We start from the raw sequence: 288358 nt of genomic DNA, 5'->3' as shown, positions 1-288358 counted from the left end.
ATTTTTTTTGTCCAAATTATAGGCCTCTCTTATTTGATAATAATGAAGCCAGTCTCGCACTTTATCTTTTAATTTCTCAAAACTCTGCAATTTCAGTTTATCTCCTTCTTGTTCCAAAATTTCCCAATATTTCGGCCATTTGGCCTCCATATTGAGCTTTTTCTGAGCCTTCGCTTCCATTGGTGACAACCACCTTGGGGTTTTATTTTCCAATAAGTCTTTATATCTTATCCAGACATTGAACAATGCTTTCCTGACAATATGGTTTTTAAATGCTTTATGTGCTTTAACCTTGTCGTACCACAAATATGCATGCCACCCAAAAACATTATTAAAACCTTCTAAGTCCAAAATGTCTGTGTTCTCAAGAAGCAGCCAATCTTTCAACCAGCAGAATGCTGCTGATTCATAGTAAAGTTTAAGGTCCGGCAGGGCAAATCCACCTCTTTCCTTTGCGTCAGTTAGTATTTTAAATTTTATTCTGGGCTTCTTGCCCTGCCAGACAAATCTAGAAATATCTTTCTGCCACTTCTTGAAACTGTCCATCTTGTCCAAAATTTGCAATGACTGAAACAGAAATAACATTTTTGGCAATACATTCATCTTTATAGCTGCAATTCGACCCAACAAGGAGAGCTTCAAATTTGACCATATTTCTAAGTCTTTTTTCACTTCTGTCCAGCATTTCTCATAGTTATCTTTAAATAAGTTTAAGTTCTTAGCAGTCATATTAACCCCCAAGTATTTTACTTTCTTAGCTAATGTCAAACCAGTCTCCTTCTGAAACCTCTCTTTCTCAATCAGTGTTAAGTTTTTCTCAAGAACTTTAGTTTTTGACTTGTTCAGTTTAAATCCTGCCACATGACCAAATTCTTGAATCAGTTCTAATACTCTTTTCGTACTAGATTCTGGCTCCTGTAACGTCAAAACTAAGTCATCTGCAAAAGCCTTCAGTTTGTATTGTTTAGCTCCGACCTGAATACCTTTAATCAGACGGTCCCTTCTAATCATATTTAACAAAACCTCCAGGACCGAAATAAAAAGCAATGGGGAAATTGGGCAGCCTTGTCGTGTCCCTTTCTCTATCTTAAATTCCTCTGTCATGACATTATTGACTATTAGCTTAGCTTTTTGCTCTGAATAAATTGCACTTATACAATTTTCAAACCCTTGGCCCACCCCCATTCCCTGAAGATTTTTCTTCATAAAATTCCAAGAAATATTATCAAAAGCTTTTTCCGCATCTATAAAAATTAAAACTGCTTTGGTGTTGATGTTCACTTGCAGCTTCTCCAAAATATTAATTATGTTCCTCGTATTGTCAGACAAATGTCTACCTGGGAGAAAGCCGGCTTGATCTTTATGTATCTCTTCAGCTAGTACCTTTTTTAATCTGTTAGCCAAAATATCAGCAAAAATTTTGTAATCCACATTAAGCAGGGATATGGGGCGGTAGTTCTTAAGTTGTGTCTTTTCAGACTCAGTTTTCGGTATGAGTGTAATGTAAGCTTCCTTCCACGACTCTGGTGCCTTTTCCCCCTTCAGAATTTCATTACAAACCTCCTTTAGTGGCTGAATTAACCAGTCTTTCAGAGATCTATAGTATTTGGAGGTAAGACCGTCCGGCCCTGGAGATTTGCCCAACTGCATGTTCTGAATGGCACCTTCAACCTCCTGTTCTGTAATTTTGTGATTCAACATTATCTTATTTTCTTGAGAGATTTTTTGTAATCCATTTGTTCTTAAAAATTGGTCTATATCAGTCTCTTTCTGTGGCCCTTGTGTATATAGTTGTTTAAAATATCTCTGGAAGCACTTTCTAATCTCCAATGGATTCTGTATGTTCTTTCCTTCCACATCCAGATTTGTAATGGTGTTTAATTTTTGTCTTTTTTTCATCTGCCAGGCTAGCAGTTTCCCACATTTATTAGCTGATTCAAATGTCTTTTGTTTCATCTGCTTAATTTTCCATTCTACTTCCTGATTTATCATTTTCATGTATTGTACTTGATATAATTTTATTTCTCTCAGAATCTCTTGCGACTTTGGTTTCGCTCTTAATTTCTTCTCTCCTTCTTTTATTTTTTCCAAGATTTTATCTTTTTTCTCATTTTGTATTCTCTTCTTTAATGCATTCTGTTGAATCAGAAACCCTCTCATAACCGCTTTGCTTGCGTCCCAGATTACTCTTTTCAACCGTAGTATTCAAGTTTATCTCAAAATAGTCTCTCAGGATTTTTTGGGCCTTCTTAGTGACCTCTTGATCTCTAAATAAGGTGTCATTCATCCTCCATCTGAAGGAACCGATTGGTGTTAATTTCATCTCCATCTTCACCGCATTGTGGTCGGAGCAGGTTTTGGGGCAAATTTCCACTTTTCGAATCTTAGGTGCCAGTCCTCTAGTTATCCATATTTGGTCAATTCTTGTCCACGTCATGTTGGCTTCAGAGAAGAATGTTCCCTCTCTTCCAAGGGGGTTCTTGGATCTCCAAATGTCAGTCAAGTCCATATTGTCAGTCAGTTCAAAAAAGGTTTTTGGTAGTCTGCCATCTTTAGTTACAACTTGTCTCTGCGACTTATCCATATTTGTAGATACCACTCCATTCATATCTCCCATCAGGATAATATTATAGTCCATGTAGTCAAGCAATGTCTCATGCAATTTCCTGAAAAATTCAGATTTCCCCTCATTTGGTGCATAAACTCCTACAATCAAAAATTTTTCTCCTTGTGATTGAATCTCAATTGCCACCCATCTTCCTTGTTCATCTTTAAAAACAAATTTCGGTGATAGGCTCTCTTTGGCATAAATAACAACTCCTCTCTTTTTAACCTTGTCCAATGAAATAAACTCTTGACCCAATATTTTATTAATCAGTACTTTCCTGTGAAGCCTTATCACATGAGCATGTTTTTAGAGAACAAATTTAATTCAGAGTTTGTCATTTGTTCTGTTTTTTTAATGACCTTATAACTTTATGATGTTTTAATAATTTCCACACTGCCAGGATATATTTTTTACCCCAATGAGTTGGCAGTTTGTAAACATGCCTGTAAATAAATAATAGTTAGGGCCTGATCTAGTCCTGTGAGCGCATCTCTGTGCTTTTGATGGGGGATACGTGTGGAGCAGAAAACTGCTGTACATAGATTAGCATGTGTGGGAAGGTGTGAGGAAGATGTACATTAAGGGTAAGGGGCACCATCTCTCTCTCTCTCTCTCTCTCTCTCTCTCTCTCTCTCTCTCATGGACTGCGTTTTCTTAGGGGTAATTTGTCAGGAGCTCCATTCCAGTTGTGGACAGAACCAATGAAGTCTGGGGTGGCTCAAGACATTTCGCTGCCAGAGACAAAGGACCAAATGGTGCCACTGCCATTTCCATATTCAAAAGCTGATCTGAAAAGCAGGGAATCTTCCTTAGGCACTGTCAGCAGCACATGGCCCTCCTCAGCATTCAGGGCCGGCCCTGTGATGAGGCAGAATGAGGCAGCTGCCTCAGACAGCAAGTGCTGAGGCTTGGGGAGGGGCAGAGATGCAAGTGGCCTGCCCTGGGTCCCCTATGCTAGCCTGCTGCCCTCAAGTGCAGGGCAAGATTGTGTCCTTTCACCAGTATTGGAGTAAGATTCAACTACCAGTCCAGTTATCTTCTGGATGTGCCTTGGGGGAGGGCAACAAAATGTCTTGAGTCATTCCTGTTTGTATCTTAGGCTAGTTCAAGGGGTATGTGGCAAGCCACATGTCACACCACAGGTTGTCCACTTCCCCACTTCAGCCTGTGCCACCTGAGGTGGCTGCCTCACTCTGCCTAAGGAATGCTGGGAGATGGTTGCAGTTGGGCAGAACCAGTTTCAAACCTGAGACTTGTATCTAATAAAGATTTAGGCGCTAGGAGTTAGGAGATACCATGGGGGGGGGGGTAAGAATTTTTCTACATGCTGCTAGAATAGAGATTGCTGCTAGGTGGAAGCCACAAACTATACCCACAAAGGAGGAATGGATTTGTAAACTAAATGAATATTTAATTTTGGCAAAATTAACTGCTATACAGTGGTACCTTGGGTTAAGTACTTAATTCGTTCCAGAGGTCCGTTCTTAACCTGAAACTGTTCTCAACCTGAAGCACCACTTTAGCTAATGGGGCCTCCTGCTGCCACCACGCCGCCAGAGCACGATTTCTGTTCTCATCCTGAAGCAAAGTTCTTAACCTGAAGCACTATTTATGGGATAGCGGAGTCTGTAACCTGAAGCGTATGTAACCTGAAGCGTATGTAACCTGAGGTACCACTGTAATAAGAAATCAGTCAAATCAAAAATTAAAAAAGGAGTGGAATTTTTTTGATGAATATATGGCAAAATATTGCTCAATAAATGATACGCTAATATGCCTAGATTAAAATGTAAAGTACTGGATGGAAGAAAAATTAGTAAGGAAAGGTAATAATAATATATAGATGATTTGAGAAGATTGTAGAATGCAAAGATTATTCTAAATTGTATAATGTGGAGGAAATTGAGTGGGGGTGGAGGGAAGTGGGAGGAAGGAGAAAAGAATAATATGATGGATTGAGGAAATAGAAATGTAAATGTATCGGGGCATGGGGAGGAAATGGTGTTGGCTTTGGTACATCTGTATTGTAATGCAATATAGTGGTACCTCGGGTTAAGTACTTAATTCGTTCCGGAGGTCTGTTCTTAACCTGAAACTGTTCTTAACCTGAAGCACCACTTTAGCTAATGGGGCCTCCCCCTGCTGCCGCGCTGCCGGAGCACGATTTCTGTTCTCATCCTGAAGCAAAGTTCTTAACCTGAGGTACTATTTCTGGGTTAGTGGAGTCTGTAACCTGAAGTGTACGTAACCCGAGGTACCACTGTATGTGAAAACCAAAAAAAGAAAAGAAAAAAAGATTTAGACGCTAGTCTACCCAGACAAATGTGCAGCTGAGGGCAGTGATCCCTCAGTGGCATGTGTGTATTTACTGACTCTTCTTGATGCCCTTAGAAAGCTGTGGGGAACATTTTTCATTTTGAGGGACATCATTCCTTGTGAGGGCAACATTCAGGTGGTGGCATGCCGATGGTGGGCATGGATGGAGTCAAAAATGGGTGCTGTGGTGGATATGACTCTTAGGTTTGTACAGTCATGTACAAATGTCCCAGCCATGAAAAACTCAAGGGTTTCTACACACTCTCACACAAATATGGTCCTGACATGGGGATGGTGTAGCAAAGGACCACTGTAGGTTATGGAATGCTACTCTAGATGACCTGATCCGATCCACCAGAGCTCTTAGGATTTAAAATTTTAAAAATTTTGGCTGCCTTTATTGGTGGCCAGACATACATTTTAACATTTTCTATATATTTTGTACTGACAGTAGCTATAGTTAGCTACACCAAACCTTGAGGCGGAATGTGGAAATGTAAGTAAATAAATAAAAGTACCACATAAACTTTTTTGGGGGGTGGTGGTTTAGTCTCCTTTTGTTTGTGGGTTTCTCTCCTGCTCCCTAAGCCCATTTCATTAACTGTGCAACCTTGATTTATCAACCTTCTGAACAAACAGAACTCTGGATGACCTCCTTCCATAGTGGGATGCTGGGAAAAGCTTCGGAGTGCTTTCAAGGGCTATGAAGAATGCACATCCCAATCGTACACGGAGTAATCCCAGTGGAAACAACTTCATTGCTCTGCATCCATTTGTGACATATAGAAAGAGAACCTTAAATCAGCACATACATGCAGAAACATATATTAGTTCTTGACAATTTAATAGAGGTAGCCATTTGGAGAAGAAGAGGAGGTAAATAATGGCTCCATTAGAGAGCACAGCTATCTTTAGAATTACTCCTATTATTTCAGCTCTTCTTTTATAAAAGAAAATATATGCCATGGTTATTTTCAAGCTTGCTTGACATTCTGACATTCGTATTAAATGCACATCTTGTAATGATCATTTCTGAGACTGAACCTGCAAGATTGCATTTTTTAAACAAATGGCACGTTGTGAATTTGTACCAGTTATTTTTTTTCAGGTGCCAAAATGTAACTGCAGAGAAAGACGAATGTGAGATGTTACTTTTCATCAGTTTCCCTGAACCAATTTCAACCACTGTTAGTATGACAGCTGCATCTTTACCTTGATTGGTTCAGGAGGTTGAGAAACAGAAACACCTTCTCTTTCTGTGCCATGTGTAAAGCTAAGAGACAACGCCTAGGAAGTCTTTACTGAATGCTCCTTAAGTTGTTTTAACCTGCTACTGCCTTCGAGTACTTTTTAAGATAACCAAGAGCAGCCTTGGAGCTCTCCAGATGTTTCGGGACTGCAGATCCCATCATCTGTGACCATTAGCCAAACCGTCTGGGGCTGATGGGAATTGTAGTCTAAAGCATTGGGAGGGCAACAGGCCAGTAAAGACTGTTGTATGTGTAGATTACTGATACTTATTACAATATATTGTTGTAAGTCAGCTATGTTGGACAGCCTTCTGTCATGGATGCTTTAGTTGAGATTCCGGCATTGCAGGGGATTGGACTAGATGACCCTTGGGGTCCCTTCCAACTCTACGATTCTGCTATTCTATGGTTTGTAGATGAGAAAGTATCAAATGCTGACTAGTGAATGAATAATATGCCCCTTATTCTGACTTTCAGTACTTAATATCAGTGCAGCAGCTGCTCAGATTTGGGGGACTAAAGCAGGAATGAATATTTCTAGGTGAAACCATTTTTATCATGTCAAAAGTTGTGCTTAGAACACAGGAACATAGGAAGAAGCCTTATATTTTCTTATCACAAGTTACAGCAGCTCTTTGCCCAGGATGACTCTCATATGATTACAGTGGTACCTCGGGTTACAGACGCTTCAGGTTACATACGCTTCAGGTTACAGACTCCGCTAACCCAGAAATAGTACCTTGGGTTAAGAGCTTTGCTTCAGGATGAGAACAGAAATCGTGCGGTGGTGGCACGGCGGCAACGGAAGGCCCCATTAGCTAAAGTGGTGCTTCAGGTTAAGAACAGTTTCAGGTTAAGAATGGACCTCCAGAATGAATAAGTTCTTAACCTGAGGTACCACTGTACTCATTTTGTCTCTTCCTTCCTTCTTGTTGGTCTCTTTCCACAGAATTGGAATAGTTTGTTCCAGACTCAGAACAGTAATGGCTGTCTGAAGGGCTAAGTGGATATATCTTTCTTTTGTTTATATTTGATATTGAATCTTGGCATTTCCATGCTGAAAAGCACTTGCAAGTCACGTAGACTCAACACCATGCACCATGGGTATTTCCTACCCAGATATTTCGACATGACAGAAGATTGTAAAGGACTTCATATTGGGAAGATCTACATACATAGTGGGCGAATAATAATAAAAAAAATTGAGCAGAAAGTACCATTTTTAAAGGGCTGGCTCATACATTAGCTTCTCTGAATCCAACACTTGTAGTTAAAGGTGGGGCACTGACTCTATTTCATGCAGAACACTGGTGTGCTAAAAACAACAAAAGCCCTCTGCCTCAGATCACATGGTTGTGGCAGTGGCTAGTGCTTGTATTTTGTCAGTGGGAGATATAGCAGCACCTAGTGACACAATATAAAAATTACACACATTAGAACAACAACCGAAAGCACATAAGAGCAATTAAAATCCATTCTTAAGACTGATAACAAAATGGCACTGGCTACAGCAGTTTTGCAGCACTCTGATGCAATAACAAACCCGTCATTTTGGAGGCAGTAGCCACTGCAACATCTCAGAAACATGGTGAGTGACCTGCTCTGAAAAACAAGAAGACTGTATGGTTATTCTGATTGCACCAATATACATTGTTTTTTGCCCTAAATTTTGACAGAAAGTTGTGCAACTTTGAAGTGCTCCAAGTTAATCACTGGAGGGTCTCAGAGTTTCCACTCTTCCTACAACACAGGATAATGAATTTTGCAAAAACTGCACATTAAGAGACAATAGATGGCAGACTTATCTCTTGAGAATAGCTCCTGTCCTTAAACATGAACTAATGGCTCATAACAGCAGTGTACCGTGTAAATTATAGACTTCTATTTGCTCAGGGTCTTTTATTGTTGTCTTTGTCAAATACAGACATAGCCAAATGGAATGATATATTCTCACTCCTCCATTTCAAAGATTATATATTGAAGCTGTAGATATCAATTTACAGTACTTACTTTTGGCTGGGTCCTGAGGTCCTTATTATTATTTTTCTGTTCCAGTTTTCACCCACTGTAATGGGATTCTACCTAAGTGAAAATTGAAGCATGACCTCAGCATTTGGCCACATAGAAAATGATCCTTTCACAGATGTCCATGCCTGAAAACTGAATGGCCTTAGGATGGGAGCATTCTGCACAAAAATATTGTGGATCCTCCATGGCTTTCCCTTTTTTTGAGCCTTCAGAGTTCTGCTTCTGATTAAATTGTTTAAAGGCTTTCTGATGACATTTCCAAAACACTGCGGAATTGTGGACCTGCTTCTAGTTCCACTCAGAGGAAGAAGATCTGGCTTCAAAGTTCTGTGAGAACGGATCAATCCCTAAACATGCCACATCTAGATGTTCTAACACAGGCTGCTCTGACCACAATTTGAAGGCCATTGACCGTAGGAGTTGTGCAACACAACATCAAAAAACAGAAAGCTGTCTTATATGACGTCAGACAGTTTAGCTCAATATTGTCTACAGTGAATGGCAGTGGCTCTCCACTGGAGATGCAACCATGCAAGTCTCCTGCTTCTTCAGATAGCCACCTTGAACAGTCTCCCAGACAACATGTGTATTCCTATCTCTTTCATTTCTCCAGATCCCTCCTCAAGTCACCTTTTTGCAAAATCGCACGGACCTTCTAATGGATGTCATGGAGTTCTCTGTTCAAATTAAGCAATACTTCTTAAAGGGAAATCATCACGGTCCCCATATCTTACTGCCAAAGTTAACCAATGTGATGCCCTCTGAATAATGTTGGACTACAACATCTCTGACCACCATTGGTGAAGCTGCTTGGGACTGATGGGAAGTGTAGCTCAACACCATTTGGAGGATGCCATATAGCTATCTTTACCCTATCATAGTCAAGCCTAAATAAGGTAAAGGGACCCCTGACCATTAGGTCCAGTCATGGCCGACTCTGGGGTTGCGGCACTCATCTCGCTTTATTGGCCGAGGGAGCCAGCGTACAGCTTCCGGGTCATGTGGCCAGCATGACTAAGCCGCTTCTGGTGAACCAGAGCAGCGCACAGAAACGGCATTCACCTTCCCGCCGGAGCGATACCTATTGCTCTACTTGCACTTTGACGTGCTTTCGAACTGCTAGGTTGGCAGGAGCTGGGACTGAACAATGGGAGCTCACCCCGTCGCGGGGATTCGAACCGCCGACCTTCTAATCGGCAAGTCCTAGGCTCTGTGGTTTAACCCACAGCGCCACCCGCATTGTCAAGCCTAAATACATGTCACTTTATTAGAAACTGCTATCTGAAGCATCTCTCCCTTCATTTTAACATCACTCCAGGAAGATTGCTTCAGAGATAATAGACTTAGGCTATATCCTAAGCCTGTTCAGCTCAGTCTTGTGACTCAGTAATGTGGCATAAAACACTGTTTTAAAGGCTTACACAGAGCAGCAGTGGGAGCAGGGTTTAGATCTGCTGTAACGCTATGTCCACTTAATTTACAGTGGCTTGTTTTATATCAGCTTCTTGTACATAAAATTGCTCCAGCAGTCATTTTTTTTTTTTAAATCCAAGCTGGGCTATCAGTCCTTAGATCTGAATTATTATTATGAGTATGCAGTATAAATATAATGTAAATATGGATGCAATTAAAAGCATTACTTCTCATAACTAAGGATGAAGAAATGCAACCAGACAAAGCATTATTATTTCCAGCGTTCCTGGCCTTCATTTTTGTGTCTGGTAAAATTCTGGACCACAGTTCCCACTATCCTCAGCTCTTGGTCACACCAACTAGGGTTTATGAGAGATGTAGTCCAGCATCATTTGGAGGGCACCACATTGGTGGCGCTGTGGGTTAAACCACTGAGCCTAGGACTTGTCGATCAGAAGGTCGGCGGTTCGAATCCCCGCGACGGAGTGAGCTTCCCATTGCTCGGTCCCTGCTCCTGCCAACCTAGCAGTTCGAAAGCACGTCAAAGTGCAAGTAGATAAATAGGTACTGCTCCGGCGGGAAGGTAAACAGTGTTTCCGTGCGCTGCTCTGGTTCGCCAGAAGTGGCTTGGTCATGCTGGCCACATGACCCGGAAGCTGTACGCTGGCTCCCTCGGCCAATAAAGTGAGATGAGTGCCGCAACCCCAGAGTTGGCCATGACTGGACCTAATGGTCAGGGGTCCCTTTACCCTTTACCTTTACATTGGTTACTGCTCATGTAGACAACACCGAACTACGTAATCCAATGGGCTGTTTTAGAATAAAATTGTTTCCTGTGCCCCTCTTACACATTTTACTGTTGCAAAGCCAGAGGAAAGCCATTTTGCCAAGTAAAAAACAGCTCCATAGATTCCCCAAAGCAAATGGTTACACTAGGGGAAATAATTGCATTGTGACCTGGCAGCAGCCATCACAACAGGCTGTAACGAAAGGGGTAAGAGAAGGGATGCATTAATAGCATGACCTCTGCTGAGAAGTCAGGCTCCTCTCCAGCTTCCTAGCATTGTGACCTGGTAGCAGCCATTACAGTAGACAGTACCAAACATGATGACTGTGCTCTGCCTCTGCAGTTGGAGCCAGCAGTGCTTCTGAATGCCTGTTGCCGGAAACCATGGGAAGGGAGAGTGCTCTCCTGCTCAACTTCTGCTTGTGGGTTTCCCACAGCCAACTGGTTGGCCACTGTGAGAATAATAAATAATAATAATATTTTTTTATTTGTATCCCGCCCTCCCCGGTCGAGGCTGGGCTCAGAGCAGCTAACACCATAAAAACATTAAAATAAGCAATTTGCATCACAAAAGTAGCATTCAACAATCATTAGGATAATATAAAATAATAATAATAATAATAATAATAATAATAATAATAATAATAATAATTTATTTGTACCCCGCCCATCTGGCTGGGTTTCCCCAGCCACTCTGGGCGGCTTCCAACAAAGATGAAAGATACACTAAAATGTCACATATTAAAAACTTCCCTGAACAGGGCTGCCTCTGTTCATAATAACATCAACATATAAAAGTTAAACAGAAATCCACTCAATAGTTACAATAAATAATTTCTAAACTATAATCAATAAAACAACAGCAAGCCACAGTACATGAAATAATACAGTACAAATTGAGAAGCAGAGACTAGAGGGTAGAGCAAGGCAGGTGGAAGGAGGCCTTGTCTGATGAAGTCTCTCCCCTCACAGTTCTTCCTCCAGGACCAGCTTCCTTATGAGGACTCCTAGGGCCAGAGGGTGGGGCATGATGGGCAATTGGCCTGATCCAGCAGAGCCTTCTCATGTTCTTATGTAATAGAGAAAGGCATTGTGCAATGGTAGAGCAGAGAGGCCAGCAACTCTGGCTCCTCCTCTTTTTGAACTTTTCCACCCCCAGCCGGTCACTTGTAAACCAAGATCTTGAAGAAAGATCATTTCCTTCTTCCATTCAATCCATTTTCCTTTTGTGTCATGTCTTTTTAGACGCCTGTGGGAAGGGACTGTTGTGTCTTTGTGTGTGATCTGTACGATGTTCTGGGAGCCTTTTTGGCACGAAGAACTTCAAATAAATAGAGAAGAGGCAGACTCTTTTTGGATGGGCTGGTAAGCCAGGCAACTCATCCGTTCCATCGAACCTGCTATCCCTCCATATACAATGCCTTGGACCTTCTCTCCATTCCTTCCTGAGTGACTTGTTGACATGGAATTACTCGGTGCTACACAGTCTAGCATGCTGCACTTTTATATGAGTTTCTGGAACAAATCACAAATTGGAGCAGAAACTTTAAAGTGCAACTGTTTGATTTCCCTCTCTAATCTTATACCAATAAACATATTGGCAAGGAACCCTTTTCGGTTTTTCATTTGAGAGTGGAAAGATTTCAGCAGGGCGTCAAGGTTCAGGAGGATGCAAAGGTCCCCTCTGGGAGACATTCAAGGTTGCAAAGGAACATTTAGTGGAATTATTTTCTTGTTTATACTTCACAAAAAGCTACAGAAATTTTATTGACACAGAACCACCTCCTCCCACCATCTTTTTGGAAGCAACTCTTTTGTGAAGTGAAGAGTTTTGTGCCTTTGGCACACACGCCAAATACGCAGGACCATTTAAATATTTACAGAAGCTTTCCTCAGCTTGATGCCTCCAGAAGTTGTTGGCCTACAACTCCCATCATGCTTAACCAATGGTCATGCGGGCTGATGGGAGTTGTAGTCCAAAACACCAGGAGGGTGTCAGGTTAGGGGGAAATGGTGGTTTATAGCAATAATCAGCAGGGATGGAGAAGGTGTAACCTTCCATAGGTTGTTGGACTCCAATTCCCACCAGCCCAAGCAATTGTAGCTAAAGAGATGACAGGTGATGCACCCAAGAAACTTCTGCCTCATCTCAGGCATTTAGATTGTTAATTTTCTTCAGGAACTGAAGGTATTTGGGGCTATGTGTTTGGTGACCTAGTCTGCATTAAGGGATAGAGTGGTTTTCTTTATGGTCTGACCACCTTTTTGTCTGTATTGTATCAATGTTTTAACATTGTACTTCACACTGGATTTTTTGCAAGTCACTTTTAAGCCTGTTTTTGAGAAGTGGCATGTAAACAGAAGAAAATCAGGCACCATCTTTTTACAGCTGTAGGTGGTTCCTCTTCTCCTTGACCTTTGATAGATGGACTACTATTACTCATGTCCTCCAATGTATATCTTGTTCCGATGTGGCATGTGGTATTTCGGAGTTTGATTCTTTCTATTTGTTTTTATGGTACGGTCTTTCTGTACATGCAATCTGTCTCGGGACCTTATGTTGAAAGGAGGGCAACAAATACGACTACTACTACTAATGGCTTGTATCCAATGTAGCACTATGTAGCCATCCTATCAGCGCAAGGATTTCCACTTGTGCAATGGGTCTCTCCCCTCCCAGGCCCATAAATCTGTTCTGAGGGTTCCCCCAACCCTCCAGAGCAGATTTGGGGAGGGCATGGGATGCAAATAGGTGGGGGGATGGGAGAAGTCCCATTGCACAGGCAGAAATCCTTTCATTGATGAGACAAAGGAGTTGGATACCACCACATATCAAGAACAAGAACAAGAACAAGAACAAGAACAAGAACAAGAACAAGAGCAGCAGCAGCAGCAACAACAACAACAGTTAATAATAACAGTGATAATAATTCTTCACTAGAGTTGGACACAGAAACAGGTGTTTCTTCAGGAATAATTATATATGATCTAAACATTGGTGATAGTATACCTGAAGGAGTGTCTCCACCTCCATCGTTCAGCCCGGACACTGAGGTCCAGCTCCAAGGGTCTTCTGGTGGTTTCCTCACTATGAGAAGTGAAGGTTACAGGGAACCAGGCAGAGGGCCTTCTCGGTAATGGCGCCCGCCCTGTGGAACACCCTCCCCTCAGATGTCAAGGAAATAAACAACTACCTGACTTTTAGAAGACATCTGAAGGCAGCCCTGTTTAGGGAAGTTTTTAGTGTTTGAGGTTTTATCACATCAATAATAATAATAATAATAATAATAATAATAATATTCTGTTGGGAGCTGCCCAGGGTGGCTGGGGAAACCCAGCAAGATGGGCGGGGTATAAATAATAAATTATTATTATTATTATTATTATTATTATTATTATTATTATTATTATTGTAGGGATAGCTCATTTCCTGTCAATATGGCATTCCTGCTGGTCCATAAAGTTCAGCTTGCACAATTAACCTGTTTTCAGGAAGGCAGGGAGAGCAAATGGGTCGGGTGAGTCTTCCTTAAAGCAGCTGCTGTGCGTCCTTTCTTGAAGATTAACTGCCTTGCTGAAATAAATATATGGTGCATTGTGACACTCTCTGTGTGCATCCCTGCTTGCTCTGGGTGGCTTCCAAGGACCTCCTAGAAAGAAGAGTTTTAATGTCGAGGGATTGCTGCTCTAATGAGAAATATTGGAAATATGTTTTACTTAACGGCCATGTGCTTTGACATCTCATCATTCCTATCTAACAGATGGCTTAGTGGAAATCTGGCACAGGTTGCTTTGAGTCACGGAAACCTCTATAAGCTGCGGCTAACTAAAAAAATAAAAATAAAATTCTCTGGAAAAGCCACTTCAGAATGGGGCCCTTTTCTAATTAGTCCAGTGATCTGGAAATGAAACAAGAGGGATGGAGAGGGAATCCTGCCAAGCTGGGCATATTGGGCCAATGCCATCACTGCACCGAGGCTGCTGGCCTCTTAGACAGTGATATGGGGGGACCCCTCGCAAGACGTGCTTGAGACCCGCTGCTCATTACCACATTTTGTGGTTTGAAAAGTATGTGTGGGAAAGTATGTTACGAAGAACCTCCCAAGAATACAGCATGTCTAATGCAGATGTAGCATGAAGACCTTGTAATATGCAGTGGGGGTTAAGGAAGGGTTGATAACATTGGTGGACTAGGGGTGTCAGCTACCGCAGATTTCAAACTGGGGGCAGCTGGTCTCATTAAGCAGCTGAATCTCCCGAGTACTGACAACTGAGTCAACAGATTCAAGAACTCCTTTGTCCTGCTGGCAATAATGACATATATATATATCTTCCCAAACTTTGTCAGCTCTTTCGTCTGAAGTGCTCGTCAGAAAGACTTGACATTGAGCTGCTCTCCAGAGCTTTGCAAAATCTTCAAAACCCTCCTTGCTTGCTAGTCTTGACTTTCCAGCTTTTGCATTTTTTAGCCTGGTTCTAGACACCAGTGGTTGCTGTTTTGAGAGCTATTTGTGCGTGCCCAGAGCAGGGGGTGCCCTCTAGATGTTGCTGAACAACAACTACAACTGTTGGTGTTGACCTTTGAAGCCCTAAACGGCCTCAGCCCAGTATACCTGAAGGAGCGTCTCCACCCCCATCGTTCTGCCCGGACGCTGAGGTCCAGCGCCGAGGGAGGGCCTTCTGGCGGTTCCCTCATTGCGAGAAGCAAAGCTACAGGGAACCAGGCAGAGGGCCTTCTCGGTAGTGGCGCCCGCCCTGTGGAACGCCCTCCCATCAGATGTCAAAGCGATAAACAACTACCTGACATTCAGAAGACATCTTAAGGCAGCCCTGTTCAGGGAAGTTTTTAATGTGTGACATTTTAGTGTATTTTTGGTCTCTGTGGAAGCCGCCCAGAGTGGCTGGGGAAACCCAGCCAGATGGGCGGGGTACAAATAATAAATAATTATGATGATGATGATGATAATAATAATAATAATAATAATAACAACAACAACAACAACAACAACAACTCCCTTCATCCCTGACCGTTGGCCATCTTGGCTGAGGCTGATGGGAGCTGAGTTAATGTATAAAGGGTTTATGCATGCAGAGAAAAATGCAAAGAAAGGGTTAATTTAGGTGCACTGGTTTGGCAGATGAAGGTGATGGACTATATGGGATTGGCAGAAATGACTGGCAGAATCCGAGACCAGGGAGAAGAGACGGTGGAAGAAGATTGGAAGAAATTTAAAGACTATCTACAGAAATATTGTAAAATTAATGAATGTTAGAATGATGTTGGATAGAAATTAAGTGGTTTCCAGCTGTAATGCTTTAAGAATATGGAAGAAGGGTATAAATAGGTAAAAAAATAACTAAAATGGTGTTGGATTGGAAATAAGTGATATTAGCAACAAAGTTAATAAGAATATGCAAAAATGAATTGATAATGGATGAAAATACTGAGTTATAAAATGTTAAGTTATAGAGATAAGATAAATGAAAGAGGGTAAGGATTTGCTGATTTGATTATTTAAATGGGAATACAAGAAGGTGTGAGGAAGTCAAATGAGTTTTAAGCTATGAAAAATAATTGTTTTTAATTTTTCTTATGTTTACTTATCTTTTTATTATTATTTTTTATTATGTGTTTTTGTATATTTGTCTTTGTAAAATCTTAATAAATATTTCTTTAAAAAAAAAAATAGGTGCACTGGTTAATTTTAGGTGTGCTTGTCCTGCACTTGCAAGTAGTTTAGTGTGAGTCAGCAAGCATGTCAGAGTGAGTCAGGACAATCTAAAGTATGTGTTTGAAGCAAGGTTGCTCTTCGCTCCTGCCCATAGCTAGAGCGTAATCTGTGTTCAAATGCTGCACGGAGAGTATATTACAACTGTATGTAACCGCTAAGCTGTAGAACTGCATTATACTGTCCATAAAGGAACTGACCCTACCCAAACTGCCTGGTGTTTTTCTATTCTATTGGCACATTCCACTGGCTTGTTGAATGGGCACTCTACACATGCCCCAACAATGTATAGTTCAACAACATCTGGAGAGCACCACACAAACTAACCCCCATAGTGGCTGGTGCCCTTTGAGGCTCATAGGACAGAAGGAAGGGAAGCCAACAGCAGGTGGAGCCAGAGCCAATGACAAGCAGAGCCAACTAATTCTTGCTTTGTCACCATCCTCTTCCCTGTTGAGTTTTGTAAAGGCAACACCAAAACAAAGGGAGCTGACAGCCATGTTCATTCCCTGAACTGGTTGCAAGTATTAAGGCAGACAGGTGGGGGTTCATTGAGGGCAGACAGAGGTTGGTGGGGAAATGTCTTAGTTCACCTGATGGACCAACCCCCCTGGTTATCGCTGACTTAGAGGTGACTTAGGGGAGGAGGGATGGCACTCTTTTCAACGTTTAAGAAGCAAAGCTTCGCTGTGACACAAGCCAACGGTCAGGAGCTGGAAGCGACCGGGGTTGGAACTGTGTATCTTAAGAGTCTGAACCTGACTATACACAATGTTTACTTGGTTCCTGAATTGAAGTTCAATCTGCTGAGTGTTTCGCAGATTGCAAAGAAAGGACTGAAACTGTCCTATGATGCTGAGAGCTGCAAGATCTTCAAAGATGGAGAGTTGTATCTTTCTGCCAGAGAGAAACATGGACTGTATTTGTTGGACTTTGAGCAAAGTGATTACATGGAATGTAATTCTGAGTCTAACGTGATTTCTCTTGCAGGTGTGACCAAAACGAGCGCCAAGAAGGTGGCCAGGGTCGACAGAGCGTTTCAGCGGGTGTATGCTGATGTGATTGGTCCTCTAGAACCATCTAGAGGCAATGCAAGATTTTATCTTGTGTGTGTGGATCATTTCTCTAACTTTGTCTGGATTTATGTGTTAAAGAAGCCACAGGAAGCCTTGGAAAGGTTTCAGGAGTTTTGTGACAAGGTTAAAGATATGCATGGTGCTAACATTGATTGTCTTTTCACAGATGAGAAGCAGATTTTTCTTTTACAGGATTTCCAGAGGTTCCTGCAGAAGGAAGGAATAAGACACAAAGTTGCTGTTTCAGCGGAAGCATGGAACAGGGGTGTCTGTGTACGGGTGAACAAAGAATTGCTAAAGGGGATGAATGCGCAATTGCTTAGTTCACATCTGCCACATGAGTTTTGGGCGGAGTCACTCATGTCGTATTGTTATGCGTGGGTGAGAAAGGTTTCAAAAGAGTTGGGAAGTTCTCCTTTTGAGAAACTGTTCCAGAGAAAACCTTCTGTTGCCCATTTCAAGGTTTTTGGGTCTCATGTGAGGACAGAAGCTCCAGGTGGAGTAAAGAATGCCAGAGGCATTTTTGTGGGATATGAAAAGGGTCTCTACAGAGTAATTTTGTCTGAATCTGGTCAGGTGATTCTCACAAAATTTCTAGAGAGTGCTCCTGAACAGGAGAGAGTGATTGTACACACATTTCCCACAGAGGACGATTCAGATGATGATGATAATTTCACAGAGTACAGTGGTACTGAGAGTGACAGTGATAGCTCAGAGAGCTCAGTTGTCACAGTCATTGAGAGGAAATCTCACACAATGGATAGACCTTCACAAGTGAAGGATGAACCACTGTTTGCTAGTGGAACTGGTTCTCCTAAGAGTCCTGAGACAGAACCAGTGAGCAGAGAGGATCAGCACCTCATACGCAGGTCTGAGAGAGTCACAAAGGGTGAACCACCCAAAAGGTACTCAGAAGAGTTTGCTAACTTAGCTGTTGCATGTGTTGCTGTTGTAAACAACCGAGGACAGGTTGGAGCTGTGTCTAAGTCAGAGACAAAGACACAACAGAGAGTTGCTAGCCAAGGTAATGCAGATGCACTCATTCCTTGGAAGCCAGACAACCAGAGAGGTACACTGGGGAAACCAGTGGCGGGGAGTTCCAAGGGTGGAACTGAAACAACAGGGGAGTGTTATGTGTATAACAACTGTTTGTTTTCTTCTCTGGATCACGCTATGCATGCCGCAACACGCATTGATTCTTTTGGGGGAGGTTGTTACGAAAAAGGAGCAATGCTGCTGAGTGCTCCAGGTGGCTGGAAGGCCAAACAGGATGTTGATGTTATGGGACTGTACCGTGGGAACCAGGGACAGTCTATTATGTGCTCTGAGCACTGGATGTTAGCTCAGAGTGTCACATGACCCTGTACCAGAAGTACATGGGTGGAGTTTTTCTCTCTCTGCTGTGGCTGCTGATGTGAGAGGGTGCAGACATGTTTCCTCTGCACTGCTGGAGAGACAGAAATAAAGGCATGTAAATACATTTCTGTCTGTCTCTCTCCCCTCCCTGGGGAATGGCAGGGGAGGAGGGATGGTGTGTCCTTCTCACGTTTGAAGAAGGATCGCCGGGATCTCGCCTTGTCTTGCCGGGAGTCGCTGACGGGGGGAGATCAACAAGGAATCAAGCCGGGCACCTGGAGAGTGCCACATTCCTCTGAAGATATGGCTTGATCCCAACATATTATGCATCTTAAGGTAAAGGTAAAGGAACCCCTGACCATTAGGTCCAGACGTGACCGACTCTGGGGTAGCGGTGCTCATCTCACTTTATTGGCCGAGGGAGCCAGCGTACAGCTTCTGGGTCATGTGGTCATGACTAAGCCGCTTCTGGTGAACCAGAGCAGTGCATGGAAACGCCATTTACCTTCCCACCAGAGCGGTACCTATTTATCTACTTGCACTTGATGTGCTTTCGAACTGCTAAGTGGGCAGGAGCTGGGACCGAGCAATGGGAGCTCACCCCGTTGCGGGGATTCGAACCGCCTACCTTCTGACTGGCAAGTCCTAGGCTCTGTGGTTTAACCCACAGCACCACCTGCATCCTGGATTATGCATCTTACTGAATCATAATCAACAACCCTTTCACCTAATCCTATCTGTTTTTTGCCCAGCATAGGATTGGGTCTAATCAGTACAGTGGTACCTCTGATTAAGAACTTAATTCGTTCTGCAGGTCCATTTTTAACCTGAAACTGTTCTTAACCTGAGGTACCACTTTAGCTAATGGGGCCTCCTGCTGCCGCCGCACAATTTTTGTTCTCATCCCGAAGCAAAGCTCTTAACCCGAGGCACTATTTCTGGGTTAGCGGAGTCTGTAACCTGAAGCGTCTGTAACCCGAGGTACCACTGTACAAAAAATGCTGTAACATCCTGGAGTGTAAATGATTTTTCATACAGGCCTAGCTTTCCTTACACAGAGACAATTTCTATGTAGAGGAACGATTATGTATGTTGACATTTGCAAACATCATGGGGCATCTGTTTCCACACACTAACACATGCTTGCAAGCTGTAGTGGCTTTCATGCATAGTTTGCACAAGAAAGTCTCGAGTTTAGTCAACAGCACATCCAATAGAATTGGGAAAGGCTCCTGTTTGAAACTCTAGAGAGATCTGCCAGTTATTGATGCTACTGTTAATATTTTATTAATGACCTCTTTAATTGACTCAAAGTGATGTACAATAAAATCAGGAAAAGAAAAACTGAAAACACAAAAAACTGCCTATACATTGAAAACAAAACTAAAACCAAATAGAATAGACACTCATGGCAAAGTCCCATTTAAACAGCTGTGAAAGGCTTTTGGAACAAAATTGTTTCCGGAAAGCGCAGGCAGTGAGCACCTGTTGTACCTCACCAGGAATGCTACTCCATAGAGCAGGGGCAGCCCCACTAAAAGCCCTGCTATGACTTACCACAGAAAGGGCTCCTGAGATCTTTGGAATTTTCTAGAGAAATTTTCCCACAGACCACCGTGAGCTACTGGCTGTAAGGGATGAGGCAGCCTCTCAATCTAATGCTGGCAATACAATGGTACCTCGGGTTACAGACGCTTCAGGTTACAGACTCCCAGAAATAGTACCTCAGGTTAAGAACTTTACCTCAGGATGAGAACAGAAATCGTGAGGTGGCAGCGCGGCAGCTAAAGAGGTACCTCAGGTTAAGAACAGTTTCAGGTTAAGAACAGACCTCCAGAACGAATTAAGTTCTTAACCTGAGGTACCACTGTACTGGGCTAAGACCAGAGGCATAAGGCAACTTGCCTAATTCCCTGTGTTATTTACATGCATCACATGACCTCTGTTTCCCGACAATAACACATGTTCAGAAGCCGCAGTGCTTTCCATGCAAAGTAGAAATAATTCTCTCAAATGCTGGTGCATTATAGCATATTCACTGTTTTCTTGGTGGCTGCTCCCAGACTTTGAAATCTGGAGAAATTAGACTGGCTCCATCCTTGTTGTCCTTCTGCTGGCAGGTGAAGCCTCTGGGGAACTGACTGCTTTTAATGAAAGGGCTGGATTTTATTGTAATTATCTGTATGGCTTTAATAGATTTTTAAAATGTTCTATCAATGCTTAATTGTTTTTTTTAAAAAAATATTGTTGTTTTTAGCTCTTCTTATCTTTATCTGTAAGACACCTTGAGTCCCTACCAGGGAACAAAGAGAGATATAAATCATCATCATCAATGATGTGCTTTGATTCTGGAGAAAACGGTGCTGGTACTGCATAACCTTAAGTACCCCCCCAAAAAGTAATAATAGTAATAGTAATAGTAATAGTAATAATAATAATAATAATAATAATAATAATAATAATAATAATGCTGAATGCAATGCTCTTCCTCAGTAAACAACGTTTCTCCAAAAACAATGAGGACTAGATATTTGTTCTCTCTTTCTTTTTAAAAGAAAGCTGTAATTTTCAGGATTCTCAATTACATGGATTCTCAATTGGGGGTTGGACTCGATGGCCCTTGTGGTCTCTTCCAACTCTATGATTCTATGATTCTATGACATGCTATCTTTAGTGCGAGGCAGCTGCATTCTCTGGTGCGCAGCTTTGCTGCACCCCCTGCATCTGCTAGCATGTGCTCTGAAGAGTTGTCCTTTCTCACCAGCTTGAACTCATTAATCAAACCAGATATCAAGATAAACAATCGATGTATTATGGTGGCTGTGTTATGAAAATAGAATTACCTCACAAAGGCTTTTGGTTTCTCCTCACACATTTTTACAGCTCGTTCTTCATGTTTTCATAGAAGCTTCCTGTTTTCCACATCTTATTCATCGTCACTTTCACACAATCTCCTTTTCATGGGTCCGCATTCCTCAAGACACCCCCCCTCGCAAATCCACATTAATCAAGCCCAGCGCATGACATGCATTGTGCTGGCAAGGCCGCCATCAGACCTGTTTGAAGGATAATGGAGCCTGAAAAGTATGAGACTCTAAACAGATCTCTGGCAAGCCAGTATCTCCTTGGGAGCACTGGAAACCAATCAATGGAAACTCTGTCTTAGCTCAGTGGTGCTTGTGGATGTTCTCAGTTTGTCCGAAAGGATATAGTTAGGACTTGATAATCTCTTTGGAAAGGCAAGCAAACCCCATCTCTCCATTTTCCGTTGAATGTTATAATGCAATGACTCCTTTACTAAAGGCAAGTTGCTTCCCCCTCAAAAGTTCAATCATCTCCAGTCTTTTTTCTTTCATAAGGTTCTTTGGTAAGATGCTCTCACCCCATCATCCGTGTTGCATTGTTCTCCTTTTCAAAAGAATCAGGTGACTTTAAGATCCCTACATCACGCCAAACCACACTTATTAATAATCATTTCATTTCATTTTAAATATATAGTGAGGGTGATATGCTTCTCCTGCTTTGCTGGACTATGTATACACAAAGGTGTGGAGGGCACCAGCAGTATCTATGCTCTAATGTGCCAATCATTTTCTGTTTGGATAGTTGTTACAATGAAGTATGTGCAACCAGACCCAACAAACCTGAAGGAGCGTCTCCATCCCTGTCGTTCAGCCTAGACACTGAGTTCCAGCTTCAAGGGCCTTCTCACTGCAATAAGTGAAGTTACAGGGAACCAGGCAGAGAGTCTTCTTCGTAGTGGCGCCTGCCCTGTGGAATGCCCTCCCATCAGATGTCAAGGAGATAAGTAACTAAACAACCTTTAAAAGATATTTGATGGCAGCCCTATATAGGGAAGTTTTTAATGTTTTATTATGTTTTTGTATATGCTGGAAGCTGCCAAAAGCGGCTAGGGAAACCCAGCCAGATGGGTCGGTTACAAATAAAATCATAATTATCATCATTATCACCATTATCACTATCATTATTGTTAACACACACCAGTCACCACTGCTAATATGGGAGCCCTCGGGCAGAAGAGTAGTGTGGAGATAGATGCTTCAAATGCAATACATAAACAAAACAAAGCAACATGTCTAGAATCTTTCCAGAATGGCCTACTCCAGAATACAGATAGGTAGCCGTGTTGGTCTGCCATAGTCAAAACAAAAAATTTTTTTCCCTTCCAGTAGCACCTTAAAGACCAACTAAGTTAGTTCTTGGTATGAGCTTTCGTGTGCATGCACACGAAAGCTCATACCAAGAACTAACTTAGTTGGTCTTTAAGGTGCTACTGGAAGGAAATTTTTTTTTTTTGTTTCTACTCCAGAATGTCAGTTTCACAAAGACTTCCATATCCTGCTGGCTGAAATGACCTTATTTCAGCCAAGTGGCATCACCCACCATCACCCTTAGGGGAGATGTGATATTCTGATAGCAGCCTCTCTCTCTTTGCTTGGTGAACAAGGACTTGTCCTAAACCAAATCCATGCTAGCCTCGAGTGATTCCACAGTAACAAAATGCGAAAGAATGTGTGTGTACAAAAAAGAAGAAGAAAGCAGACCTTTTCTTAATGCGAGGCTGGGAGAACTGTACAATCATGAAAGTCTATCAGAATTAAAAACATAATGCATCGTGACTCTTCAGGGAAATATATAACAGACTTCTTTCCTGATATTCAGCCAGCAATCTAGGCAGATATTCTAAAAGAATACAGATACATGCAGGGAATGGGGTAGAGGAGATGGAGTAAATCTGGGGAATGAATCTTGCAAAGGTCTGCATGCTGGTTGTCCAACATAAATATATATAAGTAGACTGGAGACCTGCAGCCAAATATTGTATGCCTTATTCTTCAGGCACTTGTACCCATTCCCAACAACTGCATGTGGCTCTAGGCATGATGCACCATTTATCTCTTTGGCTTCTCAAACTTCATTTCTTCCCACTCTCTTTGCCTGCATTATACAGCTCTCTTTGTATGAGATGTTAAACCCAGCTGTCATATGAACCATGCTGGCCATTCCCAGCAGCTACATTATTTGTCTTTCTCTCTCTGTCTCCCCCCACACCGATCACAATGGGCCAACTTTGACAGGAGCTGATGATCTGCTCATTGTTGGTGCTTGCAAAGCCCTGCGGGAACCACACCTTTACCCCAGCCACACCTGATGTCATGCCTGGTATAGGACAGGTTTGGCCCAAATCACCTGTTGGGTCAAATGAGGAGGCTTGATGGGTTTCATTAGATCCACAGGCTGGAGGCCCCCCACTCACACTACTAGCTTGCAGGGTGCTAAAGAACAGGCACCCTGTTCTTTAGTTCTAACTGTATGCTTTTTTGCACCTGGCTCTGGTTCACTAGATCTTGGGGTTCTAGTGAAAGTAGATCCAATAAACCTGTAATCTCTTGCTACAAATCACCTGTTCTCATTATTACACCATAGTGGTTCTGAATACCTTTCATCCAGTCTCTCTGATGGTGAATGCTTGCGATTTGATGGACTGTTTCCTAGCTTCCTGGCCCTCGCTCCCTTCCCCTGAGAAATGCAGGTGTTCCCACATGGGAAAGACAGAGAGGGATGGGCCAGGTGTGTCTGCTGTGCCACAGGTGTGCTGCTGAGTGATGGCAGAAGGACTTAAGAAGAACACTGCTGGATCAGACCAAAGACCCAGCTACTTAACCATTCTGTTCCCACTGCAACCCACCAGATGAGTCCGATAGCCCTGTTGTTCTCCACTGCAGGTGCCAGCTTCTCTAGAAGATTGAGGGGGCCCAATGTGATGTTGCACAATGTTGTAAGGGGCCAAACACCCCCAGGAAATAAATTTGGGCCCCCAAAACTGCCTCAGCAGTTCTCCACCATCTGCTATTCAGAGGTACACCGCATTTTTGATACTGGAGGTAAAATACAGTGAATAGAGACATGCATCCTTCCATGAATTTGCCTGCCTTTTACAGCCATTCAAGTGGGTGGATATCACTACACTTTGTAGTTTTCCCAGACTACATTTCCTCACACTTTAACTATACACTGTGTGAAGAAATGCTTTGCCCTGAATCTCCCACTCCTGACCTTCATTGGTTGACACTGGGGTCAGAATGAGAGAGAGAGCAAAACATCTCCCTCTTCACTTTTCACACACCATGCACACTTATATTCACTGTTGTAGCCTTACCTCACTGGCGAGTTGCTCTGGCTCCTTGGTTATTTAGGTTTGCCTTTTCTACAACCCTTCCAGCTCCAAAATACGATTTTTAAGGAGAAGTTGGGAGGCTTACACAGAAGCCACCATGTCAACCGAGCTCATTCTTCAATATGGCTCATAACTGCCAGCCTCAATCCAAAGCGGAGAGCATGTCCGTCATTCACATTCTTTCCTTTGGAAACCACTTTATATATTTAATTTTTAATTAATGTGTTGATCACATAACAAAGCATCTCATTCCCTACGATGTGTATGCACAGACCTCTTTGGAGTAAAATGTGATTGGTTAGGGAGAGGAACAATCCCATAAACCATTTACTATTACTTAACATAAACCAATTAATTTTAATAATGTCAGCTTCTACTGTATGCCCAGTGACCAGGTCTCAATCACTCTCTCTGTCTGTCTCTCACTGTTTCTTCAGTGAGCTACCCTACCTGAAAGATAATCAAAGTACCTGTTTTCAGCCATAAATTCTAAGGGAAATGCAGATCATATATTTTAATTACTATGCTAAAAAAAAATTAAAGCTTGATCTAATTTGTTCTTTGAGACCCGGGTTGACCTGTTCAAGGAAATAGGAATGTTTCTCTTTCTACTTTGAAGCTGAAAGTCCTGGGGATTTTGATCTGCTATTGATGCTACATTCTTGAAGTGCAGTATTAATCACCGTGGGCATAATTATCTCTCTTGATTTGGTGCCATCCTTGCATACTCTTAAATCCTGCACCACTTTTTCTTCTCCATAGAAACAACTGAATCACCACCACTACCATCATCATAATTTCATTATGTATACCCTGCCCATCTGTCTGGGTTTCCCCAGCTACCCAGCATATATATTAGCTGAACAACCTTGGACAAAGAGCACATCTGACTTGCCCAGTGTAGCAATTAATTTAATTTAATTAATTTAATTATTTGTGACATTTTTATATTCCACCTTTCCTCCAAGGAGCTCAAGGTGGCATGTATCACTCCCACCCTTCTCCATATTGTCCTCACAACAACCCTGTGAGATAGATTAGGAGTTTGTGACTGGCCGATGGTCCCCCAGTGAGCTTTATGGCCACATGGGGATTTGAACCCTGGTCTCTTACATAAACCACTACAGTACGATGGCTCTCCTGCCGTCCCCCAAGCTCCCAGAGATACAACACCCCTTTATGTAGGTGAGTATTCATCACATACACCTGCCCTACTCATGACATCATATATGACAGCAGTTGTGGCTGAGGTACAGCTGTGGCTAGATAGAAACAAGCAGAAGGTTAGGTACAAGAGAGCTGGATTTCATTTTGTCCCTTCCTCCTCCCCCCAAATACGGATGACCAGACAGTCTGAGCAGTGAGCAGACTGAAACAGGGGGAAATGTCCTTGAAGAGCCAACCAATATTTTGTGTATGTTTTTCTTGAAGCTGGTTGAGACAAAATAGAAGACAAATGTAAGTGGCTTTTTGGAAGGCCCTGAGGACCTATCATGTTCAATTGGCCTTCCAGGCGCGTGATGTTTATTAGCTGGGATGATGGTCTGGTTGAATTACATCCCCCCACCCCCCCCAACTCTCTTAAAACACACACACACAAAAAAAAACCACATGCACACAAAGAGTGTTGCTGACTTGTCCTTTTAAGTTCTAAACCTTTGTATTATTGTTCTTTTCATCTTTTGTCATTTTAGATCGCTAGCCTACTTTGAATGGGCATTTGCCCAGAAAAGCAACTTTGAAGCACTGTAAATAAAACAAATAAATGAAAATAAGTGAATGCCTCTTAGCTAAACAGTATTATCCTACATTGGCAAGGGATATACAAAAATGTTAGTCTGATATTCTAACATGGCCGTTATTCGAGTTTCTGTTATCATTTTGCACAGCCCTTGATATCCAGGGGATTTTCATTTGGCAAAAGCAAGGCAAAGAACAACTCTCTGCCCTAAATTATGCACGATTTTCCTAAACTCAAAGGGAGACTCGCATGTTTAATGCATTATAATGAAACCTGTGTCTTGGCAGCTTGCGGTAATACGTTTGCTTTCTGTCTGAAATTTGGCATGGTCCTGTCATTAATAACATCTTAATCATTAGCAAATGAGTACAAAAGACTTGTGGAGCTCGAGCATCTTGTATGAGTTAAATTAGCTAATCAAAATAACAAGAATTCATTCTGGGCCAGGGCACACTTAGAGACAGCTCAGTAGTACCTAATTTCAAAGTGGGCCTCGTCTACTTAAATTCTTGCTAACATTTAGCAAGACTTGGCAAGCCCTAGGATGCACAGCAGACTGTTGCATTCCTGACCTTTTATTGGGTATCTCTGCTCTTGCCGCTACCCCACTCCACTTGGGCTAGTTTCCACTAGGAGCTCTCCAAGGTCCTGTAGATCTTGTCCAGCTTGCTGTCTGGAACCTGCTACTTGTTGGCAGATGGCCTTCACTTCAGCTTTAGCCCTGCTCAGTCTTTAGACCAGGGATGGGGAACCTGTGGGACAGATGTTGTTAGACTACAATCTCTGACAATGGGCCAGGCTGGCTGGGGCTGGTGGGATTTGGAGCCCAAGAACATCTGAAGGACCAAAGGTTCCTCAACCCTACTTTAGACAGTGTATCATGAGTTCTTAGTCCAAGTGGTATAGAACAGTAGTTCCAGTTAAGAGGCATCTACTCTTTTATCATTTAAGTATTTGGTCAATTCTACAATGCTATTTGATATTTATTACTACTACTGTTTTTAGTTTATGATTTTCCCCATGCAGTTTTACACATTGATCTGTAAGGTGCTTTGCGTATATTATAGATAGGAAATGCATAAATGTTTCAGATAGGCATTTCTTTGATTGCTTGATCCACACTCTGCTGTTTTGAACACTATGTTGTTTAACTGGATTGTTAAATTTGGTGTATTTTAATTATGAATATATAAAAAGTTAATGTTTGTGTAATTGGTTTTTACTTTGGTTTGATATATACTATATAACACTATAGAAATTAAACAACCAACAAATAGTAGAATAATAGTAGAACAATAGTTACTGAGTAACCTTTTGCCTGTTTTTTCTACCACAATGCTGTTCCCAGCTTAATGTGAGAATCTGTAGGATGTGGGTGATTCTTTTGGAATTGTATTTTTGTCTTCCAGATTATCCCATAAAACATAACAACCACTTGTGTGGCAACACTAGTTTATTTGGTAGTATACACAAAGATCTTTTAGACAGATCAGAATAAAGTTATGGAACTGGAAAAAAATCAGAACTTTTTTGTTACCTTCAGCTGAAGTAGAGGTCATTGCAAATGGAAGAAATGCAGATTTGTGGAAGCAATAAAGCAGATTTAAATATAAATAAATTCAAAAGCATGTAACCATAAAAAGACATCACACTGGACATCATATAAACTCAAAGCTTGCACAGTTTATATATAAAATTTCCTAGAACATTGATATGTACACCATGCATTCAAATAATATGTTTGGTTAATCAGATTTAAATTCTGAAGAACATGAGCTGTTCCCTCAAGATGTTATTTCAATATGTTCTCCCACAATGCTGTTTACATATTACAAAAGAACATGAGATATTTGACTACAGAACACAAAAAATTATAATGCAACTTTGTAAATAAAATGAAAACTCTCTCAAGGCTTGATTTTTCAGTGATGGAAAACTCTCTATTAAAGAGAATAAGAGGTGGATTAAAGCCTTTAATAAAGATATGCTATGAGAAGGCCAAGTCTACCAAATGAACAACACAATATGTTGCTAGGAAAAGAATATTTGTTATTGCATTTCTATAGTATATCCAGTTCCAGTTGTGAGAGATCAATATCTTTGGAACAAAGTGTCCCAGCTATATCATATAACATAATTTCTCTCCAAAATAGGAAACAGAGGACCAGTACAGCATTCAGCAGCCTATTACAAAATTTTCATTTGCCTTGTATGTGGGAATATATATATATATATATATATATATATATATATATATATATATATACACAGAGAGAGAGAGAGAAAGAGAGAGAGAGAGACATTTCTTTACACTACAATATATACTTGGAAGCTCGGTCTGTACATCTGCTTCATCCAAATCCTGAGGCAGGCATATTCAGAATGAAGCAGAGACCTCCTGAAGAAGAAGAAGAAGAAGAAGAAGAAGAGGAGGAGGAGGAGGAGTTTGGATTTGATATCCTGCTTTATCACTACCCTAAGGAGTCTCAAAGTGGCTAACATTCTCCTTTCCCTTCCTCCTCCACAACAAACACTCTGTGAGGTGAGTGAGGCTGAGAGACTTCAAAGAAGTGTGACTGGCCCAAGGTCACCCAGCAGCTGCATGAGGAGGAGCGGGGAAGCGAACCCGGTTCACCAGATTACAAGACTACCGCTCTTAACCACTACACCACACTGGCTCTCCTGAGGCAAGACAAGGCCCCTTACAGGTGATCCAAGTGGAAGTGGGCCCCACAAGTTCTTTGGAGATATCTAGAGTTTCAAAAACTGCATTCTAAGGCTGTGTACACATTGGCAGCTTGAAACACAGGGAGGTCCCCCCCCAACACCACTACGTTCCAGTCACATTCTTATATTGCAGTACTGACCAGAGAGGGGACAGGGATGTCTTCACCCATTATCTGATCTGTTTACCCACTGAAGCTGCCATCTGCATGTGTGTAATGGCTGTCTGAAATGTATGCACACCTCAGCTTAAGTGCCCCATGATGTGTATAAATTTCATTAACAACAACAACTGCAGCTTCTGGTTTTTTAGCAAGATGGAAGGTAGTTGAAGGAAAGTGCATCAAATGGTCGTATCTCTCAAGAAGCTACAGGACTGTGGTTAATTTCACATGCACTCAGCTTCAAACACCAGTGTTGGGGACAAAGCAAGCAGCAACGTGTACATTGCTTATGCTAGGCAACCCATCTTCATTTTTTTTTTTTAATGTAAACAATATCATAAAAAGAAAACACCGGGGGAGGAGAATGGGAAGGGAGATAGAGTTTGCTGACTTAGAGCTGCAGCTTCCAATCCAGGGCTACTATTTTATTTTAAATAAAATATCTACTATTTTATTTACTGTCAGTCAGTAGTTCTTATCTACTATACAATGACAATTCATTTATGAATCTGCCTCAGCTCAGTAACTTAGCAGGAATACAAAAAGGTGTACTTTAAGGATATTAACTTGAAGTTACCTGTATAAAGATGAAGGTGCAAAACAGGAGGTTCTGGCCAAATAGAAAAATGTGTTTTTAATATGGTTAATGCTGTTTGTCTTTAAGTATGGAAACTAAGCGTATTCTACCTTTACCTAATTTGTGTGCATGTTGTCCTTAACATTGCCCATCATTTAAGTGCTTAATAAATACAGACTCCTAATGTGTCAAATAGGGACACGGGTGGCGCTGTGGGTTAAAGCCTCAGCGCCTAGGACTTGCCAATCGAAAGGTCGGCGGTTCGAATCCCCGCTGTGGGGTGCGCTCCCGTCGCTCGGTCCCAGCGCCTGCCAACCTAGCAGTTTGGAAGTGCCCTCGGGTGCAAGTAGATAAATAGGGACCGCTTACTAGCGGGAAGGTAAACGGCGTTCCGTGTGCTGCGCTGGCTCGCCAGATGCAGCTTGTCACGCTGGCCACGTGACCCGGAAGTGTCTCTGGACAGCGCTGGCTCCTGGCCTATAGAGTGAGATGAGCGCACAACCCCAGAGTCTGTCAAGACTGGCCCATACGGGCAGGGGTACCTTTACCTTTAATGTGTCAAATCCCCCCACCCTTTTTCAAACTGCACATTGTTGACTTTCTAACTGCACAGCCCCACCCCCAACTCTACATTTTTGGCCAACTGCCCACTAAAAAGAAGAAAGCAACCTCGTGACATATGCTAACCAATATAAACAACCCCAGTGACATGACATGCTCCTGGAGAATTGAGGGCATGGTGTTTCTTATTTCTCTGTCACGACAGGGGAAGCTTTCAGCTAAACAACACAAAAACACAACCTGAGCTCTGAAGAAATATGCCAGAGAGCGGAAACCAGCTCAGCTTTCACCGCTCCTGGTATAAACAGGGCAGCTGCAGTGAAGGAAAAGAGATGGATCCCCTTACACCCAAGGCTTAATATGATAGCCTTTCACCTATGACATTAAAACAAACCAAGGTGTGTGTGTGTGTGGAAGAGAGAAGAGGGAAATTTCTTTTCCTATTCAAAGCAGGGTGCAGCAATAGCAGGAAAAATGCAACAGACAGAGTGAATTGTGTGTGACCATAATTTAACAAATCCCAACACATGTCGACAGTAAATACTAATGGTATCCTAAAGCTGTATTGCATTAGAAGAAGAAGAAGAAGAGTTTGGATTTGATAGCCCGCTTTATCACTACCCTAAGGAGTCTCAAAGCAGCTAACATTCTCCTTTTCCCTTCCTCCCCCACAACAAACACTCTGTGAGGTGAGTGAGGCTGAGAGACATCAGAGAAGTGTGACTAGCCCAAGGTCACCCAGCAGCTGCATGTGGAGGAGCAGAGATGTGAACCCAGTTCACCAGATTACGAGACTACCACTCTTAACCACTATACCACAACATTGGAACATGAATAATATTTTAGGGGGTTATTGTTACGATTTAGGCTTGTGTGTATCTGTCTATCTACTTACCTGTCTGTATTGCAGCTTCCTCCCCTGAGGACACTTAGAATGAATGAACGAAAATTCAATATTTGTTCATTGGTTTATTCGATGTAATTGCTAATGGTCACAATCTAAACAGATGTTAATGCATGTCAGGTAGGGATACTCAAGCATCCTGCTGTTTGCTGCAAGAGGTGCTCACTCCATGTGTACTCCAAGACAGCATGTGCAAAGCACTCATGGGGCTCAAAACAACTGCTGTCTCCAGCAATGGCTTGCCTGTCTTCCTGCCTGCTAGTATTCCCTCCCCCACCCTTCAGCTTTGACTTCCATTTAATTCTAAGACTGTGCACTTTGCTTTCTGGGATGAATTTCCATGTCCCCCCACCTCCAGTGTGTGATCAATTTTAGGCTTAAGCCTGTCAGGACAGACATCCCACCTTCTGGTGCAACTGGTCACCTCTACTCACAAAAGGAATAAGTTCACATAGCCCATGAAAATACTGAAGAAATGCATTCCATGGAACCACATAAACATGGCACATCTCTCTGCTTTGAATCCAACACCAGCATTTGGAGGATGTAAGAAAGATTTTAGTTCATAAATGAATATGTAATTCCAGTTTCCATAGAGTGTAGCCCTGTAAGTCTGAAAACAGAAGAATTTTGTGATCCCTCAAAGACAAACATGGCATATTATGGCGTATACCAGCCTATCCCAATGTACAGCAATCTAGATATGGTTGGACTGCAACTCCCACAAGCCTCAACTGGCCTAAACAATGCTCAAGTAGGATAGGAGTTGTAGTTTGAAATACCTGAAGGGCACTAAAGAAGGCTGGCACACAAACTTTGTGGACTCACCCATTACTTGTGATGAAATGAGCTGTCCCAGGGAGGTTTATACTGTACAATGATTAATTGTGTTAGCCTTGATGTTTTTCCCCCAGTCACAATTATTCTATCTCTCTCACAAACACACATGCCGGCCTGAGGTATTTGCTTGTGTTTTGCAATCAACATTGGTCCTTTTATGACTGAAACTTGGTACCCTGAGGGCTCTAATATTTATAAGAGGTGCCCAGAGCCTAATTTTGGATAGCTGTGCAAATTCCCCTTCGGTATGTTAGCTCATGACAGGAACACATCTATAAGCAAAAGGGAGCTCTCACTTCCTAGAAGGAAATGGGAATTGGGTTCCATTGTTCCTGTGGACTTTCATCAGGGTTGTGGACCCTCAAACCCCACTGAAAATGTTAGGGTCACAGGAGTCTGTCAAGTCCATATAATGAGGGAAATTCATATTGATTGATGACTCTCCAGAGGCTTGGAATCTGGGTGAGTTTTGGACAAGTGCAGATCCTTATCTAAATATCTAGTATATGCAGCATTGTGCTGGAAATCTTGCAAGACTGGGCTTCTTTTGGGAATAACCAGAATGCTTAGGTCACATCACAGAAACTCTTTTGTTTTCCTGTTTTGGCTTTCCTATAGCATCTGGAAAATAGAAGTAGAAGCTAATTCTTTATACTTTTTTGTGATTTTTCACCATAACCACAAGCACACCTTAAAATATATATATATCATTTTACCCACTATGCATTATGCTGCAAACAACAGGGCTAGCCATTGTGCAGTCACCCTGCAATGTTGTTGGATTATAGACTCCCACAAGTGCCAGGCAGCATGGATCAGGGGAGCTGTAGCCCCATAACACCTGAAGGTCACCATGTTGCTTTCTTTAAGTGAGTGGAATTGGTGCAAGAAGATGGTTCTTAAGTGCAAACAAATGAGGAATGCAACATTTCTCTCAAATGTATGTTTGCTATGAAGGGCTACTATCTCATGAGAATATATTTGAAAGCCTGGATCTCCTAAAGGAATTTTGAACGGGGCGGGATAAGTTTGTGTGTAGGGGGTGGATGACCAACCTCTGATCTAAAAAAAATAATTGCTGCTGTTTTGCTGATGCTGGGAAAGTTATAGCTTGGTAGATGTTGAAGTTCGCGAAAAGATGGCATTACCTGTTTCAGAAAGCTACCGATTACCACAGCCAAAACAATATGGAAATCTTAACACATTCAACTTAATCACCTTGTCAGGAAAAAAGAGCCCCGTGTCACTGATTAACTGATTGCATAAAACACAAATCAAGTGCTTCCAAAGAATAAATCAGTGATCTTTCCAAATATTATCAGAGATGCAGACCAGACTTTGAAGGAACCAAAATGTTCTTTTAGCCAGCACTGTGTTTTGCTCATTTTGCTGATCTTATTTATTTGCAAATTTCTGTTCATGAAGATCTTACAGCAGAAATCAGGAACAATATTTAATTGAATTTAAAATAGTCATCTCTGTCAAAAACATGTGAAAACCTATTTTAATTTATGTCAATGGCTAAATGAAGGAGCTGATCCTACTGTCATTCTCTATATAGTCTGTTAAAAATATTAGGCCCTTAATTAAAAGAAAGAAAGAAATCTGTGACACAAGGGAAATCATGGAAAGTCATGAAAACATTACAGTTTGAATCTCAATTTCCCCCCTTGAATGCTTTGTGATGCAGAGGATCCTCATACAATATGCTCAAATAGCTCCTAATTTTGCCCCAAAGTCAAGATTAGGCTATTAGTGTTTATATATTGATCAGAGGACATTTTTAATTATATTTCTAGATCAACTTGCAACCATAATGGCTTCAAAAGCTGTTCACAATTAAACTGTTTAAAGCAATGAAATGAAACAATTCTATGCATGAAAACAACTCCAATCTTCTTTTACAAAACAACAGCATCAGAAACCCAATAGGGAAAGAGCTCAACCAAAAAGCAGCAGCAACAACAAGAAAGCAAAGAATGGAGAATTACAGCAAAAAAGCTGATTAAAAAAATGCAAAAATAGTTTGGAAGCTGTTAGCGCCAGTGAGAATTTTGTCACCACAGAAGTGGAGAAATGTTTCTGCACTATCACTTAAGGAGTGACTAGTTAACGTACGGCTGAAATAGGATGGATTCAGGCATATGTGGAATCAATAGGACTTAGGTCTAACTTAATGGGACTGACTTAAGCAGGGCTACTGCTGTGCCTAAGCCTGGCAGAGGAAAAGCAAGCATTTCTCCCATTGATCCATATAGATGTTATACCCTAGGTCTAGAGATCTGCTTCATCCTAAACTGCTCATTCTGGTGGGCCTTGCCATAGGATTTCCCCTTAACTCAGATAACTTGCAGAGCTTAATATTGAAATACAACCAACATGAAGAATTTCAGTCAATAACCTTGGCACGACTAGGGGTAGATTCAATGTGTCAAACAACTTTCTTATGTGAAAATTTAGGAACTGTGCATCTCATACAGAATTTCTATTTAAATCCTCAGGAGGTTAATAATAATATTAAATAATACAAGAATGACTTCCTGCTCTTTAGTTTGCTGAACCCAAACAGATTAGCAGGAGCCAAAGCTGCCATGCAGAAAAGCACAAATCCCAGTAAGCTTATTTGGTACATAAAAATTCTAAAGAGAATGTGCGCATTTGCTTTTTTTTATTACCGTTTATGGGAGCATTCAATTTTGTAGGTTTGAAGAAAAACACAGATGACTCATTCAGGAAAAAAGCAGGTCTGAGAATGAAATGTGTTCCTTCTGTCCTGTGATACAGTAAAGAAGGAGGAGTTTCAGAAACATATCTGGAACTGTTCATGTATTTGGAATCAGGTGCCTTCGCAGACGCATTTGTCATCCCTCCCACAGAAAATGCAGATGGATTTACTGTGCAAAGCCTGTCAAAAGACAGTTGTAAGGCCTGACTCAAGAAAGACATTCTTCAGTGCTCCATTCCATCTGCTGAAAGCTTTCTTGGCTGGGAAATCTCATCACCTGAAGGTGTTCTGAGGCAGGGATGCACTACAAATTGGCAAGCTGAGATGAGACTTTGCAGAGCTCTGTATGCTTATTATTAAGCCACCTCAGTAGTTCAGGGCTGCTGCCTATGCTTCCTAGTATAATTAGTCATCCAAGGCAATAAGCCTTGCAGTCAATGAATGTTCATAAACATTTATCACCTCTTCAGGTGCTGGTAAAGGAACACACCAGATTTATGGGGAATAGCTTGTGTTTGATTACCAGCAGTGTGAGGAGGCAAATACTCAGACTTCTGACTCAGAGGTGCAGACAAGGAGGATAGAACTGAATTGGAGGAAGAGCAATTATCCTCACAAGACGCAAAGCTGCAGTAAAAGGTGATTAGTTCTGCCCAACATCTCCTGTATAGATGTCAGTCCATTGTGGGAAACGAACTTTGCTTCTGCCATAATGACAGAAAAAGATCAAGAATGGATTGTACATGAAACATACTTAGGGCTGCTCTTTGTCCCCCATTCAAAACTTAAAACACTTCCCAGTGGGTATTTGTATGCGGAAGGGAGCTGAAATGGTCATGGAAGGTAACAGGAAGTCAGAGTGTATGGTGGTGTGCCAAGGTAATATGCTGTTGGCATCCTACCTCTGTTAGAAATTATGATGAGATTCTGCATCTTATGAGTCTGCCAAAACACCATAAAGGGCAGCCTTTATGGGTGACCTCTCAGCAGAAAGGGGTACAATCTTTTGGCCAAACTGGGTTGTTGAAAGGTGCTCTTGTTGCTCTCAGAACTTAGCTGCAGTGTTGAGTCTAGGAGCATCCAATGGCTGTAATGAATTCCCCATTGTCCTCCGTTTGCTTCTTACAAGCCAATGAATGGGCTTAAAGGTAAAGGTAAGGAACCCCTGACCATTAGGTCCAGTCGTGACCGACTCTGGGGTTAAGGTGCTCATCTCGCTTTATTGGCCGAGGGAGCCGGCATACAGCTTCCGGGTCATGTGGCCAGCATGACTAAGCCGCTTCTGGCGAACCAGAGCAGCGCACGGAAACGCCATTTACCTTCCTGCCGGAGCGGTACCTGTTTATCTACTTGCACTTTGACGTGCTTTCGAACTGCTAAGTTGGCAGGAGCAGGGACCGAGCAACGGGAGCTCACCCCGTTGCAGGGATTTGAACAGCTGACCTGATCGGCAAGTCCTAGGCTCTGTGGTTAAGACCACAGTGCTACCCGTGTCCCTAATGAAGGGGCTTACCTGGGATCAAATATGTAAAAAATAATACTACTGGAGACAATGAACAGTGCCTGATAGTTATGTCTGCCAAAGAGTGCAGGAATCCAATCACTCATGCAGCTTTCCGAGGGTGTGGTGAAGTTGTCTTAACTGATCCACCAACACCTTGACAATGATCCTGACAAGAGATTTCAGTGCAGGTATTGAATATGGGGAGTTCTGTATCTGCTGGGATATGGATGAGCTTTATTGATGGAAATTGTGGAGAGGAGTCATTGTGTACAAGTAGAGCTTTGTATATTGATGGCTTCAGGTCTGAGCCATTTATTTTTCTGTTCATTTGGAGTATTACACCCTGCCTTTAAACTCAAAGAATTTGCATGGCAGTTTCCAACCATAAGATATTCAAAGGCAACAAGAGAATAATAAAAGCAGCATTATACCGTTCCAAAAACATAGAATCATTCTAAAATAACAGCAGCTAGAACAATAGCCATAGCAGCAAAACAGAGATCTGATTGCACACACACACACACACACACACACACACACACACACAACCATGGGCAAAATAAAATGGTTTTTGACTTAGTGCCTGAAACCTCAATGTAATACGTGTCAGGCGAGGATCCCTGGTGAGCATGTTCCATAAAGTCCTGTGAGTTTCTAAGGGTGTGGTGCGGTTATCCAAACTGCTCCGCCAACAGGCAAAGATATTTTCTATTCTCCTAGGCCCTTTTGGAGTAGCTTTTCAATAGTTTTTAATTTGGTTAAAATAGATTTAATGAACTTGTCTGCTGCTGTCTTTACTGTGGTTTTGAAGCTTGATCTTTGTCTGTTTGGATGCTTAAATACAGCTGTTAAAAATGATTTTGTAAACTGCCTTGGAATTTTTGAGGAAGGCAAACACAATATTGGCATGCCTAAATAAATAAATAAACAAAGCACCCCCTCCCTCTCTGAAAAGGTCCAGTCTCCACTGTCTTACTATCCTCCAAAGCCTCTGGGAATGATATTCATTGGTGGTCAGGTTCAAGTATCTCCTGTTATAACAATAGGTAGCTGCCCTTTGTCCAAGTTATCATTTATTTATTAATATTTTAGGCATTTGAACCGGCCTTTCAAATATGTTCACATAGCAGCTTACCACAAATTAGGCAACTTGTGAGCTGGACAGACCGGCTGGTCTGACTCAGAAGAAGGTAAATAAATACGTTGCTTGCTTGCCACTTTTATGAAACATCTGGAATGGTTCTGGAAGCAGAAGATCAGGAAGGCAGCATTTTAATAGATGACTGTTTCAGATACTTCATTGCATGGATATTCTCTGTGCTGTCCAGGCAGAAAAAGGCTTGCATTTTTTAAGCAGAAAGGTAGAGCTTGCTGATCAGCCTTAGAAAATACATGAATTATAGTTCACACGATGGGCTTCTTTCCAGGATCCTCTCAGTTGCCTTCAGAGATGGATTGTTTCCACATATGGTTCCCTCCCCTCCCCAATTCCTCCAAAGCAATAATCACCTCACTAACCAGAAGGAAAGAACTTAATCTCTACTTGAAAAGGGAGATGAGGTTTCCTCTTTTCTGGGTACCAAGAGAGGACAGCTATAAATTGTCCTTGGAGTCTTACCAGTTGAAGCTGTCAATAAGGTACTTCCTTCTTCCAGGTAAATACTTCCAGGCAATTTTGCCAAGTGTGGCAGATGTTATGGCAACCTCCTTAGCAGAGCAGGTGCTAAAGCACATGTTATATCTCATTATGGCTTTCTAGTCAAAGCTCCACTTAAAATCAAGTGGCTTACTTTATTTCCCAAAGCTTGTAGAATAATGTTTGATAAAATACATTTTGTTTTACAGTTTAGTTTGTACTGTATTGAGTTTAGTTTTGTAACACACATAAAAAAGACTGATTCATTTGCTTGGCTTAGATAAAAATAGCTCTAGTCACACCAGAGGGATGACTGATATTTGTCAAGGGAGACATCTTGGATAATCATAACCTGATTCATTTGAAACAACAATAGACTATTGAATCAAAAAGCACAAAACCAAACCGAACAATTTCCACATAAATCATAAGACCTTAGACAAAGGTACAGAAAAGTGTTTTGGGGTGTTGCTGTTATTTATATTAAACAATACCCCAACCCAAGAGTCTGTTCAGATCTCCCTTGTTGTTGTTGTTGTTTAGTCATTTAGTCGTGTCCAACTCTTCGTTGATCCCATGGACCAGAGCATGCCAGGCACTCCTGTCTTTCACTGCCTCCCGCAGTTTGGTCAAACTCATGCTGGTAGCGTTGAGAACACTGTCCAACCATCTCGTCCTCTGTCGTCCCCTTCTCCTTGTGCCCTCCATCTTTCCCAACATCAGGGTCTTTTCCAGGGAGTCTTCTCTTCTCATGAGGTGGCCAAAGTATTGGAGCCTCAGCTTCACGTTCTGTCCTTCCAGTGAGCACTCAGGGCTGATTTCCTTAAGAATGAATAGGTTTGATCTTCTTGCAGGCCATGGGACTCTCAAGAGTCTCCTCCAACACCATAATTCAAAAGCATCAATTCTTCGGCGATCAGCCTTCTTTATGGTCTAGCTCTCACTTCCATACATCACTACTGGGAAAACCATAGCTTTAACTATATGGACTTTTGTTGGCAAGGTGATGTCTCTGCATAAGACAACATCTTAAAAAGCAGAGACCCCCCCCCCAATACCTACTATAGTATACTTTGTCAGGCAAATGTTCTCCAAGGTTTCAGGGAGAAGCCTTTCCCATTACTGTTACTTGGAAATGTTGTAGACTAAACCTGGGAACCTGCATGCAGACTAAGTTATGTGCACTGCCACTAAGCTATGACCAAGTCCTCTGTGCTGGAAAGTGTGGTGATTTTCTTGATTCCAGAGAAAGAGGAAGTTCTGCAGTTCAAGCCACCACAATCTACAGAAATGCTGTGGCTCATCTATTTTGAAAGGGAGAATGCTTTGAGGGGGAATGTTTTTAGCTTAAGCATTAGACATTCACAGTCTTGAAGACTGAGTTGAGGAACTTTAGATCGTATTTACAGATTATCCTATACTGAAGCCAAGTGAGTGAGTGCTGAGTGGAGCAAGTAAAGGAGGAGGAGGAAGAGGAAGAGGAAGAGGAAGATGAAGATGAAGAGGAGGAGGAGGAGGAGGAGGAGGAGTTTGGACTTGATATCCCTCCTTTCACTCCCCTTAAGGAGTCTCAAAGTGGCTAACAATCTCCTTTCCCTTCCTCCCCCACAACAAACACTCTGTGGGATGAGTGAGGCTGACAGACTTCAGAGAAGTTTGCCTAGCCCAAGGTCACCCAGCAGTTGCTTGTTGAGGAGCGGGGAAGCGAACCCAGTTCACCAGATTACGAGTCCACTGCTCTTAACCACTACACCATGCAGAGCCGCCATCATTGAAGCAATGTGCTTTCACTCCTGCCCTCTCCCTTTGGGTGGCATTTGGGGATGGATGGATGGGTGCGCCTCAGTCTATTCTTACATTCATTCACATTTTCACCTGCTCTTTTTCATTCCACTGAAACTGGTTTATTTCACACAAAACTCCCCCCCCCCCCATTTCATCATCAAGCTTCAGATTTCCATTGGGTCCGCTCCTGGGGAACATAAATAAACCTTCCCTGACCTCTGCACCCAGGTCATCACCAGATCTCCCACCCTCCTCCATTTGTTTCTCTTGTTTGTGCTTGACCTTGTTATGGACTTCATTGGCTGCCATTTTCAGGACCAGACAGGAATTTTCCAACCAGGCCAATTGGCTCTCATCGGTTGGTTTTTGCCTGTCTCATAGCAATTGTCACAACTTTGGGTGGATTGGAATTGGGTATGCCTTAGTCTTGGTTGGAGGGAAGGTTGTAGCCTCTGCCTGCCCCTCCAAGGGAAAGGGTTTCCCATTAAAGGGATCTGGGAAGAGATTATTTTGCCCAGACACCCAGGTGGGTGTTGGCTATTTTTCTGCGTCGTGCAGAGTGATACAGTGGTTTTACCCTTGAAGCCCTAGTGATGAAGTAGACTCCACACACAAAACTTTGAAGAGGACTCTTTACTTGCAGAATGGCAACTATTAACAAGCAATAGTATTTATGCATATCAAGTCCAAAAATGTGTTTCTCTCCCTTGAGCACCTTTCTTGCTTCTTGCTTCTAAAACTCCTTTGTCTGTCCTCACAACAGTGTGTTCCTGGAGTCTCCATACACAGCAAAACAACCAGCCAACCTTCAACTCCCATCCCTCCCATAAGACACACACATCCTCACTTTTAAAGGGAGTTAACCAATTGAAAAGGCAATGATTCAGCATTTCTGTGACCTGAATTGGAGACAAGATTTTGCAGCTGTTACATTACATAGGTTTTCTTTTCCCCAGTACAATTTATTCTTTGTAAAATACATCTTCTAACAAATACAGTACAAATAATAACAGCGGGGTCTTGGACCACAGCACTGCTCAAGACGGCGATCCCACAGAGGCATTCTTATTTGATGCATGTCTTAGGACTCCATCATTGCTGGGTTGAACCAGGAAATACTTCCAGCAGGCAGGCTGGAAGTCAACAGTTATACTCTGTGCCTATGCTAAACCTCTAACATCTGTAATCAATAAAGGTTATGGCCTTATTTGCCCCCAAATATGTTGTCCTGTAGGGATGTGGGTGGTGCTGTGGGTGGTGCTGTGAGCCTAGGACTTGCTGATCAGAAGGTCGGCAGTTCGAATCCCTGCAATGGGGTGAGCTCCCATTGCTCGCTCCCTGCTCCTGCCCACCTAGCAGTTCAAAAGAATATCAAAGTGCAAGTAGATAATTGGTACCGCTCTGGCAGGAAGGTAAATGGCGTTTCCGTGTGCTGTTCTGGTTCATCAGAAGCGGCTTAGTCATGCTGGCCACATGACCCGGAAGCTGTACACCGGCTCCCTCAGCCAATAAAGTGAGATGAGCTCCACAACCCCAGAGTTGGTCACGACTGGACCTAATGGTCAGGGGTCCCTTTACCTTTATGTTGTCCTGTCTGGTTATTCCATTAGAGATGTGAGAAGCAGGTGGTGCTGTGCCTGGGCATGCAAACATGGGATTATAAAAGCTGGGATGTGGACACAGGAAACTGCCTTATACTGAGCCAGACCATTGGTCCACCTAGTGTAGGACTGACTAGCAGAAACCCTCCAGGCTTTCAGAGATGCATTTTCCCCCAGCCCTACCTGGAGAAGCCAGGGATTGAAACTGGGAGCTCCTGAATGCAAAGCAGATGCTCTGCCAGTGACCTATGGCTATTCATCTTGTGTGGAAAAAGCCACTCTGGAAGTGGGCATGAGAATGAGAAGGATGCTGTCTCAGCCAAAGCTGGCCACATGACAGTATTTTCTGTATATAAAATGGGTGGTTAATTATTGTTAATAGAGGATGTGAACACTATGTAGATTCGTTGTGAGCTGCTATTTCACTCCTCATCTGTAGGCTGTTGCAGATGATTTCTGCAGCTTCTAATGCAAAGGAAATAAAATCCAAGCTAAAGAGAAATGCATACCACCGTTTTTGCAAAACTGGGAGACCAGTTATGAAATTCAGAAGGGAGGCAGACTCTCTTCATTGTCATGTTGTGTAAAGATAGATGTCACGCAGATTTGCAAATGCCTGGCTTGATTAAACATGTGCTCTAATGAGAAATTTTTGAGGTTACACATGCCTTTGGGTTCCATAAATCAGAATCACACTCTTAATCGTCAGTAGTTTCTCATTGTTTAAAACCTTCATCATTAAACTAATCTGGGCACTTAAGGTTTTATGAGGCTGGATTTAGAGTTGCTGCAAAAAAAACATTAGCCATTAAAAGCTGTTGATGGTGGTTCTTGAAATGTTTTGATGGCAACAATGTGTTGATGTCTAGAACAGTACAGATCGGTAAAAAATTCCTGTATGTTAACACTCTCCAAAGCACCCGAAGAGAGGGATGTAGTTCAGTGATAGAACATCTGCTTTGAACACAGAAGATCCCATGTTCAACTCTGTCATCTCCAGGTAGGGCTACCAGCCATCCTACCAATGGCTGCCAGCCATGAGGTCTATGCTGTGTCTCTAGGGAGGCAGTAATGCTATTGACTACCAGTTGCTGGAATTCACAGGAGAGGAGAGCACTCTTGTCCTGCTCAGGTCCTGCTTGCTGGTTTCTCACAGGCATCTGATTGGGCACTATCACAATAGGATGCTGGACTAGAAGGGCCACTGGGTCAATGCAGCAGGCTCTTCTTATGTTCTTATGCCCGAGAGATAGACTCATCAGTTAGTGGAGACAATGCTGAGATAGGTGGACCGGTAGTCTGTCTTAGTCTATTTCAGCTTCCTGTGTTTCTCTATCTCTTCATCAGCACAGCTACGTTGAAGAACACTGGTGGCCAAACATGTTTATTAGGGGCTCCTGTGAAGGCCACCAATGAATATCTCTGTAATTTGATTTTTGCATTCATGATACAGCCTAGTGTGTTTTTCATTATTTCTTACTCTTCATCCATTACTATCATTAAAATAAATAAAAAATTGGAAACTCCTACAGATTTGATTTGGACTTTCACAAAATCAAATAAAAAAGTGTATATTAAGCATGGAAGATGCTGGCAGAGATCTCCAAATGTGGGCACAGATACAAGTTTTGGTGAGCTTTACAGGCCCCCAAACTCTTCTCTGACTCAGAATAAAATTCCAGGCGTACCCACCCAGCCGCCACGATGCCCAAAACACTCTTCCTCCCAGCTCCCTGATCTCCAAACCCTCATCTCTCTCCCTTTTATATTACAGTTACGGGGTAGCACAGGGATAGCAGCAATGTTGGCACTCCAGCTGCAATGGAGGAAGACTAATGTGAAGAGGGAGGTTGGGTTTCTCCTTTCCTTCTCTCTTGTGTGCTGTTAGGACAGTAGTTGTGGAGAAGTTTCCAGCATCCTTTGGGAGCGATGGTTTTTCTGAGGACTACTCTGATTTCCAAAGTCAGACTAGTTTGTAAACAAGATGAGCTGTTTCTTTTTGGGAAATAGTTGAACTGGAAAAGCTCTACAAGCTGAACTATTTAATGTATATTGAACGGTGCCTACATCCTGTTACAGCTGGCTTACCAGTCACGAAAGTGGACCAAGAGAGCTTGTCTTCAGTAATCTTTGCTCTAAATAAAATCACAATTGGACTACAGTATTAAATCAGTACATGTTCCTCTCTTCATCCAAACAAACAGAAGACATTTCAAGCAAAAGCACCTGAGGAGGGCATGGAGCAGGATTGGCCTTGAGAAGGTGGAAGGTCTAGAGCAGGCATAGGCAAACTTGGCCCTCCAGATGTTTGGGGACTACAATTCCCATCATTCCTGATCACTGGTCCTGTTAGCTAGGGAAGGTGGGAGTTGTAGTCCCAAAACACCTGGAGGGCTGAGTTTGCCTTTGCCTGGTCTAGAGAGACTCTTGAGAACCAGGTAGAGAGATCTGAAGGGCTGCATTTGGCCCCCAGGCATAAGGCTCCTCAGCCTTGAGACATATGATTTTGCTTAAGATATGTGTCAGGCTCCTGTCCCAAAATACAAGGACAACAACTTTTAGCTGAAAATAAAGAAGAGATCTTTGCTCATTCTAAATAGCAGTATAGGCTCAGCAGCAAGCACAAGATCTAGAAGTCAAGATTCCATGGTATATGAGCAAGGCAAGAGATTCATACCTAACTAGAAGCTATGAAGATGTCCTGACTGGTGACATGCCTCTTCCGCCAAGCTATTAAAGATGATGTAGGATGAGCTCACTCATCTTATGCTTTTTCTCTATGGTTCTGCCATGCGTACACACAAACATTACACCTGGCTGGGTGCATCTGATCCCACTTTTGAAGGCAGCACCTGGTTCTCAGTGTCAACACTGTGTCCTGCCCCTCTTCCTCCAGCTCTTCTGTCGCCACCTCCTGTTGAGTTCCTCTCTCTGGCACATGAGGCTCTGTGATCTGTAGGAGGGGCAAGGGAGAGAGCTGGTAGATCTGCTTCACCCTCTCTGGCATCTGGAGTAACAAGAGAAGGACCTTCTTCCTTCATCCCTGAGATGCTCACCTTCCAGCCTTTCATCTGTTCCTTTTCCTTCCTCCTCCACTTGCGTCTGGGGCTGTGAAAACATGCCAGATCCTGAAGAAGTCAAGGAGCCTGTGATAATACGTAAATAACTTCGAAGGTATCACCTCTCTTGGTTGACATACCCTACATCTGGAAGGGTTAGAGTGGAAGAAAATGGTTAATGCAGCAGCGGAAAGCCTTCAGGGGTTACACTGCTATAGAATAATACTAGTCATTCTGAGCATCTGCCTAAGAAAACTACATCTGAATTGGTCCCATTTCCGCCCCCTCTGTTCCATGTCAATATTCCATGCCTCATATCCATACAGCCATGCAGATCATACTGTACATAGCTTTTCATCACTGCCATTTTTGTTTTTCATTCTTGGGAAAGGTATCACTTTACCTATTCTCTCTGTGGGACATTCCTTGAGACTTAACCCAGCTATAATTCTCCGTGTGAAATGTTTATTACTGTTGTCATACAACATGTGCAGTGCCCATTTTTGGTACCCCTCCATCCCTTCATTTCCATGGTATGCTGGTTCTCCTCATTGGTCTTGACTTTGTTGTTTATACACACACACACAAAGATCTGTGTCTGTTTCCTTTTTCCTTTCATTAGTGAGTCAAATGGCCCGATTTTTTTGGCAGGCAGCATTTCGGAGAGATGTGCTATTGCAGGTGTTCCACTAGAAAGCGAGGGCCAATTCACACAACTCTCAGTGTGCTCCCTGATGCGAGCTGGATCATTTCTTATTCAAATTGGCCATTGGGCCAAGCCACTTATGTGATTATCCTGTCAAATGCTCACTTTACCCATCAGGATAGATAGGTTAAAAAACTTGGGGCTCCCCTCGCTTGCTCATTGGTAAACAGCAAATCACACAGTTGCAATGTGCAGTCACCTTAAGCAACCACATTTTCACAAGGCGGGGGGCTGAGAATGCCATTCCATCAGAACACATCATTTCTCTTTGTTGTCCACAAAGTAGAAGTTGGAAAAAGACATTCTGAAATATAACATTAGGGCTGCCTTGACTGATCATGGATGAACACTTTTGGATTTAAAAAGGAGCTTTTGGGAAGCATTGAATCATTTGGCCAAACTCTCAAAAGATTGCCATTTTTTAATATTTTCTAACCTCTGGACAGCTGTTGGGGCATTTTTTTTAGTCTTCCATCAAGACTTCTTCATCCTTACAACACGATCCCAGCCAATCAGGGATCACCTTGGGAATGTATCGATGTCACAATGCCCAAAAACCTGTCATATTTGCTTGTTTGCAACAGTGTCAATGTGAGAAAACGTAAGCCAATTCTGAATGACGCCCAATGTTTCTGTACCACTGCATCAATGTTTCCTGTTTTTAGGGTGATGAGAAAAAGAAAAATGGGAGGAAAGGTTGTCTATGAATAGGTTGGTAGTGCATGCTTGAGTGTTTTGCAGCACAAGTGACCTATAGAATATACCCTCTAGCCTTCAGTCTTTACAATCTCAAGATGTACTTTTAATCTGAAAATGCAATAAGGATCCCACTTCATTTTTATGTACCTGCCTGTCTTTCTTTCCCCTCCATCATCTTATTCTCAAAAGCCCTTCCCCAAGTCTAAACAACAAAGAAAGAAAGAAAATGATGGTAGTGGACAATGTGTGACTCATGGATCCTGGCCTTGACTTGTAAACCAGCGATCTTGACAATGTAGCTCTTAAATTCAATATACAGATATGGGAAATGCCACAAACTGACTGACGCACTGGAAAAAATGAAGTAAACATTCACTCAATCCACATCTTGGCATGCTCAGAGGTTTGCGTGAAACTTTAGGGCTGGCTTGAAACTTTAAGTCATTTCCCAGGGTTTTAGTTTATTTTATTAGTATAACTACATCAATTACAAGAGCAACTGCCAATGGACCCTTTGTCAACTTGATCCTACGAATGTATACTTAGAGAGCAATCAACCCCGCCCCTCCCATCAACATTGCTGTAGGGGGTTAGGAATAGGCAGAGGAGTCCCTCTGCCAGGCTCTATTAACAGTGGGGAATCTCCTGGTCTGGAGGCTCTCAGAACACCCGCCAAATGCAAGCACGGGCAACCAAGAAGCTACCGCCAACAGCGTCCCATCAGAGGTAGCCAGCGAAGGCCATCTGAATGGGGCATTATGGGAGAAGGCCAGGGCTGGGCATAGATCTGCTGGACCCTGAGTCAGTCCATTTCCTGGAGAGGGGCCTGATCTTGGACTCTTTGAGGATGCCATTAAAAAAACAAAACAAAAACCCACTGCAGTCCAAATACCCACAAATAGATTCCAGTACATAAAAATACAAAAACACACACATACGACTTGGACATTGGATAAAACTAAGCTACTCTGCATGTAAACTTCCAGTCCAGCTCTGTGAGAATTTAGTGTAAGTGATCTCACTGTAATTTCTTTCCCTTTTTTTGTAAATAAATGTAGTATTATCATGCCTTCATGGGTCCATGTCAAAGCGACACTGGCTGGCTAAGCCTGGTTTCAAGCTGGTATGATAACTGATCATGTAAGTCAGTGGTGGGGTCATTAGGTTCATGCAGATCCCAATTTGGCACATTAGGACATTTCACCAAACTTCCCCCCATGACCATCGCACCTATATCATGTGTGCCTGCTTAGAATAACAGGAGAATTGGGACACTTGCTTTTGGTGTCTTCAGACTAGATCAAACTTTTATGGAACACAGGAAGCAGCAATTCATAAGCAGTTAAAGCCCTACATGCTCCTCTCATGATGATTACAGCACTTTTCTAGGAGCAGAAATGCACTTTGGAGTTCAGTGGCGTATATATCAGAATATCATTCACTAACGTTATGAATCAGGGATGGCTAACCTTTCTCCCTCCAGATGTTGTTTGTCTTCAGTTCCCATCACCCATTGGAAAAATCAAATAAAAGTCATTAGGAGAACACCAGAATATAACTATTTTTTCTCCCTGTATTTTCTTCACCCATCTGTCAAGCACTGTGGTGGGTGGGTGGGAGGGAAAGATTTTGAAATCTTTTGCATCACACAGAGATCTGCATTGTGAACCATTTTTAACACAATGAATAGTGTTTGGTTCCCTGTCTCAGATGTTAAATACCGTATTTTTCGCTCTATAAGACACACCAGACCACAAGATACACCTAGTTTTTGGAGGAGGAAAACAAGAAAAAAAATATTCTGAATCTCAGAAGCCAGAACAGCAAGAGGGATTGCTGTGCAGTGAAAGCAGCAATCCCTCTTGCTGTTCTGGCTTCTGCGATAGCTGTGCAGCCTGCATTCGCTCCATAAGACGCACACACATTTCCCCTTATTTTTTAGGAGGGAAAAAGTGAGTCTTATAGAGCAAAAAATACGGTAATTTAATGATCAAATATAATTGGCTACATGTTGACTGTTGCTTATTTCCAAAACATACACACATGCAACATCATCCGTTCCCGATTTTATAAGTTGTGACAATAATGCACAATCCTTTGTGGAAAAGACTGCCTATTTTTACCATTTGAACAAAAAATACAAACCATTTTGTGGGCCACATGAAAGCAATAAAGCCTATAAAAATAATGAGAAAGTCTGCTTTGCATTATGGGTAGACATTAAACTGGGTACATTTTTTAAATTAAAAAAATGCATATTGTAGGTGACACATGGTCATATTTTGTCCTGTTCATGGGTACTTTTGATTTGGAGGCTGTCGATGTTTCAGACTGTGATTTCCTGTTCTAATACTATATACATACATATATATTTGCCAGGTCAAGAATGTAAAAATGAGCATTGGTTGCGTTCTATTTATTCTGAGGACAATTTGGCTCTGCAAACAGCATCCTTTCTATTAATTTTCTTAAGATTCCACATCTCGGTGGTTTTCTTCCTAAGATATAAAAGTGCCTGTATTATGTAGGAAGTCCACCAAAACGACTTCATATGTGAAAGATTGTACTCCAGAGGTTTCTGTGAAAAACAATTTCAAATGCCGTTGTGCAAGAGCATTCCATTTGTCAAAACCCAGTAATCATTTATATGGGCCAATTACATGTTCATTCCTTATTAATTGCAAACCTGTCTACTCCACATTCCCTCATAAAAAGCAGCTAACGACAATCTGAATGGCCAAAACATAAAATGAAAATCAAAACAAGTAAGGACGATCCATTACAATGGGGATGGGGAACATGTGGCTCTGCAGATGTTGTTGAACCCCAGATGTTGCTGAGCCCAGCAGCCCCAGTCACCATGGACAGCGGTGAGAGATGATGGCAACTCTCCTTCATTAGCTGAGCTCTACAAGGCATGAAAGCCAACTTGGCCTCCCCTCCATGCTTATCTCCTCTAAAGGGTGGGTTAAAAATCTGATCCCTGCACAAGGCAGCCTGGGGATCATTATTTCCTGAATTAAACTTGGAGGTACGCTTCACTCTTACAATCAATATTTCTTTTCACTAGATCATTAAAATCGTAAATAATACCCACCCTTTGAGGACCACAGACACCGTGTTCCTGTGTTTTGACACTTTTTGAGCATGGCAACATGTGGAAGATATCTTCCCTGAGATTTCTTGTAGTAGAGGCTTCCATGGTCTGGATTCCACTCCATCAGAGCTCTGGTGCATCTGATGGAAGCTTCCAGGAATCTCATCCATGGAAGCTTCTTTTGTAACAGATCAGTGGCTCTACAAAGATTATTGATTCTTTTCAGCATAACTCTCAGTCTGAAGGGGTGAGAACACTGATATGGATAGATACAATGGGCAGCCTCCTTTGAAAACAGGTAAATCTTCTGTCTTTTGGTAACGGGAGTGATTGGATGATCTGTTTATATGATGGAAGAATGGACAAAGCACAGCATAGACTGAGGCAAGATCATGTAGAGATGGTTTCTTTTGTGGATAGATCATTTGGGGTTCCTGAGAGCCTTGAATTGCTCACTGGAGCAAGATTGAGCACATTGCATCATTCCTGGCCTGATTGCACTGGCTGCCAGTTAGTTTCCAGGCCCAATTCTAAGTGCTGGTTTAAGAGCCTTAAATGGCTCAAGACCACAAGATGCCAAGGATCACCTCTCTCCAAATGAATTTACCTGGACCTTGAGATCATCCTCTGAGACCTTCTTTGTGTGCCTCCTCCACGAGAGGTCCAGAGGGTGGCAACACGATAACAGGCCTTTCTGCAGTGATTCGGCTGGCGTCTTCATTATACACCTTTAGGCGCCAGGCAAAAAGGTTCCTCTTTCAACCAGGGCTTTGGCTGATTGATATTCAATGTCATTTTAAATGTGTTGTGGGAGGGGGCAATTTTTTTTGGGGGGGGATGTTCTTAATTTTATTATGTATTCCATGGTCTGTTTGTTTTTTTAAGATTGTAATTTTATGTTGTGACTTGCCCTGAGATCTATGGATAAAGGGGAGCAGACAAATTTAAGAAATAATAATACAAAAAGAAAGAAAGAAATTGAATTAATTCATTTCTTGTGATGCACAAATAGTGTTGGGTTCCAGCCTGCTAATGTTCTGCAATATTTGTAACTTGCTGATTTAACAACTGACTGTATTTCCCATAACTTCGGAAGACACTGGGCCAGTATGCCTGCTGGATTAAGAGAAAGTGTTTCATGTCCAATTCATATTCCTGGGACTGAAAGCCTCTCCATCCTCTGGGCACATGGCCTTGGGTTTGCTGGCACTCTCTGAGTTCTCCCCAATTCTTCCTTACACCACTCTTACATCCAATATGTTTACATCCATACACACATGCATGTGTTCATCACTTCAGATATGTGTTGCCTCACACTCAGCCTTTAGGGAAAGAGGGGATTTAAAAATCTAAATAAGTCCATTTATCAGTTCCACAGTCCCAGTGTGTTCATAATAACCAGGTACTTAAGGGGAGAAGAGGGATTTTGAGGGTTTGGTCACCCTGCTGGGTGTGAGAGAGTTTGAATGATTCCAGCTGTGGCTAGTTGGGCAGCTAGTAGGATTCCTGGAAGCTTCTTCCAATCTGCTGTGCCTGCAGTATGTTGCCAAACTGGCACGGTTGCCTTGCTTTGTTTGCTCTGAAAGCCAGCTATTTAGCTAAGGCAATGTGCCAGGCGAGATTTCGAGATGACAGGAGATGACATTACAAATGCAAATGTTGCTCACAGCAGAGGCATATGGAATAGGTTCTCCATTTTGGCTGGAGGTTGGCAGTGTGAACCCCGTATATGTTTGCAATCCAGGTGGTGATCTCAATCCTCTCAGCTGACATATAAAAGGAAGGGAAGAGCACTCATGTGTCTGCTGTCTTGAGAAGAGTAGTTAAGTGATGTGACCAGCTTAAGCATGCAGAAACAGTGAGCTACAAAGCCAAGTGCAGCTCACCAGCAATAAATCATGGTGTGCCTGTAGTTTGAGAACTCTCCTCTTTTTGCTACATGCCTGGGACTGCAGAAAGAAGCTAGCGAATAGATATTTATATTTAGAAAGAGACACACATACAGTCAGAGGAATTCAATTCAGTTGTCATTTAAAAGTGAACCCACCTAATTTGCTCTTCCTGAAACAATATGCAAACACTGAAATTTGTGCTTCTTTGAATTTTACAGTGCAGCACTCCAGCTAAGTACAGAAATACCCATACTAGAGTAAAGTAAGCATAAAAATAATTGTGATAAGAACATGCGATTTAAAAAAATAGTATTGACATAGTGATGACAGAATAGTAAGAGTAGACACTAGGGCTGTGCAACCACTTTGCCCAAATCCTGAACAGAGTCAGGTCAATTTGTATTGAATCCAGATTGGGTTTAGGCAGCTATAAATCACAACAGAGCAGACTGGATTGACCCAAACTGATTTGTAATGATTTGTGCTGATTGGGAGCTCAAAACAGTCTCTGACAAAGTCAGACTTTCTCCTAAGTGTCACAATTACAAAATAAATACAAAATTAAAGTTCTAAAAGAGTTGTTTACCCTGTTCAACCTACATTTTACCAGCTTCCTTGCAAGAATATTATGGGGGACTTTGTCAAAAGCATAACTGAAATCAAGATACACTTTGTCCACAGCATTCCCCTGATCCAACACCTGTCTGGTCACAATATATGATTGGTGGCCTGTATGTTGGGTCACATTGTAGTTTGGTAGGTTGCTTAACCACTGAAAACAAATGGGTTTTGTGTCTTATGAGCCACAACCCAGGATGTGAGTACCATGAACAGGAATGTGTGGAACATAAAGGAATTTCCTTTGTACATTTGCTTTCAGGTGCATTCTGTGGAAGATATGCCTGCTTCTTTAGAATCGGCCACTGGAAGCCAGCTGTGCAGACTTTTTGCATAGGATGTATTGTCAATGATGGACATCATTCCTGCTGCAAAAATAAAGACCCTCTGTATGGTAGCAGCATGAAGAACGTGCAGTGTGCAGAAGGCCAACCTTCTGGCAACCAGGGATGTCTGGCTTGTGTCTCTGCTGCTGATAATGATATGGGCCCACTGCATCCTGAAGAGACCTTTGCACAACAGGATAAGGCCTTCCCCACTCATCCCACACTTAGCCACTGCCAAGCAGTATCAACACAGCAACACAGTACTGCCTCTAGAGTGGCTTAACCGACTGCAATTCACTGGGAATATATTAATTGGAGCAATTTCCCCAACTTCTTTGCTGAGCAGCTCAGTCATTTTCTAAGCACACTTTCCTTGTAACCAACACAACCCACTTCAGATTGACAAAAGCAGTTTTGACTCAGACATCTGGCTAAGTGTTCGTTCCAGGATATTAAAGAAAAACTTTCAGCAACCACAGTTATTTGTGAATTTCCTGAGTTTTACATGTGGTTCAGAGGAGCGATTGTTCAATCTGAGACAATAATAATTAGGAGAGGGAAATCTTCGAATGGATTTGTGTGTGAAATATTGATTGCGGTAATCTGGAAATAAATATGGAGCGCAACTTTAAAAATGCACCTGATGGTTTTTAACGTTTTACAATGTACATGCATATAAATAAATACAAACACCCCTCTCAACGGTATGTATTTTTCATAAACCTGTCGTGCCATCTCTGGTATATTTCCCCAAAACATGCATTGTTTCACAGTAGTACCTTTTTGATCAGTTTCAAGAAAACGTCAAAAATGACAGGGAGATTGGTGAAAGGGGGCGGGGGGAGATGAATGTAAAACTGAAAAGATTTCATGGTAAAGGGAAGGGGAAACCTAGTCTCAGTGGTTAAATCCCCAGGTTGGCTTTGAATCAGCTGTAAGACAAAACGCTTCATATTTGGATTCAAGCTGGGACAAATATCTCCCCCAGGCACACATGCACTTTGGGGGGGGTGTTAAAAAATGTTGTCTTATCTTACAAGGTGGCCAAGGATTTCCCCGTTTTGCCTTATTTCTATCCAACAAAGTCTTCCTGTGACTTCAAGCAGCAGCACAGCTGTTGCAGCTGCATTGCTGGCCAAGTACCATCGCCCCCTGGGACACCCCAGCCAAAAATGTGGCCTTGTGTAGCCTGTGACAAAGACTGGGGACACTGATGCCATGGCATCAAGTCTAGAGTTCCAAATAACTTTACAATCCTGAATTTATAAGGACTGGTGTCCTCAGAATGGGAGAGATTTGGTGACATGACGATCCTACCTGGACATGTCCCATAGGCCAGGGAATGGCTGTAGTTGAGCGGTACAGCATCAGGTTCCCATGCAGCCTCTCCAGATATGGCTTGGGATGTCCCCTGTCTGAAACCCTGGTGAGACATTGCTGTACACTGTAGACAATCCTGGGCTAGGTGAACTAACAGTGTGACTTCCTGTGTTTGAGAGACATGGCCCAGGACAGTATTTTCTTAGTAGTTTTTGCAGGATCCGTGTATTTATGCTGATGTTGCCTTGGCTGTTTTCTTGCAGTCTACAGATTGTGCCCAGATCCTATCAGAACTTACAGAGGTCTATCTGGTTGGTGTACAAGGGAGGGCTGTTTCTACCACGTAGGACTAGAGTAGTAGTAGTAGTAGAAGAAGAAGTAGTAGCAGTAATTTATTTATATCCCACCCCCCAATTTGGATGGGTTTTCCCAGCCACTCTGGTCGGCTCCCAACAGAATATTAAAAGCACAATAAAACATCAAACATTAAAAACTTCCCTAAACAGGGCTGCCTTCAGATGTCTTCTAAAAGTCAGATAGTTGTTTATTTCCTTGATATCTGATGGGAGGGCGTTCTACAGGGCGGGCGCCACTACTGAGAGGGTCCTGCTGTCCTTGTTGTCCAGATATTTTAGGATGAATTTGCACAAATCCTTAAAAAAACCAAAAACCTCCCAGGAACTTTCACCAAATTCCTGTCCTATCTATAGCTTGGACCCAGCACTAATTTTGGTGGTGGCATGAGTATAACCCACCAGTTGCAGCTAGCCCTAGACCCAGAAGCGAACCATGGGAACGAGAACACAGAGTTGGAGATCATTCCAGGCCTGGATTTGTATATGGCATCCAGCAACCTCATCCTAATTTTGACAGTGCATTCCAGTTTCTAAAGGCTGGTTTGCATATAGGCTTTGTGAGCAAGATGCCAATTTGGAGGGCATGAGGGTAAGCCTTGGGCTAATTTGTCATCTGCTGGCATCCGTTAATATAAGCCAGGGCTTAAACACATCATTCCAAACAGGGCCTGTCCATGCAATCTATCTATCCTGAAGAAAGAATGGGTGAGTGGAATCCCCTTCAGCAAAAGTCTGCAATTACAGCTGTACAAATGTATTTGTATTTTATTTTAACAATCCCATCAATTAACGTGATAAGAAAGCACCTTGAAAAGGAGAGAAGAGAAACTTTCAGCAAAACGCTTTTCAGGTGGGGCATAACTTGTTTTTTTGTGAGTGTGCTTTCAATTCTACAAATCATTTCTCTGGTCATTTGCCTTCTGCAGTCTTCCCAGGTGTCCACACTTCCTGAACACCTCATATTATCTTCAGCTGGGCATCTCATGGAGACCCATCTCCCATGGTCCTGACATCTGTTCATGGTTATTTTTTTAAGTGAAGTCTTTTTACTTTTACATAAATCATTGTGAAGTGTGTGAGTGAGAGTGTGTGTTTAAAGAAGGCAAAGGGAAGAATTTTCCCAAAAACAAAGTCAGCAAGTACATTGATTGCTGGAGAAATCTGGCTTCCTGAACTTCACTTAAAGGCTGCGTGGAGGTAACGTAAGGTAACTCCACCCCTGGGGCTTTTTCAAATCACAAAACATGAGGCGTTTTCAGATCAGGAAACCTGGAGCTTTTTCACCCTAGAGGGGGAAAAAAAGAATATGGAAATAAAACACACACCACACTAGGCCACCTCACAGTGGCAAGGTAAACTCAACCCTGCACCCACCCAATTCTAAATCAATTATACAGCATCTTGTAAATGAGGCCCCAAACCATAAGCCTCCTTCATGGGGGAAGAAATCTTTTGAGAAACTGGAAAACAGATTTCTACACGTGCTTACTTTGTTGTTGTTTAGTCGTTTAGTCGTGTCCGACTCTTCGTGACCCCATGGACCAGAGCACGCCAGGCACCTCTGTCCTCCACTACCTCCCGCAGTTTAGTCAAACTCATGCTGGTAACCTCGAAAACACTATCCAACCATCTCATCCTCTGTCGCCCCCTTCTCCTTGTGCCCTCCATCACACGTGCTTACTACAATGCTACATTACTGTTTCTCTTGACAAATTATTCTTTTTTCCCCACAGAAGAGAAAATATTACCTTTTCTTCTGCCTTCTACACCTTTTCAGATATTTAATTAGATAACTGCCATATAACAGCTGCTGCAATTAGTTTGCCAAGGCACAACACATTTATCTCTCCACAACTTTCTGTTTAACTCAAGTTTCTTCTCTTACTTTCTCTATCAACAACCTCCAGTTTCCTAATCTCTTTCATAATGTGGTGCCCAGACCTGAGCATAAGATTCCAGAGGCAGTCTCAGAGCTTCATGAAGAAGGGCTTGCTTCTTTCCGATGCTCACAATGGCGCCATCCCAAAGCATTCTGGGGTTTTAATCCTGGCACGTAGGGTGCTACTTTGCTGACTTGTTTTTATAGATTCTATATATACCAAACCCCTTCGCCTTGTCATGGCAAAGGGGCTTGAATAAGTCCATGAAGCTATGAGCTATGCCGTGCAGGGCCACCCAAGACGGACAGGTCATAGCCGAGAGCTTAAACTAAATGTGATGCACCTGGAGAAGGAACTGGCAATCCACTTCAATATTTTGCCAAGAAAACTCCATGAACATAAAAAAGAGAAGCTTTGAGAAGAAAGTGAGTTTCTAATGCATGCTCTGGTTCATGGGGTCACAGAGAGTCGAACACAACTAAGACGACTAAACAACAAATATATACCAAAAATAAGAAATTCACTTGTGATTTGGTGCTACAGTGAACGTAAATTCTCAATATTTCTCCATTCTTTTGTTTTTTGGTGGTTATTTTTGCAAAGAATTTCTCCCTATCATGCATGTTCGTATGCTATTTTTGCTTTTATATGCCCACCTTGCTCTACAGAGTATATATATTATTGTACACATTACTTTGCATTGCAGCATTTGGAGAAGTGTGAATTTTGAAATATGGTTATGTTTCAGTCTGTGAATTGTTTCAGTAAATATGAATTTGGCAAGTCTGCCTTTAAATGTGGACTCAACCGAATTTCTTCCCCATTCTTACTTTCAGCAGAAATAAAACAATGTGGGACTTTTCTATAGACCCATCATGAATTATCTTCTGTCGTGCACTTTAGGATTTATGTCATGCATGAAAAGAGCATCTTGAATTTGAAACAGAACACGAACTGTTTCGTCATCAAAAGCAGATATCTGTCCGGACCGAAGAACCTCATCAGTCATGAGAAGAACATGTGGCTTAGGCAAATGTATTGAAAAGAAATACAGCTGTATTCATTGGTGCAATTTTAGTTTGCTTTTAAACTCAGATGTTCAATGAAAGTCACGTGGCTTGCAAAAACGGATTGCAATTGGCTGAGTCTTGGCTGTGCCAGGACAATCAAATTATGCCAGCGAAACTTTAGCTGAACTGGGCCTGGGTCAGCTGAGTCAGGAATCAGCTGGCTGAGATCTACTGCAGCCTAAGCTGCTCATCCCAGTGGATGTTAGACAGCATTTCCTCCCTAAATCCAACCCTCCATTGCCTGACTGACTCCCAAATAGATGAATGAAGCTATTGATCACTGTATATAGAGTCCCATCTTTTGGCTTGGGCTTTTCAGTCTGGAAAAACACATTCATGTCATTAATCTGAATGCATGATTCATACTGTTGGATCAGAGCACGTTTTCCTGATCATTTGTCTCACTCATTATATTTGTCTAAAAATGTTAAGAACTATTTGCAAGGGTGATAAAAACAACGGAAGAACTGCCCTTCTGTTGGCTTACAATTAAAGTTCACAGAAATTTCCTAGAGCATTTATGCAACATCACTTATGCAGGAAGGCTCAGTTACCTCTTGTTAGATCTTTTTTGCCTTCAGCCAGTCAAATGCTTCTGTGTTTAAAAAGATAACACAATTGAAATGGGAAGCTTTGCCTATCTTTATAAGAAATACACACATATATTTATGAGCTTTGCCTGTCACATAAAAAGTCTCATCTGGATTGTTTAACATGTTTGATATTATTTATATGTTCCAAATGCCAAATCAGCCCACATAACACACAGCCCAAAGTCTTCACCTTGCAATTATTTCTTAAGCTATTTTTTTTTATGAGGCTGCCTTCCCCTGCATGTTGTATGTCAGTTAACACTTGTTGCATAAAGCTGACAAAGAGCACTTTATGTAACTTCGCAACAAGAATATATTTGCCAACACTTCAGAGCTATTTTGGGTCGATAGGCTGTAATTATCTTACTCCTCCTAGATTTGATAACAGAATAATAAACTTGAAAGGCCATGGCTTAGCAACACCTGGATGTTGAAAATATGGCTAAGCTCAAATCATCAAACTCACGGCTTGTTCAGAATCCAGTACATGACTCCCTTTACAGGCTGTAAAATATTTGTGATATATGCACTATAACAGCTTCTGCTAAGCTGGTGAAAAGAATAGGAGCTGAACCCGAAGATAAAACACTGAATGAAAATGCAAACTTTTGCTGGGAAGAGAAAATGTATTCTGCCATCCAGGACACAGGGAACAAATTGCCTTTGATATATTTATGTGCCTGCAGTAAGTAGTAATATGTTGGGCGAGGGAGTAAAAAAGGTAGACACTCTTGGAAATGGTTGCAGATGAATCAGTCTATTTCTGGACTGTGTTGCCATCGCATGTGCTCACTCATAAATTTGTTCTGTCTCAGTTCCACATCAATCTGCAATTTACTTCTTCTTTTTAGTGGAGAACTGCATTGCAATATTTCAGAAGTGCGAAAGCTGGTGGATAACTAAGTTCTGATTCACAAATCAGTGCAGGAGGTGCAGATGAGGCCACTTCAAATCGGAATCCAGAAAGATAAATTCCGCAAGCATCCCTGGGATGAAGAAAGCTGCTGACTGCTGTGCATTCATGCAGTCCCGTTTCTGGATTATATTGAGCAAAAGAAGTGGCTCATGAACACAGGTGACATGGGTGAACTCCAGAACCCATACCCACCCAGTTTGTAGGTGCAGTTTAAAGGTAAAGGGACCCCTGACCATTAGGTCCCGTCGTGGCCAACTCTGGGGTTGCAGCGCTCATCTCGCTTTATTGGTCGAGGGAGCCGGCGTACAGCTTCCAGGTCATGTGGCCAGCATGACTAAGCCGCTTCTGGCGAACCAGAGCAGTGCACGGAAACGCCGTTTACCTTCCCGCCGGACCGGTACCTATTTATCTACTTGCATTTTGATGTGTTTTCGAACTGCTAGGTTGGCAGGAGCAGGGACCGAGCAACGGGAGCTCACCCCGTTGTGGGGATTCGAACCACCGACCTTCTGATCGGCAAGCCCTAGGCTCTGTGGTTTAACCCACAGCGCCACCTGCACCCCTTTGGGTGCAGTTTAGGTCCAGCCAAATGTTTTTTGTCGTCTGAGGTGAACAACCAGGTGACACCCTCTCCCAGTTCCACAAATTGGGACTGGCGGTTGAACCTTTCTTCAGCACTGGCAACAGGACACCCCTCTCCAGCGCATCAGAGGGCAGTAAGCCAGCTTAGCCCTGTGTGGCACACTAAGCTGTGCCCTCCAGCATCTGTCCCCTGGGGCAGCTGCCTCAGTCTGCCATGCCTGGCCCACTTTCTATGATTTTATGCCCTGGTTGAGGACCTCCACAGCCTCTTCAGAGTTGTGTCAAGAAATACAGTGCTGGGTGCTGTCAACATATTAATGGAGAGGAATCAAATGTGATTGGTAGGACACATATTTTGATGCTGAAATTCCCATGCTCAATCCCTAAGAGGTAGCAGGTAATGGGACAGGTAATGCCAGAGACCCTAGAAAGGCATTAAATGAATAAGGCAGAACCTCACCAGAATTAGGGCAGGATTGACCTAAGGAGCCCCATCAGTGAATACCCTGTGCAAGGACTTCCACTGCACAAAAGGCTCTCTTCCCTCCTTCCTCCCCAGGAAAGCACATGTGGGAGGAGAAAGGAGATTATTCTGTCTGGTCAGCTGCAATGCTTGCACAGAGGGAAAGACTATAAGAGTGTGACATTGAGTTCCAGCTGTATACAGCCTAACCCTATGCATGTTTACTCAGTAGTAAATCCTACTGAGTTCCATCATAGGACTCACTACAAAATAAATATGCATAGGATTACAGCCTGTGACCTTTAACAGTACAACCCTATACATGTCTCCTCAGGAGTAAGCCCCCCTGAGTTAAATGCAAGTTACTCCCAGGTCAGTGTGCAAAGGTAAAAGTAAAGGACCCCTGGACAGTTGTATGGGATTGCCACCTAATATGCAGAGAAATTGTGTCCTCCCTAAAAGAGGGCATGTGTTGTGGTGAAATCTGGAGACCGAACTCTTGTGTTGTGGGTGGGTAAAACTGGATAGCCACAACACCCCATTGGTAGGTCCCTCAATGTTGGGTTCAGTCTGGCCAATGGGGCGCAGTCCAAACAGATCGAGGGACCTGTATATACCCATGCACAAGACCCAGAGCTTCCTCTTTTGGCTCGTGCATTCGGAACACCTGCCCATCTCTCCCTACTTTTAGGGCATTTTATGATTGACATTGCTATGCCATCATGTGTCGTCTGTTGTTGGGACAGGGGCACGGCAGGAATTTTCCCCACTTGGCTGATTGGCTGTTACCATTTGGGTTTTGCCTGCTGCGTAGCAAATCGTCACAACTTATAAGGCACTGGTTCAGGTGACAGGGATGGGAGAATGGTCTCGCCATCCCTATGTGAAGGGTATTCAGTTAAAGGAATCCATGGTTCAACTGGTTTGGTCAACCCCTGAGAGTGGAGTTGTGCCCATGCCTGAGTCCAGGGGGCATGTTCGCCTACCCGGGTGTTCACCCTTGGCTGACCTATGCTGGTGCCCTGGGTCAGACCTGCCTGCAAGGGTGCAGCGAGCTAATCGAACCAGAGCCTATGCAACCACTCGCCTTCTGTAATCGATAAAGTTGTGGCCTAAATTCTGACAAAAACCAAAATTAAAATTTGAATCAAATGGGACTTTAGGGGGGAGGTCTCTGGGTCTAGCTTGTCATATGCAAGCCTTTCACCTGTGTAGCAAATGCATACAGTTCCTTCTCAATTAACATTTTTAGGCATGGGAAATGCTTAGCAGAGCACTCAGCTCATGATGTGGGAAATGGTGGCGAGAAAACCCCCTTTACCCAAAGTAAGATGTCACTTTGGGAATAAAAATGAGGGGGGGATTTTTTTCCCCAAGGCAAATGTTTAATACATCATAAATGAGATGACACATTTCTATAGAAGTTCATGCTGTGTTCAAAGAGAATCGCAATATTTCTCCAGAAAGAGCTGGAGCCCATTTCAGATTTGCTTTATTGGAAACCTAAGGAGCCATGTAATGTTTGTTTACCTGAAGAGCATTACTAAATTCCTGAAATAACATCTGAAAGTTTCACAAGCCACTTTATTTCTCTCTGTGAAAAGCTATCTGTCAAAAGTTAACTGATATTAAAAACCGCCAGCCACCAGCAAGGCAAGACTTGCCTTCATAATGGGCTTGGCAGGATCCAGCTATTCAACTCCATTGCCTTAGAGGACATCAGTGGGAACCAACAGCAAGGCAATATTTGCCTCCATCATCGGCTGCGGAAGTTCCAGCTGATCTGCCTCAGAGGTCCTCAGTGAGAGCTGTTGCCTATCAACTGCCGCCATCTTTGAAAGACTTTTGGAGTTTTGAAGCAGAATATCAGTATTCTATAGAGAAGATAGAAAGAACAATATCCTGGCATGTGTAAAGATCCCACCCTTTTAAAAGTTACTTGGAATAAAATAAAATAAAATAAAATAAAATAGGGTATTTTTAAGTGGTAATAAATATAAACTTCAATTTGCCTGCCTGGGAAATGGATTATAGATCCATATCCATCATGGATATTGTGGACTGTTTCATGCCTGTACTTCTGAAAGGGTAGCACAAAGCTCATGCTGAGGGTGTGTTCCCTCAGCTGGGTTTCTTACCATACATACCATGAGAAAAGGTGCTGAAGACTGCAATTGGGGATCCTCAGGATGGGAGACATTTGTTTGAAATTCCTCCAAAATAGGAAGGAGGCCAGAGACCAAGCAGTGACCAAAATCAGAAGAAGAAAAGTCTACATGGAAAGGTGTAGGCATTGAGGAGAAGTGTGTCCAGTCGTGTGAGAATGAACGAAAATTGGGTCTATTGGGTTCAATTTTCATTCATTCCAAAAGTCATGAGTAACGAATCGGCATGCTTTTCATTACCCATATTTGTTTCCATTCAGAATCCATTTGCCAGTGATTTGGAGATTGTGAGGCTTTTCCTTCCCCAGGAGCAGCTGCTCTTGGTTTTGGTGACTGCTCTTGGCAGTCACCATTTTTGTTTTTCCAGAGCATCTCATATGTTGTATCTTCCTGGAAAACATTGCCCCACCCACCCACAGAATGCTTTGGAACGGCGCAACGTCTGAGGCATCATGGGAAAACAAAATGCATCTGCCAAGAGGTGACTGCTCAAATCAGCTCTGTCACTTTTATTGCCGTTTTTCACAATAAGCCATGGCAAAAAAAAAAAAAAAGATGTGAAAGATAGATGTAAGAAAAGAAAAGGTGGGCAGCAGAACAAACCATAAAATTAATGAGATTTTTAAGAACATAAATAAACCGAGAAACAGAACAAAATAGAAACTCTTGAGCACCCCAAGGAAAACCGCAGGGCCACTCAATAAAGAAGTAGGAGTGAAAGAAAGAAAGAAAGAAAGAAAGAAAGAAAGAAAGAAAGCCTGCTCAAGAAGTGATGAAAGAAGCAGAAGCACATCAGTCAAGATGAGGGAGTTGCATTGTTTAATCAAAGAGTTGAAAATAACCTCTAAGGCCAAATACAGTGGTACCTTGGGTTACAGACGCTTCAGGTTACAGGCGCTTCAGGTTACAGACTCCGCTAACCCAGAAATAGTACCTCGGATTAAGAACTTTGCTTCAGGATAAGAACAGAAATCACGTGGTGCCGGCGTGGCGGCAGCGGGAGGCCCCATTAGCTAAAGTGGTACCTCAGGTTAAGAACAGTTTCAGGTTAAGAACGGACCTCCGGAACGAATTAAGTTCTTAACCCGAGGTACCACTGTACTTCAAAGGCTGAGTTGGGAGTTGTAGTTTAGCAACATCTGGAGTGACAAAGATTCCCCACCCCTTAATTATCCCAAACCCCTGGAAATCTGCAGCTAGAGCATCCTTAAAAATTGGCCATTGAGCCTGTGCTTAGAAACCTCTAATAAAGGAGAGACCACCACTTTCTGGGTCCGTTTGTACTGTCAGCATGAGGTAAAAAAACGAGGCATAAGGCAGATGAAAACAATTTGGAAAGTAGGGGTGAAAACCCATATAGATTTCATCAGGGTGAGCTCACTGAGAGCCTCCTATTCAGGGCTTTTTTTTCAGCTGGAACTCTCCAGAACTCAGTTCCGGCACCTCTCAGGTGCGTGCCATGGCCATGATAACAGAACAAAGGAGGTGTTCATGGTGAGTTCCAGCACCTCTTTTTCGATTTTGATTTGATATCCCACTTTATCACTACCCTAAGGAGTCTCAAAGCAGCTAACATTCTCCTTTCCCTTCCTCCCCCACAACAAACACTCCGTGAGGTGAGTGGGGCTGAGAGACTTCAGAGAAGTGTGACTGGCCCAAGGTCACCCAGCAGCTGCATGTGGAGGAGCGGGGAATCGAACCCGGCTCACCAGATTACGAGTCCACTGCTCTTAACCACTACACCACACTGGCTCTCTTTTTCTAGAGGAATAGCACGGCTCCAATTGTTTCTAAACGTGACCACGTCAGTGCAATGCAGGGGGCATGCATAGATCTCTTGGGATACGTTAGCACTTTTGGTAACTTGGATTTTTTTAGTCTTTGTTATCCTTTCCTCTTGTGGCATGTGGAAACACCCAATAAAGATTTCTTCTTCTTCTCAAAAACAGAGTATGGTGCCATCTCCTGCACCAATACATAAAAAAGAGCGTGAAAGGAATGTTCTGGAAACACCCCTTCCATCTGGGCCAACCAGTTCCACATTGTAAACCAGTTCCACATTGTAGCGATAATGTGAATGCTGGAGCATGTCACAGGAAAAGCAGAATACTGCATTAACTTACTCGAGGTGGAGACCAAGAGGGATAAGGAAAAACGCAACATAGCTGCAGACTCACAGCTCATGTCCTCTGTCCCTGAACACTTAGCCTATTATGACCTGAGGGCAACAGTGATGGTCAACTATCCAGATGAGTACCGCATATCAGCAGGGAATATTGTTTAGCTTCCTTTTCAGCTCTTTTGTTAGTCTTGTTTCACATATAATTATTAATAACTTCCATTCACGATTTGTTAATCTTACAATACAATTATGTGCTGTAACTGTGATTTTTAAAATTTTTTTGCTGTTCTTTATTGATTGCAATCTGCTTTGGAACTTGTCTGAAGGAAAATCAGCATAGAAGTGCCATCAATTAAGTCCATATATAGGTAACAATAAGCGATAATTAGCAGGTGGATAAATGAGAGAATGACTCCGAAAAAGTTGCACTGAGGCCGGATGATGTACCGTACTTAGATGATGAAGTTTATACAACTTGTAGATCTTCAGAAAATACTAGACTGATAGTTTTTCCTTGTGTCTCTCCCACCCCCCGTTATCTGGCTGCTTAAATTGTAATTTGTCAGAGTTGTTTTCCATGATGTGGCAGTGCTAAAGTTCTTTGCCAGAGCTTTGCATAACAAGTCATTTAACAGTTTAGACTACGGAAAGGACCATAGCCTCATCTGCAGAGCATTGCCCTGCTCTCCTTGATGGATCCTTGATGGATAAAACCTTTCTTCACTTGTGGAATTGGCCCACAAGTATAAATGGTAAAGGAGTCCAGGTGACCCAATATATATAGTCACAGTGTTCTTTCTCTTTAGAACGATGCCTGGAGACTTCATATTTGGTCACCAAGGCAAGGCTAATTTATGGCTGGGTACACTGCTAGATTTTAACAGTATCGCTTCTTTCTTTCTTTTCTTTTGTTTTAACAAGCAGAGATAATGACAAATATGACCTGTGTCTAGCCTCGAAACTTCGCCTCGTTTACCTTCTAAGGGAAAAGAGCCTTGGACAAGACCAGCGGTTAAATAGCATGACTTCTTTATAGGGACATAGAATGGGAGAACAGAACCCTCTTAAATTGCAATTAGTCAGATAATCGTTTGCAGTTTGAATGGACCATGGCAGTAACAATTATTCCTACAGGCAGAGTAATACAAAGCACATGTCTCCTAATTAAAAACACGGGTCAGTAGAAAAAAACACAAATATAAAACCAAATGCTTCGCAAGGTCTTTAACATGGGTTTTTCTTTTCTTTTTCTTTTTAGCAATGTCCACAAAACTACTACAGAAACCCAGGTCACACAGTAAGTCACTATAGGAGCCTAAGTCACATAATTCCCATTAGAGAAATGTTACCGTCAAATAATTAATCTCACTTTAATCCATTTTTTAATTGGGGAAATGTTTAAGCCATGTCTTGAGCCAAAATAAGGATTCCAGAGCAGTGTGCCTAAACATAATACAATGAGCTGCATTCAATTAAATCACAATGATTCTGACTAGTGCAACAGAATTACCTGCTTCTCTCTTTCCCCACGCTACCCGAATCAGCTCTGGAGGGTCAGGAGAACCTTCAGAACAGCATGCAAGGGAGGCGAGTGAAGATAATTCTGCTGTGCAAGCAGAAGAGTTTGCACTGATGGAACAAGTGCCACACTGAATTGTTGTTGTTGTTGTTTAGTCATTTAGTCGTGTCCGACTCTTCGTGACCCCATGGACCAGAGCACGCCAGGCACTTCTGTCTTCCACTGTCTCCCGCAGTTTGGTGAGACTCATGTTTGTAGCTTCGAGAACACTGTCCAACCATCTCATCCTCTGTCATCCCCTTCTCCTTGTGCCCTCAATCTTTCCCAACATCAGGGTCTTTTCCAGGGAGTCTTCTCTTCTCATGAGGTGGCCAAAGTATTGGAGCCTCAGCTTCACGATCTGTCCTTCCAGTGAGCACTCAGGGCTAATTTCCTTAAGAATGGATGAGTTTGATCTTCTTGCAGTCCATGGGACTCTCAAGAGTCTCCTCCAGCACCATAATTCAAAAGCATCAATTCTTCGGCGATCAGCCTTCTTTAATGGTCCAGCTCTCACTTCCATACATCACTACTGGGAAAACCATGGCTTTAACTATACGGACCACACTGAATACAACCTTATATTAAAATAACGTTGTTGTTTTTTTGAAAGCAAGACAATGTGATATCTGAAAAATAATAAACCAAAATCTATTCCAACAGCTAAAACAATGCCATAAATTTAAAATGGCCAGGCAAATAAAAATGTCTTAATCCGGTACAAAAAAAAAATCACCATATAGATATTTTAATGTAGTTTGTCTGTATGCTTGCCTATGAACATTTTAATTTTGTTTCCTATTAGTGAAGGGTAAATTTCACTTGTTTGGCATTTATGAGATTTTTTTATTGTGTCAGTACAGTGTTAAGAAAAGGTTACTCCATTCTGTTTTATAATAGTGGCTCGGCCATACTGCTCCATCCCTATTATGCTAACCGGTGCAATTTGCAGTTGCCAGCTCCAGTTGTAGTGGAGAACCACTTGAAAATTCAGCCACTTCCTCTGTCTCAATGCCTCCACTCCCAATCTCAACACATTCATGAATGCAATGGAGTTTTAGATCTGGCTGGGGCAGGGGCGGACACCTGCCCTATGTTTGTTGGAACCAATTGAGTGAACTGATTAAAATCACAGAGATTTTCTCTAAAACAACAAAAACCACAGAGATTCATGCGTGCTTAAAAAAAAAAAAAACCACTTCTGTTTTGCAGTGGGGTTTTCACTACTTTTGCATCTAAGTCCTTGATGATAACTGTATCTCAGACAGAGAGCTGTGCAAAAAGCTGGTATGTAAGGTTCTAGAACATAGGTTGGGACTTTTTTCAGCTTGAGGGTGGCATTCCACTCTAGGCAACCTTCTGGGACCCCATGACAGTGATGCATTGGGCCAGAGGCAAAGGTGGGTGGCACAATTAATGTAAATTTCATCCTTGTACAACACACCTCACAAACCACCCTTCTCTATCCTCCAGACCCACATTTGGCCTCCAGGCCTGAAGCTCTCCACCCTTGCTCTGCAGAACTGTGCAACATACAGCTCGCTGACAGTCCCAAACATTGGGAACAAGAGACACCTAGAACCCCTAAGCTCGTGTATGTACTGATATGCTGGTGGATTTTCATAGCTTTTTTTAAAAAAAAATTTGCAACCTGCTGTGCAAATGTTGTGCATTGAACTTAAGCTTGGAACAATGAGAAGCCTTCCATCCCTACAACCAGGGCATGAATGCTGAAGACACTGCTGTTTGCCCTCTTCCCCAGCAGCTTATATTCACTCTTGCAACTGACTGTGGAGGTTTCTTTTACTCATCATGGCTGAAATCCCCTGACCTCCATAAATTAGTCCAGTCCCCATATTTAAAACCATCTTAAAAGCCCTGAAGTAACCTAGTCCCTCCTCTGCACATGGTCTATAAAATTATGCCTGGTTTGGAGAAAGTGGGTAAAAACATCCCCACCTGCACTCACATCACTGCTTAATTCCAAATATCTATAGTTCTGTGGCTGTGCCGCCTTGCCAAGCATTGGATCTCATCCATCGTGGAGACGGCAGGGGGAAAAACAAAAACAAAGGATACCTCTGGTTTCTCCAGATTTGTAACAATTAAATCCTTGTTCTTGACTCACCTTCTAAAGAATGATTATAAAAGAATTTCACTTCACTGGGTCCAAGTTTTCTAATTTTCATTTGCGTGATGAGAGATCCTAGATACCATAAATCTTAGATTGAGATACTGCTTTCTACTTAGGTAATACTGGAACCCTTAGCAGTGTGCCAGACATTTGGCAAAGCCAATCCATTTTTCAGGTGCCAGATTTCTGTGGCCGCAAGCGAGAACTGGCAGCATACTACTGCAATGTCACAATATCTTATATACAGACTATTCCAGTTCCCTTCTAATACCAAATCTGATGGTTCTGTGACTATCAGTCTGGCTGCAAAACGAGGCTACCCACAGATTAAGGTAGTGGCAGTGTCTGGGCATAGTTTATCTGGGCCTGGAACAAACTGTAGGAAGAAAGGCGCCGATGATGGGGCAAGAGGGGTAGATCTTATTGGCCAAACATTATATATAATGCTCACGGTCTCTACAAAATAATTTCCATCCTGGAAACAGAAACCTTTGTTTTTATGCATCTTTCAGATTTCATCTCTCGCCCCCTCCCTTCCTACCACCCAGTACAAACCTTGAACATGAGCTCTCACAAAGCTGCTTTACGCAAGGTCATGCTGTTTATGCATCAAAGCCAGTATGGTCTACTCCAGGTATAACCAATTAGATGCCCTCCAGATGTTACTGGGCTTCAACTCTCATCATCCCTGACCATTGGTGATTCTGATTAGGACTGGTGGGAGGTGGAGTGCAACAACATCTGGATGGCACCACATTGGCTGCCCCCATTCTCCTCGGAATGGCAATCACACTTCAAGGTGTCAAGCATAGGTCTTCCTCATCACCTGCTACTAGGGATGGTGGGGGATTGGATTCAGTTCACATTTTAAGGTGAAAAACAACAAAAATTTCATTATTTATATGTCGCCCATCTGATTGGGTTGCCGCAGTCACTCTGGGCAGCTTCCAACCAAATATTAAAACACAAAAACCCTCAGACATTAAGGGCTTCCCTGTACGAGGCTGCCTTCAGATGTCTTCTAAAGGTCAGGTAGATGTTGTTTACTTTCTTGACATATGATGGGAAGGCATTCCATAGGGCCGGTGCGACTACCAAGTAGGCCCTCTGCCTGCTTTCCTGTAGTCTTCACTTCTCCCCCTCCTCCTCATTGCTGTTGAGGTCTAGCATAATCCAGATACTAATACTTAAAAAAATGTTTTGTGAGCTTCCATGGGTAAACACTGAATTGCTTGCATCTGTGGGTTCAGTGTCACCATACTACAGATCTATGAGCCAAGAGCACACAGTGTTGACATGCTAATGCTGCAGGTACCAACGACAAAATGTTTATATGATGCTGAGCTTGTAGAACCACACATGGCTAAAAAAAAATTCCCTGCATTCTTCAGTTAGCCTGCATCACATTTGATTTGGGCCCCAGGAGACAAAATGGAAAGCTTCTGGTGATCTGTTTACATAAGGGCAGAGCTCTATAAGACTCCCCTAACGATCCTGAGCAGATGACTCCTTTGAGGTGGTAAAAAGTTGTTCCAAGGGGCTTGTTCTGTGGGCTGGTTCCAAAAACAAGTTCCCTGAGATGTGGATCGTGGGCTGCCAGCCCATAAACACAGAGCTGGAAACAGCTGGAAGCCTGGTGGTGATTGACAGTAACACAAAACACTTGGGACTCTGAAACAGCTGGGAAGCCAAATGTCCATCTTTGCAACAAGCCAGGAACCAAGAGATTTTCTTTCCTTGATGTTATGATACAGTGAATTAGATAGCTACCAATGTGATATTAAAGGGCCAAGCACTGTACCAATCTGCAAAAATAAAATAAATGGAAGTTGCACCTTTTTGTTCAACTTATGCAGGCACTACAATTAACCTCCAGAACCAGAGGTTCCACCCTAAGCATTCTTAGGAGTCGTCCCCACTTTGCCTCTATCTCAGTAACCAAGGGGAAAGGGTCAGTGAGAAGGTAGTCCTGGGCCCTGTTGCAGGTATGAATGTCCATTCATACACTTGATCTGCCATGCTGGAGCAACTGTGGATATATGGATATGCTCCTCCACTCTGTTGCAACTGTGGGGAGTCACTGCCACCACAGAGATCTCTGCTGTTCCTGCCAAAGGCAAGCAGAAACCACCACGTGCTGCAGCAGTGTCCTCAGGAGCTGGGGTTCCAGTCAGAGACCTGCATTGTTTCCAGCAACTGGAAGGCTCAAAATGGTGACCTGATATACCCTGGCCTCCCTTGCCATCCCCAAGGGGTGTTGAAGTGCCTGGACACGGGTGCTGTGGCTGCACCAAATGGATTGGTGGCAATGGGTTGGACTAGGTAACTTCCAAGGTCCTTTTCGTGGAGATTTTATGTAGGCAGCAGGAACAGGATGGTCATTTTAACTGAATGAACATGCAATCTTTTGCCCCTTCATCTTTTTAGATCAGGATTCTATAGATGACCTTCCACTTCAAATTTTGTCCACATGAATGAGTCTTTGGTTTTGGTTCCCAACACTTTCTCATTTTTCCAGTTTCCAAGTGTGTGTGTGTGTGTGTGTGTGTGTGTGTGTGTGTGTGTGTATTCCGCAATAAAATGTGTATGCATTTTCACATACATTTCCCGTTATGTACTATACTGCAATTTTTGTACAGACTCTAATATACACATTTTACCCCTTATAAAATGCATTGTTGCACATTATTTTCCCTTACATTAACATTTTTTTTGTATGCACCTTTCAACTCTCTCTCTCTCTCTCTCTCTCTCTCTCTCTCTCTCTCTCTCTCTCTCTCTGTGTGTGTGTGTGTGTATAAGCGCCACATTTTTTGATTAGAGACATGCATCACAACATTCAGAAAAGTGTGAATTTCAAAGGACGGCAGAGTTTCAGACCACATTCGTTTGGAAAATATGACCTCGATAGGTTACCTTCAAAAATGAATCTGAAAGAATTCCTCCACCCTGATTCCTAAGAGGGGCATGTAGACACTACAAAATGCCTGCCTGCCCTGTACTCTTCTCGTAGGGATACTCCAAGCATCTCGCAATTGTCGCTGGTCATGTGAGTGCTGAGAATTGGTTAGGAATCTCGACTCCCCCACTTCAAAACTACAGTTCTCAGAGTCTCCTGGGGAGAAAATGAAATTATTAAACCACAAGTCTGTGGGATAGATATGCCTTAAGATTCAGTTGTGACCCTGTCCTGCTGAGCTCGGGGAGCAAAATGCCCCACCACATATTTCAGCAGGGATACTGCAGCCTTTTCTGACCCTGTATTATTTTAACTTTTAAAAACAAAACTGTGCTGTTTCTTCTTTGTTATGTAAACCATGTGATGATACCTCCCAACAGCATTTGTTCATATCCCCCACTTACTGCTACAGGGTGGGAGTTCTTTTCAAAAGTGACACTTGAAAGCATTGACTTTTGGGGTGGGGGCAACAGCTTTGCTGCTGTTGAAAGGCAGGCAATATATATCAATATTTCCAATAAATATGTAATAGTATCAGATAAGTTTCCCTGCAGCTGCTGGTAGTCAGCCTTAGGCTAATAGCACAGGAGGAAGTGGTGTGCATTGATTTATTTTGAAAATGCAGCCAAAAGAGCCATTCTAAAGAATACAGAAGAGGGTCTTCTCTTAAATGACACTTTGATTAAATTTAGTTACAAAATTGCAGAGCAATCCCAACACTCTGATCAGAGTTTCTGAATAGGGTTAAACTGTGGGGCCCAGAATTGGGCACAGTGCTCCAAGTGGGGTCTGATCAAGGCAGAATAGAGTGGCACTATTACTTAAATAATGTATACCTCACCTTTACATTCCCTGGGCAGCTAACAGAGTCATAGGAAACGCACCATCCTCTGAAAACCACCCACACACTTATTCTTAGGTCCCTTAATCATGAACTGTTGGATGAATTGCTTGATGAGAGTATTACAATGATGTTCTTTGCATTTGAGATTGTTGGCAGTTTGGGTGCAATTCAAATAGAGTAGGGGGCGATTCCCATACTATCCCTTTAACTTTATCTGTCTGCTGACTTCTCTCTATCTCTTTGATGATAAATCTTAGGTTGTGTCCAGTGCAGGGGCTGCTCATCAGTGCCTGAGGAGGGTGTGTGGGACACATGCCAGGTGGGGTCAGAGCGTGCTTGCCAAGCCTTCTCTGTTGGGTGGGCATGGGGGACAGGTCACATGGGGTGCTACTGGTGAGAGCAGAGGGTGACGAGCACCCACTCCCTGTCTGGTGCTTAGTGGGGCCAGAGGGTGCTCTCCGTTCTCATCAACCCCCTCCCCACCGCTGGAGCCAGGCAGGGTGTGGGGATCTCTGCAGGGGCCGGGGTCACCGGGTTTATGCCCCCCAAGATTCTGCACCCGGGGCATTGGCCCCTCTGCTTCCCCCTGCTATTCCACTGATCAAATGAGCAACTTGATGTTAGAATTCCTGCTCCGTGATTGCAGTCATAGGATTGTTGTCTATCATAGGATTGTTTTGACTCCACAGAGTGGGAAGTGACAGAAACAGGATGTTTGTGTTACTGTGTTCTGTGAAGTGGGACTATTGTCCTTTGTTCTTTTTCTCTTTGCCTGTCTGATGCTAGAGAGAGAGGGAGGGAACATGCCAGTCGGGCATGTGTCTCTGCCAGGGTCCTACTCGAGTGTAGGCTGAACTCCTGCTCCTCCTCACATTCTTTCTCTGGACCTCAAGGCAAGAGGTCATCTTGGATCTATCCTCTGAGAACAAAGGGCAGAGATTAGTTTAGGGCAACATGACCAGTTCCGCTGTACTGGACATTGAGCCTAGAGAGCACTCTAAAGGGAAAGGGACCCCTGACCATTAGGTCCAGTCGTGGCCGACTCTGGGGTTGTGGCGCTCATCTTGCTTTATTGGCCGAGGGAGCCTGCGTACAGCTTCCAGGTCATGTAGCCAGCATGACTAAGCCGCTTCTGGCGAACCAGAGCAGCGCATGGAAACGCCATTTACCTTCCCGCTGGAGCGGTACCTATTTATCTACTTGCACTTTGACTTGCACTATTTATCTGCTTTTCGAACTGCTAGGTTGGCAGGAGCAGGGACCAAGCAACAGGAGCTCACCCCGTCGCAGGGATTCGAACCACCAACCTTCTGATCAGCAAGTCCTAGGCTCTGTGGTTTAACCCACAGCGCCACCCGCGTCCCTAGAGAGCACTCTAGGACATGACAAATATAATGTGGCATACTGAGCAGAACAGAAGGTGAGAGGCGGATTTTGGCCTCGCATAGGACACTGCCGAAATTTGAAAGACCAAAGTCTGCTCTTGCAAAGGGGCAAACATGGCTTCTTTGCTTTTCCAACTAGATAGTTGATTAGAACTATAGAACTCTTCCCAATCAACAATACCATAAACATGGATAAACATCAGCTTTCCCATTTTATACCAAGTCTCACTGTGACTACCTTTCAGCTGAAGGTCTGCTCCAAGCAAGGATTCGTTTAACGAACATTAACTTTTGCTGCTGCATGTGGGGCCTATAGGCTAACACTCATTTACTTCCTGCAGAAGATTTTTATTTTGTCTGATGAATATTGGAGTAAGAAAAAGATTGTCAGCTTGTCTGCCACCCCTCCTGCCAAATCCTAACTGCTTAGTGTTTTGGTTTTATTTTCCAGGAAGCTGTAACAAAAATGCCTATAATTGGCTATCCTGTAGCATGCTGCGAACTGAATCCAAAAATATTTTTAAATGGTTATTTGAGATTGCATATGTAGGAAGTTTCACCCCTGGAGTTTCATTTCAAAATGTATGAATTAGAAGCAAAAATTAAAGTGAATTGTGGTGTTTGTGTGTGATCCAATCACCTGCCATTGTAGGAGGGTGCCACAGACAGACTCTGTGTAATGATTTTAAAGTGTGATGTCAACTCCCAAGGGCATGTAAACATTTCTTCTGATAAATCTGGCTCACAAACAGGGCAATATCTAATTGAGTTATTCGAATGTTGATACAACTATCAGGTGAGTTCGCTCTAATTGGCAGGTCCCAGAAAGCGTAACCTTCACATTCCTAAACATGATGTCTATAATAATATGCTGACAGCAGCACTGCCATTTTAATTTTTTGATTCCTTGCTAGGCTTCCAAGACGGAACACATACAGCTAAATCACTTAGTAAAACAAGTCATTTGTACAATTACTAGGCATTATCCAACCCAAACTAAGAAATTAAGTCTGATAAATTCCAATTGGAAGGACTTAAGTGCACATTCAGCTATATTGTCCCACAACCAATATAAATGTTTATTTATAAATGTTTTATAATGGCTTTACTATCGTTGAGATATCTGCATTCAATACGAAATTTTCCATTTTTCAAGATCAGGGGATTAGAAAGTCTCTCAGGTGAGGTGGTTGGTGACAAGTCCTAGTGACATGCCAGGAGAATATATGGCTATTCTCCCAGGCTATTATTTGCGTATGGCTGCATGTTTAAACTAAATTCTCTAGTGCAGTATGTATGCTAAATTTAAAATATATTATATTTATAATTTTATATGTATTATTTTTTTTAAAAAAAGTTTAATGTTTGTTATTTTTGTGTACTTTTTGTGATTGCTGAACTGGCAAACTGTGGTTTGAACAATCATTAATAGTTTGCAATTTACTTGCCGTTTACTTATTCAGACACCACAGTAAACTATGGTCTGAAGAATTGATTACAAAAAAAAGCAAAGGAGGAAGAAAGTTTGTTCACTATGTATTTGAACATTTCTTAAGCACCACTCGAAGTCCACTCTGAGTCGAATAGAACCTCTCGTAACCAAATTTTGCATGATGGTTCTTGAGATTCAAGAGCAGGTTTTTGTCTGTGTTTGGATACAAATGGACCTCATTCTGAATATTGGTATAATAAGAATATAATAATAATTTATTATTTATACCCCACCCATCTGGCTGAGTTTTCCCAGCCACTCTGGGCAGCTTCCAATCAAGTGTTAAAAACAATACAGCATTAAATATTAAAAACTTCCCTAAACAGGGCTGCCTTCAGATGTCTTTTAAAGATAAGATAGCTACTTCTTTCCTTCATATCTGAAGGGAGGGCGTTCCACGGGGCGGGCACCACTACCAAGAAGGCCCTCTGTCTGGTTCCCTGTAACCTCACTTCTCGCAAAGGGGCGAACCGCTAGAAGGCCCTCGGCGCTGGATATTAGTGTCCGGGCTGAATGATGGGGGTGGAGACGCTCCTTCAGGTTTACAGGATCGAGGCCGTTTAGGGCTTTAAAGGTCAGCACCAACACTTTGAATTGTGCTCGGAAACATACTGGGAGCCAATGCAGATCTCTCAGGACCGGTGTTATGTGGTCCCGGTGGCCACTCCCAGTCACCAGTCTAGCTGCCACATTCTGGATTAGTTGTAGATCCTGGGTCACCTTCAAAGGTAGCCCCACGTAGAACACATTGCAGTAGTCCAAGCAGAAGATAACTAGAACACGCACCACTCTGGCGAGACAGTCTGTGGGCAGGTAGGGTCTCAGCCTGCGTACCAGGTGGAGCTGGTAGACAGTCGCCCTGGACACAGAATTGACCTGCGCCTCCATGGACAGCTGTGAGTCCAAAATGACTCCCAGGCTGCGCACCTGGTCCTTCAGGGGCACAGTTACCCCATTCAGGACCAGGAAGTCCCCCACACCTGCCCACCCCCTGTCCCCCAAAAACAGTACTTCTGTCTTGTCAGGATTCAACCTCAGACTGAAAATGTCAAAGCTGCACTAATTTTAAGCACTGATTTCAAAACGGCACCCACTGTTGTTTTTCTTCTTCGTAGAATTCCAATACAACCCCTGGTCCAAGGCTGTTAGTTTCATAATGGGAATTATTGGCCAGCATCCATGGAAGGAACATGTGTATGCGGAAGAGAACCATGCATGCTGCTGGAGCATATTTTCACAGTTTGTTGCTAAAGAGATAAGCCTCTGTTTTAAAAGTGCAGGGATTATTGTGGCAAAAATAGGATGTCAAGCTTCAGCTCTCTTACACAGTTCTCTCCTAGATGCAATTTCTCTCCTTTCAGTCTTGGACATGGTAAACAATGGGCAAGATCTATTTTCAAATGTTACTGGCAAACTCTTGTGTATGTCATACTTAACTGAGGGCCAGGACTGGATCGACTACCAAAGCATTCAGTAGGGGCATCAATATATTTAGGGAACCAATGAAGCACAGCACAGTTTAAGTGATTATTTCTTGCACGGATACAAAGTATGCTGGGTAGTGTCATTAGGACTGCAGGCATACGTGCCCAATTTCAGAGTTACAGCCTCCTCAGCAATGTGGCAAGGACTTTGAATTGCACAAGACATCCACTTGGGGGAGCAGGATGTCTCAGCCTAGCCTCATGCATGATTGAAAAGTTGCTTAAAGATCAGCAATTAGCAACTAGAGTCGATCTTCTTGCAAAACCGTAGATAGTGCTTTTGATTAATGAATCTCAGCAGGCTTGATACTGGTCAAGGTTAAACAAGCAAATGCCTCTGAAGAGATTAGCCAAAGCTTGAGTATTTTCTCAGTGAGCTGCAGATAGTCCCGTTCACATAATTAAGAATGATACTGTAATCAGTTCCATAATATTTCATACAGTACTGACAGGTCAAGCCATGTGTTATGTTATGCCACCTTTTTTTTTTTTTTAGGTGTGCATATCTCCATTTAGGTGCACCAATATTAAAAGAAATTAACTGGCTGCCAAATCATTTCCAAGCCTAAGCGAAGCTGCCATCATTACATCAGTTAGGTTTTCAGGTATGTCTTTCATCATTTGAACCTGCCCAGATGTCATCTGCCTATCCTCTCTTTCAGATCCTCTCACCATCAGGAGGTCATTATAAGTTCTTCCTGTGTGAGGGGAACTGCATGTTTGCAGCACTGGATTCAACTGATTCAGACATGATATTACAAGGGAAGTAATAGTGCCACTGTATTCTGCTCTGGTCAGACCTCACCTGGAGTACTGTGTCCAGTTCTGGGCACCACAGTTCAAGAAGGACACTGACAAACTGGAACGTGTCCAGAGGAGGGCAACCAAAATGGTCAAAGGCCTGGAAACGATGCCTTATGAGGAACGGCTAAGGGAGCTGGGCATGTTTAGCCTGGAGAAGAGGAGGTGAAAGGGTGATATGATAGCCATGTTCAAATATATAAAAGGATGTCACATAGAGGAGGGAGAAAGGTTGTTTTCTGCTGCTCCAGAGAAGCGGACACGGAGCAATGGATCCAAACTACAAGAAAGAAGATTCCACCTAAACATTAGGAAGAACTTTCTGACAGTAAGAACTGTTCGACAGTGGAATTTGCTGCTAAGGAGTGTGGTGGAGTCTCCTTCTTTGGAGGTCTTTAAGCAGAGGCTTGACAACCATATGTCAGGAGTGCTCTGATGGTGTTTCCTGCTTGGCAGGGGGTTGGACTCGATGGCCCTTGTGGTCTCTTCCAACTCTATGATTCTATGATTCTAAATGAGTTTATATACTAGGTATCCATGAAGCCAAAGGCAAAAATCCTTTTCTTGCTGTTCTTTTTTAAAAGCAACTATTTGAAAGTACAGCAAATGTCCTCAAAACATACTGCCTTTTAAAATATAATATTGAGTATATCCTTTGTTTTGTTATTTAGTCATTTAGTTGTGTCCAACTCTTCATGACCCCATGGACCAGAGCACGCCATGCACTCATGTCTTCTAGTGTCTCCCGCAGTTTGGTCAAACTCATGTTAGTACCTTCGAGAACACTGTCCAACCATCTCTTCCTCTGTCGTCCCTTTAAATCCTATTGTGATTATATCATGAATGCATGAAGTGGTTCTATGAAAAAAGCATTGTGACAGACATGATGGTAACTCTATCACTGGTCTTAACCTGAAGCACCACTTTAGCTAATGGGGCCTCCTGCTGCTGCCGCGCTGCCAGAGCACGATTTTTGTTCTCATCCTGAAGCAAAGTTCTTAACCCGAGGTAATATTTCTGGGTTAGTGGAGTCTGTAACCTGAAGCGTATGTAACCTGAGGTACCACTGTAATGAAATGTATATTATTAAGCAGAAGCAATTGCAATAAATTACTTAAAAAAAAACCAACCAACCACCAGTTAGAGAAACACATTATTTCTTTATAACTGCCCCATTGTTATTGGGTATTTACTGTACATTTGATCTTTGAAGTATTGTAAAGTCAAAACATATGGCTAAATGGTTTGGGAATCACGTTACTGGAATTTAATATTATTTAGTCCAAGTGAAGCCAAAAGACTAAACTAGATTAAAGCTAATGTACCTTAGCTCAATTGGTTTATTGATTAGGCTTTGAGTTGAGTTTATATATAAAATATTTAAATACTTATAGACTGCATTTTTAAAAAATACAAGGAGAGAGAGAAAGAAAGAAAGAATTAATTGGAAAACTGAGTTACTCAATTGCTGTTCATTGAATGGCTTATCAACCCTGGAGAAATCTCCTCTCTGTACATTCAGATCTCTCGGAAAAAGTCACGGCTATTACTACTGTTACAGTAAAGAAAATCATAACAATATGCCATGAATAATTTTTTTTTAAAACATGCTGGGCTGTGGTCTTTGTGGGTTAGTGTGGAAATGTGTGTCCCAGATTAATGTTCTCAACTGATTTTTAAGAACGCATACGGACTAGGGCATTATGACAACTGAAAACCTGCACCTACACAGTGTAACTCTGTGCATATCCATTCAGAAGAAAGTCCCCAGGAGTTCGGAAGTTCTAGATAGGTATATATCAGTCTGCAGCCTCCGACTCGGAACAAGAGAACCCACTGCTTGAGATTCAGCGAGGAACTGCAACGCAGGAGAAAGAGGAAAAGAATAGGGGTTTCAAAACGGAAAGCAATTCAACAAAGCTAATGAATTCCAACTACTAATATTACAGAGAGAACCAATGAGGGTGTGAATAAACTATGCAGGTGCTGTGCTGAAAGATCACACGTGCGCCATGGTTCCTGTTGTCAGGGTTACCATTTCCTCTGTCTGAAAATGTTCAAAGCAGCTGCCTTTATTACCAAGTTATCATGCAAAAAGGAAAAAGAAAGGGGACATTGGAAAACAGCTCAAGGAAACAAAACTCAGTGTGGTGTTTCCCTTTCCAGTGTATAAATTGCATTCAAATTGCCTGCCGATTATAAGCAGAAGCCAGGAACGTAAATATATTGCTTGCGTCGTGCACAGGGCAGCCTAATAATAAACAAGGGAGGACGCACATTAAGAAGGGGCAACTAAAGGGAGGCACAATTCCAAGGGAAGCAGAAAGGATGAAGAGCAAGAAGGAGGTCCAGCTATGGTTGCATAAAAAGCATCAAGGATAAATTATGGTGGATGCATATCCTAAGATGAAAATGGGGTTTGAGAGAGAGCACCATCCCTTGCTTGTGTATTTGGAAAGAAGCTTCTTCCTCTTTGGTGATCGCTCGTAGCCATGTAAGATTGTCTTCCAATAAGAATTAATAATAATAATAATAATTTATTATTTGTACCCCACCCATCTGGTTGGGTTTCCCCAGCCACTCTGGGCGACTTCCAACAAAGATTAAAAATACATTAAAATGTCACACATTAAAAACTTCCCTGAACAGGGCTGCCTTCAGATATCTTCTAAATGTCAGATAGTTGTTTATCTCTTTGATATCTGATGGGAGGGCGTTCCACAGGGCGGGCACCACTACCGAGAAGACTCTCTGCCTGGTTCCCTGTAGCTTTGCTTCTCGCAGTGAGGGAACCGCCAGAAGGCATTCAGCGCGGGACCTCAGTGTCCGGACAGAACAATGGGGGTAGAGACGCTCCTTCAGGTATACTGGGCTGAGGCCGAGTGACTGTGGAGGCCAATTCTGGATCCACACATCTTTTACACTGTAACATTAACTTTGAACTTCCTCCTTGGTAAGAGTGCAAAGATTTTAAAGCCTTTGGCAGGATCACATTCCTTGAAAATAAATTTTACGGTAGTAACATCAAGGCTGCAATCCTGTACCCCAAGAATGAGGAACCTGTGGCTCTCCAAATGTTGCAGATCTACCTCTCCTATCATACCTGGGCCAGGCTGGCTGTCTGGCACTGATGGGAGTTGTCCTCAGCAATACCCAGAAGGCCGCAGATTCCCCCATCTCTGCTGTAACCACTTAACTGCAAGCAAAACTCTTTGAATTCAATGAGGCTTCTTCTGGATAGAGTATATCTATTTAACTTCACCTTTGGTGGACATGCCCAAAGATCAAGGCTTTCTGGGAAATGATCTATAATGAAATGAAAAAGGTATATAAATATACCTTCTTGAAGAAACCAGAGGCCTTTCTTCTGGGCATGGTCGGCCAATTGGTGTCAAAGAAGGACAGAACATTTTTTATGTATGCTACAACAGCAGCAAGAATACTCATTGCAAAGTATTGGAAGACAGAAGATCTACCCACCGTGGAAGAATGGCAGATGAAGGTTATAGACTATATGGGACTGGCAGAAATGACCGGCAGAATCCGAGATCAGGGAAAAGAGACGGCGGAAGAAGATTGGAAGAAATTTAAGGACTATCTTAGGAAACATTGTAAAATTATTGAAGGTTAGAACGATGTTGATTCAGAAATTAAGTGGTTATAAGCTGTAATGATTATGTGATCAAGAAAAGAAAGGTTAAAAATTATACAGAAATTAGGGGAAGGATTTGCTGAATTGAATTAATTAGAGATTGGAATACAGAAAGGGGAGGTATGAGGAGGTCGGGAAAGTAAGTTCAATATAAGGGATTGAAATTATACTTGTTGTATGTGTTTTGTATGGTTTGTATGTATTTTTACTGTTTTTGTTTTTTGGTTTGTTTTTTCTATTTTATATAAATTTCAATATAAGGGATTGAAATTATACTTGTTGTTGTATGTGTTTTGTATGGTTTGTATGTATTTTTACTGTTTTTGTTTTTTGGTTTGTTTTTTCTATTTTATATAAATTCTTAAAACCTTAATAAATATTTTATATATAAAAAAAAAGAGTATATCTATTTAACAACTCGATGTACTGCTTAACATTGTACCAGACCCAGCAACTCAAATGTAACCCTGTAAGGGAGATGCAAATAAAAGAACAAGAAGGAGGTAACAAACATAGGGTGCAGCCAGGTGGTCTGTAGTGGTCCTTCAAAAATTCTTGACAGCAAAGACTTTAGCTCCTCCCCTTCACTCTTATTTATGTGCTCTCTCCCATACTCAAGGACCTTTAAAAAAATCTTCTGTAAAGTGACAATTCTGGAAACATTGGGCCCAGCGATTAATAGTTGCTGCTGAAAAGTAGCAGCTAACAGCTCTGACAAGCATTTTTACTGTTCTGCCGCTCTTCAGTAGTATGAAAACACAACAGCTTCCTGATGAGTTTATAGTAATCCCAATGAAGAGTTGCAGACACCAGTTTAAAACATGCAGTAACCGTGGCAATAGGTCACTTGGGTGCTATATTGTTAAAAGCGAAATACCATTAAGAAAAAGAAAGCTGGTTTGCTGGCTGGCTGGGCGGGTACTATGCAGATGATAGGCCATTTTGCACCACAAAATGAATCTGTGCTCTGTTTACACTAGGAAATGAAACTCATTGGCTACTGGAAAGCTACTGACCCAGGCATAAATCACATGTGCTCTTGGTGACATAAGTTTAAAGAATGGAGGCTCATATTCGGGGCAGAGCTACGATGAAACTAATGAAGCTTAAGCTTCAGGTCCCCTATTCCCAGAGGGGCCCCAGAAGCGAATTTATTCATGCATGTGTATAACATTTCCCTAATTTTCATCTCCTCCATTAATCACTCTCTTCAATTGTGTTTTATGTCTTTGTTGTGCTGTATACCACCCTGATATCTTATGAGAGGGAGGATCAGCCTTCTTTATGGTCCAGCTCTCACTTCCATACATCACTACTGGGAAAACCATAGGTTTTCCCAGTAGTGATGTATGGAAGTGAGAGCTGGACCATAAAGAAGGCTGATCGCCAAAGAATTGATGCTTTTGAATTATGGTGCTGGAAGAGACTCTTGAGAGTCTCATGGACTGCAAGAAGATCAAACCTATCCATTCTTAAGGAAATCAGCCCTGAGTGCTCCCTGGAAGGACAGATCGTGAAGCTGAGGCTCCAATACTTTGGCCACCTCAGGAGAAGAGAAGACTTCCTGGAAAAGACCCTGATGTTGGGAAAGATGGAGGGCACAAGGAGAAGGGGACAACGGAGGACGAGATGGTTGGATAGTGTTCTTGAAGCTACAAACATGAGCCTGACCAAACTGCGGGAGGCAGTGGAAGACAGGAGTGCCTGGCGTGCTCTGGTCCATGGGGTCACGAAGAGTCGGACACGACTAAACGACTAAACAACAACAAATAAAGTATCTTTATCTCTCTCTCTCTCTCTCTCTCTCTCTCTCTCTCTCACACACACACACACACAGTATAGAAGTATACAGGTATAGAATTGCATTTCCCCCCTTTTTTAAAAAAATAATAATATTTAAATTCAATTTCTTCCAAAATGTTTTTGACATACAGGCAAAATCTCTGTCTCGTTTGTGGCAAATCTAATTTGTGGCCAAAAGCCCCATGATGAATTTATTTAAGTGCAGCAGTGTTACTTTGTTCCACTATCCATTCCTATTAGCAGCACCTTATTTTTAGTATAGCAAATAAGTGATAATCTCTGTTCATATTTTCCCTTCTGATTGCAAGCATGTGGATAGCTATCCTCCCTCCTCCTCCCCATACATTTTCTCAATTAAAATTAGCTTTCCTTTCTAGTTGCCGTTTGTTCCATGGAGAGAAACATACAGCACCATGTAGGTACAGGTATTTGCATGTTTTGCCCTATTGGGCAAAACTGGAATGCAAAAGGGAAAGAATTAACTCTTTCCTGCAAAACCACAGTTTGGAATCAAATAGGCTTCCCACAGCTGTTATAACATTTTAAATAGATGTAGGAGATCCTTTTTACATATTTTGCAGGTAAAAAGAGAAGAGTGGGAATGAGCTGTGTGATGCAGGGATGCTAGTGAGTTCTATCTATATGCCTACCAACAAAATATCGCTACTCAAGTAATCTTGGATTATGCATGTGGTCAGTTTGTTGATGAAATACGTTAATGATTTCATGTCTCTCGTTCAAAGTTAAAGGAAGTTCCTCTCCCAAAAGACCTCTAGGGAAAGTGTTCCCTTGGAATAAGGCTGAATCTACACATATGTGAAAAAAACACTGCGAAAATGGTTTTTTAATTTTTTTTTAAAATATATGTGGTATTTGCCATTAATTTACCAGCGTTATCTAGTGTCACATTTGTATAATGCACTTATATTTTCAGCTGCATAGCTGAGTCCCAAGTGTGCACCAATTTCCTATTCTGGTCTGGCAATACCTCAGTCCTTTGTGAGTACACCATATTTTCCCTTTCAAACAAAGGATGAACAAATCTATTTTCAGTTTGTTCTTGTGGTAGGTGTCTTGAACCACATGCACACTAGATTCCAGGTCTTTATCTGATGTGGAACTATCAACTAATCTCGTACCCCACCAGTAAGTAAGAGTCTAGAGTCCTTCTGTAGAGAAACAAACAAACAAATAATAATATTTTTATTATTTATACCCTGCCCATCTGGCTGGTTTTCCCCAGCCACTCTGGGTGGCTTACAGCACATATAAAAACATAGTAAAATATCAAGCATTAAAAACTTCCTAATACAGGGCTGCCTTTAGAGGTCTGCCTTCAGATGAACTACTGTATACAGTGGTACCTCAGGTTAAGTACTTAATTCGTTCCGGAGGTCCGTACTTAACCTGAAACTGTTCTTAACCTCAAGCACCACTTTAGCTAATGGGGCCTCCCCCTGCCACTGCGCCGCCGGAGCACAATTTCTGTTCTCATCCTGAAGCAAAGTTCTTAACCTGAGGTACTATTTCTGGGTTAGCAGAGTCTGTAACCTGAAGCGTATGTAACCTGAAGAGTATGTAACCCGAGGTACCACTGTAGTTCTTTATCTGCTTGACATCTGATGGGAGGGCGTTCTACGGGGCAGGTGCCACTACTGAGAAGGCCCTTTGCTTGGTTCCCTGTGACCTCACTTCTCGCAGTGAGGGAACCACCAGAAGGCCCTCAGAGGTGGTCCTCAGTGTCCGGGCAGAACAATGGGAGTGGAGGCGCTCTTTCAGGTATACTGGGCCGAGGCTGTTTAGGGATTTAAAGGTCAGCACCAACACTTTGAACTGTGCTTGGAAACGTACTGGGAGCCAGTGAAGATCCTTTAGGACCGGTGTTATATGGTCCTGGCAGCCACTCCCAGTCATCCGTCTAGCTGCCACATTCTGGATTATAGACAGATATGCATGACTCTACTTCCTATATATAAATGGCTCCTTCTGAGCACGGTGTTCAGGGTCCTGCTTCTTCGTTTATAACCATGCATATACTCAGAGCATCACAGCGTGAAACTGAAGGCTGGGTATAAAAATAAATATAAAGTTCTGGCAAGCCAAGCACTGTATAAAAATGTAAGTGATCTTTCATTATTAAGCTGCCTTGCTTAAATAAGAAATAGCTGCAATTCTTGAATCTGAACTTTGTCTCCCTCTTTGTCTCTTTCTCACTGTGTCTGCACGCTTGTTTACTTACCTTCTAATCCTTCGTAGACGTCTCCTGCTTTGATGGGTGCTGTCTTCAGGGTCCAAAATAATTAGTGTTGAGCCAAGAATAGAAGAAAAAGGTATGCTTGGGGGCCATGGCAGTGCCCTATGGCAGGATTTGACGCCTTCTCTTCTGAAGAACCAAGGCGTTCCAGAGAAACAGCCTGGGGAGATGCCATCATGTGGAGAAAGTGGATAGAGTAAAGTCCTCACCCCTCCTCCAAACACAGAATTCATGTATATTCCGAATGTTGGAAGGTTCAAGAACTGATAAAGGAAAGTACTTCTACACATATTTAAAGGTAAAGATACCCCTGACCATTAGGTCCAGTTGCGGATGACTCTGGGATTGCGCGCTCGTCTCACTCTATAGGCCAAGGGAGCCGGCGTTTGTCCGCAGACAGCTTCCGTGTCATGTGGCCAGCATGACTAAGCCGCTTCTGGTGAACCAGAGCAGCGCATGGGAACACCGTTTACCTTCCCGCCGGAGCGGTACCTATTTATCTACTTGCACTTTGACGTGCCTTCGAACTGCTAGGTAGGCAGGAGCTGGGACTGAGCAACGGGAGCTCACCCCATCGCGGGGATTCGAACCGCTGACCTTCTGATCGGCAAGCCCTAGGCTCGGTGGTTTAGACCACAGCGCTACCTGCGTCCCCTTCTACACATAGTGTATAATTAAACTATGGAACTCACTGCTGCAGGAAGCAACAATGGCCAGCAGCTTCCATGGCTTTAAAAGAGGATTGGACAAATTGATGGGAGGACAGGGGGCTATTGATGGCTGCTAGCCATGACGGCTGTGCCCTGCATACACAGTTGGAGGCAATAATGGTTCTGAATACCAGTTTTCAGAAACCACAGGAGGGCAGAGGGCTCTTGGTCTCAAGTCCTGCTTGCCAATTTCCCATACACATCTGGGTGGCCGCTGTGAGAACAGTCTACTGTATGAGCCATTGACCTGATGCAGTGTGTTTGCCATTCAGCTATCAGCCATTGTCCTCTCCGTCCTGCAACCGCTACTGAAAAACCCATCTTGCCCTGAGGAGAAACAGCTACAGATAGTTGCCTATTCTGTTTTGCTTGTAACATTTTGATTGGTGCGTCTTGTTATGTTCTTGTGTAAACTGCCACAGAAAGACCTCAAGGGCACCATTGCTCACACCAGGGCCATGTTGGCAACATCCGAGCTATGCATTGTGGTCTGCTTGGGTGCTTTGCAATCTGTTTTCAATCCCAGGCAGGTGCCAAAACATGGAGGTATACCAAGCCCCTCACAGGCCACCTCAAGGTGTGTATGTGTTGGTTTCTTTCTAAGCCTGTATGTGGTAATTCCTCCGACACCCAACAGAATTTTACTGGAGTATAGACAAGGCCTCTTCTGTTCCCTGTCTGAAAATTACTTTAACAACGATAGTGAAAACCCCACTAACAAACAGGATGGGGAATGAAACTGAATTAAAGCAGCTGCCTTAGTCAGTTGTGTAATTAGGGAACCTGCCCAAATAACATGCAACTGATATTCCTCACAATATAATCACATGTGATAGGAATGTTCAATGAGCCCAATTTGACTGAAAAATAGCTTTCATCTTTCTTTCACCTGCTTTCCCAAGCACGAAAAAGAGCCCTACCTTACCTTGAGGAAATATCTCTAACTTTCCCATCTTGAGTGGGAAAATTAATTTCTGCCATCTGATAAGATTCTTCTGAGGGAAATGTAGTCGCTTCAGCTCTGGTGGTGTCCTTCTTCAAAGTAAGTTTTATTCCACCCCTTCTGAGGCAGGTCTGACGGGTGGGATTCTGGCATGGAGGGCTTGGAGATTGCAGGGACAGGGTGCAGCCCCCATTACATGGTGGGCCCAGCTTTCGATGGGGCTTGATCCCTACTCAAAACAAGGCTGGGATTTTGAGAGGGGAGACTCTACATTTTGAAACTGCCCCTCCTCCAACATCAGCACCTTCGTTACTCCAAAGTAGGCATCGTCACACACCAGGTTGTGCCAGCTCATGTGGGCCAAGCCCTTTTCTCTCCCCAACCCCAGTATTTTTGGAAGGGAACCAGCCCCTCCCACATGTCCCAAAAATCAGGGGACGGAGGAGGCCGAGTGCAGAACTGAATGTGGCATGGTTTAAGTGGCTGGTTCCTGGCTGCAGGGGGAAGGAGGGTCGAAGCAGTCCCCCACCGGTGGCTGCGGCTGGAGAAGGGGCCATCTGCCATTGAAGCCACGCTACCAATGTGTTCGGCTCCACCAGCAGTTCCGCCCAACATTGGGATGTTGAGCACATGTGAGGCCTTGCGACATTCTGTCAGTCCCTCTAATTGCCCTCGCAATTGCGCATCTGGCACACACCATACATTTAACCCCCTGGCCCCCAAAATCGTCTGTGTGTGTGTTTTAAATGGTGTGTATGCAGGTTGCGTGCCTGGCATGCAAGTCTATATGTCTATATGACCTACTTTACAGCGGACAGTCCTCTAATGGGAGGGCCCTCAGAGGTCAGGGCTCTCTATTTGAAGATGCCCTCTGTCAGGCTTCAGGGAATTGACTTCCTCCCCACATGGCAGTAGGTAAGCAGAGCAAAGGAAAAGGAGTCTTCTTAGCAGTTCGAAACTTTAATAATCACAGTGAGAGAACAAAGAACACATCTTCTAGAAATGGCGGTGCTTCCAGATAAGGTTCACACCCTCTTACATCCCAATTAATCTACTACGTCTTGTAATCTGAGTTTGTACCCTCTGTGCTTTCTGTTCTGCGGTTTTCTGAGCTCTCTGTGACTTTGGAGAAGGGTGTGTGTGAATGCTGTCCAGAGACTGAATTTGTTAACCCTCTCTCTTCCAGTGTTTTCTCTCCTAGCTGTTCCCCACCCAGTATTTCCCAGCTTCTGCCTTCTGAACTAGGTCTCTCTGCAAACCACTGTTCCAAATCTATACTGTCTCCCTTCTCCTAGGAAGATTCAGGAACTGGATCTGGAGTAGGGGGAGGGGGAGGCTCCCACCATTCCTCATCTGTGAAGCCCTCCTTAGCACAGTCCTTGACACCCTCCATTTGAAGGACTGTCAGCCCAAGACCAGCTTAAAGACAACAAGAACAATAATAATGGGAAACAATAAAAAAGGGAAAGCTGCCCATCAACAGTTAATACCTGGACAACCTCCTGGCTACTCTTGCGCTTTTTTGTTTGAATGTGCATCTGTACCTACCCATTCCCAGATATTGACTGGTGTTGCAGGACAACAGCTTCCATCAACCCTGAGAGTTGGCCATGCCACGTACCATTGCCGCAATGTAGGGGCAGCCAAACCGGCGAAGCCCTCTAGCTGATAATAGACTTCAATTCTCACCAGCCCCAGTCAGCATGGCCAACTGTTAGAGATGATGGAAGTTTTTGTCCTGCAACATTGGGAGGGCATCACATTAGCACCCAGGCCTTAATGGAATAGTTTGGGTGACATAGATTGGTCCCTGCACCTTTAAGAGTGTTCCTAGTGTGCGGTGGAGATACTTGAATGTCTCCCTTGCTGCAAGTTGTTCTTCATTGGCTTGGGCTCCTGCAATTATGATTTATATGGTCTCTGAGGCAAGTTGTCCTGAGACCTACAGTGTTTGCTGTATATATAGGCTTCATACGGATCTGAGTGTCTTCCTTATAATTTATTTACTCACGAAGCGGATGGGAAGGTATTTCAGCAATGCACGACAAGTACAGGCCCCACCGTAACCTCAGTTTAGCCCCAAAATCTCCTGCAGCTCTTGGCGCAAGGAAGTCAAAGCTGCTCCTTTCTTAATCTCTGATTAGAAGTTCCTTTTCCCGTTGCGGGTAGGTGTGCCTTCCAGGAAAGTGTTGTGCGTTCAACCGACATTTCAGGGCCCCCGCCACCCAAGATGGTTTAGTAGATCATGAGGCAATTCATCACATACGTGCTAGGGTCTTGAGAGACAAAGGAAGTACTTCTTTCACATATATATTTTTTTAAAATGGATGGCTACAAATTAGACAAATCCAAGGGGGATATGTTGATTCTTCCCTCTATTTCTGATTGTCAGGCTGTGAGTATCATTTGTTTCGTAGCCCAAATTGCACAACTAATGCACCAGAGGGAAATATTAGTAGGCTTTGCAGAAGTACAAAAAACTTTATGGGGTGGGGAGAAGCCCATGGGAAAGTCTCACCACTGAAGACTTAGCAGTCTCCGCTGTAGAATGGTGGACGAATGTGGCTGCATACATGCCATATATTGAAAGCACAAGATGTCCCCCTCCAAAACCCCTAGGAACTGCAGTTAGCTAAGGTCTCTGGGAGTTGTAGCTCTGTGAGGGGTGAAAACTAGAGTTTCCATGATTCCTTGGAGAAGTCTTGCGTGTACACAGCCTGTGTGAGTGGCTGGAGGAGAAACTGAGTGAAGGGGCTAGAATTCTGAACAGCAGTCCTTCACGGTGCAACATTTTATTGCAGGTTCTACCTGTCAGTAGCCATGATGGCTAAGGGTTTAGAAAAAGGGGGGTTTCCTTCTGAATTTTCACTGCTAAGGCCTAGACAACAGGGAATGTCTGTCACCTTTATATCCTGTTCGAACTTTCTGAAGGCATATAACTGTGTTTGAAACTTACTGAGGAACTCAGAAGACCTTTGATCTGAGTTTTATGGTCATCTTCTTATGTCCATGCAGTTCCTTCCATTACCACGATTCTGTGCTTCTTTAGTCAAGGACTTCCCACTCTGACAGTTGTTAATGCCAGCTATTAATTGAACTGTGTGAAGGTTGTGTCGGAAGCACATTAGGTTGTAAATCATGCGTCTGGTAGAAAAGCGTTTATGATTTCTATTTTTGCCATGAACAGGAAATTGGGTTGGAAGGGATTCAGGTATTTTGTGTGATGTGAAAGTAACTTAACTTTATCTAGCAGCCTCAAAAGCAGGCAGGCAGGCAGGCAGGGAGGGAGGCAAGCAAGCAAACAAGCAAGCAAACAAACAAAAACCTACGCCAATCCCAAACAAACAAACTCTGTAAACTGTTTGTCACCCTTTTCAATGCCAAAGATATCAATTCATGCACACTTGTACTGATGCCGGTGTGCACAGATAGACAAGATATAGATTATGAGATAAACAAGTGGATATAAAAGCATCTTAAATGCTGGGGCTGCAGATGTACCATATATTTAAAGCACTTGGCTTCCCTCAAAGAATTCTGGGAATGTAGTTTATTAAGGCTGCTGGGAATTGTAGGTCTGTAAATTGCAGTTTCTGTAACTGGACTTTACCTACCACAGATCTAATCTACAATTCCCAGCAGCTTTAACAAACTACAATTCCCAGAATTCTTTGAGGGAAGCCATGTCCTTTAAATGTGTTTTAAATGTACTGTATGCTGTGTACGCAGCTTTAGGGGCCATTGCTTCTCAAGTTTTATTGTGGGTGAGTTCTGCAATGTCCTTGACACAGTAACTGGACATTGGCAGTGAATCTGTTCGGCTTTGATTTCTTCTGCAATGCTACCACAATTGGTTGCACTGCAGACCCTCCAGACAGTGATAAAGTGAGACAAAAATGAACTTGAACATTTCATTTCAAGGATGGAAGAGTTCAATTTACCAAGGCCTGGGCGCAAAAACCTCTGGGTGGCGGTGGGAGATCATTCCAGAATTCAGGTCCCACTACGGAGAAGGCCATTCTATGTGTTCCCTCCTTCATCCTCCAATAGCAGTGTTGATCAAGAGAAGAGTGTGCCTTGTCAGGATTGAGTTGGGTGGTAATGAAGGGGCTTCTCCTACAGATACTTGGATCACTGAGTTGTTTAGGGCTCCATAAAACCTTTACTATCTGAGCAAATGTCTAGTTCGCACCCACCCACCCACTCTCATACATATACCATACTGTTATGTCTGGCTATAAATACAAATCAGGGAGCCAGGGATGTAAGGAGGTTGAAGAAACCAAATGATAAGGGGTTAAAAGACACCAATTAATCCTTCAAAACAGAGGAGGACTTTTTTCAGTCTGGCTCAAACAGTCTGCTAACTAAAGTAGCAGATGAACAAAAACAACAAGAAGAAAAGATTTTATCAATGAAGAAAAGCTGTAATTCTGATCTGATGTTTTCAAAACACATTGGGGTGTGAAAACAATCAGAAAAATCTCTATGAAGTTAATTGGTTCTAATTATAAATTGCAGCTATGTTGGTCAATTAGATTTGACAAACTGCCCCATGATATTCTTGCAAGGAAGCTGGTAAAATGTGAGCTGAGTGGGGTACAGTAACTGTTAGGTGGATTTGTAGACAATGAACAACAGTGGGCCCAGGACGAAAACCTTTGACACCCCATTTGTTGCTTTTCCCCAGGATGATGATGGTCTGGAGAAGGCCAAAAGACAATGTCAGAGATGGTTTTTTCTGCTTGACAAAGAGGCACTGGGCTGAAATCTGAACATATTGTACAATATCTGAAATTGCCATCGGCAACATTGAACATAATGATGCACTTCCAGTTATAAAGCCACAAGAATCTTGGAATTTTACTAAGAATGACACTGAAAGTGAAAATCTTGGATGTGATGTGGAAGCTCAGTGTGAAGTATAGGACCATGAAGCCTTCTTTGCAGGACCTTGTTCCTCAACTGGCCCTCATTTGTTAAAGCTAAGGAGGTCTTTTGGTGGTGGGTCAGCACCTTGAAGGGAGACCACCTAGTAGCCCCATGCAAGTGAATTATAGGCATGGAATTATATACAAAGTGAATACCTGTGGGATATCCTAAGGATATAAAACACTATTATAAAATGCATCTGTGGTCATAATTCAATGCAGCGCAACAGATCCAGGTTCCAAGTAGGGTTTTCCTTGAGTCATTTGTCCTCAAGCAGCTTCCCCAGTTTTAAAAGTCATGCGCTGAGCTGCAAAGGGGACTGCAGGAGGAAAATTGCCATCGCAGAAGTTTAATGTGTACACAGTATTAGTTGCAAATGTGCAGTGCGGCTCAATGGATCAGTGCCAAGTTGTTTGAAATCTTAGTCGGGGTGGGGTGCGGGGGAGAGAAACCAGCATCATTGCTTCCCTCTTCCACATTATATATGCAAACATGCTTTTCAATCTTGTATCGACATGCAAAGAAATAATCTGGTGAGTTACATTTCCCAAACTGTTTGCTTTTGCTTTAATCATATCTCCGATGCAGAAATGATTCTGTGTTTTGATGAAAGAAATGAAATTGGTCTCTGTTCTGTTATCATGCCTGCTTTCTACCCCAATCGTTTGACAAGAATTGCAACCCACTCTCCGATTTAGCATTCCCTGAGAGAGTCGCTCGGTCACATACCCATTATACGAGAGCAGATATTTTCCATGTGCGGCGGTCTGTGTGTTAATGTTTACTGGAGGGGGGGGATTACAGCAAGCCTGGACCCTGCAAGTCCATTTAAATAGTTCAGTTTGAACATGGGAAGTCTATTAAGGTGGACTGTTCGACTCGTTAAACTTTGTCAAAAGGCTCTTAGCCGTTTTCTGTGCAGAGGGAGCTGAGCAGGCGTGCATGTTTGAGGTCATGCTTTGAGCCAGAGTGTAAGATGATCCTCCTTTGCCGAACCCATCAGGCATCCCTTCGCACAGGGACACACTCACTCACACACATTCCACTCAAGTCATCTTGTGAAAGGCTGCCGGCTTCCAACTTGGCTTGAATGTACAACCTTAATAAAACACGCCGAGGTCTCCGAGAAAATAGCAGTTCAGCCGCAGCGAGGGTAGGAGAAAGAGGCTGGGGCTATGCCTGGGCAGCTGACTCAAAGGCTGCATGCTGAAGTGTAACAGAGAGGAAACGATAAATCCCAGCTACTATGCAATAAATTGCTCCAACTCCGGCTAAGGAAGCAATCAGCTCTGGTGCACTTAGTCACTGTTGTTGTTGTTGGTTTTTTGTTTTTTTTAAGTCACCATTTATTATCTGAATCTTCTTCACTTTTCTTTACCTTCTCTGATCCCCCAAAGGGATTTCAAAAGGCAAGGTAAAGCTTTTTTTTTTTTTTTTAAGAAAAATAGAAAAGAAAAGGAAGGAAGGAAGGAAAGGGGTTGGGTCAAAATTGTCTCTAAGAGCAGGAAAGGAAAGGGACAGTAACATGACCATATTCCTTCAGCTTGCTTTCCTTGCTACACTTCTGACTCACCTAGGCTGCAACAATCCACGTCGGGGTCCAGAGTCCAGTGCCAGAAGATATAACCGGATTCAGCATGGACAGTGCACCTACACGTTCATCCTTCCAGAACAGGATGGGAACTGTCGTGAAAGCACCACCGACCAATACAACGCTAACGCTCTCCAAAGGGATGCCCCCCACATGGAGCAGGATTTCTCGTCCCAGAAACTGCAGCGCTTGGAGCATGTGATGGAAAACTACACTCAGTGGCTGCAAAAGGTAAGCACTCACTCCATTTTTTTTTTCGATTCCTCGCACACCTTGCTCAAGTTGTACATGCTATTCTGACTGAGATGTTATATTGGCCGGGCGAACATTGCGTACTTGCTGATAAAACGGTGACAGCATCCTCTCTGTTGTGGAATAAAGCAAATAAAGCTTGCTGCATGTTTCTTGAAGATTTCCCCCAATCCTAAAACAAAACAAAAATTTGATCTCTTTAGTTTCCGAACATAAAAGCTGAGGCTTATAATAATCCGTTAGGAACTTCTGAAGGAATACATTTTATAACATGTGCTGGTAGCTTATGATCAGCTAACCTGTTGACAAGCTAAAACAGGCTCTTAAAAAATAAACTGCATGCAACATTTTAAGCATAATCTTGGTGCTCGTGGAAATAAGTATTGCCAGTTGGTTAGGTAAAAGATTAAGCATTATGGATCTATAAAGAGAACTGTAAAGGTTTTTTCTTTTTTAACCCTCATAAAAATAAAACAGCTCGCATCTTATATCAATATCAAGTTGAAATTTATTCCAGGGGATAACTGATGAATGGTTTAAGGGTAATTACAGTAATCGTTCACTCCATTGTGCCGCATCAATAAACCACTGGACTCCTTCCTTATTTTGGTTCAGCTAAGAAAAAGTTGATACAAGTTAGTAATGTTATAAATGTGCTTAGTCAGAAGAATTATGCTGGAAGTTTTAGATGAGACATGCATGCACCTTAGTAGAACTGTGGCTAGGTAAAGGGTTTGCTGTTTTTGTTTACACTGGATTGTCATCTGAAAAGCAGCTTTGAATCACACATCCCAATAAATCACCTAACTAGTGATTTGAAAACTTTTTGGCCATTCTCTGTGCCTGAATATTCTGAGGCTGCCTTTCTACATTCTATGCACAATCCATTCCTTAATTATACTAAATGGTCACTAAATGTGGTTCATTATATCGCAACAGTGATAATCACCTGGACAGGTGGATTTCATGAGCACAATCCTGCACTACAATCCTATGCACCTTGACCCAGTAGTAAGACCCACTGTTTTCAGTTACTCCTACATAATGGTGCATAGAATTGCAGCTTTAAAGCTTTCCGGAGAAGATCTGCCTCATTTAGACTTATGAATGTGTTGCTACTGCAGTTTTACTGGTTTAATGATGCATTTTAACCTGAAGAACGCTTGGGAGGAACCCAAGTGGCTTCCATGCATCACAATTCCAAGTGCATTAGATAAGACTAATCCAATGCATTGGGAATTCCTCCTAGTTAAAGGTTTGTAGAATTTCAGCCTGTGCCTCCAACTTCATTGAGAGGAGACTTAAAGTAGAGGAACACTTTTATAATAAACACTTGTTCTATTCAGCATGGCTTTGAGCAAACCTTATGCAGGAGAGAAGTGTGTGCATTCACAAATCCTCTGTGTTCACGTGTCATTGCTTCTCTTGTGGAAAGAGCTGCTCTGCTAGAAGGCATCTAGGATGTTGTTCCGTGTTCTGCATTTGACCACTAGGGACTGAACTAAGCCCACTGTTTTATTTGCAATCTGCACAAGGGGGGGGGGCGAGAGAGGGGGAAGTAAGGGAGGAAAAAAGCCTACTTCTGAATTGCAGTTGGCCCCCAGGCTCTAAGAGAAGATAGCCACTGGCTGACTCATCACCTAAGTGGTATGTCTAGGGAGAGCACCCTTCAGTGGTTATTGGAATTTTGAAATTAGGCAAAAGGTTTCCTGATGGGTCCTTTCAAAGCAGCAAACAAACAAAGGTCACATCTCTTTCTGTGTCACTATTTCACAAAACAAAATAGCCTGCTTCCCAGCATTATAGGTGGTGGTGCAAACGACTCACTTCTATTGGGCTCCATTATAATATCCATTTGCTGCATTGTTGGTGTCAATGTGGGCCATTTATATTGTAATTCCTCCTTTTTTATAGCAAAGACTATATTACAGTTCCAAAGCTGAGGTTTATGCCCCCTAATTCCCTCTCCCCAAATCCCGTCTGTTCAAATAAGTTTCTGTTTGAGCAATATATTGCCACAGACAGAGTAAATGAGAAATATTACTAGTCCCATGGCTATGACCCAAGTGCAGCATTAGAACTGCTTTAAGAATCTGGGAAGATATATATTTATATTCACAGTGCTTGTGTCTATGTGGGTTCCTGAGCCTTTCCTGTAATGTATCACATTCATTAAAACTGTTCGGCATTAGAGCACGTCAGAACATATTACTTCTATTAGAACATATCCCAAACACAGTCTTGTACACTTTGGAAGGCAGACTGGCAATGTAAGAAAGGATTGTAGTATGCATTGTTTAACGAGGAAGTTGACATTGCGAGGGTCTTAGTTTAGCTAATCTGGAAGAAATGTAGCCTGGTCTGTCTTTAACGAAAAGCGAAAGGCAGCAGATTTTGGGAAACAAAATAAATATTTTTAAACCCCTCTTAAAATGAACTGTCAGTTTAAATCTTCCTGAGGATTGCCTTGTCTGAGTTTCTGCATTGTCCAATGACATTTGCATATTTACGGTTGGTGCGGAAGTGATTGGCTGGAGGAAGACTCAGCTTAGCAATGAGGGGCTCTTTTGCCGAAACTACCAGAAGGTGATGGTTTGGGAAGCCTATTTAGCACTTTTCCCTCGAAGGATTTGTTTTAACAAGGGTAGCTTCCTTCGTTATTTAACCCTGGGCTGCGCATCTGCCATGTTTGTTCTAACAGCGTCAAACAGACTGCTTACTGGTTTTTATTCCTTGCAATAACTGGCTGTCATGCAGCATTGAAATGCTTAGGTTGTAATTTCAGTGTTTAAACATTGTCAAAGAATAACTGACATTTTTAGCTTGGCAACTATTCAGGATTTTTTTCCCATGCTGAGCGAATGTATGGTACCAATAGAAGTACAAATAGTTTCACAACTGTGCAGATGTATGTATGGTATCCATTTAGCCCTCTCTCAACACAATGCTTGAGATTGCTGTAGGTGGATGAAGTTGCACATCGGCATAATGCGGCCAGCATTTTTTTTTAAAAAAAAAACTCTCTCAAAACCGTTTCTAGCAAAAGTGTTTGGCATTCAATACCCAACAGTTAAAAGCATAACCTTGTTAAAGAGAAACCACTGGCGGTTGTTTCTGTAATCAGCCCAAATCTAAATTAAAAATGGGTCTGTTAAGCCGATCTCCCATGAATCAGATTGGAAGATAATTCAGGGGAATGTTCTCTGTTCCTCTTACCATGTGGCAGAGTTTTCATGACTGAGTAATTTGAATATGTTTTCATAAACCTCTCCATATACGCTTGGGATGCCTGATCGCATGTTGTACCTATTTTCTGACTGTAGACGACTTTAGTCTGTTAAGGGTGTTGTGTATGGAAGATGATGGCTCAGCATATATGATAGCCTTACAATGTTGACGTTTCCTGAATTTAGGCAGACAGAATGTCTTTTCTGTTGTCATTCTCAAGATCCTATCTTGCCTGTTTGTTTCTGTCCTGTTCATATATTGCCTTTCTCAGGCCACATCTGCAACTATACATTTAAAGCAGTATCATGCCACTTTAAACACTCATGACTCCCCACAAAGAATCCTGGGAACTGTAGTTTGTTAAGGGTACTGAGAGTTAATTTCACAGTGCTACGATTCCCGGAGTTCCCTGGGAAGAGGGATTGTCTTAAGCTACTCTGAAAAAAGATGGAGGAAGGCAGGTTTCATCTCAAGCTCCAAGTACAAGCTGGCAATGCAGTGAAAAGTGCTAACTGAGCCATTATCCTTCAGTGCTTGCTTTCTGCAAGCAGGGAGATGAGCAGGTTGTCATTGTTTTGCATACAGCAGCTGTTGAAAATGTTATCCCCACTCGCAGTCTGAGGTGGTACAATCCATTCTACCATCTCATTCCCACCTGGTTTTGCTCCATGTGTAGCTCAGTCCTAACCATCAGTTAGCAACTAAGAATGATAAGTGCCATATCATAGAGAACCATGGTCCAACTTATCTTTTAAAAAAGCCCTTCTGAGCAGTGTGACTTGGCCATTTCATAATGTATGCTGAATTTGTGGAGTTTTATTTATTTATTTATTTATTTTAGATTTGCGCTCAAATTGTTGTGTATGTATTTATTTCTCTTAAACGTTCTGTTTTCTGATCTCTTTACTGAGCACCACTTCAGAAACATTGGTTGGCAGCTCCTTTATAAATTCTTCAATAAACAAACAAACTGAAAAGCCACTTAAGTAACGCAGATGGAGTTCAGAGAGAAGAGAAATCCCAAAATGCTTTACTAGAGAAACTGTACAGAACATTGTATAATATGAGGAGAAGTAGAGGCTTTATCTTTCTGACTTCAGGCCTTGTAGACAGCAGGGAGGCATTCAATCAAACATACAGAGGAAAACTCACTCAGTACTACATAGCCAGTGAGACCATGTGCTACCTTAACAAACATCATGCCGCTCTGGCTGGTTGCTAAGCAATACCTCCACTTGTCCAGTCTTGGCTAGTTGGCTAACAGAACTAACCATGAAGTTGCACATGAAATTATCCTTGCAGTTATCCTTCAATTAAAAGGTACTCTGAACATCAATGTTCTTCCCTGAGTAGTTGGTTTCTAAAGGAGTAAGAAATCTGTGTATGGATTTCTGCGGTTGCAAGGTGTTGTAGATCACATGCCCAGGGTGGATGTGATCCATTTTCTCTCCTTTTGCTATTCCCTTTTCACTTTTTTCTGATACCTGACTCCCCCTCCTTCTCTTTTTCCCACTTTTTCTCCCCACCCCAAAATGAACCAACCTGAATACCCTCTGAATTATTATTATTATTAAATTATTATTGTTATATTTTATTTATATTCCACCCATCTGACTGGGTTTCCCCAGCCACTCTGGGCAGCTTATAGCACTTTTTTTTTTTTGTAAAACACTAGGCATTAAAAATTTATTGATACAGGGCTGCCTTCAGATGTCTTACAAAAGTCAGATAGTTGTTTATTTCCTTATCCGATGGGAGGGCGTTCCACAGGGTGGGAGCAACTACCGAGAAGGCCCTCTGCCTGGTTCAGAACAATTGTATGGGAAGCAACTGAATCCAGTAAGAAATTCTCCAACTCCACGTTCGACCAGTGCTTGCTGGGATAGAATCCTTAGTTACAATATCAGCTGAGATTTATAGTTTTTCTAAGCATTACTGAGATTTAAGATGTGGCAATAAACCAAATCTCTTCTTGGCAGTGTCCATGAAACACTTTTCTGATCATTTTGTACAGAGAAAAAACCTAATGCACAGACTTTAGTTCATTCAGTTATGATAGCCTCCTCTCCATCTCAAAAACGAGAGAGATGTTGGATGATGCTAGTTGGTGCTATTCAATGCACCTCTTTTCAGTGTCACCCAACTAGGAATGGAGGAGAAATTAGATTCGTTATGCATTTAAAGATGAATATATCAGATTCACAAGGGACGCGGGTGGTGCTGTGGGTTAAACCACAGAGCCTAGGACTTGCCGATCAGAAGGTCGGCGGTTCGAATCCCTGCGATGGGGTGAGCTCCTGTTGCTCGGTCCCTGCTCCTGCCAACCTAGCAGTTCGAAAGCACGTCAAAGTGCAAGTAGATAAATAGGTACCGCTCCTGCATAAAGGTAAACGGCATTTCCGTACACTGCTCTGGTTCGCCAGAAGCGGCTTGGTCATGCTGGCCACATGACCCGGAAGCTGTACGCCGGCTCCCTCGGCCAATAAAGCAAGATGAGCGCCGCAACCCCAGAGTCGGCCACGACTGGACCTAATGGTCAGGGGTCCCTTTACCTTTACCTTTATATCAGATTCACACTTTCCAAAACAATATGAAAATTGAAACACATCTTTCCTTTGAAATTCACAGTCCCCCCAACAAACATCATTTAGCAAGCATGCATAAAAATGAAGATATTATTGAAAAGAACATATAAAAGTCTATTTTTCCGCCCTGTGGAACGCCCTCCCACCAGATGTCAAATAGAAAAACAACTACCAGACTTTTAGAAGAAATCTGAAGGCAGCCCTGTTTAGGGAAGCTTTTAATGTTTAACAGACTATTGTATTTTAATATTTTGTTGGAAGCCGCCCAGAGTGGCTGGGGAAACCCAGCCAAATGGGCGGGGTATAAATTATTATTATTATTATTATTATTATTATTATTATTATTTTCTATTAGAGGAAATTGCTTGTGAAATGTGTGCATTACTCAAAACAGCATTTAAAATTTGGAGGCATTCACATTACAATGCTGGTGAAATTTCATGCGGATTTATATAGATATAGGTATAAATTGCTGGAAAATGTGGAGAGCTGTATTTAAGATTGGGTTGATGAGAAATGGAGAGAAGTGACATTGACAGATCCTTCCATCCTTATGGTTGGTTAGCCACCCACTTTGTCTCTAAGCCAGAATGACCAGGGGAAGTAGTGTTTTGGGAAACTTGTGGCTGGTGACGAGGGAAAGCCATGAGACAGATTTTAAAATGCTGTGGGTTGCTCTTGGTTGGTCAAGCCTGTGTAGTCTCAATCTGATCTGGCTGAAGCCCTGATACACCCAAATCAGGCAGATTTGGGTCAGTACTTGAGCTTTGACCAAACTGGCTACACAGCCCTATTTTTCATCACTTAGTCCTTTAAGCTGGAAATGTTAGAGACAGAACCAGGCACTTTTTTTTGAATGCAAAGCGTGTGTCTGCCCCTGGGCTAAAATGCTCTTTGTATGACAGAGCAGTATTGCCCAGAGTCTGGGAAGGAATTTACCCACAGCAGAACCAATGGTGGTTACAAAGCAGTCGCTGTGAGTGGGTGAGAAATTCAACTTCCCTACACTCTGTTTTGGGATTCTTACACCTGCGGCCAAGAACAGAGTCAGGCTGGAAGCGGGATTTTATTTAGCAATGAAAATTGTCTCAAAAGCAATGCACTTTGTGTCCAAAAATAAAAATAGTTGGCTGCTTTGGGCATTAAAAACATCTTTCTCCTATTCATGTGGCTGAATTTCGTTAAGAGCTTTATTCATCCACATTCTGGTAACCCACAGAGATATTCCAAGTGCCCACAACAAAAGTCAAGGGATCCCCAGCGTAGAAATGCTAAGGATTGGTCAGAATTGAGAGATTACTTATTTGGCAATGATAAAATAAATACACGCAAGTGGAAGCATCAAAGGGCCATTAGAAAAGAGAATCAGCCTATCTTGCTTTGGGGGGGGGGCATCATCACATTTCTTTAGTTTCTCAAAATGTTTCCCAGGCTTTGATGGAGAGCCTTGTCACAATGGGCCATCCAGCCCCGAATTATTTATTTTCATTAATAACAGTGGTAGGTCGGCGCTTTGCGGTCACACTAAATCATAGAAAACTATCAGTCATCAGACTTGTCTCTAGGCTTGTCCCTGACATTCTCCCTGGGAGAACTCACTATCCCTAAAGCACCAGTGTATATTTTACTAATCAAATGCAGAGGACAAATAGAGGCAACTGCTAATGTGATGAATAAATGGTGTATGTATGAGCTGCTAGGGTCCAACAAGGGATATCTGCAGATGGCAGTCAGCATCTTCTTGCACATCTGTTGCTGGTGTGGACGTGCATTTGAATGTGGGTCTACTGGCTGGACCAAAATGGCCCTCTGCATTTTTATTTTTTTTTAATTAAAGATTTTCTTGTCTTAAAGAAGTATGTGTAATGTCTCTCGTATTTTTTCCATGTAACATTTTTACAAATCAGTTTCATTTGTTGAGACATTAGGGGTGGGGGGGGGGGAAGATGGGTGGGGGTGGGGTCGGGTGCCGATGTTTCTATTTTGCTTAATGTATGTAGGGTTTGGTGTCAGCGCTGCTCGTGCTGTTCATTTGTGTTTCTTTGGTGGTGAGAGAGGTTGGGGTTGGCCTAGGGTGCGGTTGTTTGTTTGTGATTGGCTGTGGTGATCTTTGCTTTTGTGTGTGAGTGGGGTGGGTGGGTGTTTTGGATCAGGTTGGCCATATTGATTTGTATGCTGTTGGTGGCCAAGAATAAGCCCCAAATACCTGCACATCCCCACCTCAGAAGGAGGATGGGGAATCCCCAACATAGAAGCATATTACATTGCCAACCAAATACGCCATATTATCCCATATATACTAGAAGATGAGACAAAACAATGGGTACACCTAGAGAGGGCCCTCTGCATTTTGTGGCCCTGTTCATAAGCAGTGAAGCAGGGGAAGGTTTATCCCATTGTGGCAGGGGAGGGAGGTTTACACATTGAAATTTGCCACTGTTGTGGGGTCACTCACCTTTAGCAGATGGTGTCTTCTTCGTTCTATTTTTAAACTGCTAGTGGGCACTTTGCTCTCTCGTAGCTCCCAGATGCCATACCTAACAACCAAGGGATCATGAGACATTGTTGACAAGGCTGAAGACTATGAGAACTCTTGAGTTGCAAGGTTCATACATACATACATACATGCTTAATGTTATGATTTTTGAGAGAACATTCAAACATGCTATTCGCCACCTGGATTCTCGTGGCGTATTTTAAGAGAGCTGTGCCATATGATGTTTTCTAAGAAAGCATACATAGGTTTTCAACAAAGCTTGAGACAAAGCCATCCTTATGAATCCTCTTGCCAAAAAAAGTCTATTTTGCCTGGGTTTTGCTGGACAAGATTAAAGCTTTTAATTGGGAAACATTTAAACCTATGCATTGATCTCGTCCCACTCTTATTTACTGTACTTCTGTTTCAGTGTATCTGAAGAAGTGTGCATGCACACGAAAGCTCATACCAAGAACTAACTTAGTTGGTCTTTAAGGTGCTACTGGCAGAAAAAAATTTTTTTGTTTTGAAAGATGTATCTGTTTTTCTGCAGTGTTGGGGAAAGCTTGCTTGTTCTTGCACAGTGCTTCTTCCTTGCTGCAACAAATAGGATAGCCTACCTGAAATTCTGGATTGCAGCCAGCAGCAGCAGCTTTGCAAAAATACTGGGCCCTGGGGAAGGTCGATTCTGTAAAACGCTCATAATTGCTCCAGATTAATAGTGATGCTTGTTTCAGTTTCTAACTAGATCCTCGCCAAAACAGACACAAGTTGGGCAACAAATTTGATAACAAACCTGGGGAGATATTAGTTAGTAGAACACTTTAAAATTGCACTGTTCCAAAGTTTTACAGTACTCTCTCCTGTCTGTTTCAATATTTACCTGATCTATATTTATTTTTTCCTTCCTTCCTTCCTTCCTTCCTTCTATTGCTCACCACTATTTATCTTCAATAGGGATGTGGGTGGTGCTGTGGGTGAAACCACAGAGCCTAGGGCTTGCTGATAAGAAGGTTGGCGGTTCAAATCCCCATGACGGGGTGAGCTCCCATTGCCGGGTCCCTGCTCCTACCCACCCAGCAGTTCAAAAGCACATCAAAGTGCAAGTAGATAAATAGGTACCGCTCTGGCGGGAAGGTAAACAGCATTTCTGTGTGCTGCTGTGGTTCGCCAGAAGCGGCTTAGTCATGCTGGCCACATGACCCGGAAATTATACGCCGGCTCCCTTGGCCAGTAAAGTGAGATGAGCGCCGCAACCCCAGAGTCGTCCACGACTGGACCTAATGGTCAGGGGTCCCTTTACCTTTACCTTTATTTATCTTCAAATCTACTCCCCCAGTACAACTTTTCAAGGTTTCTATATAGAAAATGGGTTTCAGAGCTGCTTAAATAACAACATTCTTATAGGCTGAAAGAGCAGGTGGTGGAGACTTATATCAAACATTTATACTTGAGGTTTCTCAGTATTTTAAGGTCACCATGCAGTAGAGCTTTAAATGCATGTAGGGTTTTGTGGCAATCACTATGCATTATGAAGTTATTCCTGACAGCCCTTGAAACTAACACTGCTCTTAACTTGGGCGCATTTTATCTGATAATTTGAGAAGTATATCAGTTGCTGACCTTTGGAGCATTCAGTGATCTTGGAAAATATTTTATGCAGCTCTGAAAGTTCCAGGGATAACTCTTCAAAGCTATATCCTAAACAGCTTTTCTTTTTCTTTCTTTTTATTCTCTTTTTCACATTTTGCCCTTCAGAGGCACAGAGAGTTGACTTGCCCTTTGGGCTGTCTTATTTATGCGTGCTCTAAAGTTGTCTGCCAATGTGTAAAGGAGCTTCCTTCCTAAAGATACCATCTCTGGATTAAATAGACTGCCTTGCCCAGGTCAGATCTAAGGAGCAGCTGTTTGGGACATTGGCTCTCACTTCGCTAGGGAAGAATTGGAGTCAGTCTTCCAAGGCGGGGAGACATTTATGGGATGCCAACACTGTTTGGAGATGTGAACTTTACCTTAAAACCAGAGGAAGCATGTAAACATGAATAATGTCTCTCTAATATGTCCTGGTTTTTATATTATTATTCAGATGCCTCCTGATTCTGTGTGGAATGGGAGGGCAACACTGTTGTTGTTAAAATGCAGATTGCATCCTTTGCAGAAACTGATAACTTCCTAGAGCAGATATTTTGGCACAGAGAACTTTGGCCTGGTTTCAGTCAGCCACACCCAACATATGCCAGTTTTGTTTGTTTGTTTATGTTCTGTTCCCTATAGCTGCCACAACCCAGTTATTGCTGTAGTGGTCTTTCTCAAGTGAACAGCCTATATTGTTGTTGTTGTTCAGTCGTTTAGTTGTGTCCGACTCTTTGTGACCCCATGGACCAGAGCACGCCAGGCCCTCCTGTCCTCCACTGCCTCCCGCAGTTTGGTCAAACTCATGCTGGTAGCTTTGAGAACACTGTCCAACCATCTCGTCCTCTGTCGTCCCCTTCTCCTTGTGCCCTCAATCTTTCCCAAAATCAGGGACTTTCCCAGGGAGTCTTCTCTTCTCATGAGGTGGCCAAAGTATTGGAACCTCAGCTTCACGATCTGTCCTTCCAGTGAGCACTCAGGGCTGATTTCCTTAAGAATGGATAGGTTTGATCTTCTTGCAGTCCATGGGACTCTCAAGAGTCTCCTCCAGCACCATAATTCAAAGCATCAATTCTTCAGCGATCAGCCTTCTTTATGGACCAGCTCTTATTTCCATACATCACTACTGGTAAAACCATACCTTTAACTATACGGACCTTTGTTGGCAAGGTGATGTCTATACAGCCTATATACCATGGCCATATTACATGTACATATGCTACAGATGGGGAAACTGTGGAATTGTCTGTAGTGGATGTGTTTGCTCATGCTTTGTAAGTGTAATTATTTGCAGTTGTGAAAAATTCTTCCCCTACCTTGTCTATGTCACACTAGAGGAACATTCTGAAGATTCACCACACCTTCTTTGCCTTGCACCATCACTATTATCTTACAAGCACCTCCCCACTCCCTTGCTTATGGAAAGTTTTACACATTTACTGTGGTATTGTTGTGTGAAGTCCTCTGCCAGAACTTGCAGGATAGTGTCATGGCTGTAGTCTCTTCTAATAGGTTATTTTTGTATCCACCAGAGGATATTTTTTACTGCGTTTTTTAAAAAGAACTTTATCTAATATAAAAATGCCGTGTCTTGGACACGATGCAAAACCAGTTGTCAATGAGAGGCATTCCAGGTATATCTTGCATGATGCCGATTAACACAGAAACACAGATTTGCAAATGTTCAGGCAATATTGTCTTTCAGCTATTGCCAACATGTTTCTGAGGAGCTTTTTGGAATAGCCCAATGAAATTAGGTCACCTCTCCTGTAATGAGATCACTTACCTCATCTGGGATCACAATAAATAGACACAAATTCTATTTATTCTGTAGGATTTAATTTGTGTGTCTTCCAGTAATGGCCGGATAGGGGTCCATTCTTCTTCCCTCAGAATTAGGCCTCTGTGGGATTCCCTAGGGCAGCTAGGAAACCCCTGTTTCCCTCATAGAGCTACAATTTGAAGAGTTCCATGGGAAGAGCAATTGATTGTCAAGCCATTCTGGGAATTGTAGCTCTCTGAGAGGAAAAGGCGACTGACTCCTAACAACTCTAAGCCAGACTAAAGGCTCCAGCATTCTTTGGGTGAACCCACTGTTTAAAGTGGTATATTGCTTTAAATATACCTTGCTTTTTAAATGAAAGTTGGGAATCTGGGGTTTATGGGGGGTTTGGGGGACAACTACTGGAGTGTGCATTCATGGGGTGGGTCCTCTGAAGGGTACTCTGCACTGGAGAAGTTGGAAGGCCTCAGTACTACAGCTTTTGTCAGAGCAGTTGGCTCACTTTGAGATTCTGCAACTCTAGCCTCTGTTGCTGATGATCCCATTGCACCCTGTAAGCTTCTGCTTTAGGGTCAAGAAAGGAAAGGAGGGTTCATTCATGCATACTCAGCTCAAAATGGTGGTGATGCACATGCTAGCTTTCAAACTACCATAAAAGATTTTTTTTTAAAAAAAAAAATGCTGTAGACCACTGATCCTTACATTTATCAGACTTCATCGCATTCACGAGTGACAGCAACTAGTTGAAACTGTGAAAAAGAGCAGCCTTATGTAAACTTACTAGAAAGTGTTACATTCCTTTTGCCCTTCTGCAGTAATTAAAATGAAAAAGAAAAACATTGTTGAAACCTTGAATGTGGTGTAAAGAAACCGAGAAGTGTGTTACCAGATTTGACTTTATGAATCAACATTTTTACACTCCCACATATCCTGGAAAGATTTAGTGGTTTGTCCCATAGAAACTCTGGAGGAACTGTGAAAAGCTGGAAGTGTCTCACACTCCCTTCCCCAACTGTTACACAGAACACAACCGTGTGACATAAATGCTTTTAGAATGATGGGACCTGTGACTTATGTACAGAGGAAGAGTGCATGTGCACTTCTACGAACAAAAGTCTTGGCTTTGAAGTCACTTGAGTTTCCTTTGTTCTTTTTCCACTGAACGATAATTTAACGTGATGGAATATTGGAAACTAGCTGTAGACTGAAATCCCACTTTTTTATCCTTAGCGAATTTCAAGCTGGATTCCGTCAGCTCTCCAAATGTCCATGTGGTTTTGAATCCTGTCGTATAACTCATTCCTACTTTGGAAGGGTATCAGAAAGTCTAGGGCTGTACCTATTTTGGGAAAGTGTGTTGGGTTGTGTAGTGTGTGTATATTTTGGGTTGTGCGTGTGGTCAAACCCCTCCCCCCCATTATAGTACAGACTTCCTGGCACACACATGCTGTCTTTATAAATCAGAATTAATCCATCCATTTGCATGCCAAGAAGTCCGCAGTTCCATTGTTAATTTGATCATTCTGCACAACAGAGGCCTAATAGAGGCATTTAATTTATAAAGTCTTTGAAATCAAATAGCAGTGGGATGTAAATCAGTATCAAATCTACTCAGACAGTTTTGCCCAGTTTAGCATTCATTAACCCCATCATCCCTCAAATAATTCACTTGTGTTTTCATGTTCTTCCATATTATTTAGTAACGTGAAATTACCCCAAAATAGCAACCCACTACTCACCAGCAGGTCTATCAACAATTATTAAGATGATAGCTAAATTGAGTGTTTGTTTTCAGAGCTAGTGTACCTCTGAATACCAGATGTTGAATACCAAATGCTGTGGACAAATAAGAAGGGAAGCCTCCATGCCCTGCATATAAGCTTCCCAGATGCTTGTAAACATCTGGCTGGCTAGAGTTGTTCAACTGTGAGGATTGCACTCCTGCAGAGCTCCTATTAAGATCTTATCTGTTTTCAGCTTGACTCACATCTGTTCAGGGGTGAACCAGATTTATTATGTAGGGTTATTTGCTCTTGGCTTAGACGAGGCTCTGGTATTTGAAGGCCTCTGCACTATGACCAAAGACCACTGCAGATGTAAAGATATTTAGTCAAACCCCCAATTGCCTGTGGTTCAAAGGGAGTTGGAGAAGCCAGATGATCAATGCACCCACAGGACTTCCTTTACACCAGGGATGGGTGACCTGTCACTCTCCATATGTTGTCAGACTCTTTAACTCCCATAAACACCTGCCAGTCTGCGAGCTGCAGTCCAACAGCACCTGGAGATCTATAGGTCTCCCATCCTAGCTTCAGGCTCTTTGGTCTGTTCAGAATGCTGAAATCATCTCTCTCTCCTATTATAGTTATCTCTCTCTGTTTCTTTGCACTCTCAACTCCATCAATTTCACCAGGTTTGTTCAACAAGGCTAAATACAGCTCAGCAGTCATGTATTTTGTCCTACCAGGTGCCACACAACTCTCCTTTTTGTTTTTACACTCCTCGAAATGCAATAAAAATAGGATGTAATCCATCCTCTGGTGGGCTGCTTGCACATGAGTGGATATTCTCAGATCATTATATGTTTTTCCCCTGGCCAATTGCAGGTAGCTAAAGAAGGTTTTCTGCCTGCTACATGCTGTGCTTGTCTAGAATCTGTCTTCCAGTGGCATTTGAAGCAAAGAGTCTTAGCAAACCAACTGCAACAGTGTTAAGAAAGAAAGAAAGAAAGAAAGAAAGAAAGAAAGAAAGGGAGGATTTGTTAATTTAAATAATGCCAGTGCCTCTTTTCCAAATGTAGCTCAGAAATGCAACAAGCAACATTTTTTAAATAAAAAAAATCAGAAAAATTGCAGAACAGGACCAATATAACAGCTGAGTTGTAGCCATCAGCTCAACCACTAAGAATACAACCCCAACTCTGGGAGGAGGTTTGGCTCAGTGGTAGGGCATTTGCTTTGCCTGTAGAAGGTCCCAGGTTCAGTCACTGGTGTTGTTTCCAGGAAGGGCTGGAAGAGAACCCTGTCAGTGTATACAGTACCGAGCTAGATGGCCCAATGGTCTGACTCAATATAAGGCAGCATCATACATCCCAGTGTGGTGTAGTGGTTAAGAGCGGTAGTCTTGTAATCTGGTGAACCAGGTTCGCGTCCCCGCTCCTCCACATGCAGCTGCTGGGTGACCTTGGGCCAGTCACACTTCTTTGAAGTCTCTCAGCCCCACTCACCTCACAGAGTGTTTGTTGTGGGGGAGGAAGGGAAAGGAGAATGTTAGCTGCTTTGAGACTCCTTAAAGGGAGTGAAAGGTGGGATATCAAATCCAAACTCTTCTTCTTCTTCTTCTTTCAAAAAAGCAGACAAGGAACATCTCCCCGACATCTAATGGTAGTTTACTCCAAACTTCTTGCAACCTTGACTGAGGATGGACTTCAAGTGTTGACAGACAGATGGGCATGTAATAGATTCCAAGTCAGAAGTCAGCACCTTGGTCAGTGCACTGTGGGAGTCAGACTTGGTGTAGCTGCAGCAGGTGTATTTGGATCAAGGAATCAATAGCCTGGAATGTTGCTCCAGCACTGGGCTGGCATACTGAAGGCTGAAAGTAGTTCTCTGGGGAAGACTGTGTCTGAGATTCTTCCTCCCCAGTTAAAGAGGCCATGCTTTCTTTCTGAGGCATATGATTCCATGTGGGTTTCACATCTCCTGCTTCCCACTGATAATGGCGAAGGTGGGATTCCCAGATCAGGGAGCTTTTCTGGATGAGTTGTTGATGTCTGAAGATATCCCATTGTTGCAATGAAAAGTTTTGTTTGTTTCTTGCATGTCCTTCTCAAGGTTTCTTATAAAATATGGTGTCTTATGGTGAGTTGATTGTCTGAACTGGACCAATGGTCATTGAGAGTTCAAATCTCCATTCCTGCTTAATTTATGTCATAAGCAGGTGTACACTAGTCAGTGGTGTTAAGTTGTCCAGTAAAGAAAGGATGTCTTCTCTCCTTGAAAAACAAGCACCGTGCTCAAATACAAGGAACTACAATTATATTTATAACTGAAATCACCATTAGCAGATATCTAAGCTGGAGCTTGTGGAGCAATGCCAAGAGAACACTTCTGGATGGAATGAAGAATGAATGAATACACATCCAAGGAGCAACCATATCACAATGTATCTTTTTAGACATGGAAGGATTGCCCACAGAGTTAGAATTTTGTGATGCATGAAACCCCAAAACATATGTAACTTAGCTTCAGCTAACCAGATTTCAGGTTGGGCACGCTTTTGTGAAAAGCAGCTTGGCCTGGATAACAAACTCTATTTCTCATGAGAACTTCATTTCTTGAGAGATTTTTTTTCCAGGATATTCTTTTTCATTGACTATATCCAAAATACAGTCTGAACAGATTTGTCTGTGGTTTATCACCATCTCTGGTTGCTGTTCTCTTGTTTTGTTTTTGGATTTTTTCCCCCTGTTATGCCAGGAGATATCCTGAAGACCTGAGGTGCACATCACTTAAAACAGCAAACAAATAAAAATTACCAAACCATTTAAAACTAGAAAAGTGATTTCCCCTTTGGTTGTTGTTTTTCTTCAGAGGAAAGTCAAGATATTATGGAAAACAGGTGGTCTTTACTGCTGCCTTGAATAAACAAACATGGGAGATATTTTCAAGATGTTCTGACCACAGTTAATGAAACAATGGAAAGGAAGAGAGTCAAATCATTTCTTTACTTACTCAGTCTTTCACTGACAGGGCGCTAAATGGATTCTGAGCTGCAACCTATAAACGTCAATTATGTAAAATCTAGCCCCACTAGGGGAGATACACACACATACACACACACACACACACACACACACACACACACATTCTGTGATGATCAGCATTCAAACTCATTATTTGATTAATGTGTGTGCACGCACACACGCGCGCACACACACACACACGTGTTGGAACATTTTTGAATGTATTTATGCTAGAAGAGCTCTGGAGAATTCACTCATCTCTATATCTAAGAATTCCTTTTTAAAAAGCAAAAAACAAAAAGCACATTCAGAATAATAAATCAGTAACTTCCCCCCATGTGCACTAGTTTTTGTTTCAGTTCAGAACTAATACTCCTTGTTGACAATTCTTTTAAGTCATCCTGGAGGGGAAAAACCTTCCTCCAGAATGCTCAAGAATATGTATGTGTATATATATCAAAACCTCCTTTAACAGCTGAACTGGGAAATAAACAAGTGAGATGAAGGATGAGGGTCTTTACAAAATAATATATCACTGTTGTTGGTTCTTCTCAGTGCTCCACTTAAAATGCAATCTTAGAATCACTGAAGGAGGAAACGCGTCTTTTTGAATTAATATTTTGGTTGTGATGCAAAATAGATCATTAAAAGGTATGACTCATTGTTACTTGTGACAATGGCTATTGTTCTCTATAATCATTCCCTGCAGCCTCTTCTCTACCCTCTTCCTCTGAATGCCAATTCAAACATATTTGAGCAAGTTGGAGAACCTTTGGTCCTCCAGATGTTGGTGAATTACGACTCCCATCATCCCTGGCCAATGGCCATGCATGCTGGGGCTGAAGGGAGTTGTAGTTCAGCAACATCAGAAGGGATGATATTTTCCCACTGCACATCTAGATACTCATTTTGAAAGAGTTTCAACAGCATTGCTTTTTTGACGTAACCTGTAATGTTGATTTACTTTTGCTATCTTGCAGTTCCTTCAGTGGCTTGTTGGGTTGTCCCCTGTTAGTTTACCTGTGAAAAGCTAATCTAGCTGCTTGAAGGAGCCTTCACAACGTCTGACTCAGCAAGCCAAATACTGTTAACTGGCCTGCCATAGCCCTCCGGGGTTTGGGTCCTTGTCTGAGACTGCAGAAGCCCCAGACAGGCCACAATATAAGACTGCTGATGTGTGTTTGGCTTTGTGGTTAGTATGCTGTGCAAAGTTTATAGTACCTTTATCCATAATCATATGGATAGGTTAATACAAAGCCAATGGTAAGGCAACATTTCCATCTGAGGTAATAGATTCCCGCTGATGTCTCTGTACTGTAGGAATGCTTGAAGAATTCAGTCTTTGCACAGTCCATAGAATGCACACCTCTCTGACTATTTTGTTTATATCTTGCATTCCCATAAAAATGATCAAGGTCTTGTGAGCCAGTGTGGTGTAGTGTTTAAGAGCGGTAGACTCGTAATCTGGGGAACTGGGTTCGCATCTCTGCTCCTCCACATGCAGCTGCTGGGTGACCTTGGGCTAGTCACACTTCTTTGAAGTCTCTCAGCCCCACTCACCTCACAGAGTGTTTGTTGTGGGGGAGGAAGGGAGAGGAGAATGTTAGCCGCTTTGAGACTCCTTCGGGTAGTGAAAAAGCGGGATATCTAATCCAAACTACTACTACTACTACTACTACTACTACTACTACTACTACTCTCCTTCTTCTTCTTCTTCTTCTTCTTCTTCTTCTTCTTCTTCTTCTTCTTCTTCTTCTCTCTTTTTCTGGCATGCAAAGTATATGTGAACTATTACTGAGACACTGCCACTCTGCAATATCATTTCAGTTGTCTCAAAGCAGATGCGTTCTACCAGCATCCCTTAGTGGTATTGAAAATTTCACACCACACATAGTACAGTGATATGTCTGCCTGCTTGCGGAGTTACTTATGAGTGATTAATCAAACCAATTATTGTCCCACATTGCTCATGATCTCAGTTTATTATTGCTTGAGACTTACACGTAAGCAAGGAAATACAACACCATCAAATCATTTCTGTTTTATTTTTACAATTAACACAATGGCCTTGTAAAACGACTGCTATGTTCCCAAGCAGAGAAAACCACAAGCACGACTTTCTTGTAAGTATCTACTTCTGGAGTCTATGTGTTCAAAATGGGCTGCCCCTGCAACTTTATGAAGAGATGTGATCCTCCTGAGGCACGTAACAATGATTTCTGGTGGCTTTCAGGTTCATGTTGTGTTAGAATAGCAAAGTCATAGGTAAACCACTTACCCACCACAGTTTCTGATGAGTGAAGAACGTGTGTCCATCATCGTATGTGTTAGCATATAGAAACATCTGTTATTAATACTGCAACTGAATTCACAATAACCATTTGGTGGATTTTATCCATGGACCAAGCATTATATTACTGTTTCATTAGCAAAGATTTGGTTGTGTGAAGGCATTGAGAGTAAACAAGTCCTTAAACCTGGAATGGGTAATCCATGGCCTTTCAGATATTGCTGGACTCCATTCCCACCAACCCCAGCAAGCAAAGCTCCTCTCCCCTCTGGTCTCCCAGGACCAGAATAAGTATGAAGGGGGAGGAGCAGAGACAAATATGTTGACAGAGTCTCAAATTGCTTGGGAAGGACCTGGGGAAGAAGGAGGTTTAAGCAACTGTGGGAAGGCAGGGACCTCATTGGGGGCATGATCTACCAGGAAGAGTTGCTGTGCTTACTAGGCCTGGCCTCCTGAGCTGTTTGACTAAAGAGTTAACGCCAGGGGCCATAGGTCCCCTATCCCTGCCTTAAATAATCTTCAGTTTCCAGATAATTTTAGTGTATTTGATTCCTTTTTTAAACAATTTAATTTTTACTAGCAATTTATTTATTTACAGTCTAACCTCGGTTCCCGAACGCCTCCATTATCGTACGTTTTGACTTCTGAATGCCAAAAACCCGGAAGTAACTGCTCTGGCTTTTGCATGCCTTTCGGAAGGCGAACATCTGACACGGCTTCCATTTTGAGTTTCCCTATTGTATTGAGGCGTCCTCTTTCAGTTTTCGGTTGTCAAACGTTTCAGAAGCCGAGTGGTCTTCCGGAACGGATTACATTGGACAAGCAAAGTTTGACTTTATTTTGATTTCTTCTGCCCTTGCTTTACCACAAGGTCCCTGGGCTGGTTATATATACAATTATTAAACATATCAGACAGTTACAACCATAAAGCAATGGTAAAAACAATTCCAAATATTAAATCATTTAAAATTTTCATATATATATATATATATATATATATATATATATATATATATGTGTGTGTGTGTGTGTGTGTGTGTATATATATATATATATATATATATACACACACCACATTATTTTTGCTCTCTTTTTTATGTTTTCTGCCCCCCCCCCTTTTTATTGTGCTTCAGTGGTAAGTTATGCAAAATGAGAGTTTATGTCAAGCTAATTTGCCAATAGAATCTAAGTATAAAAAACTATGCACATGCCAGATTAACATTTGATGTAAAATTAAAAATAAAACAAGTAAAACAGTTATATAACCATAAAACAAAGCAGTTCTGAATATAAAACAACGAAAAATAATTGCATGTGGAAAAATAATACAAAATATTTAACAACAATTCCACATATAGAAGCAGGTAAAAGTATTTCCAGTACAGATGCAAACTGGAATGAAGACGGATAGGATATAAGCAGAAGTCCTGGATGAATGGCAGCTGCTTTATATTCACTTTGGCAATGGACTTTTGGTCACACAGATTGAGAAACAACCTTATGATGATGTTACATTTGCATTATGGGAGCTGTTGCAGCACATCCTGTTCTTGTGTAGTCCCAGTGAAGTCAGAAGACTTGACAGATATGGCAGTGAGCCTGGCAATGAGGCTCTTTCCCATGAAATTATTGCCTCACCTCTGAAACTTGGGCAAATGGAACAAGTAGTGTTGTGGAGTAGTAAATGAACAATACATGTTGCAGCAGGTTCCGCACCATAACAATATTTTAAGGGCCCTATTTTTTTCCAATATCAATACAACCTGATGGAACATAGGAAGCTGCCTTATTCTGGCTCAGAAATGCCATCCATCCAGTTCAATATTGTCTATGGTGACTGACAGTGTCTCTCTAGGAATTCATACAAGGCTCTCTCTCAGTTCTACCAAGAGATATCAGGGATTGAACCTGGGACCTTCTGCAGGAAAATCAGATGCTCTTCCACTGAGCCACAGCCTCTCCCCAATGTATGGAGTTGCCTTTTTCTGCATTAGTTCATGTAGCTGAGTGCTTTCTCTTCTTATACACAGCAACTCTCCAAGATCTTGGGTTGGGTCTTTCTCAGCACTGCTGCCTGGAAGTCTTTTAACTAAGCCCCCCAACCTTCTATGTGCAAAACAATACAGAACTAAAATATCATTGAAAGAACCAGAAACCAATATAAAGGTAAAGGTAAAGGGACCCCTGACCATTAGGTCCAGTCATGACCAACTCTGGGGTTGCGGCACTCATCTTGCTTTACTGGCCGAGGGAGCTGGCGTACAGCTTCTGGGTCATGTGGCTAGCATGACTAAGCCACTTCTGGTGAACAAGAACAGCGCATGGAAATACCGTTTACCTTCCCGCTGGAGCAGTACCTATTTATCTACTTGCACTTTGATGTGCTTTCGAACTGCTAGGTTGGGACGCGGGTGGCGCTGTGGGTTAAACCACAGAGCCTAGGGCTTGCTGATCAGAAGGTCAGCGGTTCGAATCCCTGCAACGGGGTGAGCTCCCACTGCTCGGTCCCTGCTCCTGCCAACCTAGAAAGCAATACAGATAGGGCTAAATAAATAAATCTGCATGTGTCCAACCTTGGCCTTGACTAGAATTGTTAGTAAAGTCTGAATACAAATTCAGAATGAATATGGGGGCTCTCTTAGGGCAGATGAATATGCACCATCACAATACGTGTTGTGTCTGTTGAGTTCAGGTACGTCTCTTTTTCCTAAATGTAACGTGAATGTAAGAAGGGTGTCACTGGATCAGGCCAAAGGTCCATACACCTCGGCATCTTGTTTTCACAATGGGCCAGCCAGATCTACAGGAAGCCTGGAAGAAGTGTGATTCATTTGCTGCCAAGGAACAGAATAGGCCTCCTCCTCCTCCCACTTTGATGAAGGGTCATAGCTCAGCGATAGCACATCTGCTTTGCATGAAAGGTCTCGGGTTTAATCCCTGGCATCTCCAGATTAGATTGGGAAAGGCCCCTGTCTGAAAGTCTGGTGAGCTTTTGCTGGTCACTGTTACCAGACAATGCTGAGATAGATGGATTAGCATTTAATCCAGGAAGCTGTTTTATACTGAGTCAGTATACTTAATCATTAATTAGTAGTCTGACCCACTATGACAGTGTACAGACAACAGCAGAACCCAGAATATGAGAATAAACTATATTATGCTCAAATTGTTGTTGTTGATGTTTAGTCGTTTAGTCGTGTCCAACTCTTCGTGACCCCATGGACCAGAGCACGCCAGGCACTCCTGTCTTCCATTGCCTCCCGCAGTTTGGTCAAATATGCTCAAATATGAAACAGCAAACAATAAAAAATAGCAAAATAATTATAACACATAATGGAAAATGGAGCCCTGTTTGGAAGTCTGTTTCCTCTAGCTGGTCTTTTTCAAGTCCAAGTACAGTGGTACCTCAGGTTACATATGCTTCAGGTTACATACGCTTCAGGTTACAGACTCTACTAACCCAGAAACAGTACCTCAGGTTAAGAACTTTGCTTCAGGATAAGAACAGAAATCGTGCTCCGGCGGCGTGGCAGCAGCGGGAGGCCCCATTAGCTAAAGTGGTGCTTCAGCTTAAGAAGCAGTTTCAGGTTAAGAACGGACCTCCAGAATGAATTAAGTACTTAACCTGAGGTACCACTGTAATATGAAGACTCATAAGGCAGCTCTTATTTTCTACGTCCTTACGTTGGGAAGTTGATCGCACGTGGATGAAAATAGCCAAGCCTCCTGCTCAAACATGGGCCATCTGCCACAATACCCATGAGGCAGTGTGTCTGTGAGTGCCTTCCACATGGACAACAGAATCCAAAGCCTCTGGACTCTTCTTTTAAACAGGTACGGAGAAATTAGCTGATGGGGTCATGATAATATGCAGATTGCTTGAATTAAAACCATGTACCCTGTGAAAAAACCTTCCTCTCTTTCTTATTAAGTATCAAATTGGCCCAGCATGAAAACCATTTGCTCTTTCCCACTGGGTGGTTTGCATTTGCTTTTCTGCTGTATGCTTATAGAGTAATACCCAGGGACATTCATCTTGTCGGACTCTAAAACCGAGGAGTGAAAAATGAAACCTGTTGACAATGTTGTACAATAAACCGTGTAATTTATTAGGAATGAAATTCCTCTCTGCTATGATTAAAAGTAGTGACAGATAAAATAGAGTTTTTGCACCTTTTGCATAGATCAGACTCAAAGCCTTGTCCAAGTGATTCATAAATACTAAAAAAAAACTTGATGTAAATTAGTTGGAAGAAAGGGTCCCATTACTCTTTGCTTAATCACCTCTGGGAAAAGTTAAAAGCTCATTACAAAAAGGAAAAATGGGGGGGGGGGAGCACTACACATTTTTCATTTGGACTTTTTAAAGGTTATCCCATTAAGCTGAAAAGTTTTGGGCATCATTTTTTTGTTATGTACGTGTTTCAAATGCCTGCAACTGAAGAACAAAACAAAACACTTTGGGTTGTTTCACACATAATCATTCCCCCTTCTGCAGGAACATGTGATAAATAGCAGATCTGAAAGAGGTATCACCTATCAAAGACTGCTGAGAGAACTTTTATCATCTTAAACTAGACAAAAAAATTCTTCCTCTGAACCTTTTTCAGCTTGGGTTTCTGTGTGTGAAGAAAGTTCACTGAAATAATTTCTTTGTGGGCACGATGTTTGTGATAATTCTGCAGGAAGTCTAGGCTGCTGGCTGACATTTTTAAATATATAACTCACAAGGTTCCTGAGTGAGGACAGGAAGCATTGACCTTACTCTGATTTGGCTTTATGATCATGCCCAATCATAATGTGATATTCTGCTGGGGTCTGCTTCCCCAGCGAATTCCCTGTGGGGAATATGCTGGAGAAGCAGATTCCTGCAGCCTGCGGAACTGAATCAGTTCTGCTCAGTTTGATTGTTTGTGTGTTTCCCTGTTGGAAACAGGCATGCTCAAACCACTTTCTTTTCCCCCCTGTCCAACTCACCACCCCCTAACAGCCCTGGATCACTCTGCAGGGCCCACCAGAAATGGTCTAGGGCTGCTTCCAGCCAACCTAGTAGAAGCCCTACATGACCTGATTCACCTTGGCCTCAACTGAATCTGGTGCACAGCCCTAATAGAACCTCCTGTCTGTTCTAAAACAGGTCCCTGCTCCTAAAAGCAGGGGCCCCACATTAGAGAACATGTATTCAAGGTCTGGTCTCTGAAATGCCTTACCACAGTCCTGGTTCATGCCTAGCAGTCTCCAGTGCTGAGCAGTCCAATTTGCAGACATTAAAAGGAGTCTACTTGGCTGGTCCTGTACAGACTGACAGTAAATTTGGCTAACACAGAAGAGACATACAATTAAAGGTCCTCTTTTCACTACATTAATGAGCTGTGTAAGGTTTTAGGGCTGAACTCTTTTCTTCAAAGTTAAAAGCCAGTAGTTCTGCCATACAGATGTTCTGTATTGTGCCTGCATTACAGTTGGAATAAGTAAAATAGAGATGGGGATTGACATTCTCATCGTAGCATTTTGGGCAGTCTATGCAGTTAGCAGAATGATGGCTGAAGCCTTTCATTGAATGCACAGCTTCAGGTCCTGGGTAGCTGGCCACTTCCTTACATGATGAAACTCTGTTCATAGGAAGAAGGCTAGTCCAAAACCTTTTCTCTGACATGCCATTTATGCCGGTTCTCAGGGAGTTTTATGCAAAAGGGGGCCTTCAGACATGAAACCCTCCACTTGCAACTTGATGTGGGGTTGCCCAAGATGAAAACATCAATTGATCTTGCTGGTTGCTTAAAACAGATGTTATTTAGGTATGTGGAGGGAGCTGTTGAATCTAAAGAAGTCATTAACTCTCTCTCTCTCTCTCTCTCTCTCTCTCTCTCTCTCTCTGTGTGTGTGTCTTAGTTTTGCTTTGGGAATCTGTCAATACACATTTGCTTTGTCCATTCTTCTGTACTCATGTGTATGTCAAAGCAGTAGGTGGGCAGTCATAGGCATTTCTTGACCCTGTCACTTTGCAAAATGGCAGCTGTGATCAGGAAGGTCCCTGTGGTTATCCTCATGCATGCAGCTGGCTCACACTAACACCATCTCACTCTACCCTCTCAGTATGAAATCAGTTTGTGAAAATCTTTGTGGCCTGTCAATGTGAAGGGATCCCAAATCATGATAGAAATCAGGCATCTACCACAAGTTTTGCAGGCCTGTGTAAGCTGTGATACTCCAACCTCAGTGGAGCACCCGCCCACCTACACACACTAGCATGGTACCAAAGGATACTTGAAGAATTCAGTTTTTGTGAATTTCTGTGCAAGCTGACATCTTATCTAGATGTGGACTACTGTGTGGGCCAGACTGGTCCTACTTAACATTCTGATTTTACATGTCTCCTTTCCTTTCAAAAATAATGTTCCTGACTCAAAAACGATGCATAAACCAAAATGCATTGCAAAAGTCATGTTTTAGGATACAATATGTTTATAACTGTGTACATTGTGATAATATACATATATATTTAAATATGATTACCTATATATCTATATATATGCACAGATTAATGCAGAAACAGGATGGAATGGACTTGTATCATAACAGATTTTCATGACTGCATCTGTATTAATCCAAAGAATCCTTATGAATGTATATTCATATGACTTTCGAATGAATGAAATTGACATCCACCAGAGATAGCCTGATGTGTCCATCTCTAATGGTGACCCATTAGTGGAGTTTTAAGCCTCCTAGTTTTTCTTCCTGATTACCATAAACTGCAGAGATGGAATTGTCAAGCACCTGGAGGACCAGAATTTGTGGCTGGTGTGTGAAGAATGTGTCACCGTGCTATAAAAGCAGGGCTTTGGGGTCTTGCTTTAAAGTGGGTTCCAGTTTTGAATGTTTCCCACATTACTAAATTGAGAGTTCAGCGCCATATTTCCTGTTAGTCATAGATGAAATGCCAACATTTTTAGAGTAAGCCCTAGGGCTAAACTAGACAAAATAAAGAAAGGCTGTGATGAGGATCTCATGCGGCGTTTTTGTTGTTGTTATTCATTAGCAGCTCCTCAGGGATGATTCTGAAAATTGTGGATGTGCTGGTGTGGGAGAAGAGGTTTTTAAAATCATTATCATTATATTATTACATTTGTCAGTCATTTTGTATTTTAAAAGTCTCAAAGGTGACCTAACAAAACTTACTTAACCCTTCCTATCATGGCCTTTCCTGATGTAATTCCTCCCACCAACCTGCTTTCAGCTCAGCTGGAGAGGAAAACTGGTACATATGTTCTTCAGGTCTCATCACCACCTTTGCCACTAATAGCAGCTTGGGGGGGGGACGGGGGACAAGGAAGACAGGGTAAACAAAACACTTTCTCTCAGAGCATCACATTTCATATTGTCAAAGCTATGTTGTGTGGCTGCAAATTAGCAAAACAAGTCTGGTTCAAAACAAGCCCTTAGTTCATCTGCCTCATAAAATACAAGGTGCATTTTAACAACAGCCAGGTATCCGTTTCTTGTTTATAGGGTAGATTCACACACACAGATGGGATTCTGTAAACAGGGTGAGTGAAACAGGCACCTTGGCCCTCCCACCCACAGCAGAGGCAGTCTTCAATGTGGACAGCATATGCATAATTTTCTGTGCAGATTTTGCCAATTTGCACATACGTTCCCTTTCAAAAAAAAAAAAAAAGAGGGCAGACTTTGCAAATCAGATTACATTCCCTGCTTCCCAAACTTGTATTGTAGCATGGTGATCACTATGCATGCTAGATCCCAACCTATACAGAGATGACAACTCCCCTGTTGTGTTTATAAACCAGCCTGCGCTGTCCCAGGTATCTCCAGTTAAAAGGGTCAAGTAACAGCAGTGAAGAAGATGTCTGCCTAAAACCCTCCCAGCCAAAGCTGACAGTTCTTAGAACATAAGAAGAGCTCTACTGGATCAGGTCAAAGGTCCATCTAGTCCAGCCCTCTGTATTGTAGTCTCATTGCTGAGCTGCAATGGAGTGGGAGGCCAGCCAACCAGAAGAGTCTCTGAGGTGTACTTGCCTGGAGGCAGAGTCAGCATCCAAAGTCAGGTCCAGTCCTAGGGTTGGGTGAGCATGTGGTCAGATGGTCCAGGGAAGCCGATGATCATGGGGTCAAGGGTCAAGATGAGCAGGCAGCAGAAAGGAAGGACCAGGAACTACAAGTGTTGCTTGTAGCATCTGACTGCTGCTGGAAGCTCTGCTTAAGAAGGCTGAAGCCACTTGGCTATAATCAGTGCCTTCTACTCTTTGTCCTTGAAGGCTGATCAGCTGCAGATGGAGTCACTCCCCCTTCAGGCTGCTGTTCAGCAGCTGAAGCTGACTCCTGGTGCATAACACTCTGTTCTCACAGTGACTAACCAGATGCCCATGGAATGCCTACAAGCTAGATGGGCAAATACTCTGGCCTGGTATAAGGCACCTTCTTATATTGCTATGGCTTCCTGTTTCACGGGGTCAGGGCATGATTAGTCATATTGAATGAACTGAACACTGAGGACAGAGAGCGGTGAGAGACAGTTGGGCTGTCTGGCTGCACTGGTTAAGAGAGGAATAACTAGAGGGGAAAGAGGAATATTGGAATAGTACTGTTCCACGCTGAAGCATGGTTAGACCTATGCACAATAAATAATACCGAACTCGTAATTTAGCAAGCAGCATTGAAATCAGACACAGTTTCCTAACTTTGTATAGCACTCCAGATACTTTCTTCCTGGTTGTGATTCCCGCTTTGCTTGGATCTTACATCTGAAGAGTTTCTAGCAAAATGGGTAATTTTGCCCTGTAGCCAGCTCAGTTCTCAGTTACAAATATAGCTCCCCTCTCTTTCCTGGGATCTGTATGCAGGTCAAATTACTGAATTCAGTCTCTTAAGTATTGCGTTGCATCATATTTACAACTGTTAATTCAGCAAGTTTGTACTCCTATTCCCTCTTGTTGTTTTCAGTGGTTAAATAGCACTTTGAATATATCTGAAGAGAAATGACAAACAGTAGCAAAGAAGAACTGTAAAACCTGAACTCTTGGCATGCTATATGCATTTGCTCTTTGATTTTGCCAGGATTTTCTGGGGAAAGGGGATGGTGGGGGACTGTTCTGGCAGTCACTACAGGTATGTTTTGGAGTGAATGCCATCATAGCCTGCTACTTTAAGATCTAAGCTAATAAAACACAAGAGGTCAAAACCCAGCAAAACAGTGAGGGATAATAGTAAGATTGTCAACCAACAGGCAGTAGATCTTATGTTCAGAAGTTGATGATTTGCCATTAGTTATGAAGGAGCAGAGCACATCTTGGAGCTAGGATACATAAACCAATTCAGAGACGAGAAGCAGTGAGTTACAATGGAAATATTCTACAAGCGAACATGAACTTTGCCAGTTAATCAGATAGGCCAAAGATGGGAGATATGTGGCCCTTCAGATGTTACTAGACTCCAACTCTCATTGTCCTTGACCACTGATGGAGTCCAACAACATCTAAAGGTTTTCCACTCATGAGGCTGATAAAAAAACCCCAAACCAGATTACATTAAAAATGCTTTAACGCTGTAGCAAGGGAGCAGCTATAAGAAAATGAAAGGTTTTTACTTTAAATATTATTTTGAGCGTATATACAGCAGCAGTTTATATGGGGCAGATGTTGCACAGCTCAGCTGTTGAGGCTGAGGAGTGAATAAAGGAGGAAGAGAAAAAGTGGGTCACTGTTATTTTAAGAGGCTGTCACTTGTTAAAGTTGGAAGTTAGGGCAGTCTACCTCTGTACCAATCAGGCAGATTATGCTTTGTACTGCTCAGTGCAGACTGATTGTGTCACTGGCCTACAACTTTGCCGGGCATTCTCCCAAGTGTGGTGTCAACAGCATGCATTCCTGTGTATCAATAGGCCACTCCATTTTGTTGTGAGTCAGGGCTTCAGCAGCCTGGAGGCAAGGCAACCCTTCGGTGGTACCCTGGACAGCTCCCTACAGGGCTCAGGTTGAAGACTCCATACAAGTAGAGCTCAGGTGTTGTTTCAGTGACAGTCATTGTACGGCTGGAACCCTCGGAGGGTAATGAGAGGATCAGAGAGGTCCTTTCGTTCAAGTGTTTCCGGTGTTGTATGTACACCTGCGGCTGGATCTGAAGGCAATTTCCACTCTGAATTCATGGTTGTTGTTGTTTAGTTGTTTAGTCGTGTCCGACTCTTCGTGACCCCATGGACTAGAGCACGCCAGGCACTCCTGTCTTCCACTGCCTCCCGCAGTTTGGTCAACCTCATGCTGGTAGCTTCGAGAACACTATCCAGCCATCTCGTCCTCTGTCGTCCCCTTCTTGTGCCCTCCATCTTTCCCAACATCAGGGTCTTTTCCAGGGAGTCTTCTCTTCTCATGAGGTGGCCAAAGTATTGGAGCCTCAGCTTCACGATCTGTCCTTCCAGTGAGCACTCAGGGCTGATTTCATTAAGAATGGAGAGGTTTGATCTTCTTGCAGTCCATGGGACTCTCAAGAGTCTCCTCCAGCACCATAATTCAAAAGCATCAATTCTTTGGCGATCAGCCTTCTTTATGGTCCAGCTCTCATTTCCATACATCACTACTGGGAAAACCATAGCTTTTACTATACGGACCTTTGTTGGCAAGGTGATGTCTCTACTTTTTAAGATGCTATCTAGGTTTGTCATTGCTTTTCTCCCAAGAAGCAGGCGTCTTTTAATTTCGTGGCTGCTGTCACCATCTGCAGTGATCATGGAGCCCAAGAAAGTAAAATCTCTCACTGCCTCCATTTCTTCCCCTTCTATTTGCCAGGAGGTGATGGGACCAGTGGCCATGATCTTTGGGGTTTTTTTGATGTTGAGCTTCAGACCATATTTTGCGCTCTCCTCTTTCACCTTCAATAAAAGGTTCTTTAATTCCTCCTCACTTTCTGCCATCAAGGTTGTGTCATCTTCATATATGAGGTTGTTGATATTTCTTCCGGCAATCTTAATTTCGGCTAGGGATTCATCCAGCCCAGCCTTTCGCATGATGAATTCTGCATATAAGTTAAATAAGCAGGGAGACAATATCCAGCCTTGCCATACTCCCTTCCCATTTTTGAACCAATCAGTTGTTCCATATCCAGTTCTAACTGTAGCTTTTTGTCCCACATAGAGATTTCTCAGGAGACAGATGAGGTGATCAGGCACTCCCATTTCTTTAAGAACTTGCCATAACTCAGGGAAGCTATGAACTATGCCAAGCAGGGCACCCAAGAATCCATGGTATCATCCCCTGAAGAGAGTCTGACCCAAAATAAAGGGATACAGTACAATCCATTAGTGGCAGGCAGAATAGGAAAGAAGTAACTCATTTATTCTCTACAGAATGTGCCACCAGTGATTTTGTACATCAGAAAACAACCATATGAATAAACGTATTGAGTGGGATTCAGAGAATGAACCCCACCAGCAGAAGTCCAGACAATGACTTCCACTACCCCAACAGGGCTCCCCACTCCCTCTGTGCCTCCCCAGTTTTTGTCTGTGGGGTTGGGAGAACCCCCAGAACAGGGTGGAGGAGAGGGCCAATCATTCTATCAGTGCAAGCAGAAATTCTTGTACTGATGGAACGATCTGCCTGGTGCTACATTGAATTCCTCCCTTGGTGTAACATAGTTTTACATAGAGACAACCATTATATGTGATGGCAATGGTGATGGTGATGTAAAAGGGGGCATCTGTGAAAACAAAAAAGGTTGTGTCCAGTTAGAATTTTGCATGTGTCCAAAACAACAACAACCGCTTGTTTGGGTAAATGTTTCCAGAAACAGAACCATAACATGGGAGCAAGATAGCTGCTTTCCTTTCTGGGAGATTTCTGTCTGCACAAATTTGCAATGGAAGAAGACTGACCAGAGCAAGGATTTAATAACCCACTCCACTGCACTCAACCTTTCTCTTACTTGGCTCATTTTCATACAATAGTTATGCTACACCATTTTTAATGGGTCTTGTAGGATTTAAATGCAGGATGTGTGGTTTCATGGATACAACAAAAGAGCATAATATTTAGGTCAGAGAATGAAGGGAAAACTAATTATATAGGGCAGCAAATCATCACTTGCTAAAATTAAACGGTTTGTAATATTTTCCATTACAAATGACTTTCGTTTTATTTATCTTCTCTCAGTGCTGACCAAAGAGTGCAACAGAATGACCAGCTGTAGAGTATACAGACAGTAGCTACTCACCAGTTACATATAGTACCTCAGTAAATCTTGGGAGGGAGATGTTCTGCCTCTAAAAACCAGGGGATTGTCAAACAGGACTAACATAGAAGGTTGGTTTTAAACATTAAAGCTTCTCCCCCCCCCCCCAATACCCCAGATGGATCTCTCCACAGTTTGGCAAGCTTAAGCCACTCTGGAGGGACTCCTTTGCCTGCAAATTCCACACACTTCTATGAAAAAAGGGGGAAATTTAGCTATTTGTAGATTTCCCTTTATATTTGGTGAGGGTTCGATTTTATTAGGTCCTGAACAACAGGTCAGATTGGAAAGATGTAGGTGGATCTGAAACAGTTCAGGTTGCTTCCCAGTGCAACAGATACACACACGATAAATCTTATGGCTGCTGCATTGCCGTAGGACATCATTTCATGCAATTGATAACTCCGTTCCTGATTTCTTCTTCTGATCACTTGTGAGTGTAAAGTAGCTTTTGCAAAAGCTTCGAAATCTTCTTCAACACTTTAAAGCATACTGTGGGTCTGTGAGACTCTCTGTGGAAGATGAGAATTGGCGTAAGTAGTAATAAAATACATAAGATGCACATGTAAAGAATTGTTAATAGAATCTAGCCCCTCCAATTAAAAGTTAAGCTAAATATATATTTCTTCCAGAGGGATGTTATGCATTTAATGCTTCACATTCTTTATTCAAAATAATACTCTTTCAACCCTAACTCATTATAATCTTCTGAATATATAGAAGATTCTTCTGCATTGTGTGAGAAAATTCTACCCCTTAAAAGAGATCATATTTTTGTTCATATCTACAAATCAAACATAGTTCAACTTCACTTTTTTTTAGTGAAGCAGACAGAGGGAAGATACATTATATGAGAGCTCAGACACATCTGACTTGCATTTATGCAAATATGCATTGATGAATAATCATTAGTGAGCCATGTTAAAAGTATCAACTTTTTAAAGCGGTGAGAGAAACTGTTTTAAATCATTCCCCACTCTCGTGTCTGAGAATGGGAACTGAGTGGGGAAACATCAACTAAGAGTTTACAGAATTTGAGGAAGGTTGGATGGATCAGTCTACTTCTGCTCTGTGCCATTTCCATAGTCCATTCTATCCCATTTCAGCATTAATCTGCATTTCCTATCCCCACCCCCCAAATAACCCCCCACAGATAATTTTTTGACATGTAGATTTATATAATTGTTTTTAAATTGTTGATTGTATTAATATTTTGAGGAAAAACATGCCAATTCGTTTGCAATGTTTGCTTTTACAGTGGTACCTCTGGTTAAGAACTTAATTTGTTCTGGAGGTCCGTTCTTAACCTGAAACTGTTCTTAACCTGAGGTACCACTTTAGCTAATGGGGCCTCCCGCTGCCGCTGCACAATTTCTGTTCTCATCCTGAAGCAAAGTTCTTAACCCGAGGTACTATTTTTGGGTTAGCGGAGTCTGTAACCTGAAGCATCTGTAACCCGAGGTGCCACTGTATTGGTTGTTGTTTTTAATGATTATTTTAGCCTGTTCTTTGTAAACTGCTTAGAGGCTTTCTGGCAAGTGAAGTGTTGATCAATACATGTTGATCAATCAATCAGTCAGTCAGTCAGTCAGTCAGTCAAATATTGTACTGATGTTAGGGGCCTGAAAGTGTAACATTTTGGTGTTGCGTGGCACTGAAACCCAACAAACAGAAAATATGGTATCTGTGTGGTTTAATCACTCCAAATAGTATGGTCTCCTAGGTTTACACACCTTAAAAATAAAATCTATTTGCAGCCATCCACTCAACTAATCTTTGGGATGGGTGGCCTAAACACCAACTAGTGACAAATAAATTGCAGCAGAGGGATAACGCTGGCACTTTTTCAAAGAGAAAATGGGAGATGACTGTGATGAAAGCATATATAGTTGGGGGAGGTAGCCCACCAATGCCCATTTCTTCCCCCCTCCCCTCCTTACAACGTTGTTTCTTGAGGCAGTGGTGCAAAACAAGAGAAAGGGCGTACCTCAGTGGGAGAGCATTTGCTTCCCATGCAGAAGAAAGTTTGGGAACGTTCCCTGCTTGGAAACTTGCTGCTGTCCGTCAGTGTAGTCAACACTAAGCTCAGTGGACCAACGGCAGCTTCCTATGTTTCCATGACTGCAAAGTATGTAACTCAGTGAAAGACTCAAGCTGCCGGCCCCACGAGCCCTTTTCACTGTCACCAAACACTTCAGCGCAGATTTTTTTAAAAAGGAGATAAAAGACACCTAAGGGTCTCCTGTATTCTGCCAACTTGTGTCTGCCTTTCTTTACCATTTGTGATGACTGACTGACTCTGTGTTTCATCAATGAAAGATGTTTCGGGCTACAGCTTTTTTTCCCGTCTTCCCCGGTGATACTCTTCAGCATGTTTAATAGATTCTGGTTAAGTAAACATCCTCCCCCAAAGCAGCAAATGTACAGTTTAAAGTATAAATAGTGCTACTGTGCCAAGTTCATAATTACTTGCACATTTAGCACTTTACCAACGTCTTCTGCATGGCCCATCAAAACCAGATCTGCATACTTACTATAATTGTCTTGAAACCCAAACCACTCAAATAATGCCGCATTGTTTACATATTTTGGATATTTGCTTTTTCCGTTTATATAAATCCAAGCATTTGTTTCAAAGTGTACATCTTAGCAGAGTGATAATAAAACCTTCGCCAACAAGCATGCAAAACAAGAATGATTCCATCCAGGCTGGAATATTTTTAAAAATAAAATAAAATAAAAATTAACATTTTATCTTAGCTCCTGACTTCTGGATTGATTTTGTTCTTTCAATTGTGGGTTTGGATATATTGCTAATTTTCATTATGTTTTAGGCATTTTTTTTGTACTTTGTTTCATTGGACATCCCAGAAAAGTGGGATAGATAGATTAACTATGCATCGTTTAAGGAAATTTCATATTTTTGTGTACACTTTTTGTTGCAAAGTCTGGGGAAATATCTAATCCTACCAGCAAGCAAGTTTGGGAGTGACAGAGTGGTTTATGGCAAAAAGTGGATTGCAGGAATTCCCACCCCACTCCTAGCTCCCAGATGACTGTCCTTGTTACCCACAAATGTTCTGGTGTGCTGGGCTTACCAGTCACCACCCTTCTGCTGAAAAAATAGCCCAGTAAACATTGCCAATGGGAACCAGCCACTCTGCCATTGGGGCATGGGAATCGGAAGATGGCTGCAGGGATGGGAGGAATCTTTTGTGGGGTAGGGCAAGAAACACATTCATTCATCTCATTTCAAAGCATTGACAAGTGTCAGTGTAGTAACTAGACAGCTGTCATGTGGTTGTGTACCACAGAGACAACTAACGCAGTATCCGCTGAGTTGTTTCTTGCCAAAAGGCTGCTGGCAAATATATATGTCATGAGACAAAAATTTGGAAGGGTATAAGCAGAGAATTTCCTGGCACTCAAGAGAATGTGGCAGTCCATTGATAAAGCATGCACAAAGGCACCAGAATCATTAAAACTGGAGTATGCATTCTACAGCTGGGTGTCTTAGGCTGACTCTTGCATTGGGGAGCACGACCTAACTGTTCTGTAAGCAGTGTCTGTGGCTATGAAGGTTAGGTTGTGGTTGTGTGTAGGGATGGGGGTGGAGCATGTAATCACCTCCTGAATCATAATCCCCACTCCCAATTTTTAAGGTCACTCTCCTGATAGAAACCATCTGGTTCTGAGCAGCTGAACTATCAGAGCAACTCAGTTGTGTGAGTTAATAAACGTTAGTGCAACAGTCAAAACTGAACAATTGTGGATTTGGATAGCGAAACAAAATGATTGAACTCCCCCCTTTTTTAACACAGCTAACAACACAGTTGGGAACTGGGTACAACTTGTCCTGCCAACTCCTGATTTTTACTGCAAGGCCTATCTACATGTAAATTATTCCAAAACGAAGCATAACAGATCTGATAAAATCTAGTGTGTGATATAAATAAGACATCTGGATAGCATCCAGCTGTGAATGTTTGCACCTCCACGTCCATCCAAGTTCCTTAGTGCGGATGGTCTGTACCAAGCACAGTAACATCCCCATAATTTGGGAGTAAGGACTCCAAACATTTTAAAATATATTCAGACACATGAAATGTTTTTAGATGGTTTCTAATTGCTTTTTTAAAGTTTTTAGTGTGTTTTATCTTATTTAAATGGTATTGTTTTAACATTTTTATGTTTGCCATCCTGGGCTTCTTTGGGAAGAAGGGTGTAATACAAATTTAATAAATGTATGAATCAGAGAAGACTGGATTGTTTGTATTCTAGTCAAGCAAAAGCAGATATTTGTGGTGGCCTCCTCTCCTAGCTGTTGGATGAGGGTCTCAAGAAGCACTAGACAAAGTAAAAGGTTCAAGATTGGTTCACTACATTGAAGTTCATCACTTGATGACTGCAGTATCAAGTGATGACTTACAGGAGTGAGAGATACAGTAAGAGAACTTGCATTTACTTCACACCTCCGAATACAACTTGCTGGATCCAAAGGAAGTTTGTCACTGTTTAGCTCCATTCAAATCAGCAGGACAAGTTTTTCATGACTCACTTAAAGTTCCATTTATGTCAATGGGACAAACATGTGATCCAACCCCAATTTTTCCTATGGAGTTAGTCCACACATTTGGTTTCAAGCCAAGAAGCATTGCATCATCCAGAGTAATACACCAGACAGAACACAATGCTTTGGGGGGGTCACATAAGGCCACAGCTTTATTGATTCCAGATGTTAGAGGTGTTTGACATAGGCACTGGGTACAACCATTGACTTCTGGCCTCCCGCCTCCCAGAAGTATACACTGGGTCAATCCAGCGGGAGAACCCTATGACTTACATCAAATAGGAGCACTCCTGTAGGATGGCCATCTTGAGGAGTGTGGTACCCTTTGCTAAACTTGCTTGAAAGCCTGGAGATCTGCCACCTGTCACCATAGGCTGTAGTGAGCTAGATGGACCAACAATTTGACTCATGTTAAGGCAATTTCCTATGTTATTTGTCTCTTTGCAGCAGGAAATGAATGTGTCCCATCAGTGCAAAGATTTATGCTTGCACAACATAACTTTACCCCTCCCCAAATCTGCACTGGGGAAACTGACAGAACAGATTTAGGGTGTGTGCAGGGGGAGGAGAGGGGTGAAATTTGATTGTGCAAGTGTAAATCCTTGCATTGATGGGATGTGTTAATTGGATAACATGCTGACCTTCCCCACCCAAGATAGCTTTTCATGTAAAATTGCCGTGTAAAATTTCATTGAAAGTCTTGATAGACTAAAAGTAGGGTTTCCAGTCTCCAAAAATTATTTAAAAAGAGTTATTGAGTCTGGATTGCCCTGTTTGAGTTATGTTTTCCCACTTTCTGCCATCACCAAGCCTTGTAGTGTTGGCACTTTGAGCCATCCAAATCTCGGTCTAAGTTTGTTGCTTGGCATCGTTTCTGAGACTTGTTGATGTCAGGTTTTCTCAAGAATAGCTCTTCATTTTTCTTCATCTCAACTGATAGGAACCATCTGGTTCCTGGATGGCTTAACTAAATGAGCAACTCTGCTGTCTATAATAAATGGAGTGCAACTATCAAAAAAGGAACAACTGTGGACTTGTAGAGAAACAAAACAATTCCCCCTCTTTTTTTTCAAATCAAAATCCATTGTGCGCTTACCATGCAGTGCAAAGATGGTGAATCCTGCAGAAGTCAAGTAGTGTGAAGATTTAAGCAGTTGGCATGGGGTGGGGAGTCAGAAAGAGATTGCACAGCTGAGTGGATGTTTATTATCACCTTTCTCCCAGTGAAGGTCCATTTTCTGCTGAACCTTTGTTGCCTCATGAATCACTCCCATGAAGCACCCTAACTGATTAACAATAAAAGATATGGATGTATCTGCCTTTGGTTGGCAGCCTTAATTCACTATGGAGTCCCTCCTATGCCTGCAAATTGAATCAAATTCTGTGAAGTTACGGTCATTTTTAGATTCCCCATGACAACAAATGGGGGAAGACAAAACTTTGTTTTTAACAGATCAAATTCATTCCCGAAAAATGTGTTGAGCTGGAAAGACACACAGCAGCTCCAAAACAAGAAGCTACTTACTGAAGCTACAGGCACAAGTTAAATCTTGTGCCTGGTTGCAAACACCTAAAATGAGCCCTCAGAATGGTGTTTGAACTGCATTCGCCAACTCCTGCTTGGACGTGACATGTTCTGCAGTGGATAAAGTGCTAAACTAGGACTGGAGAGATAAGGTTTCAAATCCCCAGTCAGCTACAACATTCATTGGGCTGGCTTTAGAGTGCTGGTTGGTGCTGATGGGAGTTGCAGCTGAAGAAAATATAGAAGGCCATGGATTCTGCATCCCTTCCTCAGCTGAGGAACCAGAGATGGATGTCGGGGAGTGTGACTGCTTTGGTCGCACTGGGCATCAAGCCTCAGGGGTGCTACTGGGGGAGCCATGACACTGATTTAGAATGGGGTGCAAGAGGCAAGGGGTGCCAAATTTTGGTGTTCCACAGGGCACTACTGAAATCTGAGACCCAGAGGTCTGAAGCCAACACTGACGCTCCTCTTCAAATGGGCAAAAACTGTTCAGCCTAGGCAGACGTTTGGATTGCAGTAGATCAGGCATAGGCAAACTCGGCTCTCCAGATGTTTTGGGACTACAACTCCCATCACCCCTAGCGAACAGGACCAGTGGTCAGGGATGATGGGAATTGTAGTCCCAAAACATCTGGAGGACCGAGTTTGCCTATGCCTGCAGTAGATCTTGACAGCCTTGAGCTGCTGTTAGTTTTTAATGATATTGTGTCACCGCCTGCTTTCTTTTTTCTCTTTTGATTGTTATTCTTTCCTAATTCTTTTATGCACACTCTTATTATGTGTTACAGTTTTGTCATATGCTGTGTTGAGCTTTGGGGAAAATGGTATTATTAAATAGTGCAAATCTATAAATGAACGTATCGAAGCCTGCAGCGTCAGGAAGGTTTGCTCACTGTTGTTGTGGGTTAGAGTGAGCCACAATGCAGCTAAGCAGGAGATGGATTTAAGCGACCTTTTCTCTTCTCCGGGTGCGTTGCATAGAATGGAGTGAGGAGAGAGAAAGGCTTGAATTGGTAACTCCTAAACCGGCCTTTTCTGCTGAAGTTAGTGTGGTTGGTTTGCCAGCACTTGAGACCAGAGCGAGATTAAGCAGAGAACAGGCCTAAGTAAAATAAAGGCCAACTTAAACCTGTGCAGAAATAATAGAGCAGCAGTAAATGAGGAGTTTCGCCTTTTGTGCCATGTCTTCTTTTCTTTCTTTCTTTTAATTGCTCGCTCTGAAAGAAGCCATGCATAAACTCATTAAAATGCAACAGTCACGGTATGTAGCAAACTCATTGTCAGTAAAAAGGAAGGCCAACTGAGGGGGAGCTGGGAGAGGGAGGAGATTTCTATATAGGAGCTGGAGAGTCTCCACTTGCTTTGTTGCCCAGTTAAGACCCTGATCCTGTCAGCCGCTGTAGCATTTCCATTAGTCCGGCATTCTGTTCACCACGTGCCTCTGGGAAAGGCAGGCCATGAGTGCAGCGACAATATCCCTGCTTCTTATGGTGGCCAACCAGATGCCCAGGGCTGGATGAGGCCCTAAGCTACTGAAGGTAATGGGGCCTTTTATATGTCCAGCTGTCCTTTGTCAACAACAAATTGGCACTGTTTTTTTGTGTTGAATATATGCTATATGGTAATTTATGGACCTCATAGGTATCTAAAAGTAACAAAATATGTATTTTATCAAAGTAATTGTTGAACTGAAATACAGTTAAGAAGAAGTATATTAATAAAGGTAAAGGGACCCCGACTGTTAGGTCCAGTCACAGACAACTCTAGTGTTGTGGCGCTCATCTTGCTTTACTGGCCGAGGGAGCTGGCGTTTGTCCACAGACAGCTTCCGGGTCATGTGGCCAGCATGACTAAGCCGCTTCTGGCAAACCAGAGCAGCGCACGGAAACGCCGTTTACTTTCCCACCAGAGCGGTACCTATTTATCTACTTGCACTTTGAAGTGCTTTCGAACTGCTAGGTTGGCAGGAGCAGGGACCGAGAAACGGGAGCTCACCCCATCGCGGGGATTCGAACCGCCGACTGAAATACAATTAGGAAGAAGTATATTGGGGGGGGGGCAAGAGAGTGGGGCCCTAAGCTATAGTTTGTTTAGCTTACACGTAAATCCGGCACTGCAGGTGCCTGAGGGAAGCCCAAAAACATACCCTCCAAGTGTCCTTATTTTCCAGGGATAGTCCTGGAATTAGGAAAGGCATTCCGGCTTTTGATTTGATCCCGGAATGCCCCTATTTTCCCTGCCAGTGCTGCCGCTGAGCTTGGGGAGAAGGATCAGCCAGCACTTGTCTTGAGTGACTGCAGTGGTGGCAGTGGTGACTGCAAGGCAGCATCCTGTTACCTCTCCACGGCCCCTCCATAGCTGCTGTTGCTGGCCTACTTGGGCAGCTCACAGCAGCTGCTGGAGAGCAGGCGAAGAGGAAGAGAGACTGCCACTACTGGCATGCAGTGACTACATGAGCACTGTTCCACAGCATTTGATATTTTCATTTATATACATTCATTTGAAAGAAGATGGATTTATAAAGCATTCTATATCCACCCACCACGCTGATGGAGAATTCTACGAAACAGTAGTCAATATCCGGAATTACTGTCCAGTGTTGGACATCATTGTTGAATACACAAAGCTTCACAGCTTGTCTTCCACCGTACAAAGTTTGGTACCTCGTTTCGTTTAAAGATTTTCAGAGACTTTGAGACTAAAGATTTCTTTTTGAACTTTTTATGATTTGAAGGAATCTTACAGAGATTGTCTATTATGTATGTATATGGTCATCGTGTTGCCTAGACATTGTTGACTGCTGGCATGCAGGCAGAGGGCAGGGCTGCCCTGGATGGGAAGAAAGGGAGAGCGGAGCACTAGGAGTCTTAATTTTAAAATAAAAATAAAAAAAGTTTTATGCATCTGCGTCTAATCTTGCCCCTTTCTAAAATGTATTTATTGGTGGGTTTGTTTTTGCTTTTTTGGTAAATCTACCAAAGAATAAAATAAAATTGTGATTAAGGGGTTTTCTCAGGATGGTGGAGGGTGTATGTGGCCTCCTGTTGGTGTAGTAGTGTTGGAAGTGTGAATGGGGGGTGGGGAGAAATGCCCCTATTTTCATATGAGGAATCTTGGAGGTTATGCAAGAGCAGGACCTGGGTGCAACAGCACTGATCCCCACTTGTGATTCTGAGGCATGCTGCCTCTGACAGTGGAAGGTAGAACAGCGGCTTGTGGCCTTATCCTCCAGGATTTTGTCTAATATTACCTTTTAAGTCTATCCAACTTGGTTGCCATCACTGCATCTTCAGAAAGTTTAAGAATGTGCTGTGCAAAGTATTTGTTCTCTGCCACCCAACCCTTTCCCTCACTCTTGGTTCTGCGGATAACAATGCATGGCATAACAGTATTTATTTATTGGATTTATTTATTGGATTTCTGCCCAGGCTGTTTACAATTTTAAAATACTGTAATAAATAAATAAATACGTTATATAAAATGTAGAGTGACAAAAGCCTCTCAGGCCAACTGGGAGTCAATGGTATTTGTGTTCCCTAGCCTGGAATCCCTTTCTTCGGCCTTTCCCTCAGGACGGGTAAAAGCTGGTTTTAACCTTTAAAGCCCTATATGGCCTAGGACCCTCGTACCTACGGGACCGTCTCTCCTGGTATGTCCCACGGAGGACCTTATGGTCTTCAAATAAAAACATATTGGAGATCTCGGGCCACAGGGAGGTTAGGCTGGCCTCAACTAGAGCCAGGGCTTTTTTGGCCATTGCCCCAATCTGGTGGAACACTCTGTCACAAGAGACTAGGGCCCTGCAGGACTTGACATCTTTCCACAGGGCCTGCAAGACAGAGCTGTTTCACCAGGCCTTTGGCCAAGGCACAGTCTGACCCACTCTCTCCTTCTATAATCTTCATAGAACTCTAGCCCAATGGTTGCCATTAATTTGATTCTGAATTGATTTTAGAATGTATTTCAATTAATTGACTGTGATTTTATGTAAATTGTGCTATTTTTACTGTTGTTAGCCGCTCTGAGCCCGGCTTTGGCTGGGGAGGGCAGGATATAAATAAATTATTATTATTATTATTATTATTATTATTATTATTATTAAAGCTGCCTCAGCATTTATCTCAGGCCATTGCTGGTTCTGTAAGGAGCCAATGGGGTGTGTGCTCCCTAGTCTGGGTTCACTTGCTACTAGAGCTCTGCATCACTCATCGTAGTTGTTTGATCTGGGATGGACAACACAAGGTAATTCCTCACACAATAGATGATTAATCTGGAATTTTGTGCCTCAAGATATGGTAGTGGCCACAAATTAGGTTAGGCAAATTCAGGGAGGGTAGTTCCTTCAATGGTTTTGTAATATTGTAGCCAAATGGAGTCTCCATGTTCAGTAGCAGATACCAGGTGCTGAGGACGAGTAACAGGGGAGCGCTGTTGTTTTCATGGCTTGCTAGTGAGTTCCTCAAAGATATCTGGCTGGTCATTCTTGGGAAAGAGCCGGTGGACTAAATGGACCCTTTGGCTTGGTTTGATTCAGCGTGGCTTAAATATACAATAAACAAATAACGTAAGAGCTTGCGTTCTTATACTCTTACTTTGTTTGTTTATTGTGCACATTTTATTCTGAGCGAGCTCAAAATGTTTGCACAGTAAAATCATCAAAACATTATAAAAGCCAGATAAAGTCAAAACCACAAAAAAGACGAAGGATCACAACAACGCAAGATGGTAAGTTGCATGTCAAACACACACACACACACACACACACACACACACATGTCTTTGTGCAGCTGCTTTTGGCTAAGGCTACAGTCTGGTGTTGAACATCACACTGAGTGAGGAAAGTGCACTTCAGTTTTTTCTTCTGACTCTTTTCCCCCCACATCAAAAATCACCCACCCAAGCTGCTTTTTACCTCATGAAGGAAAGCAATCAGTACTTTTATCATAACTTTCCTCAGAAGAGTGAAATTGGCCCACAGCGAAAGAGGCAAGTGCTCAAATGATAGTCTGCTCAAGGTTTCTGACTCCTAAAGCTGCTTTGGCTTTTAAAAAAACAACCCCAGGAAAATACTTGTTCGACTGATTGTAAAGGGTAGTTCTTGCTTGTGTCTGGTCTATCTTCTTCAGACTACAGGTGGCGGTGGTGTATGGCTAAGGGGCATCCCATACTTATGTGCAGGTGAGGAGGAAGAGTAGCCTACCACCTTCCCCTGGGTGGTAGGGGATATTTTTATATGGTGGAGCATCCAGACATGCTTAGTTCCCAGCCTGAAGCAGTAAAAAAAAAAAAAAAAAACAGTCACAGGTTGAGAACTACACCATAAACACATCAAGCGTCACCTAAGCACAACACTGAACAAGTGAGATCTGCAATATAGTGTGCCAGCCATATCTCCAGGCCAGGCCATTCCAGTCCCGTTTTTCTATTGGTTTACTGTGCTTCTCTCTGTCTGTTTTCCGCCGGGCACAATTTAAGGTTCTGGATTTGACCTGTACTACCCTAAATGATAGGGACGCTGGTGGCGCTGTGGGTTAAACCACAGAGCCTAGGACTTGCTGAGCAGAAGGTCGGTAGTTCTGATCCCTGCGACGGGGTGAGCTCCCGTTGCTCGGTCCCTGCTCCTGCCAACCTAGCAGTTCGAAAGCACACAGTCCAAGTAGATAAATAGGTACCACTCCGGCAGAAAGGTAAACGGCATTTCCATGCACTGCTCTGGTTTGCCAGAATCGGCGTAGTCATGCTGGCCACATGACCCGGAAGCTGTATGCCGCTTCCCTCGGCCAGTAAAGCGAGATGAGTGCCGCAACCCCAAAGTCAAATTTAACTGGACCTAATGGTCAGGGGTCCCTTTACCTTTACCTCTACCCTAAATGATACCCACAGAAGCACCTCTCTCTGTATAATCCATTGGGCCAGGAAGGGCATGGAAGAGGCTCTAGTGAGCACCGACCTTTCTCTACAGGATATACTTGCTATAGTTTGTAAGCAGAGCCAAAATATCAAAAGGCCATTCATTTTGTAAAGCAGAGATGACTCTCCAGATGATGCTGGGATCCAGCTCCCCAAAGTTGGTGTCTAAAGGGCCGTAAGTTCCCCATCCTTAATGTAGGATGACAACCTGTCGTTCCTGTTGGATAAATTGTTGTTTCCTGCCATAAAACAGGTGATGATCAGCGGTGGAATTAAAGTGAACCCAAACATTTTCAGATTTCTCTCATCCCCCCCACCTAAAAAATTGAACTTATGTATTGATACTTATTCATAGATATTTAAAAATACATGCCCATTACAAAGTATCTTTTTATAATATACTAAGATAAAACAGCTACTTTCTTGAGAAAGAACAAAGTCAGAAAAAAGAAGAAAAAGAAAAGGACCCCCCCAAAAAAAAGAGAAAGGTAGATAAAAGCAAAAGAAGGGGAAAACTACAGAAATATAGAAAAGAGCAAAAGGACTTCCAGCACTCTGTCCTACAGCTGCATATAATATTTCTACCTCTCTCTCTCCATAAACATTGATGCCTACAGATAGAATCTTTAAGTTATCCCAGATACTTGACATTACAGGATTTGATATCCTGTATTTGATAATTAAGATGTAATGATATTTAGGATTGGACAAGTGCCAAAGCACTCAATTTTTTAGTTAACATTTCACCTAAAAATGAATTAAAAAAAAAAACAACCAATAATTTCATAATCAAAATTTGGCATCCCCCCACAAAAAAATATACACAATATCTAGTGAAGACAATGCACCTAAGTTCCAATTATCTTTCCAATAACTGTGATAACATTTTCTACATCTCATAGGATAGTGTTGAGGGGAAAACAAATAGGAAAGCAAAGAGCTATGCCATTTAAAATCCTCATTGTTACTCAGCGGTTTTTCACAAAGTACCATATTTTTCACCCCATAGGGCGCACTGGCCCATAAGGCGCACCTAGTTTTTTGGGGGGCAAATAAAGAAAAAAAATTATTTTCCCCCCCCCAAGGCGTGAGGCTGGGGCGGGGGAAGCCCGAGCTTCCCCCGACCCCAGCCCCCAGAACAGGCTGCTCTCCGCAAGCCGTGGGAGCCCTCCCGCGGCTTGCGCAGAGCTACCCAAAGCCCCGGCACGACTGCTGAGCGCGCCGGGGCTTTGGGATAAGAAGCAGCGCTGCGCAAGCTGGGGGAGCCCTCCCATGGCTTGCGCAGAGCTACCTGAAGCCCCGGTGTGACTGCTGAGCGCGCCGGGGCTTCGAGATAAGAGGCAGCGCTGCGCAAGCCGGGGGAGCCATCCCGCGGCTTGCGCAGAGCTACCCGAAGCCCCGGCGTGACTGCTCAGCGCGCCGGGGCTTCGGGATGCAGGCAGCTCTGCGCAAGCCGGGGGAGCCCGGGGGGAACTCCCGCGGGCTCCCACAGCTTGTGGATAGCTTCCTGAAGCCTGGAGAGGGAGAGGGGTCGGTGCACACCGACCCCTCTCGCTCTCCAGGCTTCAGTGAAAGCCTGCATTCGCCCCGTAGGACGCACACACATTTCCCCTTCATTTTTGGAGGGGAAAAAGTGTGTCCTATAGGGCGAAAAATACGGTATCACATGTGTGGACTAAGTTCTTACTAGTGTAGAACCATTATTATTTATTTAATTGCATGCTAAGGAGGTGGGGTCATTTAAGTTTATAACCATTTTTATTACTTTGCTTCTCCCCATGGATTTTGCTTTTGTTTTTGTTTTGGAGGAGGAGGGTGGGGTGAACACTGGAGTTGCCTCTTGGAAAATCCAGTTTCATGGTCCCCTTCTAGCCTTCACTCCTGATAATTTCATTTGACTTTTGGCTGGATGAAAGTCTTCCTAATCGGATCCCATGGAGCACAGATGAAACAGATCCAAGGGGATGTCTCATTAAGAAAACAAGTCAAGGGGAATTTCTCCCCCTGCTTGTACTGTGCACGATATTGACAGAACCTAACCTCTTTTTTTCTTTTCTTTTTTCCCCCCTTCACTGTCCGAGCCTGAGAGATCAGATCTTGTTTGGAACGTACCCCTAGAGTGCTTTGGCAAAGAGCACAAGCTTGCCATGGCTGCTACATTTCAACAAGGCTTTTAGATTGTTTGAAAGTTGCAAAGCAACATGGGATTTGACTGTCATGCTTTGCCAATTTCATTCGGCTTTGGCCAGTGGTGCAGGTCATTCTCTAAATCCCTACAAAAGCCTAATAGACATTTTTATTAGGCTCAAAAAAGAAAAGAAAAATAGCAAGCGATTGGGCTGGCAACTGTCCATGCAAACTGTGACTAATACTGCCCCTCTTTTATGTTGAGAAGAGAGGAAAAGACAAAAAGAGGACATGGTTTTCTTTTTTATTATCCAGTACAGGAAACGCACAGCTACCACCTGTTAAGTAAAAGGCTATAAATTGTACACCTTTGCATGCTCCTCTCTGATTGCACAGCAACAAGGCAGTACTTTCAACAGGCCTGGAGGAGGAGAATATTCAGAACTGCAGAAATAATCTGGATAAAGTAAATAATTAGCATAACCATGCCAGTTTCCCATTGCTGTTGACCAGAATTCTTTCAGTCCATTGCCCATTCCTCTTCCAGGCATGGAAGTTAAGAAACTCCATAACTGGTGCTTTCCCCTCTTGGCTGCACTAAATTATAACTGCAAGGAAAAGGTATCAAAACAACTCACAAGGACTTCTGTAGCCCGATCCTATGGAAATTTACTTGAAAGTGAGGTAGATTTCAGAGAAACTGCTATCCATGTAAATAACCTCAGGATCTCAGCCTTACAGGACATCTGTCCCTATAAAAGTTAAGTCCCACTGAGCTCAGTGGGGCTTACTCTGAGGTAAGCGGATATAGGACTACATTGCTTGCCTAATCACTGTTTTGCCACCCACGCTGTTATCAGCTGATCATCTTATCCAATTGAACTGGCTTCCAAACAGCCTGCAGACTCAGCTCAAGATGTTAGCTACTGATTATCTCATTGTTGTGCCTTTGAACTGCTGGGACTGTTTTCTTAGAAAAGCATCTTAAACTCAAATAATGTAAGAAAGAGCCATTGATAAGACTATCCTTTATTATGTCATTTAATCCCCCTTTAAAGCCATCTAAACTTGAAGCCATCACCCCATCTTGTAGGAACAAAGCAAAGTATACATTTGCTCTGTTATTAGGCAAAGTGAGGCACCCACCTCAGGTGGCAAATGTTAGGGAGACAGGAATGACCTCTGTATGTGGAATGGGGTGTCTGTATGTTGCCATCTTTTCCTTTTCCTTAGGCAGTGAAGTGTATCGGGTTGGTGCTGATGTGAAGAAGTCATTTATTTTGTCTGTCCTAATTCAACTCTCATTTAATAAACCTTTATAATTTCTATCCTCCCATCTATTTTGCTAAACTATAAAACCTCAAATATTTTATCCTTCCATCTGTAGGGAAAGAACTGGCTGGTGGACAAGATGGGCCATTGGCCTGATACAGTAGGCTCTTTTCTGTTAATTACATAAGTTAAGTACAGTTCCCATTAGCTCCAGTCAGGATGGCAAATTCTCATTTTTTAAAAATATATATATATTTTTAAAATATATATATAAATTTAATCATTAAACCAGAATTCAGGAAAAATGGAATGTAAGAATCCACGAGATAAAGTGTAATGGTATGTAAGGAATCCTTTCATTCCTAGTGTCAAGCTCTCATTTGGGATATTGTCTATAACAGACTAATATTACTATCCCTCTGGGGCTTGGACGGGAGCCCAAACAGTTAGTGGTCCTGATGGCTATCAATCTTGCCACCAATATAACTCAACAATTGCCCCTGAGACCTAGTTTACAGCAATGCAGTGACAACTTACTATTGTGTAAAAGTTGCTTAAATCTTCCCTAGTTTCCTAATTCAAGGCTGACATGCCAACATTAACTTTTGGAACAGCTTGAATGTTAGTGTATAACAAAACAGGACATGTTCCACTGTGATTTGGAAATCAGATTTTTGGTCCCTTGTTGACTGTATTCTCAGAACAATACAGTAAATCTGCATGTTTAGATATCCTTTCTTACAGTTTTGCAGATATTATACACATCAGAGTTCACTGCTACCCTGGGGGGAATAATAAGTTTCCATATCCAAAAGAAACCACTGAATGATTTGGGCTTCTGCATTAACTCTTATTTTGCCTAAGTCTGGTGTTCATAAAGCCAGCATCCTTTGAAATAGGGCCATCATTTGAAACATCCATTCTCTGTGCTGCATAAACAAGTACTGAAGACAAAACATGATCAAACCAAAGTCAGTTTTTATCAAATGAATGGATGCACAGTACAAAGTGAAAGGCTCTTCATCCTATTGCCTTTGATGGGAATCAGCAGACCATCTGAACCATCAGAGAAGCTGATAATAGAGGAAAGAGATGTGGTATGTAAACTGAATGACACTCATGTGGATTTTCATTGATAGTCACTATGGTGTAGGAATTAAATTGTTGGATAGGAGGGCCTGGGAAACAGGTTCAAATATCTACTGCACTCTGAAGCTCACTGAATGACTTTGGGCTATCATTCAGCCTAAGAAATTAAAATGGGAAAAGAGGAAAGAAACGATGTACAGGTATACTTCTCTGAGCTCCTTCGAAGAAGGATGGAATAAAAATGCAATAGCAATTAAGGTTGCGCTGAAATTTCCCCACTTGAAAAGGAGAGCAACAGACCTGAAACACTTTGGCCGACCCCCTCTCAATTTTTTTAACCCCCCCCCCCAATGATTTTTCTGAGAGATTTTTTGTTTCACTTTTTCTACCTAACTCAGATAATAGTAGGGACGTGGGTGGTGCTGTGGGTTAAACCACAGAGCCTAGGACTTGCCGATCAGAAGGTCAGCGGTTCGAATCCCCGCGACGGGGTGAGCTCCCGTTGCTCAGTCCCTGCTCCTGCCCACCTAGCAGTTCGAAAGCACGTCAAAGTGCAAGTAGATAAATAGGTACTGCTCCGGCAGGAAGGTAAATGGCGTTTCCGTGCGCTGCTCTGGTTCACCAGAAGTGGCTTAGTCATGCTGGCCACATGACCTGGAAGTTGTCTGTGGACAAACGCCAGCTCCCTTGGCCAGTAAAGCGAGATGAGCGCCACAACCCCAGAGTCATCCACGACTGGACCTAACCGTCAGGGGTACCTTTACCTTACAATATTTTAAACTCATTCATGGTGCAGCAATGACTCTCCCTCAGGGAAAAATATGCATCTAACAATTTTCCATTGATGTTATCTGTGATACTGCACTTAGCAATTATACTGTAGCATAGTTTGGAAACCATGTATAAGCGTTTCCTCAGTATACACCTGGAAAAAGCAACCTTAATATAATGCTAAGTAATGAAAATAGCTTTTAGAAAGAACTATTACCAGGAAAGCATTTATAGACTAGTTTAAAAAGAAACCTTTGTGGATTCCTTTTGAGGAATATAATATTAAGAAAAGTATTGAGCAGATCTTGCATTCTACATAAAAAGTGTGTAAAATAGAAATAACCTGTTACATATATTTCAAACTTTTGTTTCATACTTTTATTTAACGATGGCATACATGCTTATAGTACATTTAAGGGTTTCTATCTAGTGGTGTGGAGGTCTTAGACCCCCCCAAATGCTTCTGTGATCTGTTAGTTAAGGGCAGTTTTAGATGTGTATTTACTATTTCAGAAACCATAGCTTTGGGGGAAGTAGAGTGAAAAAAATGGGATCCAACGACAAACGACAGACAACACATGACAGCATAGCAAGGTCAAGCGTAAAGCCCTAAAAGTAGGAAGAGGTGGGTGGGTGTTCCAAATTGCAACACTCTGAGTGCCAAACTACAGTGCCCAGAATTCTTTGAGGGACAGAATGTGCTTTAAAAGTAGAGCATGTATGCAACCTAATAGAAGGCAAAAAAAGTGTCTAGAACACGCAGATCAGCAAAAGCAATCTTGTAGTAAATTGTCCAATTAAAGAGAAACTTAGTGCCAACGTTCACAAATGCGCTGTCTCCATTAGGGTGGAAAGGGCCTTTTTGACAACACGCCCAAATTGTGGAGCCTCCTCCCTGTAATGATCTTTAGTCTTAAAATGCAGTTAATATGTATTGATATAAACGAGGAAGTGCAGTGAAGTCACAAGGAAGCTGGAAAACCACAACGAGTCTGTTTTTATTAGCATAATTAGAAAGTGCATGAGTGAGGTATTCCAGCCATCCAGAAATCTTGAGCCAGGTCCCAACAGCTTGTACAAACTTATCCCTTGCTCCACTTTTAGTCTGTCTGGTGCATTTAAAATAAAAATTTTAAATGACAGCAGCATCTTGCAGAATGCTGTTTGGCACCTTTGCAAGCCTGCCTGCCTTCTGCAGCACAACTGACTCTCTTTAGGAAAATGGAAAGCTTTCACATGGGAAATGTCCTGTACATGTCTACTTAGAAGTAAGTCCCTTGAGTTCAAGGTGACATACTCCCAGGTAAGTGCACACATGATTGCAGCTGCAGCCTCCCAAACACCCTTCCTGGCATTGCTTTCCCCTTCTTTAAACAGACTTCAGTGGCCACCGAGACCGCATAACACCGGCCTTGAAAGACCTACATTGGCTTCCAGTACGTTTCCGAGCACAATTCAAAGTGTTGGTGCTGTCAGGGAACTGCCATCGGAGCCAAGAGTGGAGGTAAGGCTCCCCAACGATGCAGGAGAAGGGACCAGCAGGGAGAGAGAGAACACTTCCTTTGGGGAAGGAAATCGGCGTGACACCAGGAAGAAAGGGGAGCAGGGAAGGACTTCGGAGAGATGGCTCCAAGACTCTTCCGCAGAGACCAGCGGGGAGAGCCCAGGACCTCCGCTGGCCACGCCCACTCTGCGCAGAAGACTTCCACGCAGGGAAGCTAGGCGGAGACTTGGCGTCAAGCAGCTTTTATGTTGGAAGAAGTTCAGGAAACACCCACTGACGGATTCTGCCAGTGACTGACACAGCCACGGAGAAAGGGCTGTCCAGCCAGGGAAAGGTTTAGCCAGACAAGGTTGCCTAGAGCAGCAGCCCCCTTACACACGAGCAACCCCAATTCCCTTTACAGGTGCTGAACTTTAAAGCCCTAAATGGCCTCGGCTCAGTATACCTGAAGGAGCGTCTCCACCATCGTTCAGCCCGGACACTGAGGTCCAGCTCTGAGGGCCTTCTGGTGGTTCTCTCATTGCGAGAAATGAGGTTACAGGGAACCAGGCAGAGGGCCTTCTTGGTAGTGGCACCCGCCCTGTGGAACACCCTCACACCAGATGTCAAGGAAATAAACAACTATCTGATTTTTAGAAGACATCTGAAATCAGCCCTGTTTAGGGAAGTTTTTAACATCTGATGTTTTATTGTATTTTTAATCTTTTGTTGGGAGCCAGAGTGGCTGGGGAAAACCAGCTAGATGGGTGGGGTATAAAACAACAACAACAGCAACAGCAACAACAACAACAATAATGTACAGCAGCAGACGCTGGCTGCATCTCCCCACACTATTTGGAACTGGAAAAATGTGTGATGCAGGAGGCTCCCTGCTTCATACAGTCCTTCACAAGATGGAAGGTGACAAAAATGGGGACAGGGTGGGGTGTGGGATAGTGTGCTGGTCCTCACAGTTCCCCCCTTACATGGCTCCATCTCCACCTTTGTAACGCTTGAAAAGGGCTCTTCTTCCTGCTGTTACTCTGCTATTGTCTCTGGTCCTTTGACTCTCACCTGCCTGATTTCAGGCCTTGATGTCCAGCCCATCTGTGACCAAGTCTGTTGCTCTTCTTGTTCTCTTCTGCCCTCAGACAAAGTGGGTTCCAGCTGCAATCCGTCTCGGCTGAGCTAAACCCGGGCCAGACAGTAGCCACATCTACTGCCAATGCAATATATTTGTATCTGCTTTGGAGATTAATGAGGTATGCACTCAGGGAGGGACAACGCAGGTGTCATAAGATGAGTATCAAAAATCCTTTTCCAAGTTCTTTTTGGATAGGTTACCTGAATGGATGCGGAGTCTCAAGGTCAGCTAAAATCAGTTCCAGACATGTGCATAAGCAAAACGTTTTTGGAATCGAGATTTGGTCTTTTCCCGAACAGCTGTAGTCTTTTCAGAGAACACAGGTCTAAGCTGAAGTCTCTTGACACCTCAGGCAAAGCAGTTTTTCACTGGTGTAAATCCAACTTGAAAAAATAATCTGAAAGGTTAGAATAACTATAGCTCAGGTGCTGAGCTGGCAGATCTTTCTTGCATTTCTAGAGTACTCCAGTTCATCCTGAGGAAGCCTCTTCAAAGAAAATGCCGTAAGCCTCACAAAGATTCTTCAAAGATCCTCCTTCTTTGCTGAGCTTATCCCTCAGTGTGTGGATGGTGAAGGGGAAGGGATTCTGGGGCTGTGGCAGCAGGCATGGCCCTCCTCTCCTTACTGTCTTGATCATTTGGGAAGGGCCATAGCTCAGTGGCACAGCATCTGTTTCGCTGCAGAAGTAGAATTTTCAGGGGAGGGAATTTCAAAAGTATGGAGCCACCACTGAAAAGACCCTATCAATGGTACTTGCCAACCTGAATGAACTTACCAGCAGGCTAGAGAGCTCCTCTGAGGCTGATCCTAAGGCCTGGGCAGGTTCATACAGATCTAAGCAACACATTGGATAACCTGGTCTGCAAGACTGTCTCAGTTTTACAGGTTAGCACTGGCATTCTAAACTGAGCCAGGGTAACACATGCAACAGATGCAAAATCGGTATGGTCACAGGACCAAATTGTCTAGCTCTTGCACAAATTGTGGCAACTGCATTTTGCATAAGCTGAAGTTTCAAGCTGACTAAGAAGTCATGTGTGTTTTTATTTCATTCTTTCTCTCTGTGTGTGCAGTTCTAAGGTAGCAAACAACTTACAAGGGATTACTGCATGCCATGAACAAATATACCATTTGTCCTCTGCCGTGTAACATAATTTGTGTATTTAAGGACATGCTGTAACTGAGCTTTCATCATTCCATCAGAACCCTTTAATGTAACAAATACTTTTTGTTTTGTTTTGTTTTTAAAAATGGCTTTTCATTAGGAAGGAACAGTCAATGGTTGAAAGAAGCTATTAAGTGCTAGGAACCCTGAGAGTATTTTCATTCGTCAAGGAAGGGTGTGGAAAGAAAAATTCAGGGTTGGTTTAAATTTACTGGGGGGGGGGTAAGTATTCTGAAGGAAAAACATTTATTTCCCATTTGTTTGAGTGACAAGCAAATCTACTTATATATCCCAAAATACAATGTAAAAACTATGCACTATGCAAAAGATCTGAAAGAGAAGCAAGAACTTTAAATACCGGCTACTATTTGGGGAGCTCCTCTGGGATATTTCTTGGTAGATTTCAGGCTTTTTGCCACGCAGGCTGCAAATTATGTTCATGCTTCAGCTGGGCTCGTGCTACTAACATAGAAGTGGCATGATCAGAGTCACTTTAGAAAGATGATATCCTGTGCTTCGTCTTTCTCCGGGGTGTAACATCTCAGAGTTTGTTGCCCTAGGCAGCATGCACCATCTTGTGCAACACAAGCAGGGCAAGGTAAAAACAAGAACTTTAAATATACCATACTTCCGGGAATCAGGCTCATCCTCAGCACTTGGCATGGTAAGGCAAATGCATGTCAGAAGCATCCCATTCCCTTTATTATATTTATTATTTATTAAATCTGTTAGCCACTTTATCTTGTCCAAGGCAGCTCAAAGCGACTTACAATTTCTTTTAAATTAGGGTTACAGAAACAGAAATGAAGATGGGAGGCGGCTGCATTCTCACTCACTGCTTTGCTTCAGAGCATTTTTACTCCTTCAGCCTTGGTTTTTAAAATAAAATAAAAGGGGAAGGTGCCCACCTTCGCTTCTGGCCACCATCACTTGGAAGACTTATGGGGGAGGCACCAGGAAGGCATAGTGAATCCTAGTCCATAGTGAATCCTAATCCAGAATGTGGCAGCTAGACTGGTGACTGGGGTCAGCCACCGAGACCACATAACACCGGTCTTGAAAGACTTACATTGGCTCCCAGTACGTTTCCGAGCACAATTCAAAGTGTTGGTGCTGACCTGTAAAGCCCTAAATGGCCTCGGCCCAGTATACCTGAAGGAGCATCTCCACCCCCATCGTTCAGCCAGGACACTGAGGTCCAGCGCCGAGGGCCTTCTGGTGGTTCCCTCATTGCGAGAAGTGAGGCTACAGGGAACCAGGCAGAGGGCCTTCTCGGTAGTGGCGCCCGCCCTGTGGAACGCCCTCCCATCAGATGTCAAAGCGATAAACAACTACCTGACATTCAGAAGACATCTTAAGGCAGCCCTGTTCAGGGAAGTTTTTAATGTGTGACATTTTAGTGTATTTTTGGTCTCTGTGGAAGCCACCCAGAGTGGCTGGGGAAACCCAGCCAGATGGGCGGGGTACAAATAATAAATTATTATTATTATTATTATTATTATTATTATTATTATTGTGGAAACATTGTTCAGACCCCCATCTGAAACCTGGGGCTGGCCCTGACCCAAAACTACACTTGGAGGATGAGTTCAGGTGGTGGTGCTATGCCAAGAACAGCAAGTCAGGTTGTGACATTTGCCCGTTCGTTTGAAAAATGTCTGTACAGGGGGAGAGAAAGGGTTAATATGTAAACCAATAGGAAAGCCAGAGGCGGAGCCTACCTGTATATAAAAGGGCTTAGCCCGAGGTTTGAGTTAGTTGGTGGTGGTTAGTTGGTTGGTTTTAGTGGGTTGGTTGGTTGGGAAAGGCAGTTGGAAAAGCAGTTGGCAGGCATTAGGAAATAGAGAGATAGTTAGTGCAGTGGGTTCTTGTGAGAGGGGAGGTAGAAGAGATGGAGACAGGATAAAATAAGACTAAGAAGGTAAAGAGTAACAACATTTGGAATGCAGTTAAAGTTTGTTTGTGTCTGAAATAAACTACACTCTTCTTTGTTAACTTGAGAACCTGACTGAGACTAAGTGATTTACTGGGGAGGACCTGGTTGGTGGCAGCGGATTAGTGGTGTATGGGTCAATAGTCCATGAGATGAACAGGGGCTCCGTATGAATGCCACACAGCCAGCCAAACACAGCCAAGCACAGCAGCTGAAACTTCACCCACACTGGTTAGCAAGTAGTTTGTTCTTCGCTTGAACTCCTCAGTCTTGCTGCCATCTTCCTCTTCCCTTCCAAACTACTGCTTCATGTTTTGCCTGCCCAAATGATTCTACACCAGCCTCTCCCTCCAGCCGCAGTCGGCTTCAAGGCATACCCTGAGCCACAGTCAGATCCTGCAAATAGCTGGCAGTTTCCCATTCTGATAAACAACTTGATGATAATAGACACAGGCTACCCTCATTCTTTCTCTCTGCAATTTATTCATGGAAAGATATGACTCTGAGATGCATGATAATGATAGTAAGAAGAAGAAGAGTTTGGATTTGATATCCTGCTTTATCACTACCCTAGGGAGTCTCAAAGTGGCTAACAATGTCCTTTCCCTTCCTCCTCCACAACAAACACTCTGTGAGGTGAGTGAGGCTGAGAGACTTCAGAGAAGTGTGACTAGCCCAAGGTCACCCAGCAGCTGCATGTGGAGGAGCGGGGAAGCGAACCCGGTTCACCAGATTACGAGTCTACCGCTCGTAACCACTACACCGCACTGGCGTAAGAATCATCATCATTATATCATTTGGACAGCGGTTTCAGGTGCTCAAGGTTTTTTACCTGCATTATCTAGCTGTAATCCCAACAACACACCTGGACGGCAAAAGCAGCTAACCTTTATGGTACTAGAGCTGCATTGATGGTTGGCCAACCTTTCAAGGGTTGTTCCCCTCAGCCACATACAAAGAGATGTAAACACATTGCATACAGACCTTCAGCCAAGGGTGGTTTGGAAGAGGGGCAAGAAGGGCATTGTTTATTTTTAAAAAGGCAACAAGGAAGGTCTTGGTGATCACATAGAAATGTTGGGGGCATGATACAACCTATGGCTTAGCAACCTCTGCTATTCTTATCCCACATATTGCATATGGGGCTGAGGCCAAAAGAGTGGTTTGGTGAAGGCCACCCTGTGAGTTCATGGAAGAGGCAGGCTTTAAATTAGTGACTTCCTAATTCATAGCCCAGATTTGCAAGCTCACAAATGCTCCTGACTTGCATTAGCTGCAAAAATGTATTTGGTGTATGTACTATTTAGAGGAAGATGAGATTAGGAAAACATCTGGAAATGAATTAAGTAGAAACGTGTAAAACATCTATCAGATAGAGAACCTTTTTTTTCATATCTGGTCCAACCCAGATATTAATCACACACCTTTGCCTGCAAAACCTGAAGTCTTCCTTGGAGATTACTGTTTACATGTCTATGTTCTGTTACTTACAATTAGTGAGCACATTTGCTTACTCACTGCCAAGGCATAAATTCAGCCAATAAGCTTCTTTTTCCTCTTCCGAATTCCAGTTAAACACAAGATCCTTCCAGGAACAAAAAGCTCATGCATTTCAAAATCCAATTTGTATTGAAATTTATCCCAGAGTTTAATAGGACACTTGATTAATGATCAGCTAACTAAGTTTGGAAGCTTGTTCTACGTTGTAAAAATAGATTTGTACCATTAGGTCTCTCCTCCCTTACAAAAAGTTATGTAAGATTTATTTGCCTGTAATTTGAATTTAATCCTGTCCGCCCTTCTATTGGTTGAGTAAAAAAGAAAGGAAGAAAGCAGCTACTCATTTCATAGAAAGCCAGAGGTGGAATGCTCTGATGAGGTCATTCTGTTCATCCTTTGCCAGTTCAGGATTATGCTGTCTAGAGTATTGCCCCACTGCCAACTCAACTGGAGCCAATTATGTACGGTGTATGTGTGTGTGTGCATATATATATATATACACACACAAATATGCATCTCACTCTTTTTTCTCAATAAAAGCTTTACAGTGCTCCTAAGAATAGAACCGAGTTTAAATAGAAGGGAAATGATATGAAATGCCAATCATATTAACATTTTGTAGTCAGAAAAGCCAGTTTATATTAAATCTTTCTCACCTTTCTTGTTCTCCAAAACAAGTGCTAAAAGGTGAGGATTAGCAAAAGGCATTACAAAGAATGGCTTTTTATGTTGGCCTTTTGTGCTGGTTCTGCTGGTCCCCGGTACAGTCTGAGCCAAGTTTCTCCGCCTTTGTCCAATCAAACGTATCCCTGCATTTATCCATACTTGACATTTGCTGTTGATGACTTTGATTCTGAGCTTCATTAGTTATTTCTCTGAAAGCTCTCGCACAAGAATAAGGGTTAAAATAATCAACCTCTTTAAAAGTTTCATGTTGGGGGGGGGAGGGCTTCAGCATTTTCCCAGCACTCAAATTACAATGCACCGCTGCTGGAGAAAATGGGATTTGTTCCCCAACTTGGGGGCATAGATGGGGCTGAGCTTTGGGCTGCTAGCATGCAATTGCATGGGTGTTGTCATGGGGCGCTTCTGATGTGATCGCTGTTGGAGCAGCATTGTGGAGCTGCTGTTTAATTAGACAGACAGCTGTCATTAGATGCTATGTCAGACGTGCAATCAGTGTATAGTGTATTTGTGGTGGGCTTATTAACTTTGTATATGTTTTGGGTGTTTCTGATTATTCATTGCATGTGCATAGTCTTCCAAAGCAACTACTCTATTCCAAACTTAAAAATGGAAAGCGTAATGCTGGTGGTCAGCAAAAGAGGTTTAAAGACTATCTCAAGGCAAATCTAAAAAAATGTAGTATAAACACTGACAACTGGGAAACACTGGCCTGCGAGTGCTCCAGTTGGAGAACAACCTTTACCAAAGGTGTCACGGGCTTTGAAGACACTCAAACTCAGGACGCAAGGGAGAAATATGCTAGGAGGAAGGCACACTTGGCAAATCCACACCGTGTTTATGGAAGACAATCTTACTCGGCTACGAGTGATCGAAGAGGAGGAGGAGGAAGAAGAAGAAGAAGAAGAAGAAGAAGAAGAAGAAGAAGAAGAAGAAGAAGAAGAAGAAGAAGAATCCACACATTAAGAACCTGTCCAATTCTGCATGTTGATTAAAGCAAATTCCCATATATTTTTTCCCAATCACAAGAGGGATATGGTAGGAAATGTCAGTTTCAGATCCAGTACTTTTCCAAGCACAATTCAAAGTGTTGATGCTGACCTTTAACGCCCTAAATGGCCTCAGCCCAGTATACCTGAAGGAGCGTCTCCACCCCCATCTTTCAGCCCAGCCACTGAGGTCCAGCGCAGAGGGCCTTCTGGCAGTTTCCTCACTGTGGGAAGGGAGGCTACAGGGAACCAGGCAGAGGGCTTTCTTGGTAGTGACGCCCAGCCTGTGGAACGCCCTCTCCTTCAGATGTCAAGGAAATAAACAACTATCTGACTTTTAGAAGACATCTGAAGGCAGCCCTGATTAGGGAAGTTTTTAATGTCTGATGTTTTTAATATTCTGTTGGGAGCTGCCCAGAGTTGCTGGGGAGACCTGGCCAGATGGGAGGGGTATAAGTAATAAATAATAATAATAATAATAATAATAATAATAATAATAATAATAATTACCATGCGGGGGTTGCTGCTCATCATGATGTCAGCATAATAGCAATAATTTTTACAGCCCTTGAAATAATTGCTTTTAGTGAGATGCCTTCATGTATGTTAAACAAATCAGACCCAAAGGTATGCTGCATTGCAGCTTTGCCACCTAGCTAGGAAAACGAATATTCTCAAGATTCCACCCTCCACTGACAACGACCCTAGTTCATGATGTGCAAATATTTCACGTGTCCTACACCTCATATAGTACACTCCACCTTTCCTTCCTTCAGCTGGGAATTCATGGAATGATGATGGCTCACTTCAACTGAAACAGAAGCACTTACGCATTTCCTTTTCATGCTTAACAAAATGGGTGGTTTGTTCCAAAGGAAACAAAGTAAAAATCCCCCTGCATACGTCTTGCACTAATGTTAACAGCTCGAGTTTTAGAAGAAAATCATCGCGGACAACATGTGAGGAAAGTTTACAGTGAAAGGACAAAACTCGTTGCCAGAAACGTCAAGCAAGGCTTCTGAGGGTGGGTAATAGTGAGGGGGCTGGTCAGCAGTTTGTCAGCCTGGAGAAGAATTATTTGCATCTCTTTTGGGGGCAGGAAATAGCTTGTCGGTGACCTCCCTGTCTCATCCTTATAGAGGGCTGCCTGCTGCTTTCCTACAGATAAATCTTTATATGCCCTAACCTAAACCTGCCCTTAACAAGTTATTCTCATTGGGGAAGATTTTAAAGAAAAACATGGAGAGCAGAGCCCATATGTCAGATCAGATGCCACTAGCAGTGTATTGGGCTTGTGTTCTTGCCGCTGCCTTGAACCCAGGCATCCCATCCATGTAAGATGCATCACACATGTTTCCTGACTACCTTTTGATGATGGCAGGACCAAGCTCCACTCAAGCTATGGTGTTGCTCTTTCCTTAGACTTCACGACATGATATAAAGTCTGTGACCTAGTTAGAGCTGCTTCTGAAGGCTCTTCATTCCCTCCTCCAGAATTCGGATGGTCTCTGATTCAGTACCGTATTGCTTTTGTGGGTGCTGTGATGAATGATAGCCTGCATCCTCATGCATCATCCAGAGACTCAGTGCAATAAAAAGCTAATATTTCTTCTCTGCAAAGGACACAGCTCGCCGTCATTCCAGAAATAAAAATCTGAACATCACATATCAGTGTTTTAATGTCCTTGAACGTGATTTCAGAGAATGGAGATTTCCCCTTTCCTTTTCGGAAAATAAATAAATAAATTGGCAGCCCTGTTATCTTTCTCTGCTGTGCTGTTTTATGGACTTCTGATTACACTGTAATGTCTTAGCATGATTACAAAGCTGTTCCTCTGGGCAAGGCTTTTACTTGGCAGAATAATATAGGTTTATTAATGTCCACTATCTAACTTGGATTTATTGTAGCACTGAAATGGACCGCAGGAGAGTCCAGGAAAATGGAGCCAAGTTAAAAAAAAGAGAGAGAGGTTATTATTATTATTATTTTAACAAGACTCAGATGAAGAGCTAAACAGAAATAACAGCACACAGTATTCTGTTTAGCGGTGATGTCAAGCTAGATGCACAAGTGGAACTTGCTCATTGTTCATCCAAATGGCCGTGTCACTCACAGGCAAAGCCTCTCAATTTTGGCTTGAATCTTTTTCAATAGCCATCATGCTAAGTGTTTGTTATTGCAGTAACAAACCACTGTCCAAGAAAAGCGAAGAGGCACGGGCAACTCATTCTGCCCACCCCCTTCACTTTTTTCATTCTATTTCAAGTGGAACATATGGATCTCACCAAAATGGAGTTCTCTGAGCACAAGGTGGCCTTTGCAGTTGGTGAAGAAGAAGAAGAAGAAGAAGAAGAAGAAGAAGAAGAAGAAGAGTTTAGATTTGATATCCCGCTTTATCACTCCCCTTCAGGAGTCTCAAAGCGGCTAACATTCTCCTTTCCCTTCCTCCCCCACAGCAAACACTCTGTGAGGTGAGTGGGGCCGAGAGATTTCAAAGAAGTGTGACTAGCCCGAGGTCACCCAGCAGCTGCATGTGGAGGAGCGGAGATGCGAACCCGGTTCACCAGATTACGAGTCTACCACTCTTTTTTTTTTATTTTTTTTAATTAAATATTTATTGGTATTTTCAAAAAACACACAACAAACAAAAACAAAAAAAAATAAACAAAATATTCGAAACTAAACAAAAAAAAATAGAAAAAACACATACAGTTTCTGATACTTATTTTCCTCAACCTTATTTCTCAGACCTCCTCACACCTCCCCTTCTTGTATTCCAATTTAAATTGTCAATTCAGCAAGTCCTTAACTTATTTCTTCACCTTAACTTAAACATTTATTCTAACATACTGTTATTTTACTTTACTTCTTTTTTCCATTTCCTCCATTTATTTTTAACAGCCTTATTCTCACTTAGTTTAAAAAAAAAAAGAAAAAAAAACCAATTTCACCTTATTAAAATTACACATCAATACTTATACCTCATTAATTTATTCTTGAACCTTTTTCCTAAGGTCGACCAAAATTTCCCTTCCACGGTTTACCCAATTTCCTTACCACTAACAAAATATAAAACAAACAAAGCAATGCAAATTATCCTTATGTACCCTTTGGATTCCCAACCTCCACCCACCCTTCTCCCGGTTCCAGTCCCCAACCAATATCCATCAGTCTTTATATTATTTATTTAGCCTGGAGATCTCAGGTCCGAGGCCCTTATGTCTCTCTCAGTTCCTTTCTGCCGGTCTCTTTGATAAACCTTGATGTTAAGCCCCAGGTCTCGGAGGGGCTCCGGCCCAACAGAATCGGTGTTGCTTCTAGCCAGTCCTCCATACTTAAAAGCAAAAGCAAAGCCTATGGGGTATTCCAACTCTTGTTTCAAATTTCTTTCAAATCCAAATGTCCCCACAGCTCCAGCTTCCACCTTCAACAAATTTATAATCCTCAGGTCTTCAGATCTCCTCAAAAGAGGATCTCTCCATTTTCCAAATTCCCAATCAAACCAGGCTTTCCGCATCCAGTTTTTATTGTCCTTTTTTATCATCATGTCAGGCCTCATATTGTAGCTCTCCTTTGACTCCTGCAAACCTCCATCTCCTCCTTCGTTTTCTTCAAAAAGAACATATTGCTCCATCGTGTCTACGCTTTCGGTTTCATTTATTTGTTCAGTTGAATAGGCTTCCTGTTTCAAATCCTTATCAGACTCCAAGCTGTTGTTTACTGTCCAGTGTAATAGCGCTACCTCTGTAGACAAAGCATCGTACTCATCTTGTAAGTTTCCCAAGAGAACCAGTGCTCTGTCCAATTCTGCTTGGAATTTAGACACTCCAGCCATTTTTGTAATGTAGTATCCTTGTTACCCCTCTAGGGGGATTTAATTCCTTGATCTTCCTTTCAGCTCAAAAACCAAAAGTCCAGTTATTTTGTATCAACCTTATTTTCAACAAGTTATCCCGAATAAACCAGCAAAAACAGCAGAAACAATGTTCTCTTTTTCCAGCTGACAACTAGCTGACTAGCAGCTCACTTGACAGCTGTCAAAATCTTCCATGCAACAGGCTTTCTCATCGGACGTTCCCGGGTCTAGGGGGGGGTGTAGTTTCAGCTCCCAAAATTCTTTTTATCCTCCAGAATATCCTCTTATAATGTCCAAACCGTGAGGTCAGGATCTTTGTTAAGAAAAGCAAAAAACAGATTCTCTCGACCTTAGCTGCCCAGTCCTTTGCTTTAAGTTGTTTACAAAGAGGGGGGGTGGACTTCCTTTTTAGCCCCTTCCCGCTCGTTCCAAATCCAAGATAAGAAATTTTTTAAAGTTCCAATCTCCGTATTACTCACGGGTTGATGTTTTAGGATCCAATCACTCTTAGAAGAAGTTGGCGCTCTCTGTCAATGGCTTGCGGCTTCACTCCGTAGACGAGGGAGTACTCTCAGCACCACGCCTTACCCTGCCTCCGTTCCGAAGCCTTTAAAAAGGCTCCGTCGCGGATTGGGGGGGCGCAAATGGTGCCCGCCGAGTCTCTGTGTTCACAGGCATCCGCGCCTGTGATTTTAAGGGTCCCCGCTTCGCCGCAGCGGCCAGACCCAGACGCTACGGAGCCGATTCCCTCCGGAGCTCGGAGGGAATCCGCCATTAAACAGTGGCACCAACCCGGAAGTCCCCGAGTCTACCACTCTTAACCACTACACCACATTGATGAAATCCACAAGTGCTCCCTTACCCTTTACAGTAGGACTCAGTTCAGCTTCTTTTTCTGTAAGCGGTTCTTTATGATGGATTCTCCATGGTGGGATGAAATCCTGTACCCACTGACCTGATATTAATCCCCTAGCTTCTGATTAGACATGCACAGAATTGCCCTGGTTCCAGTTTATGGTACGAATGTGCATGAATCCACCACCTTGCTGAAACAAAGGAGGTCTGGATTTGGTCAGTACACAGATGAGTGACTGCCCGAGAAGCACATTTACACCACCTTAAGTTCCACGCATGGAAGAAAGACCGAATATAAATGTAAAGGGGAAAGGGATTAAATCTGGTAAGGTTTTACTGGCGCGATAAACATATTAATGGTTTGTGATGTTACACACACAAACCCTTGTGTAACATCCAAGCCTTTTTTCTTTTGCTCAGTGGAATACAGCCACACCCAACACTTCTAAGAAATGACTACACTTGGTATTATCAATATTAAGGGCATTCAGCTTTATAGTTTGATGTCTCAGTAAAACCAAATGCAGATTTCCCTAAATTCTAAACAAGTCGAATCCAGAGTCAGGTACTAAGCCCACTGCTGAAAATACTCAGCGGCCATTTTGTTTTTCATGTGCGATTCCGAATACTGGTGCATCCTGGGTAAATGGAGGCTGCACACTTACATTGAAAGTTTTTGTTCTCAATACTTGTAGAGTTTTATATGTGAAGAGTTATGCAGGCAATCTCATTAAAAGTAAAGTTAGGGCTAAGGCCATGTGGAGTTTAATAGATGGGTGCAGAATTATGGGAGTGGAAAAGAAGACATGTACTGTAGTTTCCATTAGCATTTTGCTATTTTTATGGTGCTGTGGGAAACTGAAAATTGCTCCTTTATTGCCATGGTCATTTCTGGAATTGTTCAGTTTATGTGCTCCTACAATTATAAAGCAAGTCCAACAGAGATGTATTGATACAATTCTTGGGGAGGAACTAAAGTAAACATTGCCATCTATATGGAATATTCATCACTAAACCACTTGTGCTACACATTAGTGCTATAAAAACTGAAGACCATAAATATACCAAACTTTATAGGACACCAATGAATATGGTTGTCTAACCATATTAAGCGAAGCTGTAATCAAAAGTAGATATTACGTGTAAATCCAGGAACAGAAGTACCATGCATGGGAGAAATAATCCTCTGTCTAATTTTTAATTGTCGGTGACTAGAAGTAGCTAATCAAGTTTTCTGGTATGTATACCATCCTCTGTTTATTTCAATGAACAGAGATGAACCATATAGATAAGATTTTTGGCTTCCTTCATGATAGTGAACGGCAAAGTTAATTGCACATCGTTAAATTTTTTTTTTTATTAATTTTGAATATAGGAACAAACCTACAATAAATTACACTTTCATCCTTTTCCCCTCCCTACCTGCATAAAAACCCCAACTAAGTCCACTTGGCATTAGTGTATTGTAGATGTGTCACTCTTTTGATATTAATTCCTCTTGATTTAATCTTGATTTATTTAAATCAAGAGTGAGAGTCTCTCTCACGCTTATTATGAGTTACACCTATGGGGGAGAAGTGCAGTAGTGAAATACAGTATAATTTATTGTAGTTAATTTTAAGAGTATTTCACCGCAGATGTTTGTTTGCCCCTGAAGATAATAGAGGGTCATACCTCCATGAAACATTATGATCATTGGATATGGAAATTCTAAACTTTATTATCTGGGATTTCAGGAGAGCTGAACAGCAACGGTGGATATAGTCTGGGTTTCACAGCTTTCATTGCTTTCAAGTGCACCCTTGAAATTTCAACTTTTTGTTGTCCATGTCTTGGAGATGTGCAAAAGGGCCCAAGAGACTGATTTTCCACACTTCTCTCTCTAAGTTATAATTAACAACCAGGACATGGATGAATAGCAGAGAAACACATTAGATAACTATGCAGTCTGCTTAGCTATTTAACAAAAGTTTTTCATTCAACAAACCTGAAGGGGTAGGGAAGTTTAAAAGATCTTGCAGAGCTGCTGCCTTTTCCCAATTTGAGAGAAAGTTGGTATATAAATAGATTAAATTATTGTTGTTATTGTTATTGTTATTATCCAAAGGGGATCTCCTGGGTTAGCAAACCCAACGCACTGAACATTTCTGATCTCAACCTGCACTTTGGGAGTCCCTGCCTATTGAGATCAAGCAGACACCTTCACTGTACTATTTTCGGTGCCTGCTAAAAACATTCCTGTTTAGACAAGTCTACCAAGACGCTTAGAAAGTTGAGGTGATTTTAATCGGTATTCTATTTTTTGTATGTTTTTTTTCTGTTGTGATTTTTTTTGTCGCTTTTATTGTTTTATCTTTGTTTGCTTTTTGAGGTTTTTTTTTTAAATAATCAAGTGGTGTGTACATTTTATGAAATAATAAAGAAATATTATAAATAAAGAAGATGAAACAGCTTGTTAATTTCTAATTTAGCACAAGAAGGGAAATAAGTGCATTTTGATCGTGGCCATGAAAGCATAGGCAACGGTGGTTTTTCGCTGGCAAACCCAATATTTTCCTACTCAAATTGTGCATATATTTTGATTTTTCAGTAGGCATTGTTGCCCTAAGGTGATCCTTATCAAGCACAAGTGCATTCGGACCCCTGCAAGACAGTTGGATTAGAAGCAGCGCATTTAAACACCACGTACGCCAAATACAGCTGTGTTTACTTCAGTGATTGCACATTCAAATAAACACCAACTGTTTATTTGTATGTGTGATCCGGTATACATCTCAGATAAATGCTCTCAATATGTTTATTGAAATATCATGTTGAGAGACAGAAACTGAACATGTGTGGTCAGCCACAGTTCTGTATAGGCTTTCTCCACCCCCTTGATAAATCAGCTGTTAACTCTGAATTATCCCTAGTGAATGGATGTGATTTTCTTGTTTTTTAACAGATTATGCTGGCAATTCAGCCTTGACAGATATAAGTGGCTTCAGCATGGAGCAATATGTTGAGAAACATGGGGGCAAATCTCTTCTTTGTGGTCCTGTTCACACATTATAGGAAGCCCAAACTATAGCTGACCGAGGACTGCAACTGAATGTGTAGATAGTTAGAGAGGAATTAATAGCCACTGTCTGCTCCCTGGTCCTTCTTGCTGCCATACCCCACTGATCTAAGCCAAGATTTGGCTTAGCATGTTGTCTGAACCAGACCCTGCAGTTAAGCTATCTCATCACTAACTGCAAGCTGCAGCTAAGAACAAGCCTTGGGTGAGTAAAAGAACTAAAGAATATAAGTAAAGGAATTAAAGAATATAAGAAGTAAAAACTAATTTCCAAAAAGTTCTCAAAGAAGAAGTCAGATACTTCCCCAGTAGTCAACTCATCCTTCTGGGAAAGGCTGCAAAAATAATATTTTTAGTGTTTAGCACCCTCCAAAAGTGTACCGTGCCAAAGCCTGTCTAGCTTCAATACATAAATTGCCTTTATGGAAATGCAACCGTACATATTTTTTGTTTATTTAAAAAAAATTCTATACTGCTTAACCACTATTGTCCCTAAGCAATGTATAAAAAACGCATTGAGAATAGGTAAAAATTGGCCAACATTATAAAAAGCAGGCTTCAATTAAAGTGCCTACGGGGGGGAGGGGGAGGCGAATCTTCAGAAGCAGAGGTATCCCATCTGACCTCAGCTGGAAGGGAATTCCACCAAACTGAATGAATGGCTCTTGGTGGATACAAACCATACATCTGAGCCATGGAAACCTCTAACAGCGACTTCCCCAAAGACTGCAGTCATTGGGCAGGGATATAAGGGATTATGTGGTCCTTGAGACTGGGGCTTCTTGGTGATGGCCCCATATATGTGGGACTCTCCCTTAAGGGATATATCTTTGACTTTGTCCTTAGCAGCCTTTGAGCAGCTCCGGGAAATCATTTTGTTCCCCTCTGCCGTTTAGTTAAAAGTGCAGTGGCCAATATTTTATTCTTTATACCAATGTGGCCTCAGTTTTAAATAGTTTTGAGTTGTATTACTGCATTTGCTTGTGCTGGACTATGGAGTCCTTTCACACTGCCGCTTACCATCTTAATTAATTTGATTTTATCTGTGTTTCATGTTTTAACATGGAAGGCTTCGGTCCTGAACCACAGCAAATAAATGCTGGTAATAAATTATCAGCCTACCTGGTGCACCAATCAGTTTGTGAATTACACTTCACACATGCTCATAGTTCCTTTCCCAATGCATAGATGTCAACTTACAGATTTGAAAATAAGGGACCAGCAGCCTCAAAAATAAGGGATCAGCAGCCAAAATAAGGGATTTTCAGAGCACAGGTATGTTTAACTTCTGAGCCCCTCCAAGCCAAAGGCAGAAAGCCCAGCCAGCAGCCAAATGAAGCCTCAAGCGGTGGTTCCAACAGCGCAGCAACCCGGCAAAGGGCATGCAGCAAGAAAAACCACTGTCACCTCTCCGCGGCCGATTTGATCGGCTCAAGGCATGCAAGCTCCACCCCCCAGGCGTTCTTAGACTACTTATTGGGTGAGCAACTCAGCCAAGCAACACAGTTGGAGCCTCCCTCCTCACTGGCCGGCAGGGAGGGAGGGAGAGGAGCTGCTTCCTTTGAAACCCGGGAAATTTAAGGGACATCATCAATAAGGGACAGCAGCGGGACACGGCGCTGGGATAAGGGACTTTCCCGCCAAATAAGGGACGGTTGACAGCTATGTCCCAATGTTGTTCATGATTTCTTTGCCTTTTAAGTATGGGTGCATGTACCAGCTGCCATGTGTGCTGTTGAGCTATGGAGCAATCTATCGCCTTTCATCAACCTCCAAAACACACTGTATACTTAAAAGGGTTTTAACAGGTTTCAGCTTGAAAACCATTTCTTGTCATGCTAAGCTTCACCCTCTTACTGAGGCCAACTAATAGAATTTTGAAGCCTATTTGTGAGCTCAGAATCATCTGGGCATCCATTGTACTTCTTCCGGTCAAATGTAAAAGTGTAAACTACACTGAGTAATAGTCAATCAAAGTAAGAGAGAATAGCTCTTACGTTGTTTATAGGCATATGCTGGAAGCCACTAACCTTAACATGCACTCATGTTCAGCATTTCTGTTTGCATTTTAATCATTAGCGTTTGGGTGGCTTCTATAAAGATCATTTGGTAAACACCGAAAGCAAAAAAAATAAAATAAAAATCAGTTACTCCTAATACACGATCTCCTGGAATGTTTAATAAACAATAATATTTAACTCTGTGGCAGTTTTATTTCGGAGAACGTTGGAGCTTTATTACATCGCTGCTGAGTATTACCACATTGTTGAAAACACAGATTCAGTGTAATGAGTGTTTACAGAAAGCAGATGCCGCTGAATTTAATAGCATGAGCACCCATACCATTATGCAGGCAGGCTGCAAGCTAACATAAAGCATAAAAAGAGCTGGCTTAGACAGAGGCTCCAAAGCAAAAAAGAAAGGAAAGCCATAAAGCAAATAAAGAAATGCATAAGAAAGCCTTTCCTGTAGAATCAACAGCCAACTACGGTTTAGTATTATATACAAATGAGGCCATACAATGTATGTTGTCAATCTCATGTCACAGGAAACCATAGTTAATGGTTTACAGTGGTACCACGGGGTAAGAACTTAATTTGTTCTGGAGGTCCATTCTTAACCTGAAACTGTTAACCTGAGGTACCACTTTAGCTAATGGGGCCTCCCGCTGCCACCACCCCACAATTTCTGTTCTCATCCTGACGCAAAGTTCTTAACTCAAGGTACTATTTCTGGGTTAGCGGAGTCTGTAACCTGAAGCATCTGTAACCCGAGGTACCACTGTACTGTGATTGTGCTTCTTTGCTCTGTTTTGCTGCTTCCAACTAGCTCACAAAGGAAACAGACCACAAGTCCTGTCTTGGAATTGCATCCAAACCAGAGACTGTGGTTTGTTTCTCTCCCAAAGAAGGTTTTGCTGTACAAACCATGATAACCGGGACTTAACCTAGTGAGCTACCATCAATCATGTTTTCTAGGGTTGCCATAGTTCAAAAAGTAAAATTCCTGACACCCGCAAAGTTGCTTTTTTTAAGAAACCAACCAAAATTGTTGAAACCCCCCCCATAGTGATTTTAAGCTTTTGGAGCTGTTTCTGCTGCTTTTTCCATCACATTGCCATATATCTGGGTTTTCCCTGACATTTTGCCGATTCTGCAAAATTCACCCTGATGTCATTTTTACAACCGAAATGTCAGGACATGTCAGGAATTTTCCTGACATATGGCAAGCCTATGCTTTCTCTTGATTTTTCTCTAGGTTCTTTAGTGTAGAGGGGAACAGGTTGTTCCACTAGAAATGTGTGAGCTGTGCTACAACTTACCTTGGATTGACTGGGAAATGCTCAGAAGACGTTTCACATACAACAATGCAAAAGATCTAGTATATTTATTGAAGTCAATATGATGTGTTTATACACACACAGAAACCACTCCCTCTCTTTGGACGTCTTTGTGTTTTAATGTTTTGTTGGGAGTTGCTCAGTGTGGCCGGGGCAACCCAGTCAGATGGGCGACATATAAATAATAAAAGTATTATTATTATTATTATTATTATTATTATTATTATTATTATTGCATGAGGAAGCATCTTGTTCTCACAGTGACTAAGCAGACGTATATAGAAAGCTCAAAAGCCAGACCTGAGTGCAACAGCACACTCCCTGTTTGTGATTCCCTTTTTATGAATCCTAGCATTTGTAAGAAGGGGCCCTTAGAATGCCAGGTAGCATGTTTGCACTGGTATTATTCAGTAACTCAGGATTTATTGCAAGCAAAGCCTGTGATATTTCTGAGTTTCTATTCTAATGCTTCCATTGGTTTTCTCCCTTTTCTGAGCTGAAAAATCATCTCTCAATCACCTCTATTTGTTCCGGAGGGACAGCTCCATTTTCTCCCTCATATGCAAACATTCTCTGCCTCCCACCAACCCCCCCCCCCAAAAAAACCCACCACTTGGAGTTCTACATAGACAATCAAATTTGTTACAAATCTTTCTTGACCTCAGCCAGTGCAATTCATCAGCCTTTACCAGTCTGGTATCTGCAGAAGTACATAGATAAAAGATGAAAGGGTGTTTTTGTATTAATCCCATGCTGTACATTTCCCTTCTTACTTTTTCCCTCAGTCCCTAAATCAAGTCACACATCTGGCCCATATTGGGTGCTGCTTACTGTTCAGAATGAAACATGCTCACTTCCCCTGTAGCATTTCAAGTTTAATAGAAAAGGAACGGCAGTAGAACTTGAGGATGTTACCCGACTAAAATGGGGAAGGCAACTTCAGAGGGCTGGTTCAGATGTAAGACTAAAACTTTGCTTAGTAGGGAAATGAGCCTTTAAAAAATGCCTTGGGAGTCTCATAACAATGTGATGTAAGTATAAAAGTGATTTAAACCTCACATATGAAAAGTTTCCAGGTTGTATAAAGGAAAGTTCATACACCTCTGAGCCTCCTTCTGGGTGTGACCAGCACATGGGGCAACATTGCCCAGCAGTGCAGAGCCCAGAAACAGGATGGGGGAGGCATAATTGTGTCTGCCCTCACAAGATCTCGCGGGGTGGTGTTCATCCCACGGGAACTCAAGTGAGAAAGGAAGTGCGGAAGCCATTAAAAGGGTCTCTGGTTCTTTCCTCTCAACCTCAACTGGCCTCTTTGGGGGCTTGCTTGCTTGCTTGCTTGCTTGTTTCCCTTTCCCTCAGTGAAATGCTTCATTATGCTAAGCATTGGAGAGAATTTTTGTTACAAGAGTGGGTGGAAATGGAATTGGGTAGGATTGGCATAGTAGCAGTAGCAGTAGCAGTAGTAGTAGTAGTAGTAGTAGTAGTAATAGTAATAATAATAATAATAATAATAATAATAATAATAATAATAATAATAATTTATTTATACCCTGCCTATCTGGCTGGGTTTCCCCAGCCACTCTGGGTGGCTCCCAACAAAATATTAAAAATACAATAAAGCATCAAACATTAAAAACTTCCCTAAAGAGAGCTGCTTTCAGATGTCTTCTAAAAATCAGATACAGTGGTACCTTGGGTTACATGTTTTCAGGTTGCGGACCGTGGGAAACCCAGAAGTACTGGAAAGGGTTACTTCCGGGTTTTGCCACTCATGCATGCACAGAAGTGCCAAATCACGTCATGCACATGCGCAGATGCGGCACTGCAGGTTACGAATGCTGCAGGTTGTGGATGTGCCTCCGTCACGGATTACGTCCACAACCCGAGGTTCCACTGTAGTTGTTTATTTCCTTGACATCTGATGGGAGGGCGTTCCACAGAATGGGCGCCACTACCGAGAAGGCCCTCTGCCTGGTTCCTAGTAAATGGGTCTGAGGGGAGATTCACTAAGACATGCCCAGCATGAGTTAGGATCTCTACCTAACAGGAATCTCTCCCCACTTGCCTAGTGAGACCCTGGATGCCAGGCTTTCATCAAACCAGAGTTCAATGCTTGAGAACTCCCACGGAGGGCCTTTCTAAGCTCAACGCACTGCCATTCCATCGGCAAAGGCAGAGTGGAATGAGGAACTCATCCTTGTTCTACTGCCATGCCAACCCAGCTTACTAACCATAGTCAGTGAAAATCTCATCTAGTTTTCACCGAACTCCAGTGTCTTGTCTTAATTTTTTCACTGCTCTCACGGGCCACAGAATGTGCCTGCTTAGGCAATACATAACTGGCATTGTCTTTGCAGTGTGTTGCATCAAAGAATCTCAGCTGTTATTTAATTCTTCTCCCGCCCCCCAAAAAATGACTCAATCTTCAATGTATTTAAGTGACCATTATTCAAGACAGTAACACAGGGAGCACAGGGTCACATTCCTGAAATTGGTTTTAAAAGGCTGTGAACTCCAAAGAAATATTCTCAAAATAGCAATCGTGAAAACACCTCCTACATCTGCAAACACTCCAGAGATCCTGGCATCTGGTCAACAATGCCTATCTGTTCTTCACTGGAGAAGACATTCAGGTCTCCTGCCACTTTATGCCTAAATTCATCCTCTGCATCCCTAGCTGAAACACTGAAAATCTGACATGGGAACGAATATCATGCACATGTTCAGGCAGGGACAAAGAAAGAGCAGATTAGCCAAGACTCAAAGACTCTGAATCCACTTGCAATGCTTTCCTCTGAACATTGACTTAGAAAGTTGCTAACTTGCCATTCATTGACAGTCAGTAAGCCCAAGCTAGACTTTCACATCTTACCCCGTGAATATCATCTGCAAAGTCCAATGCATGTTGAGCCTCTTTCTGTAACCGTTGTGAAGGGAGACTCCAGAAGAGGCAATCTGAATTGCTCTGTCTGCAGACAAGATGGTGGTGTCTCCATTTGCCTCCTTTTCTCAGGGCTCTCTCACAGGGCAGTGAGATAATATCACCAGGGGAGTGAGAAGTCCATCAAACTGATTCACAGATATGTATGAAGCTGTCTTTGCCTGACTCTTTCCCCCTACATTTGTAGATCTCTAGGAGATGGGAGTTTTACATTTACCCACCAATTCCATTGACTCAGAAACCATATAGTCTGATGAGTATGATGGACACTAGTTTTTTATCCAGAAGTCTCTGCTATAACTATGACTATGAATATACTATTTAATGTAGCCTACAAAAATAAACTAAGCATATTTCAGAAATAGAGCTGAATAGTTCTACCATGATGCTAATGTTGTTGTTGCTGTTATTTCTGTTATTTAATAAATTTATAGTCCACTTTTCAAATAAATAAAAAAACTCTTCACAAAGCAGTATGTAAGTACACGGTTAACTAACGATCAAATTATATAGATGTATATGAGAAATTAATCACATGACTTAGTCATATGTACATTTGACTTTGTAAGCTGTGCACTCCTTATTTACTGTCCCAATAATAAAATACAGATTCCCCCCCCCCTCATGGCCATCAGTAAAAAACAAGATGAATATATTTATTACAGCATAACCTTTTGTAGACTATAGTCCACTTCAGTTGATGCAGGTACTGGATTATAGTCCACAAGAGAAGCTTATTCATCATAAATTTGTCAGTCTTTAAGGTGCCACAAGATTTTCTTTACAAGACTTTCTTGTTTTTGTTTCCAGAGACTAACAAGGATATTTCTCTGGAAATTATTACAATGGAGTTCTGTGTTACAATTATTCTATGAGAGGTTATCACACTCTAAAAATGTCATCAACCCAGTACTATTTTGGAGGAAATTAATTCACACCCCCCCCCCTCTGAATGTCACAAGCCAATTGCTTGTGGTTTTGCTCTATTTCTTGATTATGAGCTTCTCAGAACTGCAATTTTGCTACTAGATGTGTAAATCTAGCCTTCCCATTGTAACATATTATAATGTGTTTTCCATCCACAACTTTGGACACTATTGGTACTCCCCAAGGCAACATTAGAGGCCAAAGGGAAGGTAAGAGTTCATTTGGCCCCAACTGACTTTATTATATGGCTCATCACATACTTTGTTGAATCAGCTGTTGTGTAAAAGTGCGTTGGGTGATTGATTTTTACAAGGGAAGCTGCAATGAACTTTCGTTTCCGGAATGGTAGGATTGATTCCTAAACATACTGCATATGAAAGGGCTACATCTCACTGTAGAAGAACCGCAACTCACCTTGTCTTATGAGAAAATGGTATGCCTGAGGCTGCTGTCTATGAATCCAGGGAAGCTATATGTTGGAAAATTCAGGACAGTGTAGTTCTCCACACTAGATTCCAGTGAATGTAATGATGGCCACCACTTAGATGGCTATAAAAGAATATTAGACATATTCGTGGTGAATAAGGCCATCAATCACTGCTGGCCACGATGGCTGTTCTACCTCCACTGCTGGAGGCAATATGTTTCTGAATACCTACTGAAGTGAATCACAAGGAGGGACAGTGCTGTTGTGGTTCTGGTCCTACTTGTGGCCTTCCTGTAGGCATCTGGTATGACACCAGAAAGTTGGACTAGAATGTGGGCCTTTGGCCTGATGGCAGGACTCATCTTCTGTCAGGCTTCAGGGAATCAGATCCCTCCCCTGGTGGCAGCAAAGAAGCAGATTAAAAAAGAAGAGTTCTTACCAATTAGTTTATTCAATAATCACAGCGAGAGACAAAGGAATGCAATCTCTCTCTAGAAATGGCGTTGTTCCAAGTAAAGCCAACCCCCCCCCCCGTCTCTCTTATCCTACGTCATCCCTGCGCCGACTGAGCTGGGCTTTCTGTCTCTGAGCTTTCTGTTCGGCTACTCTCACTGCACGCTTGGGAAGTTGGCTCAGGAATGCTCTCCAAAGACACTGAGTCCGCCAGCTTATCCCCTGGTGTTTCTTCTTCCTGCTGTTCTTCTTCCAATATTTCCCAGCTTTCCCCCTCTGCAATCTCTGAACTAGGTCCTTCTGCAAACCACTGTTCTAAATCTATACTGTCCTCCTATTCTTGGGAAGGTTCAGGAGAACAGGGGGCACCATTCCTCCTCAGTCCTGCCCCTGAAATCTTCTTATGTTCTGTTGCTGATTTTACTTTTGTTTGCTGTGCTGGTAGTATTTATGGGATTGTTTCCAAGCTTTGCTATTTTTGCTTTGCTTATTTTTATTTTTAAAAACTCTTGCATTTCACATTGTGAGGAAAAAGCGCTTATAAATTGATCACACACACACACACACACACACACACACTTTTTAAATTTAAATTGCAGATGCATTTTAGCATAAATACTTTGCTGCCATTTAAACTCGTTACCTGTTCTGTTCCATAGCTCGAGAACTACATTGTGGAAAACATGAAATCAGAGATGGCGCAGTTACAGCAGAACGCTGTGCAGAACCATACAGCCACCATGCTGGAAATAGGAACCAGCCTCCTCAGCCAGACAGCAGAGCAGACAAGAAAGCTCACAGATGTCGAAACACAGGTATGTTTCCATGGCTGCATTCACCAGGCCATTAACTATGACAAAACATTTCCCCCTTTACTCCCCTTTTTCTGTGTCATTTCCTCATACTGTGCTTCTCGGCATTTATTTATTTATTTATTTTTGCTGCAGGAAACACACTTATTGATTGGTGGTAACAGCAGCAAAGGCTGGTTTCAGTTAAAGTGCCCTGGTTTGGGCCAAATGGGAGTTGCTTGGTATAGTTTGCTCTGCATGTGTTATCTCAGGCTGGACTAGCCAAGAAAGTGAGCTGCTGCTGACTTCAAATAAACAGCTTGGCTACTAGCTGTGAGCAACTGAAGCACTGAATGTGTCAAAAAGTTCTGATTGTGCCTTTTATATATGTGATCACTTGCCGCTTTATGCTAGCTTGGGTTGCTTTGATTTTCTCTTCAGCGTTCACAGCCATGAAAAATACACTGTGCCCATGGAATATTGCTTATAGAATTATAGAATCCCAGGGTTGTGGAAATGTAGAGTTAGGAAACACCCTGGGGGTCATCTAATCAAACTGCTTGCAATGCAAGAATCTCAACTAAAGCAACAATGACAGATGGCCGTCCAACCTCTGCTTAAAAACCTCCAAGGAAGGAGAATCCACCACCTTCCAAGGGAGTCTGTTTCATGGTCAAACTGCTCTTACTGTCAGAAAGTCCTTTCTGATGATTAGTTGGAATCTCCGCTCCCTTAACTTGAATCCACTGGTGCAGGTCCTACCATCTAGAACTGGAGAAAACACTCTTACTCCATCAATGCTGCTGCAGGGCAATGGTGGGGCACAGCCCATAGCTGAGGGGAAGAAGGATCCAATGTAGGACAGAACCTGTGGAAGGCACTTTGCTGTGGGTCCCCATGAACCTGAATCCAGCCCTGGGACCTGGGACCAGCCAAAACACAAGTTTATCATCTCAGTGAGAACTTGGCCTGAATTGTAAGTTATTGTAGGGGCTTCTGTGACATGCTTAAGATTGCAAGTCATTTAATGTCCCATGTGTAAGTTCATGTCCAACAATACTTCTCCTGTTGTTTAATGGTGGTAGTGGAGGTGGCATGGCCTAGGGGAGAGCCAGCATGGTGTAGTGGTTAAGAGCGGTGGACTCGTAATCTGGTGAACCGGGTTCCCTTCCCCGCTCCTCCACATGCAGCTGCTGGGTGACCTTGGGCTAGTCACACTTCTCTGAAGTCTCTCAGCCCCACTCACCTCACAGAGTGTTTGTTGTGGGGGAAGAAGGGAAAGGAGATTGTTAGCTGCTTTGAGACTCCTTAAGGGGAGTGAAAGGTGGGGTATCAAGTCCAAACTCCTCCCCCCCCTCCTCCTCCTCCTCCTCCTCTTCCAGGGCTAAAGAAAAGACCAGACCCTTTCTGCCTGTTCTAGCTGTAATTAAGTAGGGACCCTGTTTCTACGTAGCTTTAAAAGAGGATTAGACAAATTCATGGAGGAGAAGGCTATGGCATACTGTTAGGCAAGATGGCTATGCACTGCCTCTACCACTGGAGGCAGTACTGCTCCTGAATACCATTTGCTGGAATCCACAGGACATGAGGGGACGCGGGTGGCACTGTGGGTTAAACCACAGAGCCTAGAGCTTGCTGATCAGAAGGTCAGCGGTTCAAATCCCCACGACGGGGTGAACTCCCCTTGCTCGGTCCCTGCTCCTGCCAACCTAGCAGTTTGAAAGCACACAGTGCAAGTAGATAAATAGGTACCACTCCAGTGGGAACGTAAACGGCGTTTCCGTGCGCTGCTCTGGTTCACCAGAAGCAGCTTAGTCATGCTGGCCACATGACCCGGAAGCTGTACGCCGGCTCCCTCGGCCAATAAAGCGAGATGTGCGCCGCAACCCCAGAGTCGTCCGCAACTGGACCTAACGGGTCAGGGGTCCCTTTACCTTTAATCTACAGGAGGGGAAAGGGCTCCTGCGTCTGAATCCTGTTTCCCACACGCATTTGGTTGACCACTGTGATAACAGGATGCCGGACAAGATGGTCCATTTTGGCCTGATCCAGCAGGCTCTTCTCATAGTCTTATGTTCCCAACAGTCGATACCAAAGGCTAAGAGGTCTAGAGAACATCTGTTTGCTAATTGCAGTCCTGTTGGGAACCCATCACAGACAGGGCCTGGGTTTGAAGGGAGGAGACAGAGAAGTCCACAAGATCAGCATCCCAGTTTCTGATACATGTCCGTTGGCCCTAACTCATTGAGAGCCCTTTGATATTATCTATCTGTTCACAATTCATAATTCCCCGCCACTCTTTCCCCTTTCCTTTACAGTTTCAAGCATATGGTATCTAGCAGATGCTGTGCATCCAGACTGTCTGCTTAAAACAAATGTATGCATGTGTGTAATCACTACACTGGCCAGTTAGTTATACCAGCAGAGTGTTTGAGATGGATCATATTTTTTGTATTCTCCGAGCCTCAAACCGTGTTTACAGTATCTTTTCCCGAAATGATTACTTAAAACGCATATCAACATATAGAGTAACAAGATCAATTACACAAGAAAGTACAATTAATTTAGTCTAGCTAGAGATAATATACACATGGTGATGACAATATAGTCTTACTCAAGCTCTCAGCTTCTTAGTTTTCCATGGAAGGGCTAATAAAAGTTTCATATAAGACGGCCTTAGCTTGTAGGTAATGGAATATGAGCATGAGAAATTGCTGGAACCAAAATCTTATATTTTTAGTCTTAAGTCATAACAGAGAATAGAGGCTACACTATATATTTGAACTGCATTAGGAGAAAATAAGCATGTCAAGGTCAACTCACCCATCATCCTTGATAAACAAAGGCCGGCTTTTATATTACCAGAGCAGTGTAGATGCTGATCCCCATTGGCTTAGTCCTGCAGTCACAGTATTAAACATAAGAATTGACTTTTGGCACACATACAATATAGGGGGGATGCCCACTATCAGAAGGCAATGCTAGAATTTATGCTTTACACAGGATTTCGACCAAAGATTGTGACCTTTTTTTGTTGAGTCACTCATAACACCAACTGGCAATGCTATCCAAATACATAGAGAAGATATGTGTTGTGATACAACAAGATTAATGTGTGTTATTCAATAATTTTCTAGACAATCGCCCATCAGAACTGCCAGAGCCTTCTCTTTCTAATTTTATAACGACTGCCCCAAAACCTGATTTGATCATGCACGAATAAGTAGATTCACAATGTGATCCACAAGACAGAATTCTTGGATCTGAAGTTGGACATGATTTTGGGTCGTGGTAGAAAATAGTCTGTCTCCCTGTAATGACAGGCCTGTTATATCCTATGGCAAGTCTACATTTGGCCAATGGTGCCTTCTTTAAATAACACACATGCACCATGCTTGGCATGCAGAGACATGATGATTGGTGGTGGTCCTATACATTCTCCATAACCTGATGGGCATTGACAGCCTTACATTTTATGTGTATCTAGGAAGATTCCTCCATCCCCATATATAGGAAGGAATGGGTCCCCCCAAACATGTTTGGTTTAAAGGTGATCTGAGGTCTGAGAACACTGAAGGCTACTGTTCTAGGTGTTGTCGTTTGGTAAGGACAGAGGAAGAACCTAGTGAGGCTTAGAATGGCTGAAATTGAAGAAGCTCAAGGGAGGAATGTAGACTTACTTTGAAGGAGGTATGCAATATCTGAAGCTATGCTATAAATAAACCTAGACCAAACACAGCCAAAGAAATACCTTGGGACAATGATGTTTTGGAACTTCTGTTTACAGAACAGAAGCTGGGGAGCAGGTTGGCTTGTGTTTAAATTTAAATCACCCTGGCAAGTTTCTTAGGTAAATGCACTTCATAAAAGAACAATGGAAAACCTGTAGAGACCAAAATAAAATGTCCTGTTGGTGCGTCTCTGTTTTGCAATATTTTTCTTTTGGATCATCACAATATGTCTGGGACCAAGCAAAGCAGAACAGCAATGTTGACTGCTAAAGTCAAAAGTATTGGAAGGCCTATCTATTATTTCTCGCTTGCCTCCTTCAGGTACTAAATCAAACGTCCCGACTAGAAATTCAGCTGCTGGAGAATTCATTATCTACTTACAAGCTGGAGAAACAACTGCTCCAGCAGACACATGAAATCTTGAAAATCCATGATAAAAATAGGTGAGTGCAGAGTTCTTTAATACTGTTGTAAAGCATGTGTGGAAGAACATTTTCAGTACCAAGAGGCCTTCTTACGGACATTCTCTAATGGATTGATTGATTGATTGATTGATTGATTGATTGATTGGATTTCTTCTCCACTGTTTCTCAAAAAGGAACCCAGGCTGGCAAGCAACGAAACAATACAATTATATATGAGCCTATCAGGTAAAATGGCCAGTACTCTGTACTGTTATGCTTACAGTGACCCTAAACTTTTGAATGATACCAGTGGATGAGAGGCAGCAAGGTGTGATATTGGCATCTCAAAAGAACCCGGGAACCATAAAGACTCATGAAGGGGCTCTGCTTCCTTTCACCCCCATGTCAATCACTGGGGGAAGGTAAATACTGAGCAGTACAGTTGGTGAAAGGAGTGTGAACTCTTCCTTCATACATTTGATACAATCACTGGCCCTGAATGAATGCTAAAGCACTATATTGCTGTAGGTAAGTGGTAGCTAAAATGATGGCCCTCTGAATATTGTTGGACTCGTTAGGGCAGGCTCCCTCAACCTCGTCCCTCCAGATATTTTTGGACTACAACTCCCATGATCCCTAGCTAGCAGGACCAGTGGTCAGGGATGATGGGAATTGTAGTCCCAAAACATCTGGAGGGCCAAGGTTGAGGAAGCCTGCATTAGGGGTGTATGAATGTGCCTCATTCCATTCTGACGTTCATTCATACTGACATATTGGTCAATCTGCTCAACTGAATTTTCTTTCCCCCTTGTAATATGCTACCCGCTTCATCATTCACGTAAGTAGAATTCTACTGTATATGTATTTTTGTGGTATGTAATGCCATACATAGACACCATATTTTGATATTCGTTTTTTGGCATTATTTTCCTTACATTTCACTTCTTTGCAGTTTTTTCATTGTGCTTATTTCAGTGTAGTCCTCTCCTTTGTGGAAAGGCAGTGCTGCGCTGCACTGTGCTTACAGTGTAATCCTCTGACATTCCTAGTGCTAATCAATCACAGCTAGCATGGTAAATGAGAGGATTTGTAGTCCAGCAATGCTGTTGATTGGCTTGGGGAAACCATGGCTCTCAAGATATTGGTCAGTGATCAGGGATGATGGGAGTTGCTGTCTAGCAGCATCCAGAGAACCACAGGTTTAGCTACACCTGCTCTAGATCAATGGGGAGAAATTGGGGCAGGGGGCGGGGAGATTGTGGAGGACTATATTTATTCATCTCCAACCTGAACAGTACATGGTTACCCACCTCTCCTTCCTTGCTTTGGAGATGTCTTTATTTCTCTTGTTGATCTTGGAATGAGATTGTCACCCCCACTTACATTCATCACTAGCATTGTTTTTAACTTTAACATCTATAGCTAGGGAAGGGTCTATGCATACTAAATCCTTGGGAGGCTTTTGGGGGAGGGTTTTTCCCATTCTTTAAACAAAGTGCTACTTAAAAAAAAAAAAAACCTAGGAAGTCTCCCAGGTATGAAGAAATTCCTACTTTGTCTGTGGGTGGCCTCATGTCACTGCTCTGTTGATTGGCAGAAGGCCACCAACTATAGGGGGAATTCTATATGGCCCTATCAGGAGTATTGGATATGGAGCAGAGCTATTCATGTTATCTTAAGAAACATTGTTCCATGTAAAGGCAGGAGGTAGCTTAAGAAAGGGACAAATAGACAAATGAATTTGGATATTATTATGCTTTCCCAAACCATTCCAATTATTAACTAACATCAAGGACTGCTTTTTGTGCTGTTTGAAATGTACTTCTTGGACAATTGCTGCACAAACACTACACACACTGATATTCTCAAAGAACCTAGGAACAGCTTCGTGCTTAGCAAACAGTTTGCATGTATTCAGAGATGCTTTTAGCAGGACATTCACAACCTGATCGTATCATTTTGCAGGATCTTTCTTTCCATTAATTGCACTTAGGAGATGATAAAACAATCTCATAGAGAGATATCGCATGATTCCTAAATGACTAGTTTATCAAGCAATTACTGTAGTCACCAAGTAGTTGACTTGGTTGTCACTAGGGATGGGTGGAGCAGTCTGTTGCCAGTCAATGCCTGTTTCACATGTTTTCATCCCATTTCCGCATTGATCTGTACATTTTGGAGGTGGGGAAAGAATCCATATGAAAATTTGTATCCAAATTCTTACTTAAATGCATATTTTATCACAAAATGCAAATTCACATTTTGTTTCAATATAGACATTTCTAAGCATATTTTACCCTAAAATATGTATTTTGGTGCATTTTGATAAAAGAAAATAACCATATCACAATATGTGGAAAAATCCAAAGTTTAATTACAGGCTCATCAAGGTAGTTCCTCCCCCAAAATCCTCCCAGGGATTTAGTATGCATTATTCTGGCAATTGTTAAATAGACCAGTTTGCTTAAAAAATGTGGAGCAGCGCCCTTAAGGACTTTCATGTCACAAGAAAGCACAACAGCCACTCATGCCATCTTTCCATTCTGTTGCAGAAATGAAACCCTGGAACCATATGGGTAGGGTAAATTACATAGGTGTTTCCCATCTGATATTCATCCCACTGGGAAAGACAGCAACCTTTCGGTGAAATTTGCAATTGGCTCTGCTCACATTGTTCTTAGCATTCAACCACTCTTGTACAACCAGAGTTAAAGCTGTGGGAACGTGGTCTCTGCATCCTTGTGGTAACGCATAAAAGGCCACTTTGTTATATAGGAATACTGGCCCCGTAGGAAGGCAGAGCAGGGAGATTCAGTAATCGGCTGAAATCTAGACCCTTTATAGGTAATGTGCTCTATCAACTTTTGCTTCCGTATTATTGAATTAGCTGCAAGACCATTACAAAGCTTCAGTGTCAAAGTGGAAATGTGTGTGGCTTTTTAACCCACTGACCTACTGATTGTATTAGTGACCTGCCAATTATCGGCTTAGGCCTAAGTATTTATTTAGAATGTGGAAAAGGCAGAGATTCCTATAGGTGATAACTGGTGTGCTTAATATTTTGCATTTATTTATGTGCTTTAACAATGTGTCACAGTGTTAAGATATGTTTGGCAGTAAATAAACATGGCCTGCCTTGACCTCTGTGTGTGGCTGCATCGACTTACACACTGATGTGCCCTTTTAATGTGATGAAATAGCCTGGCCTTGAATATGGAAGGAAGGGATGTGTTGAAAATCAAACTATTTTCATGCTGCAGTTAAAGGAGGGAAGGGGAGCAGAAACTGGTTGTTCAATAAAGCTAAATGCAGTAAGGTCCATTAATAAAATTAGCAGGAGTGAGCGGACTGGAGAGATCATCTTTTCTTGTTGTAGAGATCACAACTTTTTCACTGTCTTGCTTTTTTCCAAAAAGCGGTTGAATTGGAACAACAGGATTGAGATACTAGGCTACTCAGAAACTTCCCTATAGATAATGGAGAAAAGTTGCCTAGCCCATAACCCACAAACTGGTTGAATTGAAAGTTTGGATAATAATTGAGTGAGGATGGTTCCTCAGTATGCTTGTGGCATTGCCCCCTTCTAATGTTTTACCCAGATTTTAGAATCTGATTTTATTTCCAGAATGGCACTGATGGCTTAACTGTTCATTATACCTTAAACAAATAAAAATAAAATAAAAACCCAGAGTTTGTTCAGACCCCTGCACATAATCAATTTGATGCAGTTTGCAGTTAACATCTTTTTCCTTTGTGGATTATGAATGCAGACCAGTACATATTCACTTATTGTTTTGTTGTTTCTGTTTTAACTATCTATTTGTGATTTTATCTCATGTTTTAATCTTGTGTATCACCCTGAGATCGTTTAATGCAGGGAAGTATATAAATCTAATAAATCTAATAAAAATAAATAAATATGCACTTAGATTAAATCACAGCACAAAAAGGAATCTGTGTGATTGCACAATCACATCACAATTCTTTTAATCAATGCATGTACTTCAATCAATGCATTTTTCATACATAACAAAATGCAGGCAAAACTATCACATCTGTTCTTTTCAATGAACTGGCAGCATGCATGCTTTGGAAAGCAGAGTCCAACTGCAGCTCAGAGCAAAAAGTATCTGCATGTGAGATCATCACCAAGAATGATCCATGCCAGGGGTGAGTGAAAGGTAGCTCGTGATCTGTTTGTGGACTGGCAGCTTCCAATTGTTTAACAGCGGCAATGGCAAAATGGCTCCCCCCAACTCCAAATTATATTGCTGAAATGAAGAAAACGGGGGAAGGAGGACACACAGGAGTGGGGTTTTAGGGGCTGTGCAATCGGTTCTGGTACTGAAACAAATCCTTGGGCTCAGAATTCTTTAATTCTAAGTACAGTTGTACCTTGGTTTGCGAACGCCTTGCAAGTCGAACATTTTGGCTCCCGAACGCCACAAACCCAGAAGTAAGTGCTCTGGTTTGCGAACGTCCGACAGGGCTTCCACAGCTTCCAATTGGCTGCAGGAGCTTCCTGCAGCCAATCAGAAGCCACGCCTTGGTTTCTGAACATTTTGAAAGTCAAACAGACTTCTGGAACGGATTCTGTTCGACTTCCGAGGTACCACTGTATGTCTTTTGCATCCGGGTTTGATTGGTTGATCTTAAGGTTCTAGTTATTTTTTAAAAGGCTATGAGTCATGAGGGTTATGTACTGCCTTCGGTGCCAGAGGCAATATGCCTTTGAACATGATTTGCTGAGAATCATGAGTGGGAGAGGACCACACCACTCATGTCCTGCTGACAGACTTCCTGCAGGGCTTTTGTTAGCCACCACGACTAAATGCTGGACTAAAGGAACATTTGGTCTGATCCAGCAAGCTCTTCTTACGTTGTCGAACAAAATAAGTCTTGTCAACTGAGTTTGCCCATCCTGATCTACACATGTTTCCTATCCCTCCCCCCACATACCAATCTTCCCCTGTAAGAATATTGTAATTTAAGGAGCAGCCTTTCGTTGGAAAGGATATCCCTGCCTTTCCAACACAAGGGCTTGCGACTGCTCAGCCATGAACAAAAAGTGTTTAAAAAAGGATTTTGGCATGAGAATTGCCACAGCAGCGACATTATGATCCCTTCACCAAATTTTTTTTAAAAAAATCTGTAGTGTTAGTATAATGCGCTGTCAAAAAACATCTGGTGCTATAATATTCCATGCAAGAGGAATGTGTAATACCTTGGACGTATTTTTTTTTTTTTTAGAGATGCATTGAAAACTATGGGCCAAAACATACATGATGTGGTGGGACATCTGTAATCAGAGCTCTTGATGTTTTATTACAGCTCTAAGCAGCTGTGGGACCCCCAAAATTAGATGAGGGCAGTGGCACCAGAAGGTGGTGCAGTGTTGAAACCTTTGTCTCTGTGCTGTTTTCCTAGTTAAAATATGTCCCTTCCCCTGAAGTCCCGTTGGGGAAAGCTAATAAGCTCAGGAGGTCCCCTTTCCTCCTAGTAGAGCTAATAGCAGCTTGGGCAGGGGGATTTTGGTCAGGGAAACAGAGCAACAGGGAAACACTGGACATCATTTCCCCCAGCACCCTGCCCCATTCCAATTCATGCCACCGCACAGCTGGTATCCTGTGCCTCCGCAGACAGAGACAATAGGTTTCCGAATACAAGTTGTTGGAAACTATGGGAGGGAAGATTCTTCTTGTGCTCATGTCCTCCTAGCCGGTTTCCCACAGGGACCTGGGTGGTCAATGGGCCATTGGCTTGAGCCAGCAGGCTCTTCTGATGTTAAAAAGGCTTCATAGCAGAAGAACAAAATACAATTAAAAGCCAGGAGATCTGATCTCCTGCATCACATCAACAGCACCTCTGCCTGTGAAATCCCCGCTATGGAAAGGCTCCGTGGGCTCCTCTGTTATGGCGTTTTGATTTGCGGCAAAGCCTCAGTAGCTTGCCAAGCTTTTGTTTTTATCCCACTACTGCTGTTTGCTTGCATTCTGTTTGGCTCTGTGTAAACGATCCCAGTTTGTATTGCTTGTTATTTTGTGGTGTGTGTGTGTGTGTATATACATGCCTTCTAGGTGGCCCTATTGGCCTGAAAGGTGGGTTGAAAAAATGCTCTTATGACTAAATAAAATGTCCCCCCAATAAATCCCCCCAATAAATATTTTATTTTATTTCGAAATTCAAAGTTACATTTTGTCACTCAACAGTTAAAATCCTATTTAACAATAATAATAATAATCTTATATATTTATATTTACATGCTGCCCATCTGACTGGGTTGCCCCAGCCACTCTGGGTGGCTCCCAACAAAATATTACAAACACAATAAAACATCAACCATAAAAAAAAACCTTCCTGGAATACTGTTGCCTTCCCACTCACCCATCCTCAATGTTTATAATCAAGATTACATACAATTTCATTCTAAAATTCCATCACATCCAGTTTCATCTTCTTTAATGGTTTACTTAATAAGTTCTGCTGGTTTTTTTCCCTTAAACTTCAAACCCCGCTGTGGACTTCACATATGGAAAATTACTTTTTAAATAGACTAGAAAAGGTTTCCAGTACTCCTTGAAAGAGCCAGTTTACATCTTCAGTAAGAAATAACATGTATTTTATTAATAACAGCATCAACCGCAACAAAATATGCCCCACCAGGTAGCTCAATGCAAGGGATTGCTTACGGTTGTTGTTTTTTTGAAAAAGGATGACAACTCTTACTTCTGATGTTTGTGAATCGCTTTATTTGTTTTAAAATACTTGTAGGCTGAATCACCAAGTTTCACTGAACCATGTTCCACTTATGTGCTAAGAAATCAAAACAATAAGCAAGATAAAACACACTGACCTCCTAATAGAAGACAGCAGAAGGAAAGCTCTCTCAGAGAAGAATATTGCTGATGTGAATGCCAAGTTTCAAGCCATTCAAGCCCCTTGGGGGGGGGAACTGGCTTCTGGAGGTGAGGCAGTAAAAGATTCTGAAGCCATGAAGCCACCACAGAAAAGGCCCTGTGGCTTGTGCCTGTCTGTCTCACAGATCTAAGTTGTAGGTGAGCAAGGAGGGCTCCCTTTGTTGATGTTAATGTTAATATTTTTAGCAGAACCAGTAAGGGAGTGAGACTCGAATTAGAAAAAAAAAAGTGTGCAGATAAGCTCAAGGTCAAGATTGTCAGAGAATTCCATCTCTAAAACAACCATTCCATCTTCATAGCAGGTGAAGTGTCATCTCGAATTCCCTTATACATATAAAATACAGTAAAAATGTATACGATATGCAGGACATTTATCCCAGTGATGGCAGTTATCTGTATCTGTTGGGCAGACTAAATCTTATTATCTGTACTTTTAAAATGTCCAGGCTCGTGAGAACCCTAATATATCTCTAAGTACTGGTCCACATCCTGTTCTCAAATGCATCTGAGTTAAAATCCTCTTTAAACTTCAAGCATGGTCTGGACCGGATTAGCAGATCTACCTTGCAAAGGAAATTGTCTGAATCAAGCAATCCTAGCCCCAGGGGAGAATCATCAGGGCTGCTTCCACGGTCTACTTCATCACCTTTTTTCCACAGTAGCTACAACAGAGAATTTTTTACATTGGCCTTTCTGTCTAACCTCTCCCTAAGAGTGAAGTTTATTAGCAGAACAGGGAGAAGGGGGTTATGTATACCCTCCTGCTGATCCACCCTGCTGGTTTACATCCTGACAAATGTAACGCACCATTTCTCCAGTAGAAAATTGATTTCGGGCCTCATTTAAGATCAATAGACTTGACAGCATTAGATAATATTGTGGCATTTGAGACTAGGAACTAGCGGCTCTTAAACGTTGTCATCTAAAGGAATATGCCCCCTAGCTAACATGCCCTAAAGACAACACACTTTTCTTTGCACCTTTAACCTGATCTTGCGACATCTAAAGCCTATTTCAAATGATCTGTATTTCCTATGTGGGCTGTGTTATAGACACAAGCATGATCATTATTCATGAAAATCCACATGTGGCCTTCTTGCTTTTCCTACATGCTCTCCATGTAGGAAATGTATGATATTTGAAGCATCCCTAATTATTTCCTTGGAATAGGGATGGATCTGTCACATTTTGTTCTCACAGGCTCATTTTCCCAACATTAAACTGAGTTCTCCACATTTTTCAGCAATTTGCTAATTCTTTTTCAATTTGCTAATTCTTTTTTCAGAGCCAGTGTGGTGTAGTGGTTAAGAGCAGCGGACTCGTAATCTGGTGAACCGGGTTCGTGTCCCCGTTCCTCCACATGCAGCTGCTGGGTGACCTTGGGCTAATCACACTTCTCTAAAGTCTCTCAGCCCCACTCACCTCACAGAGTGTTTGTTGTGAGGGATGGAGGGAAAGGAGAATGTTAGCCGCTTTGAGACTCCTTAAGGGGAGTGAAAGGAGGGATATCAAATCCAAACTCCTCCTCCTCCTCCTCCTCTTCTTCTTCTTCTTCTTCTTCTTCTTCTTCTTCTTCTAATCCTCATGAAAATTTATCAGCATTTTTGAGTGAATTTTTCCCAGTAAACACATTTTTATATGCAGGGTTTTGTTTTTTTACTAATGTACCTGTTTTTTCAAGAACTTTATAATTTCACAAAACACATGCAATTAGTTTCCCTTAAAAAATGCCAACACTTGATCTTATCAAAAATTTAAAATAAATAGAATCCAATTCTTGAGCTGGCCGTAGTGTGCCCTGCAAACTCTGAAGTAGAAGGCTGATAGAAGGTCTCAACAGCAGGACTTTATTCTCTGCTGGTATTTCTGCCTTTAAACATGGCTTCGAAATCTACCATCTAAATATAGGCCTGTGGTTTCATTGTGAGGTTTGTTGTGCAACTAAATAAAGGAGACATGAAATTAGTGGTCTGACCACCGTTGACAAGTAATTACCATGTTACTGAGAATGTCACCCTTTCTGGATCTGCATACCACCCTGAACACTTCAATATGGTTTTCATTGCCCTTTCTGCAGAGAGAATCATTAAGGCAGTGTGTATGATTCCCTTATCTATACACTGATTCTGAAATTAATGCAAAACCACATTTGTAAATATAAACGGGAAGGGGAAATCTAAAATACCCAGACTCTTTATTGCACTACATGAAGCTGACATGACTTTCATGAAGTCATCTATAAATGGTCAGATGTGTTGTTGCTTAAGCAGTAAAACATCTGTAGGCTTCCTCATTCCACAACATCCCAGTCAGTGGGGTTAAAAATGCTACCATCTCTCTTCTTTCCTTGACATAGGCAACATTCCACTAATCTAACTCCCATGGCCGACTCATTACTGAGAATTAATTTACTGTTATGTAAAATATTGTCTGGGAGGTAACAAACAAGACAGCATGCTGCATTGTGGAAATCAACAGATATATACAGACACCCCCACTTAACCTCCCTCCTCAAGGAAGCAGTACATCATAGATCCTTTGAAATTTAAGCTTTCCTGAATTTTGCAATGCAGGTCTTCACCCAAGCAGTATGTACAAAAATGCATATACTAAGATAAAGTGTGTGTGAAAGTGCACATGCACACAACAATAACATAGAAAAATGCATTTGATTCGGGGAAAGCACTTGCAAAAATGTGTATATTTTTCAAAACATACACAAATTTTTACAGTCATACAGTTGTACAGACTGTACATATTTACAGTCGTACCTTGGTTCTGGAACGCCTTGCCACTCAAACTTTTTGGCTCCTGAATGCCACAAGCCCGGAAGTGAGTGTTCCAGTTTTGAATGTTTTTTTGGAAGCTGAACATCTGAAGCAGTTTCCCCGCTGCTTCCGATTGAGTGCAGGAAGCTCCTGCAGCCAATCGGAAGCTGCGCCTTGGTTTTCGAATGTTTACAGAAGTCGACTGGACTTTCGGAACGGATTCTGTTCGAGAACCAAAGTATGACTGTATTAGGAAAAAATACCACATTAAAATGTTGGCGTATTTTCATGAGGATCTACCAAAAAAAGAAAAGCAAAAAACAAATTGTTGCAGAAATGGTGTATAGAGGGTTCAGTATGTGGGGGACACTGGTGGCGCTGTGGGTTAAACTACAGAGCCTAGGACTTGCCGATCAGAAGGTCGGCAGTTCGAATCCCTGTGATGGGGTGAGCTCCCGTTGCTCGGTCCCTGCTCCTGCCAACCTAGCAGTTCGAAAGCACGTCAAAGTGCAAGTAGATCAATAGGTACCGCTCTGGCGGGAAGGTAAATGGCGTTTCTGTGCGCTACTCTGGTTTGCCAGAAGCGGCTTAGTCATGCTGGCCCCATGACCTGGAAGCTGTATGCCGGCTCCCTCGGCCAATAAAGTGAGATGAGCGCCGCAACCACAGAGTCAGTCATGACTGGACCTAATGGTCAGGGGCCCCTTTACCTTTACCTATGTGGGGGACAGCTTTCTTATGAGCATCCTAGAAAAGCCAAGCAGAAGTGGTTGTAAGAATAAGAACTGCACTAACTGCTTTGAGCTTCTCAGAAACATCTGGTTGGCCATGGTGGGAAGCAGGGAGGCTGGACTCAATCGGCCTTTTGCCTGATCCAGCAAGGCTCTTTTCATGTTCTTCTAATCCATAATCCCTCCTACTTTTCACTTTGTGAGACAAAAAGTCATGCTTTTAGGAGGTGTGTTTCTTGTACATCAAATGTTTTATAATTTAAATGGAAAGCATATTTGTGTTTCATTTTCATTACTTTTCCTTTCTAGAAAAATATTACTCCAGAGTGTAGAAGCAGATCCATGGCTTTAATTAAGTATATGTTTATCATATGTAACATCCCACATTGAATGTCTGTGATAGTCAATAAAAACAATAACATATGGATACTATTATATCCCGAGGTTTGGGTAGATGAACTGTGTTCAAGGCACTCTGCCACTGATCTGTTATCCAGAAATAAAAGCCTTAAGAGGGATGTGGGGGGAATTTCAAATTAAATCTTGGATAGCACGTGGATCACTGGCAGTCTTGAATCCACTGGTTAGTCTGTGGATATAAAAAGCATGATCTTTGGCATATGGAATCAAAAGACTGGTCTGCAGATGGGATATATTTACATCTTCCTTGTTATAACAGGAAGGTTTTGATGCTAAAACCACATGCAGCACCACATGAGTGGTTTTATGATGCTGAGTCTTGATGCTAATACTGAACTACCACGAGTACTCCATTGCTATAGTGTCCAGTGGAACTCTGGGGCAAAATGCACATCCATTTATGAAGATGCTCCCCTATCATCTCTGTAAGAGATAGACCTGGTGATTAGGGATGTGAGTGAAGATTATCAGGAACAGATACAGCTTTTAGGAGCTCACAGTGCTCACCTCAGAGAAGAGTGAGCGGAAGAAGAACATTTCCCATTTAGATTTGCAGTCCTCCAACCCTCTTCCTTCCTCTGAAACCAACAAAGCCCATAGCAGTGATGTGCCCACAGGGAGAGGAATGGGAGAAAGCCATATATTTTCCTCTTTCAGGCTAAGAAGGAGAGCAGGCCAAGAAAAAGGATGTCGGTGACCCCTTCGTAAATGTAGAGAAAGATGTAAAGATGCCTGTGATAGAAGAACCTTGTCTGTTTGGAGACCTACCTCAAAAGGAGAGGCAACTCCTCCAAACTCCGAGCTTTCTATCCCACTGGGAGCAAGATCTGAGTGTGGGTGGGAATAAAAATCCCATAATAAGGAGGACCATGGTCCCACATGGGGAACTTTCCAGAAAGGGCTGCATTCCAGTGGTGGTTGGGGCCAGAGAGAAAAGTGGCTGGCGCAATGGAGGAGACTCTTACTTTGGACATTTCAACTACACAAAAACCAGGGGTTTCTATACGTACCTGCCTCCTCCATTCAGGGAAGCAATCGGCGTTTTTGTAGTTCAAGGACATTCCGGTTAGGCCCAAACACTTGAGGAGAGTGTGGATCTGGGGTGTTGAGTTGTGTGACCCTGAGAGGGGTCTGTGGAGAGAGTACTGAGGGTCAGAGAGGGACGCCGAGAAGGCCACATTCTGCTCCCAGGTCCAAGGTTCCCCCATCCCCGTGTTGTAGCCTGAAGTTCTCAATGAAGAGTGAACGCCCTCTGATTCACCATGAAAATATATTTCAAACATGCACAAGCCAACTTCACTGAAAGAAATTCTGGCAGAGTAAAGTATCATGTTAGCTTGTGCCTAATTTCGTCTTTGGATGAACTATTATATTCTTTATCTGGATCACCTTTGCTGTGTCGGTTTTCACTTCCCTGTTCTCTAAAGACGCTATGTACCTCACATAACCCTACAATCTAAGAACAGTTAGGGTTCTATATTTCCTCTGACACCTCACAGAGAAATTAAGTAGATTTGGAGAAACTGATTTTTTTAACTTTAAATGTCCTTGGATTCTAGTACAACTAAAGACTATGGGGGCAAGGGGGACTCACGAGGATCTGGGTATCACTCTCATTTACAGAGAGAGAGACAAGATCTTACATCATCTTGCTTTTTCTAAACACATATTTAATATATTCCCGTATGCTGTACATGTTATCTCACTTGGAAATCTGAATCGTAATAAAATGCACGCGGGGGTGGGTGGGTGGTATTTTTATTTTCCATGCAGCCATAGTCAGTCTAGTCACCTTTACTCTTTAGCCAAATATTAGTTTTCAGATAGGAAACCATTCACATTATAACGATGGTATGTTGCCAGGTGTCAAGGTTTGGCCATGTTTGTCAGCAGTATTATCCAGAAACAGGCCTGCGTTATGTTGCTCCTCTGAGGATGAGCAATGAGGGGCTCGCTAGGCTTTTCGAAACTCATTTCTGCTCCCTTTGCCGTTTCTCCAGCCAGTAACCTCCAAACTGTCTTGAAATCACGCTTTAAATGCAACTCAGTGCTGTATTTTAGTGTAGACTCTTCTGCTGTAATGATAAACTGTGGTCAGGGGGGGGACCCATCCTGTTTAACCACCTGTGGCAAAGCATGAGGTGCCCTTTCCTGCAGAAGCCTCAGTTGCCTAGGTCACATGGCAGTGGCTTCTTCTGGCAAGATCTCACAGAACTCTCACAAGATCTTGCCAGAAGAGGCCATTGCTGCACAAGTGCTGCCCTGCAGGATTCCACCACCCAAGGCGGCAACTTCAGCCCACCACATGGGCAGGCATGCCTTGACTATAGTTTTTAGTAATAATAAGGTGAGCTTTGGGCTAGTGTGCTTCTCCTTCACTCCTCCTCCCCTTACCCTCTTATTCTTTGCAGATGCTAGCTGCCCACTGTATTGGGAAACCCCCCCTCCTCAAAAAAAATGTGTATTTTAGGAGAAAGTTGCAGTTCAATGCTGATGCATTTTCATGAGGATGTATTAAAATAAAAAGTTGCAAACTGATGTGAAAATGTGGAGACCTGAAACTAAGAGTGGGAAATTGAGAAACTGAGAAACCAAAAGTGACAGATCCAATCACTCCTATCGTTGGGAGGCTACCCTCCAGAGCTGGGTTGGTTCTCAAAGGCTTTGGGCCCCTTCCACATATAAAAGACAGCCAGCGTGATGTACTAGTTAGAGTGATGGACTAAGAACTGGAAGACTAAGATAATAGTCCCCACTCAGCAACCTTGGCCAATCACTGTCTCTCAGCCTAACCTACCTCACAGGGTGGTTGTGAGGGCAAAATGAGATGGACAACCATGGGTACGATGTGGAGCTCCTTGGAGGAATGGCGGGATATAAATGTAATGAATGAATAAATGAATGACCTGCAGCCTTTCATCTCCTCTGCTTGATTCTCCAGCCAGCTACTCCCATACACTAGCACTAACAAAGATGTGGTATTGATGTGTTTTGCCCCTACTAGTTTATTGGAACACAAAATCCTTGAAATGGAAGAAAGACATAAAGGGGAGCTGGATACGTTGAAGGAGGAGAAAGAGAACCTGCAAGGCTTGGTTTCACGTCAGACCTACATCATCCAAGAACTGGAGAGGCAGCTGAGTAAGGCAACCACCAATAACAGTATTCTGCAAAAACAACAGCTGGAGCTCATGGACACCGTTCACAACTTGGTCAGTCTTTGTTCTAAAGAAGGAGGTAAGATGGCATATGCTTGAACAATTAAATCAGGGCTGGTTATGGATTTCTCAACAGAATGTCTCTAATACAATGACTGCCATCTTATTGAGTCAATTCTGTCCCAGATTTCTATTAGCATGTCATTCTGAGAATAAAGCTATATTTTCCAAATACCTGCTTAGGCCAACTTCCTTGAACACATTCAGAATCAAATGACCATTGGGTACTGAATTATGCTCCTTGTGGATTGTAAAGCCATTATCCAATTTAACACCTAAGATTATAATGTAGACTTTCAGACTTACTATGGTATGATTCAGTGGGTTGCTAGATGCCCCCCCCAAGTTCTGCATGTCCCCATCTGACCTCACAGAAGTGTTGTATGAGTAGAACTTAAGCATAGTTAAGTGGGCAAGAGTGAATAAGACAAATTAAGGAATTGTTGGGACAGGGATGAGTTCCAAGGCTGGCTTCTAAGCCTAAGCACAGCAACTGGACTCCCATTTTTGAGGATTTTGCTAGGTAGCCACCAGGACCAGTCCTACCAATGGACCAAGTGGGACTAGTAAGTGCCAAGAGATTTCCAGGATAAGCTTCATAACACATGCATTAGACAAGCATATATTGACATGTTAGTATTAAAGCAGCACCCATGGAAGTTTTGTCCTCAGAAAAATCCCTTGAGGGAGCATAACAGTGAGAATCGTGGCTGAGCTGGGACTTGTATTTGCCTTGGGAAAGGCTGGACTAAACAGAGTGGGGTGTTGAAGGGACCCTGGGTCAACCTGGGTGAACCAAGTACATGTTCAAAACCCAGGATGACGAGAGTAGCAGATCACTACAGTTCCACATAGTAAAGATGGCTGGACACAGGGCTTGCAGAATCACAGACAGATCCCCAGGAGGCATCAGAGTCAACCACTTGTTCATAACAAAGTCCCTACTCCTGCAGAGCCTTTATATCTCTCTAGGCCCTGTCAACCTCTCCCGGGTCTCATTTGCTTTCCAACCAGTAGGGATCATGGAAAGGGCAGCCCCCGGACCTGAAATGGAGCACCACCACTTGGTGTACTCTTTGTGACCATAGGAAAGTTAGAGGTCTCTGCTGCGGTGAGACATGGTGGCTCTACTGTCCCTGGGGATCATGGTGACTTAGGTGCAAGTGCAACTGCATCAGAGCTTTTGTCTTTACCAACCTACAAGAAATTTTCGACTCTCATTAGCTGAACTTTGAATGGAACTATACAATCTTAATAATGAGTAGGATCAACAGTCTCACCAACAAGTGGGATCACAAACCCATGTCTGCGATCACTGTTGAATAGTCGAGCATGCAATCAGGAAAAGTCAGTTTTAGGTTAATATAACAACCATATTTGACAGATATTTGAAAAGCCACAAAGCACTACATCCTTCATTATATCAACATGTGATTAGAAATGTCAGGAAATGTTGAAATATGCTAGTATCAAGATAAGCATCCTTCGATTAGTAATAGGATTGGTTAATTTACATCGGAACCAGTAAATACTGTGTTTTGAATTTCTTATTCATTGTGTCAGATCTTAGATTACTGAGTAAATCAAAATTAATTTTGCTTGACACAGCCTTTTCTCAACATCCTCTGATATATAATATCGCATTATTATCAGGGGTATGAGAATTACTAAACTAGCGTTGGACAATCTTTGGTTGATCAAAGGAAAGTTCCTGACTCCATATGAGGACAATTCAGAATCTATTCACACCAACGCAGGAACACATGGAGTATGACCATTGGTTCTTCTAGGTCAGTACATTGACTGGCAGCACCAGCTTCTGAGAGTTCAGGCGGGGTGCTCTTATCCTGAAGATTGAGCCTAGGACCTTCTGCATGAAAAGCAGATGTTCTGTCATTAAGCTGCAGCCCTTCCCCATGCATTAGGGAGTATGGTTGTTGTTGTTTAGTCATGTCTGACTCTTCGTGACCCCATGGACCAGAGCATGCCAGGCATTCCTGTCTTCCAGTGCCTCCCGCAGTTTGGCCAAACTCATGTTGGTAGCTTTGAGAACACTGTCCAACCATCTCGTCCTCTGTTGTCCCCTTCTCCTTGTGCCCTCAATCTTTCCCAACTCAATGGACAAAAACAACAGGGAGTCTGGTAGATGCAAGGAAATGTTACAAGTGCCAGCCTCCAGCCTAGCTTCCTGTGTCCATCCTGTGCTATTCAGCTTTTCACACTTCACCTCAAGGTTTATTATAGCATGAAAAAAACTGCATCCCAACGCTAAGGAAATACTGTGTCAACTTTGCACATGCACATTTCCTAGGTAAAAGGTGGGATTTCAATGAGTATAAAAATTTCCACAACAACAACAACAGAATTGGAAATATTGGAAGCTTCCGTTCTAAATCAAATAATGCCAAATTGTGAGGGTGACTTTCATTGAGAAAGCAATGTGGGAGGACTAAGTTAACCCCACTCCTCACACACTGTAGTTTTGATCCTGATTGGTCCTCCACCACTGGTGTTGACTATTTATATATATATTCACTCACAACATCAACTGTTGTGTTGAATATCATATGTAGTTTGGCCTTAAAAGAGAGTATAGTAATTCAATCTTGCATTGTTGCTGAGTGACAGTCAGCAAGGTTCTATCTACACACCAGACTTGGTTATCTTGTCTAGCACAAGGTACTGGGAATTCTGAAGTCTTCCTGTGATTAATTATACCCCACCCCATAAATAGGTATAAAACAGACAAGCTTCTGCAGGTGAACCTCTCTGCTTAGCAAATTAAACATGATAATTAAACATTAATTAGTGCATATTTAAACATTAAAAAGAACCCTGCCACATCAGACCAAAGGCCGATCTAGTCCACCATCCTGTTTCCCGCAGCAGCCAAACAAATGCCTAAGAAAAACCAAAAGCAGAACATGAATGCAATAACTTTCTCCCACTGTTGCTTCCCAGCAACTGATATCAAAGATCACTATATACCCACAAATGTTTATTTGCATTTATGCTTCACTTCCCAGCCAAAAAAAGGTTCCAAAGTGGCTGTGAAATGAGGGCGTTTTTTTTTTAAAAAAAAAAAGAGCAGGCACAGCACTATCGTGGTTATTAAAACACACAATATACTTTGCTCCCTAGGATCATAATCCAATGTAGTAAAGAGGCCAAACAGCCTACAGTACATGGATGCCTTACTGCTGCTGCCCTTTTCTTCTCAGGCAGAATCATCTCTGTGGAGAGAGTAAATGCCCACTCATTCTAGCATTCCGTCCACAGGGATGTGACTGGTCCACTTCCAGTTACAGAGCAAATTCAAGGAAGGAGAGGCAAGCTAGGCTCAGCTTTTAATGTAAGCCCTTGATATGAAGCCAGATCATGAAGAGGCTGCCATATACTGAGTCAAACCATTGTTCTATATCATTCACAATGGTTTACAGGTTGAGAGCAGCTCTCCAAGTTTTAGGAAGAAGTCTTTCTTCTGCCGTAAGCAGTGTCCGGGTGTAAAATCTGCTAAATGTTCCTGGAAAATCTGGACGTATGGCAGTTGATGTCGGCAGTGTTATTTTTGCTGATTTTCCTAAGGAGAAAGCTCAAAATCTCTTTGCTGTTTTGCAGAAATAAGCTCAACAACTTTTCTGTCCAGATTTTCACTTATTGAAATATGGCAACCCTACCAGGCATGCTTGGACATCCCAGGGACTGAACCGAGGATCTTCTGCATGCAAAGTAGAAGCATGTCTTCTAGCATTGGGTTATTATGGCCTTTCAGGTTTAATGTGAATCCTACTGATGTCTGCAGCATGGGTAGCCAATGTGATGTACTTCAGATGTTGTGGATGATTGGCTGTGCTGGCTTGGGATAATGGGAGTTGTAGTCACCAAATTCTGGAGTGCACCAGATTAGCTTTGCTGGTCTCCCAGATTTACTGCTAGGTAAAAGGGACGCGGGTGGCGCTGTGGGTTAAACCACAGAGCCTAGGGCTTGCCGATCAGAGGGTCGGTGGTTCAAATCCCCACGACAGGGTAAGCTCCCATTGCTCAGTCCCTGCTCCTGCCAACCTAGCAGTTTGAAAGCACATCAAAGTGCAAGTAGATAATTGGTACCGCTCCGGCGGGAAGGTAAACGGCATTTCTGTGTGCTGCTCTGGTTCGCCAGAAGCGGCTTAGTCATGCTGGCCCCATGACCCGGAAGCTGTACGCCGGCTCCCTCGGCCAGTAAAGCGAGATGAGTGCCGCAACCCCAGAGTCGGTCACGACTGGACCTAATGGTCAGGGGCCCCTTTACCTTTACCTAAGTGTCTTAAGGGACGCGGGTGGTGCTGTGGGTTAAACCACAGAGACTAGGGCTTGCCGATTAGAAGGTCAGCGGTTCAAATCCCCACGACGGGGTGAGCTCCCGTTGCTCAGTCCCTGCTCCTGCCAACCTAGCAATTTGAAAGCACATCAAAGTGTAAGTAGATAATTGGTACCGCTCCAGCGGGAAGGTAAACGGCATTTCTGTGTGCTGCTCTGGTTCGCCAGAAGCGGCTTAGTCATGCTGGCCACATGACCCGGAAGCTGTACGCCGGCTCCCTCGGCCAATAAAGCGAGATGAGCGCCGCAACCCCAGAGTCAGCCACGACTGGACCTAATGGTCAGGGGTCCCTTTACCTTTACCTACGTGTCTTAAAGAAGTATATCTTAAATCTCTAAATAAATAAAAATATGTCCAGTAGCACCTTAGAGACCAACTAAGTTTGTTCTAGGTATAAGCTTTCATGTGCTTATAAGGTGCTACTGGACAATTTTTTATTTATTTCAACTGCGTCAGACCAACACGGCTACCTACCTGAATCTAAATCTCTAAGAGCTGCTTGTTAACTATTAACCAAAATGATCAAGGGATTGGAGCAACATTCCTAGAGGAGGAAAGGGTTACAATGTTGAGGGGGGGTTCAGTTTTTTTGGGGGGGAGCAAGTAAGGGAAGATAGAATAGAGGTGCACAAGGGCAGTGACTGGAAGATAATTCTTGGCACAGAAGTCATTTCGTTTGGATACAAGAGAACGTAGTTCCATCCTGGAGTAATTACAAATTGGAACTTTGCCAAGAAGGCAAAGGTTTTCGTTGCTCACACAAAAAAGAGAAAGAAAGAGGAAATGCATCAGTCTTTAAGGAACACAATTGCTTGGCAGCTCAGTTTTCATGCCAGTTTTATTTTGGGGGAAAGGCACCTGTAAGGGAATTATTGTTCCACCACACCATGCTGAGATTCCTGATTTGATGTAAAAACAAAAGGAACTGAGTTATCAAGCTTGTATTTCATTTTCTTCATGCAGTCCTTCTTCACAATAAAACATTCCTGCCATTTTTTTCCTATTGTTTAGTAATAAAATCGGAGACAGAAATTCAACAGATAGAGAATATGTGTGATTGTAAATGATCCACCTGTTGAATTTCTGTGTGTACTAAACTTTTTTTTAAAAAAAATATATATTTATTTTTTCATAAACAGATAAATATATATACAGATTTGTAAGAAAAAACAACTAATAAATATTTAAAATAATAGATGGGGGAGTATGAGGACAATCAATGACTACCCTGCTGGAGAAACAATATTCTGTTGCCATAAATAAAAACTTTTCCCCAGAAATTCAGCAGGTAGAGAATGTGTGTGATTGTAAAAAAAAAAAAAAAGCAAAAAAAAACCCTCTACCTGTTGGATTCCTTCCTGCAAGTGCTTTTTGGTGGTGGTGACTTACAGGAAACAAAACATCTACCATAAAAATAGCAGGATTCTACCTTGGATAGCAATCACAGCATGCAATTCACTCCAGCTGAAATGATAGAATATGGTGACACCTGTTGATCGGATCAGCTGCTGGAATTTGTATTTGGCCTAGGTTATAAAACAACCTGCCAACCTAGCAGTTCGAAAGCACGTCAAAGCGCAAGTAGATAAATAGGTACCACTCCGGCGGGAAGGTAAACGGCGTTTCTGTGTGCTGCTCTGGTTTCGCCAGAAGCGGCTTAGTCATGCTGGCCACATGACCCGGAAAAACTGTCTGCGGACAAACGCCAACTCCCTTAGCCAATAAAGCGAGATGAGCGCCACAACCCCAGAGTTGTCCGCAACTGGACCTAACGGTCAGGGGTCCCTTTACCTTTACCTTTACAAAACAATTGTTTTAGCTAAAATTCTTCTAGGTAAGGTTCGATATCCTGGCTTTAATTTTTAAGGCCTGGGACCGGCATATCACAGGGAGCTTCTCATAGAAGTCTTCTTGCTCAGCAAGACGGGGGCTGTTCCGGGTTCTGCCTTTTCTCTTTATCAGAGCTTTAAGGCAACTGGCAAGCCTTTATAGCCTTAGCCGTTATTTAGTGGAATTTGCTTCCCAGAGGAAGATAAAAATCTTTTTTATCTGAGCAATCTTTCAGCAACCCAGACTGATGATAACATATGAATGAAGCCAACAGCACCCTATTTTATTGTTCCGATTTCTCATTCTATTTTCCCACTGTTTGACTTCTAAGCTGCCTTGATTTTTCTTTCAAGATAAACAGCCTAAAACAATAAACTCTGGGCCTCATCCATCGGGCTGTGCTAGGCACTCAAAAGAAAAGTGAGGTGAAGAAGGCAGTAAATGGATGTTTTCCTTGATAATAAAAGGGAGAGAGTATGTGCTAATCTGGCAATGTAACAGTAGCTCTGTTGCCTTTTCCCTCTCTAAGTGTAACAAAAGACGTTAAGATTCCTCCGTAAAACTTTTACTGCTGCTACTATTTAACATTTATATAGTGCCAACAGATTGTGAGTCACGAATCCTGCCGTTAATAGGTAATGTGAGTTTTATGTATCGTAGCATAACTTAAACACAGGGCTTCCACCTTCGTTCGTCAGCAGATACTGTGTGCTTTAAACAGGCATTTTGGCAGGTTAGGGAAGCTTCCTCCATTAAACCTGTAGCTGTTTATTTCTTGTCTGTTAATTTACTGCATGGGTAGGCAAACTAAGGCCCGGGGGCCAAATCCGGCCCAGTCGCCTTCTAAATCCGGCCTGCGGACGGTCTGGGAATCAGCGTGTTTTTACATGAGTAGAATGTGTGCTTTTATTTAAAATGCGTCTCTGGGTTATTTGTGGGGCATAGGAGTTCGTTCTTCTTCTTCTTCTTTTCAAAACATAGTCTGGCCCCCCACAAGGTCTGAGGGACAGTGGACCAGCCCCCCGCTGAAAAAGTTTGCTGACCCCTGATTTACTGTATTATTTGCTGGAGAGGTCTGTACCTTGCTGAAGGCCTTCTCAGTAACAGCAACAGCAGCAGCAGCAGCAGCAACAACAATAATTTATTACTTATACCTCACCCATCTGGCTAGGCCTCCCCAGCCACTCTGAGCGGCTCCCAACAGAATATTAAAAACATGATGAAACATGAGACATTAAAAACTTCCCTAAACAGGGTTGCTTTCAAACGTCTTCTAAAAGTCAGGTAATTGTTTATTTCCTTGACATCCAATGGGAGGGCGTTCCACAGGGCGGGTTCCACTACCGAGAAGGCCCTCTGCCTGGTTCCCTGTAACCTCACTTCTCGCAGTGAGGGAACCGCCAGAAGACCCTCAGAGCTGGACCTCATTGTCCGGGTTATCGTCCTCACTTCCCCATGAGGTCCAGGTAGCATCAACACTCCCCATCTCTTTAGGCACCAGGTGAGGACTTGCCTCTTTCTTCAGGGCTTATCACTTAAGTGGCTTTTGTGGCTATGAATGCTTCTACCCAGTGTAGGCTAATTCACCAACTGCAGCTGTTCTTGGGCTGGATCTACACTGACCTGTTGAGCATTATTATAGTGGAACACTATTAGATATGTCATCCTAAAATGTCACAGGGCATACTTGTTAATCAAAACATTTTTTACCTTTGGTCCCCCCCCCCATCAAATGTAAGTAATACCTGGCCACACCATTTTCCAAAATGCTGGTGGTGGTCACTGGTTGCTGTGCTCCACCTTCTGGTCTCACATTTTAATTCTCCTCTCTCCCTCCACTTCCTTTGTTATCTGCCCCTTGAATACCATGGGAGGGGGGGTCATGCAAAAACCCCAGACAAAACACTACCTAGGGACATATGAGCCGTGTTGCACCGATATAGCAGCATAAAACAATTAAAAATTAAGTGATAAAAAGACAAGGTAATAACATTTTATGAACATAAAAAGTAGGATGCCATGTGTCCATCTACATTATCAAAAGCATTCCTTAACCCTTCCTTAACGTTAAAAACCACAAGTGTGGATCCGCCCTTTGACCAGGATAACCTAGACTCAGTTGCTCAGGCTGTGGTATCACTCTGCTTGTCACTGAATTAAATGCCTCTAAATTTTGTATATTATATTGATCTATTTATGGAAGTATTTTTATGTCACCACATTGTAAAATATTAGAGCAACCATTAACAAAAAACACACCATTAGAAATAACACTGCAATGCGGCTGTTACTGCTGATGTCAACACCATACTCGTTTTCTGTTTTCCAGTTGTACTAAAGAATACAAAAAGAGAAGATGACAGGCCATTCAGAGACTGTGCTGATGCATACCAAGCTGGCTTCAACAAAAGTGGTGTCTACACTATTTATGTTAATAACATATCAGAACCTAAAAAGGTAAATAATTTTTGTGGGTTGTTGTTGTTGTTGTTGTTGTTTTTAACTGTTTCATTAGATACTCCGCAGAGCTCAAGAGTTGGCCTTTTGCAATCTGGGTATCATATCTTTAAATTATAATGTTGTGAGATATGATGCATCCCTGGCCCCTCTCCTCAATTTCAGCAGGAAGGGATTTAAAAGCAAGTGTCTGCTTAACAGGGATTTCGAAATTTTGCAGTATTAAGGTAAGTTGCAATATTGTGCCTCAAAAAAACAAAAACCGAAAAAACCATGATCCTCTAAATACAAAGACGTCTAAATAATCTAGCAAGAAAAAGCAATGCTTGGAGCAGTGCTATATAGTTTCAAAATGCATGTCCCATCAGTGATCCATTTCATTGGTATCTCCAGTTACCAGAGGGAAAGAAGAAAGAGTACTGGGTGCAGTCACCTATGTACCACAAAGACTTCTTCCGACCAGTCCATCATTAGGGATGTAAGAAGGCATCCTTTTTCATTCTGCCATATATTAGTCATGTGTGGCATTGTTTCCATTCAGCTACTGTTCGCCTTTGGCCAAAGATAACATCATTTGTGTTGCTGTACCCATCATAGTCACTGGATTTATTTCTTTACCAGACATGGGACAGAAAAGGGAGGGAGATGACATTTCCCACTCCTGTTTCCATTTTTGATGGAATTCTTTCAGCTGACATATGACTGGAACTGGCAGCATCTAAAATAATGTTGAGAGCTATGGTATATTTTAATCCTAAAAAAACAACAAAAGCACACGCTTCCATAGGGCTGTTGTAAATTTGATACATCTCTTATCAGTTTAGGGAGTTTCATTTCATTAGAATCCACTGCATTGTGATGATTCAGGTTATATTCCATCCACTATCAAGCAAATAAAATAAAAAAGCAGAGCAATTCAAGTTCTTATTTCGTGTGTGTATTCAAGTTTCGACCTCAAAACATGCTGAAGGTGTTTAATAGCTGAGTTCCTTGACCTTGTCTGGGACATGAGCCAGTTGAGGACATTTGTTGGCTCAGATAGTGGTAAGCTAACATTTATAATCAGCCTGCCATCCCTGTTAATGTGGCAGGTGTTCCCTTCCATTGCTATGGAGAGGACCAGACCACACAGTGAATAATTTAGTGCTGCAAATCCCTCTGTCATTGTTTGATTCCTCATTTTTAATTTGCTACATTACTCAGAACAGTAAAACTCCCTAACCAGTTTAGGAAAGGATTTTTTAAATTAAAAAAAAAATACACTTCAATAAGTTTCCTGTATGTGTAGGCATGCTTATGCATCTCCCCCAGCCATGCCCTCCCCACAGCTGCCATATGGAAACATAAGCCTACAGATTGGTGTATGAGGATTTAATGTGCATAAAAAGTAGCCACTGTGTTTCTGGGAGCTTGACGTGAGTGTTAAATAAGATACATGAATTGCTTTAAAAAGGCGGCTATAAATCAAAGACCAATGAAGCCACGTGGTGCAGATAAATGTTTGCACTCAAATGTCATTGTGGGAGGAAGCAGAGAGCCAAATTGTTTTTCTCCAAGCAAAAGCACTTCATTAGATTTTTTCCGTTTTTGATCTTCCCTCCTCAAATAAGGCTTCCATTTGGTGGCGGGGGGTGGGGGACATTGTACAATCCCCTTCCTCTGATACAAAATGCGGGGTTCTTGGCTGCATAAAGCAGACTGGAAGTTCATTCAGTAGTGGGAACTGCATAACACCAGAATGGACAATACCCCTTGGAGTGAAAGGCATGGAATTGATTCAGCTAAGGATAAAATAGCATCCTTTGGACAATTATGAAGGAAACAGTTGAAAGGAATTGGGTAGTGACCCCCATGTGATCAGGCCATGTGCAGCGTTATGTTACCAGCTAGTGTCATGAGGTCCGCTTCCTTCTGTGTTCCTGCGTGAGAATGCTGAGACCTGCACGGAATTCATAACAACTTTTGTTAAAATCATGCTCGAAACACCAGCGGAGCATGTAGCCTTGCTAAGAGATCACATTGAGAAGAACTCTGAAATACTTTCAACCATTCTGGAGTGTGTGCATCTGAGTATGAACATATTTAAGGAAATTGCTTCAAGAAAGAAGACTGAGCAAAACCTGAAAAACCGGGTTTTTCGTTCCCCCCCCCCTCCTTGGAAAGGGAAAGGGCTGAGAATATTTTGACTAACTTGTTTCCTAAATACATGACCATGTAAGCTATACAATCAGTGATTGTGTATATATATATATATATATATATATATATATATATATATACACACACACAATATGTATATGTATATACATATACATATATATAAGGCCCGGCATCTCCCATAAAAGATGCGCAGTATAAAGCACACAGTGGTGTGGATCCTTCATGCCATTTGCATGCACCTGCAGGAACATGGAAGCCACTGCCCAACCCTTCCCACACGTGGCCAACGGTGGTTGTGTGGATCTCTTCCACCTAACTGTTACACTCTCTCAGGTGAGGCTAGAAAGAATTGTGCTATAGATCCCATCCATGTGGATGTTTCAACCGGACAGATACCTAAGCTGTGTTAGATAGCACCTGAGGGAAACAGCTCTGAGAGAGCTGCTGGTGTGTGGAAAGGGGGCCTTACTTACATAGTTAAATGCATGTGGGCAGAGGTGTATTTCGCACAGTGTGAGTGGTGCAGCACCTTCTCAAAGTGTGGTAAGTGCTTGCCTGTCTTCTGAGGGATCTGACAGGGTCAGAGGATAGTGTAACTCAAACTATTTGAAGGCTTGTTTTCCCTCTGCCAGGCTTAGCTTGTGGCTCCACTGCTAGTGGAGTTTGGATCTGGTGTAACTTATGCCAGCTTGCTTTGTGCCAGCTTCTTGTGTATACAATTGCTTCCTGGGTCACTGAGATTGAGAAATCCACCCTCCATGTTCAGTAACCCTCTTTTTTTTCCTTCCCCCCCTTTTTTTTAGAATCTAGACATTAAAAAACATGGGTTACTATCTAATTTGCTTTTTTGCAAAGCTTTCTGAAGACTCAGATTGGCCACTGCAGGAGGCTGAAAGCTGACCTGGATATATCAAGGGCCCAGATCCGCACAGTGAATCTTACGAGTGTATCTTCTTATGCCTAGGTTTTTTGTAACATGGAGACCGCAGGAGGAGGCTGGACAGTCATACAACACCGAGAAGATGGGAGCCTAGATTTCCAAAAAAGCTGGAAAGAATACAAGATGGTAAGCTGGGGGGAGTTACTTACAGGAATTCTATCCCTAGAATCCATGGGGATATTGCTATAAAATCATTCTTATTTTGAAGCAGACACTGTGTTAAGAATGTGGCCTTTAAACAGGAAAGCCAGAAGAACCATGTGACTCAAGTCTCATATAGCCATCTAAAGAACCCTTTCTTGATTTGATTTAACATGAATCATACTTCTTAGAGCTCCTCTGCTCAGAAACTCCCCATGCCTCGCAGATTTTGGGATGTATCTGTTGCCTTTGTCTATGCTTTCCATTCCTCACCCCAAGAGGATGTGTCACATTCAGCATGAATAATAAAAGTAACCTTGGGTGAGCTCCAAACTCCATTGTGAACAAGGGGAAAGGACGTCTGCTCAAGAATGGGAGCTTCTCATGTAGTGAGGGAGATTTGTCTCTGAAATGAAACATGGGGAAATGACTAGTATTTTAAAGGAGAAAGCTGGTTTGGATCACAGTCACTGTTCTGAGGAAAACTGCTATACTTGATATTTTGCCCTAGATCAGGGTTTCCCAAACTTGGGTCTCCAGCTGTTTCTGGACTACAACTCCCATCATTCCTAGCTAGCAGAACCAGTGGTTAGGGATGGTGGGAATTGTAGTCCAAAAATAGCTGGAGACCCAAGTTTGGGAAACCCTGCCCTAGATTATCTCTTTTTAAAAACATAGCACAATTATGTATTAAATTCGAGGTGGGGGAACAACAGGTGTTCAGTATTTTAAACCTGGGGATGGATAATCAGATGGTGAAGAACATCTTTTCTCTATAGCCCAAGGATCATCTTTCAAATATAATTCAGGCAATAGTTTTTCATTTCTGCTTTTGCAGATAGAGGTCTTGAGAATGACTAGTTTATTTAAGAAATAGAGAGACTGAAAACTTCCCAGCTGTAATCAAAGCATTATGTTTTTATCCTACAAAACCCATAAAAGCTTGTGTTACTCCACAGTCAGACACACTGCTGACTCCAGCATTAAAAGTTAGGGCTGTGGAGAGACTCATTGCTGGGATGCCCTCAGATGGAGGTGCTGTTTGAGCTCGTGCCACCACATAGGTGTTCTTGTCCAAGTGGGTAGTAATTGCAGCCCATTGAATGTTCCAGTCCAACCTGAAGGGAGCAGACCCATAAGCAGTTCACGTTCATGGGAAGAGTATATGTTAAAGGCAAGAGTTCAGGGTTAAGGTAGAACCATGGACAGCTCCAAGAGCAGCTCAGGCTGTGGACAGACTGACAGGAGCAGGCTCAAATGTTGCTTCAGCACCAGGCACTCCTAGACTGAGACTAAAATGGGGCTGTTGCTCAGTCCAGCTGGCTTCCTCTGCCTCTGGTAGGTAAATGCACTTTGCCTACTTTAGCAGCCATTGGCTCCACTATCACTGATGAGACTGAGGCTATGATGTGGTTTCTCTGTGAGAATGAATTGTCAGACTCTGAGGACATCTGCATTCCTTCTGCTAGCTGTGCAATAGTGGCATGATGGGAAGTAGGTTTGTCTGGATTCAGTGCTGAAAGTGTTTTCCTCTTCTATTTAAGGATGGGCAGAGCCGCCTAAGTCCATTCTATGTCAGTTTCACTGGTGTTCTCAGATACAGATCTGCTATGTCCTGTTTTTTGCGGGCTTTCCAAAATTAACAGAAACAAAGCTCACATGTAAATTGTATGAACTCTGAATTCATTTACCCATAAAATATGCATTTTCAATACATTCCTTTTCATCCTAACATACACATTTTGTGTGCTTACTAATGTTTTTAAAATGTGCATCTTTTGAGACCACAGTTGCAGAGCAAATTCCAAAGAAGTGGACAATCCAACTAATAGTTGTGTTCTACTGTGCAAGGAAACTCAGAAATGCTGAATTGGCTTGGTCCTCTTCTTCTTTTTTAAGGACACAATGAATTTCTACACCACCCTTATTCTTATTCAGTCACCTCCTCTGAACTCCTGTTCTGAAGTCAATAGTTGGTGGTAGCTAACACTGATTTGGGCTTTTCTGTTCTGCATTTAATTCCAGAGATAAAGGGACGACTATTTAAATAGTTGGTTTTTTTGTTCCGTTATGAAAGTATTTATATATTGCCATTTGTATACTATAACATCAGGGTGGTGTACAAAAATAATTCACAATATATCAGTACAAAACAATCATTAAAATGACTGGCTGGCGGGGGGTGGGGAATTAAACAACTGCATAGGCTATCAGCATTTTTTAAAAAAAAGTCTTCAAGAGATGCCTGAAAGTCAAAACTGATGATGCTTGCTGAATCTCTGCTGGAAGATTGTTCCACGGCATGGGGCTACTGTCACTAAATGCCCAAATGTAATTGAAGCCTGTTGGGTTTCTGGAACACAAGGAACAACTTGACAGCACTTCTCCATATGATCTTGTGACAAATGAAATTAGCTGTCCTTGTGTCCTCCAGAGGGTGCCAGGGTATAGAGAAGTTTCAAGACTTTCTGAAGGATGCCAGGGTACACCACAAGGCTAAAACTAGAAGACATCATGTCAAACAACTTATTAAATTAGGAAGAAATTGTTCCTGATTAAATGTTTTCCTTTTTTTTTCCAAATGAGGTGTTGACTACATTTTTAAAAGCTTTGTGTTTTCAGAGTTAGTCATGCCTGCTTCACTGTTTCCATTCTGCTCTCACTACTAATGATTTTTTTTTTTAGTGGGAAAACCACATGCATTTGTCAAACAAAAAACATTTGGCTTAGCTTGAAGGGTATGTTTTTGATCAAAATAAATATTCTGCATTTTTAAACTACTCATGCTATTTATTTTACGGTTCTTTGTTAATTTAAATACAGCTACTATCGATTATTTCAGTTCCTTGTTTCTGGCATGTGGCATACTTAACTAGGATAAGGATGTGCATTATATTCAGATGAGTTCCGAATCATAGCAGGGTTACTTTGGTGGGATTGAGGATTTCTAGAGGTGAAGGCAGATCTCTGTGAGGTGGTATGAGTTGAACAGGGATCCCTGAAACACTTTGTGGTGCCTCAGCAATCTAGACGTTAAAGTGAAAAAATGCTGCAAATAGGCATCTTCTGAAAGCAAAAATTAAATGCCTCTAAGCCTACAATATACAAGAAAGGCCAGGGTGGATTATGAGAAATTGGAGAATAGTGGCTCAGTTATCAAGAGGCCAGGTATGTGCCACTGCTTGGCCAAACTGTCTGCAGCTGGGTGAAAGGAGAAGGTTGAGTGGTATGGATGGACAAGATCAGAGGAAGAAACTTGCTGTGCCAAAAATCATGTAACCAGAAGCTGAGGCACTTCTGCCCCATGCAGTTCATCAAACCTATTAGATAAAACCACAAGCCACCACATACATTCTTGTTTAATTAATTTATAGTCATTTCTCAGCTACTGAACAAAAAGCTGATTACACTTTCTTTGCCTGAGCTTGTGGTAAAAAGAATCCACTATCCTCCCTTTGTGAATGTTACTGAATAACATCTGTTTGAGGAATTGTGTTGACATGCGGCTATATATCTGCTTGGTTCGGCTGAGTACAGCATTTCTAGGGATGCTGTAATAAATGCTACCCATGTATTATTTAAATAATACCCATATGGCAGCCTTCCCTAGTCAGAAAGGACAAGGAGAGTTCAGCTCTAGCAAAAAGAGTTGTTTCATAACACATAGCGCTTGGCTGCATTGTATATAAATTCTGTTGAGGAAATTATAGCTGCCTTCAGAAGATTTGTTCATGCATTGCAGAAGGGTGTCCCACTTAGCCTTGCCCCAGACATCACATATTCCCGCTTCACCATACCACACAAACATCTAAAGAGCAGAACCTTGAAATATCAGGTTCCCAGATGTGTGGCTGTACAGGAAAAATGGAAGTAGGGTGAAGCGAAAATCTACTAACACTCACCATCCAAACAGGAGAGGGAAAACTGCAAAGGAAGGCCTCCCTCCCCTATTCCGGGCAGCCTATCCAGAAGGATACCATGACTAATGGCATCAAAAGCCTTCAAGAGAATCAGCAGTGTTGAACTCTCTCACCCCTCTCTTGGCAATAGTAATCTCACAGGGTGACTAAGGCAGTTTCAGTTCCAAAATCAGGCCTAAAGCCCCACTGAAATGGATCTGGAAAATCCCATTTCATTCCAGAGAACCTGGAGCTAGTTAATGATCATTCACTGAAACACAAAATAGGAGGTCAAAGCACGCAGGATTCCCAATCAGCCTCCTACCTAAGTACTAGCCCAGGCATAGAAGAAGAAGAGTTTGGATTTGATACCCCGCTTTATCACTACCCAAAGAAGTCTCAAAACAGCTAACATTCTCCTTTCCCTTCCTCCCCCACAACAAACACTCTGTGAGGTGAGTGGGGCTGAGAGACTTCAAAGAAGTGTGACTAGCCCAAGGTCACCCAGCAGCTACATGTGGAGGAGCGGAGATGCGAACCCGGCTCACCAGATTACGAGACTACCACTCTTAACCACTACACCACACTGGCTCTCCCATCATCCCTGACCACTGGTCCTCTTAGCTAGGGATCACGGGAGTTGTAGGCCAAAAATATCTGGAGGGCCAAGTTTATGCCTCTACTAGCCATGCTCAACCCTACTTAATTTCTAAGATAAAATGGGATTGGGTTATTTCAAATGGTATTGTGGCAAGAGGAGACCCCTGTTCTGGTTCTCAAACAGGTCTTTGCTCTCCTCATGCCTCATCTTCCTGGGTGAGAGAAGAGAAAAACCATGGCTGCTTTGTGGTTGTCTGAGATTTGGCTCAGGTGGGTGAGCTAGAAGACAGCCAGTGGGTCTTCTGCAGGCACACGGAGGAAGCATGAGGATGCACACCATTCATAGCCAAACTATGGAATTTATTACTAGAAGAAATAGTGATGGCTGTGAAGGAAACGGGCTGCTTAAAAAGATACAGAAATATTGTATATAGTTTGGTTGGGGAATCAAGGAGTTAATTTGCTATCTCTCTAAGGTAAGCATCTCAGGAGGTTTTAGGAAGTAATGAGGTAAGGTGAGGATTCTGGGTGGGCCCGTCTACAAACGGGATTCAGACAAAAGTGCACTTCTTTGATGTTTGTGTCTGTTTGTAGTTTGGGATATGCAAAGGTATATTTAGCCAGCTACTTGCAATGATTGTCAGACTGGCACGAATCTCTAGAACAATAAATCATGTAGGTGTTGGAAGATGACAAGCCAGAGGGAGCTGCAAACTGCCAATAAGGTTTCTAGGACTTTTATCTTTAAGGCCTTAACTCTCAGCTGTTGGGATGAGTTCAACCTGCTTTTGTTTTCTATACTTTGCACCTCTTGTGGGATTGATTGTATGTACTAAGAAACTAAATGCAGGAGTGGCTTTAGTCTACATTGCTTTTTTTAAAAAAAATGGGTCTAGTAGACGTGATATGAGTCGCACAACTCAAATTGATCAATTTTGTGTTAATCAAAGCTTGAGAGTCAGTAGCACAGGTGTAAAGGTTTGGTAATCTGTCACGGAACAAACCCATTGAAGAAGATAACAGAGGTTACCCAGACTTGCTGGTTCCAATGGGGCCCCCATGACCGTTCAAGCTTCAGGCCCCCAAAATATAGGTCCACCACTGATTGTGTGCATGTAACTATCCATATGTGAAAACATTTTATCCTAAGAACAACCTTTCTATTTATCCTTTTCGTTAACTTTTAATCTTGGCTCATGAAACCTTGTGGTCTCTATTATTTTAACCACCCACCCTTAACAACCAAACCCCACAGTAGAGGTGTTCTTGGGGAGTTTGTGGCTTTTTGGTGCAGGCAGCCTGGGTGAAATGAAGACTTTGACCTTGTGGTAACGAAACATAATCAGAAGGGACAACAAACAGAGAGGAACACTCTGGTTGGCCTGATCTCCCTTCCTCTGCTTCACCAAAGTGTGGATGGGGGTATTATGACAGATGTCCACAACCTGAATGACTTTAAAAGGGCACTGAACAAATTCACGGGGTTATCAATGGTTGCTAGCTTTGATTGCTATTCTTACAATTTTGACTTTGTTGTTGATTCCCCCCTCGCAAAACGTTATACATACAGTGGTACCTCGGGTTACAGACGCTTCAGGTTACAGATGCTTCAGGTTACAGACTCCGCTAACCCAGAAATAGTACCTCGGGTTAAGATCTTTGCTTCAGGATGAGAACAGAAATCGTGCTTTGGCAGCGCGGCAGCAGCAGGAGACCCCATTAGCTAAGTGGTGCTTCAGGTTAAGAACAGTTTCAGGTTAAGAACGGACCTCCAGAACGAATTAATTACTTAACCCGAGGTACCACTGTATTGTTTATGGTGTGTGTGTGGTTTTTTGTTACTGCCTTGTGAGAAATATCTAAAAAGTGGAGTATGCATCAAAAAAAGAAATCGTGCACAGTAATAAAATTATTGCCAGAAATGTTCAAAGACTGCTGCGTATTCCCATGTAAAGCTTGAGGATCTCCCTGATTATTCTTTATAGTCCCTGGAAAGGCATGCTTGCTGAGATTGGGGGGAGGGGGGCTTACCTGACATATTAACTGCTTTCTTCAGTGGGCTATCTGACAAGAGATGAACCCATAGGCTATACTGTCTATGTCTGGTTTCAATTTGGGGGGAGTGCCTACAAAAAACGCCAAAGTTTCCTATGAACATTATCAGACAAAATAAACAACGCAAGAGAGAAAATGGTTTAATGACGCTGAAGGAACACGATTCAAATAGGATACCCTTATGAAATTTGCCAAAGGTAATAAATCCCTTTTGCACCATCCATGGGATTTTCCCCTGCCCCTTTGTTAACATCAAGTCTGCAAATTCTGAGTGGCTCTATTAAGAGTCATGCAAGATCCTTGCAGTTGCTTTCAAAACTCACACAGACTCCCTGACCCTTTTTGTTATTTCAGCTCCGCTAATTGCAGCACAATTAAAGGGAAATGTAGATTGGGCTTTGGTGGTTCTTGCTAAGTAGCTGAAACACTATAAAATGCCATTTGTCTTCAGTTCCCTTTGTTATATATCCCTCTGATCAGAACGTCATTGAAGTAACATTTTAACAATTGACTATTGTTATTGGAAACGACTGGTTTAATGTAGCCATATCAGTTCGCACCAACACAAATGGTGGTCTTTATAACTGCGGGCTCATCACATTTGCCCTGTGATGTCCAGGCACGGGTCTGAGAGGTTTTAGGTTTGTCCTTCTACTTCCCCCAGGAAAACCTGCTGTATTCTGCTGAATCGGAACAAACGTCAGTCAGGTTTTCTGCAGATTGACGTTTGTTCCAATTCAGCAGTAAACTGTGGGTTTTCCTGTGCAACAATAAAAACAGGACAAAAGAAAAAACCGCCCAGACTTGTGCCTGGAAATCACAGGGGGAAAATGGAAGAAACCATGGGACAAAGGAAAGTAGGCTTCTTATGCCTAGCATGCTGGGCAGAGCCAAGGAAAACATCCTCCCCTCTGCAATAAGGAGAGCCAAGTGATGCATTATGTCCTTAGACCATTAGGGCGCAAAGCCCTCTAAAGTGACGTCCAACAGAGCTGTCCAGGGTCATGTCTTTTCTTCTAGTGCATTCAGCACCAATGCTTGCTGCTTTGCCACTTCAGCTGCACAACCAGGCAGACAATGCCAATGGTTCTATGGGAAACTCCAGGTGTCCTAAGGGATAAAGGCATCCCACTTAAATGACAGTCTGCCATTTTAAAACATACCACAAGGGCAATTAGCTGTGTCCCAAATCAATGTTGCCTTTGCTTGCCAGGTTGTTTATTTTATTTCAAGGTCAGCAGGAGCTTAAATATTGCAAATTTGATTGTGTGTGCACGAACGCACATAACATTATGTTGTAATTTTTAGAGCCTTATCAAGTGGGCAAAGATATGTGGCTTAATTATATCAGTCATTTCTAGATATGGTAATCCTTTGGGCCTGCCATTATGTGTTGGTAGTAGTGGTGTCGTTTTTATTTTATGACACTTTTCTACATAGATGTTCCTAATGTGGCTCACAACAAAAGTGTAGAACCTATCAGTTTGGAAAACACATGCTGTCTTCTTTCTGTTTTTCAAAATCCTTTTCAATATCATGTATTAGTAGACAGCTATTTTAGCAGCTGGGACAAGGGTGGCACTGTGGGTTAAACCACAGAGCCTAGGGCTTGCCGATCAGAAGGTTGGCGGTTTGAATCCCCATGATGGGGTGAGCTAACGTTGTCCGGTCCCTGCTCCTGCCAACCTAGCAGTTTGAAAGCACGCAGTGCAAGTAGGTAAATAGGTACCGCTCCGGCGGGAAGGTAAACGGCGTTTCTGTGCGCTGCTCTGGTTTGCCAGAAAGAGGCTTAGTCATGCTGGCCACATGACCCGGAAGCTGTACGCCAGCTCCCTCAGCCAGTAAAACGAGATGAGCGCCGCAACCCCAGAGTCGTTCATGACTGGACCTAACAGTCAGGGGTCCCTTTACCTTTATTTTAGCAGCTAATGCTGTCCATCTCTCCCATTCTCTCTTGGGACTTTTTTACCATCCTTTTTTGCATTTTCTAGACAACATGAGTTGCATTCAAACTAAGTTTAGTATTATTGTTCCTTTAATTTTATAATAAATTCATTTTAAAATCCTAGAACAATTAATAGCATTAAAGCCATAAAACCAACTCTTTAATAAAATTCCACATGCAAAGGGAGGTATGCAGTGCACTCGTTCCACGAGTGCAAGGATTTATGCTTGTGCAATGCAATTCACACTCCTCCTGCGGCTGCAAATGCCCTGTATCCGTCTCAGTTTTGATCCAGAGGGTTGGGGAAAATTCCAGAGCAAATTTAGGGGGTACAGGAGAAGGAGAGAGTGGAAGTTCCATTGCACAAGCAGAAATCTTTGTGCTAACAGAACGGGTTGCCTAGCACTACATTGGATACAACCCAGAAATATAATTAATAATTACTAAAGAAGTATAACAAAGTAATTAATGAAGTAGAGTATAAATGTTCTCTGCAGCAGAAGCAAACGCAAGGTCTATCAAAATCATTGGAAAATTAGGGTATCATGGCTGCCTTATGACTAACTTTGTCTGGATCCAACCTGATATATTTTAATTCTTTTGCAAAGAGTACATCTGATCCGACCTAAAGCTTGCCATGTTTTAATAAATGAGGAGTTGGGGAAAATAAGTAGTAACTCTATGCCTCAAACATGAGGAAACTTTCATAGCAATCTCATGTCATCATAGTCAACAAACAGCGGCAATAATAATAGTTGTCAACGAAAACACGAGCTCCTATTTCCAAATTGCATCTGACAGCTTCAATAATATTGTGGGTATTAGTCAAGTTTTATCACAACTATGAAAGTTGGTTTCCCTTCAAGTGACAGTTGCTATGGTTTAAGTATTAAAGAAATGTAAGCAAAGACCAATAAATTGAACATTATCTCTTTTTTTCTAGGGCTTTGGTAGTCCTTCTGGTGAATATTGGCTGGGGAATGAGTTTATCTTTGCAATAACCACTAGTCAAAGACACTATTCTCTAAGAATTGAACTAATGGATTGGGAAGGAAGCCGGGCATATTCACAATACGATAGATTTTACATAGGAAATGAAAAGCAGAATTACAGGTGAGTCCAGATGTTTTTGTCACTGTGTGCATGCAATGAATTAGAAACTCACTAACCAAACATATACAATTGGAAGGTAGCTTTTAGTAGATGAGAAAATATATGAAGCTCGTTTACATGAATCAGACTATTCTGTATTATCTACACTGACTGCCTAGGTACAAACTTATACTTGTTGACATATAAGATATCCATATACTATGGACATGTAAATATAAAGTGGTCATGTTTGACAAGGCATCCCCATTCTGCTGGTATAACGTTCTAGAGATATTTCCCACAACTACCTATGTTTACTTCAAAGTATGTCTCATTATGTTCAGTGGTGTTTACCCCCAGGTAGGTTTGCAGATCGTGTTCTTGCTCATAAAGAGTTAACTCAAACTTGCACAGTGTGATTTACTGCTGGCTTGCTCCTGACAGTAGGTGTGCATACAGTTGTAGCCTAAAATAATTTAAGTGCTTGAATCAGCACTCTGAATTATAGCGACTTTTTTCTTTTCTTTTCTTGCATTCACTGGATATATTGTTGCACCTAAATCATGCCACTGAGTCAATTCCTTGGCTCAAAATATGAATCTTGGGACTCATAATGCTCACCTCATTTTTTTTATTTTTTTTAAGTTCTGAGTCTTTCTCTGGCTTGGATTGTAATCTGAACCAGAGAAGAACTCCTCCACACCACAAATCTTTCCACCATTCACCTATCTGGCAGCTGATTTTCTGGCACTTGCAGGGAGGCAATGAAAGAAGGAGGTGTCTCTGCCCCCCCCACTCCCCCTGGTGTATAGATCATTATTATGGCAGTGATGCAGATGCTAACAGACTGGGAAAGGTAATTTACCCAGGGACTTGCATTTCTGGGAGCTTCCTGTACCTGGTTGCTGCCATGACATTGTTCCCAGTGCCGGGGAAAAGGGGTGAAGGGTGTGTCAGAGAGAGATACAACTGTCCTTGCCCCTAGCATTGATATTACCTTATTGCAGTTCCATCATCTGCAGTGCAACAAGGTTCAATTTGGTTTATAATCGGGTTTAGAAATCACCAAACTATCAAATTTTGACTTAATTTTATGCATATTTTGAAAATACTGTGGGGAAATAATGGTGGTAGGGTTTTTTTAAGCCATACAAGAAAATTCTGCTTACATCAGTTAAAACCCCAAAGATTAACATTTCCCAAGGTAGAAATAAGAGACTAGCTAGTGATCTAATAGCTGAGGTTTAGCTGCACAGTTCTTTCTCTAGCCAAGCTCAGTTTCTTATCTGTTGGAGCCAAGATCCAATGGTGATAGGGGAATCTCATGGACTTGATATACTGGTGTTTGTCTCCTTATTGCCCAGCTTGTCTAGTACAATTTCAAAGTCTGTAAACTCACAAAATCTTATGGATGACTTTCTATTAACACAAATAAAGGCGAAAGCACCCTGTCTCTCAGCACCCGAATATAGCCTTAGCTAGCCAAAGTAAGGCTACATTCAGAATGACTTTCAGAAGTTCCATTTTTCTAATGTTTCTTTATATGATAATTTCCATGTTTTTTGTGATGTCTCACACTCTGTAAAAGCCACTTCTGGAAAAGAAGCATAATCTAGTAATTATTTCCATGTTATTTGCGGCCAGAAAAAAATCCATTTGTTATCCTGTTAATCTGGAAAATCACAGGAGTTTTCAGTTGTAATTTCACATGATGAAATATGGGCCAGTGTTCCGGCACACTGTTCTTCCCTCCACATCAATCCAAAAGCCACAGTACCATAAGGCAACAGGTAATGCTGTGTGAAAGGAACATTAAAATCCAGAATAGAAGTGCTAGCTTTGTAATCAAGAAAAGTAGAGCAATGTCTGAATGCACCCTTAATCTCAGATTTTAGTCTCAGTTCCTGGCAGTGCTCCCCCCCCCCCAGCTGGAGCACATTTCTGGCACTAATAATAATAATAATAATAATAATAATAATAATAATAATAATTTATTATTTATACCCTGTCCATCTGGCTGGGTTTACCCAGCCACTCTGGGCGGCTTCCAACATAATATTAAAATACAATAATCTATTAAACATTAAAAGCTTCCCTTAACAGGGCTGCCTTCAGATGTCTTCTAAAAGTCTGGTAGTTGTTTTTCTCTTTGACATCTGGTGGGAGGGCGTTCCACAGGGCAGGTGCCACTACCGAGAAGGCCCTCTGCCTTGTTCCCTATAACTTGGCTTCTCGCAGCAAGGGAACTGCCAGAAGGCCCTGGGCGCTGGACCTCAGTGTCCGGGCAGAACGATGGGGGTGGAGATGCTCCTTCAGGTATACTGGACCAAGGCCGTTTAGGGCTTTAAAGGTCAGCACCAGTTTGTGGGCTGGCGCTCCCCTGTCCTGCTTTCTGCCTTTACTTACTTCTGAGAATCCCCAAACAAACATTTCAAGTCAAAATGCAAGCTGGCCAGCATGTGTGAGTCTACACTTTTCTTTAGATCTATGACTCCACCTATCTCCTAGCCACGGGGGTGGGGGCAGTTCATCTTTCTCTTTCTTCCATCTGTCTCCTGTGTAGTGGCAGTGGGCTTTAAGGTTTCCAGTCAGGCTTCTACCGTTACACATGTATGCATTTGCGCGAGGGCCCTTCCGAGCTGCCCTAGCCATCTGCCTGAATCTAAGAGAACGAGGGAGGTGGGGGCACATTTATTTGGCCTACACCAGAACCAGGGGGGACCCCCAAACCAGCTAGGGAGGCAGCTTATTGTAGTTTTAGCACCTCTGTGGGCAGTGAACGCAGCTGTTGTCAAACCAGTAAGGAAAGGTAAAAGGTAAAGCACCCCTGGATGGTTAAATCCAGTCAAAGATGACTATGGGGTTGCGGCATTCATCCTGCTTTCAGACATGGCTAGCATGACTAAACCGCTTCTGGCGCAACGGGATGCTGTGATGGAAGCCGGAGTGCACAGAAATGCCATTTGCCTTCCCGTCACAGTGGTGCCTATTTATCTACTTGCACTTTAACGTGCTTTCGAACTGCTAGGTTGGCAGGAGCTGGGACAGAGCAATGGGAGCTCACATCATCATGGGGATTTGAACTGCCGACCTTCTGATTGGCAAGCCCAAGAGGTTGAGTGGTTTAGACCACAGCGTCACCCACATCCTTAATGTCAAGCCAGTATCTGTTCAGGGCTGCCCCAAGTTGCCTGGTGACTTATTGTTGAGTTATGGTACCTGTTTTTCCTGGGGGAAAAGCACGGTTCCTTGGCATCTTGAGTTAAAATGACCAGGTCATAGGTGAAAATTATCTAACATTCTGGGAAGACGCAGGCTGGTCAGAGTAGTTAGAACTAATCCTATGTGTCTATTTATATTGTGCCATCATGATACTTTACAAAGTAGCATAAGTCATACAGCAAGAGCTTTGTCCTTTACAGCTAACAGTCTAAATCACTGCTAAAATAATGAGGTGTGTTACCAATATGCAAATCTCTTCATCTTGGGAGATTTAAGCTTGGCCAATGTCCTCCCCCCCCCAGTTTTGTTTTTTTTAACCAAAGAATGTTGATCATCAAGGCATTAGTGTAGGAACTTGTTACAGCCTCGTGAATAAAAAGTCTCACTTCCCTTGCCAAATCTAGGATGGCTACAGAAGTTGGCTGTGGAACTGAGGAGGGAGCTAAATCTTAAGGCTGGATGCCAAACAGCTGGCCAACCTACCACAGAGCAGAGCGTGTCTGTTCCTTTGATGGCGCAACTTTCATTGGTTCGCATTGTGCATAGCGAGCCCAAGAAGTGCCTACTGAGCAAAAATCCACTGTTGCTTTCTTTTTGCATTGCTAACGTAGTTGCCGGTTGCATCTACTCTGAATATCCCCCACGGGAAACAGATTCCTTTCAGCCAAGCAAATGATCTTTCTTGCTGATGAAACTATTAACAGCAACAATGATCCTGCATCCAATATTTCCTGTTAGCAAGAAAACACGGAGGAAGGATGCACTGCATTTTTAACTTCCAAAGACTACCATTTCCATCAGCAATAATAAGAACCAGCAAAGAAACTGGTTTCCAAGTTGGCCTGGGCATTAGTTCAAGGAAACCTAAAATAGAAAACAGAAAACAACGTGAAGGAGTGGGAGGGGGGAAGCCTTGGGAGGTGGAAGAAGCGCTTTGTTTGCATTCAGCGCACTAATGCTTTATCAAAGGACAAATAACGCTGCTCCAACATTTCCTTGCAATCACTGATGTAAGGATTCGGAGGCTATGGAGTGATATATTACGCCTGAGAAAATATGGAAAATCATTTTTCATGCGGCTCTACAAAACACTATAGAAAGTTTTGATTCAGCCTGGATCATTCCCAATTGGTGACTTCAGACATGTTCTGCTTATTCTCCTAACTGTTTGTATTTCCTTCTTTCTACTACTTTTTATTAGCCTAAAGGATCTCTGATTTGAAAGCAGTAATGCTGAACACATGTACATTAAAAAAAATACCCTCTCTTTTCAGAACCATACAGCTGCTATATATATATATATATATATATATATATATATATATATATATATTCTGAGAAGGCAGGATAAAATATATCCCAGATGGGTATGAAAAAAGTGCGAAGGAGCTTAGAGTATTGGCTGATAATAAGTGGCATTTACTAATCAATGCTGAATGATGACCTAATTCCTGAATCTGAATGCATCTCATCTGATTTATATGTTCTTTAATATTACTTTCTGGCAGTATTTGCATGCAGAAATGATTAAACGGGTTATCTCCAAGTATCCTTTTAGACCACAGGGTAACTCTATTCAAGTAAGGGCCATTTAGATACACATTTTAAATAATGGCAAAATATTCATATTTACATTCCAGGGGCCAAATTAATCTCTTTCTATATCTATATGAGGAAATAAAGAGAGTTAAACAGAAGACTTTGTAATCATGGGGAATGCACATTTGTTTCTGGCATGCCTTGCATATACTTTATGAGCTTTCATGTGTGTTTGTTTCAAATTAGAATATTTGGCTGAAACAAATTTTCACATTAGCATTCACATTCATCAGATGTATTTGATTTAAATAGTATACACCAGAACATAAACTTCTCTCTGATTTTGCAAGCAAATTTCAGATGGGAATTTACTAAATAATGTGTCTGGGAGAAAATATGGAGGGGGGGCAATGGCAAGAAGTAGTGCGATGGGAATTAATGAAACAGCCAAACAACGTGTTGCACTGAACATGGGGATAGCATCCTGCCATTACATTCTCCACTCTCAAATATAATGTGGGGGACATTTCACCCATGCCATGAGATGGCCTTGTTGTGCTTCCCCCAGATGTGCTTTCTGTACATATTTTGCAAATGTTCTCAACATGGAGATTTATCCCTGCATTCAACAGGCCACCATGACTTCTCGGGAATGACTTGAAGTATACCAAAATGTGTAGTGATTTAATCTAGTGCCCATTAGCAAGAGACCCATTTTGGAACAACGCCAAAGTGCTTTATCAGTTGAGTGACCAAAGTCCGAAGTGGCACTGTGTGAGCTATCTCTGAGCATTAGCGAACGTTAAGAGAAACGTTGTTTGGCTAACTGAAAGCTGACGCTATTGTTCTCGTAAGGTTTGTAAACTCACAGTTGTAGCTTAATCCAATCAAATCCCAGTCCATGCAATATGTTGACAGCTAGACAGGACACGTTCATTCATCACCCATCAATTTCCACCCTTCACCCACCCTGTGTTTTTTTAAAAGAGAAAAAAATGAAAGCTGTCGTCAATTATCCCTAGGCATTTGCAGTAGGTGTGAGCCAAACACTTCCCAAAAAAAACCCCAGGGTTTTGTTTTGTTTTGTTTTGTTTCTTGGCTAAAGCTTGCCTCCCCATGATCTGTCTGCCTCCACCCCACACTCCTCAGTTGCACAAAAAATCCTCCTCAAGGTGTGTGGGGGGGGCTGGGAGAAGGGGTGTGGCCTAGAGAGAGTGCCGGGAAGGGCCAATTCAGAGGCTTGGTGCATTGCTTGCTGTAGATGTTCTATCACTGATCTACCACAACTCAACAGATGAGTTCACATTCATCTGTTGATACGCTAGTTCAAGACTCCTGCTCTTCTTTCTCCTGCTTCTTAATCTTCCTTCTGGACTGGGACAGCCATTCCAATAGAGGACACCTTCAAATATTTTTTTTTATATGAATATTTATTAGATTTTCCAATTTTATATAAACACAAAAAGAAAAAGAAAAAGAAAAATATTAAAAACAAGTCAATTTCAATAACAGTTTTTCAATAACATATTTCTTTGACTTCCTCATACCTCCCCTTCTTGTTCTCTAGTTCAACTTGTTAATTCAGCAAATCCTAATCTCTTAGCATTCCTTTTAAAATAACACCTTATTTTCCACTCAACTTTTTTTTAAATTTAATAACTTAAACAATTTTAATCCCCATTATCTTTATCATAACAGCTAGAGACCACCTAAATTCAAACCAACATCTTTTCAAAGTTCATTAATTTTATAGTATTTCTGTAGATAATCCTTGAATTTCTTCCAATCTTCTTCTGCTGACTTTTCTCCCTGGTCGCGGATTCTGCCGGTCATTTCTGCCAGTCCCATACAGTCAATCAACTTCATCTGCCATTCTTCCAGAGTGGGTAGATCTTGAGTCTTCCAGTGCTTTGCTATAAGTATTCTTGCTGCCGTTGTAGCATACATAAAAAAAGTTCTGTCCTTCTTTGGCACCAAATGGCCGACTATGCCCAAGAGAAAAGCCTCTGTTTTTTTCAAGAAGGTATACTTAAATACCTTTTTCATTTCATTATAAATCATTTCCCAGAAGGCCTTAATCTTTGGGCACGTCCACCAAAGGTGAAAAAATGTACCTTCAACATCCTTACATTTCCAGCATTTATTATCAGGCAAGTGGTATATTTTTGCAAGCTTGACTGGGGTTATGTACCACCTGTATATCATTTTCATAATATTCTCTCTTAAGGCATTACATGCCGTAAATTTCATACCTGTGGTCCATAACTGTTCCCAGTCAGCAAACATAATGTTATGTCCAAGATCTTGTGCCCATTTAATCATGGCTGACTTAACCGTTTCATCCTGTGTATTCCATTTCAGCAGCAAGTTATACATTTTTGACATAATTTTAGTTTTAGGTTCTAGCACTTCTGTTTCTAATTTAGATTTTTCCACCTGGAAGCCAATTTTCCTGTCCAAATTGTATGCCTCCCTTATCTGAAAATAATGTAGCCAGTCTCGGACTTTGTTTTTTAATTTCTCAAAGCTCTGCAGTTTCAGTCTATCTCCTTCTTGCTCCAAAATTTCCCAATATTTTGGCCAACTGGCCTCCATATTGAGCTTTTTCTGAGCTTTCGCTTCCATTGGTGACAACCACCTTGGGGTTTTATTTTCCAGTAAATCCTTGTATCTGATCCAAACATTAAACAAAGATCTCCTAACAATATGATTTTTAAATGCTTTGTGAGCTTTAACCTTGTCATACCACAAATATGCATGCCATCCAAAAACGTTGTTAAAACCTTCTAAATCCAAAATGTCCGTGTTTTCAAGAAGCAGCCAATCTTTCAACCAGCAGAATGCTGCTGACTCATAGTACAGTCTGAAGTCTGGCAGGGCGAAGCCACCCCTTTCTTTTGCATCAGTTAAAATCTTATATTTTATCCTGGGCTTCTTGCCCTGCCAGACAAATTTAGAGATATCTTTCTGCCACTTCTTAAAACAGTCCATCTTGTCCACGATTTGTAATGTTTGAAACAAAAACAACATTTTAGGCAATACATTCATCTTTATAGCTGCTATTCGACCCATCAAGGAAAGTTTCAAATTTGACCATATTTCGAGATCTTTTTTCACTTCTGACCAGCATTTCTCGTAATTATTTTTGAATAAGTTCCCATTTTTAGATGTCATGTTAATCCCCAGATATTTCACCTTCCTCACCACAGACAAACCTGTTTCATTCTGAAATTTCTCTTTTTCAAACAATGTCATGTTTTTCTCTAAAACCTTAGTTTTGGTCTTATTCAGTTTAAATCCTGCCACCTGACCAAATTCTTGAATTAATTCTAAGACTCTTTTGGTACTAGATTCTGGCTCCTGTAACGTCAAAACTATGTCATCTGCAAATGCTCTCAGTTTATACTGTTTGGCTCCGACCTGTATACCTTTAACCAACCGGTCCCTTCTAATCATATTCAGCAAAACCTCCAGGACCGATATAAAAAGTAAAGGGGAAATTGGGCACCCTTGTCGTGTCCCTTTTTCAATCTTAAATTGTTCCGTAACCACATTATTTACAATTAATTTGGCCTTTTGTTCAGAATATATTGCACCCATACCATTTTCAAGAGGACACCTTCAAATAGAGGACTGTCTTTGGTAAAGCAGGCCATCCCTGGACATGGTGAGGCAGGAGATTCCACAAACAAGCAATTACCATATATTTTGCTCTATAAGACTCACTTTTTCCCTCCTAAAAAGTAAGGGGAAATGTGTGTGCATCTTATGGAGCAAATGCAGGCTGCACAGCTATCCCAGAAGCCAGAACAGCAAGAGGAATCGCTGCTTTCGCTGCGCAGCAATCCCTCTTGTTGTTCCGGTTTCTGAGATTCAGAATATTTTTTTCTTGCTTTCCTCCTCCAAAAACTAGGTGCGTTTTATGGTCTGGTGCGTCTTATAGAGCGAAAAATATGGGTACATGAGACTTATCAGAATGGAAAACTAAGACCTGATTGCATTAAATCTCCCTGACAATCTGCTGCAAACCGAACCATGCATAAAGCAAATTCATTACTGAGTAGTCTTTATTAGTCTGTTTAGCAGTAATAACAAGCCCCATGTACCTAATTCCTGATTCTATTTAAACAGACAGAGTCATAATTCTGAACTGCAGATTTTTTTTTTATAAGGCCATGACTCTGATTTTTAAAAGAAGAAGAAAAGTGTTCAGGGTTCAGGGTTCAGTCTGAACCCTCCTAGCCTGGTCAGTATGGCACCAGCTAACAACTTAAAGTATAAATAGATGACAATGAGTGAACCTTTCACTCATATCTGACTCTAGAAGCCACAAATGACGCCATGGGAGTAGAAATATGTTTAACAGGCTGTTTGTGTTTTTCAAACTGGGGTCTTAGTGGCACATAATTCATCTTGGCACTTTTTGAAATCCACATTATGTCCTTAGAAAGCAAATCAAGGATTCCAAGGCAACATTTATTTATTTCAAATTTCTGTAAACATTTCCAGGAATACCCTTTCCAGTTCTTGATTTTTCTGCACTGATTACCTACACTTAGAAATTAGCTGTTTGTTAAAGAACTTTCATGCCCTGAGTTATAGAATGCCAAATTGTGTTTATATGAACACCCTATAACCCAGTTGTGACATCACTATAAGTTGGGCTGTTGAAGACAGGCTTTGCAACCGCTTGCATAATCTGATTCCCTCACTCGTTTCCCAGTATGAGTAACCCATCGCTAATCCACAAGCCAGAAACAGAACCCGAGATCAAACTGTGCCTTCCATTTCTGATTTGGAGACAAACAATGGTTTTAATAAACCATAGCTTCCATGCGTAGAAAAACACAGCAATCTATGGTTTGTTCAAACCAGGGAGTCAGTGGGAGAATTAAAATATACAGGTATAAAACATGACAGCCAAACCTCATTGTTTGGGCATCATGTCTGTGCTTGGTGTATGTTTCAAACTACACACATTCCTTAGGCATTTCTGTATCTCCGACCAACTCATGGGTTCTACACAACCCCCCTTGGCCCAACATTAGCATTACAAGGCAAGCACTAGTGTGGCAACCTCTTGTTTTCCATATAATAAGGGATGGGGAAGATATTAGGCTCATTTCATCTTTAATGCAAACCTACTTAATCACATTTCCTGAAGCTAGTGAACTGAAACACAACTACTGTATCCTTTGAAATTCATGTTTCAGATCCTTACCCTGAGCACAACTATCCTGTCTGAATTAAGTGTCAATTTGTTTGCCCACATCCAATCCTTTGCTACATCCAGACACTGGTTTGGGACCTCCATGGTCTTCCCAGAATAAGGCGTAAAGGAGAAATCAATATACAATTCAACTCTCCAGGGTTTCTGCTATGTGCAGTGTTATGTTGTGGGTGAACATATCAGACGACACAGAGATTCTTCAAATAGCTCTTGTTTATTCACAAGCCAGGACAGAACTGAACTGAAGGGTTCAGTCAGCCTGCTTATATAGAGCTCCAGTACAACGTTACTGTAACAACTTTCTAAAACTATCCAATCACTGAACGTCACTTTCGATCCCTTATTTGCATAACTATCTACAGTATCCCCCTGCTGGCCCAGGGTGAGAACTTCAGTACATAACATGCATAGTCCAGGCCTGCAATTCCAGCAAATATATCTGCATCATTAACCAGGTTAGGTCAAGGCAGCTTCAGTCACTGCCTCTGAGCATAACAAGCGCATGTGCTTATTTTCTTCTGCTATTAGTGAATACAGAAGGAAATCAAATTATTTGTGGCATGGAAAATTAGTATTTTTCTTGTAACTATGACAATTACTGTATCCTATTATGCATTTTCAAATACTTGGGAACTTCCCCGTAATCACTGTCTTGCCTTAAGTGAATGTTCCCTTGCCAAAGTAGGAGTACATCCCTGATTTCATGCGTGTGATACAAAAAATATCGACTTCTTTGCAAGGAAAAAATATTTTTGGCTTCAGATGAATTGAAAATGTACAATTACTGGCGCTTGATTTTGCAATAAAGTTGAATCAACGCCTGGCATAGTTTCAGATGAGGCTCATTCTCTCTCTCTCTCCTTTTACCTCTAGATAAAAAGTGTTTAGTAGTTAAAGTAATAAATCAGAATTAGGACATCACTTAAGCATAATCTGGACTAGTTGTTGCCTTTTGAGGCCTCCTTAGAAGACCCAAGCCGATCAGAACAGATAGATGTCTAGATTTCGTCCCAGGGGAATTAGTCAACCCCTTTGGGTAACTCATTTGGAAATACAACCCTTAGAAATAAAGGAAGTTTTCCTAAATATCTCATTAAAAGGTCCAGTTCCAGGCAAAGAGTTTGTTTGCTTCTGAGTAAACATATTTTAATCCAGCTCCAGATTTTATCTGCTGGATTCTGAATCTGTTGTCTTTGTAAATGTGACTAGTTCTGGGGCCTGCAATCCTAGGGTCCAAGAGGAAGGGGGCATTGCAGAGACTATAGGATAAAGCAGATCTCTGTGTATGAAGCTGGAGAGAGATTTCCTTTCTCAGAGAAGGGGACCTCACCGTTTTGGTCCAGTCTTCACCAACAGTCAGTAGATGTTGGTGGAGGCAAAAAGGATGCTGATGCAGAGCATGCTGGGGATGATCAGAGGAAGGATCCATGCCATTCTCCCTCCTCCAGGGAGGAAAGTCCACCCTTACAGCTGGCACAGCAAATTACATTCACATTGTTCCAAATGGGAGGAAAATTCCTAAAGAGGGCACAGAGACAAATTGCAGGCTCCGTTCACTGTTACTCTGCTGGCATTTGACAAGGCAGTTTGTCCACCTTTGGTGCTCATCTGCCTATAGAATTGGAGCCTTAGTGCTCTTGGTGAATCTTCCAGTATTCATCTGTATTTAATATCTACAAGTCCACTTTCTCCGTACCTTGCATAATCATCTCTGAAATATACTCGGAGTCGAGAATGGATTTCATGTTCTTTATTCAGCTCATAGTGGTGATGAGGAATGGAAGTTCCTCCAGGATGTCTGCTTTATATACATTATTTACACAATGGGCCCCACATGATTGGCTAATTCTGGGATTCGCCTATAGGCCAATCAGGTTGCAGATTCACTTCCACCTGGAGCTGGATTGGGTGGCTCCTGTGGACCAATCAGACTGCTGCATTCTGGGTCCTATTGTTCTAGGATCAATCAGACTGCTGCATTTTGGATCCTATTCAACTCTGTACATAACAATCCCCTTACTCGCCTTTTGCCTAAACTAAAAAGTACCGACTGCGACAATCTTTTCTCCACATGTGAATTGCCCTCTCTTTCTGTTTCTCACTTAGAATCCAGTTGCATGTGTGTTCCGTTACAGATACTCATTTAGCTGTGTCTCACTGCGCAGTCTCCTGTCAACCACAATCTTCCTTTCATCTGTACTGGAGACCATCTCTGTAGCATGATGTGAAAGATATGTTAAGCCATTAACACTAGAGAAATCAAAACTCAAAATTGCAAAGGCCCGAAGAAAACTTCTGGTAAAACACAATTATGCTATTAGACTAGAAGAATGTCATAAATATAGACAGCTGTGGGAGAGATCAAGGAAAGAATTTAGTCCATTCTCCTCTTTCGGTAATCAGGGGTTTTTTCTCCTTTACAGTGATACATCAGGTTACAGATGCTTTGGGTTAAAGACACTTTGGGTTACAAACTCCGCTAACCAGGAAGTGGTTGCTCCAGGTTAAGAACTTTGCCGCAGGATAAGAACAGAAATCACGCACCAGCGGCACAGCAGCAGCAGGAGGCCCCATTAGCAAAAGCACGTTTCAGGTTAATAATAATAATAATAATAATAATAATAATAATAATAATAAATTTTATTTATATCCCGCCCTCCCCAGCCGAAGCCAGGCTCAGGGCGGCTAACAACAATAAAACAGTACAAAAGTACAACACAAACAACACTCTAAAATCATTCATTACAAAATTAATTAAATTCAAGCCACTGGCCACCATTGGGCCAGAGCTCCGCGAAGATTGCCGACGGAGGGAGTCAGGCTGTGCCCTGGCCAAAGGCCTGGCGGAACAGCTCTGTCTTGCAGGCCCTGCGGAAAGATGTCAAGTCCCGCAGGGCCCTAGTCTCTTGGACAGAGTGTTCCACCAGGTCGGAGCCACAGCCGAAAAAGCCCTGGCTCTAGTTGAGGCCAGCCTAACTTCTCTGTGGCCTGGGACCTTCAAGATGTTTTTATTTGAAGACCGTAAGTTTCTCTGTGGGGCATACCAGGAGAGGCGGTCCCGTAGGTACGAGGGTCCTAGGCCGTATAGGGCTTTAAAGGTTAAAACCAGCACCTTAAATCTGATCCTGTACTCCACCGGGAGCCAGTGCAGCTGATATAGCACTGGGTGAATGTGATCTCGCAGCGAAGACCCCGTAAGGAGTCTCGCTGCAGCATTCTGCACCCGCTGGAGTTTCTGGGTCAGTCTTAAGGGCAGCCCCACGTAGAGCGAGTTACAATAATCCAGTCTGGAGGTGACCGTCGCGTGGATCACAGTGGCTAGGTCAGGGTGAGAGAGGTAAGGAGCCAACTGCTTAGCTTGGCGGAGATGGGAAAATGCCGCCTTTGTTATAGCTGCAATCTGCGCCTCCATGGAAAGGGAGGTGTCGAAGATTACACCCAAACTCTTAACGGATGGAGCTGGCACTAATTGCGCCCCCGCTAGAGATGGGAGTTGCCCCCCCCAATCCCATATCGTCCCGTCCCAGCCACAGGACCTCTGTCTTCGAAGGATTTAGCTTCAACCGGCTCCCACGTAACCATCCAGCCACAGCTTCCAGACATCTGGTCAGTGTGTCTAGGGCCGAGTCAGGATGGCCATCCATCAACAGATAGAGTTGGGTGTCATCGGCATACTGGTGGCAACCCAGCCCAAAACTCCGGACAAGCTGGGCGAGGGGGCGCATAAAGATGTTGAAAAGCATCGGGGAGAGTATCGCACCCTGAGGTACTCCACACACCAAGGAGTGGCGCGATGACAATTCCCCCCCAAGCGCCACCCTCTGTCCCCGACCAGAGAGAAATGAACGCAGCCATTGAAGGACTGTGCCCTGGATCCCCACGTCGGCAAGGCGGTGGTCCAGAAGTTCGTGATCGACCATGTCGAAAGCTGCTGACAGATCTAGAAGAATCAGCAGCCCCGACCCGCCTCGATCCAGCTGTCTACGAAGATCATCTGTTAGGGCAACCAGAGCTGTCTCGGTCCCATGACCAGCGCGGAAGCCGGACTGGAATGGATCCAGAGCCGATGTTTCATCCAGAAACCCACCAAGCTGTTCAGCAACCGCTCTCTCAATCACCTTACCCAGGAACAGAAGATTCGAAACCGGGCAGTAATTGGATAGATCTAAAGGATCTAATGATGTTTTCTTTAAGAGCGGGTGCACCACTGCCTCCTTCAGTTCCCCTGGGAATGTCCCCGTGCCAAGGGACAAATTGATGATATCCCCCAGGAGGGCCCGCACCTCGTCTGGACACGCTCTAATCAGCCAAGACGGGCACGGGTCGAGAGGACAGGTGGTGGGCTTTCCAGCTCAGAGGAGTCTGTCCACATCAGTAGTGGACAGACTCCACCGTTTCAGGTTAAGAATGGGCCTCTGGAACGAATTAAGTTCATAACCTGAGGTACCACTGTATAGTTAACTTTCCCCTACATGCAAAAATTATTAAAATTATTATATGAATTTTATCAACAGATAATTTTATCACCAGATACCCCAATGAATGACTCATCTAACATTATGGGGGAATAAGGTGGTTCTCATTCCCACAGCGGGTGGCGCTGTGGTCTAAACCACTGAGCCTCTTGGGCTTGCTGATTGGAAGGTCAGCGGTTTGAATCCCCACGATGGAGTGAGCTCCCATTGCTCTGTCCCAGCTTCTGCCAACCTAGCAGTCCGAAAGCCCACCAGTGCAAGTAGATGAATAGGTACTGCTGCAGCAGGAAGGTAAATGGTGTTTCCATGTGCTCTGGTTTCCGTCACGGTGTCCCGTTGCACCAGAAGCAGTTTAGTCATGCTGGCTACATGACCTAGAAAGCTGTCTGCAGACAAACGCCAGAGATGAGTGCCGCAACCCCATAGTTGCCTTTGACTGGACTTAACCGTCCAGGGGTCCTTTACTTTTTTATTTACCTCCTCCTTGGTTAAAGAAACTTTACAGTGCCCAATCTGATTTCTTAGTCAGTTGCTTCATAGATATTTTATGCTTTTTCATCATAATCTTGTAGAACAACGTGGTACTTTGTAGGTGTTTGGTACTACAACTCTCATTAGCACCAGCCGGCATAGCTAATGCTCAGGGATGATAGGTGTGGTAATCCAAAACATCTGGTTGGGACTAGGTTGTCTAAGCCTGGTCTACAATATTCAACATTATTAATTAATTCAAAGTTCAGTTGGGGGGATTTTTAGAAGCTTTGTTACCAATCAGTCTTGACCCACCACTATCCCAATTGCGAAGTCTTTCTCTGTGCAGATACTGAAGTAGCACATACTGCTAATCTAAAAGGGCAAGGCAAAGGTTGGCTTTCTTTGAGCTCTGGTACTGGCAAACCAGTGAGAAATGTTAAGTTGAGAAGCAATGACTGGCCCAAAGTCACCCAGTGAACTTAATGGTGCTGTTTGACCCTTTAATTAGTCCCCTTTCCCCTCCTATAAAAACTACGAAAGACACTCTGTGTGTATAAGAGTTCATGCATGCAGAGAAAAAGGACAAGAAAGGGTTACTTTAGGTGTGATTGTCCTTTACCTGCAGCTGGTTAAGTGTGAGTCAGCAAACTTGTGAGTGAGTGACTCAGCACAATCTAAAGTATAAATACTCTTGTGTTTATAGCACGTTCCACTGGATCCCCACCCCTTGGCTAGAACCAATTCTGTGTTGGAACGCCACAAGGAGGACATTTTGCTGGAAATACATTTTATTAATTTTGCCTTAAGCTACCTCAGTCTGTTGGGACAGACTGAAGTAGGGTTACTTTATACTACAGTTGTACAGTATATTACTGCTAAGCTGAGGAACAGCATTATATTTTGGACTGCCTGTCAGTGAAGGAACTGACCCTACCCAAACTGTCTGGGTTTTTTCTTTGACAACCACAGCCTGGGTTTTTTTCCATTTACACAATCTGCTGGTGTGTTGAATGGGCACTCTGCACATGCCCCAACACATGGCCGAGTGGGGATTCAAACTCTGGTCTCCCAGGTCCATTCAATACATGGGTAGTGAATATGGGACCTTCCGTGTTCATTCATTCAATTCCATTCATGCTCTTTGTATGCCGATTTCCCACAAAATAAAATTATGCTGAAAGCAGCTTACAACAAAGAAAACAAGGCTGCATTCAAACAAACAGTTCGAAAACACTTTCATAATGACATAGCAAAACAACAGCAGTGACCTACAAAGAAACCACATTTCAATGCTATAAACATGACAAGATTATTTGTTCATGTGCAGATTATGCCATGACCAGTTTGGATTTAAGTCGAGCAAAAATTCTCATGGAGTTTCTATACATCCACAGTTTAAGAAACCCCTGGCTCTGTTTTTAGCACTTTCAGCTATTGACTTCGTGATGGGATTTAGCCAGAGTTCTTTAAATGGTGTCAAAAAGCCAGGTTCCACTATTTCTGCTGACATTTGCTTCTGTGAGCTTGGCAGGGGGTGATGTACTGACGATCTGTGACAGTTTAAAATAAGCTTGTAGATACCATGTTCCGGAGTCGTTTTTCTATCAGCACTATTCCGAAGGAGTTTATTTTCCTCTAGGGGGGGAAAAAAGTAAGATCATTTACCAAAATAAGCCAAGAGAGTCCAAGTTCAGTAAATCTAGAAGGCTTTAATCTCAATTTAGTTTGTTTATATTCAAGCAACAACAAAAAAAGCATAAGGACCAGCGGAATACTTATTGCTCCAAAAATGTAGGCTGTGTATTGCTTTAGAAAACAATATCTAATTGGCACTGCATTTCAACTGTGCCTCATAAAGCGTGACTGTTTTTATGCCCAGCCTTTCTCTGACTTTTTCCAAGATACTTTATCTCAGCCCTGCATTTGGAACTTCCCCTACATTGGATTTATCTTGCCATTTTGATTGGCTGCATTCTTTCCAACGTAGTGCCCTTAATTCTCCCCTTACTGATCCAATTCTGGCTGTGTGTAAAGGGATTATGCAGCAGTGTTCTCTTAGTTGCGAATGGGCATTGTGTAGCTGACAGTGCAATCATCTAAGAACACAATAAAAGCCCTCCTGGATCAGCCCAATGGCCCATTTAATGCAGTATCCTGTTCTAACAGCGGCCAACCAGATAGAAGCTTCTGGGAAGTCTGCAAGCAGGACCTGAGCGCTTAGCAGTCTTTCAATTCCCAGCTACTGAGTTGAGGAGCACACTGCCATCACCAGTGGAGGTAGAATTAAAGAATCATAGAGTTGGAAGGGACTCAGTGGTAATCTAGTCCAACCCCCTGCGATGTTGGAATCTCAGTTAAAGCATCCATGACAGATGACCTTCTAGGTAGAACAAAGCCATCACAGATCACAGCCATTGATCCTCCATGATCTTGTGAATCCCTTTTTTTTTTTACTTTTTTAACATTTTATTTATACTTTTCAGATATATACATTTCACTGATCTTACAATCATTCTGACATTTTAGAACCTGACTTCCTTCCCCCTCTTTCTGCAGGTTCCCTTAACTTTATTTTTAATCTCTTCTGCATATCCAAATTAACTTAACTCATTTATTTATCTTCTTTAAATATATACTCTTATGTAGCTGCAGGTTATTACAACAACCCTGCTTGTGTTTTTATCTGTTTACAATTTATCTGTAAATATTCGATAAACCCTTTCCGTTCTTTTATAAAAAGTTTGTTACCTTGATTTCTTATTCTTCCAGTAAGTTTCGCCATTTCCGCATATTCCATAAATTTTTGCATCCATTCTTCCTTTGCTGGGACTTGTTTAATCCTCTGTTAAAACCACCTAAGTTGGTGGCCATCACTACTTTCTGTGGGAACCAATTCCATAGTTTAACTGCACACTGTGTGAAAAATTCCTTTCTTTGGTCTCTCCTGAATCTTCCGACCTTCACCTTCATTGTATGTCCATGAGTTCGAGGACTCAGCTAGACCGGTAAAGAAAAAATCATTTACAGTGGTACCTTGGGGTAAGTACTTAATTCATTCTGGATGTCCGTACTTAACCTGAAACTGTTCTTAACCTGAAGCACCACTTTAGCTAATGGGGCCTCCCGCTGCTGCCGTGCCGCCGAAGCACGATTTCTGTTCTCATCCTGAAGCAAAGTTCTTAACCTGAAGCAATATTTCTGGGCTAGCAGAGTCTGTAACCTGAAGTGTATGTAACCTGAAGTGTATGTAACCCAAGGTACCACTGTATATGTGTTGTATGTGTTGATATCAAGCCATATCTTCAGAGGAATTTGGCCACTCTCCAGGTGCCCGGCTTGATTCCATGTTGACCCCCCCGTCAACGACTCCCGGCAAGACAAGGCGAGGTCTTTATCGGCCGATTCTCCTCGACGTGAGAAGAACACAACCATCCCTCCTCCCTCACTCCCAGGGAGGGGAGAGAGACAGACAGAAATGTATTTACATGCCTTTATTTCTGTCTTTCCTCAGTGCAGAGAACAACATGTCTGCACTCTCTGATACCCAGCTGCAGAGAGAGAATAACTCCACCCATGTACTTCCAGTACAGGGTCATGTGACACTCTGAGCTAACATCCGGTGCTCAGTGCACATAATAGACTGTCCCTTCTTCCCACGGTACAGTCCCAAAACATCAACATCCTGTTTGGCTTTCCAGCCATCTGGAGCACTCAGCAGCATTGCTCCTTTTTCGTAACAACCTCCCCCAAAAGAATCAATGCATGTTGCGGCAAGCATAGCGTGATCCAGAGAAGAAAACAAACAGTTGTTATACACATAACACTCCCCTGTTGTTTCAGTTCCACCCTTGGAACTCCCCGCCACTGGTTTCCCCAGTGTACCTCTCTGGTTGTCTGGCTTCCAAGGAATGAGTGCATCTGCATTACCTTGGCTAGCAACTCTCTGTTGTGTCTTTGTCTCTGACTTAGACACAGCTCCAACCTGTCCTCGGTTGTGTACAACAGCAACACATGCAACAGCTAAATTAGCATACTCTTCTGAGTACCTTTTGGGTGGTTCACCCTTTGTGACTCTCTCAGACCTGCGTATGAGGTGCTGATCCTCTCTGCTCACTGGTTCTGTCTCAGGACCTTTTGGAGAACCAGTTCCAATGGTAAACAGTGGTTCATCCTTCAGTTGTGAAGGCCTATCCATTGTGTGAGACTTCCTCTCAATGACTGTGACAACTGAGCTCTCTGAGCTATCACTGTCACTCTCAGAACCACTGTAATCAGTAAAATCATCATCATCATCTGAATCGTCCTCTGTGGGAAATGTGTGTGCTATCACTCTCTCCTTTTCAGGAGCACTCTCTAGAAATTTTGTGAGAATCACCTGACCAGATTCAGACAAAATTACTCTGTAGAGACCCTTTTCATATCCCACAAAAATGCCTCTGGCATTCTTTACTCCACCTGGAGCTTCTGTCCTCACATGAGACCCAAAAACCCTGAAATGGGCAACAGAAGGTTTTCTCCGGAACAGTTTCTCAAAAGGAGAACTTCCCAACTCTTTTGAAACCTTTCTCACCCACGCATGACAAAACGACATGAGTGACTCCGCCCAGAACTCATGTGGCAGATGTGAACTAAGCAATTGCGCATTCATTCCCTTTTGCAATTCTTTGTTCACTTTTACACAAACACCCCTGTTCCACGCTTCCGCTGAAACAGCAATCTTGTGTCTGATCCCCTTCTTCTGCAGGAACCCCTGGAAATCCTGTAAAAGAAAAATCTGCTTCTCATCTGTCAAAAGACAATCAATGTTAGCATCATGCATATCTTTAACTTTGTCACAAAACTCCTGAAACCTTTCTAAGGCTTCCTGTGGCCTCTTTAACACATAAACCCAGACAAAGTTAGAGAAATGATCCACACACACAAGATAAAATCTTGCATTGCCTCTAGATGGTTCTAGAGGACCAATCACATCAGCATACACCCGCTGAAATGCTCTGTCGACCCTGGCCACCTTCTTGGCGCTCGTCTTGGTCACACCTGCAAGAGAAATCAAGTTAGACTCAGAATTACATTCCATGTAATCACTTTGCTCAAAGGTCAACAAATACAGTCCATCTTTCTGTCTGGCAGAAAGATATAACTCTCCATCTTTGAAGATCTTGCAGCTTTTATCATCATAGGACAGTTTCAGTCCTTTCTTTGCAATCTGCGAAACACTCAGCAGATTGAACTTCAATTCAGGAACCAAGTAAACATTGTTTATTGTCAAGTTCAGACTCTTAAGATACACAGATCCAACCCCGGTCGTCTCCAGCTTCTGACCGTTGGCTTGTTCCACAGCGAAGCTTTGCTTCTTAAACGTCGAAAAGAGTCCTCTGTGCGGGGACATATGAAAATTACAGCCCGTATCGATTACAAAAGAGTGTCCAACATCTGGCGTGGTTCCTTTCGCCATCAGGGCCTTTGCAGGTTTCACCGAAGGCTTGGTATGACCTTTGCCTGACGCCTCAGGCTTTGCTGAGCGGCCCTTTGCTCCTTTCGGCTGGCGTGGCTTCTTGCAGCTCCGCTGAAGATGCCCAGCCTGTCCGCAATTGTAACACTGTACAACGTTCAAAGCTACAGCATCCTTTCCAGTAGCCTCATCGGTGGGGGAATTAGAACTCCGTTCCTCCCTCCCCCTGTCCTTTACTTCCAGTGCAGCATGCCGGCTGTGTTCATCCTGAACCACGGCACTCAGGGGCACTCCCCCCTTCTTGGCATCCATGCTGAACTCAAGTTTTAGCTCTCTCACTCGAGCTAGTTAAAATCCAAAAGCTCCTTTTTGAGCTGTCTTTCTGCCTCTCTCTCAGGCAGGCAATCTCCAAGCTGTCTGAAAGTCAAAACAACTTTCGCTTTCCCGGCTCTGACTGAGCCAGCCCCAGGTGTCAGTAGTTTTCCACTGCCCTGACTGTCGTTGCTTAGCAACTGTGCATACTTTTCATCCTTATCTCGCCACAAGAATTTCTGGTATGCAAGCCTTTCACTCAGAGCTTGTTTTTCCAAACGCAGCTCTCTCGTGAACCAGAGAATAAATCAATCTGCATTCACACTTTTAGCCCGATATTCAGCATACCTTTTTGGGGCTCCGTTGCTTTGAAAACACCCCCTCTTGGGGCCAGCCGTCTGTTCAGCTTCTGGCTGCAATTGCAGACGTTATCTTCTTTCCTTGGTGCAGAGGATGGCACACGATCCATCAACCTCTCACCTCTCATGCTGATTCCCATGGATCAGATAACCAGCAGCGTTTGCTACCATATGTTGATATCAAGCCATATCTTCAGAGGAATTTGGCCACTCTCCAGGTGCCCGGCTTGATTCCATGTTGACCCCCCCGTCAACGACTCCCGGCAAGACAAGGCGAGGTCTTTATCGGCCGATTCTCCTCGACGTGAGAAGAACACAACCATCCCTCCTCCCTCACTCCCAGGGAGGGGAGAGAGACAGACAGAAATGTATTTACATGCCTTTATTTCTGTCTTTCCTCAGTGCAGAGAACAACATGTCTGCACTCTCTGATACCCAGCTGCAGAGAGAGAATAACTCCACCCATGTACTTCCAGTACAGGGTCATGTGACACTCTGAGCTAACATCCGGTGCTCAGTGCACATAATAGACTGTCCCTTCTTCCCACGGTACAGTCCCAAAACATCAACATCCTGTTTGGCTTTCCAGCCATCTGGAGCACTCAGCAGCATTGCTCCTTTTTCGTAACAACATGTGTGATATAACATTGTGCCACTGGATGGCGACATGGAGTCCCATTTTCCTCTACCTGTTTTCCCTGTTTAAATTTACAACTCTTTAAACTGAAATGCTTCTTTGATGTGTCTAGATCCAGCCCTAGTGTGAGCCATTCTAAGTCTGTGGTACACAGTGGGGGAAATCACAAATTAGTTAAGTCATAATGATATGGCTGAAATATGATTTCACTGACCCACAGCATTTTCAGGATTTCGGGAATCTTCCTGACTTGTCACCACCACAGAATTCCAAATCAAGTGTGGTTCGTTGTGTGGATGTATTGGATAACATGAAGAACCTCTCTTGTCTCTTTGTATCTTTGTAGGCTGTATCTAAAGGGTCATTCAGGAACCGCAGGAAAACAGAGCAGCTTGATACTGCACGGAGCTGACTTTAGTACCAAAGATGCTGACAATGACAACTGCATGTGCAAATGTGCCCTTATGCTAACAGGAGGTAAGCATCAAATGATAAAAACCATAATAAAGGGATGGATGGATCAAAAGATGAATGAATGAATGGATGAATGGAGAAAGAGCTACTTTCTACTGAATCATGATTCTAATCCTTCTAGCCCACTGCTACCAGCAGTTTTCCAAAGGGTTTCAAACAGAAGTTCTTTTCGGCTTACTGAGATTCCTTTAGCTAAAGTTTCACTGAAAATCAATGGGAAATTGGTCTTCCTCCTTAGGGGAAACATCTGCAGGGTTTTAAGGGAGCCTTGTGAAGACTTGTGAAACCTGGTGTGTTCAATGTTTTTTTTTCCTGTTACTGAGCTACCTTCTGCTTCTTGTACTGCTCTCTACCTTCTAAGAAGTAACAAACTGATTTAAATCTTTTTTCTTTTCTTTTTTTGAAGAAAGATGCAGGGCCAAAGGTGCAGATAATGGAGACCTGGTTTTGGGTCTCCTGTCTCACAACATTTTTGTTAGATTTGGATTGGGACCACAGTATTTATCTATGTTCACTAGATATATTTCTGTTCTGGAAATGGGACAAATAAGTGAACACTGGGGATTTCAGTTCCAGTTTCTGATTTTGTCATCTGCCCCTCCCCATGGCTGCTTGTTACAAATGATAGTGGTGATGATGTTGGGGTGGACGGTGGGGGTGTCATCTGATCTCAAGTCACCATCATCTTGGTATATTATTTATAGCGCCAAACAAAAACAATACTGCTGATGTATTGATAAGAGTCCAATGGGAAATTCACTGGGAATGTTGAGTCAGTAACCAAGATACCCCCTGTCAGGGTGATCCTAGACATTTGAAGTGAGTCCTAGTAATTTCTTGTGGAAAGCTTCCAAGTAAGAAAAAGCTATATGGACATATAAGGAGATGCTTTTACCCGTTTTTGTCAGCTGTATGACTAACGATGCTTGACTCATTTTTTCAGGGCCGGTGCTACTAATTGATTGTGCATAAACATCTTTAAATAGGATATGATGGGTTATTTTTTTTCATGGATTTGCAATGTACAGCCAGCTTCCTGTGAGATAGCGCTTTGAGCACTTCACAACACTGAACCGTAGAAAGATCCATTCAATTCTTTTGTCACAACAAACTGTCTGATAACAAAAAGTGGCTGTGATAACTATGTAATAAAAATAATTCATCTTGTAAAATAATTGTATCTTAGACAGTAGAAAGCCTTATCAGACTTTCTGTTGGTTTTGGCAACACCATAGACAGCCTTTTGATTATGAATTCTATAAAATATACACAAGTTCTGCAGCTATCTTGACAGCCTGGAGGGTTTTGTAGTCTCTGGGAGATGAGCAAAATATTTTATGTGTAGCAAGTGACAAAAGAGATGATCAGAGATGGAGACTGGAATCACCAGAGATTAAAAACTACAACTGGAAAGCCACAATTTATTCTGTACTGTTGTTAAATGTTTTAGCGCCAAAGTCCCTTGAGGAAAGTTTGAAGGAGCTGGGGATATTTAGCCTGGAGAAGAAGCAATTAAAAAGTGACACGATAGACATCTTCAAATAATTGAAGGGCTGCCACAGAGATTACAGAATCATAGAGTTGGAAGGACCACAAGGCTCATAGAGTCCAACCCCCTACAATCCAGGAATCTTTCACCCAACGTGGGGCTCAAATCCACAGCCCTGAGATTAAGAGTCTCACGCTCTACCAACTGAGCTGTGATAAAGCAGGTTCATTTTATGTTGCTTCAAAGGATGGGACCTAAAATAATTGGATTGAATTACAAACATGTGACTTTGACTAAGCATTGAGTAGAACTTAGGAACATAGGAAGGTATGAAGACATTCTGAAATGAAACATATTTGATCTTGTTATCGGATTAATGCAGCAAATGTGTATAAAACTAATTGCAATATTCAAGTGCAACGTCCCATCACTGCAAATATTTCTGCTTGTGCAATGGGATTTGTCCCCCCCCTCTTCTCCCCATTTACCCTACCCAGATGTGCTCCGGAGGATTGGGGGGACCTCTAGGACAAATCTGGGTGATGCATGGTGGGAGGAGAGATCACCTGTCAATTCAGTAAAAGTTAAACACTTGATTTAAAGGCTAAGAAATAACAAGGCCAACGGGAGAAGATTTTGGGTAGAATTCAGTGCTGTGCAAAGGTGTTAGCTCCATCAGCACAAACATTTCTGCTTGCCAGATGGAACAATCTCCCAACCCTCCCAAGCAGATCTGGGGAGGATGTTGGGGAGGAGAGAGGGGAAAGTCCCATTGCACTGGAGGGACTCATTGTGTTGGCTTCCGCCAGCTCAACAACTTGATTGAATTTCTCTTTCCAGCATGATGTGGAACAGTGGGCTTCAAGTTTGGCCAAACTTTAAAGCTCTGTGTGGAAAACTCTATAGTTAATGCTCTGATCCTTCTAGGTAGTATTCCAAAAGCCGTTATTTATTTTGCATCTAAAATGTTTGCATGCCATTCATGCAATCATTTAATAGGCTGGGTGGAACTGAAAGAGGTAATTATGGAAGGCCAAGCAAGATTTAGAGCAGGTAGATCTACCACAGTCTATTGCTTTGTGCTGGTGTACCTGGCTCAGAGGTTTGCAACAGGATATAAAAGGTCCCTTGATGCTGCTTTTGTTGACCTGTTATGATCATCATAATTACCTACAGTGCTGTGGAGTATATACAGATCGCAAAAGTAGAGCAGTCTGTTTCCAAAAAGGTTTACAAACTTCACTGAACCATCAAAACAGGTCTTTTCCATTGAAAACCCCGTAGAAGTACTGAGCACATTTATTATTAAGACAAGGCCATATTTAAGGCCATTTGCATATTTAAATCACATTTAAATGCCGCGGTGGCTGGTGCACATTGTCAATGGTAGGACGGAAGGCAGAGGGAGCCACTGTAGGCAGAGACAGAGCTAGTGGCAGGCAGAGCCAAGTCATTCTAGTTTTGCCCCCTCCTTCCTTCATGTAAAACAATGAAATTTAGAAGGAAGAAAGTGACGGGCAATTTCAACCCCTGGGCTGGTTTGTAAATAGGAAGGGAGGCAGGAGAAGGCTAGCTGAGGGCAGACCATGAATGGACCAGCCTCCACAGTTATAGAGCCAATGTCCATAGAGTTTGTAGGCATATAGTTACAGGACATTGAACTGTTGCGTTTTACACCGCCTGTTGCATGTGTGGATGTGCTAAATGCTGAGCTGTATGTTATTACAATGGGTGTTCTTTCTAAGGAACAGACATACAAAACAATAATTTACTTTTTCATAGGATCTAAGCAAAGTTCTTTATGTGTGTGTGTGTTTGTGTGTGAGAGAGAGAGAGAAAGAGAGAGAGTTGTGCACATGCAGGCAGCCAGTTTAACCTGAACTTGGGGACATAAACACAACATTTCTACTGAAAACTAGTTCCTCAGTGTTCTGTGCATTCATCACTTTCTGACTGCACTGTCAATGTATGTGCCCATGAGCCATCACAGACCTAATACCAGAGATGGAGCAGTCATATTATCCAATGGCCCATCAAACAGACATTATCAATAGTAAGTCTATACCTTCAGATGTCAGTCTTTTCATGTAGACTAGGCAAACTCCAGCAATGTGCATACATGAGTGAACTAGTTCAGAATCATCCGAAAAATGTTTTGTTTTGTTTTGTTTTTTGGATGGATTTCCAAGCTACCCAACATCTCTAGTTGTAGAACTTTCTGCCTCAGAAAGAGAAAGATAGAAACCAGCTTGAAGACAAAAGATTGTAAACCGCCAAGTGTCCCTATTTTCCAGGGATGTCCGTGATTTAGGGAAGCCATCCTGGTTTCTGATTTGATCCTGGAATATCCTGCTTTTTTGCCTTAGGATGTCCCTATTTTCATTGCAAAAATGTTAGAAGGTATGGCAGGATGTCCTTATTTTCTTTGGAGAAATGTTGGAGGGTATGGAGTTATTTGACTCACGAGCAGTCTGAAGGCAATCCTGTATAGGGAAGGGTTTTTTTAATGTTCATTGTTTAATGTTTTATTGTGTTTTTATATATATGTTGGAAGCTGCCCAGAGTGGCTGGGGCAACCCAGTAAGATGTGTGGGGTATAAATTGTAAAATTATCATTATGGAATGGGATGTTCCTATTTCCATCAGAGAAATGTTGGAGGGTATGCTGCGGTTCCAATAAATAAGACATATTTTTAGCTAGGAATATTGAATTAAAATCAGCAGATGCTCAACTAGTAATCTAAACAGAAAGATGAGGATTTAGAAACATCAGTAGAATTATTTCTTGCTCTCCCCCTACAGGTCCATAAAAAGCAAACCTTGATTGTTTTAGGCCAGTATAATTTCTGGTGTGAATGAATAAATGTTTACTGTTGAAATGATTGAAGCCATTGACCATAACAATATTTGAAGTGTTTTTAAAACAACAAATAAAAAAATATTCTAGAATGATAGAACCACCAAGAACAATGCAAAATCCTTCCAGTTATATTGAATCATTCTGGCAGTATAATATATCTCTGGGGATGAAACGGACCAGCTCAGAAGCTGATTGCAATTCTGTCTAGTCAATCACCACTTCCTTAGCTGTATGAGAAAAATTCAGAGATTTGTAGGGGAGATGGCTGCAATTCGGATGTGGATTAATTTAACAGGCTGAAATTCCCCTTTCCCCATTTTATCTGTGCAGTTATCTGCCAGTCTACTGTTGCTGGGCTGGGGATAGCGCCATAAGTAGAGTTTAAAAAAGACCATTCCTCACATTATTCTCCAGAATAAATTGCAGTTGCTGCTTAGCAAAAATCGAACCTTTGAGGCAATGGCAACTTTAAACACTTGAAACTATGGGGAAAATATGGAGATCTGTCCTGTAGCCAGGTCAGCAGGAAGGCAGGAAGTTAGTATCCTGGGACCTGTTTCACACACACACACACACACACACACACACACACACAAATATTTCACTTGATCTCTCAGCTGAATGTGTGAAGCATCTTCACTGGAAAAGCATTGTTTGAGTTGGAATTGCATGAGATGCAGGTTTTCTCTGAGGGGATTAAACTCTGATAGTTCATCCAAGCAAACGAGCAATGATTTGATGAGGCAGTCAAGAAGGGATAAACAACACATGTTTGTGTGAGCTGGACCACATAGATAAACCATAATAGACATGTCTCCAGTACCCCATAAAGGAGACCCCACTTAATTGTGCAAGTCAGCCGGGAGTCCTTAAATGTGGTACGTACTTTAGCAGATCGTTCCTGTAGGCATAATTTAGGTAGTCTGTCATGTAGGGCTGCTTTGGGATTACACAGTGTTTAGGTTGCCTTGCTCAGAAAAGAAAAATATCCCCAAAGAAAGTCTGTCTTTCATGCTATGATGGTTGTTGTGAAGTAGAATGGTAATAGATACCACTTTCCTGGTCCATACTCCTGACAGTGTAAATGGAGCTGAGAGCCGCTTATGTGTTCCAGGCTCAGCTCTGGAAAGGGGGAGGGGGAAATCGAGGATTAGATTTTTCCATGTTTAGCTTTGTCTTAAATTTCTGCAAGATTATGCTCTTGTTACAGTCAAACATCAGCTCTGCTGCTTTCTTTTTCTTTGGTTATTAGCCCCTTAGGTATAGCTTTGTAATCAAAGAGAGGTCAGCTGTATCAAAATAGCAGAATGCCAGAATGTATTTGGCAATGATCCTTCCCCAAAGATCTTGTTATGAAGTGTTACTTCGGGGGTGGGGAGCCTACAAAGTATTGTTCAAAAAAAAAATGCAAGAAATTACTTTGCAAGGCTCAAGTCATAAATTCACTCTGGTCGAAATGCACAGAGTCGCGTAAACCTTGGAGCTATGCGCTGATCATTGTTACCACTGGTTAAAAAAGAAAAAAGAACACAAGGACTCCTTTCCTTTGGATGGAATGCAGAGGACCAATTCTGCTGACAAAATGCACAAGCCACATGAGAAGCACATTCTGTCCACAAAAAAAGAAATTTGTGTTTAATTCCCCAGCATCTCCAGAGATAGGACGGGAATCCTTGAACACCAAAGGTGCCTTTTATTATTTTTATTATTCTTTCTTACAAAAAAAAAAGTTAGTAAGCATTTCAGTTTGGAAGACGCCGTGTTGTTCCGTGGAGTCAAAGAAATCTCACACCGCTCTGCTAACTGTGTGTGCTCAGTTTTGATTGTTACTTGGCTCTGCTAGGCTTCCCTGCAGATGCTTCCAGCAGGTTCACAGATGCTGTGTTGCTGCACAAAACAAGCAACCTCTAGTTTAAATGGAACAAAAGGTGCAGACTGGCTTCCTTCCCCTTTGGGAGATGGGGGAATCTCTTTATTTCATTATTAGCCTTCAACCCCAAAAGCACAAACCTAAGCTGTCCTGCTATATACTCCTTTCAAAAAAAGGACTTTTGTAATGAGTAAAGCCATGCTTCTGATACATTGCTTTGCTTCAGAATTCTTGTCTTGCAGGTCCCTCTGCATTGTGCTTTGTAGAAGGAACAGTTTGTCTGAGGGCCAAACTAGATTTGATTTGAGTGGGAACCATGATAGTTTGTAAATTTGGTAAAAAGCAGCCACATGGGTTTGGATTCAGCCTGCTTTGCTTGGATGAAAATGTCCCCAAACTGCTATCAGCAATGGAGATAACCTATATCCATACATTAAAAGCACTTGTATAATCCTGTGACAAGCATGAAGCATTCTGGGAACTATAGTTTGTTAAGGGTGTTGGGAATTATAGTCCTGTGAGGTCATCACCTTTAACATCCTAGAGTTTTCAGGATGTTCCATGACTCTTAAAGTGGTAATGGTGATGATATTCCATGTTATAGATAGCTTTTCCTGCCACCTAAACAGCAGCTTCCAATGGGGGTGCAGAGTTTTAGCTCAGCGAGATGAATTAATATACCCTCCCCACCACTGCAACTCCAAGTCAAGTGAAATTGCTTCCACGGTGGCTGCTTTTAACCAAAGGAAAAGATTTCAGGAGATCCGGTCAGAGATCTCCCACACACTATTTAGCTTGGCTCTTAGAGTGACCGCTGAAACGTTACCTAAACTGAAATTCAAGGCTAATGCGGGGGTTCCTTTTCAGGTGAACAGCTTTTGAGGGTAGCCCATTTTTTTTTGGAAAGAGTACTAACAGTTCTCACAGGAGTTTCGCATATCCCTTATTGATTTGCTTGGAAAGAGGTTGGGGGGTGGGAGGAAGGAGAATTGTAAGTAATATGAGGTGGGGGAGGAATGTCCACATTATTTTATTCTCTCATCAATGTACATGGCGAGTCCCTACCACAATCTGCTGACAGTCAAAATTTCGTTGGCGGCGGGTGGGGGGTATCAAAGAGGACAAAAGGGAGTGGAAATAAGAAACAACAGAAAGAAAGGGTGAGTGGGTAAAACCAGTGTTAACAAGGCTTTTATGCATTTACAGTGGACGCTTGGGTTGCAAACGTGATCTGTGCAGGAAACATGTTTGCAACCCGCAGTGCCGTGTCTGCGCATGTGTGGGTTGCAATTTGGCACTTCTGCGCATGTGCAAAGCACGATTTAGCGCTTCTGCTCATACGCAAGCGCTGAAACCAGAAAGTAACCCGTTCCGGTATTTCTGGGTTTGGCGCAGTGCGCAACCTGAAATCATGCAACCCGAAGCGTCTGTAACCCAAGGTATGACTGTATTTGTTTATAAAAGTAGCTACCGTATTTTTTGCTCCATAAGACACACTTTTTTCCTCCTAAAAGGTAAGGGGAAATGTGAGTGCGTCTTATGGAGTGAATGGCGCTGCGCAGAGAGGGAGAGCTGTGCAACGCCCGTTCAGCGAAGCGGGAGGAGGAACAGAAGGAGACCCTGTTCCTCTTCCCGCTTCACTGAAGGGGCGCTGTGCAGCTCTCCCTCTCTGCGCAGTGCCTCTCCTATGAAGGAGAGGTGCTGCGCAGAGAAGGAGAACTGCGCAGCGCCCCTTCAGCGACGTGCCTGTCCTGGCTTCTGCCTTATCCATGAGCAGCCTCTTCGGGCAGGGGGAGCCTTCATCCCACTGCCCTGAAGAGGCTTGGCACGGTTATCCTAGAAGCCAGAACAGCCACACAGTATCCCAGAAGCCAGATCCCTCTTGCTGTTCTGACTTCTGGGATTCAGAATATTTTTTTCTTGTTTTCCTCCTCCCAAAACTAGGTGCGTATTATTTTCTGGTGCGTCTTATGGAGCGAAAAATACGGTATATACCACCTGTTCATACAATATAACAAGGCAGTGTATAACAATATATACAAAGTATAAAACACCATATAAACAGTACAAAATAATTGTTAAAGTGACTGGCTGATCAAAAAAATTATACTGATGCATAGGCCTGTCTTCAAGAGATGCCTGAAAGTCAATAGCAAGCATGCCTGTTGAATCTCTGCTGGAAGAGTATTCCACAGCATGGTCCTGGTAACACTAACTACTCAACTTCTACGGGAGGTCAGTCAGGCCTCTGAAACATGGGGGTTTAATGGGATAGCCTCCCAAGTCCCTTACAAGTCCATGATTCTATGCCTGCGAACATATCGTCATGGGTGACCAAGTGATAGAGGGTCTGGAAACCAAGCCTTATATAAGGTTACCAGGTTTTTTTTTTTCAATGAATCCGGGGACACTTTTCAACTTCAATGGATTTTGTATGGGGACTGATTTGTAAATCCGGGGACTGTCCCCAGGAAACGGGGGCGTCTGGCAACCTTACCTTATGAGGAATGGTTGAAGGCCATAGCTGTCAACTTCCAGATTTGAAAATAAGGGATCAGCAGCCTCGAAAATAAGGGATCAGCAGCCTCACCTGTTCCAGGGACAGTCTACGGGATATCTAACAATCCGGGATAGCAGCAGGAAGCAGCGGGAAATGATGCTGGAATAAGGGAATTCCCCGCCAAAAAAGGGAAGGTTGACAACTATGTTGAAGACATTGGTTATGTTTAGCCTGGAGAACAGAAGAGTGAGAGGTGTTGTGATAGCCATCTTCAAGTATTCGAAGGGAGCAGAGGGTAGGACCCAAACTAATGTTTTCAAATGACAAGAAAGGAGATTCCAACTAAATATTCGGAGGAACTTTCTGGTAGTAAGAGCTGTTTGACAGTGGAATGGACATATGGAAAGTGGTGGGCTATCCATTGTTGGAGGTTTTTAAGCAGAGGTTGGATGGCTATCTGTCAGGGAATCTTTGGCTGTGATTTCTGCACTGCAGGGGGTATGATTTGATTTAGAATAATAGAATTGTAGAGTTGGAAGGTACCCCAAGGGTCATGTAGTCCAACCCCTGCAATGCACAAAGTTCTGCTCTGCCCAAACTGTGCTAGTAAAGTGATATGTTGCTTCCCTGTATTCTAATTAAAACGAGTTGAGTTTGTTTGAGTGAGTGAGTGTCATCGAGAATAAGAGTCTGCAAATGTTTGTTTCTGAATGATTTATTTAGCCATTGTTTACCTCTTTAAAGTTTGGCTACAAATATTTAAACAACCCAAAAAAAATCTTCAGAGGGCAAAACTTGATCTCACATAATTTTATGCTTTCAAGAAGGAAATGTTGTGATCCCCCACAAACACGGCTGGAGCATGTATGCTTCTTAATCAAGGAAAGAAACAAGCTTCCCTGTTAAAAAAAATCTTTGTAGTACTTTCATACATTTAGGAAGCAATCCTATGGCAAGATTCACTGGGATGAGCAATTTAGGATGCAGTGGATCTCTGGCCCAGCTGATTAAGTCCCTGGCCCTGCTTAGGCTGAAAATATGGTGGTGTAACTTGCTCATCCTGGCTCAGCCAGGACTCAGCTGGCTGAACCAAAGCTGGCTGAGCTGATGCCAGCATAATTCAACCAAAATTAGCAGGGGAAGAACCACAGAGCCTAAGACTTGCCGATCAGAAGGTCGGCGGTTCGAATCCCCGCAACGGGGTGAGCTCCCGTTGCTCGGTCCCTGCTCCTGCCAACCTAGCAGTTCGAAAGCACATCAAAGTGCAAGTAGATAAATAGGTCCCACTCCGGCGGGAAGGTAAACAGCGTTTCCGTGCGCTGCTCTAGTTCACCAGAAGCAGCTAAGTCATGCTGGCCACATGACCCAGAAGCTGCCTTCTGGGTCAAACCCAGGCTGCCTCGGCCAATAAAGCAAGATGAGCACCGCAACCCCAGAGTCGGCCACGACTGGACCTAATGGTCAGGGGTCCCTTTACCTTTTAACCCCATTCAGTTTGGTCACAAGGCCTGGCAGCCCAGCATAAGAGCTCTATTCCATAAGTTTAGAGACAATGACATGAATGAATAGATTTGCAGATGCACCCATGAAAATTTATCAGCTTGTAGAAATGCATGCATGTTGGGTGTCAGTGTTGTGAAATGACTATAAAATAAGATGTTAAGAAGTCAAACAAATGGAAGGATGTCTTGTTCAGTGTCATTTGATCTAGAATCAACTCTGGTTATAGGCAAGGACCCAAAATTTAGCCGCTGTCAAGGGTTTGCAATATCCACTGGAATAGTTGTTCCTTTCTTTTTGAGAAGCAGACCTGTATGCCACATAACAAAATATTTTTTGAAAATTCCCTCACTTTCAGAGTACTGCTATTCCTATTTCTATTATTATGACCGTTTTTTATGTAGCCACTCACGCAGTTCTTAGAATCCCAACCTCAAAATATTTCTTCTTTTTCAAAAAAGAAGAAGAAACTCAAACCATGGCCTCCACGGCCTTTACCAAGTTAGATTCTACACATTTGCCAGCCAGCGTGATGTTGCAAGCCAAAGTGAGCATGCTTAGTTGGTGTATGGTCTAATGGTTTTGTTCTTAATGATTTCAGGATGGTGGTTTGATGCCTGTGGGCCTTCCAATCTCAATGGAATGTTCTACTCTGCTGGGCAGCACCATGGAAAAATAAATGGAATCAAATGGCACTACTTCAAAGGCCCCAGTTATTCATTACGTTCCACAACTATGATGATCCGGCCCTTAGACTTTTAAACGCGCCAAGCAAAAGCAAGAACAATGTGCAGTATAGCTACCATATTCTGAAGAACTTCGTATGTGACCTTCAGAAGCAGAGGGTGAGGACTTCCTGAAAGCACCAAATGGCAGCCGCCCATCAGTACTCAGATCTTCCCTGTCACAGGCTGCAGTAAACGGACACAAGTCACCACCCAACACACCAGGATGCAGATGACACTGTGGTTGCTTGGACTAGCGAAGGCGTTTATTGCGACAGATCAGTGGACAACATTACGGTTCGGTTGCCACAAATGAACCTAATACTTTTGAGCAGAAGCTTGTTTGCTTGTACAAAACTGCCAGATTAAACTAGATGAAATTTTGTAAAGCAGAAATACATCATCATCATCATCACCATCATCCGTGGAGAAAAGGATGCCTGTCAGTGAAGGAAATAACACAGAATCTATGCAAAAAAAAGCACAACCGATATTTATTTTAATTGGTACACGTGCCTTAAAAAAGAAACACAAAGATGGTCGTTCAAAGCGTTGCTTGGTATCAGCAAACACCATTTAGATGGATAACATCTCTTTAATGTAGGATCAATATGGTATGTTGGAGCAATTTCTCATTAAGTCAGTTTCAAATGTGAAACATGCCCCCAATAAAGAGACTGTGAATCATGATGGGCAGAGAATGATAAGAGCAATATGCAGAGAGTTGTCAATAGTACTGCATGGCTGGGGTGAATGTAGGTAATCCTGATAATTGGCATAATCCTTCAGCTGGGATTTATAGCATGATAACAAAAGAAACCAGGGATTTTTCTTTCTGACTGTTACAGCTCTGGCCTCTAGCAAATGAAGTCTGAATGTCAAACCCAGATATTTTGTAAGGTGAAATAAAGGTTATTTTGCAAATGGAATTTCCTTTGAAATATACAGCATGGATGCAGATGGCGTAACCACATATTCCAACTGGATTTGGTTCATGAAGCAGTGTTTTGTTGTTGTTTTTGCATGTGCACATTTTAGAGTTAATTACTTCTGAATTGCTTTTAGACCTTCATTTCTTCTCTATGTTATTCATCCTTAATCTGCAAAATAAGTTAAGCAGGAGACTATCAGTTCTTTGCTGTGCTTCAGTTACTGCTGTGAAATAGTAAATACAGGAGAACTAAGGGAATACTTACAGTTATGTATTGTAATTGCAGTGGGCATGGGCACAGAGTAGCCAAAGTTAAAGGCATTAATTTCAGTGGGAAAACTAAGCCTATGCGTAACTCTTTTATTTGAAATGAATGGGACTTAAAAGTGCTCATCTGAATCATGTCCCATACGTAGGGCTGCAATAAACGTGTAGCTTTCGGTAGTTGTATGGAAGGGGTTTGTTGTGCTCTAGTACTACAATGTTGATTCCTGATTAACTTGCCTCCAGTGTATGCACTTCTAGAATTTCATGTGCTACCTTGTGTACATTGTCGACCAGCACAGACAGACATATGGCCCAAGGGAAACACACCTATGCTTCATTTATTGTAACTCATGTGCATACAAGTTGCCTTATACAGGTCCCTCTAGCTCAGCACTGCTTCTGTGTAGACTATCAGTATCTTCCTAGGGTTTTAGATGTGAGTTTCCCCCAGTTCTACCTGCAGATGTCAGGTATTAAACCATGTACTCTGCCACAGAGCTTGTGGTCCTTCTCTTGCAGAAATGGGTGGGATAACCATTCACACATAAAAATTAGGCTCATTCCATTATTTCTGAGAGCCATCCTTTTTAAGAAAATGGGGATCAGAGAAAGCTGATACATTTGTATGTGCAACCATCTGGTCCACATCCAATATTATTTGCTCAGTTGGCATTCATCTATGTGCATTTTCAGAATACATAGGAACTTATCAGGTCCACAAAATGTTGACAAGACTTCAGAGCTCCAGTGTGCATGAGAAGTTAAATAGGGAAACCAATGTGAATGGGAACTCAAGGAACCCACAGTAAAATCTTCTGTGTGATGGGAACTTGTGTGCATGTGCGACACTGAGCAAATGCTATCAACAAAGCATGGGACGTGCACTGCACTCATTCCTTATGTATGTGTAGATTGGGGTTTTTCCAGCTATCAAGGTATCATTATCCAAGTTTTTCTATGCCATGAGAAGTATCTGGGTGAGGAAGGATCATCTTATGGAGTAAATCATTTACAAATCAGCACCTCAGGAAGTCCTTGTTGTAGGAACACCATGTTCAGCACTGTTCAGTAAGTCTCACTCTGACTTTCAACTGTGTTTCATATAACATTATGGGTGTACTTTAGGGGTGGCTAACCTGTGGGCTGCAGACCACATCTGGTCCTCCAAGAGGTTTTATTTGTGCCCCCTCATCACACACACCCGTTAAATGGGACAGGCCACTAGCCATGATGGCTATATTCTGTCTCCATAGTTGGAGATAGTAATGTTTCTGAATACCAGTTGCTGGAAACCATAGGAAGGGAGAGTGCTTTTGTGCTCAAATCCTGCTTGTTTGTTTCTCACAGGCATCCAGTTGTCCACTGTGAGAGCACCATGCTGGACTAAATGGGCCATTGGGCTGATGCAGCAGGCTCTTTTAAGTCTGATGTCCTCCACCACTCCTGAAGACAACAGGCTAACATAGGAAGTGCAGGGCAGGCTGTGGTGTAGAGACATTGCTCTGCCTTCCGACACAGTCAATCCCTCACGCTCAGCCTCTGTCACTTGAGATGACCACCTCACTGTGTCTAATGTTTGATATATTTTTTAACTGTTGAATCACTGCAAATTATTTTATAGCAAGTGATTCAGAAATGGAAATGAATAACTAATAAATAAAGAGTAGTGGAATCTGGCCCTGGTGAAATGAGCACACAGTTGGGTTGCTCTGAAGTGTGAGCCTCTTTTTGAAGGAAATAAAAAAATGTTCAACAAGTGTTTCTAATGTTGTGCTTAAGAAAGTTGACTATCCACCCTCTTCATCCCTGGTAGACAGCTTGCTTTGCTTCCATTTATGGGAATAATGAAGCTTGCACAGGTTTCCTACTGAAAACCTTGAAGTACAAGGGGGTGACCACAGGATTATTTGTAACCGTGATGGCTCAATGTCTCTCAAGTTTAGAAGGTCTTTTGTATTGATGTATCCGTATGTATTTTTCTTTGCATTATCCTGCCTGAAGGGTTAGTTTGTTGTGTTCCAACTTGTTCTTTGCTCAGTGGTTCCTTCATACGTTTCTCTCTCATTCCAGCAGTCTTCATTTAAGTCCAATAGTGTGCTACTTCTCAAAAGTTTTTTGTTTTGTTTTTAAGTCTCCAAATCAGGAATGCCATCGTGTAGATCGTATTGCAAAGGACAATTTTTTAAAAAAAACATAAAGGAAAAGAAATGTCAAAACTCAAGCATGATATTTACTGTTTATTTATCTCAGTTTGAACAAATGGGAACATGGTTTCCTATCCTTTATAATAAAACATTTAAAACACATTGGTTGGCTCCGTGTTTTGCTGTGTTTGGAGTGTACATTCTTGTGGTAGCCCACATTTGAGAGGAGGGAAAACCTAAGTAGAACAATATTCAGAAGTTCAGGCTGGCAATCTGAGGGCTGAGAAGATCAAGCCTCTTTGACACTACTAGAACTTGGGGACATCCAGTGAAGCTGGTTGTTGAAAGATTCAGGAAAGACAAAAGGAAGTACTTCTTCACACAGCACCAAGGTAAATGATGGAATGCAGTCCCACAAAAAGTAGTAATGGGCACCAACTTGGATGGCTTTCAAAGAGGATTAGGCAAATTCATGGAGGATAAGGCTGTAAATATGTTCCAATATGCCCCTGCATGCCAATTGCTGGGTATCCCTGTCGCACCAGCGCGGAGGAGGAAAAAACTTTAACATGTAGCAGAGTTCCCCCAAAATAGACCCGAGGCAATTAATATTTCATCCAGCAGAGCTTTTACTTTCATCTGAAGGCAAATAAGCATAATGGTCACAAATCCAGTACATTCAGAATCGGCACAGTCCATAAAAAATCCAGTTACAGCACTTACAAAAACTTATAACAAGACTTATAACAAGACTAAACCTTAACCCTAAGCATACTGTGTATAGAACACCATACCAAAAGTAAAACCCAGGCTCCTCACTTAAATTTATAGTCAGCATGACCTTAATTGGAAGAGATAAGAGAACCAGTTCAAGCCAGCTGTGCTCAGCTTCTCTGAAGGTATAACCCAAACAATCATGAACCTTCTGCTTGCTTCTTTCACAAAGAGGAAAAACCTGACAAACCCAAGTGGAGACAGGGCTCAAGTACTCAGCTTCTGCTTTCAGGCTCCCCCTAGGCATTGGCCACTATGAGATCAGAGTGAAGGACAAGATGAGCCATTGGCCTGATCAAGCAGGCTCTTCTTATGTTCTAAAAGCACTCCACAATTTTTTTTAAAAAAAATATTCTGTCTCTTGCTAACAAACGATACAATTCCATTTCTTGCTGGTTCCTACCAGCTGATTACTACACAACTTAATTTGGATTTGGATTTCCTTTCTAATGACTCATTTTCCTTTGGGCCATCTTTGTATGAAATGGAATTACTTGTTTCTTCTTCCCTAATGACTTTTTATTCATTAATCACTCTCTGGTTTATGAAGCCTGGCAGTGACCAGCTTCAATTAGCTCGAATTCTTTTACCAGATCCCAGCCATTGTTTCATATATATAGCTCAAGGATGGCGGGAGTATTTTCAACATCTCTTTGTAACAGATTTATCCACTTTTTTCTTCAGTGAAGTTAAGCATAATTAGACTTCTTTCTTGTATACATTCAAGCCAGCCTAGCTTAAAGCAGGGGTTGGGGGTGGGAGCCAATACAAAAGACATAGAGGAATGGAGCAATGTGTCTTTGCTTCTTTCAAGTCCTAGATTATCATGCCAATTAGTACTTACAGGCTCTTATATGCCTTGAAAGTAAATGCGAAGGATTTTTTTTAAAGGAAGGGGGTGGAATCCAATCTACTGAAATGCATTTATAACTGTAGCAAAATATTAAGATACAGCATATAGATACACAGTGGTACCTCGGGTTAAGTACTTAATTCATTCCGGAGGTCCGTTCTTAACCTGAAACTGTTCTTAACCTGAAGCACCACTTTAGCTAATGGGGCCTCCTGCTGCCGCCGCACTGCTGGAGCATGATTTCTGTTCTCATCCTGAAGCAAAGTTCTTAACCTGAAGCATTATTTCTGGGTTAGCGGAGTCTGTAACCTGAAGCATATGTAACCTGAAGCATATGTAACCTGAGGTACCACTGTATAGATATACTTTTTTTATCATATATTTATTAAAGTTTAGGAATTTATATAAAACAGAATAAACAGAACAATAAAAACAAAAACAATAAAAGTACATACAATCCAAAAAAGAAAGAACACACATACAAAACAGGTATAGTTTCCATCCCTTATATTCATAAAACTTACTTTCCCAACCTCCTCATACCTCCCCTTTCTGTATTCCATTCTCTAATTAAGTCAATTCAGCAAATCCTTTCCCTAATTTCTATATACTTTTTAACCTTTCTTTTCTTAATCACATAATCATTACAGCTTTTAACTCCTTAATTTCTGAATCAACATCGTTCTAGCCTTCAATAATTTTGCAATGTTTCTTAAGATAGTCCTTAAATTTCTTCCAATCTTCTTCCGCCATCTCTTTTCCCTGGTCTCAGATTCTGCCGGTCATTTCTGCCCACTGTATAGATATACTAAGGGTGTGCCTCAGGTCTTTGTGTTCTCCGAATTATAAGGAAAATTGGATGATTCAGTGAAGGTTTTCACATTTCCAAGTCAGATTGCACCATTAACAGGGTGTCTCAAAGTGAATCAGCACCTTGCTAAGTTTGATTGGCTCTGTGGCCTTGACTCTCCTAAAACAACAACAACAACAACAACAACAACAACAACAACAACAACAACAACAACAACAACGGCTGTTGCTTTACCACCCTGAGAAACAAAGCCAAGCTGCCTGGGAAAACATCCAGAGTTCAAGAAGGGAGTGTGTGCAGAGGTGGGAATATATTTTGAGTTGATGGACTGGCCTAGCTTTTAGTTGCATTGAATGGTTTTCACAGGCCAGTTCAATCAGAGCAATTTGAAGGAGGGATTAAAACCTGGGTTTATTTTGCAGGTGGATCCATGCCTTCCCCCATTTAAGTGCATGGAGAGCACTCCATTCTGTCCCCCAAAATCTGTGGGGGGGAGAGAAGCCCACCCTCTTCCAATGTCCCTTGTGGTAACAGCATCTTTGCTGGGAAAGAATCTTTACTGGGAAGCTTTACGACACCCCAGTCTTTACTGGGAGTCTCTGCTATTATACCACCACACCATTCACCTATGCACGTCAATGGAAAGAACTCCACATTTTGGAGATGCCACCTTTTTTATTTTATTTAAAATATATATATATATTTGACTGCTCCCTTGTGTGCTTTCAGGCAACTCTCTGTGCCCTAAAGGGTGCAGAAGAGTAAAGAAAGCAAGAGAGAGAGAGGACCTGAACAGGTGGTGGACATTATTATGATGAAGAAACACCATTTCTCCTTCTCCTAAAAGTCCTTTTTCTGGGACAAGTCAATATGTTGAGTTCAGTTGCAAGTTATTGCTGGTCTCCTAGAAATATATAGAAGGCAAGTAGATGTTAAACTGTTTGTGGTATATCTATATCAATGCTATGTTTTGATACAGGGGAGCCTTCAGACATGCAATTCCCACCCTATGGTCCTGAAGGCATTATGCCTTGTGATTTTTCTGAACCTTTAGCCTTGATTGAATGCTAAAGCCTTCACCGGCTTCATATGCAAAGAATCAATTTGGCTCTCAAAGTGGGAGAATAATGATGCAGTCCTAACTATGTCTACTCAGAAATAAGTCCTACTGAATCCAGTGGGCTCACAGGCACTGGTGACTGGTATCCATTGGGACTGGCAGGGTGGAAGACAGGGAAACCAACAGCCCATAGAACCAGAGTCAAGGACAGGCAGAGCTAACTAATTCTGGTCTTGTCCTCATCTGCCTTCTGTCTCCTGAGTTCTACAAGGACAGCACTGAGATGAAGGAAGAGAAAGCTGTCACAGGCAATGCCACCTCCTGGACTGGTTGTCTGTAAGAAAGTCAGCTGATGGAGCCTGTCAGAGTCCAGAGAGTTGGTGGGGCATTGTCACATTCACCCTAATGGACCAGCCTCCACGGCTCCCATATAAGTAGGGTTAGAACTGCAGCCTAAAGCATCTCATGGTACAAGTCTCTAGCCCTAGCTGTGTAACTAGTCAACATGAATGGATAGTTTCAGATTTACTATCAGTATATCTAAATGTCAGTGGGCATCAGGCTCTAAAATGGATGACATAACCCAGAGAACATTCACTTTCTTAAAGAGACTTCAGCGGGGGTGTCTCAAGAAACAGTCCATATTTCTACTGAGTCAGGAACCCTTAAGTCAAATAAATCATCTTCAGATAATATTTATTCTTCCATGTTTAGATGTAGACCCATCCTCCAGCATCCCTTTCATGCTTAAATTTAGAAGCACTGTCTGCTCTCAGGGAAACTACAAATCTCTGATTTCTTCACATTCAGATGCATCATTGAACTGTTCATTTATTTTCTTTAGGGAAATGGAGCAGAACTCCTCAGTGTATATTTTCTTTTCCTTTTTTGTGAGGCAAAACTTTGAGATTTTTCTCCTCTACTAAAGGCTTTGGCTTTAGATCTTGTCTCACATCCACTGTATGTTATTTTGTCTTTCCTCTTCTGAAAATGTGATTCCAATGGGGTGATAGCCAGGCAAAATTCTGCCTTCATAAAACCAGAGTAGAACCCCTCTCTTTGTTGCTCACATATGTAGTGGCATCTACAGCAGCAAACACCGCCATATAGCTCCAAGCAGGTTATACAAAGCTGACACGGACATAGTGTAGCATCATCCATCTTAATCCTTTATGGTTGCTCTACGGTGTGCATTAAACTGCACATCATAGATATGCAAACATAGCAGGGCCCAGATTAACAAGAGATACAGGCTGAAGGACTTTGCCCATGCTGGAGATAGGATGCATTAAATAAAAAAAATGCAACCACTCCTTAAATTAGAACCATGTGGTTGAATGCACCTTGATGGAATCAGCAATGCAGGAATTGTAAACTTCTTTAACATACATAGGAAGCTGACAATACTTTGGGTCAGGCTACTTGTCTATCTGGCTCTGAGTCCCAGTGACTCTCCAGGCAGGCAAGAGAGAGCTTAAGGCCTTTCCCATCACCTGTTATATGTCATTAAACTGCAGGTGCAAGAAACTTTCTCTGTGCAAAGAAAGTGCTCCACCACTCAGCTATGGTCCTTCCTTTAGATAGCTATTGTAAGGAAGGCTAATAGCCACTCAAAAGTGGCATGCTATGGGCCTAGGTGTTTACTTGGCTGAAAGAAGTGCTGTACCAATGAGCTGTGGTTGAAAGAAGGGAGCTCAAATTTCTATCAGGTAAGTGATGAAAGTAGCATTCAAGACCAGAAATAATGCTAACCCTCACAGCCAGTATAAAATAAGGCTGTTATGCTACACATAGTTACACATACACAACTGTTTCCATCCAGCAAGAGAGCTCTATGCGTGAAAGTGAGCTTTTGTGAGACTGGTAACTTGGAGTGGCCGCCGAGACCACATAACACTGTTCCTGAAAGAGCTGCATTGGCTTCCAGTAAGTTTCTGAGCACAATTGAAAGTGCTGGTGCTGACCTTTCAAGCCCTAAACGGCCTTGGCCCCGTATACCTGAAGGAGCGTCTTCACCCCCATTGTTCAGCCCGGACAATGAGGTCCAGCTCTAAGGGCCTTCAGGTGGTTCCCTCACTATGAGAAGTGAGGTTACAGGGAACCAGACAGAGGGCCTTCTTGGTAGTGGTGCCCGCCCTGCGGAACGCCCTCCCATCAGATGTCAAGGAAATAAATAACTGACTTTTACAACACATCTGAAGGCAGCGCTCTTTAAGGAAGTTTTTAATGTTTAATGCTTTATTGTGTTTTTAATATTTTGTAGGAAACCACCCAGAGTGGCTGGGGAAACCCAGCCAGATGGGTGGGGTATAAATAAATAAATTATTATTATTATTATTATTATTATTATTATTATTATTATTAGTGCTGCATAGCCAGATTTTAAAGCAGTCCTGCTGCTGAACAAGGTAAAGATTTGGTGTAATTTTACACTGGCTTAATTTACACCAGCTTGCTTTATGCCAGCTTCGTGAGCAGAGGATTGCTTCATAAATCCTACCAAAGTCAATAGGATTTGCCCACAGAAGACATGACTGTAAATAAGCAATGAGGAAATTACCAGCACCTAGGAGCCATAATGAAATACACCAGGGTCTTTCAGTTGAGTTCTTTTGATGTCTGCTGCCACCTATAGCATATTAGTAACATTTTTAATGAAGCCAAAAGAGCCAAGTTCAAATGATCTGTTTTCACCATACAAAACTAGAGGAGGAGATTGAGGGCTGAAAAGCAGATGATCCAATTTTTTGATAAATTGGCTTTTATTTTCTAAATCCACATCAGTGCCATGCTAGGATTATGTCCTGTTTAAGACAAAAGTACCATGCACATATCCCACAAGGGAATAAAGAATTAAGTCAGGACTGGTGCGGCAGACTTCGACTTTTCATGAAAAGTTATGAGAAATATGTACAAACATTAACCCATCATATCCTGAGTTGTTAACTTCCCAAACACTCAGTGGCTTTGCTGAGGTCTAATTACTTCATGGGAGTTATCCTGTATCTGATAATAGTCAACTGGGGTTATCCTGAGCCACACTTAAGAATGTGGATGTCAGGGAACTGCCATCGGCTCAGAGACGAGAGATGAAGGGGCAGTTGTGTTACAGGGAGCCTCGGAAAAACTTGTGAAGCAGTTTTTCTTCCGGCAAGGAGGAAAGCCCCACCTCCAGTGGAAAAGAGGTGCAAGGACCAGAAGATGCTAGTAAGAGCCTTAACACCGCGCATGAGCAAGTCAGAGAGGAGGGAGGCAGGCCCTTGCCGTCACCCATCATGCGCAGTAGTTTGAGGCGCAGGGAGAGGTGGAAAAGGCTGCTCCCCCTTTATGTTGGGGGAGGTACAAAAACAGACCACTCCCGGATTCTGCTAGCGATTGAGCCAGATATGAATTTATGACGCTCTTCACTGTAAATAGTTTGCACCAAAATAAAGCCTGTAAAAGACAGGTCGGTGTCCTGCCTGGTTACTCTCGAGCAACCGCAACAGCATCTGACAGTAGCTGTTTGCTTGATCAGGTCTCAGGTCTCTGAACAGAAGGCAGACCTCATTAGCAAGACTGCAATAAACTGCCAATATTGCAGAACACAAGATAGCACTAAATGCAGAATTACATTAAAATAGATTTTAAAAGCATGGACCAGGAATCAAGATTGTGGTGATGATGATAATTAAAATGGGAGTTTAACTATGTGCTTTCCTTTATCTGTCTTAAGTCCTACAACATTCAGCTATATCAATGAGTTTCAGTATTATGAGAGAGGGAGAATAACTTTCTTCTGTCAACTCTCCATGCCATGCATAACATTATAAATTTCTACCATGTCACCTCTTAGTTGCCTTTTGTTTAAGCTAAAGAAATCCCAGGTTCGGTAGGAATCTTCCTCCACCTATCATTTCTATAAACCCAAAGTCTCTCCTAGAAGTGTATGCGTCGACTGGAGGAGAAACAGGAAATATCTCGGCCTAAATGGAAAATCCATCCCTGAACATTCACCTGCTATTTTCTTTTGTGTTCAGTAGTGAAATTCATGCAGACGCAGGAACTTACACCATTACATTTCATTCACTGATAGCAACACACACAGATAGATTTGTTCCGCAAAACTAAATAGGGTGGACCTGCACTGCCTGCACTTGGATGGATCTAATTAGCAATAATAATAAAAAATACACTCCTTCTCCCACCCCCACAGTACCTGCCAAAAGGTACGGTTCTGGTTTGAATTAATAGCTTAGAAGGCAGCGAAAGCCGCTAATCTTCTTGACCTACATCAGCTATCTTGTTTCTTTGACCTTTTTGCTTTCTTCTGTTCTAGCCAGAGCAGCATGCAGATTGGGCTCAAGAGGTCACAATGCTACAGATAACCTTTACATTCTAGCCAGGACTTCCCACCATAACTAATTCGCTTTAACAAATATTTTTTCGGGAAATCAATATTTGGAACACTGAGCAGATCCAGTTGCTGATGCCGTTCTCATCCCTTACCAATCAGACAAGTCACAAAAATCAACAAGCCTGAATGAAAGCACTGAAATGAACAGGAATAAAAATTACTCAGTGAAAACCACCTAATTCTTTGACACTGCAGTATTGGTTGGAGAAAGGAGGGAGATACCATTGTCAATGTGGTCCATAGAGTTCTGCACCATATATTAAAATGGTTTCCTGCACACTTTCCATTTTGTACCTGTGAAATCAATTATTTTCCAGTGTCCTGTGCTTTTTTTCATATACACAGTTTCATAAAATAATTTTTAGCAGGCCTACCTGTACTTAAACAGGACAATACTGAACACTTTTAAAAGCTCTGATCTTGAAGTGGTAACGAAACAGTGGACCATAGGTGTATCTCACTGTGAGATATTTATTCACACAAACTGTAGGTTCTCCACTGAAGTTCTATGTTTCATGCAAAGCTGCCAGGAAGGGCAATACTAACTAAGGTCTGTCTGTGCCCTGCTTTCTCACATTAACATTCTTGGTATAGATCTGCTGAGGGGATTCATGAGTGGGAGAGTTATGTCCCTCCACACTTTGCTAGACCCCAGTCCACATCAGCTCACATCAGCCCCAGTACATGCAGCCAATGCTCAGGGGTGATAGGAGCAGTAGTCCACCAACAGCTAAAGGGATATAGATTCCCCATCCTTGATAGGCTGCTATGCAGCTCCATTTCCCATGCTCAAAATAGCATGATAAGGACCAGGGGTGCCAACTTGAATGAAATATGGGGGAGGGGAACTAGGAAGCTCCGCTCTGCAGAATTGATCACACCATTTGAAAAGCAATGCCCATCAACTTTGGTGGGCCCAGGGGCCCTCAAATATGTTATGGCAAAGGGACCTCAGCCCCTAGGAGTTGGCTCCTATGATAAGGACTATGGTTCACTCGTAGAGCCAACACTGGGCTTATTTTCTGTGCCAGAATTGCTCTGGTTTCTGGGAGCAGTGATGCTGGGAAGGGGAGGGGAGGGGAAGGGGAGATTCTTCAGCTAGCTCTCCTCCCCCACAGCCTCGGGCTATTTATGTTACCCAAATGGTGTAAGGTAAAGGTAAAGGGCCCCTGGATGGTTAAGTCCTGTCAAAGGCGACTATGGGGGTGCGGCGCTCATCTCACTTTAGGCCAAGGGAGCCGGCGTTTGTCCACAGATGGCTTTTCAGGTCATGTGACCAGCATGACTAAACCACTTCTGGTACAACAAGACACCATGAGGTAAGCCAGAGTGCATGGAAACAGCGTACAGTGGTACCTCAGGTTAAGAACTTAATTCGTTCTGGAGGTCCATTCTTAACCTGAAACTGTTCTTAACCTGAGGTACCACTTTAGCTAGTGGGGCCTTCCGCTGCCACTGCACTGTCATCGCACGATTTCTGTTCTCATCCTGAAGCAAAGTTCTTAACCCAAGGTACTATTTCTGGGTTAGCGAAGTCTGTAATCTGAAGCATCTGTATACCACTGTATACCATCCGCTGCAGCAGTACCTATTTATCTACTTGCACTGGTGTGCTTTCGAACAGCTAGGTTGGCAGGAGCTGGGACAGAGCAATGGTAGGTCACCCCATCACAGGGATTTGAATCTTCTGATCAGCAAGCCCAAGAGGTTCAGTGGTTTAGACCACAGTGCCACCCACTCCCCTAGTCAAATGGTGTGGCAATGGTTATATTATGAGAAAGAGTCTTGTGGCAGCAGGACACATAATGATATTTACAGAGATAGTTCAGCACACAATTAAACTATGGAACTTGCTGCCACAGGAGGAAGTAAAGGCTACAAACCTGGATGGCTTTAAAAGAGGATTTGACAAATTCGTGAAGGGCAAGGCTATCAGTGGACCCTCGATTGAAAGCAGTAGTTTTTCTGAATGCCAGTTGCTGGAAACCACAGGATGGAAGAGTAGTCGTGCTGGGGTCCTGCTTGCTGGTTTCCTGCAGGTGTCTGGATGGCCACTGTGAGAACAGTAGGTTAGATGTGCCATTGGCTTGGTCCACCAGGTTCTTCTTATGTTTTTAGATGGTGCAAAAAATGAGTTGGTCCAGGCATAGCTTGGAATTCATTCATAAACGATTCCTATCATGGGCCGAGATGACCCTGTTTACCCTTCCTACTCCTCTTCATTGGCACTGGCAGCTTTCTAATCTGAAAGAGTTAAGACCAAAAGGGAAATCAGCTGTAATGCATCAAAAAATGTCAAAACACTCAAAGCCTTGTCCAATGTATCTAAATGCGGAAGGAGATTGCTAGTGCCCGGCCAATGAATTAAAAGATTAGTGTCAGGGAATAGGATAAACTTGGGATTGCACCAGGAAATATTACATTACTTTGTTTATTCCAGAGTGTTTGTCTCCAGCGAGTGGCTCATGTGTTATTATCAGGGAAGATTGCACAATGTGTATCTTGACCAGCTACAATGGGGGTGGGAGTGGAGGGCAAGGGCTACACTGAAAGTGAGATTTTTGTAATTGTTCACATAAAGTAAAACTGGATCTAACCAAAGGTCCGGCTGCTTAATATTCTGTTTGCCACAGTAGCCAACTATGAAAAATACACGAGTTGAAGGCAATGGATTCCCACCACCTCAGGAACCTCAGGCCTCAAATGTGTCTGGTGCTCAGGTTTATCCTCCCTGCAGCTCACACCCCTCATGTTCCTGTTCTGCACCTTCCTCAAGTGTGTTTGCCTGCCTGGAATGTGTCAATGAGCAGTGATAATGCCTCTTGCTTGCCATTTTGTGCTGAATGATCTGCCTCCTGTTTTTTATCCTATTGAAGCACAAATGTAAGTAATGAAGAGAAGAAGTGTTGCCCTACCATTAGGCAAAATGAGAATGCAGCCTCAGGCGGCAGATGCTGAGGCAACATTGGCAGCCACCGTTCCTCCAGCCATTTCAATCTCTTGGTGAAAAGAACTGTATATGCTACATGGCCTGACCTGGCTTCCCTTAGCTAGCCCATTGCCAGTGTTCAAGGGAGATTCCACTGCCAGTCCAGTCAGCTTCTGGATGTGGGTTGAGGAAGGTGCAACATCTTCTGATGGGAAGGACCACAGCTCAGCGGTAGAGCATCTGCTTTGCATGCAGGAAGTCCCAGTTTCAATCCCGTGCATCTCCTCATGAGACTGGGAATGTCCCCCATCTGAAATCTTGGAGAGCCTCCATCAGTCAGGGTAGACAGTGTATTTTTCCTCAGGGTACTCAAGAGTACACAGTATCGGCACCATGTTTTTTTCTAAAGGAAAATAATTGAGTGTAGACAATACTGAACTAGATGAGCTGATGGCTTAAAGTAGCTTCCTGTGATCCTGTGTCCTTCTCCTCAAGAAGAAACATGTGCTGGGCCAACCCTGAGGACAAGCTAGGTGGGCCTCAGTCAACACAGGTGGCATTGAACATAGTCCTAACTCAGTTGACCAAGCCTTTCATTCCGTTTCATGGGAATGGGAATCAAAATCAAAAGTAAGCCATCTGTGGGGAAGCTTTTGTGATCAAGTGACAGGAGATGCTAACTGGGCAATCGCCTGTCTTTGTTGGCCTCAAATTGGCTGCTTTGCAATCACTGCCTTCTGCAAACGTCTTTTGTGCTCATCAACAGACTTAAACACAAAAGTTAATATAGACAAAGGGTTGATTTCAGGAAATTTCCAATCACAGCAGGGTTCAGTTGAAAGTATGGCAGGGCAAAGGTAGATAAATAACCTTTGTGTAATTCTATTTTCAGAATTCAGTATCTACTGCGGAATTATCTTTAACAACCGACAGGGTGGCGTCATGGCAAGTGTCAAGTTTCGGACCTTTTCATAGCTTAAATTCCTACGTTTAGTCAAAGGTTATACGACTCCTCTCGGGCAGCACAGTAGGTGGCCTAAAAGAGTGATATGAAGCTCAGGGAAATGATCTAACTGCCAAGTATCCTTTCTCTGAATGCCTTTGTGTGAATCCCATCAACAGTCTTATCCACACAACGGAGGTAAATCAAAACACTTGAACCGAAGCCAAATTAGACCCACTGAAGTCAATGAATGTCTTGGAATTAAATTCTGTTGGCTTCAGCTGATGTTATTGTCAAATAGCTGTGCATAAGATTGCATCTTAATCCAGGTTTAATGGAGATGCAAGCTGGGTGAAAGTTTGCTTCAAACCAAGTCGAAAATAGGAATAATCAGTCTCTCCCATTCAGCAACTTCCCCCTCCTTCCTCAAACTTATTTTTAAGAATTAAATAGCTTTATTGTGTGCAGGATTGCAGCATAAGTAAAAGAATCAAAACCTAGAGAAACCAGTGAAATATATTTCTCTTTTGACCACTTTGGAAAGAGCCTTTTTTGCAATCACATACAGTGGTACCTCGGGTTACATACGCTTCAGGTTACATATGCTTCAGGTTACAGACTCCGCTAACCCAAAAATAGTACCTCTGGTATCGTGCTCCGGCAGTGCGGTGGCAGCAGGAGGCCCCATTAGCTCAAATGGTGCTTCAGGTTAAGAACAGATTCAGGTTAAGAACAGACCTCCAGAAAAAATTAAGTACTTAACCCAAGGTACCACTGTACTCCTTTGCCTGGGAGTAAGCTCTGGTGAATGAAATGGGACTTGCTCAACATAGTATTTTGTCTTTAAAGGGGGGGGGAGTATAGTAGTCACCTGCTTTGCCTAACCCCTGATGTCTTGGGTAGTTAATGCACATTTTAATATTAATTCTTCAAATCAACTCTCCCCACCTAGAATACTAAGTTTTAATATATATGTGCCTAAGGTAAGGCTAATTGCTACCCATTATTCATGAAACAGATTGTATGTAGCATCCTTTCCTTACAATCTGTTTTTTATTTGAGGGGAAAACAACCAATCCTTATACTCTAATAATCACTACCGTACATTGTCCTGCAGAACAGTCGCCACTAATCAGAAAGGAGAAGGGGCAAAATAGTTTTGCCATTTTTATGTTTAGCTTTTCTGTGCTTTTTGGCCCACGAAAAGGCATCTACTCTGATTTTCTGTGCCTTTATTAGGAGATATTTCCTAGCTAGAAATAACATTCTAATCATTTTTCCCTTAGTATTTTCATCCTTCATCTTGAGTTTGTAGGTCCAAAGCGTATTCCTTTTTAATGAAAACACATACCTAGAGAAAGGCTTGGCTTCTGTTTTACCTGGATTAGCATCTTCTCGGGACAATTTATCAGGAACAAAACATTTAGGAGAGGAAAGAATTAATACTATGCATAGTATGCATATACATGGATCTTCTAAACCACGGGAGCAAACCTCCAGATGTTGGACTTCAACTCTCAGCAGTCTCAACCTGCAAGGTCAATGGGCAGGAAAAGGGGACTTGGAGTACAAAAACATCTGGCAAACTACTGATTGGCTATCCTAGTTCTATGCCAGCCTTTCCCAACCTTGGGTCCCCAGATGTTATTCGACTGCAATTCTCATCATCCCTGGCCATTGGGCCGTGTTGGCTGGGACTGATGTGAGTTATAATTCAAGAACATCTGGGAACCCAAGGTTGGAAAATGCTGTTTATTTTAAACAGGTTTGAGTAAACATTCATAGAACACAACCTGAAATAAATAAATTATATCAATATATCTCTATGGATATCTATTTATCTACCTATCTCTACATTTCTATGAGAAAGAGAACATTGTTTTAATAACAGTAAGCTTATTCCATGAGTACTGAGATCCTGGACCACGTCAGTACCTGAACAGGTGACTCACCAGGAACCCTGTGAACATTGTCCTGGGTTTCACAGAGGATGCAAATTAATGGTGCAAAATATACATAAACTAAATAACGTTTTAAATGCTATATGCATTTCAAAAGCAGTATGTCATGCGCCATTGGGGGTGAGGCTGTCATTTGAGCAAAGTATCTGAAGTTCTGGTGGATACATGGAGTTCCTTTGATGGTGTGAAATAGACCTGAAGACAAAATTTGAAAGGAATGACGCTCAAAGGCAGGTTGGGTGCCCTCTAACCTGAGAGGCTGTAGATGTACATTTGCCCTGAATTTGGACAAAAACAAGGAACAGTAAAAATCCAAAAGGTGAAAAATACCAGGTAGCGCAACAGAATAAGTATTTAAGTAAGATACAGATTTGGAATGGTCAAATGTTTACAGCAAAAGAAGACCTAATGGAGGCTTCTGAAGAATAATAAACTTTGAAAGTCTGCTCTGTTTGATTCCTGCCAAATAACAATTAGATCTGGAAGTCCGTGAGAATTCCTTGAAGACCAAAAGTGATTTTCTCTGGTGTTTTTCACCTTTGGGGGTTTTAGGTCTGTATTTCGACAACACATAAAATGATTACTGTATGAATTCCATGATAATATAATCCAGCATGAATATAAATCCTTCGGGCATCCCAGGAGTTAGTATCAGTTTTTGGGAAAGACTTTACACAGCCACTTTCCTCCCCAGCTCCTATCAGACAATTGAACCATTTAAAAACAGCCGAAGCCAAGAGTTTTCTCTGGAGCTTTTCCTCCAACAGTGAATGTCGTACCGCAGCCCAAGCTAATTCCCGTAACGAAGTAACACATCCAGCATTGCACTTTCTTCAAACAGGCCTGATCTCAACCTAATCCAAAAATGACATCTGTAGTTCTGCACTAAGTTGTGTTAGCTGGCTGATTAGATCTAATGTTTGACTTTAAGACCATTCCGCCTCTCTTTGTTCCAAGAATTTCCTAAGCTGTGAATTTACTCTACTTATTGTCCCCTGTTTCAAACTGGACTGGGAGCAATGAAATGTGTCAATAATTCTGTTACCTTAGATTCTCTACCTTCCAAAAAACCAACCACCCTGGTTTCAATTATATCTGGGCCAACATCTGTTTCTGACTATATATATATATATATATATATATATATATATATATATATACACCATGCTCAGCCCACTGAAAACTATTCTATCAAGGAGGTGGCAGCCAGAAATGGCCACATTTTCAAACATATCTGAGCCAATCAGTAGAATAGGGTGGGTCCTAATAATTATATATCAGATGGCAAACGCAAAGAGGTAAGCCAGCAGCATATGGCAGAAGTTGCCTAACAAGGGTGGAAAGCTGCCCTCTCCTGGGCTTTTCCCAAGATTCCCCACACTACTAAGAGGGCCTCCCTCTGCTTATCTTAACAGCTTGTAGCGAAGAAGGCTGCCTTTCAGATGTTTGTGGGATAACTCACTTAGGGGTTTAACTACGAACATGAGCACCCTAAATTGGGCCACTGGTCACAGTGTTGGTCAGAATGTTGGGCGAGGACTTGGATGACCAGGGTTTAAATCTCCACTCAGCCGTGAAGTTAACTGGGTGATGTTGGGCCAGTCTGTGATGGCCTGAGACTCGGGCTCAGACTCAGAACCAGAGGAGTCTCGGTTTGCACTGGATCCTTTGCCTCAGGCATAATCTGAACCAAGTCTGGGGCCTGGTCCTGAAGAGTCCCAGTCTGCACAGGTTCCCCTGCAACAAACACCAGCTGGGCTGAGTCAGGGGTCTGAGCCTGCCCTGGCTCCAGATGTGGGGGTTACCTTGTTGCCTTCAGCTTGGCCATCACAGCTGCTCCACTACCAGTTGGGTCAGGGGAGGCTGAGGCGGCCTCTGGGTCTAGTAACCCACCGACGTCTCCTGAGCTGCAGAGACTAAGGTCTGAGAGAAGGAGAGACCTGAGTACTCGCAGGAGGAGTGCTTGCCTTTGGGCGAAACAGCGAGGTGAGTTGCCGGGGGATCAGGACCAGCCGCTACCCCGACAAAGAGAAAAGGCTGTCGGACCCCGCCCCAGGTTGCGGGAGCAACATTGCTGTATGTTAGATCCTGCCTGAGATTCTGTACCTGTCCTTGCCTGGTTTCCTGCCTCGTATCCTACCTTGGCTCTGTAGGACTGACACCTAGAGGAACCTCCGGATTCTGGTGCGGTCTTGGACTGTGTTTCACGGTTTACCCCTGGGCCCAGCACACAGTCACTCACTCCCTGCCTAACCAACCTTACGGGGCTGTTGTGGGGTTTAAATGAGGAGGGGGAAAACTATGTAGGTTAAAAGGGGCACCATGGAGAAGTAGGTGAGATATAAATGCAACAAAGGGATAAATAAAAAGAAACAAATTGGAAACCAGGGCAGCAGGTGTTATAGGAGTTCTCAGAAATATTTCTTTCTTTTTACTGCCTTCTGGAGCTACTCGGTCAGCTGGGGCTTCTACCATGGTGCTGTGGCTTTAATGAACTTCTGCCGCCTTTCACAACTTTTTTTCTGAGCTAAATGGCCCCAAATGTTGTAACCTTCCCTCACAGAATGATTTTGGTTGCTGTTTTCTGCACTTTTTTCAGCTCTACATAGACTGGAGGCAGGGGATTCAATCTAGTTCACAATTAAAGGTAAATCTAACTAATTTACACTTTCCAAAACAATACACAAACTGTGACACAACCATCCTTTAATGCGTCTCCAGATTTTGCAGTGCAGCATCCCAGCCATGTAATGTATACAAAATGCATATACTGGGGTCAAGTGTGCATAAAAGGCATAAGTGAAAATAACCTGCATTATATGAGGGGAAATGACTTTGAGGGGGAAATTTGTGTATTAGGCAAAATGGCATAAGAAATGTGCATTCGGATAATATTAACAAAAATTTGGACCCAAATGCTGATGGATTTTCATGAAGAGTTTTTTGCAAACTGATGTGGAAATGTGGAAAACTGAAGAAAGGAAAAATAAAAAACAAAGTGAAAGAGTCACCCATTCATATCCCTAAAATATCCTTTGATTGGTGTGATTCTAGGGTGTGATTGTCAGAACTGCATGCAGTTTTCCAAGTGTGGTTTCACCATAGATTTGTATAATTGTTCTGTGATATTGACAGTTTTAGTTTGTTTCCTAATCATCCCCAAGGTGGGATTTTCCTTGATTTGCAGCACCTGCACACTGGACCGACATTTTCATTAAACTATCCACCACAACCTCGGGATCCCTTTTTTCTGGTGCGTCACAATCATTATCTCTTTGTATTTTCATAACTAATATAAATATATATGGAATTATGGTCTTTTTAGAGCAGTGTTTCCCACCCTTGTGCCTCCAGCTGTTTTTGGACTACAATTCCCATCATCCCTTGCCACTGGTCTTGCTAGTCAGGGATGATGGGAGTTGTAGTTCAAAAACAGCTGGAGGCACAAGGTTGGGAAACACTGTTTTAGAGCACTGTAGTCATCTTCTGATGCCTTGTAGCTGTTCACAGCCAAGCCAAGACATTCGGCTTTGCAAAAGTATCAGCATTTGAAATCACTCAAATGCTGACAAAACCTTCTCTCAGAAGAGGTTAAATGGATTAATGTTTAATTTCTAAGGACATCTCCAGGCTAGTTTTTCATTAGAGGGTTATTCTAACTATGTTCCAGTCCCACAGGGAGCTCATCTGAACCAAGCAAACCTGTGAAAATATCTGTTAAAGCTTCTCTCATTTCCACCCAAACTTCCTTTATCAGTCTTGGATGGATGTTGTTTGCCTTGGGCTCCTGACAACTATAATATCCCTGGCTCTGTAGCAATGGCAGCCAAAGTTGTTGGCAAAGCTAGCACAGTGTCTAATTCTTTGTTTGATACCTAGAGAAACTCCATCTCAGTCGGGGTGGTTTTATTGCCAAGTTCTCCTGGCACTTCACTTTTGGAATGCCATTGCAAAATAATACTCCTGCATTTCTTGGGCTTTGTTTTTAATTTCTATCTGTTGCAGACAACAGATGCTTTCTGTCAGTGAATCGTTTTGTATGTGTGTTTTTAAAAAATCAGTTTGTCTTGGAAAGGTCCCCCCCTCCCACAGACTGTCATTCAGATCCACTGAATAAAGTCCACAAGCTGTAGTTTGTACCACTTGTGCATTTACTTATCGGAATAGCATCTTCTTGGCAAGAAGGTTCTGGGTTCCTTGCACTGATGGAACGAGCCACATAACACTATTTTGGATACAACGTGTGTCCCACTTCCCTTTCTTCCATATTGTTTACATATTCTTTGCAGACACCCGACAAGAAAAGTGTAAACATGTTTAGCTATGTGTGTGAAGGTCAATTTGAAATCCTGATCATGCGGAATTGCTAATCACATGAAAGCCTATGACTGAACACACATAGGTTCTTCTTTACCAATCTACAAACTGAACACACAGTCGGTATATCTTATTAAATAAATAAGCCAACATTTTCTTCAGTGGAGTATAAAGGTTGGTTGATGAATGAACAGAATCATTTCCTTGAATAAATTCAGCATTGTGGGATTTGCTAAAATGTCTGCTTCAAAGGTTGGTGCCAAAGGAATTGAATGGGTGTGAGCTGGTAGTTTTTTTTATAAATTAATGAGGATGTTATGAAGCAATGATTAATGAATGGAACCACTGAAATGATGTCCTGAATTGAAATGTATTTGACCTTGCTATAGGATTAATAGATAGATTTATGGAGCTAACTGCAGTTAATTGACCAGGTAGGCATTCTCTCTGGGAGTGGAATGGGAGAGAAGGACCATCTCATAAGTAGCTTCAAAGGCCCATCACAGAGGATGACGGATGGCTGAGGTAGAAAACCTACAAACACAATAAGGTGCCTTACACTGAGTCAGATCAGTAGTCCATCTTGCTCAGTATTGTCTACACTGACTGGCAGAGACTCTCTAGGGCAGGCATGGCCAAACTTGGCCCTCCAGATGTTTTGGAACTACAACTCCCATCATCCCTATCTAACAGGACCAGCGGTCAGGGATGATGGGAGTTGTGGTCCCAAAACATCTGGAGGGCCAGGTTTGGCCATGCCTGCCTAGGGTTTCAGATAAAATACTCACCCAGCCAACCTGGAGAAGCCAGGTATTGAACCTGGAACCTTCTACATGCAAAGCAGCTATTCTACCACTGAGCTATGACCTTTCAAACACCTGAAGAAGACTCCAGAGAAGGGGTCAGTGTTGAGGCTGAGGTATTGAGGGGAACTTAACAGAGACTCTGGTAAAGTGTACACTTTCATCCTTATTAGTTCTATTTGAATCATTTTAGGCTGTGGATTGAGAACTTTGGCAGTACCTTAATCAAGCAATAATGCAGTAAAAAGATAAAGGACACATTAAAATATAATATTACAAAATGGTACCAGGCTCTGATACTAACTGTGACTTCACTGGTAGGAGGGAAAGGATGATAATCATTGTTGTAATATGGAACGTGACATTTCGGTATAGAGCAGATTAGTGCACGAAAAAAGACAGAGTAGACCAACAGATTTATATATTTATTTATTTATGATTTGATTTGATTCTATGTATGAATTGCTACCCATAAAATCTCGAAGCAATTTCACAGTTTTTTTTTTATAAAAAACCCAATAAAAACATTTAAAAATAATCCCAATGTAAAAAAAACCCAACCAGTTAAAACAGTTCCATGTGTAATAACAGTTCCGTACATACAAACAATTACAAACAAATCCATATGTAAAACCCGTTTCATATCCAACACAGCTACAGACCGGATACAGCACAGATCTCCACCTCAAAATAAACACATAAATAACGTATATGTCAGGGGCAGTGCCCTGAAGTTTGGGTCTAGGAAGTGCAAAACCAGCTGCAGCTGCAACACCCAGCGTGTTTCTTTACGTTGCTAGGCTATTATTATTTTTAATGTATTATTATTTTTGAAGGAAGATTTTTTTGTCAGCTGCAGGGGGCCTTCCAGGACCTGTGGACACAACAGCCTTTGCCCCACAATGCCAAGTGCTGGTGCCAACCTGGATGTTCTAAAAATCCAGAGAGCACAAATGCTCCCTTAAAGAGCATCGCCTTTTCTTTAGCAAAATCACACTTATTCCAAAAGGCAGTTGCAGAGGTTTAAGAAATCTGTTTCTGATGAGGATTAATGTGATAAAGTTCTGCCAGGGTGTGTGTGTGTGTGTGTGTGTGTGTGTGTGTGCAGTCTTTATCTAAATAGAGATTTCCAGGTCTGCCTTATCACAGGCCCAGGCTCGCTAATATTTCCCTCTGATCTTTTTACCCTTTCTACCTTTCATTTAGATCCAAGCTGTCTCAACTGCGCTTGCCAAAAACCCCATGTCATTTCCTCTCTTAAATGCAAAAACCCCTTACCGTCTGCCTCCTGTTGTCATATTGTTTCCTCGGGCTTTTTTTTTAAAAAAAAAAAACAAAAACAAGGAATATTTAATGGTAGATTTCCCACTATCACATCAAGGCATCTAAATAAAGTGGTTTGCTCTTTTCAAAAGCTCCAAATCTGTGGTTCTAGTTTAGGTGGAACGAACTGATCAGCAAATCAACCTAACCGAGGTCACATTTCGGTCAAGACCAAAACCCAGACTGTATGTTTTCTCCCGTCTTTTGAAATAGTCAGAATGTCTGTCCTGAAAGAACCACCGCTTGACTATATACAGTGATGCTTTCCTGCCGGAAAGCTAACATAATTTGCATAACGCTCAGGAATACGACATTTTGTCAACAGGAGGTAAAGATTGGAATCCTTGATATATTGTCACATCCCGGGATCAATTCTCACCTCTCCTTCACCTTCACCTTCTCCTTCGTACTTGGACGTTCATACCTGAATACAGCCCCAGCTGGTGCCCATTGGGATCGATGGGGTGGAAGGCAAGGAGGCGACCAATAGGTGGCACCGCAGCCAACGTCAGACAGAGCCATAGAGCAGGCAGGCAGAGGTTGGTGGGGCAGTGCCCCATTCACCTTCATGGACCAGCCTCCACTGCCTTATTATAAAATGCACAGGTAGGCTGACAAACACTGAGGACATTGCTGTGTAGAATTAGGTATTCTACACAGCAATAAAATCCTTTAGGAATGTAGCCATACTGTTGTGGCTAGAATCTTCTCCTTTTTTTAAAATAAGAGGAAGGGAGGAAAAGAAAAACACCCTCAGCCACCTGGTCTTTTGTTGGGTTGAAATAACGACAGACAGGTAGCGAGTGTCATCTGGGAGGCATCTCTCGAGCAAGTCTCGGGGAGTCCCTTTTATTGAATATTACAGCATTGCCACATATGTGCTTATTGCTGATTGGTTAACACAAGTACAAAGCAAAGGTTGCATTAATCACCAATAGATTAAGGGCTGGGAAAGGGAGCACAGAACTAGACAGGCATGAAAACCTCCTAATTAAAATATAACTAATGATTGATAATGCAAGACTTAAACAATTACGTTCCAATAGATGTGGTCAACTATGCATTAAGAACAGGTCAGGGTACGGTGTTTCATGAACTCAATGTGAACTGAACATTCTGGGGTGGTGAGGGAATGTCTTAGTATTGGGACGGTTTGTGCAGCATTATGTGCAGGAGCGAAGCGTGAGAGCAAGACTTCCCATCAGGCCACAGTCGTGTATTAGGATCATAGCATCCAGCATCCCATCAGTCTTTAAGGCAGGAAAGGTGTTGTTGGGTGGCCATCTGTCATGGATGCTTTAGTTGAGATCCCTGCATTGCAGGGGGTTGGACTAGATGACCCTCGGGGTCCCCCCAACACTACAATTCTACGATTCTTTGATTCTACGGAGCTAGGTTACACCTCTCATCAGCCTCAGCCAGCATGGCCAATGGCCAAGAATGATGGGAGTTAGAGTCCAGCAAATTCTGGAGGGCACCATTAAATCATGGAATTCACTCCACCCAAGAAATAGGGGGAGATTTTAAAAGAGGATTGGATGAATTCACGGCTGTAGCTGAAGCCACTCTTTTAATTTGAAAAGGGGTGGAGAAGGCCTGGGTAAACCCCTTGGTGTTCTGAATGATGCAATTCAGCCGAAGGTCATTTTGTCGTAACAAATTAAATGGAGAGTTTTGTGCCCTTGCCCACATTGCACAACGGCCATATAAAGTTCATTAGCGACAGGAATATTTGGCAACTGCGAGTCACAAGAGAGTATGGGTACTCTGAGGAAAGCTGGTAGCCAAGCTACTGGGCATTTCTTGACCTCAGAGGGTGATTTTGCATGCTTTGCAAGTGAAAATATGCAGAAGCTGCCTGTGTAAATACAGGTCTCTTGTAGAGCAAGAAAACTCCTATTTAGAACACCATCATTTCTTGCTTTTGTTGTTGTTTAGTCGTTTAGTCATGTCCGACTCTTCGTGACCCCATGGACCAGAGCATGCCAGGCACTCCTGTCTTCCACTGCTTCCCGTAGTTTGGTCAAACTCATGCTGGCAGCTTCAAGAACACTGTCCAACCATCTCGTCCTCTGTCGCCCCCTTCTCCTTGTTTATTGCTTTAGTGATCACTTAGGTACATAGGAACCTGTCTTGTGATGAGCTAGGGACCACCTAGTCCAGCACCGTCTACCTCAGCATGATGCCCTCCAGATGCTGTTCGACTATCCCTAATCATTGGCCATGCTTGCTTGGTCTCTTGGAAGTGGGAATTCAACATCATCTGGAGGATATCCATGGTGTTACCTCACTAGAATCAGCTCTCTAGGGTGTCAGGCAAGAATCTTTCCCAGTCCCACCTGCAAATGCCAGGAACTGGAGATGAAAATAGCAGCTCGGCTAGAATGTATACGGCAGATCCAAAAAGATACCACAACCAGGGCAAAGGAGATGCCAGCGGGGTTCGTGAACAGAGTCAAGGAAGCTATTAAAGGCAAGAGGATCCCTTTTTAAAAATGCAAGTCTTGCCCAGATAAAGAGAACACAAAAGAACACAAAATGAAAGTGAACAATAAGAGATGAAAAAAGAATTGAGGAGTACATCACTGAAAACTTTAAGATACTTTAGAATTTGCTAGTTGTTTCAGAAAGGGCTAATTAGGTATGTGAAATATACTTGGTGTCGAGTGTGGATTTCATGCTCTTTATTCAGCTCATAGTAGTGAGGAATAGAATTTCCCCCGAAATGTCTGCTTTATATACATTATTTACACAATGGGCCCCACGTGATTGGCTATTTCTGGGATTCTCCTGTAGGCCAATCAGGTTGCGGATTCACTTCCACCTGGAGTTGGATTGGGTGGCTCCTGAGGACCAATCAGACTGCTGCATTCTGGATCCTATTGTTCTAGGACCAATCAGACTGCTGCATTTTGGATCCTATTCAACTCAATACATAACAGTATGTTTGCCTTTGAATGTAACCTGAATTAAATTCCTTCCCCTTCCCTATGAAACTTATGTAATTCCTTGGTGCTAGTGGGGAGAGGCAAAAGTTGCGTGGGATAGATTCTTTGTGTAGTGCATTTATCGGCGCACACAAGCACACAGCTTTGTTGGTAAAACACAGCACACAAAAGAATTTTGATGCAAACATATGTACACTGTAATGGCTTTAGGGGTTGCTTGTGCGTAAATAGCCGCCGCTCTGGGCTAGGTTGGCTGGTTAAACCATTTCTCACTGGACAGCCATCCACTCCGTGGCTGTTCAGTCACTGGCAGAATCCGTCAGTGGGCGTTTCTTAAACCTTTTCCAACATAAAAGTTGTTTGACGCCCAGTCTCCTCCTACTCTCCCTGCGCGGAAGTCTTCTGCACAGGGAGGGCGTGGGTAGCGGAGGACCTGTGCTCTCCCCGCTGGTGTCCAGTGAAGAGTCCCGGAGCCTGCTCTCTGCTTCCCCCATTGGCCCCCCTCTATCCCTGGTGTAGCGCTGGTTTTCTTCCCCAACAGGAGACTTGCCTCTCTCCCTGCTTGGCCCCTCTCCAGCATCGTTGTGGGGCCTCGCCTCCTCCTCTAGTTCCGATGGCAGTTCCCTGACAGTACACAATGTCATCAAGACTGCTTTTTTTTTGGTACTGATTTAGCACTGTAGTTGGGCACTTTGTTGATGTGGACTGGGGGCAGACACAAAAAGGCTGAAGAAACTGAAAGCTGCAGCAAACCACACAGGTGCGGTTCCCTTACAAAATTAAAATGGACGTCCGTGTTGTTTCTGGTTGATGAAATTTCTCCTGGTTGGTTTGGTCCACTTCATGGCAAGAGCAGCAGAAGATGACCAAACACCGCACCATATTATACACAGGCCCAACAGCAATAGGTACCATTTCTTCATAGCTACTCTGCTGTTTCCTTTTAACTTTTGAATGGGGAATGAGTGGCATTCACAATTTGCTTCTCCACATCTGGACACAAAGGATTTCAATCAACATGCTATGGTTTGGAGAGCAGTTGCCTTCCAAGAATAATCCCAGAGGACTCATTTTTGATGATAAATATTTCACAACTTCCACAAGTGGAAGCCAGTGCAAAGCAGGATGGAAATTGATGCTGCACCGAGCCAACATATTTGGCAAGACAACAACTGATGTACAAATGAAGGCCTCTCTTTGTTTTCTTTGTCTTCTGTCTTAGTCCTCCTCCGTGTTGAACCTATAGAGATGCACAGGCAAGCCGGGACAAGATGAAAACCCAAAAAAAGTATCTTCTCCCGGTTATAAAGCTACCAAGCCACAAAGGATGTTTATATGAATTGGTTGAATAATAACACATTCCAACTGTAAAGAAGGTCACAATCCAAGAGAGGATGACAGTAAAATAAACTTTGTACTAAATAGTAATTCCTGATTATTTTCTTAGTGGAAAATTCTTGTTTCACTTCATTGCTTTGAAAGCTCTTCTGCTTTCATTCGAACCCTGAGCCTTTGGTAAGCTTGTGTGCCCCCACCCCCCAAATAACTTTCTTTTCCTGAATCCCACTCTTTAAATAATATTTTTGGCTGAGTCATCACATTTGCTGCCAAATAACCATCAGGAGACTTGGTGCCCCTTGAGAATAAACGAGGGAAACCACTTTTCCTATTATGGAGAGGGGCACAACATATCAGAGACAGCAACTGCTGTGGTATGGCCAAGTTCATACAAAAACAAAATGTCCAATTTGTGCTTAAATAACTTGTAAATTGTTTTCCTCAGGTGGGACCTGCACAAAATGTTGTAGCATAGTTCACTGTTTTCCTGTTCAGTCAGCCATGCCCATTCCACAATGTTGTTGGTGTTTAGTCATTTAGTCGTGTCCGACTCTTCATGACCCCATGGACCAGAGCACACCAGGCACTCCTGTCTTCCACTGCCTCCCGCATTTTGGTCAAACTCATGCTGGTAGCTTCAAGAACACTGTCCAACCATCTCGTCCTCTGTCGTCCCCTTCTCCTTGTGCCCTCAATCTTTCCCAACATCAGGCTCTTTTCCAGGGAGTCTTCTCATCTCATGAGGTGGCCAAAGTATTGGAGCCTCAGCTTCACGATCTGTCCTTCCAGTGAGCACTCAGGGCTGATTTCCTTCAGAATGGATAGGTTTGATCTTCTTGCAGTCCATGGGACTCTCAAGAGTTTCCTCCAGCACCATAATTCAAAAGCATCAATTCTTCGGCAATCAGCCTTCTTTATGGTCCAGCTCTCACTTCCATACATCACTACTGGGAAAACCATAGCTTTAACTATATGGACCTTTGTTGGCAAAGTGATGTCTCTGCTTTTTAAGATGCTGTCTAGGTTTGTCATTGCTTTTCTCCCAAGAAGCAGGCGTCTTTTAATTTCGTCACTGCTGTCACCATCTGCAGTGATCATGGAGCCCAAGAAAGTAAAATCTCTCACTGCCTCCATTTCTTTCCCTTCTATTTGCCAGGAAGTGATGTGACCAGTGGCCATGATCTTCGTTTTTTTGATGTTGAGCTTCAGACCATATTTTGCGCTCTCCTCTTTCACCTCATTAAGAGGTTTTTTAATTCCTCCTCACTTTCTGCCATCAAAGTTGTGTCATCTGCATATCCTGAGGTTGTTGATATTTCTTCCGGTGATCTTAATTCCGGCTTGGGATTCATCCAGCCCAGCCTTTTGCATGATGAATTCTGCATATAAGTTAACTAAGCAGGGAGACAATATACAGCCTTGTCGTACTCCTTTCCCAATTTTGAACCAATCAGTTGTTCCATATCCAGTTCTAGCTGTAGCTTTTTGTCCCTGATCACCTCATCTGTCTCCTGAGAAATCTCTATGTGGGACAAGAAGCTACACTTCCACAATACTCTGTCCCAATTCCCCTCCTACCCAGTTTTCGTCTCCCTTCCAAAAAACAAATCACTCATTCCTAAATTGAGCCACTCTTAGGTTCTTCTCTTTAAAGATTTTTGTTGTACTTCTGCAAATATTGATGTTCCCCTTACGGCTGTCAATATTTTCCCTTTGTGCATGGAGGGTGCCATTCATATGCAATGGTATTCACATCTGAACATTGACAACAGAAGGAAGGATGATTTCCTGGAGCTCCATGAAAGATGTAATGAATTAACAACAAATTGCCCATCCTTGTTGAGGAGCAAATGAAGGCTTAAAACTTCAGGAGTCACATATTTGCCTCCTTCTACTCCCTGAAACAACATCTTAGAAAAGTAGCATATCAGGTGGGAACCTTCAGCACAGTTCTCAGTTAGATCTTATTACATGTGGAAAGTTGTTTTGTTTTCATGGGGAGATAATTATGAGAAAGAGTCACAGTTCCATGATTTGAATCTGAAAGGTCCTAGGTTCAATACCTGGCATCACTAGTTATGGTTAGGAATAGGCCTAATATTCTGGAGAGCTGTTGCCAGTCAGTGTAGACAAGGGTGAGCTAAATATGCCTATGGTCTGACTCAGTATAAGTTGGCTTCTGATGAAACACAAGAAATGTGCAAGTGGAGGTCTCCAGAAAAATGGAACTGACAGTGTTCTTCAGAAGAACTTCAGCAGTGCATTCTGGTATGTTGTACCACCACTGCCAGGGGCAATATACTTCTCAATACCATTTATTGGAAACTGCATGAATGGAGGGTGTTGTGGTGCTCAGGTCGTACTTTGGGACTTCCCTTAGGCATTTGACTGGCCACTGATAGGTTACGTTCTTCTACTTTTAATGTCCCCTCTTTCCAATTCCTCTCATGCAAATTAAGGACACCCACAGAAAAATGGTTCCACTATCTGCCTCTATCAATCTCACCAAGGACAGGTAAGATAGATTTTTAGCTTTGGAGGGTAACCAACTGTTATCCCCAGCTATAAGCCATGAAAGAGATTGAGCAGATCAAGTGTTGCCAGAATGGTTACCAAAATTATTCCAATCTAGATCATCTCCCACTATAGTATAAGCCAAAAAGCAGCAGGGGCCAATTAAAGAAACAACCGCTCCCATAGTTGAAGATAACAATGTTGGATGCATTTCAGCAGCATGGAGAAGTGTCCAATCCTGGCTTGTTTTCTATGGAACTGAGCATCCCTTTTGTGTTTTGGAACTCACTTGTTCATTCACTCACCATTTCATAGCAAGCCAAAAAACAGATGGTCGTTATACACAGCTAGTTTCATATCTCTTGGCACCGAAGTGAATCATAAACATAGAACAACAGTGTGGAACAGATTTTGGGCAAGTATAAAGCCGTTTTAATATAACAGTAATGTATGGAAAAATGGAACCCACTGGCTACATCCAAAACAGTAGAAAACAAACGTCCAAAAGTTCATTCGGCTCTTGGGGAGGGGGCAGACAGGCTGGAGAAGCAGAGCCTCAAGATTACAAGTGAGATGTTTGATGTGTTTCATTATGCCCAGATTCAGTGACCTTCTTTGCAGACATTGAGCTGACAAAATGCTGAGAGATAGAGACCCTAAGGCTGATTAACGGCAAGTTACAGTGATGTCCTTACATAGCAAGAACCAAAAGAAATGTGTTCTCATAACTCCCCACCACCACAGAAGAGATTCCATTTCATGTTCTAGACGATAAGACAGTAGCGGTGATGTGGTCAATGCATTACTTCACTGTCTCCCATCTGCATTGTAATTTATTCCAGGGTGAAGGGGTGTGCTAGTACAGCACAAAGCATCAGTCAAAGCAACATGGCAGTGGTGGGGAATACATTTGTTAGAGTCACCTCTCTGCATTAAGGCCCTCTGGGCCTGTTGCCCAGGAAATAGCCAACACAATGAGGTGTTCCTAATTTCTATCCATACAGGAAGAGCAAGGCCACTTGTATTGTCCATCTATACTTGATTTTTCTGGGTGAGAAGGTCTAAAGCAGGGCTGTAAACAGAGATGGGGAAGAGATTCAATTCACTTTGCATCGAAAGGCAAATCTACCTAATTTGTACTTTCCGAAACAATATGCAAAAAAAAAAAAACCCTAAAAAGCCATGATTCCAAATTTGCACTTCTTTGAATTTTGCAGTGTAGTTCTCTAGCCAAGCAATGCGTATAAAAACGCATAATTCATGAAAATAACATACAAAAAAATTGTTATATTAGGGAAAATTGATTTGTGAAGACCTACATTCTGAGCAACATTGCACTCAATAATGGGTGCATTGGGAGAATTCTGTATTAAAAACAGACAAATTTCGTGATAATTTTTATTTTAATTGCAAACTGAGGCGGAAATGTGGAGAACTCAACTTAAGAGTGAATAAATGGGAAATAGATAGAAAGCAAAACTGACACATTAACCCATCAGTTGTGTCAACAAGGACGCAGAGGCACTGTGGTCTAAACCACTGAGCCTCTTGGGCTTGCTGATCAGAAGCTCGACGGTTCGAATCCCTGCGGCGGGGTGAGTGCCTGTTGCTCTGTCCAGCTCCTGCCAACCTAGCAGTTCAAAAGCACGCCAGTGCAAGTAGATAAATAGGTACCACTGTGGCGGGAAAGTAAAAGGCATTTCTGTGCACTCTGGCTTCCCTCAAAGTGTTCTGTTGCGCCAGAAGCAGTTTAGTCATGCTGGCCACAAGACCTGGAAACCTTTCTGTGGACAAACACCAGCTCACTCAGCCTGAAAAGCGAGATGAGCGCCAAAACCCCATAGTCACCTTTGACTGGAATTAACCATCCATGGGTCCTTTACCTTTACCCTTTTTACTTGTGTCAACAGAACTGCACTAGATGGACCAATGGTTTGACGGAGGGAGGCAGCTTCCTAACTTCTTAAACTGTGAGCAATAATCACTGGTTTAGATGGCATCCAGATAACATTTGAGTTTTCACCACCAGTTAAAGCCTCATCTTTTCACCCAGGCCTTTTGTTGATTTTCATTTCTCCTTTGCACTCTGTATTTTTATTTGTACTAGGTACCGTGCATTGCTTTGTGTGGATTTCAACTATTTAGTAGGATTTGAATTTGTTCAGAATGTTGTAAACTGCTCTGGTAGTCGTAATGCCTGAAAATACAGCCTATAAATAAACAATTGCAGTAGAGCTTCCCTCATCTCTAACCACTGGGTGTACTGGTTTGGGAGTTGGGAGTACAACAATACCTGGAGGAACATTGCTTCAACATTCCTGGTTTAGGGTTTTAATGGAAAACAGAACAAAAAACAAAACATAATAGGCTTATCAGTTCAACACATGGCACAGAGTTATACCTTAAAAGCAAATAAATGCCCAGCTCTGGCTCCATACCATTTAAGTCTAGAGGTGTCTTTTAAAGAAACCTGACTGCTCCAAGGTGCATTGGTGTATGATAGTTGATAGTCAGAGACGAAAGTTAACTGAGAGCTGGAAGGCATTGGGCATGACTTTCAAACACAAAATGCATTATTTCTACTTCATGACAAAGTGTGGATGGAAAGCTGCTGAACGATACAGGAATCTGTCTGGAATAATGTTTGTTCCTATGACTTCCTATGAAAGCCCCTCACACAGCAATTTATTGGAAGAGACTGGACAGGCTCCAGGAGTTTAAACAGGACTGCTGCAACCTGCTGGTTGGCAATGCCAGCTTCCTCCCCCAGCATGACTTTTAAAAAACCCTTCCCGTTTTTCATGGGCTTTGATTTGTAATTCCATATTTTGGCTTCCAGTGTCTTAGAAAATGATTTCCTGAACTGCTGATATGATGTTTCCTCTTGCAGATGCCTACACTCCACCCCCTCCCTCTCAAAAACCCCTCATTTCCATGCAAAGAAAACTGACACATTTTGCCTTGTCTATCATTTCTGGTCTGGATGAAAAACAGCAGGTATTCTGGCTGAAGTCTGCTATTGATAAAGCAATAGTGTTTCTAAATGACTAAAACGGGGAGGGGGGGGAGTCTTCTGTCTTTGTTTGCCTGTTTCTTCCCACTCAAGCCTATCAAAATGCCTGAGGTGAAAAGAAAATTAAAAGGAAACAAACTATTTGGAATGGGATGGGAAATGAGTTTTGGACTTCACAATGACTACCCATACAACAAAAATAAATAATAGATATTATATGTATAACATTCCAGTAGCGTTAAGCAGGGAGTGGGGAATAAAAAGCACAGGAGAAAAGACTGCATTAATAGATGTGCACACATAAGAATTAAAACACTGTACGGGAGATTAATGCCAGTCTCTGACTCCAGCAAAGAATGGAAACAAAAGGCTTTGTGTTGCCATGGCATAGACAATGTCATTGCCCATCTAGTCATCTGACAAAATAGGATTTCTCAATTTGACTGGTGTCTACCCATAAGCTTATAGCAATTATGGCCCCACATATGCATCAGCTTTCATTTGGAAGAGTGCGCAGATCAGCTCCATGTTGTCAGTTTAATGGAGGAGCATTCTACACTTAGGGCAAACAATAATCTCAAAGATTATTAAAGTGTTTTCCCTTGCATCAAATTGTAGGGGAGGTCAGAGAACACAATTCTTCCAACAACTTCCAGCTGGCAGCTTCTCTGACTTGTTCACTCATCTTGTCACACACACACACACACACACACACACACACACACACACACACCCCTACACCTGTGTCACCCAATGGTTTTAATCTGCTTGTGCCATTTGGAGAACTGCAATAGGAAACTGCCTCCTAAATGTTTGGAGAACACGTTTACATTTATTTCCCCATAGAATAGCCTTGAAACTTTTGTCTTACTTTCATAGCCCCTGAAACCCAAAGATCAAAGGTTTTACAGAAGATTTGGCCACATCTATTGATGTTTTATTATGGGCTTTGGTAAACATAGGAAGTCCCTTCTGTGATTTCTCCATCCTGGGTTCAGAACAATATCCTGCTCACCCATGGATAACTGGGTGGTTGGAATAGTTAGTTGAGCAGCAATCAGAACAAATCAAGTGACTTTTAATTTCCAGTACCAATATAGTGCCATCAGACTTACTTTTACTGTGTAGGCCATTAGCACACAATCCTATTGACCAATTCACCCTTGAAAATCCATCCCCAGTCCTTCCTGCATTACCTTCAGCCAGCCAGCATGTTTGCAAAGCACTTACTTAGATGTGTGTCGCTTCTCCACCAGGAAAACACATGCAACCTGATGCAATTCTATGGATTGGCTCTACACTGGAGCCGCTCCAATGCACATTTTAAATTTGCTACAGACTCATGGGCAGGTTTCATTGCAGCTTGTTGGAGGCTGAAGACTCACAGATGAAGTAGTAGCTTTGGCCCAGGGTAGATCCATGCCATATTATTGCTGGCTTAAAACATATAATTTCTCATGTTCTGTCTGCAGCTGAATCATTTGAATCCAGAGAGCAATAAATCTTGGGTCAAGCAGCAGTGCGGATAAAGCTTGGCATTGCTGAAGTACTGCCTGCAAGTCTTTAAAAGGCTTTTAAATTCATTTCAGTTTTTGCTTTGTCTGGTCGCAAAATAGAGGAGTACGTACTGAAAGAATTGCACAGCTCCTTCATAACGGTACAATAAAGTCACCTAACATATTATCCTTTTACCAGAAATAAGTTTTAAAAAAACAAAAACCCTCCAAAGCTGCTTTTTGCAGCTGCTTCTTCAATAAGCCGAGACACAACTCCCCAGATGCAAAGATTATGGAAGTGTACATAAGCACATTGAGGATTAAGCACATATTGGAACATGGAAATCCACCTTGGCATGCTTTATAAGAAACCATCCTCTGAAAGTGGAGTTACACAATCATGTACGTAGAGCCTAATCAGTCATTTCCCCAATCAGGTGTTTCATTGACTTGTAAAATAAAGCTGAGAAAGGAAGTAAAAATTATTATTTCTATATTTTGCACATTGTAGTAATGATGCCTACACATGAATTAAAAAGAACTTCATAATAAGATGCAGCAACCATATAGAGATTTGTATCATAGCCAACAACGCTGTTCTTTTCTAGGCAGCTCAGAACAGCTGACATATAGGGATGGGCATATAATAACAGCATAGACAGGTCAGTGTCAGGAGCTCGGCCTATACCCGATTGGCATGTTCTCTCCCTCCTGGTTGATCATTCGGGAGCTTCAAAAGCTTTCTTCAGCCTGAAAATCACAGCGACCGATGCCAACTGACACCGGCACACTTAGGGATCCGCAGAGTTTGCGCATCTCACGTGACAGACCTCAGCAACTCAGCAACTCAGCAACTCAGCAACTCAGTAGATTTTGCTAATCTACTTTATTTACATATAATAAACACACACAGAGCACTGCAACATGGCTCCCTCTCTTTCTAGCATCAGACAGCAAAGAGGAGAAAAAGAACAAAGGACAATAGTCTCACTTCATGGAACACAGTAACACAAACATCGTGTTTCCGTCACTTCCCACTCCATGGAGTCAAAACATATACCGTCATGTGAAAGACAACAATCCCATGACTGCAATCATGGAGCAGGAATTCTAACAGTCAGCCTACTTCCAGTCTGCATCATTTTTACCTGTTTTCACTGATAAGTCTGTTTTACCCTGTTTCTACAGTCCTATGGCAGGATCTGTGAAGATGAGCACCTTAGGATGCATTAGATCTCTGGCATATTCTAACAAGACTCCCACCCCTGGCCTGCCTGCAGATTTCCCCCTACTTTCTGCTACAGAAATGTTCACTGGATAAAAGAGTCTTCCATCAGCAAATGGACATACTTAGGCACAATCCAATGTATAATTTGATGTGTGTGTTTACCATAGAGGATATGCCTTTGGGATTCTCTGCTTCAGACATAATGCAAAACGACTTGGGGCTTTTGTTGCACGTCTCAGCCACGCTATGCAAAAGACCTGTTCCTTTTTTTCTAAGCAAAGAAAAAATGCTGCTTTGTGCCATCAGATTCCTCTGCAGGTGACGAGTTCTGTTATATCTGATCAGATCTGGGTGGCCCAGATTATCCACTTAAACACAGGAGGGCCTGTGATAAGTCCCTGCTGTTTCTCAGCTAATAACGCTTCAAAAAACACTCTGAGGGGAAAAATTACTATTCACTTTCCTGCGTTTTCAGCCAAGCAACATGATTTTCCAAAGTACTTTGGGCTTTCTCTACCGACCTTGCTTTCCCATTCAATTAGTTGTTCTGCCTTCGCTTAAGTAATGCAAGTTGATCTGAACACAGCGGGAGGGTGTTAACTTCTGCAAGAATCCCGTCTTCCAATAAGAACGATAATCATAGTCACCAATCTTATGAGAGCCACAATCACTCTTCATTAGCAGAAGTCAGAATGACATAGATAGTCCTAATTCAGTTACTACAATTTTCCATCATGTGTACCAAGTTGCAGTGCATAATTTAGAACAGGTTCCCCACCCCCACCCCACACACAAATAAGTATGATAACTAAAGAAGTAACTTTTGATAGCTGAGTCAAAACTGGAAACACATTTCAATTGCGGTACAAGCCTATTCTTCACTGGGGGTGATTAATAATGCAATCCGATGCATATTTACTCCAAGGTAAGCCCCAATGGATTCAATGGGACTTACACCCAGGGAGGTGAATATAGAATTGCAGCCTTCGAAACTACCATATATACTCGAGTATAAGCTGACTTTTTCAGCACATTTTTTATGCTGAAAAAGCCCCCCTCGGCTTATACTCGAGTGAGGGTCCTTTTGGGCTGCTCCTGCCTCCTCCTCCGCCTTTGCCGCTGGCAGCGGCGGAGGCGGCAGAGGAACTAGATGTTAGTTTCTGTTTGCCACTGAGCAGCTGCTTGGAGTCACAAGGCTCTGTTTACATTCCAGAGACAGTCCAGGCTATTGGAAGTCTCACTGGAGACTAGAGACGGATGTGACGTTACGGGTTTCCTGTTTCCTTTGTTCCTTTGTTTCAGTTGCTCTCTGCTCTCACAGAGAGAGGATGTATTTTTCTTTGCTCTCTGCGTAGCTTAGAAATAAAGCATAGCATATAGCCAAACCTCTCGTCTCTTCCCTGTGCTGGGAACTCTGCTGAATAGAATGTGCCTTGGAGCCTCATCAAAGAGTCGAGGTCATTAATTATTCGTCAGAGGCGATTCTGGAGACTCGGCCGGAAAATGGAGCTTTACCAGCTTGGCCGAGTGGAGATTCCAACACTAGCAGCCCGAAAGCAGCCCTTTCAGGCTGCTTGTTCTTCCTCCTCCATTGCCGCCACCAGCCTCTGCCTCTCGGCAGCACCCTAGATAGGCAGGAGGATGGGAGGGGCTGGGGGAGAGAGAAGCCCCCTCTGCTGTGTGTGAATGCGTGCGCACGTGCACTCTGGCCCACCAGGAGGTTTGTGGTGTGCTGAACCAGCTTATACTTGAGTCAATAAGTTTCCCCAGTTTTTTGTGGTAAAATTAGGTGCCTCGGCTTATATTCGGGTCGGCTTATACTCAAGTATATACGGTAAGTTAGGTCTTTAAAAGAAGAGGGAATGCAAATCTGTTTTGCAGTCCTTTTTTGAAATAGTTACAATATAATAATAATAATAATAATAATAATAATAATAATACCAATTCATTGCTTTTTGCAACTATTCAGAAGGAAAACGAAGGAAAAATTATTGACAGTCAACCACAAACTGCCCATAATCAAGTCAAAGTCCTAGCAAAACCCTTTCTTCCATCTGAAAGTCCTAATCAGAACATACAAGACACAGCTGCCAAGCCCATTCATACATCTTTTTCAAACAGAAAGTTATCTGAAATCTAAGAAGCCCAGGTTCCTTCACTGGCGCCTTTGCTCAGTTATCTTTATTATGGGAGATGAAGGAATTACTGGGGGAAGTGATGGATGTTCCGTGATCAATTAAACGATGGTGTGTTTATGGTTCCTGAAGGGCTAAGTAGCGAGAAGTGACTAACACCTTTCATAAAAGGAGATGATGAGTACATTTTGTACACTGAATTAAATGCAATCAGATCACAACTAGCAACAGAGGGATTGCCCTGTACCTAATATTTCAAAAGATTGTATAAGCCCTTGGAGAGTAGCTGAAGAAAACACTGCCGCTTCCACAGTTCATGTTGATCCTTTTAGACAGATTTCCTGTAAGAGGAGTGAACTTATGAAAGACTAAAAAAAGATAAAAGCCTATTAAAAGTATATTTTTCCCCAGGGGGCTTTTACATTTGTAATCTTTCAAACATTGTCTTTTTTGTGATTAATGTGATGCATCAAAACATACTTATTTAGTTTGGATCTCTGACAAAACACCAGACTAGCTATTTCCCATGAAAAAAAAAATTATTTCAAGAATGACTTCTCAACTTTTTTTTTTTTCATTTACAACAGAAGCAAACAATTCAGAATTGTAGGCTATGGGTTGTATCCTGTCCTTTTTGGAGTAGACTCACTGAAATCAATGAACCTGACTTTCCAACCCCACTCCAGCAAACCTACCCAGGTATGTACCGTAATTTTACCATGCAATTTTGCATGCCATTTGTGTGTGTGTGTGTGTGTGTGTGTGTGCATTGTATAAATATAAACTTTATAAAACACAGTAAAAAAAATAGGACAATCAATTGAGTTCAGTGGGTCTTTTTTGCACAAGGCTTACCTTGATACAATTCTATGTATACATGCATTGACCCATTCATAATTAAAAATGAAGAGCAGGAGTATCAAGGTGTTTTTCAGTGGAATTTACTTAAATGTAAATGTAGTTTCATTATGGTGTTAGGCTGTTATGTGCTGCTGTGTGTGTGTCTATATCTATATAATAATGGATCAACATAATAACTGTCTACATTTTTGGACCCTTGTTGGGGATGCAGCTATGGAGACTAGTGTGACGAGCTCCTGATTTTCAAGTTTACCACTACACCACTGCTTCTGAGTCAGGAACTGCTGGCCACTTCCCCGTGTGGTGAGCTGCATAACTGCAGCCTCTCAGGTAAGACCATTTAAAAGATGGCTTGGATTCACCATCCCAGGTTGTCCAAAAGGACTTCCTTTTCCAGCAGAGCATTCTTTGAGCAACAAAGTCAACCAGAGTTGCAATGTGGCTTGCCTATCCTGTCTTGTTCTTTGGTCCTGATATTCTGTAGTCCTGCCTTCTGATTTGCCCTCCAACCCTGGTTGCTTTTTGGCCCTGTAGCCTCGTTTTTCTCCGCCTTATGTGTCAACTTGTATGTGCTTCATTCATTTTCTTCCCTCCTCTAGAGGAAATCTTTCCTCCAGTAAATCCAGCACTTTTTCTTGCTGGCTTTAATCATGGTTTACCTTTACACATGCTAACTACAGTTAACACTAACCGGATTCACTCTTTGCAAATCCTCTTCAATTCTTGGTTGAGACAGAAAACCTGATTATCATCAAGGCAGTTGGTTAAGACAGTGAGAGGAGCATTTGTGCCAAGGAGGGGAAGAGAAGGTATCCCACCCTCATGGTAATGATGTAATTAGGTTTAAGTCTGCAGGAACATATCGTCTTCATTTTGCAAGCCCTCTTAATGCAACAGATAAACATTTGTAAAACCTAGGAAAATGTGTGTAACAAAGCATAAGGTATTGTAAGGATAAACAGCATACATTTAAAGCACACACGCATCATGCATTTAAAGCACACACACATCGTGCAGCTTGGGAACTGTAGGTTGTTAAGGGTGCTGGGAACTCACTGTGTGGGTAAACTACAGTTTCCAGGATTCATGTGAGGAGGTGCTTTAAATGTATGGTGTGTTTGCAGCCTGAGCAAGTGAGGAGTTTGTAGTAAATTCACAGTCTCCTTTACAAACCTCACATTCATCCGTGGAAATAATTCTAATCTGTGCATATCAATAAAATAACAATGAGCCCTTGGGGATGTCTCTCCCCAATAAATTACAGAGTGCTTGATTCCAGGATTAATATGCTTTGTTTGAAATGTGGTATTTAAATCTTCTTGATCCAAATATATTCCAACTGGGGCACAGAGCTTTGATATGTGACTTTATTAAAAACATAAACCAGGAAGGCAGACCTGAAGACACTTGACTGCTGAAAGCTAAATGGCTTCGTGATTTATTGTTAACATGACATTCCAGCCAGGAGTCCAGAGTCAGGTTTACCCTGCTCAGGTTGGAATGTGGGTGGGCCCCTTCCAAAACAAACCCTATGGTGCAGACCCTTGACCCAAGTAATTGTTTCACCATGACAGTAGGAAGGCATGAAATAATTATTTAAGGCTGCAATCCTAAACACGCTTACTCAGGAGTGAGAGATCCATTAAACTCATTTGGACTTACTTCATGGCAGACAAGCACAGATTGGGCTGACAATCAGGAAGCCCAACTGTAGGTGATGTGGTAGATATTATCTGCCTTGTTATGAGCTCAGCTGGCATTCAACCTCTATGGTTCAACAAGTGATGAACTATAAGTAAACAGTTGCAGTTATAGTGTTAAAGTCTCTGCTCCATGCAACAAAACACACAAGAAATGGTAGCAAAATAGTGTCGGGCAGAATCATGTTCAATAAATATGGATACTTCAGCCAGATTCCCACTTGTTGTTGTTGTTTAGTCATTTAGTCGTTTAGTCGTGTCTGACTCCTCATGACCCCATGGACCAGAGCACGCCAGGCACTCCTGTCTTCCACTGCCTCCTGCAGTTTGGTCAAACTCATGCTGGTAGCTTCGAGAACACTGTCCAACCATCTCATCCTCTGTCGTCCCTTTCTCCTTGTGCCCTCCATCTTCCCAGCATCAGGGTCTTTTCCAGGGAGTGTTCTCTTCTCATGAGGTGGCCAAAGTACTGGAGTCTCAGCTTCATGATCTGTCCTTCCAGTGAGCACTCAGGGCTGATTTCCTTAAGAATGGATAGATTTGATCTTCTTGCAGTCCATGGGACTCTCAAGAGTCTCCTCCAGCACCAAGATTCCCACTATCCATCTCTAAATCAATTTCAGATTCTGAAAAGTCTAAGAACATAAGAACGTAAGACAAGGCTGCAGGAGCTAGCCAGTGGCCCATCTAGTCTAGCATCCTGTTCTCACAGTGGTCGACCAGAGGCCTGTGGGAAGCCTACAAGCTGGACATGAGTCCGACAGCATGCTGCCCACTTGCAATTCCCAACAACTAGTATTCAGAGGCATGAAGCCTCTGACTGTATAGGCAGAACATAGCCATCATGGCCAGTAGCAGTTGAAAGCCTTGTCCTCAGTGGATTTGTCCAATCCTCTTTTAAAGCCATCCAACTTCCAAAGGTGAACTCTCCAGAAGAATAACCACCATTGCAACAACCATGTGTCATGTGATGCCTTAAAGTGTATCATTTACATTTCATAAACAGGAGGATGAAATGAGCAGTGAACAGGTTTGTGCATATTATAGAACCACAGGAAGGTGGGAACCAGAAGATTCATCTAGATCAGTATTGTAAACAGCAGCTTTCCATGTATTCCTGAAGAAGCCAAGAATTGAACCTGAGATCCCTAGGATAGCTCAGTTGGTATAACATGAGACTCTTAATCTCAGGGTTGTGGGTTAGAGCAAAAAGGTTCCTGCATTGCAGGGGGTTGGATTAGAAGACCCAACGTGGTTCCTTGCAACTCTATAATTCTATGCTTCTGTGACTCTTTTGCATGCAAAGTCGAACTCTGGCCCTTTCATTCCTCACTGCCCACCTCATGAGATAAGCCTTTCAGAAGTTGTGGTGGGCCTTTCTGGGCAACCAGTTGCTGTTGGAAGCCACCATGCTAAAGCAGCAGAACGTGATGAAAAAAACCTGATGACTCCAACCAAATTTCCATACAACACCAGCAATCCACACCTGTCTAAATATTTCCACCCCTTTCCATTAACAAACACCCCTAAAATGTACCCGTGGGGCAGAACTTGAAAACATTTTTAGATAATCAAATGCAACAGCTAAAGAGCTTTTGGACTCTATAATATTTGACAGTTACAAGAAACAGACTTTTGCCCAAACTAGAGGGAATATCGGTATTCTATTCTTCAGAAGAATAGTCCACTTCTATAAAAGTATAAAAGGCTTTATTTCAAAGGAACTTCAGTTAGGAATCAGCCAATTAATGAATACTTTGCACTTACAGAGTTTTGTTTTGTTTTTTAATCTAAGAAACTCAGCACTCTGCAAAGATTAATTGAAGCTGACAATCTTCTCCGAGGCAAGTATTATCACCCTGATAGTCTGCCTTTGTTCCTTCTTGACTACGCGAATCAGAGAGAGAAATCTTGGTTGGGAACAGAACCCAGGAGAACATGTTCATTCCACATCTGGATTTATTCCTCTCTCTCCAGAACACACAAGATGAATGTGTAGCTCCATTGACAGTGGTGGCAAGCCACCAATCAATTGTCTGATCTTTCCGTTGTTTCTGGCAAGTTGTGAACACTCTGTTGTTCACACTGCATGCCATATTCCACTACGAGCCTGTTGATTTTCTTCTTTTTATTTCTGCTTCTTGTACTGCTTTCCCACATGATGGTAGTGGCTGTCCATCATAATAAACTTTGGCCCCATTGGCACTATACATTTAAAGCAGCATCATAGACCTTAAAAAGTCGTGGGCTCCCCCAAGGAATCCTGGGAACCCAAGTTGTTAATGGCACTATAAGTTGTTAGGAAACCCCATATTCCCCCGTCAGAGCTAAAATTCCCAGAGTGGTTGAACAATTAGTCCCTCTTCCCAGGGAACTCTCAACCTCTAACAAACCTCAGATCCTAGGCTTCTTTAAGGGAAGACAAGATGGTTAAAGTGGTATGATACTTCTCCAAATGGATAGTGCAGATGGGACAAAACAATTTTACAGCTTGCACATCCTAGAATGTTGGTTTTCCAGTAAATCATGTAAGGTTTTACTCACAAGGAAGATTGCCCCTACTATAAACTACTATATTTCAAGAAGTGAAAATCTGGACAGAAATGGGGGGGGGGGGGCAAAGTTGTTGAGCTTTTTTTAGTTTTGCACAAAGTTGCTGAACAGACGTATAGCAACCCTATATAACTCACCAATACCAGTACTTAGTTCCCCCCCTTTCCTTTTCAACATACTTGTAAAATAGTTTTATGCGCAAGTCTATTGTTGTAAAAGCCAATTGTTAACAGAGCTATTTTATACATCACAGTGAAGAAAGTCAAGAAAGATACAAAAGATTCAACACCATCTGTGTCTATATATTAAAAAGAATGGCCAACTTACACCCAAAGCTTTTGTGCTTTTCTCTTGACCTTCAGATTTTCTTCAAGCTCCACTATTCAGAAACATCTCTGCTCCCCCTACCAATTCCTGCTTAGGCCACATTATCCTTGAACCCCAAGACAACTTTTTGTTTTTATACTCAGTTGTCTTCATATTTAAGGACTGCAAAATGCCAACCAAGTGTGCCTTGTAAAAATAATTCTCACAATAAGGTTGTAAGGGAGTTCTGAAAGACCTTGTAAAGAATTTAATAGAACTTGATATATGAGACCTTCTTTTGTATTAAGGTACTGAATTTCTTACTTTTCTTGGGTTCTCGCAGCTTTTACAGGAAAGGCCAAGGAGGTAGTCAAACGTCTGAGAGCAATGCAGGACACAATTATAATAGTTTTCTTCAGCATTTAAGTATCTGCCACATGAAAAGCAGAATGTGTCTTCTATTATTACTAGATAGATAGACAGATTGATCATGTATTGAAAGCCGAGTTCTTTATGTTCTTCACCATGCTCATTCTTGTATCAACCTTATAATGCAGCCATGAAGAACATTTGGCTCTCCAGGTGTTGCTGAACTGCAAGTCACATCACCCCTTGCAATTGGCCATGTAGTTGAGCAACATCTGGAGGGCCAAAGATTCCTGGCACCCGTTATGGGTGGCTAACCCAGGTCTGTAAGCTGAATCCAGATTTCCAAGTCGTGGGAAGTGGCCCAGCAACTGCTCTGGTTAGGAAATAAAGCATTCTGTTTGCTCTTTAGAGATACTCTCTTTGTATGTTTCATGATGGCAATGATAATGGCAAAAGCAAATAACAAACCTCATCAATATGCTGTTGTTGTCGTCATAGTTGTAGCTAACAATAAAATATCTCATTTTACAAATAGACAATGATGTCTTAAAGCCCCGATGTTAGACACAGATCCAGGTTTCCAAGTCTACCCAAATCACTTGTCACTGGACCTCACAGACTCAGGTCAATTCATTCATAATCTTCTTAATGAGGTCTGTTGTGTATTGAAAGCACAATCTCTACCTATATAAGTCCCTAGAAGAGGAAAGCATCATACTTCCCCATACTTGACTCTGATGTTCATTCTTTTTAGTAGTAATAATAATAAGCTTGCTTGTTTGAAGATCCCCTTTCTATACCTGCCATATGCATATCTGAGATGGAGCAGATTTTGGTCTTTCCCTCTCACCAACAGTCACTTCCTTGCTGTGGTAACTTTAGCTGAAAACGGCTGCCAGAAAGTAGAATTCTGATCCACTAAAACTTTGCAGAATCCCAAATAAATTCAGCAATGCACTTTGGACACAGATGGAGATGCCTAAGATGGATAGAGGTCTCTCTATGTCTTCATCTAGACCCCAGTGTGATGAGAGGACATTATACTAGACATCCCTTGGCTACACTGCTTCTGTGTGACAAAGGCTCGGATAGGTTCAGGGTGACGGCCTGGATCATGAGGAATTCTTGTAGATAAAGAAGATTATATGACACAAATTCTGGTTTGCAAAATATTATTCTTGAGGTTTTGATTTTGATTTTTTTAGGGCATTGCTAAAAGAGATGCTTATGGTCCAATCTGATGTTATGAGGAATGGATATTACCCTGGGGTATGCATTCAAGTTCATATAAAAACATGGCTTATTCTTTGAGTAAGTGGTGATGATTGCTTGTGTATCCTTTACTTCATTTCCAGCTGCGTTTTAGTAATTTCTTAAATTCCATTCAAATGAGGGATTGGAAATAGGCGATCAAAGTTGGAAAAACAATTCTGAATGGCACTTGCCTCCTCTTCTTACGGCAGTCCTAAGGAGCAGGCAGTGGCTCACATTTTAGCTAAGGGGAAAGTTAATATAAAAGGGATGCCTCATAAAAGGCAAAATCAAGAAGGCTCGTGCTAGAAGGGAGAAGAAAACTGAGGGACAGTTCCAGATGGCGGACTGAGTTTTGCATGAACAATGCAGTAAACAACTGAGAAGCCATGTAGATTGTGTAACAGCTAATTATAATATAAATTTGTGTAAATGATTGTTACCAGTAGTTTTGTGTAAATCACTGTTCCACTGGATGATCTGGATAGACAAGAAGGTATCATTTTCCATTTGCCCTGGATTAATCACATGAAGCACTGTTTGCATTCTGCTGCAGTTCATCTGCCACCAAAACTAATGGTATTTGTCTCACTGTCCACCATGACAAAATTGCATAGTTTATGTAGCTTACATAGGGTAGCATTCCTCCTCTCATGAGCCCCATCAGCAGAAGCTCTGTGCAAAGACCTCTGCTTGCACAAGAGAGCTTCCTGGCTTTTCCTCCCGCACAAGCCCCACAGTCCCCCAAAACTGGCTCTGGGGGAGTCAGGAGAACATTCCCTCAATGCAAAGGAAATGCAATGGGTGGAAAATTATTGTTTGCACACTCAAAACAACAACAGCCACAGTGAATACCAGTTGTATCTGCTGGACTGATTTCCATTCTGGACATGGGACAACTAAGTGAGCACTGGCCAATTTCCAGTCCCATTTATGTTTTTGTCGGAATTTCCCAACATCCCTCAGTAAGGACAAGCTCTTTGGAAAGTTCCAAGAACTTGTAGCAATTGGAAAAGACATTCTCCTGCCTTGTCTTTATAAAACGGGGCAGGGGGGGTGACCCTCAGGCCCACGGTCTGAATGTGGCCCTCGGGCCTACATATCTGGCCCTCAGAATTCTCCCCATGCTGGGACCTACTTTGCACCCCAAGTGTTTGTGCCTGGCTGGAATGTGTCTTTGAGCTCTGATAATTCCTCCCAGTTGCTCTGATGAAGTATAGAGAGGAATGTGTGCAGAAACTAGCCTACAGTACAAGGACAGAGCTTACATTCATTGCTCTGCTCACTTTTGTCTCTGACCCCCACCCACTACTGGCATGTGACTCTCATAAGGTTGCCCAGAAAGGAACAAAGCTCTACAGCTGATGAGGATTCCCCAATATGGTTATAACAAGTGAGATATGATAAACAAGATAAACAGGCTTGTTGCCCTTAGCAGTGGGCACCCTTTGCAGATCCTCCATTTTCCAGGGACAGTCCCTGATTTACAGAAGCCATCCCAGTTTCTGATTTGATCCCGGAATGTGCAGCTTTTCCTTAGGACGTCCCTATTTTCATCAGAGAAATGTTGGAGGGTATGGACGTGTGTAACTACTGAGCTAAGGAGATAAGTAACTATAAAACCTTTAAAAGACATATGAAGGCAGCCCTGTGTAGGAAAGTTTTTAAACATTTAGTGTTTTATTGTGTTTTTTTATATGTTGGAAGCTGCCCAGAGTAGCTGGGGCAACCCAGTCGGCTGGGCGGGGTATAAATAATAATATTAATATTGAATAAAGGTAAAGGGACCCCTGACCATTAGGTCCAGTTGTGACCGACTCTGGGGTTGCAGTGCTCAACTCGCTTTACTGGCCGAGGGAGCCGGCGTACAGCTTCTGGGTCATGTGGCCAGCAGGACTAAGCCGCTTCTGGCGAACCAGAGCAGCGCACGAAAACACTGTTTACCTTCCCGCCGGAGTGGTACCTATTTATCTACTTGCACTTTGACGTGCTTCCGAACTGCTAGGTTGGCAGGAGCTGGGACCAAGCAACGGGAGCTCACCCTGTCGCAGGGATTCGAACCGCCGACCTTCTGATTGGCAAGTCCTAGGCTCTGTGGTTTAACCCACAGCGCCACCCACGTCCCACCATTAATATTGAATTGGACGTCCCTATTTTCATTGGAGAAATGTTTGAAGGTATGCCATTGTATTGCTTGCACAGGTCATTGGTGGTAGTCATTGAGTGACCAGGCAGTGACAGCCCCAGCCCCCAGGGATCATAAGGAAGGAATAAAGACTCTAACAATGTTATATGGAATTAAAATTAGGCCACAACTTTAATAAACTTCTGAATGTAAGAAGACCTTGGCTTAGGCCTTGGGCGTGTATCTCTCCCAGCCCCCCAGCCAGAGGGAACTGGGGCTCATTAGGATAAATGGGATATGGGGGTGCTCTGCAAGATGTAAGTGTAGCAGGCAGTCAAGCCCATATCCCCGCACGCAGGGTAATTCAGTGTATGGCCAGTGACACCCATATATATGACCCCTTTAAGAGGGGGACCCTGGAATTGCTGCCGCAGGAAGGTGAGTCACTACTTCATGCTTGCCCACTCCATATAGGGAAGAAAAGACTAAAGGATTCCACCCAAGGCCATAACCGCCAAAGTTGTGACGAATTGCTATGCAGAAGACAAAACCTGTCAATGCAGGAAAATTTCTTCCCAGTCCTTCAACAGCAACCAGTCAAAGACCATAGCAGTGCCCACTAAACAGGAAGAAAAAGTTAACCTGCAAACAAGAAACATTAAGCAAAGGGAGGGGGAAGGGTGAATCTCCAGAGCCGACTGCCTGGCTATTGTCGGCTCCACCCCCTATTTATAAATGGGACTGGCCCCACCTCCCAGCAAGAAACTTGATTACTGAGGCTGGGCGTGAACTTCCAAAAATTAACACTAAGAGGCAAGCCAGCTCCCTGGAAACTGTAGCACCATGCGCAATCCTGCAAAGGGCACTGTGGCGTTCATACAGAACCCCCAGTCGTTTCACGGACTATTGACCTGTGCACCACTACTTTATTCTTCTGCTGCCACCAATTTTGTGGTAAAAAACCCAGGGCTCCCCAGTGAAGTACTGAGTCTTAGTCAGGTAGAGTTAACAATGAAGATTAAAGTTTATTTCAAACACAAACATTTTTAAAATATATTCGAAACGCTGTCACTGTATTCCCTCTCAGTCTTGTCCCTGACTCTAACTCACTCTGACTCCTCTATCACCCCTCCCAAAAGAACCATACGTGTCAAAACCACTGGGCTGAGCCTCAAAATCACGTAGGCTCCGCCTCTGGGCTTTCTTATTGGTCAGTCTATTGACCCTTTCTCTTCCCCAATACAAACATATCACCAAAGAATGGGCAAACACCACAGGCACCCACAATGTAAAGTGTGAGTGCTCATTATTGAAGCTAGTGTGGTATAGTCACTCTTGTCAGCCACTGAAATAAATCAATTCAGTGTGGTCTAATGGTCAGAGTGTTCGACTACAACCTGGGAGATCGAGTCTCAAATGCCCATTTCAGTCATGAAGCTCAATGGGTTAGGCCAGTCACTGCCTCTCAGCCTAACCTACCTCACACATGGTTGTTGTGGGGAATGAGCTCCTTGGCGAAAAAGGTGGGATATAAATACAATAAATAAACAAATTCCAGGTGGCCGGGCAGCCAATGGGAGGCTCAGCACGGACCAGAAGTGAGATTTTGCCTCTCTGGACTGTGCTAGGGCTTTGAAATCCCAGTGGCTTCCCCCCTGACCAAGCTCTGTGTACAAGAGACGTTGCCACCCTGTGTCCCTCATTTTCCATGTATTCCTGCTACGGATAGGTATGTAGGGAGAGTACATACATGCAATCCGGAGTAGGGGAAGATAATCATCTCTGCACAGAAACATAAAGCAGATGTCTGAAATATTTTGCTGAATGTGATGAATCACTTTCCGTGAAAATGACAATTCTATTTTTGTCTGACTAATGTATCAAGCAAAAAGCTGGAGTTCAGCTTTTTATGCTGGAGTGCATAAATGTACACCGGGGGATATTTTTTTGTCATGGAGATGCTAATGTTTACCTCCCAAAGGGCTATATTCAGCAGAATTAGGCTAAGAAAGTAGAATTTTGCACAAACCACTATTCTCAAACAGAGCTGTCTCATCTTTTCAGCTCTTTCCAGCTTCCAAAGCAATTGGATGTCCAGTCCTGTACATATTGGAAAGCAATGGACACAGTGCTGTTCTAAGACAACAGTTCTAAGCACACTTACTAGAGAGTATGGCTGGCTGCAATTGTGTGACCTAATTCTGGAAAAGCATGCTTAAGACCAGTCCACCTGGCTGTAGTGTCACTG

General features: G+C 42.4%; 1 protein-coding gene and 1 long non-coding RNA gene across 3 annotated transcripts; one reads left to right on the top strand and one right to left on the bottom strand.

The window, feature by feature from the left end:
• Window positions 1-44139: 44139 nt before the first annotated feature.
• Window positions 44140-45773, bottom strand: LOC310767314. Its single transcript, XR_014550866.1, has 3 exons — window positions 45726-45773; window positions 44581-44730; window positions 44140-44477 (listed from the first exon to the last, which is right to left on the bottom strand). It is a non-coding gene; the product is annotated as an uncharacterized lncRNA (long non-coding RNA).
• Window positions 45774-75834: 30061 nt separating this feature from the next.
• On the top strand, window positions 75835-242265 carry ANGPT1 (angiopoietin 1). Of its 2 annotated transcripts, XM_083622135.1 has the most exons (10): window positions 75835-75849; window positions 91917-92161; window positions 165847-166002; window positions 170031-170152; window positions 183954-184186; window positions 192684-192811; window positions 195936-196037; window positions 205495-205664; window positions 227690-227820; window positions 238638-242265. In XM_083622135.1, the coding sequence occupies exons 2-10, from the start codon at window positions 92084-92086 to the stop codon at window positions 238796-238798; spliced, it is 1281 nt and encodes a 426-aa protein (XP_083478261.1). In that variant the 5' UTR covers window positions 75835-75849; window positions 91917-92083; the 3' UTR covers window positions 238799-242265. The 2 variants fall into 2 exon arrangements, with proteins under 2 accessions (XP_083478261.1, XP_083478260.1); XM_083622134.1 differs by lacking the exon at window positions 75835-75849 and having other exon boundaries at window positions 91317-92161.
• Window positions 242266-288358: the final 46093 nt, after the last annotated feature.

Source organism: Podarcis filfolensis, assembly GCF_964270895.1.
Source record: "Podarcis filfolensis genome assembly, chromosome: 7".
Classification (NCBI taxonomy): domain Eukaryota; kingdom Metazoa; phylum Chordata; class Lepidosauria; order Squamata; family Lacertidae; genus Podarcis; species Podarcis filfolensis.
The sequence above is the reverse complement of the archived record's forward strand: the minus strand, read 5'-3'. Positions and strand labels throughout refer to the sequence as shown.

Excerpts from the sequence above, each read along its gene's own strand:
- ANGPT1 (XM_083622134.1), top strand. The coding sequence starts at position 91,865 with ATGACCATATTCCTTCAGCTTGCTTTCCTTGCTACACTTCTGACTCAC. Across the intron at positions 196,038-205,494 it reads GCTGGAAAGAATACAAGATG|GGCTTTGGTAGTCCTTCTGG; the intron begins GTAAGCTGGGGG and ends CTTTTTTTCTAG. Across the intron at positions 227,821-238,637 it reads TGCCCTTATGCTAACAGGAG|GATGGTGGTTTGATGCCTGT; the intron begins GTAAGCATCAAA and ends TAATGATTTCAG.